General features: G+C 38.2%; 3 protein-coding genes across 5 annotated transcripts; all 3 read right to left on the reverse strand.

Moving 5' to 3' along the window:
- Nucleotides 1–6,342: 6,342 nt before the first annotated feature.
- Nucleotides 6,343–78,625, reverse strand: spag5 (sperm associated antigen 5). Of its 2 annotated transcripts, none has more exons than XM_051930842.1 (24): nucleotides 78,536–78,625; nucleotides 75,200–75,357; nucleotides 71,277–73,114; nucleotides 69,468–69,660; nucleotides 63,940–64,059; nucleotides 59,923–60,015; nucleotides 53,814–53,948; nucleotides 51,906–52,025; nucleotides 51,687–51,779; nucleotides 46,825–46,959; nucleotides 43,095–43,167; nucleotides 42,841–42,967; nucleotides 39,418–39,592; nucleotides 38,808–38,941; nucleotides 35,100–35,268; nucleotides 30,647–30,785; nucleotides 29,896–30,009; nucleotides 24,362–24,488; nucleotides 18,388–18,508; nucleotides 17,998–18,078; nucleotides 11,694–11,843; nucleotides 8,126–8,200; nucleotides 7,882–7,962; nucleotides 6,343–6,940 (listed from the first exon to the last, which is right to left on the reverse strand). In XM_051930842.1, the coding sequence occupies exons 2-24, from the start codon at nucleotides 75,317–75,319 to the stop codon at nucleotides 6,866–6,868; spliced, it is 4,488 nt and encodes a 1,495-aa protein (XP_051786802.1). In that variant the 5' UTR covers nucleotides 75,320–75,357; nucleotides 78,536–78,625; the 3' UTR covers nucleotides 6,343–6,865. The 2 variants fall into 2 exon arrangements, with proteins under 2 accessions (XP_051786802.1, XP_051786801.1); XM_051930841.1 differs by having other exon boundaries at nucleotides 63,940–64,062.
- A 12,715-nt stretch (nucleotides 78,626–91,340) lies between these two features.
- On the reverse strand, nucleotides 91,341–124,890 carry LOC114655541 (ribosomal protein S6 kinase-related protein-like). The gene is given in 13 exon segments (XM_028806618.2): nucleotides 91,341–91,879; nucleotides 95,819–95,929; nucleotides 96,602–96,690; nucleotides 96,867–96,905; nucleotides 96,908–96,955; nucleotides 97,596–97,623; nucleotides 103,922–103,962; nucleotides 106,182–106,289; nucleotides 109,491–109,560; nucleotides 115,291–115,359; nucleotides 116,587–116,670; nucleotides 117,213–117,485; nucleotides 124,654–124,890. Coding segments are annotated over 13 exon segments (1,239 nt in total). The 5' UTR covers nucleotides 124,708–124,890; the 3' UTR covers nucleotides 91,341–91,654.
- A 2,177-nt stretch (nucleotides 124,891–127,067) lies between these two features.
- LOC114655542 (protein KIAA0100-like) lies at nucleotides 127,068–224,506 on the reverse strand. 2 transcript variants are annotated; one of them, XM_028806622.2, is made up of 41 exons: nucleotides 223,761–224,506; nucleotides 223,191–223,293; nucleotides 220,763–220,906; nucleotides 220,079–220,205; nucleotides 219,936–219,985; nucleotides 218,138–218,297; nucleotides 217,929–218,047; nucleotides 217,777–217,837; nucleotides 189,214–189,403; nucleotides 189,004–189,127; nucleotides 187,887–188,011; nucleotides 187,635–187,702; nucleotides 181,751–181,884; nucleotides 178,736–178,854; nucleotides 177,869–178,062; nucleotides 175,818–176,115; nucleotides 175,266–175,471; nucleotides 173,878–175,006; nucleotides 173,350–173,541; nucleotides 172,526–172,728; nucleotides 164,899–165,017; nucleotides 162,104–162,324; nucleotides 159,265–159,455; nucleotides 159,033–159,132; nucleotides 153,512–153,711; nucleotides 152,029–152,320; nucleotides 149,933–150,090; nucleotides 149,279–149,485; nucleotides 148,795–148,894; nucleotides 146,417–146,599; nucleotides 143,654–143,775; nucleotides 142,930–143,085; nucleotides 141,943–142,064; nucleotides 141,521–141,701; nucleotides 140,897–140,983; nucleotides 137,381–137,491; nucleotides 136,902–137,037; nucleotides 136,127–136,260; nucleotides 135,106–135,207; nucleotides 128,453–128,587; nucleotides 127,068–128,241 (listed from the first exon to the last, which is right to left on the reverse strand). In XM_028806622.2, exons 3-41 carry the CDS (start codon nucleotides 220,822–220,824, stop codon nucleotides 128,056–128,058), a joined length of 6,804 nt encoding a protein of 2,267 aa, XP_028662455.1. In that variant the 5' UTR covers nucleotides 220,825–220,906; nucleotides 223,191–223,293; nucleotides 223,761–224,506; the 3' UTR covers nucleotides 127,068–128,055. The 2 variants fall into 2 exon arrangements, with proteins under 2 accessions (XP_028662455.1, XP_028662452.1); XM_028806619.2 differs by having other exon boundaries at nucleotides 189,214–189,406.
- Between the last annotated feature and the right edge of the window lie 16,516 nt (nucleotides 224,507–241,022).

Genomic DNA, 241,022 nt, shown 5'->3' on the forward strand with positions numbered 1-241,022 from the left:
TGTGTCCTATGGTAAGCAAGCATGTGGTAGAAAAAAAAAACACAAAATGGGAAATATCACTCTAATAATTACACACAGGTTATGTTAATTTTTTAATGGATGAAGCATAAACAGTGGATTCAAAAAGTATTCAGGACCCATCACTATTTTCATATTCTGCTGTGTTGCAGCTTTGTTCTAAAATTATTTAAAGTGATTTTTCTCCCCACATCTATCAACAATACCACAGAATGGGATAAGAGAAAATGAATTTCAATGATTTTAGCACATGACTGCAACATAAAATATGTGAAAAAATAAAGGGATCTGAATTCTTTCTGAATCCATTATAGATCGGCTGATTACACTTTTTGTCACAAGGTGAATTTTAGCTTAGTAGCCTCCTTATTGTTTTGTTTAAACCCAGAAAAAGAGCCAAAAGTGTTACATTTTTTCAACAACAAAAAATATTCTTATGTGTAACAGAAACACATAAATATCAAAAGGTCAACTCAATCAGAGCATTAGCACTCTGTCTAGTATCCGTTGTACTGATGTAGACTTAGTATACCGGACAAGCTTTGTGTACAGTAATATGATTTGAAGTACAGTAGTCACCAAGGCACATAGGCACTTTTGAAGCAGACGTCGAAGATGTTCTTGTGATCTTATTGTTGCTTGTTCATGACAGGGTGAATGTGTGATCAGCACCACCCATTGTGTTACCACTGCACAAGGCATCGTGACTTCCACTTTTACCTCGACACAAAAATTATAGTTTTTCTCAATTGCTCACACACTTTACCGAAATCATTAAGTAAAAAGACCAAACAATACCGCCATCTACCAAAATACAAACTCGTTTCCCGAAACTATGAACACTGTTCCCCTATTTAGACACATGATTCAGATTTAACAATTTGTACAAAACTCTACACACACATCCCTTCATGTATGATTGGCTCTACTATACAGGTATACTCACTTAGAAAGCACCAGCTTCAATATCATTAACTTAAGTCAGCAGAGCTGGAACTACATTTAGCACACAGTTCTCCAGGTTCAAACACAAATCAAAATTGTTCACACACCAGGCATAGCCTTAGGATAGACAGATAGGTAAAAGAGCCACGGGTCAGTTCACTTGTTTTGGAAAATTAGGGAAAGAGGAAGAGGGCACAAGTGGGGAGGTGGAAGAGGACAAGGAGGAATAAGAGAAAGAGCAAGGAGACAAAGTTTTAAATGAGATTTGTGCCACTCTTGTGCATGGGATGTCGGTGGCAGAAGCTGGTCAAAGAGTGCAACCAAACCTGAGCCTCTTCATCACAGCTTCAATCATTTGAACCTTCAGAGATGAAACACACAGCTTATTTACACACTGCTCTCTACTGTAATTTTGGAGTACTGTACACTGTTCTGTACTCTTTGCTCTCTTGGATTGTATGCAGTCTGAATGCACCATTTCACATAGCTACTGTATGTTCCTACTGTAAAATGTATGACTTTACAGTTACAGCAGTACTTGCAGTATTTTGTTTTCCAGAATGGAGAGATAACCACCTGGTGGAGGTAGAAGAGCCCTTGTTCTACCTTATTTCTTCTTATCCTTTTGTAATTATATTTATTTATATTTTGACACTGCAGGAACTGCACCAAATTTCGTTGTATTTGTTACAATGACAATAAAGATATTCTGATTCTTTTCTGAAGAGGAAGAGAGGGCGATGGTCAGTATGGTCATAGCCAACAACACGATTTGCTTGCAGGAGATTTGCTTGAAGACCAAGAAAACTTCAGAAGGATGGATGCAGTCAGCATTTCCTCAATTGACCGCATTCTTCAAAAGAACCGATTGACGATGAAACAGGCCTGTTGTGTTCCTTTTGAATGGAACTCCGATGGAGTTAAAAACCAGCAGTTGGAAAATGCGCAGTTTTGATTTTTTTCATGTTGTGTGAAGTATTTGAATGTAGTAACAGTAGGTATTACAGTACTGTACAGCACTATATAGTGTAGAACAAACTGTATTATGGCCTCCATTTTTCTGTACCCCAGCAATGTGTTACAGGATAGTCATCTACAGTAGAGAAACTTTGAAATAGAAGCACTCCTCAAGAACTCCTCTTTGTTGATGAGGCAGGCTTCAACCTCACTAAAAGGACATAATGCGCCATCATGAGTGTCCCTGGCCAGCAAGGGGGGGGGGGGGGGGATATGACAGTGTGTGCTGCCATCTGCCCCTGAGGGGTCCTCCACTGATCCTTGGTCCATAGGACACCATGCTTCTATTGGTTTTCCTTGACGGTTTCAGGGATCATGTATACCAACTCCACCAGAAGGAGCCAGCACAACTTGAGCAGCCATGCTACATTGTCATTTGGGATAGTGTCAGCTTCCACCAGGCTGCTCTGGTTTGTAATTGGTTCACTAATAACCCCAGATTCAGTAACATCTTCATCTTTCTGTCTGCATATTCTCCTTTCCTAAACCCTATAGAGGAGTTTTTTCAGTATGTCAGTGGAAGGTCTTTGACCAAGACTCCTACATTCACGTTCACCTTCTTCAGGCCATGGAGGAAGCCTGTTTAGATATGATAGTTGAGGCTTGCCAGGGGTGGATAAGGCATGCAGCGTTTTTTTCCCCCTGCTTCCTTGCCATGGCTCATATTGCATGTGATGTCGATGAGATTCTCTGGGCATATCAGATAAGGAACGCTGTGGCTGAATAGAATCGTTTTTTCTTTCCAATTCTCTATGTATGGTGTTGTACATTAAATGATTTTTTTTTAGGAAATGTTTACATTTGTTTATATAGTGTTCATTATGTAAAGAGGTAGTGTGAGGGGGTGGACATAAGTAGCATTACTCGTTGCAGTAACAGATGTTTACAGTAGTGTTTTCCATTGGTCTCAACATGGTATAAGGCTAGGTTTAAGTGCAAGCGTTTTTGAGGTGTCCTGTGTGATGTCTGAAGGCAAAGTTTGGGTTTGATAAGACTACACAGTTTTGGTTTTGAGTTGAATGTGTAGTTTCATAACTGTGTTTAGAGTTTTGGGAAATGGAGCTTATTTTCAAGAAATGTGTCTTAGCATTTGAGAAACTGTAATAGTTGCTGCATTGTGAGCAGTGCTTAGGAGGTAGACCTTTGTCATTACATTTCACTGCAATCATTTTGCCTTTTGCTACATAGCAGCTTGAAGTTGTCACCGTTTGGTCATATAGTGCCATGTACATCAGTTTTCCTTTCATGTAAAATGTCAAGGGTGTGCCAATGGCAGCACAGATGTGGTAGGGACATTATGTTGGCTGTACTTGCCATCCTGTCTGGTCCTTCCACTGGTGTTGTGTTTTAAGTTCCAGATGTACACAGAGCTTGATTCACACAGCATGTACAACTTGATACTGAATCAAACCCATTTGGATGTGATGTCCGGCATCCGCGACAGCCTTCCCTTGTAACCCAGGAGGCTTTTGTCAATACTTATGTTATGACTGATAATTAATACCTACTGCATATTTTTGATTATTGCCTGATACACAGTCCACAGTTTGTACAATTTCAGTGCTGGGTGATTGGCATCACAGTCATCATTATAAGTAAAATGCAGGTATTGCATAATAAGAGGAAAACAACACTCACTCGTAACTTTGCAAGAAATGGGTGTCTGTTGCAACCGATTTGTGGAGCAGTACTGTCTTTGGACTGCTTTACCCACTATGCCCTGGAGTATCACGAGACTGAAAAATGCCTACGTTTTCTGCATCAACAGACTCCAAGCGACTGCGGCAAGCAAATGGTTTACTGTGACTTTTCCGACACTGATCAGCACAGAGGTTTGCTTCAACAACTATTTTCTCCACTGGTTTAATCACTGAAAAATCATGAATAGTTCAGATGATCACAATTAACATACATCTTTAGACCAGGGATACCTGTAAATGGGCAACAAGGAGATGCAAGATTGTCAGCCAACACCAAACATGAACATCACTTAAACTTGACAGGTCAGACTCTACCACACAGGTGTTAGTTTTGCCTTCTATGTCAATGTCTGATGAAATATTCATAGTCATCACTATCGCTCAATTTGAGAAATGGTTCGGTTTCAGTTTGTTCTAAAACTGGCTTTATGGTTTATTTGCTTTTTTTTTGGTTAAAAGCTCTGTCCCACTCATGAATATTGATGAGTTATCAAAGTGGCAGAACATATAGAAATATTCATTTTTTTGCAGCATGACTTTGCAAATATCACAATGAGGTGTCATAAAAGCATATTGCTGTAGGTATGAAGGTTTGGCTAAAAACCACTCAATGATGGTGTGTTAGAGAGAGAATGTGCAGCATTGTTCATAATGGCCATCAGTTTTATCTTCATTGTCTCCCCCTCTACAGTGTGTCACAGAACTGTGCCTGCTGTTTCAATTAGCTTGTTGATGTGGTGGACCACTCTGGAAATGGTGTTACTGGCCCAGCACACTACAGCGTAGAAAATCTCACTGGCTATCACAGAATTATAGAACAGCTGCTTAATATCCCAATTTTGCTTCTCCAGTTCTGTTTTTGTTCTGCCATTGTTTATAATAATGGCAGACTGATGTGTGCTGAAATCATAGGATTATTTTTTACTAAACGACATTTACTTTCTGCCTATTACATTCAGTGGTGTTATTTTGCATTGCATAGCCTATGGAGTGGCAGCATAGTGAAAACAGCACATACTGTAGGTTTCATTGTACAGTACTTTGTACTAATAATAATACATAACTGATTACATTGCATTGTATTTTTAATTAAAGCCTTGTATTTTTTGGAAGTGCCAAACTACATGCATGCTGCACTTTCCTCACTGTTCTGCACACAGACCCATAAAAAAAATCTCTGAAAATGAAAAAGGGAGAGTGTGCAATAGAACACATTGAAGCACTACAAAATAATTATCACATCTTATAATGTACAGTATGATGAATTGCTCTTGCCGTGAATATAATAAAAGAACGGAGGACGTTTTAGAGCAAGTGAAAACTCACTGAAACCAATTAATCTGTAAGTTCATGGGGAGAACATGCAGACTCCATTCAGACTGTGGCACTGTGAGGCAGAAATGACAGCTTTGCAGTACCACTCTGCCTATACAAAACAAACGTACTAAACTTGAATTTTAGCCTGATCGATCCCGAGTGAATTGGCATTTCCAAGTGGCTACAGTGTGTGTGTTCGCCCTGCAATGGACTGGCGCCCTTGTCCAGAGGTTGTTCCTGCCTTGTGACTGATGCTTGTTAGGAGAGGCTTCAGCTCCCCCACAACCCACACAACTGCATGCTATGTGTGTGCTCAACATTGTCTCTCAACAAAACACACGTAAGCCTTTTCATTCCAGCGCCAGCAAACAATATCTTTGAAAAATAACAAAATAAACATCTGGATGGTGAAAGATTGTGAGTGAAGTGTACCTTTTCTCCATATTATTAGAACAATCAGACGAGAACAGGCAATTCAGCACCAACAAAGCTCGCCAGTTCTAGCCACTTAATTCTTCTAAAATAACATCAAGTCGAGTTTTGAAAGTCCCTAAAGACTTTTTGTCTACCACTCTACTTGGTAGCTTATTCTAAGTGTCTGTAGTTCTCTGTATAAAGAAAAACATCCTAATGTTTGTAAGAAATTTACCCTTAACAAGTTTCCAACTGTGTTCACGTGTTCTTGATGAACTCATTTTAAAATAACAGCCTCAATCCACTGGATTAATTCCCTTCATATTTTTAAACACTTCAATCATGTCACCTTTAAATCTTCTCTTGCTTAAATATTGTCTAGTTGTCTACAGAACAGAGACAGTAATTGGCATCTGGGCATCAACATTCAATGTCAATAACGGAGCTTGGTGACGACCTTCCAAAGTGAATCCACTCACCTCGCAACGAAGGGTGCCATGAAGGAAGACAAGTGACGAAATGAAGCATGCAGCCAGTCTCCTTTAAAATGGCCAAATTTCACAAAATTTAGTTTTTTGAAATTTTTCCTTCTTAAAATGACATGGATACTATTTTGCAATTTGTGTGTAATTTCAAGACGCAGATCAATACTGAGTAACTTTTTGGCTTAGAAAATGGAAGTATTTGGTAAGTTGTAATGCAATCAATCAAACCCCCTCTATAGGGACCCCGGTAACCATCAACTATTATAAAAAAAATAGAAGAGCAGGCTAGTTCTTTATAAAAATGTACAAAATAAATTTCACTTCAGAACACAGTTTCATGTGGCAAATTACTATAGAGAATTAACTTTGACTTGAAAAATACCAAAAATTATCAATGCAGTCTTCTAAAAAAAAAAAAAAAAAAAAAAAAGATTCTGCTATGCCCTTAATTAAATACTGTATCATGCATTCAGGAAGTACTCAGGCCTCTTTACTTTTTTCATATTTTTTATGTTGCAGTCTGATCCTCAGATTGTTTAAATTAGTTGTTCCTCTTATCAAGAAACACGTAAAACCCCAGACTAGCAAAGTGAAAACAGGATTTCAGAAATTTGTTATTGTGACCTATTGTTAATCATGTTCAGGCTAATAAAAAACAAAACTTAAAATTTCTTACATGAATGTGAATTCACAATTAAACAAAAATGTAGAAATGCAGTAAAAGTCATGAGAGTAATACGATAGCAGACAGAGAGACGAAGTGCAGTCTGATTAAAGGAGGAGATGAATTATTAAGAAGCTGGTAGGAATGAAGGCCACAGTGACTGCAGGCTTTCTATGCCAGTTTTTGTACAGATATTAGTAAATGACATCACAAAAACACAGTTGCGAAATACAGAATTTATGGCAAAAAACAAATGTTACAAAAATTAAACTTACAACCATGTAACAAAATAAAGCAATTAGAGATTAGTCAATATGATGCTTGAGTTCTATTAACTGTTGACAACTCTGAAGGACGGCGTCGGGCACTGATGAGACAAGCTATTGGGAGAGAGGGAAAAAAAAAGGTAAGAAGGAAATATCCGCATTCTCAAAACAATGTAACTATTGTTTCCAAATCTAAAGCTTCTTTAAAAAAATCCACTGCCAGGCTACTATTATGTTGAACGTTCTTTACAAGCTGCCCTCTTAATGAATTAGACAATAAAATCCCACAGAACAGACAATCATTTTTCTGTGTCTGTTAAATGACATTTCTTTCCAGTTACATTGGTTTGTTGCATACTTGCAAATCACATGATGTAGCACTCCTTCCTAGAAAGAGTTAATGAAGCCAGCCATGGTAGCTACTGCCAAGCATGCATTTTGTGTCGGATGATTAATTAATCAAAGTGATTTGGTGGCATCAGACGATAATACTTAGGAGACCCCCCTTCTGTCAATGTCTGACTACATCTTTCAAAATAATATTTAAAACATAATAATAAGAATAATAATTCATTACATTTATACAGAGCTTTTCTCAGTACTCAAATATGATCTAATGAGTTTTAAATGGTTAAAATAATGATGATAAACTTCAATTATTGCTATATGAAACATCCTTATGCATTGCAGGATCAAAATTTAAATATAAATTACTAAAAACTAATATAAAATTATAATCATCACTACCTTAATTTAATTCATCACATTACCACAGGAATAAATGAAGAGGGGTCAATTTGCTTATTCAATAATTTTGTTGTTTTAAAATTGAATGATTTAATGGGCAACAAATTTAGAGTAGCACAATTTTTTGATGAGGTTTAAACTGGCATTTGCTACTAAATGAACAAAATTGAGAAATATCCTAAAATGCCTGTTTATATTAAAACAATTACAACTTTAGCATTTATCTATTAATCCACATTTGTAACCAAAAACTGCACCACTAGAGAATGAAGGTGTCACCACTTTAAGTGCCTTGCTACATTCATTACCTTCCTAACTTTCTCCAGAATATCATCAAGGATCTTCAACTCATTCTGTGATTTTTGGTAGTTCTTCTCATAAATTTCTCTCTAAATTACAAAAAAAAAACACTCATCAAAACGTAACAATACATCAAGAGGGAGTTTCATGAATAACAAAACAAACCAATTAGGCTCTACATTCTCTTATTTCAATATCAGATAATTCCAAGTAGGACATAGTAAAGGGCAACGCATTTATCCCAATACTCACATGCCTGAGGGCTCGAGCCAAAATATTTTTTTTACTCTCTTCAGCTTCCATCAGACGATCTGTTAGTTTTTTCACCTATTGTAACAATGAAAACATTACAGTTACACAAGGATGCCAAGTTGAGGATTTCATCATATACAGTAATCCCTCGCTACTTCGCGGTTCACTTTTCGCGGATTCACGACTTTGCGGATTTTATATGTAAGCATATCTAAATATATAACGCAGATTTTTCGCTGCTTCGCGGGTTTCTGCGGACAATGGTCTTTTTACTTCTGGTACTTGCTTCCTAAGTTGGTTTGCCCAGTTGATTTCATACAAGAGATGCTATTGGCGGATGGCTGAGAAGCTACCCAATCAGAGCACGCAGTTAAGTTCCTGTGTGCTGCTGATTGGCTCAGCGACGGAGTGCTGCATTAACCAGGAAGTCTCATCTCACTCATTCAGCATTAATGTGCTCCTGCTACTGCATTCAGGGGATTATCACCTTCATCGTCATCATTTTTACTGCGCAGCATATTCATCACCATCATCACGTCATATATAACTACGTGTACTTTGCTATACAGTAAGTGTAAACTTATCTACCGCTTTCATATTGCTTAGCAGTTGTCCCTGTTATTAATAGAGTAAAGAGTGGGTTGTAAACAATACAGGGAGGGTTTAAAAACGTCCAAATACACGTTAAATAATTAAATAAATATGGTGTCCCTACTTCGCGGAAATTCAGTTATCGCGGTCGGCCTTGGAACCTATCTCCCGCGATAAGTGAGGGATTACTGTACATCAATGATATTTAGTAAAAAGTTCTGACAAAATTACATGACCAGTTGTACACCAGGATTTGAAAGTTTCAACATCAATAAAACACCTTGCAAGGTAAATGCACTTATTTTATTTATTTTTCCAAACTCTCAATGCAGGTTTTGTGGTTTTTATGATCAAAAGAGCTACATTTTCAGTCTACAGAACAGGTGTGAACAGGTCACCTTTGACAGCAAGTTGAATGACAGGCACTGACTGAAACTACAGCTGACAGCTATGTCTCCTCTTCTCTGCGGCCAAGGAAACAAATTTCGCCTCCCATTGCAGAGGCTATATGCAAAACATTAACCTAAAATGACAGATCTGTATAATATTTTGACACTGCAAAACAAAAGCCAAAAAAAAAAAAAAAAAAAATCACACTTAAAGGATTCCTTTAAGTGTGGAGTTCAACCTCTGAAATTATTTTATGTGGGTAGATCCTCGAGACCAGGGGGTTGGCAATGTCGGTCCTGGAGGGCCGCGGTGGCTGCAGATTCTTGTTCCATCCCAGTTTCTTAATGAGAAGTCAATTATTAAAGAAGCACATATTGCTCGAGAGACATTATTCAGCTTCATTTTAGTGGTCTCGCTCATTAAGGTTCCCTACACTTAATTGCTTATTTCAGTCGTAAACAGCTGCATTCACTTTTTAATGGCTCCTTATTAGCAGTAAGAGGCAAATGACAAAGGAGCCAGCAGTTCTACATCTAACTTGTTTCCATTTACACCTGTGTGGATTCATCATGCATTACTTGTTTTAATAAAAATGTGATAGACTGGAAATTATCCTTTTTAGTCTTCAAATTATTTGGATGATTTCCTTGGAAAGGAAAAAAAAATTACAATAAAAGAACTTTACATTGCAGACTAACAGGACATAAAATTAAATAAGTTTTTAGATTAGCAAGGATTTGTTTATAATTAAGCAACTGGGTTGGAATGAAAATCTGCAGCCACTGAGACCCTCCAGGACTGATGTTGCCCACCCCAATTCTAGACATACAGCATGCGAGATCTGCCTCAAAGAAGTTTTAAATGTGTCTAATGAAAAAGCAGACTTTGAATTTCATACATTCAAGAGGGATCAAGACAACAAGAGAGGAAGGTGAAATGGGAGATGGAACTCCAAGAAATTGCTAAAAACGTTTTAAAATGGGTAAAATGGAACACGCCTGCTTTTACAGTCTTTCAGCCCCCATTTTTCTGGAGTCAATTCAATGGAACCTTCTCATTCACACATACTGTATTCATAACATAAGCTTTCACAATTTTGTGTCTGTTCCAACTGGGAATTCTTTCACTTACAGTATGAGAGTTTAACCTCAAACCATCCTACATCAATATCATTATCCTTATTTTGATTTCAGAAGCTAAAGCAGGTAATGTTACAAATGTAACTAGAATTAAACAGTCAAATCAATGTGTTTTCCCCTACCATATCTATGTGACTAAAGGCACTATGTAGCTTATAGTAGAAAAAACCTTTAATAGATGTTCTACAATTAATAGTTTTTGCCATTGTTCTATATTCATTCACGTTTTTCTTCCTCTCTTAGTTAATTTTGAAGAATATTTCCAACCCCTGCACTTTTTTTGGATGAGCACTGGCTTTAAACCAAATCTTGATCAATTTCCTTTCACCTCATGCTTCCAAAATAAAACTGAATACCTGAAAATTTCAAAAGTGCAACAATATTTTGTAACTTAAAGTCCTCTTGGAATAAACCATTGTAAAATGTACAGTATGTAAGATGTATTTACCTGCTTCCAAATCTGCCTCAGGAACCCTTGTTGAACAACTCTTTTTCTTTATATCTTATTTCCTACACAATTTTAACACTTCTGTAGTGCCAGCACTTAAACTGTATTTGCTCAAACTGCAGTGATTAGTTATTTCAATCTTGTCACCATCCATGATCTTTTCTAATAATTTATATCCAGCAGTTCTAGAAATAGTTTATTGGATTATCTTAGTGTAGTTAAATCCTCTCTGCAATCCAGAGAACGAAAATGCACAATATTTCAGGCAGTATAAAGTACTAATGAAGCCACACCTAAAACTAACCTCATTTTACTTGTACTACACAGATCACACAATATTGCAAGAATAGCCTTTCAGAATTTTAATCACTTTAATACACTGACTGTCAACGTGCACTCCTTTCAACTGCTAGCCTCCTGTTTAAAATGTGCAACTCTAGCTAATATTGGGAATTGGCCAGATGGGGGGGGGGGGGGTCAGACCTGTTTGTGGTTCTGACTGAAAATATTAAGAATTTTTAGTGAAAATTTTGACGTCACAACTCCAAAAATGAAAGCGCCTATTCCACACATAGATCCTTCTCTTGCCATTAATAATAGATATTTAGCTACAATCATTTTTGTGTATAACATATCTGCATACAGATATACATATTTTTTCCAAGAAGAAATAACTAAATGGACGAAAATAACACTGTACTCACAAAGCAGTTCAAATTGTCATATTTCAAGTCACTGTTTCAGCTGGCCCAGATCAACCATCTGTTCCGAAGGATATCACAACTACCACAGGAGTCAGAGGTCTATAGTAAGTTTGAGTATTTTCACCTATTGTCTTTGGTTTATTAAACATTAAAAATTGTCTAGTTATATACAAAGATGGCTAATTCTACAAGTTGGGAGGGAAGCAAAAGTGGTAAACATGTTAATGTATTACAAATTGTAATCTTGATTATTACCATTACATGCATACTGCAAACAGAAGACTGTACTGAAGTACCTCACGATTTAGGAAAATCTTTTCTTCAATCCATAAGTTTTCATGGCATCTTTGCTCCTGACCTTTAGAAAGCTCCTCATGTAATACTTTCGATTCCGCCTCTGCCAAATTGAGGAAATGCTTTAACTGTGTCATCTCTCTTTGAAGGGACTGGAATAGATACAAATGAAGAATGTATACATTAGTCATGTTAGGAATGTACAGTGCATCCGGAAAGTATTCACAGCGCATCACTTTTTCCACATTTTGTTATGTTCCAGCCTTATTCCAAAATGGATTAAATTCATTTTTTTCCTCAGAATTCTACACACAACACCCCATAATGACAACGTGAAAAAAGTTTACTTGAGGTTTTTGCAAATTTATTAAAAATAAAAAAACTGAGAAATCCCATGTACATAAGTATTCACAGCCTTTGCTCAATACTTTGTCGATGCACCTTTGGCAGCAATTACAGCCTCAAGTCTTTTTGAATATGATGCCACAAGCTTGGCACACCTATCCTTGGCCAGTTTCACCGATTCCTCTTTGCAGCACCTCTCAAGCTCCATCAGGTTGGATGGGAAGCGTTGGTGCACAGCCATTTTAAGATCTCTCCAGAGATGTTCAATTGGATTCAAGTCTGGGCTCTGGCTGGGCCACTCAAGGACATTCACAGAGTTGTCCTGAAGCCACTCCTTTGATATCTTGGCTGTGTGCTTAGGGTCGTTGTCCTGCTGAAAGATGAACCATCGCCCCAGTCTGAGGTTAAGAGTGCTCTGGAGCAGGTTTTCATCCAGGATGTCTCTGTACATTGCTGCAGTCATCTTTCCCCTTATCCTGACTAGTCTCCCAGTCCCTGCCACTGAAAAACATCCCCACAGCATGATGCTGCCACCACCATGCTTCACTGAAAGGATGGTATTGGCCTGGTGATGAGCAGTGTCTGGTTTCCTCCAAACGTGACGCATGGCATTCACACCAAAGAGTTCAATCTTTGTCTCATCAGACCAGAGAATTTTCTTTCTCATGGCCTGAGAGTCCTTCAGGTGCCTTTTGGCAAACTCCAGGCGGGCTGCCATGTGCCTTTTACTAAGGAGTGGCTTCCGTCTGGCCACTCTACCATACAGGCCTGATTGGTGGATTGCTGCAGAGATGGTTGTCCTTCTGGAAGGTTCTCCTCTCTCCACAGAGGACCTCTGGAGCTCTGACAGAGTGACCATTGGGTTCTTGGTCAACTCCCTGACTAAGGCCCTTCTCCCCCGATCGCTCAGTTTAGATGGCCGACCAGCTCTAGGGAGAGTCCTGGTGGTTTCGAACTTCTTCCACTTACGGATGATGGAGGCCACTGTGCTCATTGGGACCTTCAAAGCAGCAGAAATTTTTCTGTAACCTTCCCCAGATTTGTGCCTTGAGACAATCCTGTCTCGGAGGTCTACAGACAATTCCTTTGACTTCATGCTTGGTTTGTGCTCTGACATGAACTGTCAACTGTGGGACCTTATATAGACAGGTGTGTGCCTTTCCAAATCATGTCCAATCAACTGAATTTACCACAGGTGGACTCCAATTAAGCTGCAGAAACATCTCAAGGATGATCAGGGGAAACAGGATGCACCTGAGCTCAATTTTGAGCTTCATGGCAAAGGCTGTGAATACTTATGAACATGTGCTTTCTCTATTTTTGTTATTTTTAATAAATTTGCAAAAACCTCAAGTAAACTTTTTTCACGTTGTCATTATAGGGTGTTGTGTGTAGAATTCTGAGGAAAAAAATGAATTTAATCCATTTAGGAATAAGGCTGTAACATAACAAAATGTGGAAAAAGTGATGCGCTGTGAATACTTTCCGGATGCACTGTAAATGAACTCTTATCTAAGAAGGTTTTACTGAAGAAGGAATAGTTAATCGGCAACACTGAGTTATCAGGTCATTGTATCCCACCATTATAGCAGTACTGTATTTATATGCACGTGTTAAAGAGTATTTTCTAAAGAATATTTTTAGATTTATCTGAAATTAGTAGTATTGGGTATGTTTTTTGCCATTTGTTCCTTTTACCCTTCACAGCTGTGTAAAGTAAAAATTTTCTAAACAGCATTCTTCTAAATATTAATGATTTTGTACAGAATTTATTTCCATAAAATAAAAGTAACCATTATATATTTAAAGGTTTCTTATATGCATATAAAATCATCACAACAGTACGTTTTATCATACATGCCTACAAATGTTTATGATGTTGTACTCACACAAAGTAAAACAATTAGCATCTCAAAACATCTCAAGCTTTTACCTAATTTTGCTGCACTGTTTTGACTTTGAAGAGTTTATAATAGTAACAGAATTATAAACAACAGCACTGTAATTCATAAAGACAGTAGACATTGGGGGCTATTTTCTATTAATCGTATTTACTTCAGTGTGGCGTTTTCTATAAATAATTAGATTCCAGACCAAGCCTCAATAGACAGCATATTTTGTTCTTGTTAAAATTAACATGCCTGTTTCTCTTCTTACAGTGTTTGTATAGCAATCATTTTAGTAATCAAGACAGTAATGCTAACTGCTTAGATTTTAATAAATTATAACAAATCAGACTGAATGAACTTCAGATTGCCAATTTTCGAGATTTTATGACGTAATGAGCTCTTTGCATGTACCATTGCTTAAAGGATATGGAAGCAACATGTATCTAGTTTACAATAAATTGCTGAGTTAATATAGAAATCAATCAAAATTAGTACTGCTTACTGAGCAAACTGATATTTAAAGAGAATGAAGCTGTTTATATTTGCAATATTAATATGCAGTAGTGTTGCATATAGTGCATAAGCTGTAACTTACATAAGGATAGGTTTCTGAACAACCTACAAGAACATTGCTTTCAAAAAATAAGTTTCTGTGAAGAACAGCTTTATTACAAATGTGAGAAAAAAAGTAATCTATTTTAATTATTAAGTTAAATAATAACAATGATGCAATTGTTACAAACAAAAAAGGATATTTAGTTAAGTAGGATACCTGTTGATCTGAACTAATGCTTAGACATTTCCATATATCAATCTTTATTATGTGAAGGTCACTTTTAGTAGAAGTAAACCTTTAAACTTCAGAAAAACTTTAAACATATTCAAATGATAAAGGAAGGTACTACAAATGAGACCATAAATTAAAATGTAAAGACAGAGTACACAAGGTCAGTTATTACAATACACTATTCACATCTTTTTTTAGATGGTAAATATCAGATGTCTTCTGAACTTCAAAACAGATAATTACAATTTTAGAAGTTCATTACCTTACAACAATTTACCAATGTCCAGTATAATGGGAAAAAAGTTTGCAAAGTATCTCTTTTGAGTATGACTGATTTAGGCAACATTACCGTTAAATTTCTTCAAAGCTGTGATCATACCATGAAGTATATTTAATACAAAGTTTTCTTACCATTTATAGATATCACTCTGAAATTCTCCATTGACTGCCAATCAGGGGCACTTTTAAATGAGAACAGCTACTGTTTCCCCAGAAGAACGCAAAGCCCAAATTAAACTAATCAAGCAAAGAACTCACGACAGACAAGTTATTTAAATTTCAAGGGCAAAACAAAATTAAGTGCAAGTTACCATCGAGTTTGAAAATGAAAATTAAATAAGAAAAAAAATGCGTTAATAAAAAAAATAATAATAATCCATGTGTTTTAAGATGTATTATTTTGGGGCAATCTAACATAAAGGTTCACTCTGTGATAAATTCATGATGTCATGGTCATACTACACTGCCGGTATGTTTTATCTGGATATATTACTAAAATATAACAAGAACATCTTCTACTGAATTTGAGAGAGTAAAGAGGAGTTACATGACAAAGGTTAAATGAAATGTACCAAGTAAGCAGCTGGCACATAACACCACTGCTCCACCCGCACTCTTAATGAGTGAACAGTTCTTAACCTGGGAGTTGCAGAAAAGCAATTTGTAAAGTCAAGCTTTAAACTACTCCTGAAATACTAATAAAATCCCTCCTGTAACTATACATCTTTATTTTAAATTGGCAATGAGCAGAATCATTGAGTTAATGTGCTTTTGAAAAGAAACAACAAAAAAAAAAAAAATCACTATTTCCATCACCTGTCCGCCCTGTCATCTTCTATAGCTTATGTAGCAAAGATGTGTGCATATAAATCTATGCTAGAATAGTCAAGCGGGACCCTCTGACCTGATCCCAAGCAGGCAGCGAGTGAAATTTAGCCTGATTTTTGTTTTTAGCTTTTATTTCAATAAAGCAGCTCAGCCACCCAGGATCACTACTATTCTGTCCATATCAACTGCTAAACTGTTACAGGACTTTAATCTTTGAATTTGATGTACTGTACAAAGTGTTTACATGTAAACATAAACCTATCTCCTTTAGATGAGTAAGTTATCCACTCTTTCAAAGGTGCTAAATAAAAATTATTCATTCACACAGAAAAGTAAGAACCTTTCACCAAAAACCACAACAATGGATTGCTAGCTTGATTTGGTGCTAATCTGTTTTAAAAAGTAATATACACAAAACTTCTTGAACAGTTGATCCTAAAAACTGGTATTTATCTCTACTACCTAAACAAACAAGAACTATTCACAGCTAAAATTAACATTTTTTTTGTCAGACAGCACAATGCAGTTGGCTATAAGAATGTTACATACTTCATTAATTTTTATTTTCAATATTAGAATTGTTCCTTTTACTTGCTTAAAATTTTCCTTCTCTATTGTTTTAGCCTTTCTTTTTATGATCTGAACATATAAACTGGCTTAAAATACCATAATTTACAGTAAAAGCACATTAATCATACTATACTTGTCTTTCTACCTGCTACTGATGAAGAAAGCACTTCCTTAAGTAGTGAGTTTACAAACACTGGCTGTGAACGTACACTTCCTACCAATGTTACTTTATGAAGTATAAGGGTGAGCCAACGTCTAAGAACTGATATCATTTTGATATCATTTCATTATCTGGAGAGTTGCTTAATATCACCGTTGCTATGATAGACGAGGGGTGTTAGGTTTACGGACAACAGACATTTTAGATAAATTTTCATTTTTAAAAAATAACAGTGTCAAAAGTCTTAAAGAAATACTTACAAAGACAAAAAAAGTTTGGAAATATATTAATGATTTATCCCTACCAATAATAAATATTTATTGAAACAACTGAACATGTCCTGAATGATGCCCTTAAAATTTTAAACATTATTTCATGATGTTAAACGTAGAGCAAGGTTGTTATAAGGGAAAATATAATTTTACTTTAAACGAGTCATCTTGTTATTTACCCATTATCTCCATTCTACATAAAGAAAAAAAGAGTTGAGGTCAGACATGTAGAGTAGCATGTTTTCATCAGACAAAGGGACCTTTAGTAACTTCTCTCTCTCGAATTCACTTAACATCAACCCCATTACAAAACTCAAGCAACTACAGTATAGGACAGTAATTACAAAAAGGGAGAGGCAAAAATTGGTCATCTTTGTTTTCTATAATGAGTTCAAGCAAAAATGTCTGACGTTATAGTGGCACAAATTTTGATTCAGGAAAAATAGGACTTATTCAGACCATACCTAAACAGAATAGCAAAAAAGCAGCAGAACTGAATTCTACCAAAAGTCATTTCACATTTAGATATTGATGTCCAAGGATGACAAGGCCATATTATGTTAGACTGATGATAGAGATAAAAGAAACTGTGTTTGCCCTTTACAAGTTCTGTCTGCAGTGCCCCTTGGCATCAGTGTTACAGAAAAAATGGGTTTGGAATATTTCCAATGTATGGAGTATCAGTCTCCAAGACAGCAGAATGGCACAGTACTCTTTAGGCAGGATCTCTTTCCACAGAACTTCCTGAAACATGAATAGTGTTATTGCTGATAATTTAGAAATATTTATTTTGGTTACTAAATTTTAACTGGACACTATGTGGACTATGAGACTAATGACTTTGCTGTTGCAATTCAACTTACATATTCACTTCAAATGTATCTACAATTTTCTGTAGGACCCATTTTGTTTATGTACATAGTATACTTAATGATAAAAACACTGTTACATTTGCTGACTTGGCATGAGCAGCCAAGTTATTGGTACTTTAAAAAGAAAGCTGTACTTCTATCAATGGAACAACTTCAAACAGTACCCACTTGAATACTGGAAGTCCTGAAGCTAGGATCTATGTAAATCAAGAGAGACTCAAAATCTCATATAAGACTTTTAGATTCTCAAAGCAACTGCTGTAAGTAGATAAAGTTTAGAATGTATAATCTTAAAGTTGCTCACCATAGTTTCCACTGTTTGGTTGTAGTACAGTTGTTGGGCTTCTTCATAGTCTTTACACCTCTTAAGCAGTTGCTTCTCTACCTAAAAATCAAATAAAACAGATGAAAAATGTTTGCATTTTGATGGAAATCCCACTTGATTCAGATAAATACAATGGGATTATGCAAATACAAATTAAATCAACCTTCCTTTCCAATATAAAGAATAATAAAGGGTGCTTGAGAAAACAATACAGAAAGAAACCATTCTTCTTATGTATTATTTTCAAGATCCTGGTAATGAATTGTGAGGGGTGTTGATTATGAACCATTAAGCTTAGGCAGATATATTTTAATTTTACCACAGTTGAGGTGAGAAAATGACAAGATTATATGAATGTCTTTGGCTTACCTCAGCTTTCACTTTCAGAACTTCATTTACTCCCTTAAGTTTCCCTTGCAGGTTTTCCACCTCTTCCCTCAAACTGCTGATTTCAGACAAAAGCTTGCACTCTTCTGTTTGTAGGTTGGCTCTGAAATAAGAGGGGTAGGTTAAGGTGATTAAGCTTTTATCATGACACAGTGGAGCACTGACAAAACTGAAATTATAGCTGAGAGTTAAATCTTATCCTCTGTTTATGGCGTCCAATGAAAACTACACAATGACTAGGGACCTTCTTTTCTCTTTATTTATGATTTCCATGTGTTACCTTTATTGTATGAATTTTGCGCTTAACTTTTAAGTAATCACATTCCATTTCTTATAAATGTTACATCACAGACAAAAGTAGCAAAGCAATTTTTTAGTTGTCGTATTAAGAAAACAATTATTCAAATATCTTCTTGATCCAAAAAAAAAAAAAAATCACTTTACACTTCCACTGAAGAGACTGTTAAAGGAGTAATCTCCACTGTCGGGCACATTAAAGTAAAAACAATTGACTGCAAAGCCCCCACTATCACACCAAAAAAAGGGTGCATCTCTGCAAGTGAATCTCTTGCGTACCATGCTGGGACTATGCACCAATTTTGAGACTGAACAGAGCAGTTTAGAGAAGAGTGGGCGAAATTCATTAAACAGAATTAAATGCTTCTGAACTGGCTCTTTTATAAATTAACCGGTTTTCTGAAGACTAATAAGGAAGTAAAAAATTAGTCTCCCTTCTCATCCAGCATGACGTTTATGGAGTGAAAGTCATTTGGTCCATAACAGTTTATATTTCAGTTGTATTAATGGCTTATGTGGCAGAAGAATTACATTTTGATTATTCTTCCATTTGTTTGAATTTGTATGCCAATTTCCACCTAGCTGCAATCCGTCTTTACTTTTTAAAAGGGCTGGGTGATAAACCTATAAATTATCATGAAATAACTTTTCCTCAAAAGAACTAAAAGACAGAGTCGATACAATGTCAACAGAACTCATTCCATCCATACTCTGGCAGACAACATTAAAAGACAATGATAATGAGAATAGCGCCGTGTCAAACCAATCATGCGGCTGTTACAGCCACGTCAGATTAGGTTGACGTACATAGCATGGAGCGTAGGAGTAGCAGATGTGCTACAGCAGCCGTGCATACCAAACGTCAGAGCACGACCTTCTAGAGCACGCACAATGCAAGACTTTACAGTCCCATACCCAAGCAAGTGCTGCACTAATGGGAATTTCACACATCGTTTTTTTTCATTTGACCAGAGGTCTGCGCAGGATTGATTTTTTAAACCCGCAACTGCCCGCTTCCGCAGTACTCCATCTTGAGCCCACCCACCCTCCCATTCACTTGACCCCATCTGTCCCAATCCCACCCGCACCCTAATGGTTTTGTCCCCCTGCTGCTCACCAAAACACATTAGTTCCATTAAAGAAAAGAGTCACGTATGGTTGATAAGCCTGTTCAACATGATCTTGTGCAAGGAGGTGGCTGAAGGTTTCCCCTTTAAGGCCCAGTGGTACTTTTCACTTTTTTTGTGACGATTCTGCTTCATCGGTATTTAATACAAATCATAAGATGGTACTTGACAGGTGCTGTCCACATGCAAGGCAAACACAAATTTAAGCTTTATGCTGACACTTTTCTAGTCGGCATATAATGGTAGCTTAAACACTCCACTTTCTCACAGTACGTTTTGCTTATCAATACAAGCACACTGTAACCAAGCAAAGCACTGTGAACGTACAGGCATCTATCGCCTCGTCTGGTCGCAAGCTTGGAGATGAAAGAGGGCATTACTAATAGAGGAGCTGTGAACTTCACTGCTATGATTTAGTGCAACTATATTAAATTGCAATTATTTCAAATTTCTTCTTGTCCTGTGCCTTTGTGGTCATTTAAAATAAATGATATAGAAATAGAAGCTTTGTAGAGCATGTAGATAAGAGTTGGTGCAGAACAGTTTGTTGACAGGTTCTTCCAGTAATATCTGATTCTAAATCTGTCGTCGCGTCTTTGAAAAGTTTCAGAAAAGAGATCACAATTGTATCTCTTTGTTGATGGGGCCAATCGTCAAATTGCTGTAACACTGAATTCAGCAATATATCTCGTCTCCACAGACCTGTTTAAGTGACCTTGTTGTCCAGTACGTTTAAAATACTCCACTTTTTTCTTTTTTTTTTCCACTAACCAGAGAAGCTGTGCAACTTCGTGTCTTTCTCCATTACTGGTGGGGTACAAACACTTCAGAGAATTGTGTTGGGCACTACACTTTAATCTGGTGTAACCACACAAGGCAGTGATTGTGTTTGCTCCTTGGTCAGTAATAGTCAATACCGAAAACTCTGAAGTTTTACAAATAGTAAAGTGCAAATGTTTTCACCCATTTTAATCGTGCTTGCTTTAAACATGGTTGAAAAAAGTACCCTTGACACAAGGTTTTAGCTCTCATTAATATAATGGGTGGTAGCAGATACGAAAGAGGTTTTCTCAAAGTTTTCAGTCCAAATATCAGTTGTGACAGCACACCCATAATTATTAACGGTCTCTAGCATGTCATGTACAATATCCTTTCTCAATTTTTGGCCTTTCTACCACTTGCCATGATACAGTCTTTGGATGGGACAGTATATTTAAACTTCAGACTTCCTAATTTTGGCTGCCGTGCCAACCAGGGACTGCTCAAGCTGAATACAGCCCTCACCAGAGACTGTGTCATAAAACCCTATATCCTTGCAAACAAAACCTGAGGTGCCTGATTTGTGTCCACTGTATGTTGGCACATTTATCGCAGCAAGCAAATGGCACCTTGGTTGCATTTGAGAACAACCGAAAATTACTGCCAAATGTCAGACATCTCTTTAGTGAGTTTGCAGTCTTGTACTCTCCTTTTTTAATTCTGTTTCTACCGCTGTGGACATAAGGCTGTCTTCGGGTTCTGCAATCTTGAGAAGGCTGCGCACAAGACAGTATATGCCTAGGCAAATTAACATAGTTTTAATGTACTTTCTGTTTTAAATTTTATTTTAATTTCCCAGACTCTAGCTACCGTCTGCAATACTGAGAAATCAGTCCCGCATCGTAAGCAATTGGATTGGGCCCCGTGAGTCCCATAGTGTCAACCTCTATCTTGGAGCATAAGCCGACCATAGTTGACTGAATGTGTGTTTTGTTTATGTTCTCCTTCACTTACATTAAAATGCTGCTTGAATTTGTACAGTGGATAAACAGGTATACAGAATGTTTTTTGTCTCTCAACCAAGCTGTTTGAATTTATATAAAGGAAAGGATACAGTATAGAGGTAGGTTTTTTTTTTTTTTTTTTTTTTAATACTTTATTTGGAACTCGCCAAAGAAATTACTTTGTGTTCTCCTGTAAAACTTGAAAGCTTTAAGACTTTAGTTTTACATTTAAGAATTTTAGGATTAAGATTTTTATAATGTACTAGCTGTCCCCCGCGGTTCCGCCCACAAAGCAGTGAAAAAAGACAAACTTTAAAAATCAATGAACAAACAGGTATCGTTAGCTAGTGTGGCAAGAGGTACAGCGACTCAAATGGAGGCTGGCACCTGTGTGAGACTGGCCCTGCCAGGCCCCCCCAGTCCTGTCATTACGCTTCCCCCTCCCCTCGGTCCGCAGCCTCCATCTTGGATTAGCATGAATAAATCGCTGTCACAAGCGAACTACAATACTTAGCACGAAGAGAGAAGTAGCAAAATCAACCGGAACGTTCAAACAAATTATAGAAAAAAAAAAAAATCTAAATCCATTAAGCAGTTCTCTCATGAAAAGTGGACAGACAGACGTTGGATTTATAAATTTAGTTTGTTCTCCTGAAAGCTTTTGACTGGTCAGAATTGAGACTTTTTATTTTGTATTACCTATTTTATTTATTAGAACTGACCAAATTATATACATATATACATATACACATACATACACACACCCCTATTTTATTTATTTGAAATACAGTTGTATAATGTTCTATAGTACACTTGTCATGTTCAACATCTGATACAAAATAAATAATATTTAAACCAAAATTAACCTTATGATATCTTCACATATCACTTAAGAGTAAAAAGAAGCCTTTTAGCTTGACAGAAATAGCGATTTGATTTATAATGTTATATATACCAATATCGACTGATATGAAAAATACTGTGATAAGTTTTTTTTTCCCATATAGCCCAGCCATACTTGTTAATACAATGTTCAGCCAATAAGTCTCACAAAGTGTGCTTCTGTTTCAGTATTATTCATTTAGTTCCCATTGATAATAAGTCATGTTTGCTGCACCTTTGCATGTTATACACTCTCCACCTGGCACAAGACAGACCCTGCTGTGATCCTGTTGGCTGCTTGTAGTTGGCCTTTTAGTGCTGAAATTAACTATCAACATTTTCTTCCAGAAAAATCATAATACACTTGTAGAATTATTTATATCTTAGAGTAACAGAGAATGAAGCAGCCATAATTGTGAGGTCATTAAAGCTCCCACAGGGTGTGATAGGAGTAGCATGATATGTTAATTTAAATTTCTATAGTTGCATGTTTAAATCTCATCATTTAGGGCACCATGTTTACGCTTTCATTTATACATGTAAACACAAGTTGTTGATTCTTGTCCAAGTTCCTCAAAAAATAATTTGTTGCACTTTCTTATTTTAACAGGCATATACTAATATAAACATTCTTGCCCTAAAAAAACATTTAGTGTAACAAGCATCTAGAAATCTGTAATCTGCTTGTCTTCAGCTTTTGCACAATATTTAGACTCCCAAGAAATCAAAATGCACTGATGAGAAAAATGCACAGGCCTCAGACTCAGTTCAGTTCTAATCTTTATATAATAACCTTCACACATTAACAAATATACTTGGAATGCAAAATTTACACTATATACATCTTATACATACACTGAATTTATATGTTAACATAATTTAATAACTTAAAAAGGTTTCTTAGCCAATGTATTTATAAATCCTCCTGAGAATATATTAATCCATTGTGATATGATATAGTCTTCATTTTAAAAACAATAATGAGCAAAGTGTTTTTGGTAAGCTTTTTAATTAGCCACCTGTTATTGGTAAATGCAATATATACTTGATCCTAGAGTACCATAAGTAGGTATTGTTGTGCACTACATGTATACATATTAAGTGGGAGAAAGGAGACAAATGCCAAGATGACCAAATAACCTGGATAATTGGGGTTCACACCTAAAATAGGTTGTGCTACACATATTAAAAGGCAGTATTTTAAAAGTTGGATTACGAGTTGGAGTTTACACACACACAAAATCAACTCACCTAGGGGTATAAACTTTAATATTGGCCAATTATAAATTAATAATGAAGATTTGCTTTTAAAAAAAATCTTTAATTTGAATATCCATTAAAATGGCTCCATCCTGCAATTCCCAGTTCCCCAGTAAAATGGGTCACACTTAAATTGCACAGGGACAGTGGGAAAACGGTAAAGCCTTTGTTCCCATTACCAATGCATAAAAACAGGTCACACAATTACACATGTACTATAAAACTACTTAAGGCAAGGAGGTTAGAACCTGGGATGGTCCAAGAAAGCTGCACTTGAGTGGTGTAGTACAATATGACATATGGCTTACAAACAGGCTGTCTATTCATCCATCAATGTTTTGAACTTGCTTTCTCCATTACAGACAGGGTCACAGGCTGTCAGACTCTAAACTGACACCACTGGGTAAAAGGCAGGTGCAATTAGCTAGACAGGAATCACACTCGCACCCAAAAGACTGGACCTTGAGGAAACCCAAAAAGAGGCAGAAGTTGGAAAAGAACTTACACAAACAAAAAACTTACTCATGCTATAACTCATCAGATCTAGAGAGCTAAAAGTAATGGATCAAAATTGCATTTTGGTCATTTCAGTGTTAAAATTCCAAAATATTTACATGTTAAGCTTACATGGTCTGATGAAGTTCATCTTCTTGCTTTCTCTTTTCTTCTTGTACTTGAATCACAGTCGTAAGAAGAGTAGATACTGTGGAATCAAGATAGCCAATGCTGTCTTCCAGTTTCTTTTGAGGGGTCTCTGTAAAAAAACAAAACAACATTAAAGCAACAAACACAAATCTTAGATGTATAAAACATACTAATCAATATTTAATAATTACTTGGGCAATTAGCAGAAATCAATTTTCTTTTTCAACCAATGCATTAATAGGCAAGGACTGAAAATACATCTTTCAAACACAAACAAAATTTAAGAAAGAATCATACATGCAATCACCAGAGGCATTTTTATTTTAATAAATCAAATAATAGCAACAAGCTTTTTAGTGTGAAAGCTTACAGGTTGCTTTCAAAAACAGAAGCAACCAAAGAAAAACCATGATACACACAAAGAAACACCGTAGTTCTTAACAGTTTTGAACTTCAGCATTGCTGCTTTCCTTATGAAGAAGCTTGTGTCAGGTGTATATGCCGAACATAAATTACAACTTTACCATTTGAATAAATATATAAAAAAACACACACAAAACAACAACTGACATGGGATATGGTTGGTTTCCTGTGATGCTAAATTTGGGTGGAGTTCAATGAATGCATATTTTCAAAATCACCTGACATGCACAGGTGTGAATAAATACTGTAGCACTGTTCAGTGTCTAGCCTAATATTACAAAGGCAGCACTACACCTACAGGTAACAAGGATGTTTGCTGCCCAGACTAAAGAAAAACCTTTTCAGCCCATTAGGTTGCAGTGTTTTAATGTGTGCCACATCAAGGGCTCAGCAACAGGCAGGGGCTGAACCAAATCATGCACTAAGTGTAAACCTGGCCCATGTTACAAGATATTCACCGGGCACATCAATGAGAATTTCAATCTATTTATTTGCTGATAGTTCAGGATCACCATGATCACTTAATTCTTAGCTTAAACACTGTATTATAGTACTGTATATCCAAATGCTTAATGGACTCATCTGCACAAACAAATCAGAACCAGAATGAACAGTAAGATATGCCTTTGTGGTGAAGCTGTAAATATCAACACATTCGTTTAGCTGTCATAACTATAAGTGTGTGTGTATGATGGAAGGAGTAATTTAATTCAACAGAGAGAAAAATTGTGACGAATAAAGTGAGAAACTGCATATTAAAGTGAGGTATGGTGTGAACAGACACACAAGAGAAAAGACATGATGGACGATGTAAACATGCCTTGTAAAGGATAAAGAGTTGCTGTTTTAGCTTGTTTCCACTTTGAATGATGGTGGCATCGGTCACTTGCAAACTAATTTGCTGGTTTAAACAGACTACGTAAACTGTATTTATGCAAACTAAATGTAAACATTTGTAAATAGTATATTAAATGAGATGCATTGGAAACAGCATGAGACTAATACAGTTAGCTTCCATCTTCACAATCTCCATACCACAAGCACTGCTACTAAACTTTACCTTAGTGACCATGCTTGTAAAACATTTTACTGAATGAAAAGAAAATGAATGAAAGTAAAACCAGCAAGGTAACACATGGTCCAACAACCATTAAAGCTTTCACTTTCCATTCCACTTTAGACCTAACTACAGTACCCTTTATTATATACACACACTATATATATATATTATATATATATATATATATACACTGTATGTATATGCATATTATATATATATATATATATATATATATACACACACACATACATACATACATACATACATACATACATACATGGCATTCGTAGTCTGAATCACAATCTGATTGTATGGGAGGTTACCTACCAGGTAACACTTGTGGTTGGTCAGCAAGTCGGCTAACATCCTCCACGGTGCCCTCTTTCAGTTGCGAGAAGCAGATCGTAGAATGGTTGAAAATAGCAGTCAAAGGAACGAACCACACGCCATGGCGCAACGTTAGGGGCTTCGCCTCTAGTGCTGACGTCCGATTCCCGAGAGGGGGTGCAGCGAGTGTGTACGCCTGATGAGCGTACACACACACACACACATTTTATATATTATATATATACATATACATTACTGTGCAAAAGTTTTAGGCAGGTGTGAAAAAATGCTGTAAACAAAGAATGCTTTCAGAAATAACAATAAACAATCATTTATATCAATTTACAAAATCCAAACTGAGCAAACAAAAGAAAAATCTAAATCAAATCAATATATGGTGTTACTACCTTTTGCCTTCAAACCAGCATCAATTCTTATAGGTACACTTGCACAAAGTCAGGGATTTTGTAGGATTATAGTCAGGTGTATGATCAACCAATTATACCAGACAGGTGTTAATGATCATCATTGTCACACGTAGGTTGAAACACAGTCATTAATTGAAACAGAAACAGCTGTGTAGGAGGCTTAAAACTGGGTGAGGAACAGCCGAACTCTGCTACCAAGGTGAGATTGTGGAAGAGTTTCATGTCATGGCAAGATTGAGCACAGCAACATTTATTTTCAGAAATTCATTTATTTTCATCAATCAACAAAATGCAGTGAATGAACAAAAGAGAAATCTAAATCAAATCAATATTTGGTGTGAACGCCCTTTGCCTTCAAAACAGCATCAATTCTTCTAGGTACACTTTCACACAGTTTTTGAAGGAACTCGGCTGGTAGGTTGTTCCAAACATCTTGGAGAACTAACCACACATCTTCTGTGGATGTAGGCTTCCTCACATCCTTCTGTCTCTTCATGTAATCCCAGACACACTCGATGATGTTGAGATCAGGACTCTGTGGGGGCCATATCATCACTTCCAGGACTTCTTGTTCATCTTTACGCTGAAGATAGTTCTTAATGACTTTGGCTGTACGTTTGGGGTCATTGTCCTGCTGCAGAATAAATCTGGGGCCAATCATACGCCTCCCTGTTGGTATTGCATGATGGATAAGTATCTGCCTGTATTTCTCAGCATTGAGAACATCATTAATCCTGACCAAATCTCCAACTCCATTTGCAGAAATGCAGCCCCAAACATTCATGGAACCTCCACCATGCTTCACTGTTGCCTGCAGACACTCATTATTGTACCGCTCTCCAGCCCTTCGACGAACAAACTGCCTTCTGCTACAGCCAAATATTTCAAATTTTGACTCATCAGTCCAGAGCACCTGCTGCCATTTTTCTGCACCCCAGTTCCTATGTTTTCGTACATACTTGAGTCGCTTGGCCTTGTTTCCACGTCGAAGGTATGGCTTTTTGGCTGCAACTCTTCCATGAAGACCACTTCTGGCCAGACTTCTCCGGACAGTAGATGGGTGTACCTGGGTCCCTGTGGTTTCTGCCAGTTCTGTGCTGATGGCACTGCTGGACATCTTCCGATTTCAAAGGGTAATAAGCTTGATGTGTCTTTCATCTGCTGCACTAAGTTTCCTTGGCCGACCACTGTGTCTACGATCCTCAACGTTGTCCCGTTTCTTTGTGCTTCTTCAAAAGAGCTTGAACAGCACATCTTGAAACCCCAGTCTGCTTTAAAACCTTTGTCTGGGAGAGACCTTGCTGATGCAGTAACTTGTGTCTTGTTGCTGTGCTCAATCTTGCCATGACATGAAACTGTCTTCCACAACATCACCTTGGTAGCAGAGTTTGGCTGTTCCTCACACAGTTTTAAGCCTCCTACACAGCTGTTTCTGTTTCAGTTAATGACTGTGTTTCAACCTACGTGTGACACTGATGATCATTAGCACCTGTTTGGCATAATTGGTTGATCATACACCTGACTATAATCCTACAAAATCCCTGACTTTGTGCAAGTGTACTTATAAGAATTGATGCTGGTTTGAAGGCAAAAGGTAGTAACACCAAATATTGATTGGATTTAGATTTTTCTTTTGTTCGCTCACTTTGCATTTTGTAAATTGATAACAATAAACAATCATTATTTATATTTCTGAAAGCATTCTTTGTTCACAGCATTTTTTCACACCTGCCTAAAACTTTTGTACAGTACTGTATTTACAAATTTTCCACTGCTACAAATGCTTTTCTTAACACTGCATTTTAAAGTTTAAGAGTATGCTTCACATTTTAAAACACATTACTCAATACTCAACAATATATTTATAAAGGGCATACTCTTGTTTGAGTTTGATTTGCTTAATGTAAAATATTATTCCTTAATTAAATTTACTTTTAAGTTTTTGTCCTCCTACTAGAAAATACTCCCTAGTAGTTTTCCCAAAGTGCAGACTTACAATCAGAGGAAAAAAAAGGTAGTACAGTGATCCCTCGCTATATCGCGCTTCGCCTTTCGCGGCTTCACTCCATCGCGGATTTTATATGTAAGCATATTTAAATATATATCACGGATTTTTCGCTGCTTCGCGGGTTTCTGCGGACAATGGGTCTTTAAATTTCTGGTACATGCTTCCTCAGTTGGTTTGCCCAGTTGATTTCATACAAGGGATGCTATTGGCAGATGCCTGAGAAGCTACCCAACTTACTTTCTCTCTCTCTCTCTCTCTCGCGCTGACGTAGGGGGGTGTGAGCAGGGGGGCTGTGTGCAGCTGCTTCCTGAAGGACATGCTGCACAGTGCTTCGCATACTTAAAAGCTCAAAGGGCACGTATTGATTTTTGACTTTGTTTTTCTGTGGCTCTCTCTCTCTCTCTCGCTCTCTTCCTGCTCCTGACAGAGGGGGTGTGAGCTGCCGCCTTCAACAGCTTTGTACCGGCGGTGCTTCGCATACTTAAAAGCCAAAAAGCCCTATTGATTTTTTTTTTGACTGCTTGCTTTGCACTCCTTTGAAAAGGAAGATATGTTTGCATTCTTTTAATTGTGAGACAGAACTGTCATCTCTGTCTTGTCATGGAGCACAGTTTAAACTTTTGAAAAAGAGACAAATGTTTGTTTGCAGTGTTGGAATAACGTTCCTGTCTCTCTACAACCTCCTGTGTTTCTGCGCAAATCTGTGACCCAAGCATGACATTCTAAAAATAACCATATAAACATATGGTTTCTACTTCGCGGATTTTCCTATTTCGCGGGTGGCTCTGGAACGCAACCCCCGCGATGGAGGAGGGATTACTGTACAGCATTAATATGAGTTTGTGAGAAATGTTAAAGGACCTACATTTTCTTTCTGCCTTATTTTATGGTTGCTTTTTGTTACAACATTGCTGCAATGACAGAATATATAGCAAACTTAACAATGGGAATTGTAGGAGTGAGTAGTGAGTACAATCATGCATAAAGGCTTCTGCTTGCTGTTTCATACATGTAGTTGCCTTGAAATGCGATAGGCTGTGTTGCATCTTGTGTAACTGTGGGTAGTTGTAAGTCATTATCCAAAACATTAAATAAATGGGGTCTTCTGAGACACAACTGTGGTATTTTTGTACTTTAAAAAAAAAAAAACCAAGGGTTTGGGGGATAAAAAATGTTAGGATATTAGTGATAATATACATTTACATTGGCTTCAAACGTTAAACACTTGAATGACAACGACAAGAACCAGGTGAATGCCTAGGTAACTTACCAGGAATGACAACTGTGTTTTCTTCTCTAGTGACAGCTGCCGGAAGCACACGGGTAAAGGCACTGTTTCCACTGCTGAGCCCATCTGTTGACTGCTCATTAGATTCTGGAAGTGCTAGAATGATAGTTATTGCAACACAGATATTAAATATTTTACTGAAAATGTACAGATAAATTTGTTTGGAATTATACTTTAATATCACTCATTTTTATGTAAACTCCAAACAATCACATATGATAAAACACTCACCCTCAGAAAAGCCCATAAACCACAAATAAATAAAAAAAACACACACACAGAGGTCAGTGCTTTGCTTAATGTGTTTTATGACATCCAAAAGAAAGCACTGATGGAGGAGAGCAACAAAACAACATCTAGGCACTATAAGAAATAGAATTATTTCTTCTACAATCAGAAGTCTTGTGAATGTGTACGTATGCAATTCCTGTGGAGGTAAAGAGGTTAAGTGTATAAATTGTTAGAGGACCTACTGATCAACACAAGTTTATATTATAATTGATTAAACTGCTAGTATAAATTTAAATAAAAAGTGATACATTTATATACTGTAAGGATTGGTACTCTTAAACGCATTTTAGTAACTCCCTTTACAAAAAAGGTAAAGAGTAAAAAAAAAAAAAAAAAATACAAACAGTATTAATATATTCAATAGCTTGGTGGTTTCTCATTTACAGATTTCACATTAACAAGTCTTAGAGTGCAAACGTTTAAAAGATTCAGTGGCACTTACTGGTGTCCGTCTCGTCTGTTTCCTCTGGTGGCAAACCACTAATAGCTTCCAGGATACTTCCCAGAAATGTGTTGGCAGATGGTCGAGGAGTCATTGCATAGTGTTGTGGGGTGCCCATTCTTACAGGAGAGTGATGTTTCTTAAATGTAGAATAAATATAGAGGGGGAAAAAAACATGAAAAATATCTAAAAAATACTAAATACTAAAAATTATTTTATTGAGAAGGTTTCTCAGTTAACACCATCAACAGGTATATAATCGACTGTATATGCCAATATTAGGACAACAGACAAATTAGCAAAATGGTGCTTGATGGACAATTATCAAAAGTAAATTGTTCAAATACAAATATTATAGGATGACTATGGAAGCCTGGTGAGCAAAATTCACTTTAGAAAAACAATGTCAAGTGCACATGAAAATATAAAACATTAAAACAAATCTGAATATTTTTAAAATTGGGCAATGCACGATCTAAAATATTTCATTTTAATGCTATATTTTTGTTAGTCTAGATATATCTTTATATTATATTTTCCAAGTGGATTAAAATATTTAATTAGAAAAAGAATTTTTTCCAGCAAAACAGAAACAACAATACTGCATAGAGGGAATCCACGGTAGATCCTTTCCTCAAGCTTAGAATATTATGCTACAATAATATGAAACACAGGAAAATAAAAGAAATTAAGGTCTCTCTACCACTCAGCCCCTTGCTTTTGTGTGAATAACTAACCTAGTTAAGTTACTTCATTCTTCATATCATTTACAAGAAACATTTTATTCTCACTATCTGTGTCTCATATGGTCAGGATCTCATTTCATTCTCACTTCCAAGTCCCCATACCATCAAAGAGTGCTTCCAGGGTACAGACCTCCATCCATCCATCCATCCATTGTCTCCCGCTTATCCGAGGTCGGGTCGCGGGGGCAGCAGCTTGAGCAGAGATGCCCAGACTTCCCTCTCCCCGGCCACTTCTTCTAGCTCTTCCGGGAGAATCTCAAGGCGTTCCCAGGCCAGTCGAGAGACATAGTCCCTCCAACGTGTCCTGGGTCTTCCCCGGGGCCTCCTCCCGGTTAGACGTGCCCGGAACACCTCACCAGGGAGGTGTCCAGGAGGCATCCTGATTAGATGCCCGAGCCACCTCATCTGACTCCTCTCGATGCGGAGGAGCAGCGGCTCTACTCTGAGCCCCTCCCAGATGACTGAGCTTCTCACCCTATCTTTAAGGGAGAGCCCAGACACCCTGCGGAGGAAACTCATTTCAGCCGCTTGTATTCGCGATCTCGTTCTTTCGGTCACTACCCATAGCTCATGACCATAGGTGAGGGTAAGAACATAGATCGACTGGTAAATTGAGCTTCGCCTTGCGGCTCAGCTCCTTTTTCACCACGACAGACCTATGAAACGCCCGCATTACTGCGGATGCCACACCGATCCGCCTGTCGATCTCACGCTCCATTCTTCCCTCACTCGTGAACAAGACCCCGAGATACTTGAACTCCTCCACTTGGGGCAGGATCTCGCTACCAACCCTGAGAGGGCACTCCACCCTTTTCCGGCTGAGGGCCATGGTCTCGGATTTGGAGGTGCTGATTCTCATCCCAGCCGCTTCACACTCGGCTGCGAACCGATCCAGAGAGAGCTGAAGATCACGGCCTGATGAAGCAAACAGGACATCATCATCTGCAAAAAGCAGTGAGCCAATCCTGAGCTCACCAAACCGGACCCCCTCAACACCCTGGCTGCGCCTAGAAATTCTGTCCATAAAAGTTATGAACAGAATCTGTGACAAAGGGCAGCCCTGGCGGAGTCCAACTCTCACTGGAAACGGGTTCGACTTACTACCGGCAATGCGGACCAGGCTCTGGCAACGATCGTACAGGGACCGAACAGCCCTTATCAAGGGGGCCGGTACCCCATACTCTCGGAGTACCCCCCACAGGATTCCCCGAGGGACACGGTCGAATGCCTTTTCCAAGTCCACAAAACACATGTAGACTGGTTGGGCAAACTCCCATGCACCCTCCAGGACCCTGCTAAGGGTATAGAGCTGGTCCACTGTTCCGCGACCAGGATGAAAACCACACTGTTCCTCCTGAATCCAAGGCTCGACTATCCGACGGACCCTCCTCTCCAGGACCCCTGAATAGACTTTTCCAGGGAGGCTGAGGAGTGTGATCCCTCTGTAGTTGGAACACACCTTCCGATCCCCCTTCTTAAAGAGGGGGACCACCACCCCGGTCTGCTAATCCAGAGGCACTGTCCCTGATGTCCATGCGATGTTGCAGAGACGTGTCAACCAAGACAGTCCTACAACATCCAGAGCCTTGAGGAACTCCGGGCGTATCTCATCCACCCCCGGGGCCCTGCCACCAAGGAATTTTTTGACCACCTCGGTGACCTCAGTCCCAGAGATGGGGGAGCCCACCTCTGAGTCCCCAGGCTCTGCTTCCTCATTGGAAGGCATGTTAATGGGATTGAGGAGGTCTTCGAAGTACTCCCCCCACCGACCCACAACGTCCCGAGTCGAGGTCAGCAGCGCACCATCCCCACCATATACAGTGTTGACACTGCACTGCTTCCCCTTCCTGAGACGCCGGATGGTGGACCAGAATCTCCTCGAAGCCGTCCGAAAGTCGTTCTCCATGGCCTCCCCAAACTCCTCCCATGCCCGAGTTTTTGCCTCAGCAACCACCAAAGCCGCATTCTGCTTGGCCTGCCGGTACCTATCAGCTGCCTCCAGGGTTCCACAGGACAAAAGGGACCGGTAGGACTCCTTCTTCAGCTTGACGGCATCCTTCACCGCCGGTGTCCACCAACGGGTTCGGGGATTGCCGCCACGACAGGCACCGACCACCTTACGGCCACAGCTCCGGTCAGCTGCCTCAACAATAGAGGCACGGAACATGGCCCATTCGGACTCAATGTCCCCCACCTCCCTCGGGATGTGGTCGAAGTTCTGCCGGAGGTGGGAGTTGAAGCTACTTCTGACAGGGGGCTCTGCCAGACGTTCCCAGCAGACCCTCACAACACGTTTGGGCCTACCAGGCCTGACAAGCATCCTCCCCCACCATCGAAGCCAACTCACCACCAGGTGGTGATCAGTTGACAGCTCCGCCCCTCTCTTCACCCGAGTGTCCAAGACATGTGGCTGCAAGTCCGACGACACGACCACAAAGTCGATCATCGAACTGAGGCCTAGGGTGTCCTGGTGCCAAGTGCACATATGAACACCCCTATGCTTGAACATGGTGTTCGTTATGGACAATCCGTGACGAGCACAGAAGTCCAATAACAAAACACCGCTCGGGTTCAGATCGGGGGGGCCATTCCTCCCAATCACACCCTTCCAGGTCTCACTGTCATTGCCCACGTGAGCATTGAAGTCTCCCAGCAGAACGAGGGAGTCCCCAGAAGGTATGCCCTCTAGCACCCCCTCCAGGGACTCCAAAAAGGGTGGGTACTCCGAACTGCTGTTTGGTGCATACGCACAAACAACAGTTAGGGCCCATCCCCCCACCCGAAGGCGAAGGGAGGCTACCCTCTCGTCCACCGGGGTAAACCCCAATGTACAGGCTCCAAGTCGGGGGGCAATAAGTATACCCACACCCGCTCGGCGCCTCTCACCGGGGGCAACTCCAGAGTGGTACAGAGTCCAGCCCCTCTCAAGGAGATTGGTTCCAGAGTCCAAGCTGTGCGTCGAGGTGAGTCCGACTATATCTAGCCGGAACCTCTCAACTTCGCGCACTAGCTCAGGCTCCTTCCCCTTCAGAGAGGTGACATTCCACGTCCCAAGAGCCAGCTTCTGTAGCCGAGGATCGGACCGCCAAGGTCCCCGCCTTCGGCCTCCACCCAACTCACACTGCACCCGACCTCCTTGGCCCCTCCCATAGGTGGTGAGCCCATGGGAAGTACAGACCTTTAGGTATATTTCACAGGTCCATCTCTTCACCAATTAAAGCCACAGGACTGCGTGTGCCAATGTCACACTAAAAGTCATTCATTATTAAACAGAAATCAAAAGCACCACCTCAGCAATAACAAGAAGTCCAAAATAAATCTGCCATATAGCTCAGTATTCAGAATATGTTAATTTTATTAGATTTAAGATTGAGGTCTGCACAAGCTTTGGTAAATTCTTCCATCAGAAAACTTATGTTCACTACAATGACCTAACAAATTTCCATAATTATTCTACCTTACTAACATGTCTGCATGTATCAAGAAATATATATTCATGATTATACTTATTTCCTTGTTATCACAGTCACATCTTTAACACAAAATTAGCAAAAGTAGGCAAATGTGTATGGAAAAAATTGGGGTTTCTCCACATTAACCTTCTGTTCATCTCAGTTTAAAGTGGATTACACTTTGCTTCTTAACTGCTCCTCAATTCTTAATAAAACTAGTGACATCTGAAATGAAGCTTTACACTTCATTTTTACCTGTCTCTTTAGCAACACCTGAAGAGAATCTGTTAATTTCTGGAGCTTTTCCTGTTGATTCTGGATCTCAAGAGAAGATGAGCAAATCTTCTGATCAATCTGAAGTAGCACAGCTTGACTGTTCTCTTTTTCTTTCAAAAGTTCTTCCTGTAAAGCATCTTGAGATGTTCTATAAACAGAAAAAAGCAAACAGCAACATAGTGTTAAATACTGGGCTAGAGGCATATAACAAATAAACATTTCTAAAAGATGTCTGTGCATTTCCTACTTAAATCAAAACATAAATACAAACATATACAGTACTATGCAAAAGTCTTATGCACTTGCAATAAAATGCTGTAAGGTGGACACACTTTCAAAGATAATGCAATAAATAGTTTATGAATTAACAAAAAAAAAAAATAATAAATGAAAATATTTGATGTGATTACCCTTTGCTTTAAAAACAGCTGAAAATTGTCCACTTATATGCAGTTTCTGAAGGTATGTGCATTTTTGGTTGTTTCAAGCCTATTGGGGGACTTGCCACTAATCCATTTACTTGCTTCTGTCTTCATAGGTAACCCCAGACTCAATCAATGATGTTGAGATCAGAGCTCAGAGAGGGTCATACCATCTGCAGCAGGATCCACTGGTTTAATATTTGCTGCAGATAGAATTTTATGATTTTGACTATGTGTTTGGGCTTTTCGTATTGCTGCAGAAAGAACTTAGAATGGACTAGATATCTCTCTTATGGTATTGCACAATGTAAGTACTGTGCAAAGGTTTTAGGCAGGTATGAAACAAATGGTGTAAACTAAGAATGTTTACACAAATAGAAGTGTTAATAGTTTACTTTTAGCATTTAACAATTTAAAGTGAATGAAAAGAAGAGAAATATAAATCAAAGCAGTATTTAGTGTGACCACTCTTTACCTTCAAAACAGCATCAATTCTCCTAGGTATACTAGCACAAATTTTTGAAGGAACTTAGCAGGTAGGTGGTTCCAAACATCTTGGTGAACTAACCACAGATCTTCTGTGGATGTAGGCTGCCTCAAATCTTTCTGTCTCCATGTAATCCCAGAAACACTCAATGATGTTGAGATCAGGGCTCTGTGCGAGTCATACTACTTCCAGGACTCCTTGTTCTTCTTTACGTTGAAGACAGTTCTTAATGACATTAGATGTATTTTTGGGGTTGTTGTGCTGCTGCAGGAAAAAATTTGGGGCCAATCAGACACTTCCCTGATAGTATTGCATGATGGATAAGTATCTGCTTGTATTTCTCTGCATTGAGGAAACCTTTAATCCTGACTAAATCCCTAGCTCAATTTGCAGAAATGCAGCGCCAAAACTTGCAAGGAACCTCAACCATTCTTCACGGTTGCCTGCAGCCACTTATTGTAACACTCTCCAGCCCTTCAGCGAACAAACTGCCTGCTGCTACAGCCAAATATTTCAAATTTTGACTCATCAGTCCAGAGCACCTGCTGCCATTTTTCTGCACCCCAGGTCTTATGTTTTCATGCATAGTTGAGTCGCTTGACCTTGTTTCCGTATTGGAGGTATGGATTTTTGGCCGCAGTTCTTCCATGAAGACCTCTTCTGGCCAGACGTTTCCAGACAGTAGAGATGGGTATACCTGGGTCCCACAGACTTCTGCCAGTTCTGAACTGATGGCTCTGCTTTTGAAAGGAAGCAAGCATGATGTGTCTTTCATCTGCCGCACTATGATTCCCTGGCTGACCACTGCATCGACAGTCCTCAATGTTGCCCATTTCTTTGTGGTTCTTCAAAAGAGCTTGAACAGCACATCTTGAAACCCCAGTCTACTTTGAAATGTTTGCCTGAGGGGACCTTGCAGATGTAGTATAACTACCTTGTGTCTTGTTTCTGTTCTCAGTTTTGCCATGGTGTATGACCTATGACATAAAACGGTCTTCCACAACCTTGGTAGTAGAGTTTGGCTGTTCCTCATCCAGTTTTAAGTCTCCTACACAGCTGTTTCTGTTTCAGTTAATGACTGTGTTTCAACCTACATATGAAAATGATGATCATTAGCACCTGTTTAGTATAATTGGTTAATCGTACAGCTGACTATAATCCTACAAAATCCCTGACTTTGTGCAAGTGTACCTATAACAATTGATGCTGGTTTGAAGGCAGAGGGTAATCATACCAAATATTTAGATTTTTCTTCTGTCAGCTCACTTTGCATTGTACAAATTGGTAAAAATAAACAAGTAGAATTTATATTTGTGAAAGCATTCGTACTTTATGGCATTTTTGTCACACCTGGCTAAAACTTTTGCACAGTTCTATATAAGTATCAGTTTTCATCAAATCTCTAAATCTGTTTGCAGAAATGCAGTCCAAATTGCATTCTGTTAGGGCCTAAAAATGAACTTTTCAGTCCAGAGCAACTGCTGTCCTAGCTCTTGTGTTTTTGTGCGCAGGAGAGCCACTTCACTTGGCTTTATTTTTGGTCACAACTCCCTAATAAAGACCTCTATGATAAACATCTTCAGACTGTAGATTGATGTACCAGTATTCTAGTGGATTTTGGACAGTTCAGGACATCTTCTGACCTTGAAGAGAAGTAAAGGTGATGCACATCTTCTTTGATGCACTAAGTTATCAAGGTTGGCCATTGGGGTTCTGATCTTAATTGTGCTTTAACAGAAGACCTTGTATAGCACACGTCAAAACACTTGTCACAAAATTTCTACTTAGAGATGTTGATAATGCAGAATGACCATCTTGTGTCTTATTATGCCATGGTGTAAGATCTGCAGATTAAATCACCGCCACCTCTTGTCCAGTTTTATTCCCTCTACACAGCTGATTTTGTTTCTATTAATCACTTTGGTTGAACCTACACATTATGTCAATGACCATTAGCGCCCGTTTGATATATTTGATTAATCAATTAATTAGTTTACAAAGAGGTCATGATTTTTTAACTGTAAAGTGATGAATTACCATGTTAGTTTCTTAACTATAACTTTCTGCAAATCGTGTTTGGAATTCTAAGATACACTCTTTTCTATTGACACACTAATCCAGAAGCCTTAAAATAACCATCTAAGCCAAATATTTTTTTAAACTATCCAAAGTGCAGAAGAGTTTTGCACAGTACTGTGTATTTATTATACATACACACACAATATATTATATATATATATATATATATATATATATATATATATAGATACACACTATATATGTATAATTAAACACAATATACACACACACCTACTGTACATGTATACATTCACATATACTGTAGGAGGTGCTCCAGCTTCCTAAACCTGACACAAACAGGCTCAGACACCAGTATAAAAGCACTAGAGAGTTTTTATTCTTTGTGAAACAATTCGTCTTTAGATATTTACCACCATAGCCACAAGAATAAACACAAACATTCACAATACTTTCTTTTCTTCATCTCTCTCTCTCTTCCACTCCCAACTATGTTGCACCCACTTCCAGTGGCCTAATAGTAAGGTATGGAATTATTCCAGGTGAGAGGCAGAAGCCCCATTTTATTATATCAATTATATATATATAATAAATAAATAAACACACACATCCACAAAGAGCATATATTGAGTGTTAATTGAAAAAAAAAAACAGTTAATTGTTTAGGTTTAGTGCAGAAAATATTGTGAAGCAATGAATGAGCAATATGAAATAAATATCAATCAATAATCCATCAATTACCTCAGTTCAGAAATAGTTTCTTTTAGCTCTTCACAATCCAAGTTCCTCTCCCGTAAAGCTTGCAGATGTGATTTTAACAATACTTCAGTTTCAGCTGTTTGTTCACGATATAGTTGGTTCTCCTGCAGAATGAACTAGGAAAGGATGTGAGTACATAGGAATTATGTAAACTACAAATGTGAGGGAGAATAAGTTATTACTAAAGATTATGAAAGGTTTACAAACATGTAAAGAATTTTCTTCTTGCCTTAATGGCCCTTTCAACTTATCGGACTCCTTACATCTTTGAAAATAAAGCTAATTGTAGACAACCATTTTTACATTGTCCTTATACGAAATATAAGGAATCTTTGTCTTGAAAGTATAGTAGAGAGGGAGGAGCAGAACATTTTTCAAAATTGAAATTTTGATTCCCGAAGTAAACAGCTACCTAATAAAGATTATTCCAAAGGAGAGGGAACTGTTCCTTCTAGAAATATGCTGCAACTCCACTATGGTGGAAGAATGAGACTCAGAACATGTTTAAACTAAATGCTCTTTTTATTTTGATATACCTTTCAAATCTCACTCTCTTTCTGGGGATTGCGCTGTATAACTGAAAGCTCCCTACCTCATTAAGCTCCTTTAGGGCCTGTATGTTTTTCTTCAGATCTTCAATTTGATCAAGATGAATGACTTGCTCCTGCTGCAGATCCTGGTTGAAGGCAGACAATGCTTTACACTTGTCAGTGGCAACTTTGAGTGCGGCATTCTCATGTCGAGACTCTTCCATTGCGGCCATCATCCTAAAACAGAGGTTTGTTATAGCAAAACTGAGTATCCACTAGTAAGAATGCAGCCAGAAGTCACATGGGGAAAGAAAGTGGAAACTTTTATCAAATAGAAGTGCATTTAAGACAGTCATGATTTATTTAACATGCCCTCACCTATTTGGAAAATTTGTCTGAAACTGAACAGTATAAATCAGAGCTGTGTAGCCAGTTAAAGAATACTCCACCCAAAAATGGTAACTTTTGTGTCTGTTACTCGCCCAGCACTGTTTACAGGGACAACTGCGAAAACAACTTTAATGTCATGCTGTCATCTGCAAGTTCTCCGCTCGGTTTTGCAAACTGGTGGCACCCAGCATCAAAGCAGTGCCACCATTCCTGTGTGGTTTCCCTTTATTTTTTAGATTCACATCCCTGACGTGGCTTTATCAAATGCACTGAAATTAACCACATATCGTTTATTAGTTTAAGGCATCTGATTGCAATCAACCTATAACCATATAATGGTGCACAGAATGGCCAAACTATTCCAAATACTATAGCTGCTTTAGCGTTATCATTCTCGGTGCACCGCTGAGTATTTAACCCACTGTATCAGAGTGTGGAATCACAACTATACAGTAGCTGATCGGATTATCAGGATACAGCATTTAGCACACGCTGTCTCAGCCATGCACACAGTCTGTTTGAACTTCGCCCATACAGTACGGCAAACACTTCAGAGCCTTTCTTGTAGGGACCTCGCGGTTCAGAAACAGTTTCATCCCAAGTGCTCTAAACGCACTTAATAAGTCCAACAATTGTTCCTGGTAGAACTGTTTGTACTTATAAGTACAATCACCTCACTGTAAACTTGCACTACAGTTATAATATGGCACAACCTGAGTTACTTTATAAAGCACGTATTTACACATATGAAGACGACCGGCTTCTAAGTTGATTTAGATCTTCTTGGAGCTCTTGATATTTTTAAGATGAAATGCAGTAAAGCATGTTTATTACATTATACAGATAAGTTTTAAACTTCATTAAAATAATGTATATTGTTAATAAAACATGTGAGGACACGGTGGACAGCAGCAGCAACGAGCTGGTGCCCATTCAGGGATTCTTCCTGCCCTGCGCTGTATGCTTGCTGGGATTGGCGCGACCCTGGATGGATAGATGGATGGAATAATTAAACATGTACTACGAAGATATTTCAATGTTTCATAAAAGTTTTGAAGAATCTGTGTTCTAAGCTTACAGATGGCTTGGCATCTATTACAGAGCTGATCGAGTGGCGATTGGTTACTTGGAGAAAGGAAAGACAGGAATTGGAGGTTAGTATGTTTGAGAGAGATAGTACTTCTGCAATAAATCATTTAATCTAAGGTCGCGCATGGCGCAGCATGCATCTTGCAGGAGGCCAGAACAATCTCTGGACAGGGCGGTAGCTCGTCGCTAACACTGCGCCACCATGTCTCCATGTTTAATACATGCTTTAATTCCTATCATTGTGAAAATGAAATCAAGTATACATCTTAATATTGAAATTATTCAGAGAGCTGTAATATCACGAATGTAATGTATTCTGTGTTCTGTTGGCGGAAGAGAAAGCTTGTTTAAGAAGCACATAGTGATTCACACACAGAGCACATAAAAGAACATATAGAAAGAAGCATTTAATGTGCTACTTTAGTTAGGATGGGATCTGAGAAACTAGTAAATTAAACGATTTTAAGATGAAGTTTATGATGTTCTACTTTAATGACAAAATAAAGTATGTGATTACAGTTGAAATTTTGAGATTAAAGTTGACATTTGGACATTTTTTTCAACTGTGTCCCTATGTTGTTTTTCTTTTCTCTGTACCCTAATACACTTCCATATGACACCCAGACGGTGAGCTATGACTCCCCTTTTCACGGCAACTTTGATATCTGGCCACTTATTTATTTCGGTCACTTTCCGACTTTCTGAACTTGATCAAGTAACAGAGTGGTGGAGAAACTCGAAATTTCGACTTCCTTTTGTTGTTTATATCACTGCTTAAACCAACAAATAATACGTTTTTCCTTGCCTCCACTTGGTATTTGCTGAAATTCTTCTTTTTCCCCTGCTCTTTTGCCATCGTCTTTTCACAGAAAGCAAAACATCAGGGGCTATTTATATTGATTTGCATATTCAAAGAGGTGTAATTCTGGGAGGAGTCTGGGAGGGGCGACAGGCGCGTGCACGAGCGTTACATTTCACGCAGACCAGGATTTATGTAGTGGAAGAACGTGGAAGTTGGCGTACACACAGATTTATGCATCTGGATTTTTTTGTGCGTACACACATTTCCACTTTTGTCTGTACGCCATGTTTTAGTGTGAATTCTACGCACGCCATTATGCATGAGGCCCCAGGACCAGAGTTGGACATCCCTGTTCTAGCAAATTATTACAAACAACTAAGGAGTAACACTTTAATAAATCAGAATTTTTCAGTGGAATATTAGATTAAAATGCAACTGATTATTTAAAATTGTTTTCTATGTTAGCAGGTATTAAAAATAATACTGTATTGTGTAGCAACAAAACTTGGGTATTTAAATGAAGTAGGGCTTATTTTATGACAGAGCACAGAGGCAAAAGACAGTAGTAAAGAACAGAAAAAAAAAATTCTGTTTTTGTAAATGTTAAGATGCCAACAGTAAACAGGATGCCAAAAACTCCTAAAAAAAGAGGTTGCTGTTTCCATATTCGGACAACTCCAGATAACTAGGACAAACAGATAGATATAGGAACATATAAACAGAAAGCCATCTATTAAAAGTAGTAAAGACAGACAAAGGCTTGGATGAAAATACTTTAACCAACTACAGCTTTCTAACTTTCTTAAAAAATTAATCAAACATAACAATAAGGTTGTTCAACTACAAGATCAAAGACCAGATATACTTTGCACTTCTCATTCGAATCAAGAAGTCACAAAGGCCATGCCCCCTCTGTCTGAAGGTGAACAGCCTTTCATTTCAACAAGTAAAAGAATTTACCACCTCAGTTCTTATAAAAATGAGCCCTGGGTAAATCCATGATGATTTTTATTTCAAATGCCTTATGTTTCTTTTTTCCCTTAATACATTTTTGGAAACTGCAGACTTCAAAAAGAACAGAAAATTTTTCTGATTCTAATTATACTTTCCCAAATATTTGGGGAAACTATTACCCTTTTATTATTAAATGAAAGCAAGACAGTTACCTTGAGTCAATCAAATGTGTAATTTCAGTTCCACTTACTTTTCTTCAATTTTAGTCAATTCTTCTTTTAACTCCATCTTCTCTGATACAGCATGAGACAGATTAGAAGCTACTTGGTATAAGTCTTCTTCAACAGTACAAAGTTTATCTCTAAGGACCTTAACCTCTGCAACACAAAAGAAAGTACAAAGACAGGAGGACTTTTACTTGGTATAAAAAATTACATGTATAAGGGACGCCTAAGGGTAGTGAACTTCCTAAAGGAGTGAAAAAATGATCTAGACAAGCAGTACCTGACTTCCAAACAGTAACCTCCACTTGAAGATCAGTATTCTGGTTCTTGGCCTCATCAAGTTCACTCTGAATCTAAAATGATGTAAACATACAAATCAAGCTGCTGCATATCAGTAAATGTATATTTTATATATATATTAACACAAAATATACAACATATTTTCTATAGCTGTTCGCACTACTAGTCCTCTGGTCTGCCTTGACCAAATTTTACTAAATATTTTAGATCAGTGACAAACAGTGGTGAAATTAGTAACATGTCAAAGGTGTTCTTACCTGACACATTTATAATACAAACTTCAGATCAAAGAAGCACCCCATAGCATGTGTTCAAAGAAATGGCAATTCTTAGACTTAAAATGAGGAAACCTTGTGTATGATATTGAGCGCATGAGTGTTTGACATTCAATATTCAAAATTATTGTGAACTGTACTCTCTTTTATAACACTATACAATAATACATCTTTACAAATTGAGGAGAGAATATTGTGAAGACTACAAAAAAGCAATGCAATTGGGAATACATTATTGCTAGTGTCTATTTTTCAGGTTTTATAATTAGCACTCCCCATAGAATAGATATACATATATAAAAAAAAAACAAAAAAAAAACAAAGATAATAACCAATCAAAGCAAAACAGATAACATTACAGTGTTATGAACATTCCACAGAAGTGATAAATTCTAATCGAAACAAAACTTAGTCATATTATATACTACATGTGCATACACACTATATATATATTAATACAGAGATATATGTGCATTTAATAATAGTTTTTCATTCCTTACAAGTTAAGACTGTATGTTTTTAATAAGAAATCACTAGCTTATCAATTGTTCAGGTTTATGGCCAGTACACCTCTGAACAGAAAATCTGCCAGCTAATTTTGACTGCAGGAGCATGTAGACTGAATAAGTCATCTGCAGTCTTGGAGAAACTAACTTAATTCTGGATGCAATTTTAGTGCTGTTGTAGTTCTGATTACTTACTGTATTTAAACAATTCTTTAATGTGAAAAGTGAAAGTATGTCTCAATTGTATAATTCTGGAAATGTATTGATCTGTACATTGCATAATTTGAAACCTGTACTAGTTTGATAAACAAAAATCAAAAGATAATGCAAAAAATTTTTTTATTATTTTTATTTTTATTATTTTCATTCAGACAAGAAATAACACTGAATTAAACTAGTAATGCATGACTGACAATCAGATAAGTAAGCTCAATTACTGCATCTCAAAAGGCATGGAAGTTCTTTATATTCAAAAAATACAAAATACATCGCCTGAAACTGTTTAAGAACAGTGAAACTCAAACCAGGATGAAATGTTTCAGTTCTGTTGTAAACAAGTGTGAATAACTTTTCTCCCACTGGTGGTGGCCTATGAATGTAACATTCAGTACATTTACATGCACACAAAAAACTAGGATACGGCAGAAACAGGGTTTCCTAACAACCCCCTAAATATGCTACATACTTATTACAAAATGTAATGCATTACTTTTGAAATAATTTTTCTTCTTTTGTATAAAAAAAACTGCACATTTCACTAGACAGAAATTACTAAATCATAAGGCCATAAATTAACAATCATGAAACTGACCAGAAACAAAGCCAAATTTAATCACTTTCCTGTGTGCCCAAAGATTTGCGGTATAAATACTTGGCACTACGCCACCCGATCACACTCTCAACATACAGTATCTACTGTATTTCAATTAGCTGGATTGAAAGTCAACTGAAACTTTATTAATATGCTTCTGTTAGCAAATCACACAGAGCACACCCTTTTCTGTTTGGCTGTGCAACCGAGCCTTGCAAAGGAGCAAGCACAGTAATACATTTACTTCTTCCTTTACACCAAGTATTGCAGGGATAGTAACACAGGTATTTTTATTTCAGTAATTTAAGTATTGAATGTTACTTTAAAAAGTAATTTGACTACATAACACATCCATCCATCCTCTTCCGCTTATCCGAGGTTGGTTCACGGGGGCAGCAGCTTGAGCAGAGATGCCGAGACTTCCCTCTCCCCGGCCACTTCTTCTAGCTCTTCCGAGGCGCTCCCAGGCCAGCCGGGAGACATAGTCCCTCCAGCGTGTCCTGGGTCTTCCCCGGGGCCTCCTCCTGGTTGGACGTGCCCGGAACACCTCACCAGGGAGGCGTCCAGGAGGCATCCTAATCAGATGCCCGAGCCACCTCATCTGACTCCTCTCGATGCGGAGGAGCAGCGGCTCTACTCTGAGACCCTCCTGGATGACTAAGCTTTTCACCCTATCTTTAAGGGAAAGCCCAGGCACCCTGCGGAGGAAACTCATTTCAGCCACTTGTATTCGCGATCTCGTTCTTTTGGTCACTACCCATAACTCATGACCATAGGTGAGGGTAGGAACATATCGACTGGTAAATTGAGAGCTTTGCCTTTCGGCTCAGCTCCTTTTTCACCACGACAGACCGATGCAGAGCCCGGAACACTGCGGACGCCGCACCAATCTGCCTGTCGATCTCACGCTCCATTCTTCCCTCACTCGTGAACAAGACCCCGAGATACTTAACTCCTCCACTTGAGGCAGTATCTCGCTCCCAACCCTGAGAGGGCACTCCACCCTTTTCCAGCTGAGGACCATGGTCTCGGATTTGGAGGTGCTGATTCCCATCCCAGCCATTTCACGCACAGCTGCGAACTGATCCAGAGAGAGCTGAAGATCACGGCCTGATGAAGCAAACTGGACAACATCATCTGCAAAAAGCAGTGACCCAATCCTGAATCCACCAAACCGGACCCCCTCAACACCCTGGCTGTGCTAAGAAATTCTGTCCATAAAAGTTATGAACAGAATCGGTGACAAAGGGCAGCCCTGGCGGAGTCCAACTCTCACTGGAAACGGGTTCGACTTACTGCCGGCAATGCGGACCAAGCTCTGACACTGGTTGTACAGGGACCGAACAGCCCTTATCAGGGGGTCCGGTACCCCATACTCCTGGAGCACCCCCCACAGGATTCCCCGAGGGACACGGTCGAACGCCTTTTCCAAGTCCACAAAACACATGTAGACTGGTTGGGCGAACTCCCATGCACCCTCCAGGACTCTGCTAAGGGTGTAGCGCTGGTCCACTGTTCCGCGACCAGGACGAAAACCACACTGTTCCTCCTGAATCCGAGGTTCGACTATCCGATGGACCCTCCTCTCCAGAACTACATAACACACTACTTTTAATGTGTGACTGCTCCCAAGATTGTGTACCATAGCTTGCAACTTTATTATTTCAGACATCAGTAAATATATGTTGAGGAGTTGAACATAAACAGATTATTTCAACCAGGAGTAGAAATAATGAGGTTTCCCTGGGTATTTAGCTCAGAAAAATTTTTTGTGGACATTTCTACATGTGGCTGTTGAAAGTGTGTGTGAAGCCAACACATGCACAGGTTAACAGAGTGCAACAGACATGCGTAGATTGTGAAATCCTTAACTGCCACTTGGAATAAGGGTTTACATGGCATGATAGAAACTAGGTTTATGTGAATAACTTGGTTATTAAAGTGTATATAAACACACTGATTGTGTGCTATCTGCTGTGTTTAACTGAGAAATGCAAACCTGACAGGTTATTGACATCTACCATGATCATTCAGCACGGTGATGCCATGCTTATAGCCGATGGTATAGTATGGTCATTTACTGAGGTATACAGCAACTTTAGCAGGGCAGCTTGTTACCTGTTGCTTTTCATACATGATGTTTTCCATATCCCGTTTCATTTTGTCACACTCCCTTATAGAAGTCTGTGTTTTGTCGTTCAGTTCTGACAACAATGGCAGGACGTCTTGAAGTAAATTACGGGCACTGCTCATCTGGAGGGTAAAAAAAGTTTGAAATTACTTATACACTATGTACACACACATCACATATAAATATGTATACACTGACTAATATTGTATATACACAGTATACACTGGAATTCAGAACATATTCTTCTGTGTTACTGTGTCAATTTTTCAGAATCAATGTATTAAAAAGATGCTGTACAATCTACCAGAGGATTGGGTTGCTTGGACGGATTGTGCATGGTGAGTTCAATGTTAGGCATGGGGATGCATCACACTAATGATTTTTAAACATGTGCATATTTACTGGGTCCATTCAGCTGCAATTAAAGATCATAATGTGAGACAACTACTGTATATTCATTAGTGACCGTGGCAGACATTTTTTAATTATGTGTCCCAAGTGGTGAGAGGCTGCAGTATTACCTCTTCCAAAAAATTCTGATTCAGACTAAGAACTTTAACAGCAGGTCACTTTATTCCTCTTGCCATTACTGGTCTACAGTGGTGTGAAAAAGTATTTGCCCCCTTCCTGATTTCTTATTCTTTTGCATGTTTGTCACACAAAATGTTTCTGATCATCAAACACATTTAGCCATTAGTCAAATATAACACAAGTAAACACAAAATGCAGTTTGTAAATGGTGGTTTTTATTATTTAGGGAGAAAAAAAAATCCAAACCTACATGGCCCTGTGTGAAAAAGTAATTGCCCCCTGAACCTAATAACTGGTTGGGCCACCCTTAGCAGCAATAACTGCAATCAAGCGTTTGCGATAACTTGCAATGAGTCTTTTACAGCGCTCTGGAGGAATTTTGGCCCACTCATCTTTGCAAAATTGTTGTAATTCAGCTTTATTTGAGGGTTTTCTAGCATGAACCGCCTTTTTAAGGTCATGCCATAGCATCTCAATTGGACTCAGGTCAGGACTTTGACTAGGCCACTCCAAAGTCTTCATTTTGTTTTTCTTCAGCCATTCAGAGGTGGATTTGCTGGTGTGTTTTGGGTCATTGTCCTGTTGCAGCACCCAAGATCGCTTCAGCTTGAGTTGACGAACAGATGGCCGGACATTCTCCTTCAGGATTTTTTGGTAGACAGTAGAATTCATGGTTCCATCTATCACAGCAAGCCTTCCAGGTTCTGAAGTAGCAAAACAACCCCAGACCATCACACTACCACCACCATATTTTACTGTTGGTATGATGTTCTTTTTCTGAAATGCTGTGTTCCTTTTACGCCAGATGTAACGGGACATTTGCCTTCCAAAAAGTTCAACTTTTGTCTCATCAGTCCACAAGGTATTTTCCCCAAAAGTCTTGGCAATCATTGAGATGTTTCTTAGCAAAATTGAGACGAGCCCTAATGTTCTTTTTGCTTAACAGTGGTTTGCGTCTTGGACATCTGCCATGCAGGCCGTTTTTGCCCAGTCTCTTTCTTATGGTGGAGTCGTGAACACTGACCTTAATTGAGGCAAGTGAGGCCTGCAGTTCTTTAGACGTTGTCCTGGGGTCTTTTGTGACCTCTCGGATGAGTCGTCTCTGCGCTCTTGGGGTAATTTTGGTCGGCCGGCCACTCCTGGGAAGGTTCACCACTGTTCCATGTTTTTGCCATTTGTGGATAATGGCTCTCACTGTGGTTCGCTGGAGTCCCAAAGCTTTAGAAATGGCTTTATAACCTTTACCAGACTGATAGATCTCAATTACTGCTGTTCTCATTTGTTCCTGAATTTCTTTGGATCTTGGCATGATGTCTAGCTTTTGAGGTGCTTTTGGTTTACTTCTTTGTGTCAGGCAGCTCCTATTTAAGTGATTTCTTGATTGAAACAGGTGTGGCAGTAATTCAGGCCTGAGGGTGGCTATGGAAATTGAACTCAGGTGTGATACACCACAGTTAGGTTATTTTTTAACAAGGGGGCAATTACTTTTTCACACAGGGCCATGTAGGTTTGGATTTTTTTTCTCCCTAAATAATAAAAACCATCATTTAAAAACTGCATTTTGTGTTTACTTGTGTTATATTTGACTAATGGTTAAATGTGTTTGATGATCAGAAACATTTTGTGTGACAAACATGCAAAAGAATAAGAAATCAGGAAGGGGGCAAATAGTTTTTCACACCACTGTATATCCCATTATCCCATCTTTGCACAAGATTTTTTACATACTGTATACCTTATTGTGTTCTGCAGGAGTCCTTGTTTATACTTAGCTTGCTTTTTTTGAGATAACTCAACATGGGTGAATGGGAATGACAAGCTGAAAACTGTGTGATTTCTGTGTATAAATTTAGACATTTTTCCACACTCTTCCTGTTTTGCTAGTGGAATTTTCTCCTTGTAATGTAATTAATAATTATCTGCAGTGATCCACATGTACAGGTTATGTCTATTGGAACATCCATACCCTAAAATACACTTACAATTCTCAATAATAAATCAGTATTTTTAAGTTTGCTTCAACAAAACCCATGCATACTTCAAAAGCTACCCACATATACAAATGTATAGCCACAGTTTCTTTATAATAAAACAACTTTTGACCAGATGTGGCATCAGACTTTGAACTGGAAGTCTTGTTGATTTACAGACAGGTCCATAAGTATTTGGGGCAGACACATAATTTTAATCATTTTGGCTCTATACACCGCCACAATGGATTTGAATTGAAGAAATCAAGATGTGACTGAAGTACAGACTTTCAGTGTTAATTCAAGGGGCTTTTAACAAAAACAACATGTTATGAGCTGTTTAGAAAACAGACATTTTTATACATGGTCCCCCCAATTTCAGGAACACAAACGTTTTGAACAAACTAACATTCATAAATATAATAATCATTTTCAATATTTGGTTGAAAATCCTTTTCAGGTCAAGAACTGCCTGAAGTCTGGAAACCATGGCCATCTCCTTGTGCTGGGTTTCCACTATAGTGATGCTCTGCCAGTCCTTTACTGCAGCCATCTTCTGTTTCTGTTTGTTCATTGGACTTTCTACCATTAGTTTTGTCTTTAGCAGGTAAAATGCAGGTCTAAGTGGGTTGAAGTTAGTTGATTGACTTGGACATTGAAGAATTTTCCACTCCTATGCTTTGAACAGCACTTTGTTTGCTTTCGCAGTATGTCTTGGCTCATTGTCCATCTGTACTGTGAAGCGTCGTCCTATCAGTTTTGTAGCATTTGGCTGAATCTGAGCATATGGTATATCCCCATACACTTTAGAATTCATCGTGCTACTTCTGACAGTATTAATATAATCAATAAACACTAGTGACTGACTTCCATTCACAGCCATGCATGATCATGCTATAAATGTATGCTACAGATCATGAGCCATTTATTTTCTTCTCCATATTCTTCTCTTTCCAACATTCCGGTATATATCGATCTTAGTTTCCTTTGTCCAAAAAAGTTTGTTATAGAACTGAACAGGCTTTTAAAAAATGTTTTCAGGGAAAGTCTAATCTGTCCTTCCCATGCTTGAAGTTTACCAGTGGTTTGCAACCTTGTGGTAGACTGTCTTTACTTTCATGAAGTCCTCTTGATTGTAGACTTTAGCAATGATAGGTCTACCTCCCACAGAGTGTTCTTGGTGTGGCTAAATGTTGTGAAGGGGTTCTTCTTCATCAAGGACAGAATTCTGCACTAAACCAGCATAGCTGTATTCCATGATTGTCCAGGCCTTCTGGTGTTACTGACTTCACCAGTGCATTCCTTCTTTTTAAGAATGTACCAAATGGCTGATTTGACCACTCGTGTTTCTGCTCTCTCTCTAAAGGGTTTGTTTTGTTTTCTCAGCCTAATGACGGCCTGTTTTCACTTGCATGGGCAGCTCTTTGGGCCTCATATTGAGAGTTCATAGTGACAGCTTCCAAATACAAATTCCAGACTTTTTACCTGCTTAATAATTAGTGATTAGTTAATGAAATTATGAGGGAACTGCTCTACCTGACTATGGAACAGCTTGTCAGTCAAATGTCTATATACTTTTGAGCCCATGGAAATGGGGGGTTATGCAGAAAAATGACTGCTTATGCAATATTTTTGGTAAACCCCTTAGAGCTTAAAGTCTACACTTCACTCACATAATAATTGCTTTATTTCAAATCCATTGTGGTGACATAGACAGTCAAAGGTATGAAAATTGTGTCACTGTCCAAATAGGTATGGATCTGACTGTATATTACTGAATTATGTGCCATATGTACGAAGTTTGAAACGGTCAGGATGCTTCCAAAACTGTACACAGCCAGTGATTTACTAAGAATACTCTGATAAACAATAGGTGACACACAGATCTGTACCATACAAATGTAACTTTCAGATTCTACAGGATTTTAATTTTATCAGTTTTGCAGTATCCTTTGGAAATGATCACAAAACAACTGGTGCTAGTAAAAGTGTGGAAGACTTTTTGAAAATGCAGTGATAAAGAACTACTGAGTATTGATTTTAGATTGTAATGTAAGTATTTTCTACAGTCCTGTAAATATTTTGATTCTTGTGCGTCTTTTAGCGCCAATGCAGTCAGATCATGTTGCTTCATTAAATTAACTCAACCTGCTTCCATGAAATATTGTGCAGTAGAAAACATGAATCAGGATGTATACATTTCTTAAAATTACTGCATTTACAGTAACTGAGTCCAGAAAAGGTTCACGTACATTAAATTTCAAATTAATTTTGAGTTGACATGCAAAACAAATAAAATTAATATACTTTTAACTACTGAGAAAGTAACAATGCAATTGAAATTTCACCTGTAACTGCATCTTATACTGATCCTCTTTCATTGATGCATACATTTTGTGTGTAGCCTGGACTGATTCTGTATGTTCATTTATAAGACAAACCTAAAATAAACAAAATGGAAACTTTGGTGAAAATGTTCAAGTTCACCTGTTGCAGTTTATAGAACTGTATTTTTTGGGTTTGTCAAAAATTATACAATTGCATCTCAACAGGAATCGTTGCGTTACCTGCTCTTTGTGTGTGGAGCTTAGAGTCTGCAACAAATTACGATAGGAATCTATATCCAGTGACAGCTCCCTAATGTGATCAGCAGTGCGTGACTGTAGATCTTCTGCAAACCGATAAGCCTGGAGTTAAACAACAACAATTAAAAAAGGAAACTACTAAACATGACAAAATTATTTCAGAATTTACTATTTTTCAACATTGTAAATGAATGAAAACAGACTTAGAAATTATTGCTTTATAATAATTACTACATGCCAATCCAACTTAATTGATTCAAACACTTTGCTTATTAAGGGCTTTCAGTGATACAGATTAAAGCAGAGTTATAATATTTAAGTTACATTGAAATGTAGTAACCCTCTCATCCAGTTTCTTAATTAGAATGTAATTATTAACAGACAATCATTAATTAGTTTGTTCCTGCTGTTATTCATCATTATCAGAAATTTCTAGTAATGTATAATAAATAAATAAATAAAACAAAAAAAAAAATATATTGTCAACCAACACTGACATGGACGCAGATAAACCATTTGTAAGAGACCTGGCAATGACAAAGTCTTTAGGGAAGTCAAGATTTTTCAGAAACAATCTCAGAAATGTATTTGTTTTTGGATATTAGGCATTTAACATGTCTGGAAATCAAAAAGACAAAAATTAGCTGAGAATGTAATAGGAACTTAAAACCGGAAATAAAACCATGCCAAAAGCTGTAAGGCTGCCTTTGGCTGAAGCAGCAGCGAAAAATGTAACATTTTCAGAATGCTATGGAAAATTGACTATATTTATTTAAAGAAAATGATATAAGAGATACCACCAAACTCTGATCACTCAATGTTTAACATTTAAGTACTCTCTCTTTGGAAGTAATTAAGCCATTTAACCTTTGGACCTTCTCTCCAAACCAAGGCAGCTGGAAAGTGCGCACGAGCAAACATTTCAGCCACTGACAGGAAACCTGCCCACACTCCTGTTGTACCAGTGATACTTGATTTGATTATAGGCCGTCTTATACTGATTGTTTCAAGAAGTTAGCTAGACTTAATTCTGACTTTAGTGCTACTTTTTGGTATTAAAAAATTAGTGTCTGAGTGTAAAGAATGTTTTGTCCTTTATTGTCTGTGTTGCAGGGGGGAGTGGGAGATAGTAATAGGCTATGAGCCAAAATAACTTATTTTTCATGTTTATTTAATATGGTGTTATAGCTTAACACTCCTCAGCTCTTCTGGAAGGTACAGTATCTGATGGCAGCTCAGTGGTTACTTCTGAAAAATAAATGAAAGCTAAAATGGAGTTACTAAGTTACAAAGGAAGTTAGAAGTCAAGCAAAATGGCACCTTTTACTGGTTACCTAAAAAGATTACAATATACAAGCTTTCGAGGCAACTCAGGCTCCTTCTTCAGGCAAGATGTAATGTGAAAAAGGGGCCTGAGTTGCCTTGAAAGGTTGTATATTGTGATCTTTTTAGTTAGCCAATAAAAGATGTCATTTTGCTTGACTTCTCACTACATTCATAATGGCTAACAGTACAGCATCCTAGTACTAAAGGAAGTTAAAGAAGCATTGCCTAATGTTGACTGAAAAAATTAAGTCTGGTAAATCATAACATTGAACTATTGTTGTAACTTCATACTGATGTGGTTTAATATATAAAACAGGTCTGGTCACAATAAAAAGTCACATTACATAAACATTACTCAACTTCAGCTCTATATATTACATAGAAAGGTGAACATAGTCAGATTTTCAGCAAAAAGGAAAGGTTTGAAAGAAATCTATTGCAAATTACACAAAAAAGCAAATTATATCAGTACATCTCATTTATTAAAAGCAGTCAAATATGTGCTTGAAGATTAATACACCAAAATGCCTATAACAGCACTAAAGCATGGAGTTTGTATCTTACTTTTTCTTTATCTTGGGTAGCATCTTCCATCATATGTTTCATTTCCTCTCGATGATGCAAGTTCTTTTGCATTTTCTCTTTCAAGTTCTCTATAAGTGTTAGCATGTTATCTTGAAAGATCTTCATTTGTGCTATCTAAGTACAAATAAATTAATAATTGCATGAAAGAATGAAGGAATAAATAAGGCAGCTTGTTTGTGTGCATCTTCTTCCTTATTTATAGGATATGTTTAATCTGTATATTTTTTTCTAACTTAAACATGAGGTAATTTTCATAACCATTAATTAGTAATTCATTATAGTAATCTCCTACCACAGCTAATAACATATAAACAGTTGGTCTATCAGATAAATGTGTATTCTAACCATTTTCCTCCACATAATCAATAAGATTTTATCAATCCTGAAAATACTACTGGCACATGTATTTGTTTACATCATTAATACACAACAACATAAAACCTTGTCAACGATACCATTTTCCAAGCCCATTTAATTCCCAATCCTTTTATCTTTTAACAGATTTTAAATGATACAGTTTTCATTGGGTACACAAACACTGTTTAATGTCAAAAAGGGAAAGCTGTCTTTTAGAAAGAATTCATAATTAGTGTTATTGTATGTTGATTCGAACCTGAAATGGTGTAAAAATCTCCATTATAATACACAGTTCAACAAAGTAGGTAAATAAAAAAAAAAAGTTCAGTCTGTTTTTCCCCAGATTCATCACAACAAAACTGCTAATCAGTGCTTCCTTTGGCAGTAGAATACTATATCATTTCTGTCTTTCTTACTGCTAAGTTTAAATAACTTTGTTTATAGCAAATTTTATCTGAATATAATTCAGAATATCCAGCTTTTAGAAGACTACTGATAGTCAGCTCATGTCATATTAAAGATAGCCTTTAACTGAGAAGGCTTTCCGACATGTAGTACTCTGTTTTTCTCAAACAGAGATTCAACCAATGTGGTATAAGTCAAACATATTAAAAAAAGAAATTAATCCTCTACCAGGATTTTGAGTCAGTAATCAAGCAGGAGCAGGATTGTCCACTGCATTATTTATTTACTCTTGCAAGCCCTATACTGAAAAGGGAGCATCCATCACACAAAAGGGTCAGAAATGGTCAAAGAAATAAAGGTAACGGTCTATTTTCTAAACAACTATTTACATAATAGAGTAAATGCTAGGTGATGTGTATGCATTAATCAGCACCGATTGGTTTGTTGGCTTATACTCAAATGACTTACTGAAATAAAGTCTGTTCCATTACACTTTTGTTCTTTTCACATCTCTTAGTTTAGATACTACCCTCGAAATCTCTGTGTATGTGACAATTGCCCAGTTTTGTTTACATGACACCTGCTGATTAGTCATCTCTTAGTACATCTGGTGTATTACATCAGCCTTCTCCTGGTACATTCTTACCTTTGTTGTTTACTAGACCTATATCTGGTTTCCTGATATGCTTGAACAGGTTTCTGACATTTATTATCCCTTAATACCTCTAAGATGAATGCCATATTTTAATATGGAAAATATACCAAAATACTTAACTATTGTTACCTTCAAATTATTTTTTCCACACCAACCGGTCAGTCGGTGATCATAACTTATTTTGTATTCAAATGTAATTTTCAAGAATAAATGGTAGGGATGAACCAAACCTTACTTATGGCAGCTTGATCAAACTATTGTGGTCTTCAATTTTTATAGCAACAGACTGCAATGGTTTTTATTTTGCTTCCAATGTCTGTTGGTAATTAATGTAACCACTATAATATAAATAAATATATAAATAAATAAGACCACTAAAACTTGTTGCATGACGTGTATTCCAAGGAGATGTTTCAACAATCTGTTGGTGTGCGAACATATCCACTTCAGGTAGAGACAAAAATTAGCTACCCCCCAACTCAAGAGAAATTCACAATATAGGGCTATATTATCATTGAAGAAGAAAAAAAAAAAAACTTTCTTGTAGCAGTTAAACCAAAATAAAGGAATAAATCTACCCACATTTTTTGCAATCTCTTTAAATTTATCCTATCATAAAAGTGTGAGAAAACATTTGTAAACCCTTTAGAATTCCCTAGATGAATGCATTAATGGAATTATTTATCCACTACTTTGATGTTTGTAACTATCACTCCACATTTTAGGAGTCATTTGTACAAGAATCCATAAAGTTCCTAAAGGTGCACAGACTTGGTCATATCTGTAAATTTCCACAATTTTCTGAAGGTTTTATCTACACTTACAAATTAAGATGTTAATATCCCAACTATGTTGAGATTGCCAAGCATACTTTTTATTTATGTACTTAGATTTATATAAAACATACAAATGAAAGAGCTACCCAAATGCTATATGGAACTATGGCAGAAATGACTACAATAAGCTAAAATACACCTAAAGGGAAGAGATTTCTAGCAAACAGTGTGAGGTTGTAACAGGTAATAGGAGACTGCAACTGGAGAGGTTTTTAAGCCACAAGGGGAAAGAAACTGGACACTGTAGATATAAACTCCATGAAGACATTTTCTTCACTCCACCTTCTGGTTATAGTGTGCTCCTTTGTGAACTGGCTTAAGAAAACAGAAGTTCAAAAGACCTTGCTATAAATATCTGGGCTTCTGTTGGCTGTATTTAATAAAGAATGTAAGTAATAGTTTGCTGGTTTGTTATAGTTCTTCATTAATGTCCTTTAAAGAACCTTAGTCTAAGGGAGCTAGCGTGCTGTGTTTAGCTGGGGAAAAATTCCTAAAATAATTTTCAGCTTAAAAGTTGATTCTGAGGTGGAATATATGATCCAAATAGCCCACAGTGTAATGGTTAAAGAACAGTGGTTCCCAAACTCATTCTTAAGGACCCCCTTGTGGCTGCAGGGTTTTGTTCAAACCAGATTCACAATCTGTGATAATCGATACCAACTGATCTCATTTAGTTAGCTGGTCTTTTTTTTCTCTTCTCTTATTCTGTATTCAGGAAAACACAACCGTATGGTTTTTACATTTATAAGACATTTAGAAATATTTCTATTTTTTTCTAAAGCTATAAATGCTCAACACTTTTGTTGTTTTCCTATTTTCCCCTTTTCCTGTGTAGCTTCCTGCCTTCATTTACCCCTAATAGTGACAATTAACAACCAACACAGCAGACACCCAGGATGATAAAAGCAGCAACAACTTGTCAGACTCGTTAAATAATAAATAATTAATAACCAGAACACCTGGAAAAGCAGAATGAAAATTAGGTTGAAAATACTGTTAACGAGTTAAAAAAAAATACATATTCCTCATAAAGCTGCTTATTACATTTTAATAAAAATCTTCCAAACTTAGTTTGTAATTTCTACATCGACTCCACAACACAGAAACTGGGAAATAATGACTCACTTAATTAGGTGGAGTCCAATAAAAAACGGAAGTTGGTTAGAACAAAAACCTGCAGCCACAGTGGGTCCCCAGGATCGACTTTGGGAACCACTGCTGTAAGCGCAGTCAAGAATTTCGTAATATCAAAATATACAGATGTGCAATATACTCTGCCAGGCATTTTGTTTGTCAAAAATACACTAAAGAGTATATTGCTATTCCATCACTTACAATATTACAAATTATATTTCCAAAATAGTCTAGAAAATGTGGGCTATGCATCAAGTAGTACTGCCATAATAGCAAATAAGATGTGCTATGAAAGCCACAAACAGTTCCTGAATATTAAAATAAATAAACAAAATTTAAACATTTGCTTATAACATCTTTCACACATTCTGAGTATTCCTGGATTAGGATATGTGTTGATGCATGAAGTGCACAAAATGTCATAGCATCCTGAGGAACAAATGCTGAAGTTTATTATATGACCTGTTTATAAGCAAACTCAAAAAATCAGATCAACATTTTAAAACAAGAGCAGAAAAAAAGAAATCAGATCAACCTTTTAATGAAGAGCTATTTTCAGAAATAGCTGAATATTTCAGGTTCTTTAAAGGACATTAATGAAGAACTATAACAAACCAGCAAACTATTACTTACATTCTTACATTACAGCTGCTTCACCACCTGAGGCCACAGGTTCAACACGCCCTCGACCCTCTGCAGTTTGCATATCAGGAGAAGGTGGAAGCGGAGGATGCCATCATCTATATGCTACACGATCCCTCTCCCACTTGGACAGAGGCAGTGGTGCTGTAAGAATTATGTTTCTAGACTTTTGTAGCACCTTCAACACAATCCAACCTCTGCTCCTTAGGGACAAGCTGACAGAGATGGGAATAGATTCATACCTGGTGGCATGGATCGTGGACTATCTTAAAGACAGACCTTAGTATGTGCGTCTCGGGAACTGCACGTCTGACATTGTGGTCAGCAACACAGGAGCGCCACAGGGGACTGTACTTTCTCCGGTCCTGTTCAGCCTATATACATCGGACTTTCAATACAACTCGGAGTCCTGCCACGTGCAAAAGTTCGCTGACGACACTGCTATCATGGGCTGCATCAGGAGTGGGCAGGAGGAGGAGTATAGGAACCTAATCAAGGACTTTTAACTGGTGCGACTCAAACCACCTACACCTGAACACCAGCAAAACCAAGGAGCTGGTGGTGGATTTTAGGAGGCCCAGACCCCTCATAGACCCAGTGATCATCAAAGGTGACTGTGTGCAGATGGTGCAGACCTATAAATACCTGGGAGTGCAGCTGGATGATAAATTAAGCTGGACTGCCAATACTCATGCTCTGTGTAAGAAAGGACAGAGCCGATTATACTTCCTTAGAAGGCTGGCGTCCTTCAAAATCTGCAATAAGATGCTGCAGATGTTCTATCAGACGGTTGTGGCGAGCGCCATCTTCTACGCGGTGGTGTGCTGGGGAGGCAGCATTAAGAAGAAAGACGCCTCACGCCTGGACAAACAGGTGAGGAAGGCAGGCTCTATTGTTGGCATGGAGCTGGACAGTTTGACATCTGTGGCAGAGCGACGGGCGCTCAGCCGGCTCCTATCAATTATGGAGAATCCACTGCATCCACTAAACAGTGTCATCTCCAGACAGAAGAGCAGCTTCAGAGACAGACTGCTGTCACTGTCCTACTCCACTGACAGACTGAGAAGATCATTCCTCCCCTAAACTATGCGACTCTTCAATTCCACCCGGGGGGGGTAAACGTTAACATCATACAAAGTTATTGTCTGTTTTTACCTGCATTGTTATCAATCTTTAATTTAATATGGTTTTTTGTATCAGTATGCTGCTGCTGGAGTATGTGAATTTCCCCTTGGGATTAATAAAGTATCTATCTATTTTCTAAGGTTAACTATTTAGAAAGGGACCTATTTTCCACACAAGTCAAGGAGGACACTGTTGAGCTCAGTTACCATTAGACACAGCAATGAACCACCAGCTTTGCTGTTGCTGCCTTCCACCAAAGAGAACATCAGCCTGTGCAAGCCATGAACAAGTGGTAAAACTCCAGTGAGCAGGGATTACCAAAACATGTAAAAATCCAGTAACATGCGATTGAATCCTTGTTATTTTGTATTTCTGCCGCTTCTCTGTTTACCATCTTTAGTGTTGTTACAATGCATGTTTGTGATTCAAATTATTTGTGTAGTGTAACAGTCAAAACATATAATAAGACACCCCCCTTACTGGGATGTACTTTAAACTGCAAAAGCTAACAATCCAAAAAAAAACAAAAAAAAAAAACAAAAACAAAAAACGGCAAGTGACCCAATATGTGGAAACAAGCAGCTTTCAGCAATTTCTGTCATGTTTACGGTAACTCACGCACTTCCCAGGACTCATGTATAAAAAGGGATTTCAGTGCTTAAATGTCAGATTTCAAACATTCATTATCAGTCACTGAATACTGTTTGTTTTATGAGTAGCAACAGCTTTGAATAATTAGCTGGAACAAAAACGCAACTCAGTGATGAGAAAAGAGCCTATTTTAATTAAGGAGCTGTTAATCAATAAATAGCTATCACCGCTGCTAGAGAAGTTTCAAGTCTCATGACTGTTAATAATAAAAAAATTCATTAAAAAAGATGCATTGCTGAATGTTAATTTAAGCAAGACATATAAAAATATGTATATTATTTACCTGATTGACCATTGTCTTGTAATCTTCACAGGCAAAATCACAGATTTCATTTAGAGATGTAACTGCATTGCTGGTATTAAACTTTAGCAGACACTGATAACAAAAATGCACAATTAACAAAGCTGATTAATGCAATGTATATTATTTATTGACCCATACTATTTTTTTTTACAAATATGAATTTCTATAATTACTTGCTTATCATATTCTAGCAGGTACAGTAAGTATTTATCTCCTATAGTTTCATCCAGGAAGTGCCCAAAAACAACAGAAAAAGTCATTAATATTCCTGCACCCTGTTTTTCAGTTGGTATTTGTTTTTAAATCTTTCTTTATCTATCATTATCTCTCTCTCTGTCTTTAACAGTTTTGGTAGTGTTAGTATGTTATTATTTGTAATGGAGGCATGTGGATTTTCTTGTTTATTGTTTAGGCAAAAGTTTTCTTCTTTAAAATACAATAAAGAAAAAAGTTTAAGTACTCTTAGAGTTGTGTTTAAAATGTTTGACGGGCCTTGTAACATTAAGGATGGCAAGAATACCTTCAGTAAGCATGGGTGAATGTTGGTCAGGTTCACCAAAAACCTCATAACAATAATATGACTTCTTTCTAATGTATCAAAGATTTCTGTCTAATTTGTTACCCTCTTTCAACTCACTGAAACATATATAAGAATAGGCTACTTGTAGCAGGAAACCATACTCCAGGATCATGATACCTATGCATTAGTTTGAGGCCAAGGACAGCACAAAATAAGCAATTGTAATGAATACATCTGTTTTTGTAAACTAGGATTGTCAATTCACTTTTACCAGGTGGGTTTAGAAATGTCTCAGCTTCAGTAAGAACAAGGCAGAAACCCACTCAAGATACACTTCATGCCATTTCACTCATATCAGGCCAATTTGTTTTTCGCTAGTTCAGATAACACCTTACCTGTGGACTTTCAAAGGCAACAAAATCTAAAGAATAAACTCACAAGAAACAAAAGGAAACATGTTGAACGTGCTGCAAATTTAGCTGTTTGTTATCACAACAGGAAATTTCCAGACGTTTTTATCCATTTAAAATATAAATAAATAAATAAAACTCTCCAGATATAAGGCCAACCTGGAGCTCTAGCAGAAGATATCAACCAGTGTCTGACCAGTTCTGCCGTTTTCACCCATGAAGTGGTCAACCTCCCCGTACAACTCAATAAAAAGACATTTAGCAAATGTGTCCGCTTTTGTTTTTCCACACCACATAATATTAGGCCCATGTATGGGTCTACTAGAACAAAAATCATATGCTCATGTAGACACCAACAACTGTTAAAACTGAAAAAGGCCAACCTTAATAGTAACATCAGCAGAAGTGCATAATATATATCTACTCTATAGTAATGCTGGACTAGTTGCCTTGAGTGAAAGTTCTTTAAATAAATCAAGATTTGTGTTGATCATTCTGTATTCTACAAAACTGGCCAGTACCTTCCCACTTCAGCAAACACTTTTCTGGTTTCTGGGTTCATGCTCTGCCTCAAGTCAACCCTCTTTTGTGGGTCACACTTATGATAAATTCTTCAATTAAAATAATCGTTATGCTGTAAGAACAATTTACTGAGATCTCACTCATGCAGAAAACAGACAAACTGCAACACGCAGGAAGCTCATAACACCTAACAATTTAAGTACAGTGTCTTATCATGGAAGCTCCTCTGTTTGTTATTTTGGATCAACTATGTTTTCCAGTGACTTGACTGAAGAATGGGGATACTGACAAAATATGTTTGACAGAAGAGAAAGAGAGGAAACAACCAGAATGGCTGTCAAGTAAATGACAGAAAGTAGCTCCTGGGCATGTGACATTAAATATTTACCTGTTGTACAAAAGATCATGGTAATGAGGGGCTGAACCTGTGAATGAGGTTGCCAAGACTACATTTTAGGATCATTGACTTCTTAAGCATCAGAAAATTCCAATGTCAAACTGATTTCAGAGGCTCAGAAAGAAACATCTGGAAACTGAGGATGAGGAAGTATTGCTCATATTTTCTATGTTTACTTATTCACTGCCAGTGGAATAGTCAAATGTTTTATAAAAAAAAAAAAAAAAAAAAAAACTAGGGGGCTTTGCCCCCTGCTTGCTTTGCTCGCCAACTCCCATATTTGGTTTTCCAGACATACTTAAGATTTTTTTTCTTTGAATTGTTGCTATTTCATTAGTTTCGCTTTTATCTCAGAACTTCTGTAAAAACAATATTTGGAATCTTTCGAGTCCAAATATGCTTAATCTTTTAAATGAGGTCAGTGAGACATATGTTTAATGACTTTGTCAGGTTAGAGATAATGAAAACTGGAATTCAAAAGACCCCAAAAAAACATAGGCGCAAAACACATGCAGAGCAAGATACAGAATATGACAGAAAAAAACAAGTGTCAAAAAAAAAAAAAAAGTAAACATCGCATTAACGCAAAAAAAGAGAAATTATTACTCGGAGAAATAACTAAAAGGCGAATAGAGATCGAATACATGGACATAGGTGATATGTCAGAAGTATGTAAATATTGTAAGGCTTTGAAGTTTAAATCAGAGAATTTCAAAAACGTGTTTTACCTCACATGCATTTATTGGTTACTTTGCAAAAAAAATGATTAACTGATGATGATGTAGATCGCTTTGTCTGTGCTGAAATTTCAAACACAGAAACCTATCCTGAATTATCTCTAACCTGCTCTGCTGGCGTTTGTCCGTTTTATTTTGTAACCTCTTTATGACTTTTCACTTTGTTTTCTACTCTGTCTTTTATCTCTGACCTTGCTTTGTCCTGTTTTTTTTTTTTTTTTTCCAATGACACCTGGTCTGTGGTGATTATTTTCCCTTTTTTCGAGTATTAATTGCCATTTGTTTGCGCTACTGCGATAATTTTCTAATTTACCTACTTTTATATTCTTTAACTTTCTCCACATTTGAATTGCACCTACGTTTTTTTTTTTTTGGAGCCTTTCGAATGCTCTGCTTTCATAATCTGCTCTGCATGTGTATAGCGCCAACGTTTGTGAACGTCATTATGAATTTCTACTTTGTCTGTTACTCTGTCTTTTAATTTTGAGCCTGATTGGATGTGCTTTGTTTCATTTCCACTTGTTACGGGCTGATAATTACTTGCCTTATTTTCTGAATTTGCATCTAGATTATTTTTTCTTTCCAACGCTTTTGAGTCTCTTTTCTCTATGCTGATTTCTTCTTCGCTTATTCATCGACGTTTCATTTATAACGTATATCCTTATATGCTTTATATGCGCGGAGACCCTGCATCTGTGTGTGCTCAAATCCTTCACAAGACTGAATGTTCTGCTGCCCCTTTGTCCTATTTGATAGATTGTAAGTAGGGCATGTCTTGCAAGAATCTCATATTCTATGTCATCACGAGACGGTCCTGGGTCAATCTCTTGGCACAATGTCTCATGTTTACGGTCCCCGCGAGACGCACCGTGGCAAGTCTCTTTGGTCTTGCGGGTCTTTTAAATGTCTTCCGAGAAGATCGCATATCGTAGCCTTGCTTTTGCTTTCCAGGACAGGATTTCTTTTTATAATAGAGAGACAAGTGCTGAACTCATTCCCAATAACTGTGAAGACTAATATTGCCTAGCCATCCTTTTTCTAAAACTGCTAAATCCAATTTCCCATTCTTCTAAGTCTCGGCAACAAGGACATGACAAAAATCAATCCTGTATAGAGCACCACTTCACTGCAGTTCCTATCCACATACAGGGGCAAAATCAGAGTCTGTAATAAACCCAACACACATCAGTAATTAGGGGCCATGGGATGGGGGTTAAGCAATGGTATTTGGAGAAAGATCTGTGCAGATGCAAGGAGAATGTACATCTAAACAGAGAAAGACTGGCTCAGTAAATCAGCACTAACCACTCTGCTGCCTTTATGGAAACCAAAACTTTTAAGACAAATACTAACAACTGAGTTCATTTAAGAAGAGTAATACAAAGGGAAAAAAAACTTTATCCAACATACCATTTCCTGTTGGACATTCAACATTTCCTGTAATAGGCCAACCAGATCTTCTTTATCGAGCTCAAGATCCTTGACTTCATTCATTGATCTTATGTAAAGTTGTCTGTACTGTTGCTCACACTGCTGCCAAAACAAAAAATCTGTTCAAATAATAAACCTCTAGCAGTATTATATTTGTAGCAAACACTAGGTAGTTTTCAATGACTGAAAGTGAGAACACAATGAAAACATACAGACCAGACAGGACTGAGCTGCATCTCAATACAGCATCAGGAGATCTAAAACAAAAACCCAATGACAGCAAAACATTTCCAATATGGGCATGAAAAACACCACCAAGATCATGCCACAAAAGATCTCCAAACTCAGAGTCCAGTGCCGGATTTCTCTGCTAGGACTTTCCAGAAACTCTAGATATGTATTATTTTTGAGGACAAAAATAAATATTTTACACACACACCTTATACTAATAATATATTATATATACATATATATACATACATATATATATATATATATACATACATATATATATATATATATATATATATATATACATACACACACACACACACATACATACATATTGCATAGTTTACTGTCAAATAATGCAAAGAGTATGTGACACGTTTCGCCCTTATTTTGGGATCATCACACGTACACACTCACAGCACCCCTCTTGGGGATCGAACCTTGGATGCCAGCGTCAGACGCGAAGCCATTTTATTTTGCGCCACGGCGTGTGGTTCGTTTATTTGACGGCCTGGAGAGCGGGGTACGGTAATTACATTCATAGCATTTGTAGTCTGAATCACAATCTGATTGTATGGGTGGTTACCTACCCGGTAACACTTGTGGTTGGACTGGAAGTCGGAAAACATTCGCCACGGTGCCCTCTCAGTTGCAAGAAGCAGATCATAGAATGTTGCATGTAGGTAACCACCCATACAATCAGATTGTGATTCAGGCTACGAATGCTATATATATGTGTGGCGGACGGCCAGGACCCATGCCCGGCTGGGATGCCCCTTCAACACTGGATCCGGGGGAGCAGCCATGGGATGCACTCTACATCCCCCGGAAAACACTTGGTGGCAGACCCCCTGGGTTGCATCGGGGCCAGTATCATGGAACACTGCAGCTCATCCTGGTTGGTCTCCGTGGCCAACCCCAGGGGGAGCTGCAAGGCTTCCTGAGGCCGTGTGGGCGGCAACGCAGCTACACCCGGAAGTGCAGTCTAATTTAGGTTAATTACTACTGAAGCACTTCCGGGTGGGCTATAAAGGGAGCCTGCAGCCACTACTCTGGGAACAAGAGTCAGGAGGAGGAGGAGGACAAAGCTGCCCTGGGAGGAGTGGAGTAAAAGAAGAGTGGTATTTGGGCGTTTTTCTTTGGTGGTGTTTTTGGCACTGTGTTGTGCCTGTGGGGATTACAGGGAAGACATGCCCCACAGGTGAAGAAAAATAAAATCTTTTTGTTTAGTTTTCACGTGCCTCTGGTGTCAGTCTGTGTTGGGTCGGTGCCAATAAATCGCCTTTATCACAATATCTATATATATAATTCACTAAGCAGCCGACAGGGCACGCAAGACAACCATGGGATATGCACGACATAGCCACGCCCGCCAACTCACAGAATTCACTAAGTCCATGGCAAGCAAGACGCACACAAGACAGAGCCCCGCCCACCAACAATTCGAGCGAGAGCGAAAGCATTTGCCAAGAATGTTTTCATTAATCATGAACGAAAGTCGGAGGTTTGAAGATGATCACATACTGTCGTAGTTCCGACCATAAACGATGCCGACTGGCGATCCAGCTGCGTTATTCCCATGACCCGCCGGGCAGCCAACCGGGTAACCAAAGTCTTTGGGTTCCGGGGGGAGTATGGTTGCAGAGCTGAAACTTAAAGGAATTGACGGAAGGGCAACACCAGGTGTGGAGCCTTTTGCTTAATTTGACTCAACACGGGAAACCTCACCCGGCCCGGACACGGAGAGGATTGACAGATTGATAGCTCTTTCTCGATTCTGTAGGTCGTGGTGCATGGCCGTTCTTAGTTGGTGGAGCGATTTGTCTGGTTAATTCCGATAACGAACAAGACTCCCTCCTGCTAAATAGTTACACAACAAAAGAGCGGTCGGCGTCCAACTTCTTAGAGGGACAAGTGGCTTTCAGCCATGTGAGATTGAGCAATAACAGGTCTGTGATGCCCTTAGACGTCCGGTGCTACACGCACGCTACACTGAATGGATCAACGTGTGTCTACACGGGCTAAGCCGTTGAACCCCATTCATGATGGGGACCGGGGTTTGCAATTGTTCCCCATGAACGAGGAATTCCCAGTTAAGTGCGGGTCATACGCTCGCACTGATTAAGTCCCTGCCCTTTGTACACACCCCCCGTTGCTACTACCATGGTCGGGTGACTTGGTAGATTATATATAGAAAAGCAGCCGGAACCGCAAAGAACAATGATAAGTCAACATGGCTCAGAAGTGCATGTGGACTGTAGCAGAGACGAAAGCGAATGAGGTGGTGTTTGGAAAATGAACAGTCAATGTGACTCACAGGTGCATGTGGACTCTACACAGATGAAAGCGACTCAGGTGAGGAGTTGGGGGCGGGAACATGAGCAGGCAGTACATACTGAACGATGACTAAGAGATGACTAAGAAATCAGCAGACTACAATGGCGGGGGGGAGGGGGTGGGCGTCCTTCTCCTCTCCCCCCGTTCCACCCTCCGTGCCAGAGCGCCGTCCAGCCCGATCCCTCGCTCTGGGAGGTGGAGGCACGACGGCGTCCCTCCAGCCTCCAGTTTTGAGACATGGACAATTGTATGTTGCCCTCTCCAGAGTTCCATCTTTTCATTCACCTACAGTTGTATCCTCAAACCCACCCCATTTGGACAACTGTGTCTTTCAGGAAGTGTTCACCTATCAATACACAATTATGCGGCGTATGCTACGCCGCGGGTTGGCTAGTATATACTGTATATATATATTTTTTTTTTGCAGTCAAAGTGTGTATATGCATTATACTGTACGTTCTGCTAGGCATCATTTGTGGATATTATGTATAGTTTTGCCTTTTACAAACACATAATCAATGCAGAATTGGTAGCACACATACAAAAACTGCAGGGTGAAAATGAGAGTCCAAAGAGACAGTAGAGATATTGAAAACAAATTTACCTTTGTTTTCTTTGTTCTTTCACAGACGTAAACTGTGGATCTAAGAAGTACTTTAGTTTAGTTTAGACCTGGAGCACACAGGTCATCAATTCAGACCCAGCAGTTTGTTGAAGACTTTTAACTGTATTCTAATTACTAACAATAAAGATATTAAAAATGTAGTAAAGAAACACATCATCAATTGCTCAACTACCATAAATAGCACAGTATACAGATGTTTATCGGTATTCACAGAACCTCAAACCAATATAGACTAACTCACAAATCAGCATAATAGATCTTTGAATGACACTTTACATCAGTGATACATAACAGGTGGCCCATGATCCTAATCTGGTCCATTTTGTAATTTCATATCTTAAACAAAAAACATGTTTTGTTCAAAAATCACCCTCAGGGCATTTGATAACCACTGGTAAAGGGAGCACAATGAGGCAATGCTAGAAAATTCACCATCTTCTGACAGATACCCGTTTACCATACCACACACACCTACAGAAAAGAGCTCTCTTCAAGCATGAGTGTTACACATCAAAGTTGAAAACAGAAACTGGATATCCAGTCTGTTTTTGCCTGAATTACTGAACTGAAAGCTACTTTTTCCAACACTCTGACATAAAAGCGAGTGCAAGTGAAGTCTCAAAAATGTGCTTATTTTTCAGAAAACTGGCCAAAAGCCTCCTAAGGCATGTTGACCACTTCAAAATTCAAACAGTTGTACATCTGTTTTGTCAAAGACCTGCTATATGTTACACCCAATAGACTGCTTTCAGTAATCAACACAGCTGAAATTCAGGAAGAGATGACACAGCTCACAACTTCTTGAAGGGGGTACATATGCTTTGTAGATAGGGGCACTCATACCTTGGAAAAAATTTAGTCATACAAGAGCGATATCCTTCAATACAGGATAGTGGTGTTCTCATGGCATCACTGTGTAATGATGAAAACTCAAACTTTGAAAGGCACCTGAAGAAATATGGGATGAGTTATCAGAAAGTCAGAATTTTTATCTCAACACTAAAAATGACGTGACTGGTAACATCCCTGTGTGGTAGGGTAATTCACACAGTGTGCAATGTCCATTCAGAGGGCTGCGACATGTGCAAAAACCTGATTTACCTTGAAGTACACATAAACCCTCTATATTCTCTGCAGGCACTGTTTATTCCCATTATAATATGTTTACCCTAGCCATCTAATGTTGTTCAGATTTGTAGCTAAGTCATATTTTCACAATTGTAATGAGAATTTTCATGTATTTGTAGTTTTATGCTAACAAAGGGTTTTCTGAATTGTCCTGAACTAGATCGGAAGACTTTTTTTTTTTTTTTTAATATGGACTTCATAGAAAAAGATACTAAAACTAGTCCATCACATGCAGAAACAAAGCAAAAAAAACAAAACAAAAACCCAACACTCTCACCTACCCATTACTACAACTTGCTGTAAGAGTCCCAGTATTTTTTTGATGGGGCACATAATACTACTCTGATATTTGGGAGAAGTTTCACTTTGGCACACTATACAGTATACAACACTATTTATTTAAAACAAACAAGGAAACAAACAGTTGCCTAAATGGATGCTACACTTCAATAAAAGAAATTTTAGTATTCCTGCCAACCAAAATCTATTGCCTACAGACTTAAGAAAAGTAATTCATAGACCTGTCTGCTAACAATTAAAGTGTACTTTGTGTTTTTCTGTTTAGTTTTCTGCATTAGTGAAACTTTATACTGTACTTTAGATTACATTTGTCAATAATACAAACATCTCATAATATTAATACTCAAATTCTAAAAAAATAGTTTTTTCCTGCGGATGTGGCTTTTACAACAAAATAAGCAAACAGTGTAATATAGTTTATAACAAGATCAAAACATATTATTTATAAACAGATTTTGTCAACCAGAGAGTCACAACTGCAATGGCAGCACAAACGAATCCACGGTAGACTTTATATAATCAAAAAGATTATTTATATAAATAAATAAATGATTAAATAAATAAATAGTTAATAAATAAATAAACACACGCACAAAGAAAAGTCACTGCAGCATGCAATTTTGATGTCATCCATCCAGAAAAACAGAGCAAAATAAAATTTAGCTGGAGAAATATATTTGTAAACAACAGGACTTTTTCTCCTAATTTAGATTGAAATATCAGGCAGCAGGTCATACTGTATCAGTCACTAACACTTTGGTGCTCTACATATTAAGATAAAAAGAGTTTTTAGATCACTATTATATAAAATATACTTGGCAAAATAAGTTATCAGATCATTGCTAAACGTGAGATGATTTTAAGAGCTCAAAAAACATTATCTTACCTCACTAAATTCTGTGTGGTCAGTCTGAATACATTTATCTCTCAAGTTTGAAGGCTCACCCTGAACCGCGGAAAAAAAGGATCCTTTTGCTTCAACTATTTGCTGAGATAGGATTTCTGACACAATCATCATAGACTCCAAACGCCTTACCAACTCTGACTGAGACAACAAGAGTAGATTTTCTTTTGGCTGACTGGAAAAAGAGACACTGATTATTTTTTTTTTCTGGAAAGTAACTCAAATAATGGGTATCACAATCAGTAATGGAAGAGAAACAGAACCATTAGCTTTGTAAAAATATTGTCAATTACAGTATCTATACACATAACATAGAATGTATGGACAGTGATAGAAGGATCAAAATTAAGCATGCATAGGACATCAAAATTCAAGAAGACTTTGTAGACAAAGCATATTAAAAGTTTGATGGGGACAATGGCAAAATTAAACTGTTTCACATTTGGTGCACTTTTTTTCCCCTAACACTACAATCTTTAACAGCCAATAGGAGTCACTGATGCTACCCAGATGGGCCAGTCAGGACAAATAAAAGATGTGCCTGCACTTCTCCAGGTTTCCGAAGCTCTGAATGCCAATTTAATTGGATAACATTTTTCCAACAAGTAGATAGTCTATGCCCTCAGTTCTATTTAAAGTATTTTAGGCACAACTGACAAGAAAAAAAAACACACACACACTGTCCTGTTTAGTGACATTAAGAAAGCATATTAAAGAGCAGTGACAAAGAAAGATGGATATTGTTTTGAACCCAAAGACAACTTCAGCAGTATGGAATCATTTCAGATCCACAAACAAATTAAAAAAGCCAGAAAACATGAGACACTCTCTACTGTGGCATTTCCAACTATATACATTTTGATGTTTAATGTTCCTACCTATTTCATACCCAGTCATGGCAGTTACACATCAGCAAACTCTAGCAAAATCTCTACTTTGCTTGAAAATGACATTGCCAATTAGCGCAACTTTAGCCATATTTCTTACTCCAGCCATACTTCCTTCTCCAGGGAAATGACTTGTTTGGACAATGCTTGGAATGTTGCAGATCTTAGAAAATTTGATCACAAATAGCTTTTCGTCTTCGCTAATTAATCATCATTGTGAAAAACTGAACCACAAATTCACATACAATTACCAATGTTAACATAAGTTATAAGCCATATTTTCTAAGTACTATAAATACTGAAGCAGGGCAGATGAAAAATGTAGGCACAGAATCCAGAACATGGCAGTATGATAATTAACACTATAAACATAAGGTAAACTCTGTGTCCAAGTCTAAAATACAGTACATATCAATCCATTTTCATACCCCCACCAACCTAGAACAATACATCATGTAAATAGTTTTCCAAATTCTGTGGACTGCTTTTTGGACTAAAAATGACATTTTTCTGCTTTCATATGCCGATGTTATAACCTAATTTAGCTTTGGAGAAGTTACAAAAAATCATAGCAGATACTCGGCATTCATTTCATTGCATCATTCAAAAACCTCACCACACACCATTTGTATTGTTTGTTAGGTCCACTACCTGCACTCCTGTTTGTGATGGTTACTGCAGAATATACTCTATGACATCTTAGTCAGTTAGTAGTACAGTCAAATAAACTGTTTTTTGTAGAACAATTAAATTGGTTTAACTTAACATCTTTCATAAGACAATTAGTTTTCAAACAGAACATCAGATAAATGAAGCCACAACTAGTTCAACAGTGGCGTACTTTTATCTCTAGTTATGAGATTGTGCATTATAGGACAGGATTAATTTAAAGCAAGTACTATACCTCCACAGAAGACAATCTGTGTTTGTGCTGCTATCAGTGGTGCAAAACTCTCTCTCAAAATGCTCTGATGTCTTCATGCTGTGGTCACGCATACTTGGGGGTGTTACATTTACATTGTTGGATAGCTTCACGGAAGAAACTGAGGTGCTGATGTCCTGCTCATGTAATGGAAGCATCATGATCTCGGCCTCAACTGTATGAAGCCCCTTTTCAGAAGAAGGTGTGTTGCTTTCTACTGTACATCTTGTATGCTCTGAAGTGGCTACTGTCAATCTTTTATCCTCATCTGTAGGAATTTTCAGACTATTGATAGAATTTCTCTGAGGAAGGCAGTCACTTTGGTGTTTTTTCACTGTGTTAAATCTGACAGAGTTGCATGGTGTTGAGGTGTCCAACATTTGATTATCTGTTTGGTAAAAGATCTCCTCAGTTCCACATTTGGAACAAGGCGATTCTGAAATTATAGGCAAATTGACCATAGTTTCACAATCTGATGGAAAGCTCAAAAATTCTTTTCCTACCACTACTGGTCTGGAATGCTGGTGGTCAGCAAACAGCTGGTCAGGAATGCTTGAAACTTGGTCTTGAAAGGACTGCCTATCATTTTCCTCAGCCAACAGATGACTTGGGAAGTCGGGTTCAATCTTCACAGAACTTAATGGTGAGCTTAGAGGTGTGTTATTTGTTAAGGAAAGAGTTTTATTTTGCTCACAAAGAAACAGATTTGTATCACCTTCTTCTTGTTTTTCATTCCCTTTCAAATATGATGCCACTCCTGAAGGTCTGCAATAATACTCTTCATTCAATGAAACAGGCATATGAAAGACACCACTCTCACTTATTACTTCTGTTAATGTATGGGATGCACCTACCAATTCATCTTCTCCAGGATTTGAGGGTAGGGGTGAAAATTCAAGCTTATAAAAAGTACAGTTCTGGTTTTCATTTATTGACTGAGGGAATGAATTTGAAATGGGCCCATTCAGTCCATTACTCAAATGGGGCTTTTCAAATAAAGCACATATAGGGAAGCTGAGGTAACTATTCTCATTATCTTCTTGATGAAGGGCTGGAGATTCATCTTTAACTGCAAGCAGATCAGACAGCACACTGTGTGGTAAATCAGACTCTGACAATGCAATATACGAGTCAGCTACTCGATTCCACTCAGCATCACTGCATTTATTAAATTCTCTGTTACAGCTAAAGATATTTTCTGATAATCCAACTTCTCTAGTTGGAAAACTTTGCTCATTAGGTAACATACTAATGTTGTTCTCTGTATCATCAGCAAACTGTAAGTGGATGTAAGCCTCAGAAAATTTCTGGTTTACAGATTCAGCAGTGTTTTCTATGCCAAAACTGGCACCTTGTAGAGTTTTGTGATCGCAGTGAAGGATATTGCAAGGACGGTCTTCAATAAAAGCAAAATTAGTTACTTGATTATCTGTAATATGGGGGCAAACAGTTTGAAGTTCATTCCTGATAACAACTGGTCCTAGTTGTACTGGTTCCAGTTGAGAAGATGAACACTTATCAGACTGTGCATATTCCACTGTTTCATCATCAGCAGCTTTGGTTCCACACTGGGGCAATAGTGGACACTTCAACCTAAGCATGTCAGGGCAATCTACACTTTCCTCTTCTTCACTACCTATTTTAAAATGAGATTCTTCATTAAAAGAATTTTGAATTGTGTTTTCAGGTGCAGTCCTAGAAAGAATTGCTTCCGTAACTTTATTTTCTTTTTCATCCTGTACAATCTCTGGAACATTGGATACAGACCAAACAGCAGTCACACCATCTACAATGATGCATGGGAAATTTTTATCTTCAGTCTACAAGAAAGGGAAAAAAAGCAAACAAAAAAAAAGAGTTTGTTAAAAAAAACAAAAAAAAAACCTTAGAGCATAAAATCATATTAAAATCCAGTAGCAGAGATCAACAAGATGGCTATCACAATATCTGAACAAAGTGATGTTTAAATTCAGTCAAGGACTTAGGCAGTTTAAAAATTTTAATACATGTCAACTGCTCACTCAGACTAAATCCTTGCTTGAGAACTTCTATATTTTAGAGAGGAGCTTGGCACCAAAACTGCTATATTCGGATTATTGCATATAAAAAATGTCTTTTGGGACAGAACTTCTGTAATTCACTGAAAGACCGATTTATTACTGGTAACTTTTAAAAATAAAATTTTAACTAATAAAAAGAAACCAGACAGGTAAGATTAACAGAATAATAATTTGTTGGTACTTTTGCTGATAGTGCATTACAGTGTCCTATGGAGTTATCTCAACAGCATCTAGAAGGAAGGAACCATTTCTGGACAGGACAACAGTGGGCGTGTTTCACACGGAATTCTGCAATCCCAAATTATTCATTTATTTATTTATTTATTTTTTACTTATGATGTGCTGCCTGTGTACATATTAACCTTGAATTATAGGATTAACGGAAAATACACACTTTAACGTAGGTAACAAACACTGACAACCACCCGCGCTTAGACATTTTTAGAGGACAAACACTGTGATTTTTCTAATTTATATTGAAATTTAAAGCCCAGTAAAAAACCTGAAATGATATAAAAGTGGAAAACTGGCAGAGGTAAAAAAAAAAAAAAAAAAAAAAATCTGCAACTGTCCAGACTTTTGTTCATTACTTACAATTCTCTGAAAGAAAGAAAAAAAAGCAGTGATGGAACAAGTCCTATTGCTACACCCTCTGTAAAGCCTGGTCCTGTCTGAGTTTCCACCTGTTTCTAAGATCCTATAGATTGTTCAGGTAACTGTATTCACTGTACCCTTGGCTTTCTTTGTAATTCCTCTAATGGACCGACCTACATTTTTAAGGGTTATAATAGTCTGTCTTTCTTTATTCATTGTCTTTTCCTCACAGTCATCACAGAAATATACATTGGCATTGACAGGCAGTGTGGTGTAGTGGTTAAAGCTTTGGAATTCAAACCGTGAGGCTGTGTGTACAAATGCTGCTATTGTCACTGTGTGACCATGAGTAAGTCCCTTGACCTGCATGTGCTCCGATTGAAATACCAAAAATAAATACATGTAACCAATTGTATCATAAATTTGGTAACTCAGCCTGGATAGAGGCGTCAGCCAAAAAAGTAAATGTACATTAAAATACTGTCCAAATAATGCTTTACACAATGTAGGAACACACAGCAGTTTGTTCCAACACACTGACAGGAATGAAATTAATCAGCAAACATTGGTACACCAGTAGGAATTGTTTACATCAACTTTCAAGTCTTAATAACTTCCTTTGTTGGAAAAAAGCAGTAAGTTGTTAGCCTATTACTTATTCCCTGAAAATAGCCTTTATGCAACTCTTAATATTACATTATTTTTCAGTTTTTGATAACTTAAATATTATTTATTTACTTCTGACACTGCTTGCCGTTGTATAATTTTAGGTGTTTAACTGGGCATTAACTACTTATACTTTTACAAAAACGGGAAAAAAAATGGGCTGTTCTAAAACGTTTCACCAGTTGGGGATGTAGCAGAAACCAAATGATAGGCACTCAACTCCACTGTACCATCCGCTCAACTCTCTCTCGCCTGCTGAATGGAAAATAGTGGTTCAAGATAAGGTGATTAGTGAATAACTTATATTCTAAATTCTATGAGAAACATACAGAGGTCTTGTGGCCCACAACCTCAGTGTTTGAAGTCCAAAGCATTAACCAGTACAACACACTGCCTTGTCAATAACATTAGCCCTTGGGTTTAAAAAAAAAAAAAAAAAAAAAAACACACTCAAATATTGTATACAAAAAAGTACTTAGCAAGTTACACCTGATTAACCGTTGACATTGTTATTGACACCTAATGTCTTATGAATTTTACCAGGTTAAGATGGGTAACACAACTAGTTTAATGTGTATAGCTTACCTGAAGTGTCTGGCTACCAATAGCTGGTTTCACTGCAGATAAATTACTGCTGTTTGAAGGCACACCAGCCATCTGATTCTGCACATTTTTCAAAGGGGTTCTTCTAAATGAACGCCTCATGATGTCATTTACGATAAACAAGCATTCCAAGTAAAGACCTGCAAAGAAAAACATTTTCAGTTTTTTCATTCATAGACATAGTATTCTCAAAACTGCATAATCTCGTTCATGGTTTTAGAGGGTGCTGGGGCCTAAGATGACAGCATTAGGAGCAAGGCAAGAACCAACCCTGAAGAGGGCAGCAGTAGCAGTTCATTGGAGAGCTTGTGCCTGCACATACTCAAAACCATATCAGGTTAAATTTGAATTCTCAATTAACCTACATTTCTTATCTTTAGAACATGGGAGGAAAATGGACTACTTGGAAGCATCTCTGGGTAAAGTAGTCTAATTCTTAAATTCCTCAGATTTCTATGAAATATTCAATTCAGATACAAATTAATTTTCATTTTAAAACACTGAATCTGACATTAATCACAATATTTTACCTTGTAATGGAAAACAGATGGATGGATTTTCATACAAGGTCACAGTAAGGTGCCTATGACCAATGCTATGAATAAGTAGCACAAGGTAGGGGACTAACTGTGAAAGTAATGCCAGTGCATTGATATACAAACTCAAATACAAGATACCAGGTGATGTGTTGTACATTCCATTGGGATGTTGGAGTACACCAGAATACTACAGAAGGGAAAAAATACATAGACTTGTGAAGAAAATACATTCTCCACATAATCAATAAGAGGTTGGGAGGATTCGCTTATAGCGCATTGCCACACCCACCTCACAATGAACCACCTGGATTGGGACCAGAGTGCAGCAGAAGACACCTCAGCACCACACTGAACCAATGTGAGGGGTTTTATAAAAAAAAAAACACACACACACAAAAAAAAACCAACACCAGTAGCTGGTGTGCTAATCCAAATTTTCCCTGTAAGATGGAAGACCTCTTTGTAGGGCTAGATGGAGATTAACGTCATACCCAGGACAGTGCAATTGCAGGTTAAGGGCCTTGTTCAAGGGCCCAATGGATTAGAGTCACTTCTGGCGTTTACAGGATTCGAACCAGCAACCTTCCAAATGCAGGCACAGATCCCTAGCCTCACAGCCACCACTCCACCCCCAACCATTAAAATATAAAACTAACCCCTCGCCCAGAAATGCGAAACAGCCACAGTAACCACATGCCTGAAACAGTTTTGTGCAATTTCACAAAACAAACACCATTTAACGTATATGACTGCGAAAGAGAGTAACATATTATACAACATCATTTATTTATTTATATATATATATATATATATATATATATATATATATATATATAGTTATTAAAAAGAGCTTGACTACATGAGTTATCACCAATACACCATGGACTTCTGTTAACCATCCCAGGATAGGGCACCAGTCCATCAAAGAGTGTTCTCATAAGGGGCAAACTAAGAAATATTGATGAAACCAACATATACAACTTTTGGATCTGAGGAGGCATCAAGAACCGTGTGCCCTGCTTTATCAGCATGGAAATGTATACTACTACAATTTTGTTGCTCTTAAATTCTGCAGTAACCTCATATTCTAAAAGACGTGCTGATCACTCTCATGCTCGGCTCTTCAGCTTCTCCTCTGCTTTATAATCATCGAGTAACCCAGAGATGGAATAAACTACCTGACTAAAGGAGAAGTTGAATTAGCAAAATTTGAAAGAAAGACAGTAGCTTTCCAGGATTACCTTGATTTTAGGGAATAAGGGAAAGGACAAGCCAATGTGTTATAATGGAACAATATGTTCTCTGTGTCTCATGAGACACATTAACCATGAATGCAAATTTAACTTACTGTATTGTATTACAATAGTTGTGTATCTAACAGTTCTTTGATCATAGTAAGGTCTTCAAGAGAATCAAGATGAAAAATACATGTCACATTTAGTTACCCTTAAATGTCATGTACCTTTAATTCACAAAGCTATGACAACACATACTTCCAATTTAACTTAAAATTTGAAGGATGTGTTTTAAATTTACAGGAAAAAAATTAACCAGAAACAGACTTTTCCTTTCTTCCTGCTCAGATGGCAAGAACATTCAATATTCGAAGACACCAGTGGAAATTAAGAGGCAGTGCATTTAGGACTGAAATTACAAAGTATTTCTTTACTCAGAGATGTGGGAATCTGGAGCAAACTACCAAGTCATGCAGTTTAAATAGAAACCTTGAGGTCACTCTTTAAAACGTATCTGGATGAGATATTGGGACAGCTTAGCTATTAGCTAAACAAACAAGCCTGTTGGACTAAACGATCTCCTTTGTCAAGTTTCTTATGTTCGAAAACTACAGTATTTTTCCTAAGCCTGTTCCAACATATCTAGCTCAATGGTCTAAAAAAGGACATAATGCCAATATACTGCAATAATGCGTCGGTAAATAAAAATAAATAAACCAATGCCAAGCATTGTCTCCCATCAATACACCACAGCCTGGATTAAGCGATGTGTTGGAAACAACTGAAGGACACATTATTTGTAATTATTTGTAATTACTGATTGATTAGTATTGATAGCCTACTCATTTATTTGTAATTAGTGAGGGTTATTTTACCATATTGGAAGCAAGTTCTTATAATTACGGTTAGGGTTACTAAAAGGTTATAATTTTGTTATTTTTTAATGTTATCTAAAAACATACTGCAAGAAAAACATCCAAATCTCCTACATGTACTTTCAGGACACCTATATAAACAGGTGAAAATGTGTAAAACGATAAAAACGCACAACGTATGACAATCCGATTAGACATACAGTATAATAGCAATTTTAATTTTTAATACCTGGGGCGCCTAAACACAATTTCCTTAGTTGGCTGTCATGTTTGGTTACTGAAGAGGTTCAAGAATAAAACTGAACGTCATTATCTTCACCTAGTGTCGCCCTGTGTCCAGTATCGCCTAGCTGTATATCTTACATCAGAACTGTAGAGAGGTTATAAACATGAGGCCTGGGATTGTTCGCTAGCTGCTATTCACAGTTCGAATGCTAAAGGCGAAAACGTTTTCGACCATGTATTATAATAAACACTGTTAATTTGAATAATTGGGCCAGGAACGCGAAAGCCTCTTTCGCCGTAAGACGACGCGGTACGTTAAGAAGCATATATCTCATAAATTAACAACAACAGCTTCCACTCGGTCACCTCGACCTACCATTATTTAGACTCTTTGTTTGCACATTATACGTAAAAATATATTTTCATAAAGCCTCAAAAACCTACCTCTCTAAACAGCCTCAATCTTGACTGCCCGCTGTACATTCAAACAACAAGCGTTTTTTGATTGGGCGACGCTGTCTACGTCATTACGCACGTCAAGGAACGAACACGCATTCTCAACACGCAAGCGATCTGAACATCGCCACGCCCCTTTGTTTTGATAGCCTACTCATTAAGTCTGCTGTAGTTTTGATCGTTTTGGGCCAATTGCAGTGTGTAGGTGTGTGTTGGAGATGATCCCGTGCTTATCTGGTCGTATTTATAGGAAGACAAACGTTCGGTTTTATTGCTGTTGCAGTGGATCAAGAATAAGTGTTATTGCAGTGTGCTTCTTGGAATCGGAAGAGAGGAACAAAAATTGTGTGCCAACTTAGGTTTACCGTGGGTAATGTTGCAAAATAAATTCTGCCCACACCAGACTGATAGACATGAATATTCACAAATATGTCATTAAAATATGGATACCATATTTTATATTGATTTTCGGACTGAAGTAGGGCATGATACTGAATGAAATATATTGTACCGTCGATGGATGGATGGATGGATTCTCTGCTCTTTACGTGTCTCCTTGACCTGGCTTGCTATCCTTAAAAGGACTGCTTGCCTTTTGCCGCACTAGTTGTAATAAAAAAACGCGTGCGACTGTGCAAAGTTGCCTTTTTTTATAGCCACTCCTGCTATTGATGATGTCACGCCAGCTCGTTCTTTTGGTGACTCATCACTGGCTGATGTATATGGAAAAAGATATCCACTGTGGCAACCCCTAACGGCAGCAGCTGAAAGAAGAAGAATTGATAGATAGATAGATAGATAGATAGATAGATAGATAGATAGATAGATAGACTTTATTAATCCCAAGAGGAAATTCACATACTCCAGCAGCAGCATACTGATACTAAAAAACAATATTAAATTAAAGAGTAATAAAAATGCAGGTAAAAACAGACAATAACTTTGAATAATGTTAACGTTAATACCCCCCCCCCCCCCCCCCCCCCCCCCCCCCCGGGTGGAATTGAAGAGTTGCATAGTTTGGGAGAGGCACGATCTCCTCAGTCTGTCAGTGGAGCAGGACGCTGCTCCTCTGTCTGGAGATGACATTGTTCAGTGGATGCAGTGGATTCTCCTTAATTGATAGGAGCCTGCTGAGCGCCCGTCGCTCTGCCACAGATGTCAAACTGTCCAGCTCCATTTCTACAATACAGCCTGCTTTCCTCACCAGTTTGTCCAGGCCTCACGCATCCTTCTTCTTTATGCTGCCTCCCCAGCACACCACCGCATAAAAGAGGGCGCTCGCCACAACCGTCTGATAGAACATCTGCAGCATCTTATTGCAGATGTTGAAGGACGCCAGTCTGCTAAGGAAGTATAGCCGGCTCTGTCCTCTCTTGCACAGAGAATCAGTATTGGCAGTCCAGTCCAGTTTATCATCCAGCTGCACTCCCAGGTATTTATAGGTCTGTACCCTCTGCACACAGTCACCTCTGATAATCATGGGGTCTATGAGGGGTCTGGGCCTCCTAAAATCCACCACCAGCTCCTTGGTTTTGCTGGTGTTCAGGTGTAGGTGGTTTGAGTCGCACCATTTAACAAAGTCATTGATGAGGTTCCTATACTCCTCCTCCTGCCCACTCCTGATGCAGCCCACGATAGCAGTGTCGTCAGCGAACTTTTGCACGTGGCAGGACTCCGAGTTGTATTGGAAGTCCGATGTATATAGGCTGAACAGGACCGGAGAAAGTACAGTCCCCTGTGGCGCTCCTGTGTTGCTGACCACAATGTCAGAGTTGCAGTTCCCGAGACGCACATACTAAGGTCTGCCACTAGGTATGAATCTACTCCCATCTCTGCCAGCTTGTCCCTAAGGAGCAGAGGTTGGATGGTGTTGAAGGCGCTAGAGAAGTCTAGAAACATAATTCTTACAGCACCACTGCCTCTGTCCAAGTGGGAGAGGGATCGGTGTAGCATATAGATGATGGCATCCTCCGCTACCACCTTCTCCTGATATGCGAACTGCAGAGGGTCGAGGGCGTGGCATACCTGTGGCCTCAGGTGGTGAAGCAGCAGCCACTCCATGGTCTTCATCACATGTGACGTCAGAGCGACAGGCCGGAAGATCAGAAGATCACCGGCTAATGTAACTTGTCCAGTGCCATTGCAATATTGAGCCTGTATTCTTCTATGAAGTTTGCAATGCGATGAGATATTATTTTACGTATAATGTCCAGCCTCTGACTAGATATTTCATATGTTTTGTTGGATTATTTTAGTTATTATTAAAAACTGGCAGCATAATTAATAACAAGTACAGTGGAACCTCGAGATACGATCACCTCTGTATACGAGAAATTCAAAATACAAGGAAAGTATGAGCGAAAAATTCAGATCTAAATACGAGCATTGGCTCACGTAACGAGCCACGTGCCAGGCTGTGGGTATAGCTCTCAGCTTAGCGAGGGGGCGTGGTAGCTGTAGCGAGCCGCAGGGCGATCTGCGGTGTCTGCGTTTCTCACCTAAGTGCACAGGTGGGAAACTGCCCACATCCATGATTTGTCCTGTGGCTGATGGGCTGGGCAGGGTTGCCACCCGTCCGTTAAAATACGGAATCGTCCAGTATTTGAGAACGAAATTGCGCGTCCCGTTTTGAATCAATACGTATGCGTCCCTTATTTTTTTGTATTAAAAGTGGTAACCCTAGCAGCTGCCATGTCTTCCCCGCATATATATAGAAGCGCGAGCCGGTTATGGGGGAGAAGAAGTAAAAGAAAAGAGAGGAGAGAGAACGGAGGTTGCAGGAGGAGGCAGGAATCCGCAGCAGTAGGAAGTCGGTGCGAGAGAGCGAGCAAGTACGGCTCGCGTGTAGCTGAACAGGCGAGCCAAACAGCTGAAGCAGGACGGTGTAGAGAAGGTCAGCTGCATTAAGTGTCTCGCCTGTTGCAGAGCCCGCATGGGAGAAGCAGGTGAGACGCTAACAGAGAAGAAGCACCGTGGATTGTCATCTGTTTTTTGAAGACTGCTTCCTGTTGACGTTTTAACCTCGTGTTAAAGGATTGTTATTCTTATGTACTTTAAACCTCCACTTCACAACTGTTTTAAGGATTATTTATTTAAAGATTTATTGAATGCTCTACTGCACTTTGGACACCTGTTTTGATTCTTTTAATAATCAGTTATATTATTTACCAGTGTTATTTATTAAAGGTAGACTACAGTATATATAATTTATCAGTGTTATTTGTTAGGAAAAATGATTTTTATGTTAATATATTTGGGATGCGGAACGGATTAACTGGATTTCCATTATTTTCAATGGGGACGTTTGTTCTAGATACGAGAAATTCGCTATACAAGCTTTGCTGGAACGAATTAAACTCGTATATAGAGGTTCCACTGTATCATCTTTTCTGTATTATCTACTTTGACCAAAAGGGGGCGCCAGAGAGCCCCAAACCACAGACAGTATAACACCACACGTTATGTGAATTAAAAGATACTGTACTTATTTACACAAAGCACCCTTCCACTAATCACCTCTCCTGAATAAGCCACAATTATGCAAAACAAATTAATTCTACCTCCTCCCCACCTCCTGTTGAGTGTTGCCCACTAAAACTCTTGATTCTATTACTTTTAAACCAGAACCAAGAACTGCTTCCGGTCGCCTGCCCATGTTGTCCAGAGCATTTCCGGTTTGTGTGGAAACCAGGGCACTCCTCTCTCAACAGTTCCCTCTGGTGGTCCCCAAAGACCCTGACGGGGCTGCATATCCAGAGTCCAACTTCCATGCCACCCTGCAGGTGTGCTGATTGGGTTTAAACTGGAGGGACACTGCCACCTGTCATGTGGGAGAATGATCTGCTCCTGGTGAACCCGTTTGCCCGTTCCTTCCATTATGGCCTCCTGGCCGGACATGAATCCTTCCTTTATCCCTACCAGGACACCTATTCTTTCTCTCTGGCACTTACACCATGTAATTGGAGAAAAGCCAAGCAAAATGACACCTTTTATTGGCCAACTAAAAAGATTACAATATGCAAGCTTTCGAGGCAACTCAGGCCCCTTCTTCAGGCAAGAACATTATTATTATAATGACCCAGGCCCCTCATGGACCCCATGATCATCAGAGGTGACTGTGTGCAGAGAGTGCAGACCTATAAATACCTGGGAGTGCAGCTGGACGATAAATTGGACTGGACTGCCAATACTGATTCTCTGTACAAGAAAGGACAGAGCCGCCTGTACTTCCTTAGAAGACTGGCATCCTTCAACATCTGCAGTAAGATACTGCAGATGTTCTATCAGATGGTTGTGGCGAGTGCCCTCTTCAACGCAGTGGTGTGCTGGGGAGGCAGCATTAAGAAGAAGGATGCCTCACGCCTGGACAAACTGGTGAGGAAGGCAGGCTATATTGTTGGCATAGAGCTGGACGGTTTGACATCCGTAGCAGAGCAACGGGCACTCAGCAGGCTCCTATCAATTATGGAGAATCCACTACATCCATTAAACAGTGTCATCTCCAGACAGAGGAGCAGCTTCAGTGACAGACTGCTGTCACTGTCCTGCTCCACTGACAGACTGAGAAGATCATTCCTCCCCCAAACTATGCGACTCTTCAATTCCACCAGAGGGGGTAAACGTTGAACATTATTCAAGTTATTGTCTGTTTTTTACCTGCATTTTTTTATTACTCTTTAATTTAATATTTTTTGCTGCTGGAGTATGTGAATTTCCCCCTGGGATTAATAAAGTATCTATCTATCTATCTATCTCTATCTATCTATTAGAAATAACCTTGAACCATTAGGATTAAAAGTCAAGATGGAGGTAACGAATTTAGGGGTAACTGTTGACTCTGACCTGAATTTTAAATCACATGTTAATCAGATTACCAGGACAGCATTTTTTCACTTAAGAAATATAGCAAAAGTTAGACCTCTTATATCATTGAAAGATGCTGAGAAATTAGTTCACACTTTTGTTTTCAGTCGACTAGATTACTGTAACACACTCCTCTCAGGACTACCAACAAAAGACATCAATTGATTGGAACTCGTGCAGAATACAGCTGCTAGATTCCTAACTAGGAAAAGAAAATCCGAGCACATCTCTCCAGTTTTGATGTCACTACACTGGTTACCTGTGTCATTTAGAATTGACTTTAAAATACTGCTTATGGTTTACAAAGCCTTAAATAATCTTCCTCCATATTATATTTCACAATGTCTTACACCTTACACTCCAAATTGTAATCTTAGATCTTCAAATGAGTGTCTGCTTAGAATTCCAAGAGCTCAACTTAAAAGAAGTGGTGAGGAAGCCTTCTGCTGTTATGCACCTAAAATCTGGAATAGCCTGCCAATAGGAATTCGCCAGGCTAATACAGTGGAGCACTTTCAAAAAACTGCTAAAAACACATTACTTTAACATGGCTTTCTCATAGCTTCATCTTAGTTTAATCCTGATGTTCTGTATATTCAATTAATTATCATTATTATTCATGGTGGCTCCAAAATCCGTACTAAGCCCTGCTTTCTCTTCTGTTCTTCTCTCCGTTTTTCTATGGTGGCGATCTGTGCCACCACCACCTAATCAAAGCACCGTGATGTCACTACATTGATGGATTAAAGGCCAGAAGTCCACATGACCATCATCATCAAGTTCTTCCATGTGAAGCCTGAATACCATGAGGACTGATTGAGGTCATTTATGTTAGGTAGAATGCCTAGAGGGGGCTAGGTGGTCTCGTGGCCTCGAAACCCCTGCAGATTTTTTTTTTCTCCAGCCGTCTGGAGTTTTTTTTTTTGTTTATTCTGTCCTCCCGGCCATCAGACCTTACTTTTATTCTATGTTAATTGGTATTGCCTAATTTTAATTCTTATTTATTTTGTCTTTTTTCTCTTTCTTCATCATGTAAAACACTTTGAGCTACATTGTTTTTATGGAAATGTGCTATATAAATAAATGTTGTTGTTAACAATTGCAATTATATTTATAAGAAATTTACGTGAGGACTTACTTTTTTTCCATATGTCAGGGAGAGGAATAATTTGGAATAATTTGTCATTTTTACCCATTGATCTACACTCAATTACCCCTTTTCATTGAGACAGCTTATAGAGAAGCATCAAGAAAAACTGAAAGGTATGCACATGATGATTATTGACAAAGTGTTATATCAAGAGGTCTGGAGATGCATGAGAGACAAAGGATTGTCCAGGATATGCATGACGGAGTGAGGACTCGGGTTTATAGCAGCATTGGAGTAACAGACAAGATCCCAGTTAGAGAAGGTCTGCACCACGGATCTTCTTTAAGTCCTTACCTCTTTGATCTGATTATGGATGTGTTGAGTCATTAAAGACGAATCCCCCTGCTGCTTGCTTTTTGCTGATGATATTGTGTTGTGTAGCACCAGAAAAAAGGAAGTGGAGAGGAAGTTGGAAGATAAGGAGTTAAAGAGAAATAGGTAGAGGACAGAAGGACATATGAGGTCTAATGATGATCAGGATTCAGAGGTTAGCCTGCAGGTAGAGCTATTGAAAAGAGTGGATACATATACAGTGCATCTGGCAAGTATTCACAGCGCATCACTTTTTCCACATTTTGTTATGTTACAGCCTTATTCCAAAATGGATTAAATTCATTTTTTTTCCTCAGAATTCTACACACAACAGCCCATAGTGACAACGTGAAAAAAGTTTACTTGAGGTTTTGGCAAATTTATTAAAAATAAAAAAACTGAGAAAGCACATGTACATAAGTATTCACAGCCTTTGTCATGAAGCTCAAAATTGAGCTCAGGTGCATCCTGTTTCCCCTGATCATCCTTGAGATGTTTCTGCAGCTTAATTGGAGTCCACCTGTGGTAAATTCAGTTGATTGGACATGATTTGGAAAGGCACACACCTGTCTATATAAGGTTCCACAGTTGACAGTTCATGTCAGAGCACAAACCAAGCATGAAGTCAAAGGAATTGTCTGTAGACCTCCGAGACAGGATTGTCTCAAGGCACAAATCTGGGGAAGTCATCCGTAAGTGGAAGAAGTTCGAAACCACCAGGACTCTTCCTAGAGCTGGCTGGCCATCTAAACTGAGCGATCGGGGGAGAAGGGCCTTAGTCAGGGACCTGCCAAGAACCCGATGGTCACTCTGCCAGAGCTCCAGAGGTCCTCTGTGGAGAGAGGAGAACCTTCCAGAAGGACAACCATCTCTGCAGCAATCCACCAATCTGGCCTGTATGGTAGAGTGGCCAGACGGAAGCCACTCCTTAGTAAAAGGCACATGGCAGCCCGCCTGGAGTTTGCCAAAAGGCACCTGAAGGACTCTCAGACCATGAGAAAGAAAATTCTCTGGTCTGATGAGACAAAGTTTGAACTCTTTGGTGTGAATGCCAGGCGTCACGTTTGGAGGAAACCAGGCACTGCTCATCACCAGGCCAATACCATCCCTACAGTGAAGCATGGGAGTGGCAGCATCATGCTGTGGGGATGTTCTTCAGCGGCAGGGACTGGGAGACTAGTCAGGATAAAGGGAAAGATGACTGCAGCAATGTACAGAGACATCCTGGATGAAAACCTGCTCCAGAGCGCTCTTGACCTCAGACTGGGGCGACAGTTATTCTTTCAGCAGGACAACGACCCTAAGCACACAGCCAAGATATCAAAGAAGTGGCTTCAGGCCAACTCTGTGAATGTCCTTGAGTGGCCCAGCCAGAGCTCAGACTTGAATCCGATTGAACATCTCTGGAGAGATCTTAAAATGGCTGTGCACCGACGCTTCCCATCCAACCTGATGGAGCTTGAGAGGTGCTGCAAAGAGGAATGGGCGAAACTGGCCAAGGATAGGTGTGCCAAGCTTGTGGCATCATATTCAAAAAGACTTGAGGCTGTAATTGCTGCCAAAGGTGCATCGACAAAGTATTGAGCAAAGGCTGTGAATACTTTTGTACATGTGCTTTCTCAATTTTTTTATTTTTAATAAATTTGCAAAAACCTCAAGTAAACATTTTTCATGTTGTCATTATGGGGTATTGTGTGTAGAATTCTGAGGAAAAAAATGAATTTAATCCATTTTGGAATAAGGCTGTAACATAACAAAATGTGGAAAAAGTGATGAGCTGTGAATACTTTCCGGATGCATTGTATATATCTAGAATCAGTGGTGGTCTGGGATGGAAAACTAGATGCAGAGATAACCTGTAGAATGTAGTGTGGATGGAACAAGAAGATGTCAGGTGTGATCGAAGAATCAACACAAAGGTTAAATATCAGGTTTTTAAGACAGTGGTAAGACCAGCAATGATGTATGGAGCTGAGACATGGGCTATAAACAGAGAGCAGGAGAAGTTAGATGTGGCAGAAATGAGAATGTTGAGATGTATGTGTGGAGTTACAATAAAGGACAGCATATGAAGTGAGACAATCAGATGTACAATAAAAGTAGACAAGATATCTAAGAAAGTACAGGAAAGTAGGTTGAAGCGGTATGGGCATGTGATGAGGAGAGACAATAAATATGTGGGAATAGACAATAAATATGTGATAGAAGAAGAAGAAGAAGAGCATAAGGAGGTACCTTTTAGCTGTGCTCTGTCTGTTACAATCGAAAAGAATGTGTAATGGTACATCATTAACTGAGAGAGGGCTGAGACACACTGGCACACCTCACTTAACAGGCAATCAGACGGCAAACTGAGCAATCTGAGGAGAAACACAAAACTAAACAAAACTAAACAGAATAAGACTCATTGTGTGGATTAGTTAAACTTGGGACTGATCTCGCTCTGCTGTTCACTGCAACAGCACTCTGACCCAAGAAGCGCCTCCTCTTAGTACTGCACTATGTAACCTGGTCTTGATCCGCAACTAGTACGTTACTATCTCAGGTGCATTTCAAATGACCCTTTATGTATGGACATGTTGACAGACACAGTCAAACCAATTTACCAGGACATAATCCAAATTTTAGAAGCACTCCATACATGGTTTTCAAGTGACATCTAGTGGTAAACTACATACAGTCTCCTTAACAGTGGACTCAAAAGCATTCAAATTCCTCTACTTTCTGCACACTTACTTTGTTGTAGATTTTAAAAGGATAAATTAGCCATTTTTTCCCATTGATCCTACACTCAGTATCCAAGTCAAGTCAAGTCAAGTTGGCCTATTCCAGCCACTCGGGTCCCCAACAATGAGGATCTTACGAGCTGGATCACCCCCGGGGAAATGCGTCACATGGCCATAGTGCCGTAACTGATGCTCCCTCACAATGCAGGTAATGTGCCTCATTCGGGACTCCACGAGGAACCGCTTATTCGCCACGGTATCTAAGGATTTTCCTGAGAGACACAGTACTGAAGGAGTCCAGTCTTCATCTCAGGTCACTGGATAGTGTCCATGTCTCACAACCATATAGCAAGACAGGAAGCACCAGGACTCTAAAGACTTGGACCTTTGTCCTTTTGCATAGATATCGGGAGCACCACACACCCCTTTCCAGTGACCTCATGACCCCCCATGCTCGCCCAATCCGTCTACTGACTTCATAGGAAGAGTCACCAGAGACATGAATGTCACTGCCAAGGTAAGTAGACCTCTCGATAAGGTCGGCACTCTCTCCGCAAACACGCACGGCTGATGGCTGTGCCCAACAGCTCATTAAAGTCCTGGATTTTGTTTTTTATCCAGGACGCTCACAAGCCCAGACACTCAGACTCCTCACTCAGTCTCTCGAGCACCCCGATCAGAGCCTCCATTGACTTCGCGAAGATCACAGCATCATCAGCAAAGTCAAGATCCATGAATCTTTCTTCATCAACAGATGCCCCACAGCCGCTGGACCCCACGATCTTGCCCAGCACCTCAATACTCAGTATCCCATAATGACAAAATTAAAATGTTTTCAGAAAGGTTTGCAAATTTATTAAAAATATCAAAGACTGAATTCTCTTGTTTCATACAAGTATTAAGACACTTAATTCAGTACTTTGTAAGTAGCCCCTTTGGCAGCAATTACAGCTTTGAGTCATCTTCGGTAAGTCTCTACAAGCTTTCCACACCTGGATTTGGGCAGTTTATCCCATTCTTCCTGGCAGATCCTCTCAAGCTCCATTAGATTGGATGGTAGGCACCTGTAAACTGCCATCTTCGGGTATCTCCATGGAAGTATTATGGGATTTAAGGCTGGTGTTTTGCTGAGCCACTCAAGGACAGCCAGAGACTTGTCCTGAATCCACTCCAACATTGTCTTGGCTGTATGCTTCTGGTCATTATTATGCTGAAAGGTGAACTGTCACCCCAGTCTGAGGTCACATACACTCTTGTGCAGGTTTTCTTCAGAGACCTCACTCTATTTAGCTGCATTCATCCTTCCCTCAATACCGACCAGTCTCCTGCTGACAGCATGATGGTTTTACCACCTTACTTCCCTGGTATTAGCAGGTGATGAGCAGTGCCTGGTCTTTGTCAGATTTAATGCTTATATCTGACAAAACTGTTCAGTTTTTGTCTAATCAGTTCAGACAGCCTGTTTCCTCATACTTAAATGTTGTCATATGCCTTTTTTTCAAGAGTGGCTTCCATCTAGCCACTTTCCAATAAATGACTGATTAATAGAATGCTGCTGAGATGGCCATCCTTCAGACAGGTTCTCCTGTCTCAGCAGAGGACTCCTAAAGCTCTGCTAGAGTGAGCATTGGGATCTTAGTCACCTTCGTTCTTTTCCGGTTACTCAGTTCGGCTGGACAGCCAACTCTAGGAAGAGTGCTGGTGGTTCCGCACTTCTTCCAACGCACAATTACTGAGGCCTTTGTGCTCCTGGGAACACTCACAAAGTTTTAGAAAGGGCTTTATTCCCTTGCCCTGATCTATACCTCACCACAATTTTTATCATTGAGGTCTACCAGGAGTTCCTTGGACATCATGATTTGGTTTTTGTCCTGACATGCAGTGTGAATTGTTGGGACAGGTGTGTGCCTTTCCAAATGATGTCCAATCGGTTCAGCTTGCCACTTGGTGAACAATTAAAATTCTAGAAATATCTCAGCTATAATTAAAGCAAACAGGATGCACCTGAATGTCACAGCAAGGCTCCAAAAACATTTAATATAAATGAGAGATTTCAGTTTTTGATTTTAATACATTTGCAAATCTTTCTGAAAACACACTTTCACTTTCTCTTTATGGGTTATTGAGTGTAGACTGGATGAAAATAGAAAATGTATTATTTTAAAATGAAATCTACAACACAATAATTATGTAGAAAGAGAAGGGTCTGAATATTTTCTGAATTCACTGCATCAGAGCAGAGGAAGAGTTGTTTTGTTGGTTGGCTTTTAGCTTCAGCAGTCAGGCGGATGCATAAATGATATCTTCAATGTCCAAGTAGATGGATTCCTTCTCTCTAATGTCTCAGTCACCCCTTGTACGGGCCGTTCGTTACGGCAAAGAACACACACAATGTTATAGAAAGATAACCGTCTAGCTACTCAAGTGATGGGGAGCTCTGGTCACAAAAGTCTCTGCAATATGCTTCTTCTGGTCGAGTGCTTTATCAGTTTTTCACCAGTTGCCTTGGCGTGTCCACTTCCCTTGCACCAGTTGCTAACATTTTGAGTTACAGAATATTTGTACCTTCTAAATTCAAAAGGTTGATTTCCACTCCATAACAAATTCTAACATTTCCATTCTGTACTTGTAATAGTCTACATTCACATACATTTCAGTTGTCACAAACCTGCCCAAGTCCCTCTGTAATGACTCTGCTGATTGGTATCATCTGCAAACTCAGCTAGCTTATTAGGTTCTTGTCCAGATCGTTTATACGTAGAGAAGGGACCCCCGCTATTTGCATGTTGAGAACTTGAAAATGAAAATGCAAAGTGGAAAATGATAATTCAATGAGTAGAAGGTGGTGCCATTGATTATTTGCATTTTCTTTTACATTTTTGCAACATTCTTCCAAGTAGACTTTGAAAATGAAATTGCAAAAGAGAGATTGCATTTTCATTTTATAATTTTAAATTTCATTTCCTTTTTTTTTTTGCAGAAAATATCTGCCATAGTGGAGTAATTTGTCATTTGGTACAAATATTAAGAAAGGGGGATCTGCCATGGTTTCCTCCCACAGTCCAAAGACATGCAGGTTAGGCGCATTCATCCATCCATCCATTTTCCAACCCACTGAATCCGAACACAGGGTCATGGGGGTTTGCTGGAGCCAATCCCAGCCAACACAGGGCACAAGGCAGGAACTAATCCCGGGCAGGGCACCAACCCACCGCAGGACACACACACACACACACACCCACACACCAAGCACACACTAGGGCCAATTTAGAATTCCCAATCCACCTAACCTGCATGTCTTTGGACTGTGGGAGGAAACCCACACAGACACAGGGAGAACATGCAAACTCCACGCAGGAAGGACCCAGGAAGTGAACCCAGGTCTCCTTACTGCAAGGCAGCAGCGCTACCATTGCGCCACCGTGCCGCCCGGTTAGGTGCATTGTGATTCTAAATTGTCCCTAGTGTGTAGTTGGTGTGTGGGTGTGTGTGCCCTGCGGTGGGCTGACGCCCTGCCTGGGGTTTGTTTCCTCCCTTGTGCTCTGTGTTGGCTGGGATTGGCTCCAGCAGACCCCCCGTGACCCTGTAGTTAGGATATAGCGGGTTGGATAATGAATGGATCTGCCATTCAAATGGGGGGAAGCTGGGTGGCCAGTGACTTAAGTATCTCAGAATCCTTTTTTCGACCCTCTTCTCTTATGACTTTTTTGACACTGCTTGTATTTTTTTTAAGATATATTCCCCACACCCTTCACAATTTATTGTATTGGTTTAATTCAATAAAATAACATTTTACCACTAAAAGGAACATTTTAATATAACAATTAAATATTTCTGTAATAAATTGCACAGAGGATTGTTACTTAATGAAAAATACTGATTGTTTTACAGAAGTCATATATTTCTTTTACTTAAATAAACCAATCCCTACCTTTAAAAAAATATTTTTTTCTTATATAATCAAATTGTCTTTTCTTTTTACACTATCAATTTCTAAATAGAAATGGGCTGCACAAAGAAACTCTTGCATATTAATAATGTGGTATGCTATGATCAGGGTTGGGGAAGATCAGCAAGGTGTAAATCCAAGTCAAAGTTTTGAAAACGGTCAAGTAGCTGGCGCTGATCAGTGAGTCCCTGCTTGTTTTTCAACTCCATGATGAAGTCCATTGGTACCTTCTGCAGCAGTTCAACGTCAAAACTCATCGCACGGAAGAAGGGCTGCTGTTTGAGGCGATGCAGGTTGTGCAGACGATGGCTGGGGTTCTTGCAGAGCAGCTACATGGGGCAGAAAAACTGAAAGTGAGTTAGTGGACCCAAGAGTATGTTACTTACGTCTGTTTGTCTAATAATTTTTGTGATTCAGATTCAATTCAGATATGAATAAAGTGCATATTTGCATGTATTTCAGTCTAACCATGTAGAAATTACAACACTTTTTCAGTATGGTTCCTCCATTTCAGGGCACCATAATGTTTGGGACAATTAGTCCCAAATTAATTAGGCAATTAGACAAGTATTTGTGATTATTCGGGTGTGTTTCATTGCCTCACTAGTGCAGCCTCGGCTTGCTTCTACCCTTTGGAGTCTGCAGTTGCCATTGTTCAACATGAGCACAAGAGCTGTGCCAATAAAAGTCAAAGAAGCCATTATGAGGCTGAAAAACAATAATAAAATCATTAGAGACATCGGTGGATCCTTAGGATTACCTAAACTCAACTGTCTGGAATATCATTAAGAAGAAAGAACTCACTGGTGAGCTCAGTAATCACAAAAGGACTAGTAGGCCAAGGAAGACCTCCACTGCTGATGACTATAACTATGGTAAGGAAAGAGCTCCAAATGCCTGTCCTACAGATCAGTGGCGTGTGCGTTGAGGCACTGACTCCTTCAGAGTGACATTTACAAATATATGAACCCAAAAGAGAGGCTTATTCATTATCCATTTGTCAGCCAGCATGCACATTGACTACTGGTTATTTTACATATCTCATCAGCATTCTTTACACACACATAGGTAAGGCGCATATTTGGCTAAGAAATAACGTTTCATGTATAGCGGCGAGAGTGCATTTGCTCTGCACCCTCCATGTGTTCTAAATTTTCCGTTGCATCTTCACAATTCATAATCATTCAATACAAATGATAGTATAGAGTGGTGTACAAAAAACAGATTTCAATTTTGACCTTAATTGAAATATTTAGTTGTTTTTAAAAGCTTTTAATTCTGATGCTTTAATCAACTTTAATACAAACTGCTCAACAAAATAACAAGAAAAACAAAAGAATATTTTATTTAAGGTCAAAATTTAGTTTTTAAATATTGTTTTTTTTCTTACTCTGGTCCCATTTTTTATAAAATTGAAAACCGTTTATGGTCTTACCTTTATTTGTAAATTAAGTCCATGCGCCTATCCTTCTCCATGAAAATCTCTGTCACTTTCTTATAAAAGTCCTCCTCATTTTCCTTTAGTTTTAAAAGTCTTAATCTTCCATTTTAGCAGTCAGTCGGAACAAAAAATAAAAATAAACGGACTGCTGCAGTGCACTTAACTTTCTGATATCACTAACTTATTGGCGCTGAGAGCCTCCGAGTAGAAGAGCAGCAACAAGCATCCAGTGCGGCCCGGTACTGTCTGCCTCACCTTGTGCCTTTTCACTGTGGTTTTATGTCCAATCAGCAAGACTAAATATGTCACATACATTCATTAAATATATTAGCCAGACTGTAGAAAGTCAGGGTGTATAATAAACGCGTCTGCAAACATTACATTGGCAACATACAGAGAGACAACAACAGGTACACGCCAACTGCACGCATCAACCCAGTATGTGAGGGAGAGTGCATCCGAAGTGAAGTGAGGCTCGTTGGTGCTGCACCTCACGTTTCTCCCCTGTATTTGAACAGGAAATGCGCAAAGTTCAGCGATTTTGACTATAAAAATGACCAAAATTATTGGAATCATACAGAAAACAAATATACTGTATAGAACAGACCAGTAGACAAATTTATTTTATGTTATCATTATTAGTTTTTTTTACTTTTCATGATGACAGGTGAGGCTCTGCCTCCCCAGACTGCACATCCCTGCTACAGATCATAAGCAGTCTTCAGGAAGAAGATGTGGATGTGTCAGAGACTACTATTCACAGAAGACTGTGTAGAATGCAACTGAAGATGGCTGCATTAGAGTCTTGGCAGAGCATCACCAGAGAAGATCCTCAGCACCTGCTGATGTCTATGAATCACAGCCTTTAAGCAATCATTGGATGCAGGGGATATGCAACAAGTGCTAAATTTGATTGTTTTAATATACCTGTCATCGCTTTTTCCCCAAACATTACGGTGCCCTGAAATGGATGGAGGCATGTAGAAAAACTTGCAATTTCTACATGGTGTGACCAAAATTTATGCAATTACCCTCAAATGGAAGTCATGCACTTTAATCACGTTTGAATTGTTTGATTTGTAATTTTAAACTGTGGAACAGAAGTGTAAATCAAACAAAAATGTGTATTTATCCCAAACATTATGGGGACCACTGTATATATCAGACACTAGATCATCTCTTGTCTCCCTTTTTGGTGAGTTCATTATGTATTTTTTCCTTGGTTTATTTTGACTAAGTGAGCCCACATTGGCTGTGAATTATGCCACCTTCTGAGATATACTAGGTTATCTGAGATCTGTCATATCTGCACTAATCTACATACAGTGCATCCGGAAAGTATTCACAGCGCATCACTTTTTCCACATTGTCATTATGGGGTGTTGTGTTTAGAATTCTGAGGGAAAAAATGAATTTAACCCATTTTGGAATAAGGCTGTAACATAACAAAATGTGGAAAAAGTGATGCGCTGTGAATACTTTCCAGATGCACTGTAAATACAAGCCAGCCAAAAACACATTTTCCTTTAAGTGGTATCCAATGGGTTGTTTTTTTTGAAGACACCAGGTTAATGGGATCACTTTCCAAATGGTACACAGTCTGTGAGAGAATAACACAACATAACATTCTCAAACCTGTTCAATTTGAATGTAGGGTGCAGGAACCCTGAGCCTATCTATCTGTGTACCACCGTGTACATGAAACAGCCCTGGATATTGCACCAGTCTATTGCAGGACCCACTCACTCACACACTCACACACACACACACACACACACCCTCAAGCATTCTGGGCTGCCTTAAAACCATTAATTAGCATGACGTGCACATCTTTGGAGTAGTAGTAAGAAACCCCATGAAGTAACATGGAGGAAGGGCAAACTGCACACAGACAACAACTGGACTAGATGCTATATTTGTGAGGTAGCAGTGCTAACCACTGCACCACAATGTTACCCTGACCCCGAGAGAATTTTGACTAAAATAAATCTAGTTACAAATGTGACAACGTTTAAATAAATGCTTATATGCACAGTGCAGCACAGATATTTTACAAGACGTTCAAGAATAATGAACACTTTGACTGTTTTGTATTTCAGTATGTATTTGTTTTGTCCCATTTATTATTATAATTTTACCGGCACATGGCTGTCAGTATCTGCCAAGTGTAGCAGGATGTTCCCAGATAACCCTAAAATACTGAGGAGGACTCTAAAAACAATAATTAAAGCTCAGATATATGTTATTATAGCATATGGTCTTCAAGATAACAAAATACAAGTATCATATACACATAAATAAGCTATGTAAATACAATGGTTACTGTGTAGGATAGCCTTTTGCAGCTCCTACAACAGCTAATGAAGATCAAAAGGTATCCTGCAGTACCTTTCGTAACACCATGTTTTTAAGTAAAGCTTTAAAGGTGTACCATAGCTGGTGTCACAGCTGAGTTTGCCCATTTGCAACTGTTGCCAACAGAAATCCCAACATTTCCATGTATATTATGGTGCAGAAGGAAGACATTATTTGTCATGTATTCAGACAAATGCTGTCACTATATAATAAGCCACAATGAGGCTAGGAGATTCATTAGTATTTCCACAATGGAAACAAAATATGCTCAGTGATGTAAGCAAAATCTGTGATAGTAAAGAAATATAGGTGTCTACTTTAGAAACCATCTTTATCTGAATGTAAAAGATAGTATCTGAATGTGAAAATGTGAAGTGCTTAGACATAATTGATGTAAAAGGGGGTAAATGGATCTGAACAATGACACATGAATAACACATCTCACTATGATATTGTATTTTAACAACTTTACCTCATTGAGAAGCAGAGACAGCTGGGAACTAAATGTCTTTGGCATGTCATATTTAGACTTTCTGACCATCTGAAGCATGGAAGAGTGGTCTGGCTCTGGAGGAACAGGAAACTGGGAAAAAAAGACAAAGATCCAGTAATACATACCCCAGTGAACATAAGGTTCATAAGGAGATGCTCTGTAATACTGTGAAGCTTTGAAGAACAGAAAAGGCATGCAATGTCTGTTAAAGGCAAATCCAAAAGTAAGCAAGTCCCAATACAGTATCCACAGAGTGATCAAAAGACAGTACGAGAAGGTACAAAAATCCAATAAATCATAACACACAGTTGAAATTAACAAGAAACCTCACTGATTCCCTAGCACAATCGAAATGAACCACCAGGAACTGTGGGAGACTCTACGATTATATAGAGTGGAGGGCAGTTCCTGGCAGTGATTGGCAGGTGACCCCCACATCTTGGGGGCCACTCACAAAACACATGGAACATAAAATTACAGCAGATGGCTAACAAAAATAACATTAACATGAATAAACAGTTCAATGATGAACAAAAAAGACACAGCACATGGATTTGAATCCCAGCCAGGGGAGGGCAGCGATTAGAACAACTCAATATACCTGTTAATGTTTATCTGCCATGAGATTTGTGGATTTACTCTGACACTCACTGATTCAGACTGAAAATTATTTATGCAAACAGTTATTTCCAAGTAACACAACAGTCTAAAAACTGTTTCCACTCAAAATGGCACCTAGGAGTTTGCACTTGGCATCCTTACCTTCCCTGTGGCCAATGAGAAGAGAAGTATGCCTAGTGACCACCAATCAGCCGAGTGATTATATGGACCACCGCTGAGAACTTCAGGAGCTGACAAAATGAAATCGGACTTTAGAAAGAATATTGTCACACAAACCAACCACCAGCTTGTTGGCAGTAAGTTCTATATATCATTTACTGCTCTAAATATATGAGTAACAGGTATAAGCGATAATCTCTTGTTTTGAATTGGTTTTGGGTAACTGAAGGCCACCTTATTTCCTTACCCATGTACTGCATTGTCCCACATATAGTGAATGCCCTGCACCCTCTCTGCGTCGACGTGAAAGTCCAAAGTCTGTGAGTCGAAGATGCCCTGAAATGCACAGGATGCCATCATTTGACCTGATGCTGCTCTTTATGGTACTACTGCAGAAAATACTTGAAAAAGGAAGACGTCTCTGCAGTCAGCTAAGGAAAATAACTAGGAGTAGAATGCCACATTTGAATACTGCTGATGAAGAATGATCAATTTGATTATAATTTTGCGATTTTGGTATTATTCTAGGTTATTTTTTATTTACAATAATTCTGTCTAGGGCTGGGCAATACATCCAATTTTTAATTCAGTTCCATTTTTGAAAAATCACTATGCAAACATCAGTACTACAATGTTGAGTACTATTATTTTATGTTTGAAAACTCCTACTGAACATAAATTAAATTCTGTGAAATCTCTGTTGCAAGTGTGACGATGTCAACTTCTCCTCATGTCAGGACAGAGCAATTTCTCACAGGTGACAAGTCTCTTCAGCAAATTTTTAATTCATCTCCAAACTGGTGAAGCATAAATTGGTAGCTGTGTAAGTTAATTAAAAAATTTTCCTTCCCTAAACAGCAAATAAAGCACCAAGAACAACTGAGACAGGGAGAGCCCTGTCCTCCATTACAGTTTTGCTATTTTTATGTCTATGTAGACAGTCAGGTAAATTGTTATAGAGATACTTAACACATACCTTTGTCATTCAGAAGAATGTTTTCCATCTGAAACAAGAGAACAACAAAGCAGTTACACGATGTTCCATATCTTGACAGTGAGAATGTGTTCGTATGTAGAGTGTGTTCATATGCATATACAGAACCACTGAAGCAGCAACAGCACGAAGATTCTTCTAGACCAAAAGAAGGTTAGGGCTTTTTAAGTAACTTATGCAGTGTTAAAGAATCACTGTATCAGTGCATTGTCACAATGTTTAAGGGCATGCTCCTGTTTTACCTTCTAAAGGAAATGGAAATCTCACTCAATCTGTTATCAGATTGATTAATGCCACCAAAGTGGCAACACAATACATGTGGATCCCAAAGATCAACTAAGCACTCTGATGACCAGGAAAAAAAGGGGCTAGATCTGGGAGGAAAGAGAGGATCTCTGGAGAAGCTGTCCTGTTTTATATTTTATACCAGTAACGGCATACTACACGATAACGTGCAGTGAATACACTTGACTTGAGCATTCATAGTTTTCATACTCTCTCTGTACGTTAAGCATTCGTTTGCTCATAGGTTGATGCGCTTGCTGCTTCCTGAGCAGCTATTCTTTTCTCCACCCTAGGACCTGCTTCTTCTCTTCTTTCGTTGGCATCTTTTCGCATTAAAACTAAGTCAGTGTTTGTGTTGTAATTACTTAGTATGTTTTCCTTAATGTTTCACTTAAGCTGGAACTTAAGTCTTCAATCTGCCTCAAGAATGATTTCAGATATGAAGAGGTAGGGGAAGTGAAGGTGAAGGTGGTAGGGAATGAGAATGGCGCCCATACGCATGTGCCGCACGGCCACCCTGCTGGCCGATGCCGAGAGCTGATTCTACAATAAAATAAAATAAAAATAATAAGAGGAATAACCTTGGAAGTCAATCATCACACCGAAAGCAGATAGTAAACGTCATGTAGTGTATGTATACCAAATTTCAGGTCAATAGTTTGACCTGATGGTTTGCGAGCTACAGGTGATTTAAAATCCTGGACAAACGGACAACCACGGTAGCGTATTCTATAAGAAGATAATGCATTGGCAGAGATGTTTAGACATAATGGAACATTAGAAGTGAATACACAATACAGTTTATATATCATTACTTTCTTTATTCAAGGACCCAAGTTATTCAACACTGTTACCCATGTGAAATAAAACAATTGCCCCCATAGTTTCAATACATGGTTCAGACCCTTTAGCAGCAACAATTATAACAAAACACTCCCTACAATTTACAAATTCCTCACACTGTTGTTAAAGAATTTTAGCTCACTCTTTGCAGAACTTCTTTAATTAAACACATTGGTAGGTTTATGAGGTTAACTGATTGTTTCAGGTCCAGCAGAAGGATAAGATGAGCACTGATGTTACTCATGGAGAGTAGAGGTTTCCACCTTTCTAATCTGCCTTGAATACGTTTTTTATAGTGGAGTCACGAATACTGACTTTAGCACAGGCTAGAGTCCGTAGTTCTTTGGATATTCTTTTGGGAATCCCTTTGACTTCTGAAGTTAAGTCGTTGCAGTGCTCTTGAGATAATATTGGCAGGCCAGCCTTTTCTAGGAAGATTCAAATGAGAAATAGTGTTATATGTTCTCTGGTTCTGTTTATCTAATATTAAGATCTGAAGTCAATCATTGTGACAAAAATACAAAAATAGAGTATACCAGGAAGCAGGCAAAAACCTTTTCACAGCACAGTATGCCCTGCAGTCATCCTAGAAACATCTTTGTACTATAATAATTAGATACCATGTGAGCTGTGAACCAAGGCCTCCATGGAACATAAACATCCAGAAACAAGACAGAGCAAAAAGGAGAAGTACAATTTTTAATAGAACCAAGAATGTGCCACAATATTCTGGTTATAGACAGAAAGGGAGTGAAAAACAGGTACATAAGGATTGTATTGCAGAATGAATAATTGTTGCAAATAATAAAGTATATAAATTAGATTAAATAGATAATATTTAAATAGCTGGTCTTTTTTTCTATTCTCTTATTCCAAATTCAGAAAAGCAGAGCAGAATGCTTTTTACATTTACATGACATTTAGAAATATTTCTGTTTTTGCTTTAGCTTTAAATTCTTAACTCTATTTCATTGTTTTCTTATTATTTTGCCATTCTTATGTGTAGTTTGCTCCCTTCATTGTATCCTAATAATGACATTTAAAAACAAGTGGAACAGACACTCGGGCAAACAACACTGAACAATGAAAGGCCGCAACTACTTCAGCATCCTACTTATTAGTAAATGGATTAAATAACAGCACTTAAACCAACCAACCTTAAAAAAGCCTGTTATCCCTATGAAAATGTTATATATCTAGATGAAATATATGTCTATTTTTTTTAAGTTGGGTCAGTTTACGTCCAGTTATTTAATTGATTATTTACTAATAAGGCATGTTAGTGTGTCTGATGCTGATGAATTTGCAGTCATTCAGTGCTGTTTGCCCAGGTGTCTGCTCATTACAATTGTCATTATTAGGATACAATTAAGGAAGCCAACTACACACAAAAAGATAATAATAATAATAATAATAATTATAGCAGGGACCAATGTACACTGTGGTAATTCTGCTGCCAAACACTAAGTAAAGACCACCAACGTTTTCACTCCTATTTATGTGACCCTGCAGTAAATGTTTCTGGAGCATTCTTACAAACACATATCCTATTGCATCGTGGAGACCTTTCACCTAGGCCCTTGGCACAGCTACAATGTTGTTCTTGCTGGAGCTTACTGTCCCTGCTAAGCAAGGCTTCTGTTGCCTGCAATACCGGTCCTTACCTAACACTCACCAACACAGTTAATGGATCATCTTTATAGATACAGGTATAACAAAAAGATACTGGTATGTGCCTGCTATGCTCTTCATTATAGCTTTTGACTAAGAATAAAATGAAAAACATTCAATAAAACAGTAACAAAAATATGAGATTAATGTTTTCTCAGCCATCACTCCAAGGAGCATGGGATAAGATTAAGAAAATTCTCTTTTTGGTGGAGTATTCCTTTGAACAATCTGCCAAATAGAAGTTTAAGGGGAAGGTGCCATGCATGTAGTTACTAAACAACAGGAAATGTCACATCGTTTACAAGTGAAGTCAAGTCAAGTTGGGGAGCATGCACTGGTACAGTGCGTTGCCGCACCCACTACACGACGAAACAACTCAGGATCCCGGTTGGCAATGGCCCAGGCAGACATGCGGTCCAGTCCCACCCTCCGGAAATGACCCTCTATCTGCCGCAGCCAGGTGTTATGTAGGCGACTCCTTGGCATGGTCCAGCCACTCGGGTCCCCAACAATGAGGATCTTACGAGCTGGATCACCAACAGGGAAACGCGCCACATGGCCGTAGTGCCGTAACTGATGCTCCCTCACAATGCAGGTAATGTGCCTCATTCAGGACTCCATGAGCAACTGCTCATTCGGCACAAAGTCAAACCAATGGTACCCAAGGATTTTCCGGAGAGACACAGTACCAAAGGAGTCCAGTCTTCATCTCAGGTCACTGGATAGCGTCCATGTCTCGCAACCATATAGCAAGACAGGAAGAACCAGGACTCTAAAGACTTGGACCTTCATCCTTTTGCATAGATATCGGGAGTGCCAAACACCACTTTCCAGCGACTTCATGACACCCCATGCTCTCCCAATCCGTCTACTGACTTCATAGGAAGAGTCACCAGAGAATGTCACTGCCAAGGTAAGTAAACTTCTCAACAAGGTCGACACTCCCTCCTCAAACAGACACACTACTGATGGCTGTGCCCAAGAGGTCATTAAAGGCCTGGATCTTGGTTTTTATCCAGGACACTCGCAAGCCAGACACTCAGACTCCTTGCTCAGTCTCTCAAGCGCCCTGATCAGAGCCTCCATTGACTCCGCGATGATCACAGCATCGTCAGCAAAGTCAAGATCCATGAATTTCTCTTCACCAACAGATGCCCCAAAGAAACTCCGCCGATATTCGCGTTTGCGCTCCATGAGAACCCTCAGTGCCAGGATGCAGTCGATGGTAGACTTCTTAGGTGTAAAACCAGACTGTTCTGGTCACTGGTAGGTAAGCAAGTGATCATGAATCCTATTGAAGATGACCCTAGCAAGGACCTTACCCGGCACCGAGAGCAGTGTTATCCCCCTGTAGTTGCTGCAATCCAGGTGATTACCCTACACTTTCCAGATAGGGACGACAAGTCACGTTTTCCAGTCAGTTGGGATGATGCCAGTCTCCCAAATGGAAGCAAAGATTGCTTGCAATGCCAGGAGGACAGCCTTACCACCAGCCTGGAGAAGTTCAACCCGGATACCACAGATCCCTGCAGCCTTTCCTTCCCTCAGCTGGTTCACCACCTGTGCAATCTCAGTGAGATTGGGTGGTTCACAGCTAATTGGAGGATCAGCCTCAAGAACCGTGGACCCAGAGATATCCAACGTCCCAGCCGGAGGATCAGCTTTCAACAACTGCTCAAAGTAACAAGCCCAGCGGGTCACAACTGCAGTGTTATTCATAAGGACCTTTCCATCAGCCGCCCTGACTGCAACTCTCCGAGGAACTACCATGAAACTAATAAGGTGTTAGAGAAATTCAGGCTGCACCATAAGAAATGCAAGAAAAAATAATGTAATGTAATGGAGTTGTTCTGTTAAACTTTAAAATTCTGAAGTAAAGTTTGGTGTACCCCAGGGATCAGTTCCTGGCCCCATGCTTTTTCCATCTATATGCTTCCCCTTGGTGACATCATTTGTAAATATGGTGATAATTTTCATTGTTACAATGACGATACACTGCTATATATATATACACCTGTAAACCAAATGACCCTTCCCAACTGCTAAATTTAGTCAAGTCAAGTCAAAATGTCGATCAGAAATTTAAAAAATGGATGAGTATGAACTATGTGCTCTTAAATGATGATAAAACAGAATTATTCATGTTAGACAAGTCAAATATGGACATCTGTGTGAGAATTTGAATGTTAATATTGATGGTCGTTCTATCTGTGAAAGTTCAACCATTAAAAATCTCGGAGTCTTCTTCTTCTTCTTTCGCCTGCTCCCATTAGGGGTTGCCACAGTGGATCATCTTTTTCCATATCTTCCTTTCCTCTGCATCTTGTTCTGTTACACCCATCACCTGCATGTCCTCTCTCACCACATCCATAAACCTTCTCTTAGGCCTTCCTCTTTTCATCTTGCCTGGCAGCTCTTTTCGATAATCTTCTCACACTCCAGTCTCATATCAAGGCTATTACTAAAACAGTGTTTTTTCATCTTAGTAATATTGTAAGAATCTGATCTATACTATCTCCTTGTGATGCTGAATCATTGATACATGCATTTGTTTTTTCTAGACTTGATTATTGTAATGTTCTTTTCTCCGGTCTTCCTAGTTGTGCCACTAGAAATCTTTAAGTTGTTCGGAATGCTGCAGCTAGAATCTTGACAAAAATGAAAAAATATGAGCATATAACACCTGTTCTAGCTTCCCTTCACTGGTTACCAGTACAAGCAAGAGCTGAATTTCTTCTTATAACATATAAGGCCTTGCATGGAGTTGCTGAGCTAATTACACCATAAACTCCGGTACGTCCTCTTTGCTCTCTTAATGCTCGTCTTCTGGTCATTCCCTCAGTTAAGAAAATACCAATTGATCAAAGAGTATTTGCCTATTATGCACCTTATCTTTGGAATGACCTGCCATTCATTATATGTAAGAGAACACTCTTGAGCACACTCAATTGAGACTTTTAAATCAAGTCTTGAAACCCAGCTTTACTCCCTTCATTACAATGTGCCTTATAATTCAGTCAGGTCTATCATCCTTGACACATTCCTTATTATATTACTGCATTCCTCTGTTGACATACCTTAACGTTTTGTAACTTTTAATGTGTTAATGTCATGTTATTCCAATTTTGTTAGTTAGTATTCCTTTAACATTTATGTGGTTTTATTTTAATTTCTGTTTTATTTGCTTATTTTATATCATGTTTCATGTATTCTTCTAATTTGCATAGTGTATTGAGACCATGCTGCATGATGATTTAGCAATTTAAATAAAGTTGATTGATTGATCGAACATTTTGAGTAGCACATAACAATGCCCAAAATTCTAAAGATACCTCCAACATTACAGAGTAATTCTGGAATTAGGGAGATGTGAAGAAGGGAAAGACTGCAAAACCTTTAGGTACCAAGGGTTATAGAAAGGGCAAAAAAAAACCAAAACAACAACATTGTTTTACCTAGCAGTAGATAAAGGAAAGTAGAAGTAAATAATAATAGGGTGTGTTGATTACCTTTACATCCCTGTGAATGATTCCAATGTCATGGAGAAACCCTGAAAAAGAGTCAACAGTGAACTTATTGGAATTGCCTTTTCAGTATAAATAAATGTTCAGTATATTGAGACACAATAAACAATAAAAGGCAGATGTAACAGTAGGCCTGTGTAAAAATATTGCTTTTCCACTTAATTGTTATTTTTCATTTAAACAATTTCGATATAGATTCTAAAGGTCTTCCAAACGATCTCATGAATCCCTATCCTGCTTAGTAAATATATGTAGATTTTTGCTTATCTTCATTTTTGCCATCCAATCCAGTAGATGTCGCTAATGCTCCTGTTAAGGCTTTCTAAGGAAAAATCACTTTGCTATCTCACTGGTGCCTTTGACGCTTAAATCAGATGTGTGGACTTTCTACGGATTCAAACACTGTATCAGTAAAGAACAACTGGATAAAAGCAAAGCCATATCTAAGCTGTGCAATTTAGAAGTCAAGTGCAGTTGTAACACAACAGATTTGAGAAATAATTTATCCAGACATCACCTATAAAAGTAATCTCAGTCGACATCTAAACGAGTAGAGTTTAAACAGTCTACATGGAGACAACAGACAGCTTCCATTCAATTCACCTCATGCCCCAAAAGTAACAATCTATAGCAGATTTTATCTGTAACAATACAAGACCTTACACCATTGTTGAAGACAAGGGCTTTTCACAGATGATGCAGATTTTTGAACTGCGGTATGCTATACCAAAAAGATAGAAAATTAGTGAAGTTATTGTACCCAGGCTTTATGAAGATCTTAGGCAAAGCATTGCCATGTCTCTCAGGTCAGTGGAGAGAGTAGCCCTAACTTGTGACAGATGACCATGCCAAGGTAGCAGATTCCTAAGTGACAATCAGATGTCACTACATTAAAACTGACTTGACTTTACTTGACACCGCACCTGTGGTGGATGTGTTGCAGACAAGTGCAATGCATGCCAGTCACATTGAGAGCAACCTTGCTGTTTATATGCAGAGCTTCTGAGATGACTGGCTGTTGTTCCAAAAACCTTTCTAGCATTTCCAATGAGCTGTTGCATCATGTGACTGCATCAATCAAAAGTTTGTGTGTTGGCAAGTCCAATAAACATTGGTTTTCTTTAAGCATGTGGCTGGAAAAACTCTGCAACACGCCACAGCAAGCAAAGCAAGTGGGCAGTTGTTGGAATTTTCAGAGCAGCCTGCGATGCCAAATTAAGAGTGTGCACAAAGTAATCAATGTGAAGTTGTTCCATAAGGTGTACAGCACAGATCATATTAAAGCTGATATTACTCATGATGGCCGGTCGTTTTACTTTTTTGTTCCATTCATCCAACACCACTGTCAACAAGCATCAGATCTAGATCCCCATTTTAAAAGGCTTACGTTTTGTCTAAGGAAGAACTGTGAGGACACATTTTCAAGACTTGTTAACGTGACTGCTATGCGTGAGCACCTGAAGATATGTGTAACCTGTAAAATTATAGAAAGACACGAGTCTTCCTGTTGCATCTTTAATTTTGACTAATTCAAGATCATTTTCAATGTACAACAGGGAAATAAACTTGTTTAACAGTTTAGCTGAAGGGTGTCTACATAGAGAACCACAATACACAAATAGATTACTGAATAATATTTATTACTTAAAAAGCAATAATTGATTATTTTATATTAGTCACAAGATGATATAATCACAAGATTAGATAGAGATGTTTTATAAAGCAGATGCCACTGCATTGCATTAAAACAAGGGGCACTCCATAACATGTGTGGATTCTGATGTGGCAACATATGTTAGTTAAATTATGGTGAATTTTGAATGAGTGCAGTGCTGTGAAAAGGTTTTTTATTTATTTATTTATATTTTTATTTATGATAACTGTTCATTACTAATCAAGTATTTCTTCTTAAATGTCAATCCATACTTATGCATATATTACAAAGTCAATATGTAGACACTCTTCAAATAAAGTGTTACTGAAATTTGTCACATTATATTAATGTTCTCTATGCAGGGTTAAGTGATCTCTAAAAAAGCCAGCACTTCAAATATATCAGTGCACGCTGATTCAGTCAGGATAAAATCAAAATCAAATCAAATTGGGGCATTGTAAATCGAAATTGAACTGAGTCGGGACATTTGTGCCAATACCCAGTCCTATGTAACAGTCATTGTCTAATTGTTACTACTGTGCTAATACCAAAGCATCAGCTTTAGGCATGTGTTGTTCTAACTCTACTTACCCAGGGCTAAGCCAAGCTCTGCAGCAAACACACGAACACAGTCCTCTCCAAAGTGTCCAACTATTGTCCAATAAGTGTAAAGATCTCCCATATTGCAGTACTCACACACTGGAAGCAAAGAAAAACCACTTGGTCAGGACCTTAGCAAGACGAACAGAAGATGGTCAGATTTCAACTACAAGTGCAAGAAAACACTCTGTGGACAAAAATCACCATTTATATCTCCATAAAGAACACTGTACGTGTAATGAGATGTAGTAAGGCTTCTTAGACATTCAGGCTTCATCTGCATTTCTAAAATGAAGAGAGGATTGCTCCTGAATGCAGTCGGTAAAGAAGTGAAAGGGGATATGAATGGCTATTCTTGCTGGTCTAATAGGAGGGAATACAGTAAAACATAATTAAAGTGAAAGGATTAAGTTCAACTATGTAGCAGGTGCTTTGTTGAACACATCTAAGAGAGGACAGGGCAAAGGTTCAGGTGCTCCTTAATGGAGGGTGGGGTGGGAATAGCGCAGGGGTCCTCAAGGATTCCTCATTCGTTTCTCAAACCTGATCAAACAGGAACATAAAAAGGAGAGATTTAAAACAACTTCATAAGCTTTTTCATCAGGTCAGGGCTAGATTACACAAAAGAATCCAGTAAAGGATTAACACGAGTGAAAAGTGAATGTCCAGAATATTATTTTTCTCTGGTGTCTGAGTAAAAAAAAGCCAACAGTATATTGCCTTAATTTTTCTCTCTGTCCATACATGTACATTTATACTGACATAGGAAATTTGACAAACGAAACGAGACCATTCAGTCCATCAAACCCATTTGTTTAGCTAATAGCTATGCTATCATCTAGAATCTTCTTTAAGGTTGTCAAGGCTTCTGTCTCATGTCTCACAACAGTCTAAACCCACCTCATGTTACCTATTAGTGGGTGAACAATCCAACACTTGGTGAATTCTGCCTCACAATGATAGCTATAAACGCTTGACCATAACAAGCTAGCTATCCATGTGGTAATTTTTCTGACAACTCCTGTTGACACTCATAAAGCCAGAAGGATCGTAAGGCCCGCTTTCACAGTCTATATTCAGGCTAAAAATCAAGATCAAGCAAACTTTTGCCTTTCTGCTCTATGGGAGGATTTTGCCCTCCCTGAGCTCACCTTGGGACATGTGCATTATGGTGTGGCAGGTGTGCCACCCCAGTCAAATTCCCCACCTGCCACTGTCCCCAGAGTGGGTTGCACCTGAGGGTAGTTTGCACGCTTGATGCCAGAAGTGACAGCCCCACTGGGCTATCCCTCCCGCCTCACCACGTGAGTGAAAAAATGATAAGACAGCTCCCGTTTTCTTTGCATGGACACAGCAGGCATTTCTTAACAGATACCAATCCCCTCGCTAAGATAACAGATGGTATACAGTAACTGGCACAAACCATACATCTGATATGGTTCATCATGATCATCTAGATCGGCGGATGTTGTCAAAATAAATAGTCTGTTATCGAATGGACAGCAGGCAAAATTTGACCTTGGAGCTCTATGCCCAAACAGAAAAATGTCAATTCAAAATAAGTCAGAAGTCCCCCCTACTCGACTTTGAGCTGCTGCTCTTCTCACATTACCGTGAGCTAAAAATATTAAGCAACACCAGCACTACAAAGGGGAACATCAGGACAACCAATCAGGGTAGAAATCAGCCACAAAGGAGTTAAAAGGTCTGAGGCATGCCTATTGGCTTACAGTATGTTGTTTAAATCAAGCATCAGTAGCACATCAAGTAAAATAGTTGCCTCAAACTGAGCTCTGAACAAAGTTGAAAAACAAACAAGTCATTATTTATTTTTATTTATTATATATATTTAAGACATTAAGATTATAACTTGGGATGTCATAACATATATTTTACTGTTAACTGGCAGGACTGCACCATCAGATTGTCAATTGTCAACAGGTTTTGTTTATGTGCAAGTGTTCTTAAACACTATTTAATCCCAACACTTAACAATATCTTTTCTGTGAGGGATTCAGTCATCACTGTTTAGAATTACCTCAAAAATGTTATGTAGTTTAAATATTAATGGCATTATCATCTCAGAAAAATAAATTACATTTCTATTTTTATATTTGCAGTACTAGGGTGTTGTACCGTGTTAGTCATTATGAATGTAGTGAGTTTCTGTATTACATGTTGCCTGAAGAAGGGGCCTGAGTCGCCTCGAAAACTTGCATATTGTAATCTTTTTTAGTTAGCCAATGAAAGGTGTCATTTTACTTGACTTCTCACTATTTTTATATTGAAAGACTGCCCACTTGTCAAAGGCTAGCTAAGGAAGAAAGAGTGATACAGGACAGGGTTAGGACCCGGAATGAAAAGAAAATATGTGCTGACATTGGGGGTACAAGCTGACACAGCAATATTAAAAGGGCGCCTTACCCACTCCCGTCCGCATTTATACTTCCCCATCTTTGAAGGCGACTCTCAGTGTGCCTCCTACACCTTCACAACCCCTTACAGGTGTCACTTGCCATTCCCCTTTCAATTACATAACTAAAGCCAAAATGACGCCAAAACCAAACTAACCAATCAGACTGTTCTGAGGGACTGGACACACACACACAGAACTTAGCATTTTATTACGTAGTAGGTGTTTTGTTAATGTTTCAGCAGTATTAAATTGCCTGATTTCATACCCATGACAAAATATAAAGTTGCTTTAAATCATTGAGGGAGAAGTTAAAAAAAATAATAAAATTAAGATTAAAAAAAAAAAACAATTTCTTGCAGTTCAGTGTTGACTTAGGCCCCTCTGCACGCAAAGGCAAAGACAGGTGACCTAACCTAGCTGCAAGGAGCTGGCCTTGATATCTTCAGCAGTCAAGTCAGTCTGGATTCCAGCATGCTTTAATCAATGAAAGCCCTCAGTTAATTTAATCCTATTTTGCTCTCTAGTCCATTTTGCTAGACCAATCTCTTAGTTTGCACAGAACCAGCAGTATGAAAATTCATATGTAACATGGCTTACTTCACAACTTCCACAAAACCACTCAGTTATCTAAATAACAGGCCTGTACAGATTCTGTACCCATTTTGTTGGAGACCAGATTATAATTCTTTAGTGGAACCCAAAAGAGAATGTACGGAAAATTAAAAAAAAATTGTCTACTGCTGTTTTTAATAAGGTTGAAATAGGGTACTAAAATTTACACAGGTATTTCAGGTCAATAAAATTATTCCCATCAATTTACTGAAACCAGACAAAGCTGATCACTGGAAAGACCAAGGCATGCTGCCATGATGCCAGTCACTCACTAATGAAGAGATGCTGCTGAGTCTGCCAGCAATCCAGCAGGTTGTGCAGAAATGGATGCCGGACCTGGCGCTGTGGAGGAAGAGTTAACAGAGCAATTGAGAAACAAAATACAGGAGTAAACTTTAGCCATTCCAAATAACTCAATCTGCCTGTCATCAATTAATGTACAGATTTTCTTGCTATAACTTTAAGTTTCTGGAAACTCTTATTTGAATATACTTATACTGGATCTTTTAAACTTTAAGATCTCATAAAGAATTGTGTGGCAAGAATACCATAAACCATTGCCAACCCAACACAAAAGTGGTTGGAATCCACAAGGTTTCTGTCTGCATTAACCTGGGTTTATGGAATCCCTATTGGTGTGCCTTTTATAATTGTCTAACTCCCCCTTTCCACTATTGCTCCTGACAAGCTAATATATATATATATATATATATATATATATATATATATATATATATATATATATATATATATATATATATATAATATATATATACAGTAATCCCTCCTCCATCGTGGGGGTTGCGTTCCAGAGCCACCCGCGAAATAGGAAAATCCGCGAAGTAGAAACCATATGTTTATATGGTTATTTTTAGAATGTCATGCTTGGGTCACAGATTTGCGCAGAAACACAGGAGGTTGTAGAGAGACAGGAACGTTATTCAAACACTGCAAACAAACATTTGTCTCTTTTTCAAAAGTTTAAACTGTGCTCCAAGACAGAGATGACAGTTCGGTCTCACAATTAAAAGAATGCAAACATATCTTCCTTTTCAAAGGAGTGCAAAGCAAGCAGTCAAAAAAAAAATCAATAGGGCTTTTTGGCTTTTAAGTATGCGAAGCACCGCCGGTACAAAGCTGTTGAAGGCGGCAGCTCACACCCCCTCTGTCAGGAGCATGAAGAGAGAGAGAGCCACAGAAAAACAAAGTCAAAAATCAATACGTGCCCTTTGAGCTTTTAAGTATGCGAAGCACTGTACAGCATGTCCTTCAGGAAGCAGCTGCACACAGCCCCCCTGCTCACACCCCCCTACGTCAGCGCAAGAGAGAGAGAGAAAGTAAGTTGGGTAGCTTCTCAGCCATCTGCCAATAGCGTCCCTTGTATGAAATCAACTGGGCAAACCAACTGAGGAAGCATGTACCAGAAATTAAAAGACCCATTGTCCGCAGAAACCCGCGAAGCAGCGAAAAATCCGCGATATATATTTAAATATGCTTACATATAAAATCCGCGATGGAGTGAAGCCGCGAAAGGCGAAGCGCGATATAGCGAGGGATCACTGTATATACAGTATATATATATTATATATATATAATATATATATATATATTATATATATATATATATATATATATATATATATATAATATATATATTATATATATATATATATAATATATATATTATATATATATATATATATATATATATATATATATATATATATATATATATATATATATATATATATATATACACACACACACACACACACAGTCGACCCTTGTTTATCGCAGTTAATCAGTTCCAGACTCTACCGCGATAAATGAATTTCCGCAAAGTAGGATTCTTTATTTATAAATCGAATATTTTCACAGTTAGAGTATAGAAAACCTGTTTATGACCTTCTAAATACGTTTTTTAACATTATTAGAGCCCTCTAGACATGAAATAACACCCTTGTAGAGACAGGGATTTTTAAACATTGCAAACAAACATTTGTCTCTTTTTCAAAAGTTTAATCTGTGCTCCATGACAAGACAGAGATGACAGTTCCGTCTCACAATTAAAAGAATGCAAACATATCTTCCTCTTCAAAGGAGTGCGTGTCAGGAGCAGATAATGTTAGAGAGAGATAGAGAGACAGAGAGAGAAAAGCAAACAATCAAAAATCAATAGGTGCTGTTTGGCTTTTAAGTATGCAAAGCACTGCCCGACAAAGCAGCCGTAAGGAAGGGAGCAATGTGAAGGTAGTCTTTCAGCATTTTTTAGAGGAGTGTCCGTATCCTCTAGGCCAGTGTGCAAACAGCCCCTCTGCTCACACCCTCTCCGTCAGGAGCAAAGAATGTCAGAGAGAGAGAGAAAAGCAAACAATCAAAAATCAATAAGTGCTATTTGGACTTTTAAGTATGCAAAGCATCGAGCAGGAAGCATATCATATATCATTGAGGAGTTTTATTTAATACATAATACTTGATCTGATTGGGTAGCTTCTCAGCCATCCGCCAATAGCGTCCCTTGTATGAAATCAACTGGGAAACTGAGAAAGCATGTACCATAAATTAAAAGACCCATTGTCCGCAGAAATCTGTGAACTAGCGAAAAATCCATGATATATATTTAGATATGCTTACATATAAAATCCGCGATAGAGTGAAGCCGCAAAAGTCGTAGTGCGATATAGCGAGGGATCACTGTATCCACTTTAATAAAACCCCTGTGTGCGTCCAGTGTCCATGTGTGTGTGTCTTCTGGTGAAGTGCGCATGCACGGTGCGATGCTTCAAAGGCCGCCTGATGCGTCACACAAGATAGAGGGGGCGGGGCCTATAAAATATATAACTGAATATCCAATCGGATTTTTGGAAATGAGATAAGACTTAAAACAAAAGGCATGAAAAATCCAATTGGGTACTGAGACGCGGAGACCAGCTTCCCCAGAGAGATGGGATTAGTGTTTGTGGTTGTGCAAGTGTTCACTCTGAGGATGTCAGATTTGCGATTAAGAAGCCTGGCCCGGTAAAGTGTCAGTCGTTGAAGGGGTTTTCCTAAATATACGAATTTTCATGATATTACAATAGGATGACTTTTAAAAGTAGATTTATTTTCGCTCACATAAAATCCGTTGCTGGGGAGACGCCACACATACAATAATCAGCTGCACGCCAGCACAGATTAAAATACTTGCTGGGTAACTGCACAGTACTTGCTGGAGAGATGCCACAAGCACGATTATCAACTACACATTACATCAGTTGCTGGGGAGAATCTGTTGATTGCTCACTGTTGTGACAGAAAATTAAACGCATATTATGGACATCAAAGCCAGTATTACTGTCAGAGAAAATTACAGGCATTTTACGGAAATACAAACCAGTATTACTGCGAGAGAAAATTAAAGGCACACAATACACTGACGCATATTACAGCCACATACAAGCCAGTATTACTGTAACAGAAAATATTACGGACGTACAAGCCTATATTACTGTGACTATCTACTAACAACATGCCACCCAAAAAAGAAGAAAAAGATAATGAGCGTCAGAAAAACGCTAAAAGAGAAAGACTCAGAAGAGCAAATAGATCTATAGAGGAACAAGAAAATGAACGTAAAGAAAATTCTCAAAGAGAATGCACTACTGTTCTAGCGCCCGTTATTGTAACGGGCTTAATGTCTAGTATATATATATAAATAAACAGATTAGAGAAATTGTGCAACATTTTCATGCAGTGCTCTTTTTTCATCAAAACCAAACATTATATAGTATAGATCTATATATCATAATATACTCTCACATCAATACAACCAATTTAACGTAAATGCATCAAACAAAATATCTTATATACCTCCGCTCTGATAGGAACAGTAGTAGTTTAGTTGTGTGTCAGCAGTACTGGCACACACTTACGAATTGTAAAACTGCATAAATATTCAACTGCTGAAAAAATCATGACTGGTGATCATGCAGGAGAAGTCATACTCCTTCTGCATATTAAGTAAGATACTGGCCATACTTCGGCAAATATATTACCATTCACCTTGCACAGATGAAAATTTTCAGTAGTTTTAGCATTTTCTATAACTTTAAATAGATCTAGGGGCCAGAGTTTTGACTGTGTTGGATAATATCCGTGGACCGATAGCGAGCAAAGCAAGCTATCGAGATGGGAGTTGGACTGCACACTCCCTTAGTCAGAAAATAAAACTTTCAAGGAAAAAAAAACAGAAATTATTAATGAAATACTTCTATAAAACAGTAGACAGAGGAACATGCTTTTAACTGTGTAGTGAAAAGTAAATGATATGACAGTCAATAATTGATAAAATACTGCTTAAAATCAAAAGTAGCAGAATCAAAACACAAACATAACTTTGCAACATAAATTAGTGAAAATATAATTCAGAATACTTTTACTCACAATATCTCACTAACAAAGACTCTTCCACTGTTACTTTTGTAACAGCACACTGTTTAAATCAGGTTTGTAATCAAACTGCCCTGTCAGGCTTATGACATTTACTGTTCTGTGATTTATATGTATATCATTAAATTCATGAAACTTTAGCTGCTTAATAATACTGAACTGAAAAGCAAGATTTAAAGGGCAAGTTAAATTAGTTAAAATCTCATATGTTTCAAATACCTGATGTAAATCCAACTTATTAAATGGAGATCTATCTATTAGTAAGAATTTCTCTAAAACATTTTTTGCTATTGCAGATTCCTGTAGGCTCACCCAGAATTACCCATAGAATATCACTGGTCTTAGATGCAGTAATCTCTCTATGATATAAAAAAAAATCTTGCAACGAGACGAAACTTTTTGGAAGAGATTATTCAAGTCCCGCGAGACAAGACTTTGGCCAGGAGACTTTTTCAAGACACACCCTCCTCTCAACCATATTGAACCAGGCACACGGCCCTCTCACCTCTCATTCGTGTGAATGCTTTTGACAGACACAGTTTCTGCTCTCTCAACTCTTATAAATTTTAACGTTTTCCTCACTTTAAGTTCCCAATTAAAGAAGATGTATTATGTCCAAATCTTATTGAAAATTTCATCTCAAACAGTCATCAACAGAAAATATGAGTACACGGGCAATCCCAGGACCGAAAAACGATGAAGTCAAACAAATTAACGCCAAAAATGTTGATCGGTTACATGGCAAATTGGTTAAATGCATATCAATAGACTATGCTGAAACAGTTGGTGGTGATTGTGCAGAAGATGAAAACATCAACGTACAATATATACCGAAGAATATCTACAACCGTTAACACTGTTCCATCCTCCACTGCAAGAAATTACAGTAGAAAGAAGGATGTATCCAAGAAAGGTAATGTAGTACATCTTCCACGGATAACATTACACAACAAAGGAGATCTTGATATGCCATTCGAATTAAAACATTAACAGTTTCCCATTAGACTAGCTTTTGCAAAGACAATTAACAAATCTCAGAGGCAAACATTCCAAAAAGTCTTATTATTTAATAGAGGGAAAGAAACAAAATTCAATCATGGGCAGTTATATGTTACGTTGTCACAATGAAAGTCCAAATATAGAATCAAATTCAATGCGATATTGATGAAAATTTAATTAAAAAAACTGTCTTTACTTCAGTTTTACAGAAAAAGGGTAAGTTTAAAATGTATTTGTGTGTTAATTTCACAGCCAAACAGAACAAAATCATATTACACAACAAATAACTGTAATGCAACGATAAACGTAACTTACTTTCAAATTACATTAAAACCTTGGAGGGTAGGGTCTGTCCTGGAAGGATCACTTGCAGTTATGCTTTTTTTCCCCCTGTGTAAAATTTTCACTAGAGTACTGATCTTAACATTGGTGTAATCTGCAGTTTTGCATAATCCCAAACAGAGTACATTTACTGTGCAGCCAAAGGTAACATTTTGTCATTATGTGAAGAGAAACTAATTTTAATTTCTTGTGATTATCCTGAATAATAGGGTGTTCACGTTCTGAAATAAGATTAAATCATTTAGTACATCTGGGTATGGTTTTGGAATTGTTTTAATACATCTAATATTACTATGGTCATACCTGAATGATAACCTCTTCTTTTGATTGTTCCACCACTCCCTGCTTTAAAATCTCAGATTTTGGCAAAACCTAGTGAAAGAAAATATGCAAATAAATATATCAGAATGGGCTAGCCACAGTTCTACCCAGCTTTAATCCAAATCTATGACCAGTAGTGGGAATATCCACTTCATACAAACGATGGACTATACTTGCTTCATTTGAACCACCACCAAAGGAGACAAGAAACTCAGTTTCTCTATGAAATTAAAAGCAGTCAGTAATCCACAAGAGTTAGCTCCAGAAATTACAGCCCAAAGTGCTGCTGGATGTACATTTAAATGGAACAAAAAGTTAGGGACACATAAAATTATCCATCCATTATCCAACCCGCTATATCCTAACTACAGGGTCACGGGGTCTGCTGTAGCCAATCCCAGCCAACATAGGGAGAAAGGGAGGAAACAAACCCCAGGCAGGGCGCCAGCCCACCGCAGGGCATACACACACACACACCAAGCACACACTAGGGACAATTTAGAAACACCAATGCACCTAACCTGCATGTCTTTGGACTGTGGGAGGAAACCGGAGTACCCGGAGGAAACCCATGCAGACACGGGGAGAACATGCAAACACCACACAGGGAGAACCCGGGAAGCAAACCTGGGTCTCCTAACTGCGAGGCAGCAGCGTTACCACTGCACCACCGTGCCACCCGACATAAAACTAAGTTTCCTAAATTACTTTCTAACATTTCTATAATTTTTAATGTAAAAAGGGTGACTCAAAATGAACTGTATTACAATCACGACAATTAATTTGAATCTTCTCTTTGATTTGATATACTTTATTAACCCCAGAGGGGAATTTAAGGGGCACAAATTAATGCAAAAGTGAAAGGTGATCTAAATCTGACCACATAAATATTGGTGGGGTGGACAAAATTGTGGATTCTCTCTCCAAAGTTATTTCACGCTGTTGTTAGGTTTTGATGTTTCTTTTAGGAAATTGTATTGGGATTTGGTATAAGGCTCTTGGGTATTTCTGATAATAAACTTTGATGTTTTCTTGATCACAATTCTTTCTCTTGATCTTTATAAGTTAAAATTATTCTGCTTGCCATTTTTACACCTTGGTATAATAGAGAATGTACAGACTCCAAATATGTAAGTCAGCACTGCTAATTACTGCATCACTATGTAGGCCCAGGTGTATACAGCAAAATAATGTACATTTAAACGGAAGAAAATGTCATAAACGGTTGTTAAAATATTTTAAAAAGACAAAGTTAGAAATCGAGATGAGAACACATACCTTTAGAGCACAGGTCTTCTCCTTTTGAAGATCCATGACTTTTAGTATTGGCCCATAATAGCCTTTAGCTATGCAGCCCAGAACCTTAAAGAAAGGAATACAGAACATTGAAATTAGCATCTAAACTTAATTCACTTAGACCAATAAGGGTTTTTACAAAGCCAGAGCCAGTCCCAACAGTAGCTAGTACAAGGCAGGGATAAACCTTGGATGGAATACATGTCCATCACATGGCAAAGTCACACACACACACACACACACTCACTCATTTATACTATGTCAATTTACACAAGCCAATTAATGAACATTATTTGGGGTAAGAAACCCTAACCCTAACCTGGATAAAACACATGTTGAGACTGAGAGAACGTGCAAATCAGCTGAGACCGTGGCGACACTAGGAAATCAATCCCTACAACACAACACTGCTAACCACTGTGCTATTGAACCACCCAAGTTTTAAACTGACTAAAAAATTATAAATACTTTATAATACTACTTGCAGCTCTAAATCTAAGAAGATCCTTTTTTTTTTTTGCCAAAACATTAACCTACATACACTATCAGTTCTTTCATGCCGATATGAGACCAAACACACAAAGAATTTGAGCTCATCTTTTTCACACCTGAAAGCACTCTTGCCTAGGAAGTGAGCGATGTGGGAACTCTGGAAGGAAAACAGTTATGAAATGAGACAGAGGCAAATCTAAGAAGATTGCCTCCGAACTTGGGGAAGCCCAAAGGTGCACAGGAGGCTGGGAGCATTTATCTTTAATCATACGCCTTGTATTGCGAAATGGGCCAAGCTGGCAGAGTGCAGAAGGGATCTTGAGGCTGATAGAGGACAGCAAACATTTCCATCCTGTCAAAGCAGCAGCATCCTCCAGAAGATGTCTTCCCTGTATGAGTGAAAAAAAGAATACCATAATTTTTAATACATCTGTTTGCTGCTCAACTTTGTGAATCAAAAGATTAATTTATACTGCAGCATAAAAAACACAAGGAATGAAGTCCTGGTTGAGAATATTGTTCTAGCCATGATGAATCCTCTTGTAGATAACACCTCCTGTGCTAAGTAATTTCACAATTAATAAAAAAATATTTTTGTCAAGGAAAAACTGTTGCTTAATGTTGTGACGGGCAGCCGGGTCCCATGCCCGGCAGGGACGCCCCTGCTGCATCTATTCCGGGGGAGTAACCATGGGCAGCTCAATACCTCCCCTGGGACGCTTGGTGGCAGCCTCCCTGGCGGACGGTGATCCCCCAACCTGTCGCATGGCTCCATGGGAAATGGAGTCCTCCACAGCCTGGTTGGGAGCTCGGATGGCCGCTAGGGGGAGCTGCATGGAGTTGGCAGCCCGGCTGGACAAATCTTCAGTCCCACCCGGAAGTGCAATTAGGACCAGGTGGTCAAGCACCTGGAACGCTTCCGGGTGGGCTATAAAAGGGCCAGCCACCACCACTCAGGGGCCAGAGTCGGGAGGAGGAGGGCTACGCTTGAGGAGGAATGGTGGTAAAAGAGAGAAAAGATTGTTGGTGTTGGAATTGTGCTTTGGGACTGTGTATTGCCTGTGGGTCACGGGGAAGACGTGCGCCCACGGGTGAAGAAAAATAAAACTCTCTTGTTGTTTCATACGTGCCTCTGTGTCCATCTGTGTCGGGTCAGGCGCCTATACAGCGCCTCTGTTACAATGCATAATGGATGTGGTCTGCAATTAGGGGTGGAGTGGTGGCTCTGAGGCTAAGGATCTGCGCTGGTATCCTGAAGGTTGCCGGTTCAAATCCCCGTCACTGCCAAAAGAGATCCTACTCTGCTGGGCCCTTGAGCAAGACCCTTAACCTGTAATTGCTCCAGGGCCGCTGTACAATGGCTGACCCTGCGCTCTGACCCCAAGGGGTATGCGAAAACTAACAAATTTCTAATACGAGAAATCGTATAAGACGAAATAAAGAACAAAAAAAAAACAAAACAAATATGATAGCAATATTAAAGGAATTTGCCATTGTTGAAGAAATTTTTAAATACAGACACCCCCCCACTGGAATGCCCTGATTTAAGCAATAAAACACAGGCAGGAGAAAGCATCAATCATTATTCTTTATCTAAATCTCGCAAGAGGCAACAAGTGCATATCTTATTAGCAAAATGTTACAAAGAAAAAAAGTGTCCTCCGCTCTATATTTATACAGTTCATTGATTAGGTCACTACTCAAAAAAGGAATTCATTACATAAATCAGAAAACTTTTAACATGATTGGTTACACCCAGTAGCTAACGGGACGTGACAAATGTTGATACCTTAAATGACCACAATTTGATTGATAGTCCTGTTAGCTTAGGATGTACGTTACATTTAAAATGTATTATTTTTATTCTAATTTTAGGAGACATGTGATTTTCTGCAGGGTTATCTTGTTTTCCAAAGAATGGACAATGGCCTACTTTTCTTTATGGTCCAGCTAGGTATAAAAACAGGAAGCTTAGTACTAAGCGAAAATATACAGAAATGATTATGCCATAAAATATAACATTTTCTCTTAAGGGGCTATATAAAATAATAATAAAATAACAGCATCAGCTTTTAACCATATGCTCAGAAGGATATGAGACTCAGACACATGCTAGGTGCACATTGGACCAGGGTTCAAATTCAACTCTTATACCATAATGAATTAAATATATCAGATTTTGCCTCCTGGTAGGATAATTTTTCTCTTCCCCAATATATAAACAATGTAAAAATTGAATCTCTTAGAAGATAAAACAAGCTTATACTGTAGATCAGGCACTAACTGTGCAAGAGTTTTAAACCCTGGGGCCTGATCAATTTTACTAGCATTGTAGACAGAAAGCATGACTTTGATTAGGCACATGCTAACAATCACATTAAGTGGTACTACTATCTTATGACGGGAACGTTGAAATGTGACTCCAGTTCATATGAGGGGAGATAAAATGGACGGCAGTAATTACAGACCACTAAGCCTTACATATTTCCCTTCTAAGATAATGGAGACCATGATCAGAAATAACACACCTTGTATGAAAATAAACTAAATAAGACCCTGCATGCCTTCATTAGAAGAAGGCCCTAACAAACCACTCTAAGATTTTCTTAGCAGGCAACTGAAGTGGTGAAAAAAAAAAATTAAAGAATACAAAGTGATTTACAAAGACTTTCAAAAACTTTTGATTAGTGATCAGCAAATCTTTTTGTGTTTAATCAAATTGCGCAAAAAAATTTAAATAAATGCTGTTTCGCCACAAGTAAAGTTAGCGCCATTAGCACATATATTTATTATCTCATATCTCAATGTTTTCTTTATTTGCAAAAGTATGGGTGAATTTATTCTGGAGCAAAACATGCAAAGGGAATGCAGGTAGAAAGCAGGTACCTGCAACATTTCAAGGTTTCTTCTTCTCTGCTAAAATCCATTGGCTTGGGTGCTTGGCATGCTGGCGATCCTGTGGAACTATCCTGGCTTGGATCAGCTTAAGGAGTTGGGTAAAGTGAGCACAGATGGTATAATGAGCACTTTGAGGTGGAACTGGAAGCGTGAATGAGGAGGCAGGCAGCATGTGAAGCAGATGAGAATGTATGGAGCCGCATGGAAGGATCTGTGGTAGATTGGGCTGCGCTGGAGCGCAGGGCAGCAGAGAAATCCTAAGGAAGCAATACTCCTTGTTTACCTTTCCAAACTATTTTAAAAACCACCAATAATTCAGTTTAGTGAGTTTTGCATTTTACAAACACAAAAATCACATGTGAAATTAAATTGAGGCAATTTTGCAAAATTGTATATGAAATGAAACTCCGCTGTTTTGCTCATTGCTACCTCTGGTACAGCTCAACTGTGCTGATTAATTCTTAAAGCAGAAGACACTGGCATCAGTGGTAACTTATGAGATACAAGTTTAAGTTGGTTAATTCAGTCCAAGAGAAATGATAACATGGGATGAGTCTCTAAGGGGATCTGTGCTTGAAAAGTTGCTAATTTATATTCATGCCATGATAAAGTTAAAAGAATATACAACCCAAAAATGATTTTTCATATATGTTACTTACCCTATGTATATTGTAGTGGTGGTAGAAAAAAAATTAATCTCATGTTTTCCTGGAGATTCTCATAAATGGGATTGACAGGTGACCAACGCTGGACGTATTGTTAAAAAAATGCCATTTAGCTTAAAGTTCTTGCTGAGGAAACGCAATACACGAAAGTAGCCAGGGACTGCAAGTGGCTCAGGGCCTACATCGTCCAGGAATTCATTGGTTCCTGAAAACAAAGTTCATGGTGTGGGAATACAACTTATGATCACAATGTTTCTTTTGTCTTAGTGAGGGCAAAAAAACATTTTTAAATACAGTTTTTTGACAATAAAGTCTATAACTGAACCGCAGAAAAACCAGAGTGGTAAAAGACATCAGTAATCTAATCAGTTATGGGTGATACAATAGTGCAGTGTTTACTGCAGGTTAGATTGACTTGCACCACTTAATTACCCCACGAGTGTCTAAGAAATTGTACTCTGTGCTGAACTGCCATGCATTCACAGCTGGACCTCACCCCCCGTTCCCATAAAGCAATAACTCAGCTCAGAAAATAGATGTAGACATTTATGAACATGTGTAAAGAATAATAAAGCTTTCCTCAGTTTGAGCTTGGCTGCATTTCATGCACTTGCTTTATGCCTGACCCAGCAGCTGGCACATAAACACAAATTCTTGCCAAGACGAGAAGCTCAGTAATGTATCCCAGCTAGATATCTGCCAACTTAGCTCCTGACTGCCACGTTGCCAGATTAGACAGTTTCACACCCAATTAGATGTTATTGAACATGTGCCACATGGCAAAAAAAGGCTTTGGAAAGAAATTTCATTAGCACATTGGGAGGCTGTATTTCCCACCAATACAGCTTAACCCACTGCAATGCACAATTTGTGAACTAGCATAAATTAGCATAGAGCAAAGGCTGCCTTACTGCCTTGTTTTACGTCAAGGGAACACCATAGAGTCTTTAGAGTCCTGGTGCTTCCTGTCTTGCTATATGGTTGCGAGACATGGACGCTATCCAGTGACCTGAGACAAAGGCTGGACTCCTTTGGTGCTATGTCTCTCCAGAAAATCATTGGGTACTGTTGGTTTGACTTTGTGTCGAATGAGCGATTGCTCATCCTGAATGAGGCACATTACCAGCATTGCGAGGGAGCGTCAGTTACGGCAGTACGGCCATGTGGCGCGATTCCCCAGGGGTGATCCAGCTCGCAGGATCCTTATTGTTGGGGACCTGAGTGGCTGGACCAGGCCAAGGGGTTTCCCATGTAACACATGGCGGTGGCAGATACAGGCTCATTTCTGGAGTGTGGGACTAGACCGCGTGTCTGCCTGAGGGGTTGTCAACCAGGATCCCGAGCTGTTTCATTGTGTGGTGGGTGCGGCAATGCACTGTACCATTGCATGCTCCCCAACTTGACTTGACTTGACTTGAACACCTTAGGACTCAAAAGTGGGCACACATTATACTTTTGACTCTACAGACATATTTTATGACAAAAGCCCTCTTTAAACCTGGGATTGACATGCACTTTCTATAATCCAAACACAACTGAATAGCACTCGACCATATTAAGAAACAGCTGTAGAAGCTCTTATCTGCTTACCCCTATACATCCAGCCTTTCTTAACCTTATCATTCTACAGAAATTACCAGCTATCAAGACACTCAGAGATCCCTATATTGATAATGTATTTGCAACCTTTAAATTGTTATACTCCAAATTTGACTTTCCAAGAACAAACATTTTCTTCTCTATACAAAGCAAAAAAATTGTTAAAAGCAATTTAAGGCTTTGTCACATTATGTGACTTTTCCAGGAATTTTTAGCCGTAGCCTTTATTTATATAATCTTAGTGAGCCACTGCAACTAGTTATTGACTCTCTCTGGCAATATTGAACGGGTTTGATTTTGTCTTTAGTTGTAGGGGCAGACTTGTGTTCATGAGTGCTGACAACCAATGAATGCTCAGCTGTAAGTACAATGCATATAATGCAGCAACACGGAATAAAGAACACAGGCATTTTTGGACTCAGAAACAGAAAGGAAGTTTGTCTTTCTGGTGACTCTAGTTTTATGTAACATGACAGAATGGAAAAAAAGAAAAGAAGAAAAAGGGTACAAATTCGGCTGAACTGGCCATACTTGTGCACCAGTCTACAGCACATGCTCCATGAGGCATACAGACAGTAAATGTGAGATGGCCAGCGATTTTCAGTTGTGTAAACTGACATGGTTCGTCAACACAATCAGCAAGTGTTGTTGGAGAATTGGCCATACGCCACAACTAGAGTCGCATAATGTGACAATAGCTTTCTGTATCCAACTTCTCTCGTATATAGCTATCCTTGAAGTGATACTAGCCGATATTTGAGATATCTCAAAATTCAGTTTAGTTTTGAGGTATCTAAAATTTCATTATGGTTACCTGAAAATACGTCTATTACAATGTTTAAATGCACTTTATGTTGTCTTAAAATACATTTCAGTCTCAAAGTAACCAGGATCTTGAAAAGCATGTAAACACTGAAGTAGTCATTTGTTTCACTATCTTTGGTCAATGTTATTTTAGAAAACATATTTGAGATATCTTATTATTAAATTTGGCTGGCACCTTAATCCAAGGTGACTTACAATATTTCGGATACAATTGGTTGTATTTCTGTTTTGTTTCCAGTTGGAGCACAGGCAGTTGGAGTGACTTGTTCCCGGACACACAGCGTCCATCAGTAGCAGGATTTGAACTCATTTCAGTGTCTGAAATTCAACGCCTTCTCCACTAAGCCACACTGCCCACTTGTGCATAGCTCTACAAGGGTCAACTTACAATCATCAGTGAAAGGGAGAAGGCTTGCATATGTGAATCTTTGTTATTTTTTTTTTCTTAATAGATTTTTTTTCACTGTGACCAGGGAGTGTGACATAGCAGTTAAGGCATGCCACCTGCCAATGCTTTGAATGGAAAAACAAAAGAATTTTAACCAATAGTATCTCAAATATTGTAAGTCGCCTTGAATAAAAGCGTTTTCCAAAAATAATAAGTAAATATATTCTTGAATGTTGAGAAAGTACAAACTTTGAAAGATCAGGGGCTAGTTTCACTAAATTCTCCAAGCTATACTGATTTAATGTATTGAGGGCATGACGCGACCCCGAAGTAGGACGTGTTCTACAATGGAAAGGCAGTACAGTATTATGTGGGGGGGGGAAAAAGGGCGATGATATGCAAATAATGTTTTGGGCAAGTATTGAATATGAAAATCACTAGCGTAAATAAACTGTTCCCCGCACTTTTATCATCATACTCGTGCTAATGAAATTTATTAAAAGCTAAATGAATAAACATTACTGGTAAAAGTACATTCGTTTCTGTTTATCCACAAAGGCGTTACACACCAAATTGGAGGCATTAGTGGTCAGTAATGTATTATAAGCTGGCTCCAGTATGAGAGCCGTGCACTCGCATACTGCTACTTACTACGTTGGTATTAGCCTTTCGTTTTTAACACCGCCTCCGACAGGCCATGCTTTAATTTACTTTGGCAACGTCCTTCCCACTCACGTTAAAACAACATTGAGCCGGTTGTAGCTGCAGCGACAGACCTTATGTATTCTGTTAGTCGTCCGACTTTGACCGTGAGAAACGGTCTTCTTCACTTTCCTTGTTAGACTGAGCATCACTGATAGATTATCGACGTACAATCAGATTCTAGGCAGATGTTATTACTATTAACAATAAAACAAACTGTAGTAGTAGGATATCGCTTCTACAATGTGGCAATTTCACCGGGCATCGGATGTCAATCATGGCCGCTAAGACGACCCGTGTACACCGTCCGATGTATCATTGAGCGGGCTCACCTGTCATCAACCGAACGTGTTGAAAACTGTTCATTTGGGGAAAAAATACATACATTAAACCGTATGCTAACTGTGCACTAACAAACTAAGTCATGCTACCACCATAGTGGTGTTGACTTAAAAAGTCTACGTCAGCCCATCCCCTCACCTTCGCGTGCCTGTTGAGCGCTTGTACCTTCCTGTGGCTGATGTCGGCACCCATCTTTCACGCTCCACTTTCCTTACGGTTGGGGAGGCCGATTATTTGTAACGGCGAAGCAGTTTGGCGAGACGAATGAGAAAAGCATCGTTAGGACTTTCCAGTTCGATGCCCAGTTGATGATGTTAAGCTGATTTCTAGTTTAATGTAAACAAGCCCGAGATTACCGCTCCCGCCCCTCCTCCTCAGCTGTTTTGTTGTTACATTAAATGGCCCCGCCTTCTCGCGACCCTGAAAAGCGCGCAGCACCACAAAGGTACGATATCTCTGCATTAATCATTCGCAATAAATGAGCCAAGATATTACATTGTTTTTTTAATTCCGTTATCTTCGTATAATAAACGATCTGTAGGTTTTCACCTTCAAGATTCAAAAACCTTTACCGAGACGTATGCTCTGCTGTTGACATGAGAATTATATTCGGTTCTGTTTTCTTTTACAGACCTAACTGACATCCGTGAGGAAATTTTAATATCGGACCAGGGTCAGATTATACATTTAATATGGACAGTCCTCTCGACTCAATATAATTACGTAACATACACGCGGATTAATTTGTGCTGCACTGTATATGCAAAGCAAGCACAGACACGTGGGCTGACATATACAGTAAGCACTACTGTATTTATAAAATGTCGATTGTCTTTCCAATTCAAAGCAGATTTATTCTCTTTCTTGAGACCAGGGTGGCAGAGATCAGTAGTAATGAAAGACATGCAGTGGGCAGTATTCATTAATCAATCTTCTGAATTTATTTAGTACTGTCCAAGGTTGTAGGTAGGCAGGATCGCACCAGACCAATTTACAGCTGCCAGTCCACCTATCAGCATGTTTCTGGATAGTGGAAAGAATCATACTAAAATATAAGAAAACATAACAGCTGCAAACTAATATAAGATGGAAGGATGATTTACTGTAATTCTTGTTTAACAACACATGCCAAAAACATGAAATGAGAACAGCTTGTAGCAGAAGAGCCTCAGAAAGCTTACTAAATAAGTGTTAAGAAGGCAATTTAAATGTAATTCAGAAAAAAAACAGCTCAGTATCTCTAAGCACATATTACCATCTGCACTTCAGAACAGGTAATCCACCTGAAGCTAAGCTTGTTTGGGCCTGGGAAACCAACCAAGAAAGCATGGTTTGCTGCTGGAAGATGTACTGATAAGGCCAGCAGGGGGCGCATTTCGTGTGGTATGTGTGTGGATCCCAATGCCACAGTGTAGTAACAGGGAAATTGTGTTGACAAAATGGTGACATTCTTTGGAGGAAATATAAAACCAATATCCCAATTCTCTGTGGTCATAAATGATCCCTGGGCATCTTTCAAAAACAGTAAGATGTCTCTCAATGTCCTGATTAATTTGCCCATTACAACCTCATCTATTCTGGCACCCTAATCATCCTCCATTTCTAATTGTCTCGCTCTTGCTCACCTCTCCCATCCCCTAACAGCTAATGTATGGTGAATATACTAGTGCAAAAATGGCTGCTGTCACAACATCCACGTGGATGCTGTACAAAGGTGGTTGTTGATTTGGCTCCCCATTGTCTTTAAAAAGAATTGTGAGTACTTAAAAATGTAAATGTAATTATTATAATTGCTATTATCTTCTTGAGATTAGAAGAAAGAGGAAGTTGTTCAAACAATGCTCTTTAGGGATTACTATAGAAAGACAAGATCAACATTCCTAAATGGGAAGCACTGTTTATAAAATATATAAAATGTATTTTATGTTGTATTGTGAATCATCAAAGGGCTAAAGGAATGGGGAAAAAAATATGAAGAGATTTATGAAACACATACACACACTCACACATGTGCACAATGAGGCAGCATTTAGTGGAATCACACAAGTCAACCAACCTTTTGTATATTCCACTACAGAGGATTGGGGAGCTAGGGTTGCAATGGGCACAAGACCACAAACAACCGAAAGAAACTACTTTATCAGAAGGTACAAACACACTCACATGCACCCATGTTCACCCAAAGTGGACCAAATATAACATAATATGCACGTATTTAGGATGAAAAAAGAAAGCTGGAGGCATGTAGAAATCCAACAAAGACACGGGCAAAATGTTTCAACTTCACACAGACAATAGCTGCCTGGAAAATGAACTTGAGTTGCTACGGCTGTAAAGTACTTAGTATTAACCACTGAACAACCTATAGATTACTACTTCTGCAGTCAAATGTAAAATGAAGTTCAACATATTAGAACACAAAAGCTACACACTCTCTCTGATGGTAAATTACAGCAGTATCTTAAAACTTAATTATCGCTTAAATGGTGAGGTCTTAATTTTAGGGTACAGTATACAAATAATCATAATGATGAAAAATAAATCAAATTCAGTTATTTCATTCTCACAGTAGATTTTATTAGTTTTGAAAAAAAATCTGTTTTAAAACAATGAATTTATATATTCTGTACAGCAAAATACTGGTAAATTCAATTGTTTTATTCTTTCATGCAGTGGCACTTCCTGGAAGAACAGTCCATGCATTTGTGTCTCTTCTTACAAATCTTTCCTCAAACCTTTTTCTTTATCCATGATAACTACATTGTAGGCCATTGTTTTAAAATTATAATTAAATTCTTCAAAGTGATTACTATAATCTCCCAATCTTAAGACAATATAAAGATTTCTTAACCCATCCCACATACACAAACACTTTTAAGACAAAGTGAAAATACACGTATTTTTCTGTAAAGCATATTAAACTACCTCCAAAAGGTAGGGTATTTTTTAGATTCCATGTGATTAGAAAAGAAACTATAAACAAAACAGAAAACCACCCCCAACAAAAAGGAGTGTATACATATTAGATGAAAAAATAAATACATGCCTGTTTCCAGCAGCACCTGACTTTTTGTGACTACAACATGATCGAAGACTTCAGTGTATAATACCAGTTTATTTGTACACATTTTGTGGCTATGAATCAAGGGAGTCAAATAAATCCTGAACACTGGGATATCTGAACAGCGGTTATTGCCTTTCAAGTTTTATACTTTCACTTAAATATTTATATTACTTCTTTTTGTTTAATAATTCTTTTAAGTGCTGGTCTCCATTCCTCCACATTCCCTGGTATGAAGTAGCTTGCTGTGTTGCTAGAACTATTTTCCGCTCTAAGCTTTATCACTTATTACTTTGCAATCTGAAAATGTTGTCACTTATTAATCAGTAAATCTTAGCAATAATCACAGATGATCAAGAGAAATAACTTGACACATCAAAAGTGTTATTTTAAAAATATTAGGAGGAAGAACCTAGTATCACTCCCTCACAATCATCTCTCTTCACTTTTAAAATATAAAATGACTTTATCACAAAATGTTATTTCCGTCGACTGAAGATTGATTTTTTCCCAGAGGTCTTGTCAGCAGTGGTGAGTCCAATTAGAAGTCGGGCTTTTTCATCCTCTTCCTGTTGCTGAACAGTCGAGTCCACTTTGCCCTCAGGTATCTTACCTTTAGTATCCACTCCCGATGCTGGTTTCAATCGTAACTTTTCTTTTATAACCTGATAAGAAAGACCAACAGAGAAAGGTTAGAGAACAGGATTAGGAAGCGACAAATAAAAGGACATACTTGTAATTTATTATAAACTAGTTCAAATAAAGCACCTCACATAACTCACAAAGTACCTACAAATATGCACACAGGCTGTGCTGTACAATTTTTTTTCTATAAATATCAAACTGGATATATTGCTCATTTGTAGATAAACACACCTGAGCCACTAAAGCCTTGCGACTATCTCTCTTAACTGCCATAGCGAAGTCCAGCCATGTCCAAGTGTTGTTGTGATACTCCAGACATGGCAGCACCAAGTTCAGGTCACGCCAATCAACACTAGTCTTCTCACCCTAAAGAAACAAAAAATAATTTTTATATAATCAATACCCAGGTAATACAATTCATAATTTCAGATACAAGAAATCTATTGTGCCTGTAACAACAGTGTTCTGCCTTTTCTTTGTTAATGCATTTAACTGTAAACAACAAAGATGTCTACCACCACAAATTCTTTGTGTGTCCCTGAGCAAGTTACTTAACTTCCAAGTACATGTATTTGTAAATAACTGTTTGCACTCCTGTTTTGAAAATTTAGGTCAGTTAAATAAATATTATTATACTTATGTTTTACCAATAAGACAAGGTATGTTTTAAATATTAAGAGTATGAATACCAAGAATTTTCCTTCAGAGTGGTGCATTCTCTAAAGATAAAAGGTCGTGATATTTCAGACCAGAATGTTAAAATCATACAAGAATGTTCTGATTATTCAGGACAAACACGCAAGGCCTAATAAAAAAGAGAGTAAGCTGAATGTAGTATGCCATCCCCAGCAGCTTCATAGCAGAATCACAGCACAACACAGATAAAATTCAGTCTGGTTACAATAAGTTATGAAGGATTCAATAAATTACAGAGATTCTGCCTTGATATGTAACTGTCAAAAATATGTATATCTTAGAAAATTTACTGTTTTTATTCTTTAGCACATATTGTCATGTAGTAATCATACAAAAGAGGCATATTTTTAAATGAAAGACACTGTGTATTGGTGAAATAAAGCATCCAAAAGGGAAACATTAACAGAATATTTAAAAACTATATACAAAGCCATATACAGTGGGGTAAAAAAGTATTTAGTCAGCCACCAATTGTGCAAGTTCTCCCACTTAAAAAGATGAAAGAGGCCTGTAATTTTCATCATAGGTATACCTCAACTATGAAAGACAAAATGAGAAAAAAAAAAAAATCCAGAAAATCACATTGTCTGATTTTTGAAGAATTTATTTGCAAATTATGGTGGAAAAAAAGTATTTGGTCAATAACAAAAGTTCATCTCAATACTTTGTTATATACCCTTTGTTGGCAATGACAGAGGTCAAACGTTTTCTGTAAGTCTTCACAAGTTTTTCACGCACTGTTGCTTTTATTTTGGCCCATTCCTCCTTGCAGATCTCCTCTAGAGCAGTGATGTTTTGGGGCTGTCGCTGGACAACATGGACTTTCAACTCCCTCCAAAGATTTTCTATGGGGTTGAGATCTGGAGACTGGCTAGGCCACTCCAGGACCTTGAAATGCTTCTTACGAAGCCACTCCTTCGTTACCCGGGCGGTGTGTTTGGGATCATTGTCATGCTGAAAGACCCAGCCACGTTTCATCTTCAATGCCCTTGCTGATGGAAGGAGGTTTTCACTCAAAATCTGATGATACATGGCCACATTCATTCTTTCCTTTACACGGATCAGTCGTCCTGGTCCCTTTGCAGAAAAACAGCCCCAAAGCATGATGTTTCCACCCCCATGCTTTACAGTAGGTATGGTGTTCTTTGGATGCAACTCAGCATTCTTTCTCCTCCAAACACGACGAGTAGAGTTTTGTCATCTGACCATATGACATTCTCCCAATCCTCTTCTGGATCATCCAAATGCTCTCTAGCAAACTTCAGACGGGCCTGCACATGCACTGGCTTAAGCAAGGGGGACACGTCTGGCACTGCAGCATTTGAGTCCCTGGCGGCGTAGTGTGTTACTGATGGTAGCCTTTGTTACTTTGGTCCCAGCTCTCTGCAGGTCATTCACTAGGTCCCCCCGTGTGGTTCTGGGATTTTTGCTCACCATTCTTGTGATCATTTTGACCCCATGGGGTGAGATCTTGCGTGGAGCCCCAGATCGAGGGAGATTATCAGTGGTCTTGTATGTCTTCCATCTTCTAATAATTGCTCCCACAGTTGATTTCTTCACACCAAGCTGCTTACCTATTGCAGATTCAGTCTTCCCAGCCTGGTGCAGGTCTACAATTTTGTTTCTGGTGTCCTTTGACAGCTCTTTGGTCTTGGCCATAGTGGAGTTTGGAGTGTGACTATTTGAGGTTGTGGACAGGTGTCTTTTATATTGATAACGAGTTCAAACAGGTGCCATTAATACAGGTAACGAGTGGAGGCCAGAGGAGCCTCTTACAGAAGAAGTTACAGGTCTGTGAGAGCCAGAAATCTTGCTTGTTTGTAGGTGACCAAATACTTATTTTCCACCATAATTTGCAAATAAATTCTTTAAAAATCAGACAATGTGATTTTCTGGATTTTTTTTTCTCATTTTGTCTCTCATAGTTGAGGTATACCTATGATGAAAATTACAGGCCTCTCTCATCTTTTTAAGTGGGAGAACTTGCACAATTGGTGGCTGACTAAATACTTTTTTGCCCCACTGTATACAGGCAAATACATAGAAAGTAGTCTTGCTACATGCCAAACATTCATCTGTCAGTAGATGGTGGCAGTAAGCCAACATTGACTTGACTGCATTCTGTTGTCAGTTTTTTAATTTAGAAAATTCACTAGCCATTTGTGGTGATTATGTACTATGAGAGTGTTATGAGTTACCACTTGTGAAGTCTCACTTTCCCACGCTGTACTGTGGATGTGAATTTACACTTGTTGTTTCAGTAAAAAAGAATGTTGCTGTTCATTTGCTATTTGATCCACTCAAAAAGCAATTAAATATTAGCTCTCTTTTTCCTTTGTGAAAGTAAAATGCAACTAAATACATTTTTGTGCTGCATTGCTGTAAATACAATGTAACCAGAAAAACAAAATAAAACATAGGCTTCAACATACATCATTTTGTGACTTAACTCAGAGATTTATGACCTCTCCTATAATATACTGCATATACAGTTAGGTCCATAAATATTTGGACAGAAACAACTTTTTTCTAATTTTGGTTCTGTACAATACCACAATGAATTTTAAATGAAACTCAGATGCAGTTGAAGTGCAGACTTTCAGCTTTAATTCAGTGGGGTGAACAAAATGATTGCATAAAAATGTGAGGCAACTAAAGCATTTTTTTAACACAATCCCTTCATTTCAGGGGCTCAAAAGTAATTGGACAATTGACTCAAAGGCTATTTCATGGACAGGTGTGGGCAAGTCCGTCTTTATGTCACTATCAATTAAGCAGATAAAAGGCCTGGAGTTGATTTGAGGTGTGGTGCTTGCATGTGGAAGATTTTGCTGTGAACAGATAACATGCGATCAAAGGAGCTCTCCATGCAGGTGAAAGATGCCATCCTTAAGCTGCGAAAACAGAAAAAACCCATCCAAGAAATTGCTACAATATTACGAGTGGCAAAATCTACAGTTTGGTACATCCTGAGAAAGAAAGCAAGCACTGGTGAACTCAGCAACGCAAAAAGACCTGGACGTTCACAGAAGACAACAGTGGTGGATGATCGCAGAATCATTTCCATGGTGAAGAGAAACCCCTTCACAACAGCCAACCAAGTGAACAACACTCTCCAGGGGGTAGGCGTATCAATATCCAAGTCTACCATAAACTGCAAGGTGCAAGCCACTCATAAGCCTCAAGAATAGAAAGGCTAGATTGGACTTTGTGAAAGAACATCTAAAAAAGCCAGTACAGTTCTGGAAAAACATTCTTTGGACAGATGAAACCAAGATCAACCACTACCAGAATTATGGCAAGAAAAAAGTATGGAGAAGGCGTGGAACAGCTCATTATCCAAAGCATACCACATCATCTGTAAAACACGGTGGAGGCAGTGTGATGGCTTGGGCGTGCATGGCTGCCAGTGGCACTGGGACATTAGTGTTTATTGATGATGTGACATAGGACAGAAGCAGCCAAATGAATTCTGAGGTGTTCAGAGACATACTGTCTGCTCAAATCCAGCTAAATGCTGTCGAATTGATTGGACGGCGTTTCATGACACAGATGGACAATGACCCAAAACATATAGCCAAAGCAACCCAAGAGTTTATTATAGCAAAGAAGTGGAAAATTCTTGAATGGCCAAGTCAGTCACCTGATCTTAACCCAATTGAGCATGCATTTCACTTGTTGAAGACTAAACTTCAGACAGAAAGGCCCATAAACAAACAGCAACTGAAAGCCACTGCAGTAAAGGCCTGGCGCAGCATTAAAAAGAAGGAAACCCAGCATCTGGTGATGTCCATGAGTTCAAGACTTCAGGCTGTCATTGCCAGCAAAGGGTTTTCAACCAAGTATTAGAAATGAACATTTGTTAACACATGTGTTAAAAAAATGCTTTAGTTGCCTCACATTTTTATGCAATCATTTTGTTCACCCCACTGAATTAAAGCTGAAAGTCTGCACTTCAACTGCATCTGAGTTGTTTCATTTAAAATTCATTGTGGTAATGTACAGAACCAAAATTAGAAAAAAGTTGTCTCTGTCCAAATATTTATGGACCTAACTGTACTACACTTCAAATTTATGACCTCTCCTATAATATACTGCATATACTACACTTCAAATTTATCTGAAAACTAAACAAACTATACTTTTCATAGACCCAGGAAGCATTTGATATTATGGGGATGATAGTCCATCAAATGGCACACACATACAGTTCATTTGGAAATGGCATTTAAACTAACTGTGCAGGGAGATTAGAGTGTTCTTTTAACATTTTTACAAAAGAGTTTTCAAAACGTGGATATGGATGCAGATGCAAAAGAACAAATACATTGCCATCAGGCATGTAAACAAAGTGCTGCTTAATTTATGCAGGATAAAACACAGTAAGCACTTTATCTGTTTCAACTAAATCAACAATACCTCTGAATAAGGCTAACAGGTCATCAATATGATTTAGTTGGTTGTTATTGAGGTGAAGATCCACTGCTTTCAGTGACTTATGTTATTTTGTCAATTACAAACATTTCACCCTTTGGCAAAAACCACAGCTTGTGAGCTTGTGACTCACAACTGTGAGTCTCTGAATTCTTGTTTTGAAAATTCTCCCCTATTCTTCCTTGCAAATTGCTTCCACTTCTGAGAAATTCTTGAATTGTCATGAGTACATTGCACATGTAACATCTATTTACACATTTTTAATGATGTTTAAGTCTGGGGACTGCACGGATTATTCCAAAACTGTTACCTTGTGTTTCGTGAGGTACTTCATAGTTGATGGTGATGTGCGTTTTGGATCATTATCTATTTTTAGCTTCAATTTCTTGATTGACTGTCAGATTTTATCCTCAACGATTTGCTGATATTTAATAGTATCAATTTTTATGTACTTGGATAATACTTGCTGTGGCACTAGCTGCCACACAATACCCAAAATATAATTGATCCATCCTCATACTTAACATTTGGCAAGATGCATGATGCAAGTGCTGCACCCATTTTTCTCCAAACAAACATTTTGTGGTTGTGGCTAGAGTTCAATTTTAACTTCATCTGCCCACAGCTCTTGGTTCCAAAATGCCCCTGTCTTATGCAGAGTTTGTTTTGCGTACTTAAAAGAGGTTGTTCTTTGTAATGGCATAGCAGGTAAGTTTTCCTTCCAATGGTACTTCCATGAAAGCCATGTCCGTATAAGTAACACCACCCAGTAGAGCAGTGCACCACCAGTCCTTTCTCAGCTAAAAGCTGCTTGGAGGAGCCTTACGATCATATGGAGGATTTACTTTGCCTTTCTGTACACTACTGTATATGAGCTATTATATGTGTCAATTCCCCTTAACTGCTATTTCTTAATGACATTTTGTACTATTGTTAACTGAATGTGCTTCAATATCTTTTTATAGCCTTCCTTTGCTTTATGTAGGTAGAAGTCTCTAACCAATCTCATATAGATGGGCATCTATAGAGAAGAGGCACTCTGTCAATAAGGATATCTTAGTACAGAATCTCAAAGAAAAATATTTCCTATTGCACTGAACATACGTAGTCCAGGATGCTTTGATGGAAACCAGCAACATTTGGCAGCTGCAAGTATGTGGTATTTTCAGCTCTTTTGGAGGGCATAAAGACAAAGCTGGAAACAGCAAATAAATAGGAAAAATAAAGGCACTGAAAACCAAATTTGTGAAGTCAAAATGGAGGAACATTAAAAAAGCAAAAACTGCGGAAAGGGCTAAAGAATCACAAGATTTCACTCTCCTCAGCAAATCATTTTTGTTCTAAATTAAAGAAGCTATTCTATTTTTAACTGCCAAAGCAACAGAGGAATACTACTGTCATGCTTATGTTTACCACATATTGTAACACTTTCAGTACCAGCTCTGGAATAAAGATAATTTAAATATTTTTCACATTTTAATTTATGTTTTAAAGTGAACTGGTGTACACTTCTAAATTAATTCTGCCAATGCAATATCTGTGACTATAAATAAATGGGAATCATAAACCTACTTTAGATATTTTATGGAGCTCCAAGTAATAGATAATACATGTTGCAAAAATTGTACATGCTTTGATTATTAATAAAGTATATAAAATTAAGTATGGTACTACATGCTTTTAGAAAACTCTTCACAAATTAGTAGTTACAAGTATGCACTGGCTGTGAATTCCTGTCTTAAAGTTCCACTTACCTTGTAGCTGACACAAAGTGGGACCTGTGGTATTTTAATATAGATGAAAGAATTGTTCATTGCTGCTCTTTCCTTCATTTTGTCAATGTCATCAACAGGATGCTGTACAGAAAAAACAAAACATTGGCTACAAGAAAGTATCACAGCTCTTCCTCAGAGAAAAAAGTTTGGAAAGGTTAACTGGATTCTAACAATATTCTATTGTTTTCATTTACTTTTTAATATTTACTTAAAAACATTTTGAAAACGATGCATGTTAAGTTATATAAATTAGAGTGTGCATTAAGTTAATCATGATATCTAATCCTTAAAAGTGGTTATGGAAATTGGTGTTTTGTAATAAAATTATATGTGTGTTCTAAATATCACATGGCATTTCACACTAGGATTTCAACCTGGGCTATGACCCACTATTTTTCAATCCCGATATTAACTGGTTTAGGTGATTAGTTTTGCAATGCATAATGCAGAAGTATGGGTATATTATAAAGTAAAATATTTGAGTTGTGCAAATTTGTGTTTGACACGGTTTTCTTCCCAAGCATTAATATTGGTTTTTGTGCCACCAAGCCAGATCAAATCACATCATCAAGTGAGATGGCCATAATTCAGGCTAATAGTCTTCTATGTCTGAAAGACTCTTTCACAAACTACTTGAAAAAAGGTGTTTTTCTAAAAAAAAAAAAAAAAACTATCCATATTGTCACACTTTTCCATGCCACTGATACTCAAGGATGCTCTCTTGCATTAAAAAAGGATTCTTACTACAAAAATTGAGTGCACACATTATTTGAAATGTAGTGTTTACTTTTCTTCAGCCAACTGTTAGCATGTTGTCCTTAGTGTTAAATAGATTTGAACTAAAAGTTCAGTATATTTGTAATACATTTTGACATATAAATTAAGTATATTTTTTGTGCGAAGTGGTATAAACCCAGAAATCTAATATCATAGTAACTGTGCAGTGAAATTAAAAGGCCACATCAAAAAATGCGCATCTTTAAATTTAAATTTACAGTACCTCGGGTGGTTTACGGAATGATCTTCTGACCCCAGCTGTGCGATTCAGTCCTTGAGCAACCCCTTTAGCAGATCCTAGGGAGCCAACCGTGTCTTCAGCTCCAATAAGTGGTCTTGGTTTCACCACTGGGACTCCTGAAAATGATGTAAACATTTCTTACCATGAAATTTGATGCCTTTGCGTTTTACAGGTAGGGCTGAAACATACATACTTCCTAATTTTGGAAAACCCAGCTATGTGTACAGATAAAATTCTGTCCTCTTAAAGGCATTATATAACACTATGACAATGAACAAAACATTAAGCTAAATAAATACTGCAAAAATAAGCTTAGCTGAGTTTATCTAAAATGGATGAATTCAAATATTGAACAAATATATGAGTAATTAGATATTTTTACAATGATAATGCCCAATCAGAGATCTATACTAGTACTTCAATTAGTGAACAACAGGGATATAATGTGAATTTGTCTTTTTTTACTTACTATTTTAAATAAAAAGGTTGTCAAATACAGGCAAAGCATTTGCATCTGACTTGTGTACACAAGTCAGATATGATCCCACTTGGCACCTTACTAAAATGCTTAGTGTCAATTTATTTGTTTAAGTCACTATTACTCATAACACACAATGTAATTCTTTTTTTATTCCAATTCTACACACACAGTGGAGACAATTATGATTCCAGTGTATAAGTGATTCTTTGTTTTCTTTGAGAAAAATACTGCAAACATCTCAGACAAAATAGTGTTTCTAATGAAAGGAGAGACTACCAGTGGTTACTAATTTTGATTTGTCTTCTTCATCTCCAACTTCCTCCTCTTCTACATTACGTCCCGGGAAGAAAAAACCCATCATCCTCTTAAAAAACTGGTACATTAGCTGGATTGTGAGTGGCACTACATTCACCTGGCAACAAAAACCAAAGATGTAATCAAAAAATAAAACAAAATATTAGCATCATGGAACCCTCCACACTAAGCCACATTGGTGCAGGTAGTAGTTTGATAAATAATATCCCTTCCAATTCAACATAATAAATCTGCTATGTTGAAAAGGTATGAAGTCAGATATCTGAATTTCCCAGAAAAAAGATATATTTGGTTTGCTAACAACCTCTTCTCCAATTCTGTTCTCTCATATGATATAATATATATCTTGTTTATTAATCTTAACATGTTCATCTTTTTTTTTGCAAGTGAATAAAGTGTATAACATTAGAGAAAACAAGCAAAAAAAAAAAAAAACTAACCTCAAAATGTTCCTTAACTGAGATTCCTCCCACTGGAGGTCGCACTTTACTAAAAATCCTCAGTGCCAGTTGACGACCAGACTGACAAGTACTCTGAGGTCTTAGAACCACCTAAAGAGAAAGAAAAAAATAATCAAGAAACTTTACTAACTCACAACAGTCTAATCTTGACAACTGGAAAATAAATGCAAAAAATTATAAAACAGAATATGGGAGCTGAGAAGGCCATTAATTGGAGGCATGTGTCTAGAACTATGAGCCTCATTATAATGTCACATTACTTGCTGATCGTCTATTTGATGAAATAAGCAATGCCACCTCTCACTGCAATTGGAAGCCAGCTGTGCAGTTCAGCATATTAAAGTTGGTACGCTTTTACAAATTAGTCAAGTGCCTGAACCAGTGTTTTAAGTGATGGCAGTGGGCCAAAGCATGTAGCAACAATGTTTATTCAATTAGATCCTTTCATTAATGTGCATAGTTCAGTTGAGGATCTTCTTAACCTTTGGCTACAACTGGCCTTTCTCTGGATGAATATGAATGTGGAAAGTGATGCCAGCCTTATGGCATTATTTGAGTCATGAATTCTTATGCACAAGTCTTACACACAACCCATAATAGATCAGGCCAAGATGCAAGATGGAAATGTACATTTAAAATGAAAGCCCAAAAAAAAAAAGAAAGAAAACAAGAAAAAACATATTTAACAGAGCCATACATACCCTAACATGCTGCACAAGGAAAAGTTAAGCAAGGAAAGAAAAAAGTCAGTGAAGGAGAGACATAGAATTTATCAATGTAGAAATAAACAAAGTAGAAGAATATGGCAATGTAATGTCTAAAACAGTGTTGTACTTGTTACTTAAAATTACACATTTTCTGGGACTGTTTGGCAGGTTGAAGCTAATTTAATTTAAATTTACAATTTTTAGTAAAATAAGCTTGTTGTTTCATATAAGGTAAGACACATAAAAGCAATATTTTTACTAATCTCATTTGCACTACAACTTACATTAAAAGGAACAGTTGATCACTGCAGTTAAACCAGTATAAATACTTGTAACTGTAACCATGGGATTCCGGTGCAACATAAAACACAATCTTAAAAAGATACTTATCTGCAGTTTACAAAAATTTTATGTTTTGTTGATTCTTAAAATGCAGAATTTTAAAAACTATTTTATCTGTGCTATGTAGTAATGCATCAAGCATCACTAAGTTAGGACTAAGGAGATCAGTGTATATTTGCCAGCTGATATTTTTTGCAGGTTTTGGCTACTAAAACCAACTAATAAAACCAACACCACAGTAAGGAAGAAAGCTGAAAAATTGTCTGTTGTGTTGGTAAAGCCTGTTCTCATTGTACTGACTGAACATAACTGATTTTTGTTTTCAGTCCAGGTTTTGCTTAGTGGTAACAGTTGCTTTGGCTCATTTATTAACTGAACATATTAGGGTTAAAAATTAATTTACAGAGTGAGCACTTCTTTACAGGTTATTACTATATTTTCTTAATATTAAGGGAGCACCACTTGCTAAAAAGTCATAAATAATTTTGCTAGCAAAACAAAAACTACTTTATGTAATTACTGTTCACAAACTGACAAGAAAATGAAGACCTTTCCAGAATAAAATGCATTTTCCTTAATAATTTCTTGATAATCTTAGCAAGTTTTCATTTTTTTTGTAAAGTCACACTGTACAAATATGAGTAATGAAAAAATCTCTTTAGCAAATTAGTGTGACAGAAGTAAGGCAAGGGTCCCTAGCTGCCACTGGTTATAATTGCTTTTAGTTGTTATGTGGCTATAAATATGCAAATAAAAACAGAATTAGGCTTCAGGAAGCAGGGGCATTAAATAACAAAAGATGTTCTTTAATATTATTTGATTCTTTGATCTGTAAGATCTGCAGGATACCACTTTAGTCTTGTGTACTGTTTAATATTGATTATGTAGCACAAATACAAATAAATATTGAGCAAAGAATGCATTTAATTTACTAATAATGCAGTAAGCTGCATACTATTAGGACAAATGTTAAAAATGTTAATTTTGTGCATTGTGATAGTCTCAGTTTGTAGTCTGTTGCAACCAAATGGTTTTCAGAACCTTTATTTATTTGATTAAATGTTATCCCTGAGGGCTACTTTAAACTATAATATTAGCAAATGTGCATAGTGTCAACTTCAGGTCCATTGTAGGATGCTATTTTTAAGTTTGATTTTTAAAGCATGCTTGTAACAGTGGGTCTTTATCTATGTACCCATGTATGTGATAGCACTAGGTTTTTCAGCCAGCTTGTACTACTAATTTTCTGTATATTTTGTATCTCAATAAATTTGTTTAATCTATTTTGATCTGTTTTGAGGTATAGACATTCTTTCACAAATATAGTAAATTTGACAGTTTTACTATAATGTGTTGTTATAAATATGTTATGCTCTGACTTACATCTCCAGTTTGTGACTGGCCATTTGGCAAAATTTGGTTGTGTGTCAGTCACAAAGTGTACAGGTCATTGCCATTGAGGCTCTGTGGGTCTGATATGGGTCACCATATGCATACTTTAACTGCCAGTAAAGAGTAGCACAAACTGATCTTCAAGTCTCAGCTGCCGCACGTCTTGTCTGTGTAAGGGAAGGTGATGTGGGCTGAATGCATAAGAATTAGCCACATGGAGTTGTGCCTGTCAACACAAACTTTAAAATGCCTTCCAAGACTCAGAAAACTCCTGAGACCCTTTAAAATAATAAGAAAAATATTTTACTATTTATAGTGTTTCTAACTTCTTGAAGGAATTGCTAGTTTGTTTCTTGCAGCATCAGTACAGGATGAAAGGCAGCTGAAAGACTACTATGCCTGCAGCTCCACCACTGCCTCTGCGCAGAGTGTATCATTCCATGGCTGCGCAAGTACATGATAAAGAAAAAGGCTTAGGGCCTGTGTAGCCAGCAGGAGCAGGATTTAGCAATTTTTAGAAAAACATCATTACCTTCTTATTTCTCTATGGCCTTTGGCCATATTTACAAATGGTCTCAATTCTGTCATTCACACATTGAGACATGACTGTCTTGTGAAATTATGTGTAAGAATAAAAAAAACAAAAAAATAAACCTAAATCTGTAGACTGCTATTTATATACAGTACATATGTTGGGATTTGTACTTTATATGAACCTAGATTTTCCCCAGTGGTTAGTTGTACGAAGTTATCAATCACATGGGAATTATGCACCTAAATTTTTACCAACACATTTTACAGAACACAGTTTGAAGTCTATAGTGTGGTGTTGATGTACATTCGTCTAGCAAATTGACTCTTATGTTTGAATTTCCAAACATCTTTAACAGTAATTATTCATTTAATTAAATATCAATTAAAATAAATGAAATACATACAACTACCAGTGAACAGCCGATGTTATTTTTTGACCTATTACTGATTGATACAGATATAAATATATAAATAAAGTGAATATTGTTATTTCATATAATTTTAGTTTGTTCTTGCTTACCTTGTAAGATGCATTTGGTAGAAGGTTGTTCATTGTAAACCAGCCAAGTTCCAACAAGTGCTCTGCAGTATCATCTGATTTGTTTAGCTGGAAAAGATAAAATGTTAGTGTTTACTTTTAGAAAAAAATGCTAATGTTAGTTGCAATTGCCACCCTGTTCATTTCTGTGTATGTCTTAGTTTCTCATTTCACTGCAATCTACCTTTACCGTAAAGTGTATCACTACGGTGGCCTACTAATGTGATATCCTTAATTTCTGCCATTTTAATAGTACACATTAATTTCCTTTCTAATATTAGCTTAGCCTTTATTTTGAAAGTCCTCCCCCTTCTTTTTTGGCTAATGTGTATTTCTTGAACTTCTATAGGCCAAACGCATGACCCACATACAAAATACTAAGTGCAGAACCAGGAAATGTCAGAGGGATTACTGTATGTCTCTAAGCTGGCACTGGAGCCTCTACAAATTCCTCAGGGTGTACTAGAAAAAGTTGCAGAGGAGAAATTTGGTCTTTCTAGTTTTGCATGCTCCCACTGCAGTCCTCAACAGGAAATATGGATAGAAAAGATTTCAAATGAACTGAAAAGTACAATGTGGCTTAGCGGATTTATCGTTAGCATTTACCTTACTGTACATGAACCTCTGCAGCTCTAGCTCGGCGATGCCCAACTGACCATCCTCTTCTGTCAATCTCCATCGTGCCTGTGCAAAATAGATCTCTGTACGGCGTACCACACTGATGTCTTCTTGCTGCTTGCGCAGCTCCATCTTATTTGCTCTCTGTAGCTGGAAATCTTTGAAACACCTACAACATGTAGAAACATAATGAGTGGGATGCCATTTTGGGTCCTACACACTGAATTACTCTATGCTTTATCTAAAGTTTCAATGGAATACTTGCAAAGTTAAATTGTGCAGTGTTACATATACCACACTAGTTAGATGACCTTTCAAACATAAATAAACTTGACTGAAACTCTTTCAATTTTTACATTATTCATTAAAATAGCAATAGTAAGTAGTTATCAATAGTCTTTACATGTTACCTGATTAAAATGTTCAGTTCTTCACTTTTCATCTGCAAGTCCATCTTCTCTTGGTTTAGCTGATTCTGTAGTTTCTGGTTGACGTCAGATAGGTCTTCATTTTTTCCCTCATCCTGAAATGACTAGTTGAATTCAACAGGTTCAGCAATTTTACTGTACTACATTCATATTTATTCATACTATATTTATACATACATTGTAGTAGTAAATCAAAAGATACAGTGTTGAAAGCTAAAATGAACTGTATAAAACAACAAGTCAGGAGCTAGCAGGAAAAAATGTCTGGTTCCACTAGCTCTATTTAAAGATAACATAAATGGAAAAGGAAATGAGATAAAACTGGGTTTAACTCCAGCTTCAAAGCAGCAAAGGAGACCTAGGTAATATATATTAGAAATAGTGCAGTGTAGTAAAAAAAACAAAAAAAACAAATTCAGCATGATTAATATTAATCTGGTCAAGAAAACAGCTCACTGCAAGATACTGCAGCAATGTGTTATAAGATTTAGTCTCAGATGTTTGTTATTGTGATGTAAAACAATCATTGATGCAATAAAAAGCAGAATTGTAAGATCACTATAAACTCAATTGCCCCTTGTTATGTATATTATTTGGGAAATGTATTATGTGAATTTGGCCCAAGGATCAGATGGATCACCCCTTTCGTAAAACTGCCAAACTAGAGCTTTATCTGGGAACAAAGTTTATTTGATTTTAAATCTGTCTAAACATGAATCTTACATTTAGGTCCTATTATATGAATAACTCAAAGTCCTCTTCTTTTTGTTAATATGTAGTACTGGACCTTACTATCAGGGATTTAATCACATTGGTAAATTAGCTCACCAATCTAAATCCCTGGATATGTATCCTGCCAGTAGTATTACTTCAACTTTTAAAGTATATATATATATATATATATATATATATATATATATATATATATATATATATATATTAATAAAGTGCAAGAGAGGAGAAGCATACTCTCAAATTTGAATAGATCTGCTTCTCAAGTCTCCTGATCTGTGCCACATGTTGCCTGACTGCCTCTTGCAGATGAAGAATGCTGCTACGTTGTTCCTCTGGATTGCTGGAGATTTCCAGTTGAAATCGGACCCTCTGCTTCTTCTCACTATGCTCCTGAACAAAAAAGCAAGCAATGCATAAGTGGTCTCCTACCGTCAACATCCACATGTTTTCATGAATGGCTAAAATTAACACTGACTTTACCATTTACAATTACAATGTAATAATCCTGGGTGTTTATTACTTGTCCAATGCCTCTATAAACCTTCCACAATGAAGGAAAATAAAAATAAAATAAACTAGAGCACATATCTAAACAAAAGCAAAGTAAGCTTTTTATACAGGGAAGACATACTGTAAATAGATTAGGATAGAAGATTGTTGAATGGAGTGAATTCACTTTCAGAAATGCAAACCGAAAAAACACAGGATATCTTGTTGCAGTTTATCTAAATCCAGCACTCTGCAATCTGTATTATGCATTGTGAAAGAACATATTTTTAAAATCATACTAATCCTACTGTTTTCAATTTTCCTATTAGATTATATGACTCACACTACTAAAAATGTAATGTTTATCATTCCCATGAGTCTGGGTTTGGCTGTAACTACTGAAATGTGTATTATAAAATACAAAGTCACTTTTTGCTGATCTATGGTCACACTAGGCTCCATACAGTACCTTGCGTTTGGGTTCCACATGCAGGAGAAGATTATTTACAATGTCCAGTATCATGGCATACTGCACTGGATTAGTTGAGATTTCCAGGTCATGGTGGATTAGTGTAAAAGTATCAACAGCTCCTATAAAAAAGGCAGAGGGCATTGAGAAAAATAGGTCATGTGTATTTGTTCAGTTTTTTTAATACAAATAGGACAGTCACATTTAAAAATTAAACCCCAAGTACATATTTCCAGTTATACATACTTTCCTAGTAACTCACAATTTTGACCTAACGGAACTCCGTATTCAATAGCTTCTGAATTTAGTGTTTTGAACTAATGTGTTTTACAATTTGGGATGGGCAATAGGATAAAAAAAATACCTCCATTATTTTCAGGTTACCTACATTATACTTCACACAATTATGAATTTAACCTAATAGCTAAAAGTATTGCAAAAGACTCACCAGCAAGAAACACAAGTTTATCAACTGTCTCAAGTTTCAGTTCATACTTATGAGGGATTTTTAACAGTTCTAAACTCCCATTGTGAGAGACTTGTTCAAGCAAGAATAAATAAGTATTTATCTGCAAGCTTTCCCATTCTTGGGAGTTGACCTTATACACTTTTCACCATTTAAGGAGATACATTATGTATGTTGCTGTTTGCCTTAATAATCAGCAAGTAGCGTCCAACTCCACTTACTTTGCTTATTACAGCAAAAGGCTTGGTGCTGCTTTTAAAACAGATGGAGAGGGAAGGTACTGGTGACAATACTCACGTTCTACAGTTGGGCTCTGGCAGATTATGGTGGAGAGCAAAACAGGACCCAAATGTTTGAGACTGATACAAGTATACAAATGGTATCAACTCCAAGTGGTCAAAAGCCATAATAGTGATGCAGACTAGTGGAATTATCCTTTTATTCAATTAATTATTGAGCTTTGAACTTTTGCTGTTCCACTGGTAATGTTTAAAATGCACTTCATACATGATTAAAAACAACCTTCCAAAGGAAACAAGTCTCAGTTTGCTCTAAAACTCTTACACACTATAATCAGTCCAGCTCCATACCAAAAATATTCCTTTCCACATCCTGTGAACATAGAGCAATAATAATACTACAATTTCTTTGTTTTGTTACAGGGAAGACAAAATAACTACAAGATACTGGGTTCCTTTCCTGGAACAACTTCATAACCCATTAGTCTATTAATTTCTCTCAGTTTTTAAAATACGCCTTTACAGTTTTTTTGCCACTTATTTATGGGTAGATTTTCCAGTTTTTCTACCAACACAGACATTTGTCAATGACAGTTATTTGCTCAACAACTAGTATACAGTGATCCCTCGCTATATCGCGCTTCGCCTTTCGCGGCTTCACTCTATCGCGGATTTTATATGTAAGCATATTTAAATATATATCGCGGATTTTTTGCTGGTTCGCGGATTTCTGAGGACAATGGGTCTTTTAATTTCTGGTACATGCTTCCTCAGTTGGTTTGCCCAGTTGATTTCATACAAGGGACGCTATTGGCAGATGGCTGAGAAGCTACCCAACTTACTTGTCTCTGTGTCTCTTGCGCTGACTTTGTCTGATCGTGACGTAGGGGGTGTGAGCAGGGGGGCTGTTCGCACACCTAGACGATACGGACGCTCGTCTAAAAATGCTGAAAGATTATCTTCACGTTGCTACCTTCTGTGTGCAGCTGCTTAGTGAAGCGACATGCTGCACGGTGCTTCACATACTTAAAAGCTCAAAGGGCACATATTGATTTTTCACTCTTTGTTTTTATCTGTCTCTCTCTCTCTCACTCTCCCTGCTCCTGACGGAGGGGGTTTGAGCTGCCGCCTTCAACAGCGGTGCTTCGCATACTTAAGCCAAACAGCCCTATTGATTTGTTTGCTTTGCTCTCTGTTTCTGACAGCCTGTGCTCCTGACACGCACTCCTTTGAAGAGGAAGATATGTTTGCATTCTTTTAATTGTGAGACAGAACTGTCATCTCTGTCTTGTCATGGAGCACAGTTTAAACTTTTGAAAAAGAGACAAATGTTTGTTTGCAGTGTTTGAATAACGTTCCTGTCTCTCTACAACCTCCTGTGTTTCTGCGCAAATCTGTGACCCAAGCATGACAATATAAAAATAACCATATAAACATATGGTTTCTACTTCGCGGATTTTCTTATTTCGCGGGTGGCTCTGGAACGCAACCCCCGCGATGGAGGAGGGATTACTGTAACTGATAAATAATGGTATGGACCACACTTTTCAAAACACTACATTTATTCCTACTTTGATTGACTGTTACCAATTATCTACAAATAACCAGTTCCCTTCCCATTTTATAGACAAACTTTAGCAATGAGTCCAGTAATTTGTGAGTTAAGAATATAATTTTTGTAATTTTCCAACAGCAAACAATTAAAAAATGAGTTCATCTCATGGTGGATCAATACAGTAATAATGCTTGAAAGAATAAGCAACCCAGTGGTGCTGGGTGGTCAATGCAGTGGAAAATGAGCCAAACCCAAGCTTATACAGTACATGGACTAAATATTTGCATAAAGTAATGTCATTCATTAAATTTCCAGACATAATGTTTTTAGTTGTAATTCACAGAAATCCTAAGGTGCATATATTTATTCATAATGATAATGGTTTAACTATAAACTTAAACAGTGCACTATATACTGCAGATATTATAATTAGGAAGTATTATATGAAAGAACACCTTGTCCTAAACGTAGTTATACTGTATTCACATTTGCACACATCATACCATCTTGTTTCTTCAGTAAATCTTCTTTTTCATGCTCATCTTGGATTTCTGGTGGTTTAATCTGTGTAGCCAGCTCTGGATCAATGTCATGGCTGTAACCAATGTAATACATTCTACAGCTGCATCGAGAAATGATTCTCTGGACTTGTGGAGTTTGCTGTGCTTGTGATGGCTGGTTCCAATCTACAAGTTAAGATGAATTAGCAAGAAAACAATATTATCAAATAACAAAGAAGATTGACTTAATTCCTGCTCTGCTGCTACTTTAAGGTAATGCAAGAGTAAACCAAAAAGTTAAGGCAAATGGAAAATTACATGGTAACTGCAACTGATAGAAGCAAATTCTATACAACATGTTCATGATGGCTTATGGGCAGTTTAACATGCACATAGCAGTGCTCTGTCGTTAGTCTAGTTAAAACCAAGATCAAATGAACATGGACACTCCACTGCAGGACTGTGCCATTGTTAAACAACATGCCATAGTGAGATTTCTTTGGGGAGAAGGAATAAAACCTTTACTTTCTGATTTACCCTTATAATATAAACAACTATATGTGCTTCTCTACATCTGGGTTTAACATTCAGCAAAGACATTTGGTCAGGGACATAACCCTTCGCTTTCATAAGCTTAGTCACCAATCATCAATTTGAAAAACTAAAGTGGACATAAGTAGTCCAATTTTTTATATTAAGTGTCAAAAAATCAATAGTAAGAGAGACGCAAATGATGTAGCTTTTTTCTTCTCATCAACAATGAACCTAGAAGGGCAATAAGAAAAAGCAAAGCACTGTGGTATAGTGGTTCCACAGCTAGGAAATCAGCAGCCAATTTTACATAAATAATCATTCACTGAGAAGTTGCAGGCTCCAACTGGGTGCGGGTATGCACGAGTGCGTTTTGCTCCACTGGTAATTGGGGAGGTGGCTGACTGTACCTCATACACATGCGGAGGTGGGTAGATCAGTCAAACACCTCAATGATGCCATGGAGGGAGCAGTCTTCATACCTGTACCCAATTAGGGAGTAGAGGATAAAGGAGCCTGCACAGGACAGAAAGGGAGTGAATAGAGAGCGGAAGGAGGGAAGGCGACTGAAATGTTGTGCAACAACCAGTACAGAGGAGGAGAGGAAGGTGGTCAGGGCCCTGCAGAGGACACTGAACACTGAGGGATAGTGGGGAACCTGTGTGATCTAATTAGGGGTCCAGAAGGCACCAGCTGCTGTGAGTGAGGAAGATGGGAGAGCCGGCATGAAGCGACATGACAGATGCGCTGAAGGAAACAGTCAGATCGAGAGCTGAATGAGGAAGGGACCATTACTGCTGATGTCTTCGCCAACTGTGGCACTGATGAGGGGAGAGTCGGGGAGGCAAAGTTGGAATATGTGCTGTGCTGATGGAGAGGAGAAGCAAAGAAAAAGCAAGAGAGAGAATGGAGGTTAGAAGACAAGAAGGAGCCAATTGATAGAGAGGGTGAGGGAGAGAGAGAGCACCCGTGTTTTGAAGATGTGTGAGGCAGGAGGTAGGGAGAGAGAAAACTTTGTGTCTCCTGTAGATGTTGATGGACTGGCAATGAGGAACATGTGAGGACTGGATCAAGAGCCTTGCTGGGAGCCACGGTTTGCAGGGACCAGAACCTGTCAGTGAGGGTTGACTGCACCTGCTGATGGTTGTCTTCTCCCGCTGTGAGGTCCGAATAGGATAAGGGGTGAACACTCCAAGTAAGTAGGGAAGCATTGGGGCTCCTGAGTGGATTTTACAGACTGAGGTGTCTCTTTGATTTTTAACCTCTTTTATTCGGATTTTTAACCTCCACACAGTTTTTCTTATGGATTACTTATTTATTGAAGAGTTTTGAGCACTGCACTTTGTTTTGAATAACTTTTGTTTTTGGATTGTTTTAATAAAAGCACTGATACACTTTATGCTCCTACCCCTCGCCTATGTGTGTGTCCTCATTTGCTGGGCTCATCGCTCAGGTATGTTATTGGTGGTAGTGGGTTCAACAGACTCCCAGAAAGACCTGGTTGCATGAGGCCAATCAGCACCACCACAGGAACCATAATACTGTCATGTTCCTTTGGTCACTGAGAAGAGTATATTTCATTTGTTTCTCATTGTGCTATTGTTTTGTAGGCACTGAGGCACAGTGTCATCAGTGTTACATCGGTAAACCAAGAGGTCACATTTACAAAACTAACTCACTGTGTAGGTATGAAAAAAACATTACTTAAGCTGCCAGCGTTCCTATTGTATAAATATGCAGAACTAAAAATAAGGGTATGGTACCTACAAGTTTTATGAGTTTCTTTGGATAAAAACTGACAACTAACTAAATAAATAGTAATCTAAATTAACTAATGACTGTGTACACACCTGTAGTTGTGCTAACCATACCGCCTACAGCCTGTCCACTCTCCATAAGCTCTAAGACAGAGTCCACATGCCGTTGCCTATGTTCTTCGATGTTTTTCACCTTGACGAAAGAGAGAAAATTAATCAGTACTGCCTGCCACCAAAATAAACATCATCATGTCTCCATAACAATAACATTATCTGTATCATAAAGGGAGTAAATAAAACACTGAGAATTTCAAGACATACAGTAGTTTGTGATTTAAAACATGTCCTCAGCTTTAAAAGGGACCCTACAATAAATATCAATGTGCTACTCATATTTTATTCATTAACCGTATTTTCTTCATGATTTTTATCAACATGGTAAAGTTTACTATGACAAGTTTCTGGCAGTTTCAGATACAAAAAAATGGGGAGGAATGTTTTACTCCTTGCTTTTGACACTTTAACAGACAAATAAATCCAAAATATAATGTAGATCAAGAACAATGCAAAGACTGACCTCCAGCCAAAGCTGCCAATCTTCTAATTCTGATGGGTTCTGCTCCATAGTGGCAAAGTACTGCATGCCGTCTAGAAAGCACGTCCATGTTGTCTTCTGTTTGAGGGTGTCACTGTACCAAGCTGGATGGTGTTGGCATTGAAGAAGCTGAGCTTTGGCGGCAGAAACCAACACACAGCCCGCTGTCTCTGTACCACGCAACATCATCTAAACACAGAAATAAACACATCCACTGCATTAAATAAAAATAAGTTAAATTTAAATGCCTTGTAATAAGCACAAAAAACATGTTCAATAATTATTCTAAATAGCAAACACATGATAATGAAATAAGATAAACCAGTTTTATAAACAACTACGCACTATGTTGAGCAAGGAGGAGGAACTCAGTGTCTGCATTTCTCATTCTACTATACAACTTCAGTCTCGAAAAGAATTAAAACATTTAAAAACCCTGTCAAATGTGTAATTTATTCCTGTGTATAACAACATTACTTCAACAAATTACATTAAAAATCTAAATTGACTAATCCATGCACTGGAATGTTAAAATTAGTTTAGCACCCAAGATGCAAAAAAAATAAAATAAATAATCACAGATGCCTCCATACTGAAATCTTAACTTTCTGGCTCTTTTCCCCATCTTTATGGTACCTGACAGTTTATGAGTTCGATGAGCCAGTTACGGTTATAGATATCATCAGTTTGACAAGCAGCAATGCCGCACAGTTGATCTCGTACACCAGGGTCCTCTTCTGTGAATACCACAAACTTATCAGTTTCCTCAATCAATTTCTGAAGCATTGATGTACCTAAAAACAGAAGATAATCACTAAAATGACCCCTTTAGCAATTATAGTAAAGCATACTCATAGCTGGGCCAAATTCAGAGTCTCTCTTTTCCAAGGTAGTAAAATGCTATAAAAGCTTACTAGAAGCTGAGCTGTCTCTTTGAGCCTGAAAATGACAAGTCACATTCAAACTAACAAAAAAAATTGACATTTCATGCTATATCAGATTAAAAAAATTATAAACCTGCAGTTTCTGACTGGAGTAGCCTCATGTTTTGTCTTTGTAGCCTACTGTCACTACAATAGGTACTGCTTGCCTGTACCTTGCATCAGTGGAGAACTTGCCAGTTGATCATACAGCTGACCTGCATTTGGAGCCCAATGCCACTTTTAAGTAATGTAAATACTTACTTCTGTAACTAGAAGATGTTTGTTAGGAAAGTATGATTTGGAAAGTGTACGGATTAGTGTTTTTCTTTAATAAAACATCCAGACAGATGTGAAAAACATACAAGAATGTAGGTAAGTGTCAAATCATTCTGCCAATCACAGTAAGTTAAAAATAAAAAGCTAGATGTACAGTTTCAAAAAAAAAAAAAAAAATGTGGAAAAAAAGAAGGCTATCAGGAACAAAATGTTAGTCTTGAGTCCATGCAATTTTTTCAATTATCACACATTTAGTCACAGAAAAAAAATTAATATACCAAAACAGCTATATGAAAATCACCAGAAATGCAAACATATCGGTACTGAAAAGAGCATAAGCATTTCAGACACATTTGTTTGAACTAAATAACACTTGCATTTTAATTTAGTAGTATCATGATAAAGATTATCATTTTTATGTAATAACTAGTCTGCCATTGTGGAATTATTTTTGTCACATATTATTTATCAAAAGCATTTGTAAAGCTTTAAAATGAGACCCTTTTGAAATTTAAACAATCCAGAGATAAACAAGAACACAAGATGGGTGCTGAAGGCTAGCATAGCTGACAGAGAAGGAGTATATATGGAATTGCATTTCTTATTGGACTAATTTACATTTACATTTACTTATTTGGCCAACACATTTATCCAAGGTGACTTACAACATTTATGATACAATTGGTTAAATATAATTTTCTGTATCTTTTTCCAATCGGAGCACAGGCAGGTCAGGTGACTTGCTGAAGGCCACACATTGTGAGTAGCGGAATTTGAACCCACAACCCCAGGGTTTGAAGTCCAAAGCTTTAACCACTACACCACACTGCAATTTTGTGTACATTATTTAAATAAGACAATAACAAGAGCAGCTAATACTGTTTGCCTGCATATTTTTGATTTATTATTGCTACTTTTAATTGTATCTATAACTTAAATTTCCAAATGTTTCAACTAAGGATATGCCTTCTCCCCCTCATTCATTAATCAAGAGTCCTGTCTTCAGTTCAAAAAGTCAATCTCTTGTGGCTTTAGTTTTGTATTTATGATGTGTGCTGAATTTTCCCAGAAGTATCTATTTAGCAATACTTTAGGAAAAAAAATGTGTTTTGCACATTGTGAGCATATGAATGGATAACTGATGCGTAGATTATGCGCCACAAGTAATGATAGATTTTTATCATGGATGTTTTTCACATTGTTTGCTCAGGTCACTATTAGCTTTTATAATATCAATTTTTTTCTCTCCTTTCAGCATTAAAACGTGAGATCATTTTTTTTCACTCACGACTACAAACCATATTGTGTAAGTAACATATAAAAAATAATTTGTGGGTGGGGTACACCTTTAAGTGTGTCAGAAAATGTTTTAGTATGTTATGTAAACTGACTCTTCAACTAGAAATTTGTTAAAGAAACTCTGGCAATGTCTGGATTTGATCTACAACTAATGCAACAGAACCCAACCAATCAGAATTATCACAATTGCTAATAATGCACTCCATGCTACTGCTACAAATATAACTAATATACCTTCACTCTGTCTTTTCTCAGCCTTTCCAGTAGGAGCTGGGGTAGGAGTAAAGGATGCTGGTGTTGAAGAGTAGTTTGAAAGTGACCGTTTCAGCTTTTTGGATTGTAATTCTGTGTCAATCTTTAACCCTTTTAAAGCCTCTGTAGACAAGTTCCTCTTAAGTACTGCTGCTTTCTTGTAACCATCATACAATCCAAAAGCAATGTTACGATTTGTTGCAGTCCAGGATGCCCGAAGGTCTACTAGGCACAATTTATGAGTTGCATTTCCCTCATCTTTTTGAGAGGCGTCCTAAAAATGGCCAAAAGAACAGGAAAAATAAAAAAAACTTTATTATTATATCACCTTATATTTCTATGACTCCAAGAAATTTAAAATTCATTAGAGATGTGGATTGCCTAATGACAATATTTTTATATAGCATTTTGTTTTACAAATAACCATAGTATTTGATAATGTTCAGTGGAGGTTTGGTTAATTAATGTAGATACAGCATCACTCTGGATGCCAACTCAAAATCTTACTTAAAGTTTATAAAAAGTAGATAATATAAATTTAATAAAATTATAATATGTATTGTTTATCATATGTAAAATATTCAGAAAAAAACATATTGTTAATTACTTGAAACAGAGCAAAAGCATATATCCATTAAAGTCTGCAAATTAAATAATAAAAATTAAGCACTTAAATGTGGTAGTATACTAATATACATAATATTCAGCCCAAAAATATTTAGATTTATAGTGTCGGTAAGTCAAGATGTTCAGCTAGCATGAATAAATCACATCATATCAGGTAAAGTTGTCAATGTTAATTTAACTGGACATTACATGAGTCACCATGACCCTGAAATAGATAAAGCAGAATTAGATGATGGAAGAATGGAGAGGTGGAAACAAAATTGTGATGTTTACAAGTATCAGGCAGGAAAGAACCTTTGCTGTCATGTTAATTTTGTTGTGGGTGAGTTCATGATGCTCCATAATTTAAATGTTGAGAATAATCTTTTTAGTTAATTGGTTAATAATTCTCTTTTTGAATGACTAAGCAAACCCAGCATCAGGCTAGCACTATAGCTAGTGCCATATTTGATAACAAGTTTTGAGGACTGAAAGTTAGTGGACATCAAATCACTCTGTTATTAAGTATGTATGAAGCTAATACATGCATGTACAAGTGAACAGATGTAAGATACAGATTTTTTTTCTAACACAAAGCCCTACTTCTCAGTTTTCTATATTTTCTAGTGTCAGTCAAGTATAACTGCTGTTTTTCTGTTACCTGTGTGTTTTAGGTCAAGTGGGACAGGAGAGAGTTTAATAATTAATACAGAGCGAAAATTAATAATTTATGAAATATTAATATTAAATCTTACATCACATTAAGAAAAGGGCATTGTGTGAAATATTCAGTATTCTTCTGAGTGAAAAAGCAAAGTTCTTGTTAAGTATCTGTTTCATATACAATACTATCACCTACCTCTTCCATTCGGTTACTCTGCCTCTGGTAACTCAGGGAGGACAAACTAAGGAGATGAGTTTTCTTGACCTGTGTGTTTAGCTGATGATCAGCAGTCTCATCCCATGTGGAGGCCATAAGGTGAACCGTCACTTGACTTAGCTCACTCATCATCTGAGTAACATTCCATTCCGAAATCAAACGCCGCATCACAGTACCAGCTGAATCAGGAACACATGATGGATCAATCAGTTGAGTAGGCTTTAGAATTACATTTTTTTAGAATGTATTTAAAGTAATAAATTTTGTCTTATATAAAATTAGAAGAAATAGTTGCTCTGTAAATAAGCACAACAATCACCAGGTCACTTTTAAATATTGGCAATGATGAATGGATGATGTCACAAGATACTATATCAAGGAGAATAACAAAACGTAAGAAACGTATTTACTAATCAAATATAATAACCTTCTAGTACAGTAAATCAAAAAAAGATATATTGACTATTGAGAACCAGAATGTGTCTTTTTGCAGAAAGCTTTAATGGAAACAATACAAAGGCTTACTGTATGCTCAAATACATCTTCTGTAAACAACAGAATTTTGGTGATTAAGGATTGGTTTGAACACAGAGAGAAGAGGTTAACAAGTTATTTGACTAAAATCTAAAAAAAGGGTGTAAAAACTTGGAGCAAATAAGTATCACTTCCTGGAAAGAGAACGGAGAAGTACCCTAAGTTCTTGTCTATAAGCCGGACTCATGTATTAGCCGGAGACCAAAAATCATACGAATTTTTAAAATAAAATCGTATCATAGATAAGCCGGACTCATGGATAAGCCGAACGTACTATAACCTATAACTAATAGAAGGGAGGGAGGTCAGTGGTCTCACTCGCGCCCATTTAATTTCTTTAAGGGGGGAGAGAGTGTGAGATATTGCCGTCTCTCTCACTCCCCGCATGGCGCGGTTGGAGCGGCCGGAGCGCGTTCTTTCTGCTCTGGGCGTCGCCGAGTCAACACGAGCGCGTAGCGGTCATTTAAATTGTGATTTTATATGTAAGCATATTTAAATATATATCGCGGATTTCTGCGGACAATGGGTCTTTTAATTTCTGGTACATGCTTCCTCAGTTGGTTTGCCCAGTTGATTTCATACAAGGGACGCTATTGGCAGATGGCTGAGAAGCTATCCAGCTTACTTTCTCTCTCTCTCTCTTGCGCTGACGTAGGGGGGTGTGAGCAGGGGGGCTGTGTGCAGCTGCTTCCTGAAAGAAATGCTGCACGGAGCTTCGCATACTTAAAAGCTCAAAGGGCACGTATTGATTTTTTTTATCTGTCTCTCTCTATCTCTCTCTCTTCCTCTCTCTTCCTGCTCCTGACAGAGGGGGTGTGAGCTGCCGCCTTCAACAGCTTTGTACCGGCGGTGCTTCGCATACTTAAAAGCCAAAAAACCCTATTGATTTTTTTTTTGACTGCTTGCTTTGCACTCCTTTGAAAAGGAAGATATGTTTGCATTCTTTTAATTGTGAGACAGAACTGTCATCTCTGTCTTGTCATGGAGCACAGTTTAAACTTTTGAAAAAGAGACAAATGTTTGTTTGCAGTGTTTGAATAACGTTCCTGTCTCTCTACAACCTCCTGTGTTTCTGCGCAAATCTGTGACCCAAGCATGACAATATAAAAATAACCATATAAACATATGGTTTCTACTTCGCGGATATTCTTATTTCGCGGGTGGCTCTGGAACGCAACCCCCGCGATGGATGTATAAGCCGGACTTATGTATAAGCCGATATTCTATTTTTTCATTTTCACAACTTTTTTCCTTAGATAAGCCGCGGCTTATTGACAAGAACTTAGGGTAATTTAAGAAGTTTTTTAAATACAAATGCTTTCTTTTTAAGTTTAATTTTTATTTTTAGAGCTTTTTCAAAATTCATGTAATGGAGCAGAGATACACCTGTAAGCAGAAAGTTGTAAATTATTGATATTTGCATCTATGACATACATCAAGACTGGACATTCTTGACAGAATTAATTAGAAGTGCTGATACAGTTTCCATATCAACTCTCCATTTGGAGTCAGTGCCAATAGAACTAAATCTTTCTACCAACCAGCAATCAACTGAGACTTGCATTTATTCTTTTCTCGCCCTAAATTTCATTAGTAAAACCTTCAAAAATAATTAATTGTTCCAAAAGAAAATAGTATATTCCTAGTTTTGATGCCTTTAAAAAGGTTAATCTTTTTGACAAAGAGCTTAGTATAATAAGTAGTCTTCATCACTAGTTTTTCTGAACAGGTGCCACCATTAGAGGGTTCTACTTGAAGCATTCTACCTAAAATTTAACCCAACAACTTATGGGTATGCCACATGCATACAACAACAAAATGAAGGGTCTCCTCAAATTTTCACATAAATATATGTTGTCCATCATACATTCCCTTAAACAACAACTTACACTGATAAATTGTACTATCAAGGAAATTGCATTACTCCTTGGTATGTTTATTTCCTTGATAACCTTATTCGTGTTTTGAATTCCAGGCTTTATGTCTTTCTCAACAAAAATAACAAGTGCAAAGCCAACTCCTTATTGAAAATCACGCCACAGAATGAAACTTCTTTGATTTTGTTCAACAGTAATCTTGTAGCTACTATATCCTCTGACTTCCCTCTTTCAAAGGATGAACAATCACTACTCAGCAAGGGTCTGTCTTTCATTATTGTGCTAAAAAACTTGGGCAATACTCAAGTCCCACATCGACCTTAACCAGTTTTATCACAGGATCTGCCTCACATCTCACTATGTAGGAGAAACTTTCTTGTCCCAGGTCCAAACTTAACTAATGTAAACTTTAGGCACTACGTACTCAATTCAATTGAGAGGACATTATCATCAAAGTTGCACACGAGTGGGGTGCAGTGGTAGTCTGGCAGAACCGTTACATTGCAGAAGCTTCAAAATAACTCTTTTAATACCGCCGCCTATCTTCCACTCACAAAGGATCTGATAGATGATTACCAGCAAGAGGTAAGTTCTACCATTCCACTTCTCGTCAGCAGAAAGGAATTACTTTCCAATGCTAACCACCAAATTGTTGAAAAGCCAAAGATATCTCTGTTTTATCTTCTCTCCAATATCCACAAACTGGAAATCCCTGATGCCCAATTGTTTTTGTATTCAACTGTCCTACTACTTCTATTTCATCTTTCCTCAACAGTATTAGAAGATCACTGGTTGAAGGTCTCCCTTCATATTTACTGCAAAGGATACTAACCATATTCTCTAGATACCTTCACAGCTTTAGGTTTCACAGTTCTACTGATTTATCTCTACCATAGACATCACCTCTCTGTACATAGTCATTCCTTATGAGGAGGGTCTTGTTGTCCTCAGAAAGGCATTCAACATACGTCCAGTCCAGGATCCTCCCACAAACACTCTCATCAGACTGGTAGAACTAGTTCTTACCCTCAATGCTTTCTCTTTTCTCACCATGTCAGTAGAGTTGCAATGGGTATTAAGATGTGACCTAGCTATGCCATCAACCTCCTTGGTTGGACAAAACAACCTTTCTTTGTTTCCTACCTAGGCTTTGTACCAGACATGCACAAAAGATATATTGATGATTGTATTGGCACTGCCTCTTGCTCCAGAAGCCAGGAAGGGGAATTCATTAATGATTTTACTAGATTCCATCCATCTGGTTTACAGTCAAAATTTTCACCAAAACTTTACAATTTTCCGATATTTTCCACCTGCTTTCCAGAACTTAAAACCTCTATTACAAATCAAATTACTCACAAAGCTACCTTCTCTACAGCTCCATTCCCGGCATATTAAAAAGAACTCTACACCTTTCAGTTCCTTACACTCCACCATATCTGCAGTGATATGGTTGAGTTCTGTAATGAAGCACTCAAAATTAGATGTTTCTTCATTATGCTTCTATTGTGAACAGGGTCCTCAATCAAGCCAGGAGCAGACCTTGTAACACCTACTCTAAAAGAACCCCAATAATGAAACCTTCATCCCACTAGTCCTATTCCATCCTAACACTCTTTCTCTCCCACAGGTCATCAAACAAAATTTCTCAATTTCACAGACTGATCCTTTCACAGGACCACTTTTTCTTACCCTTCTTTGATTCTCTTCCGTCAACCAGCTAACCTAAACAAACGTCTTATCTGCAGATTGCTTCACAAAGGAAAGCCATATTCCTCAACAGGGTCAGATTTATAAAACTTGTGTACACACAAAAAGAGGCTCAAAATATGCATACACATCTTTTCACACAAAAGTCAAGATTTATAAAAAATATATAAAAAAAAAAAAACTTGACAGGAGAACTGTGGTATTTTTACAGCAATTCTAACTCATGCGTACACAAAGGAACAGATGTAAAAGTTGTTTGGGTATCAAATCAAAACATATCTTAGTATAATAATGAGCTTCTATGCCAAAAATGGGGAACTTCTCGTTTAAGAAATGAACTACATAAAACTACAGCAGATCATAATTTATTTAATGTGAATGCCAAGTGTACATAGTCTTAAATATATTAAACATTTTTACTTTGATACTATAGTATTTTTGTGACAGACAGCTCCATCAGTTTGTATATCGGGATCTATGTTTTCCAACCTGAATCTTTACTAACAACTGTAATGGTCCTGAATCTATTGTCTTGTTGTCCCAATACTCCCAATCTAACCTAATATAATCATGACATCATTTTTACTTACAGTCAGTAGATTGACATTAATACTTGTAAATCACCTATTTATTTTACTTTATTTTTCTGACAGCTTTATGTAGGGTGATTTACAAATGTAGAATAATGTACAAAATAAAATCCCTGACACATATGTATATTTGTTTTACTTGGAGCACTTGCAAAATTCACTTATTTATTTTTGCATACAACAACTCTTCACTGAGTGCAGGCTCAGAACACTAACAAGTTCTCAAGTAAAATGCAATTACCAGGATGAAAGCAAGAATTATCTGGCAACCTTGGGGTTTGGTCCAGTGTCTTAGCTACTATACTATAATGCCTGCATTAAATCTTGTTTCTATATATCGAAATATATTGTGTTTTTATCTGATTTATTTTGTAAAGTGCCTTATGAATGCCTACTCTGTAAAATGTACTATATAAAATGAAGACTGATAAAGTTTGTGGGAAATAAGGAAGAGCTAGGGTAGAAATTAAAAATGCATCATTTTACAGAGGTTAGATCATAGTATTATCTGAAATCCTGCAGGGCATAAACCCCAAGGTATTGTTCTTGGCAAAGGAAAACTATTTAAAAGCAATAGTTTATGTGTACCTGTATGGAAACATGTAATTTCTACTTTATAATACTGTAACAGATGTTTACTTATTTCTTCATTTCACTCTGATAACACACCATAATTTTCAATAACCACAAAACAATTTAAATTCAAAAGTATTTTGAAAATATTAAAGATTGTTGAGCTAATATATGTAAAACTACAAACAAAGCACCAGTTAATTTGCATTCACTTACCCTGTGGAACCAAACGCTGTGTACCTCGTGTAAAAATGTGTCCATTGTTGCACTCAACCTGTATTCCTCGCTGCTGGGCAAAAGATGCCCAATAATGAACCTGAAAAGAAGGAACAGGTCTAAAGAAAGAAACTTTCAATGAAGAGACACCAAAGGAAATTTTAAACGTATACCCTTACTTTTGATAAAACAAAGTTTGTATTTTTGATTAATACAACCGGTAGACACTCACCTGTAGTCGTGGAAAACTAGCTGTATAAGACAACTGTTTGTAGTGCTGACTAAGCTTTCGCCGGATTGGCTTCAAATTGTGAAAGAGCTGACCTCGGCATATGGGACGAGACACACTGGTCCACGTAGCCCAGAAATTCTGCATCCAACGCAGTGTGCTACTATAGAGTAGAATTCGAGGCTGGCATGCTTCTGATGAAACAGAAACAAGAGAAAGAGACAGCTGACATCGCATTGAGACCAAAACGATGATAAAAGCCAGTGTGTTGCAGGGTCAGACAAATTAACAGTTTCATCCTAGCAATGCTGATATAAATCAGATATATTTTTGAGAGTTCCATTAGGAATAACATTTTTCATAGTAATGTAACAGCTTTATTTCTGCAAATGCACTAGAAATGTGTTTTAGTGGAAATCAAAAAATCATGGTCGTCAGTTTTAGTATTATGCACTGAGATTTATACTGTGTTTCTCAGTAATAGCTAGTAACTGTGGGAGCAACATGGCTTTTTAAAATACAGTAAGTACACAACAATGCTGGTAACTTTTGTTGGTGCTATACAATAGTGAAAAGGATCACTGTAAAACAAAGACAATATTAATCTGTTCATGAGGAAATTAATCATATTAGTCTTATTTCATGGCAGAAATATCCACCATTACCCTGACTAAAAACAGGATGGCTAAAGATATGTTTTAAAGCTTTCTACTTCTAGATGTTGTGTTACTTATGCAATATGTATGAGACAGTTGCCCCACACCCACCTTTCTACATATAAACACTATATATATATATATATATATATATATATATATATATATATATATATATATATATATATTTTCATGGCATTCGTAGTCTGAATCACAATCAGATTGTATGGGTGGTTACCTACCAGGTAATGCTTGTGGTTGGTCAGCAAGTCGGCTAACATCCACCATGGTGCCCTCTTTCAGTTGCGAGAAGCAGATCATAGAATGGTTGATATATATATATATATATACACATATATATACACACATATATATATCTATATATATATATACACATACATCTATATCTATATATCTATATATCTATATATATATATATATATATATATATATATATATATATATATACACACAGTACTGTGCAAAAGTTTTAGGCAGGTGTGAAAAAATGCTATAAACAAAGAATGCTTTCAAAAATGGAAGTGTTAATCATTTATTTTCATCAATCAGCAAAATGCACTGAATGAACAAAAGAGAAATCTAAATCAAATCAATATTTGGTGTGACCACCGTTTGCCTTCAAAACAGCATCAATTCTTCTAGGTACACTTGCACACAGTTTTTGAAGGAACTTGGCTGGTAGGTTGTTCCAAACATCTTGGAGAACTAACCACAGATCTTCTGTGGATGTAGGCTTCCTCACATCCTTCTGTCTCTTCATGTAATCCCAGACACACTCGATGATGTTGAGATCAGGGCTCTGTGGGGGCCATACCATCACTTCCAGGACTTCTTGTTCTTCTTTACGCTGAAGATAGTTCTTAATGACTTTGGCTATATGTTTGGGGTTGTTGTCCTGCTGAAGAATAAAGTTGGGGCCAATCATACGCCTCCCTGATGGTACTGCATGATGGATAAGTATCTGCCTGTATTTCTCAGCATTGAGAACACCATTAATCCTGACCAAATCTCCAACTCCATTTGCAGAAATGCAGCCCCAAACGTTCAAGGAACCTCCACCATGCTTCACTGTTGCCTGCAGACACTCATTATTGTACCGCTCTCCAGCCTTTCGACGAACAAACTGCCTTTTGCTACAGCCAAATACTTCAAATTTTGACTCGTCAGACCACAGCACCTGCTGCCATTTTTCTGCACCCCAGTTCCTCTGTTTTCGTGCATACTTGAGTTGCTTGGCCTTGTTTCCACGTCGGAGGTATAGCTTTTTGGCTGCAACTCTTCCATGAAGACCACTTCTGGCCAGACTTCTCCGTACAGTAGATGGGTGTACCTGGGTCCCACTGGTTTCTGCCAATTCTGAGCTGATGGCACTGCTGGACATCTTCTGATTTCGAAGGGTAATAAGCTTGATGTGTCTTTCATCTGCTGCACTAAGTTTCCTTGGCCGACCACTGCGTTTACGATCCTCAACGTTGCCCGTTTCTTTGTGCTTCTTCAAAAGAGCATGAACAGCACATCTTGAAACCCCAGTCTGTTTTGAAATCTTTGTCTGTGAGAGACCTTGCTGATGCAGTATAACTACCTTGTGTCTTGTTGCTGTGCTCAATCTTGCCATGACATGAAACTGTCTTCCACAACCTCACCTTGGTAGCAGAGTTTGGCTGTTCCTCATCCAGTTTTAAGCCTCCTACATAGCTGTTTCTGTTTCAGTTAATGACTGTGTTTCAACCTACGTGTGACATTGATGATCATTAACACCTGTTTGGTATAATTGCTTGATCATACACCTGACTAAAATCCTACAAATACCCTGACTTTGTGCAAGTGTACCTATAAGAATTGATGCTGGTTTGAAGGCAAAAGGTAGTAACACCAAATATTGATTTGATTTAGATTTTTCTTTTGTTCGCTCACTTTGCATTTTGCAAACTGATAACAATAAACAATCATTATTTATATTTCTGAAAGCATTCTTTGTTTACAGCATTTTTTCACACCAGCCTAAAACTTTTGCACAGTACTGTATATATACACACACACACACATTTTATATATACAGTATATATATAAAAATCAGAAAATTCCCTAGAGTTGATACAACAGCACTCAACTACATTTAACACAATAGCTTGCTCGTTTATTTGTATTCCACCCTGATGACTCACCTCCTTGATGCTGGTTAAGGTCCATAGTGATTGACAGGTTGAGGTTTTCAGACCTAAAAGCACGGTAGGAGTCATAAGACTGCCCTGATGTAACTTCAGACACATATTCCGGGGAGCAGAGACATACACTGTGGTGGTCATGAGAGTTTCCATGACATAGCCACTGGAGGTCTAAAGTCATATTTAGGTTAGGAAGATGAAGGAAGCAGCAGTCATCATACCTTTAAGAAGGTAAAAAAGAAGCATTCAAAGTGAGGAAGCAAATTAAGAGTAAATATAAATTAGGAAGTCATTATTTTTGGGGTCTATAGACTAGCTAGTTAGTTAATATCTAAGTATAAAAATTAGCCATCCTTAGAAGTATTCCAAATACAAATATCTTAAGCTACCCAAGGAAATTGTTTTTAAAGTTAGTTTTCGGGGTATGGGAGGTATTTTCTGCAAAAAAAAAAAAAAAAATGAAAATTATAAAATGAAAATGCAATCTCTCTTTTGCAATTTCATTTTCAAAGTCTAAGAATGTTGCAAAAAATAAAAATAAAATTAAATAACATAATTTGCAATTTCATTTTCAGCCTGAACAGCAATTAGTCTGCAAAAATTAAAAGTCAAAAGCAAATAAGCACTGGCACACACCTGCTGCTAATTGAATTTTCATTTTCAAGTTCTCAGCATGCAAATAGCATGGGTCAATGGGTGGGGCTTTGCACCTCAATTTCCTACAATTTTTTGTCTTTCGTAGCTGTAGCCACTTAAATCAACAGAATTTTTCTCATTCGTATTTTTTTTAATTCTTTAATGATATGATACTACAAAAATATGTTTGCAGGGGTAAATTACATAATACTACAAAAAAAAAAACAAAACTACAAAGAGCCCCATTTTCAATTCAGTATAAATAAAGATAAATAATGATGTAATAAAATATTGTAATAAAATAACACTTCAGAACTACAATTATGTGTGGCCTTCAGATTTTGTGAGACTGTTCCACTGTGAAGCTCACAGTATAAAGAGAGATGTATTCTATCCATCGATGTGGCTGCAGCTATGAAGGACAAAGAATTGTGGGAAATTGAGGTGTAAGGCCCCGCCCATTGACTCACACTATTTGCATGTTGAGAAATTGAAAATGAAAATGCAATCTGAAAAATAAAAATTCAATGAACAGTAGGTGGCACCAGTGCTTATTCGGTTTCTCACATGCACACAGCTTTTTGGGTCTTTTACATATTTCTTCAAACTTCTTTATGACAACTTGAACACCACATCCCAAAAATCCAGTTTTGGGTGCTATTGCTCATTGACTATGCTTTATTGATACAAAGATGTGATTTTAAATTTGTTTAATCTCCTTAGTGTTAGACCCGAGCATCTCTTGGACTGTAAAAACAGTGCAAAAAGCATTAGCCCTGAGTGTCACTCGGGCAATGGTATAGATGCGTCTCATGTAAGACCCGACATTTACTCAGGCTGTAAAGTGCCAACTGCATTAGTGCAGAGTGTTACTCAGCAATGGTATAGACATGTCTTGCATAAGCGTCAGGCCCAAGTGTTACCCGGAAATAGTGTAGACGCTTCTTCTCGCAGCCTCATAATGTCGTCTTATAAGAGATGCCTCTCATCAGCAGTGATGACAAAGTGAATCTATCATTCAGGCAGTACAATTAAAATGGTCAGCAAAACCGAAAGTGATTCTGGGAATCAGAAAGTGACACTCGCATAATTTGCACATGTGCAGTGTGCTGTTCATATTATTATTCATCATCATTATTATTTGCATCCTTATTATACTTTCTACACTTCTGACTTTGTACTTTTAGTGTTTTGCATGTTTTACAGTAGAAAGAGTAGAATTCATTAGCAACTGATCGAAAAAACCCTCCTAATATGCAGCTTTGGGTTTACGATGTCAAAAACGGTGGTATACTAAAGTTGGCTGAAATACCTTTGGGAAGAAAATAAGTTAAAACACTTTGTGATCTGTGATCATGTGGTCACTTAGTCATGTCAGTTTCAAAGACTGCATTGTGCAAAGATCAACATCCGGCCCTAGTACAAAGCACAGCAGTTTATAATCACAACATAAAATGGCAGAGCAGCACAACCAAGTCAGACCAGCATGTTCCATCCATCCACTCATCCTGTTTCTAAACCACTGCCCATCTCTGTGACACTGAGAAAAAGGAAGGAACCAACCACGGATGGGGCACCATTTCATTGTAGAATACTTTCATGTTCCAGCAAATGACAGTTATTGACACTTTGCAAAATGTAAACAAAACTTATTTAACCATGCTAAGAAAGACAGTGAACTTAAATAAAAGCAAAATGGATTAAAGGATTAAGCATTTAGTACTACTCTAAGTTCAACTTAGTTTAACATAAACAAACAATAACATGACAAAAATTTAGCAGATGGCTACATGATTAAATGAGGCAGGTTAAATGGAGCTATTAAAACCTTATCACTCAATTATAATATTTGATGTTAAATTTAAAAAACACTACCTTCGGAAAATACAATTCAGTATAAACTAAGAAAAGGAAAGACAAAGACTGCATGGTTAAAAAAGGCAGGTTAAATGAAGCTACTAAAACCCCATCATAAAAATGATATTAAATTTACAATTCAGTAAAAACTAAGATAAGGAAGACAAAGTCCAACTTTAAGAATGTTTTTCTACTCATTGTATAGTAGAAAATACAAATGAGAGAAGACACCAACAGTACATTTGTTTTAAATGAGTACGATTGCAGTTGAATTTTGATAATTAAAATTTACTAGTCCTTACTTGGAAGCAGTCCTGACATTGACATCAAGGTCTCCCCTAAACACAAAATGCCCAGGCTTCCAATCGAAATGCAGCTTATTCCATTCCCAGTGCATATTCTCAGTTGTGTTGTAAGGATCCTAGAAACAGAATACTTCTATTAGAAAGCCAGAAGATTGGCAGAGAGGGAAAGGCTCATACGGTATGCCACATTCACTTTTTTTTTTTGTACTCCTTTTCAAAAAAGATATATAAACCTTTCAGGCACATTTTCTTTGAGGACTTTCACAGACTCAGTTACCAGTTGTTTCAAGGAATATTGTGAATGTGCTTAAACAGTGGAACATCAAAAGTTCTCCAAATGTTTCACTCTTTTAACTTAATTTCCTGACTGATATTTGAATAAAGAACTGTATCTTTATATTTTGATCTTTGTTTTGTTTTATTTATTGTAGGTTAAATGATTTTACAGTAGTGTTTGAAAAGTAACAACATACAGTGTATTCACAGCGCATCACTTTTTCCACATTTTGTTATGCTACAGCCTTATTCCAAAATGGATTACCGGTAAATTCATTTTTTTCCTCAGAATTCTACACACAACACCCCATAATAACAATGTCAAAAAAGTTTACTTGAGATTTTTGCAAATTTATTAAAAATAAAAAAACTGAGAAAGCACATGTACATAAGTATTCACAGCCTTTGCCATGAAGCTCAAAATTGAGCTCCGGTGCATCCTGTTTCCCCTGATCATCCTTGAGATGTTTCTGCAGCTTAATTGGAGTCCACCCGTGGTAAATTCAGTTGATTGGACATGATTTGGAAAGGCACACAACTTTCTATATAAGGTCCCACAGTTGACAGTTCATGTCAAAGCACAAACCAAGCATGAAGTCAAAGGAATTGTCTGTAGACCTCCGAGACAGGATTGTCTCAAGGCACAGACCTGGGGAAGGTTACAGAAAAATGTCTGCTGCTTTGAAGGTCCCAATGAGCACAGTGGCTTCCATCATTCGTAAGTGGAGGAAGTTTGAAACCACCAGGACTCTTCCTAGAGCTGGCCAGCCATCTAAACTGAGCGATCGGGGGAGAAAGGCCTTAGTCAGGGAGGTGACCAAGAACCCAATGGTCACTCTGTCAGAGCTCCAGAGGTCCTCTGTGGAGAGAGGAGAACCTTCCAGAAGGACAACCATCTCTGCAGCAATCCACCAATCAGGCCTGTATGGTAGAGTGGCCAGATGGAAGCCACTCCTTAGTAAAGGACACATGGCAGCCCGCCTGGAGTTTGCCAAAAGGCACCTGAAGGACTCTCAGACCATGAGAAAGAAAATTCTCTGGTCTGATGAGACAAAGATTGAACTCTTTGGTGTGAATGTCAGGCGTCACGTTTGGAGGAAACCAGGCACCGCTCATCACCAGGCCAATACCATCCCTACAGTGAAGCATGGTGGTGGCAGCATCATGGTGTGGGGATGTTTTTCAGCGCCAGGAACTGGGAGACTAGTCAGGATAAAGGGAAAGATGACTGCAGCAATGTACAGAGACATCCTGGATGAAAACCTGCTCCAGAGCGCTCCTGATCTCAGACTGGGGCGACGGTTCATCTTTCAGCAGGACAACGACCCTAAGCACACAGCCAAGATATCTAAAGATTGGCTTCAGGACAACTCTGTGAATGTCCTTGAGTGGCCCAGCCAGAGCCCAGACTTGAATCCGCTTGAACATCTCTGGAGAGATCTTAAAATGGCTGTGCACCAACGCTTCCCATCCAACCTGATGGAGCTTGAGAGGTGCTGCAATGAGGAATGGGCGAAACTGGCCAAGGATAGGTGTGCCAAGCTTGTGGCACCATATTCAAAAAGACTTGAGGCTGTAATTGCTGTCAAAGGTGCATCGACAAAGTATTGAGCAAAGGCTGTGAATACTTATGTACATGTGATTTCTCAATTTTTTTTATTTTTAATAAATTTGCATAAACCTCAAGTAAACTTTTTTCACTTTGTCATTATGGGGTGTTGTGTGTAGAATTCTGAGGAAAAAAATGAATTTAATCCAAATTGGAATAAGGCTGTAACATAACAAAATGTGGAAAAACTGATGTGCTGTGAATACTTTCCAGATGCACTGTACTTTTCTGAAGAACATCTTTAATGTTGCATATGACTTACATTATAAAACCAGTAATAGATAACAAAGATGCAACATATTTTCAATGGGAAACAGTGTAAATGACAAAATTAAATAAATTATTATTATCACAAATAGGTACAGGAACAATGTAATGTGTAAATGAATGTTACCTTATTTATAATTCTGTAATGCAATTAACTATAAAAAGTGTTATTTTTATCAGCATTATGTACAAGTATGTGCACAGTTGTCTGAGAATGTACATGTGAAGCACCCAATTAAAAAAAGTACCAAAGAACAAGCTAATACATTTTTAACTTTAAAAATGTGACTAAACATTACTGTATAGTACACAAAAGCATCTGCTAGAGGCCGGTGACTCTGCCACACATTCCACACTTCCCTGTACTTCCGCCTTGTCCGTAATATGGGTTTAATTTTCTGTCACAACAGTGGGCAATCAGCAGAGTCTCCCCAGCAACTGATGTAATGTGTGGCGTGCAACTGATAATCGTGCCTGTGGCATCTCTCCAGCAAGTACTGTGCAGTTCTCCAGCAAGTATTTTAATCTGTGCTAGCGTGCAGCTGATTATTGTATGTGTGGCGTCTCCCCAGCAACGGATTTTATGTGCGCGGCCGCGACTACCCAATCAGCACTCTCCCCAGCAATGATGTCCTTTATTAAAAGAGTGCCCCACGCATGCGCACTTCACCAGAAGACACACAAACACGAACACATGGACGTACACAGGGGTTTTATTAAACAGGATAACATTAACCTATCATTTGATAATTATTTGCTCATCTAAAGGCAACAGTAGAAAACTGCCAAGGAAGGAAAGGCTGACTCATTCTGAATGCACTTATGTGACCTATATTTTGTGTCACTTGGTTAGAATATACAGTATGCGGCACATGTAATTTTAAAAAAACTAAGACTGCACTGTTCCAGATACAGAGGTTTTCTACTGTACTCTTATAATGTATTTAATACCCTTAACTGATCTTCTGCTTGCTTCATTGCTATTTATACATATTCTAGGAAGTGACAGGAAAAACAACAGTATGGATCTTACAACAGAAAAAATGAAGCTGAGAGACAAGAAAAGAGATTACTGGAGATAAACTAAGATTAATACCTGAGCAATTCAAAATTCAGGGGAACAAATAAGCCAATTATGGAGAAATGGCAAAAGAAGAGACCCAGAAGAGATCTCACAAAATGGAACAGTGTAAATAAAATGAAGAGCAATTTAAGGTATTATTCAGTTTTATGTTTAGCAACAGCTTGGTGGAATGTGTTAAACAGGATTATACCAACTAGTCATACCTTTATCTCACATTAGCTGGTAGAATTAATTCAGTTAAAATGATTTTCCTCCTAAAATGTTACATCCTTTTTAGTGTATTCTAATATACAGGTGCTTGTCATAAAATTAGAATATCATGACAAAGTTGATTTATATTTCAGTAATTCCATTCAAAAAGTGAAACTTGTATATTAGATTCATTCATTACACACAGACTGATGTATTTCAAATGTTTATTTCTTTTAATGTTGATGATTATAACTGACAACTAATGAAAGTCCCAAATTCAGTATCTCGGAAAATTAGAATATCAATTAAGACCAATGCAAAAAAAGGATTTTTAGAAATGTTGGCCAACTGAAAGGTATGAACATGAAAAGTATGAGCATGTACAGCACTCAATATTTAGTTGGGGCTCCTTTGGCCTGGATTACAGCAGCAATGCGGCATGGCATGGAGTCGATCAGTCTGTGGCACTGCTCAGGTGTTATGAGAGCCCATGTTGCTCTGATAGTGGCCTTCAGCTCTTCTGAATTGTTGGGTCTGGCGTATTGCATCTTCCTCTTCAGAATACCCCATAGATTTTCTATGGGGTTAAGGTCAGCCGAGTTTGCTGGCCAATCAAGAACAGGGATACCATGGTCCTTAAACCAGGTACTGGCAGCTTTGGCACTGTGTGCAGGTGCCAGGTCCTGTTGGAAAATGACTTCTGCATCTCCATAAAGTTCGTCAGCAGCAGGAAGCATGAAGTGCTCTAAAACTTCCTGGTAGACGGCTGCGTTGACCTTGGACCTCAGAAAACACAATGGACCAACACCAGCAGATGACATGGCACCCCAAACCATCACTGACTGTGGAAACTTTACACTGGACCTCACGCAACATGGATTCTGTGCCTCTCCTCTCTTCCTCCAGACTTTGGGACCTTGATTTCCAAAGGAAATGCAAAATTTACTTTCATCAGAGAACATAACTTTGGACCACTCAGCAGCAGTCCAGTCCTTTTTGTCTTTAGCCCAGGTGAGACGCTTCTGACGCTGTCTCTTGTTCAAGAGTGGCTTGACACAAGGAATGCGACAGCTGAAACCCATGTCTTGCATACGTCTGTGCGTGGTGGTTCTTGAAGCACTGACTCCAGCTGCAGTCCACTCTTTGTGAATCTCCCCCACATTTTTGAATGGGTTTTGTTTCACAATCCTCTCCAGGGTGCGGTTATCCCTGTTGCTTGTACACTTTTTTCTACCACATCTTGTCCTTCCCTTCGCTTCTCTATTAATGTGCTTGGACACAGAGCTCTGTGAACAGCCAGCCTCTTTAGCAATGACCTTTTGTGTCTTGCCCTCCTTGTGCAAGGTGTCAATGGTCGTCTTTTGGACAACTGTCAAGTCAGCAGTCTTCCCCATGATTGTGTAGCCTACAGAACTAGACTGAGAGACCATTTAAAGGCTTTTGCAGGCGTTTTGAGTTAAGTAGCTGATTAGAGTGTGGCACCAGGTGTCTTCAATATTGAACCTTTTCACAATATTCTAATTTTCCGAGATACTGAATTTGGGACTTTCATTAGTTGTCAGTTATAATCATCAACATTAAAAGAAAGAAACATTTGAAATACATCAGTCTGTGTGTAATGAATGAATCTAATATACAAGTTTCACTTTTTGAATGGAATTACTGAAATAAATCAACTTTGTCATGATATTCTAATTTTATGACCAGCACCTGTATAGTATATGAACAAATCTTTTAAAAACTTCCTTTGTTTGAAAAACAAAAGGTTAAGGATTCAAAAAATAATTGTTCAAAATATTTAAACCAAGGGAGAATCTTCTTAATACATAATTCGCCTGCCTCCTCACTCACTCAATCACGTCCGTCCGAAGCCGAATGTGCAGTCGCCTTCTGCGCAGCTGCCCGAAAAACCTTACGAGACCGACATCCAACCCCAACATCGTGGCAGGTGGCGGATTTACGGCCGCAAAAATTCAAAGAGAAAGGCGACTTCGATTAAAGCTCTAGAGGCCTGAAAGTCGACTTCAACTACAGCTCGAAAGCTAATTATGCATTCTGATTCAATTATGCATTCATTCAATACACCTATATCAGGTTTGTGGTGCTTATACTTATTTCTATTCCATATTGTACTGGAACATTCATCATTCAATATTATACTATAGGCCTGGAAATTCATCAACTAACAGTACAAGCCTGTACAGTAATGAGTAAAGCGGACTACAATCATTACAAAACAACTTCTTCATTACTTATCATTTGTTCTTCATACACTGCTGACACAAACTCGTGCCCGTTTCATCTTACGTTGTCAAAACGGGCTCTTTGTCTAGTCTAAATATATATAATTCACTAAAGCAGCCGACCATGGCAGGCAAGACGCAAGACAGAGCCCCGCCCGCCAACATAATTCACTAAAGCAGCCAACCATGGCAGGCAAGACGCAAGACAGAGCCCCGCCCACCAACAATGCACTAAGCAGCCGTGCGTGCAGATGATTTCCGCACATGTTCAGTCTCTCCCTGTACATTCCCTGTGCAGCGAGCGAGCCAGAGAGAGAGAGAGCGACACACACACACACACAGGCGTGCGAGAGACACACACACACAGGCGCGTGTGAGAGACACACACACAGACACACACAGGCGCGCGAGAGACACACACACACACACACACAGGAGTGCGAGAGAGTCACACACACACGCGCAGGAGAGAGAGGGGGCTGGACACATACGGCAGAGAAAGCAGTTAAAGAATGCACCGGGTTTGATTTTGTTTTCACTACTGTTTACGGTGATCGGTTCGTAGCATGCATTGTGCAATGTTACTTTTCTTGCTGGTTTATTAAATTACGGATTTTTCAAATGTTAATTTTTTTCCTGTGCTTAAAACTCATTTAAAAAGTGTTTTTACTGAGCGGTTTGTAGCACTATAGCGCAAACTCTTGCAGTGTTAAGTTTTCTCTGTTGTTCAAGGTTTTCTCAGTGTTATTCAATGTTTTTACATTTAGTTTACTATTACGCTGTGCATTCTATGGTATAATCTTCTATCTATATATATATAATTCACTAAGGCGACCAACCATGGCAGGCACGATGCAAGACAGAGCCAGTTTTCAATGCCACCCCATTTGGACAACTGTGTCTTTCAGGAAGTGTTCACCCATCAATAAATAATTATGTGGTGTATGCTATGCTCCGGGTTGGCTAGTATGGTATTAAATAACTTTAAGTTCTACTATGTTGTGAATATCTATGTATACTGAGATATAAATATTTTTGAACATCTGAACCCTTACGCCTAACCCTACCCCTAACCCTTAAATATTACTTTTCATGAAAACATCTGTTTCACTGAAATGCAAGTTTGACAGTTTACTATATGAAGTTTTGCCAACTACCCTTCTCTCATTTTTATAGTAGGATTTTTCTGTCTAGTGGCAATGAAGATTTATAGCAGACAGTATCTCTAAACTCTATTAGTGTCTGCAAAACACAGCATAACTAGATAAATTCAGACAGGGAACAAAGTCTTTTAATAAGATTTTCAGAAAATAAAAGGAAGGCAACACTAGATAAAATACAATTATCCTCTACTTGATAAACTACACTCTTCCTCTATTTGTGTGAAACAAGGTCTAACTCAAATCAGAATTGAACATCATCACATACAGTACATATCTCTTTATTCAGACTACCCAAAATATATCCAGGCCAAGACCAACTATTGAAGGATATTGTCAGGAACCTGCTGCACTAATTGATAGGTTTTTGGAATGTTCGCAGCTCACATATTACTAGAATAAAATGTTTAATTATTTATCAGACAGCTTTGTGCATACAATGAAACCTAAAACTCTTAACCAAATGAGACACTGCTGTTTAAAACAAGAATCTATTGTCATAACTTTCAACATACTGCTTACACATCAATCAGTGACAACTCAACAGTATTGGGCACAAGGCTGGAACTAGCCCCATGCAGAGCACCGGTCCATTGCAGAGGAAATGTTCATGCACACCTATACTCATACTGTATGTCCTGTGCCTATTTAGTCACTAGATAATGAAGTAATTTAAATGATTACTTCTTTACACAACCATAGTCATGTTCCTTTCTTTACTCATGTATTATTTTCAGTATAGTGCACACTATAAAATTCAGTACTACTGATCCTAAATGCTTTTGGCCCTTACTTCTGTGGCAAGCTGGTGTAGATTAGCCTGGTCAATATTCATCACCCATCGTCCATGAAACAACAGTCGGCTTTTATCCCACCATGTCAATAGAGGACTGGGATCCACTGTAGGCTTGGTAAGAAGATCAACAGCTTGACCAATTAAAGTCCATGCTGGATCCCAGCAAGGTCCCCAAACAATAGTATAAAGGGAGATTTCCGCTAAGAAAAAGATAAAACAAATCCACAAATATAATAAGTGCATGAAGAGAAAGACACATAAAAAGAGGTATCAGACATACAATGGTGAAATGTTACATAATACAAAATTTTTACAACACCATCTCATCTGAGTATGCCTCTTCCATATGCTTTTATATTAAAATATATTTACTGAGTAAATTTTGCAAGTGCAATCATTTAGTTTTTGTATGTTCATTCTTTATTTTCATTCCTGAACATAGTGTTCATCTGCAATATTACATGCAGATGAACATACTCAAAGATCTCTGAACTACACATTAGCAAAACATTACTTTATAAAGACAACTGGAAAATTTAAATAAGACATGACCTTATTTATAGCAACAACATAAAAATCCATAAATGAAGATTCTGATTCAGCTTTGTGAGATACACATTCTTGGGTGGATGGTTTTGCCAAAAACTGCATGATTCAAAATCCACAAGGTTGTAGTCCTCTGACATTATTTCAAAAAACTTTTCAAATTCCAGTGCTTTTAAATATTTGCAAATTAGTACTGGGAAAAAACAGCTTAAGGAGCAACTATAGTCTTTACATACTTTTAAAAAAAATATATGGTGATTCAATTCTATACTCACAGTGGAAATCATGGTAGAATTTAAGTGGGGGCATATTTCTCTCAACAGTGACATCCCCCCAGGGTTGACCAAGATGTAGCTTTTGCCTGCGTTTGGCACGAGGGTGACCATCTTGCTCAGTGCCAATTAGTCGTCCACACAAAGTCCAATCTCGGATTTCAAAGAAGTAGCGTGGATAATCCCGGATTCGAACTGTAAATATAATGCATTCAGCCCCAAAAATATAAAACACACTTTGTTACAAAGAAGGCTTTTAATATTGGTCTGCTAACTTAACAAAACCTGCAAGTCTATCAGTTTTTTTTTAATATCTGTGTCAAAGTGGTGGGGACTCAACCTTCCATTGACTAGCAGACATATCTCATAAGCAATTCATATTTTTGGAAATTCTGCACACTATGAGACCAACTGTATACACTTTTCATTACTGTTGCACATAGTGCTGTCTGACAAAAATTAGAAATCTTTGCCTATAATCAAGGCTTGAATCTTTCCCTCCATTTAGAAACAGGTTTGTTGTACACTTACCCAGGAATGCACTTAAGCTAAACTTGACAGCCCGGCACCACTGTATTATTAAGGAAAGTCCATCCCGTGGGAATGGGCTTACAGAGTCTATATCCATCATCTGCTCCCTGACTTTGTCAGGGCCATGGAGTGATTGGTCAGCAAAGGCCATGACTTCCAGGTCAGTGATAGTCCAGGTCAACAGGGATTTTCTCATGGGTGTATTGCTGTAGAGAAGACGTGACCGCTGAATGTATATTTCTATGTTTCTACGCTCCAAGGAAGTATATAACTCCTCAATTTTACGTGCTGGAAGTAATTCTCCATGTTGCTTGCGAAGGTCAGATACTTTCTTGTCAAGGAGCTGCAGCCGCTTAGCACTCTCTTTACTCTCATCCTTCATCAGTTCATAATTATCACGTAACTTAATTTCAAAAACATCATCAAGGAAAAGGAAGGAGAACTGCTTCACTCGAATTACCAAGTCTGGAGGCAGTGGTTCTGGGCCATCCCTGTGAGACCGGTGAAGACTTTTCAACCACTTCTGGACATTAATAGCCTCATCAAAGGTGTTGGAGAAATCATACTGATATGGAAACTGCACTGACAGGGAAGGAATACTGATAACTAATACATGATTTTTCTGTGTAGAAAGAAAGCTGAACTGATTCCGCTGAGGCATAAGCTCTTCTAGTTCTGATAGCATCTGAACCTCTGTTTCTTTAAAAGTGAATATATTATTACCATCAAAGTTCAGAATGGCATGCGGCACTCCAATCTGCACAGCACTTGCATGTCGAATGAAAGAAAGACTCCCCAGTTCAAGGAAAATAAAGTTTTTTTCAGTTACAAAAGCAGTCACTTTGGTGGCACCAAGGTCCAGATGAACACTAATACATCTTTTTGACTTATTTATTGTGCAATTTTCAACCAAAGGCAAAGACGTTGACTGAAGAGACTGGTCATTATGAGAAGATTCCTGATGGACTAATATTGAATTATTTTGATCTTTTCCTGGAAAGACTTGCTCATTTCCTCTAAGAATAGTGGCCAATGCTTGATGGCAATGCATAATTTCAAGGACATGATGGTATAGGAACATATGGTCTGCTGGTGTCCAAGTAATGCTCAGCTGCTGATCACAACTAATCTAAACAAAAAAAAGATATTAATGATATACTTCAATGCCTTGACTTTAAACTGTACATTTTGTTAGTTTAAATCATATGTCAAAGGTTTTAGAAAAGCATATTTAAAATGTCAACTATCAGAAATAGGAAAGAAAGCAGAGCTACATGAATGGACTAAAAAAACAAACTCTCAAACCATACTGACAAGCCCTGAATTGGAATATAAAATAGGCTTCAATCACACGAACTAATATGTTATTGTCAGAGGATTCAGAGTACCTCAAGTGCCCAGGTGCTGGCATGATAAGAAAATGCCAGAGCAAACAAGCTAATAACAGGTTCTGGGAAATCCATAGCTTTGTAGCATGGTTGCAGGTTTTCTGTTATTGACTTGACAAGTCCAAGTGAAAAACCATGAACAGACATCTGTAAACATTCTGCACTGCTTGTTCCCTTAATATCATCTATGCGTAAGTTGGTGGCACCTAAAATAGATTAAGGAAAATGAAAGAAATTGTAGTAAAATAATAATAATTTGGAATTATTTCCAAACCAGGAGGAAAAACTGAAGTTTGACAAAACTGAGGTAAGCCCTCAGCAGAATACAAAGAATAAAGTCTTGAGTCACATTATTAGGAGGTTAAAATTTATGACTGTTTTAAATGTACTAAAGCAACAGAAATATACGTTTTACTAAGAGCAAGCACAGAAAAGGATAAACAATGATTTATTAATAAAACTGCCATCTTCATTGTCCCTCTGGGAAAAGCCAAAGTGGGAAACACAAAATGAACAAACAGTATCCTACTCTGATATTAATGCCTAACTCACCTGAAATGTTTGACAGTGTGAAAATATTGACATCTTCCAAAGCAATATTCATCTTCCACAGAAGAGAAGACTGAGTTTGGGCATTTGGTATTGTGTCCTCTACTGAAAAGTCCTGCTTCTTAATTTCAGTCCCTCCTGGAACGCACTCAGTAGGTTCTCTAGATAGCACAGAAAGAACTCGAGACAAATTCTGAGTACATGTCTCAGAAACCTCAAACTGTAGACCTCGAATGCTGGAATCGATAAAGATTGTTTCTGGCTGGCCTGGTGAAGGTGCCTGGGGTTTGTTACAGCTGCCCTAAGATGTAAACAATAAGGTAGTATAATTATTAGGTTTTTATTGATTTTTAAAAATCTCTTCAATTTGGTTGAAACTTATTTAATTTGCGCATTTTTTACTTTTCGCCTGCCAAATATGAACCCTGGAAACCTACTTGGCCTGTTTTTGACAAAGTAATTTACTTTTTGTTTTTTAAACTCCATGGCAAGGCAAGGGGTTTGATTGTAATAGAATATCTCCATCCATCCATTCTCCAACCCGCTGAATCCGAACACAGGGTCACGGGGGTCTGCTGGAGCCAATCCCAGCCAACACAGGGCACAAGGCAGGGAACCAATCCCGGGCAGGGTGCCAACCCACCGCAGGACACACACAAACACACCCACACACCAAGCACACACTAGGGCCAATTTAGAATCGCCAATCCACCTAACCTGCATGTCTTTGGACTGTGGGAGGAAACCGGAGCGCCCGGAGGAAACCCACGCAGACACGGGGAGAACATGCAAACTCCACGCAGGGAGGACCCGAGAAGTGAACCCAGGTCCCCAGATCTCCCAACTGCGAGGCAGCAGCGGTACCCACTGCGCCACCATGCCTCCCCATAGAATATCTCATCATGTGTTATTTACTACATTATTGAGTGCTGGTATATAGCAATATGATTGCTTTGTGGCGAGTGGCTGGGGGTGGTACCCAGCCGGGACACCCAGGAGGACTGGAGGAGGGCTTACGCCTCCTCCAGAACACGTGGGGGCGACTGCCCTGGTGGCTTTGGGGACCACGGGAACAGAGCTTTGAAGCTCAACCCTATAGGGGCCTGTGGTCACCGCCAGAGGGCGCCCCAATGCTTGTGGAGCCCTGTCCCTCAGCACTTCCGCCACACCCGGAAGTGCTGGGGGGAAAAAGACCAGGGACACCCGGAGTGCTTCCGGGTGCGCAGCCGGTACTTCCACCACACTGGGGAGTGCCGGCAGAAGCTAATTGGGAGGCACCTGGAGCACATCTGGGTGTGTATAAAAGGGGCCGCCTCCCTCCATTTGATGGCTGGAGTTGGGAGGAAGAGAGACAGAGCTTGGGAGGAGAGGAGTGGAGGCGGACCAGAGAAAGAGGCATTGTACAGAGGCCTGGGCTTTGGGGGAGTTTTGGGGTTATGTGTGCACCTGTGTAAATATTAATTTATATAATAAACGTGTTGTGGGTGATTATACGAGATCTGCCTGTCTGTATCCGGGCCAGCTTCCATAGGCATGTATGCTTTCATGGGTTTGTTTTTTATTTTATCATATTAGATAAACTAGCATGAGATTGCAATATCTGATAATCTTAATCTTACTTTTATTATTACACTGCCATTTACTATGATGAGACAGTAAATACAATCACAATACAGTATTTTTTAATACAAGTAACCAAAAACATAAGTCACATATACTATTCAAGGAAATTAAAATTTTAGAGTTCTGTTTCAAAAAATCTTTGATAGTGAGAACCATTAGATGTAGATTTACAAATCAAGGAGCTATTGTCACAACAAAAATACAATATCAAATTATACCAGTTATAAACTATTACACTTTGAACATAGGAAATAAACGTTTCTCTAAAATGGAAATAACAGCATTAATAATGGTTAGAGGTTAATTCTACCTGAAGAAGGTAATTAGATTTTAAAGACTGAATGTCAGTAATCCTTTATGGCTAAACTTCAACTGGCTGGAACCAGAATGGTCTTCAATAATGTACCTAACCACAATAAGACATTACATACCTGTAGGTTAAGGTAATCAATAACCAGAGCTTCCCCCCACACATGCTTGTCAGGAGGATGAGTTGCTTGTTGGATATGAGAGCCATCTCCAACTCTCCACCAGAACTGATCCATGGACAGTGTAACACGTTGATGTAAGCTTTGGGATTTAAGGTGCTGGACGTCAGTAGAGATATCCATGAGGTGCTGTAGAGCTGTGTAAATAATGGATATGTACTGTAAGCAGCTCATAGTAAAGTTCTTCTCCAGTGATTAGTACATGTGTGACACAAAACAGTGTTTAAAACTGTTCCTACAGTATATTAAAGAATTCAACCCCATTTATTAAAATAATCACTTACTTGTCCATGGAATAATGGAGGCATTGTGACCCTTCAAACACAAATGTCTGCCATCACATAATTTATCAAAATTAATTTTAAATCAAGTGTCTTTTAACCAGGTTTTATCCAACTGTATATGTTATAAGCCAGTGCAAACATTCTACAGATATAACACTGAGAAATCAGCAAAAACGTTATTTAACTTTTATTTCAACTGCACAAGCCTTCACAAATTTATTAATATAACCTAAATACAAAATATTATCAAGCAAAAACATACAATGTATGGAAACATCGTCACTATAGTGCGAGTATTCCCAAAAAGCAGCATGGTGCTCAGTTTATTAAAACATATAAGGAAAAAAAAAAACTATATATGACGTAATTCACAACTAGTATATGAAGTTTAATTATTTTCAGTGATATTTGCCCCCTTTGCAAATCAAAAATACAAAACACAATGTATTTTACTTAAAAAATGGTATTAATCTTATGTAGTAGTGTAAACATAACAAACCTTTATTTTATTTTTTGACATAATTACCTGCTGATGCTGAAATGAAGCCAACTGCAAATGGCAAACTGTCTACTAACTGAACAGAGACATTAACATTGGAGACTGAGGTTCTAAGCATAATAGGAGCATTCAGTTGTGGAAAGGGCCTAAAATTAAAACAAGAAAACAGTATTGTCATATTTCTACTTCTGTAGAGAAAAAGGTAAATAGCTTTTTTTATTTAATCTCTAAAATATTTAAATTCATACATCACTGAACTGAGCACTTTCATGTATGGAGAAATAGGTATTTTTATTTTGGCACTAGTGTTACTGTAAGTTAAACAATCACAATGTGATTCTGAGTCAAGTAAGAATCATTTATTTTAACTGGCAGAAAAAGGGTATTGTAATCAGATACAAAAACTTTACCAATATTTAAGAGAGACTGTCCTCAACCTAAACAAAAACAAAGTTTTATAGTCATAACTAGTGAGGAGCGAACACTGCTGAGCTCGCTTTGCAGTAAGTTACCCGAAATCACGGAAATGTTTGCTATATTTGCTGAACTTGGCGAACTGCAATAAAGTCAATGGGGAAGGACTAACTGAACCAGATTTGACTGGATTAAAATGGCGCAATCATCTTTAAAGTGTCCCTGAGGGCTAGGGAAACATCTGCCAACAATATTGAACTGATTATTATGGCCAATAAGGTGATTTAAGCTGTGTGGCAGAAGTGATCATAGGTTTCGTCAAAACAAGGCGGAAATACAGAAGTCATAGTCAATAGTTAGAAAAAATACATAGGTCTTTTAAAGCCAGAAAATTTTAAGTGGTGTGTCATGATTGAAGCAGCTGGCTCATTCTGTTTTTTGAAGTTGTGCTGAAGGCTCTCCAAACTGTCTGTGCTGATGCTTTTATAGCAAGAAGGTTCATTTTGTGCCAATATAATCTGTGAAATTCATTTCTGAGATTTGCAATGTAGCTGAGAGAGAGAGAGACTGCCAGAGAGATGGGTACAAAACAGATGAAGGACACACAAGCAGGTTATTTTAAATAGCGCTGATATGCCAAAACAGAGCCATAGTCTGTAGAAGTCATAAATGAGGAGAACGGGTGAAGATGTTATTTCAGCACACAGCCCATCTGGTAGTTGCTCATATATGACATAAATTCTATGAATATGTAAATATGTGAGTGGTTATAATGATAAGGATCCAGCATGAAGTCAGATGCGCATCTATGCCGTCAACATTCCCCCACTTGGCTGTGATGTCCTTTGGCTTTTCTCCGGCTTGAATATGTATGTATTTACGAGTATACACTGTATTAATGGGAATGAGTGTTAACTTTTAAAGTTAAATACATTTTCTTTCTTGTAATTATTTCTGCCATGGGTACATAAGGGATGGTATTGGCTCTAGTCTGTTCTGCATCAAGAAATACATCCAGAGGAGAAAGAGCGCCCCCTGCTGGAAACAGCTTTGCACTTTTTCTTCTATCAAAAATATAGAAACATCTTGTAAATAGTTATAAACCTTTCATTATTAATATTATTATTACTACATAGAGTCTCCTGAGTTTGGGATTGGAGGGTGTCAGGCTCCTTCAAGGTTTGTTTTTTATCTGCACATGGAAAATTATTATGCTAGCATAGAACAGGCAACTCCTTCTCATATATTGACATGGAACTGGAATATTGACCTGCTCATTTGTGAAAAACCTTGAACAAACTTTCTGGTTAATGATTCATTGCATTTCATGTATCAACATGAGTTATGGTTTTAGCATCTTGGTTCTGGTAACAACTTGTATTTGCTTAATGGCTTTTAACATTTCTTAGACGGTTTTACTGTGTATTATTTGATAATGTCTGGCCTGTTAAAAACCATCTTCACAGTTGCTCACAAATTATATTGAAGGCTCTATGCAGTAGTCTAGCCAAGCACTTTGGATACTTGCAATTGACACAGATAACAGTTTTAAATCATAACTGTTTATTACAATACATCACAACTTCACAAGCACAGATAACTCATTATTTATGCTGTACTGTATATGTTTCATTGTTGTGGCCAAAAAGGTGACCTGAGCTGTGTGGCAGCAGTGCAATACACTGCACCACTGTGCCTCCTTGAAATCAAAAAGACTGCAGTCAGAGATGCACAATCATTTATTTCATCAAAACAAAATGGCAGTGCCGAAATTGTAGTCAAAAGTCAGAAAAAATATGTAGGTCTTTTAAATGCAGAAAATTCAAGCTGGTGTGTCATGATTAAAACCGCGCTGACTTGATTGTATGGAACATTACCAAAGTGTTGTCTCGTTCTATTTTTTGAAGTCATACTGGAGGCTCTCTAAATGCTTTTTATTCTATCAAAAAGACAAATATCTTGTAAATAATAATAAATCTTTATTATTATTAATTCATAGAGTCTCCTCTGTTTTGTGGCATCAGGCTCTTTCAAGGTTTGTTTCCACTCTCGTCACGTGGCTAATTATTATGTATGCATAGGGAACACGCCTCCTTCTCATATGTTGATGTGTAACTCGTCCCACTGAGTCTGTAATGCAAATGAGCAGTATTGCATACCCGGGGGTGCAGACCAATCAATGTTGGCTGTTACAACACCAGAGGATGTCGCACTGGCCTTGCAAAGCATTATGGGGCGCTAGTATAAAAAAATTATCCTAAACAGGCCAAAATATCAGTAAATAATTCGATGAACAAGGGCGAACACAAATGCAGCAAATTTGTTGTGAATAATGCTTTGGCAAAATTCACTGATAAACACTAGTCATAACTCAGCAAGAAAAAATAAGTTAATCTAGAGCAGACAGTTGATTAAAATAATTCACAAAACTAGGCATAAGTAGTCAGTGCAAAAAGTAAAATGCCTGTGTATGAGATTTTCAAAGACTGCAAAATAGCAGAGAAAAATGTTGGATCAATCATGTTGTTCAAAATACCCAAAAACCCTTTTTATTACACCATTTGTTAGAATAGATGAAACAGTTTTCTCCATTTTGGTGTTATGATATAGCACATTATTCATTCTCACCTCTTCTGAGAAGGTTTCCTATGACTAGTCCATTTACTTGGGAGCAATTTCAACCAGTGAGAAAATTCCTGGTGGCGATAGTGAATAATACAGGTGTTCAAGTTGATCGACCCCTCAATATCAACAGCCATTACCTTGAGAAATAGCACCAAAGAATAATCATGAAATCCAGAGACATGAGCAAATACATCAAGCATACATATTAAAAAGTAATGGGTTCAATATATTTTTCTTACATAAAACTGATTTTAAAATTCTAACCCTGCCACTATGTCTCAGAAACCTCAAGCTATAGATACCGACTGCTGGCTGGCCTGATGAAGGTGCCTGGGGTTTATTACAGCTGCCCTAAGATGTAAACAATAAGGTAGGATAATTCTTAGAAGAAAGAAAGAAAGAATCTATCTATCTTATCTATCAAATATGAACCCTGAAAACCTAATCAAAAAGTGCTTATATTAGCTTTTACACGCAAGTTCCCATTTTAAAATGGATCTGCAATTTCAGATTTACACTTAAAATACTGTACCTGCACCTTTCAAGCTAAACTTGGCTTATGGCAAAAATGCAATGAGAATAATCAGACATGCACACACAAATAATCATAAAAACATATCAGTCCAAAACTGTGTTCAGGGATGACTAAAATGCAGAAATTTGAAATCTGTCACACTGAAAGGTAGTGGTCCTTGAGATGCATTTCAGTAATTGACATAGGAAATCTGTTCAAAATCAATAAAATAACTGCTGAGAAATATAAATAGATTTTGATTCATCATACAGTACCTTCAGGAAAATAACTTCATAAAAGCTTCATATTTTAGCATTATAATTTATAACACAACCTTAGACACATTACAAAAATAATCCAGATCTACTTGGAGCAGATTTCCTCAAACAGAACATTACCAGTAGTAGACTGGCAAACTCAGAGCCCTGACATTAACATAGAGAAGCTGTTTATATTGGCTTGGACAGTAAATAGAATAAAAACCTTCAGAAGTTAAAAAAGAATTACAGCACATTTTGCAAGAAACTTAGAAGAATTTTCCACAGATCTCCTTGAAAAAATTATTCAGCGGTGTACCAAACCAAATTACTTCAGTTTAGCATTCTAATGGAGGCCATATAAAAATCTTGTTTTAAAAACAAGACATTCTTCCTACCTTTATTGCACAACTGTCACTTATTCTTATGCTGTAGAGTGTTTTCACAAGCAAATAAACACTTGCTGCCCAGATGGCTCAGGTCAGGTTTGGAAGCATGCACTGGTGCAGTGTGTTGTGGCACCCACCGCAACATGAAGCACTTCGGGATCCCAGTTGGCAACCTCCCAGGCAGACACACGGTCCAGTCCCACCCTTCGGAAAAGGCCATCTATCTGCTGCAGCAACGTGTTACGTGGGTATCTTCTTGGCCTGGTCCAACCATTCAGGTCCTCAGCAATGAGGATCCTATAAGCCGGATCGCCCTCTGGGAATCATGCGACATGGCAGTTGTGCCATAACTGACGTTTCCTCACAATGCAAGTAACGTGCTTCATTCAGGACTCCGTGAGCAACCACTTGTTCAACACAAAGTCAAACCAATGATACCAAAGGAGTCCAGTCTTCATCTCAGGTCACTGGATAGCATCCATGTCTTATAAGCATATAGCAAAACAGGAATCACCAGGACTCTTGCAAAGGTATTGAGAGTGCCACACAACCCTTTCCAACAACCTTATGACCCCAACCCTGCTTTCCCAATCCATCTACTGACTTCATAGGAACAGACACCAGAGATATGAATGTTGCTGCCGCGGTCAGTAAACCTCTCGACACGTCAACACTCTCTCAGCAGACAAACACACTGCTGATGGCTGTCCCGAAGAGATCACTAAAGGCCTGGACCTTGGTTTTTATAGAGGACAATCACAAGTCCAGATGCTCAAACTCCTCACTCAGTCCCCTGACAGCTCCGATTAGAACCTCTATCGACTCTGTGAAGATCACAGCATCATTGGCAAAGTCAAGATCAGTGGATCTTTCTTCACCAACAGATGCCCTACAGCCACTAGATACCACAACCCTGCCCAACACTCAACACCATGCAAGCATTTAACAGAGTAGGAGCAAGAACACACCCCTGAAAAACCTCAGAATCAACTGGGGAAAATGCTGCACAGCACTCACAGTACCAGTGTACAGGCCAGCCATGACATCCAGCAACTTCGACGGGATCAGAATGTCCCATGGAGCAAACTTGATCAACCAAATTGAACTCTTCACGAAAATTGACAAAGAATGCAAGGAAAATCTCCTGATATTTAAAAAAAATTAAAATAAAATAAAATACTGGGTGCGTATATTTATACAGTACAGGTTGAAGTATCAGGTGTTGCCTGGGTGTGCTTGGAAAGTTTTGAAATGTTATATAGCCTACATTGTAAGTTGAACCAACAACAACCTACTTGCAAAATTTCCAGAAGTCTTTGCATGATTGACGAATGAACAAACACACAGACAAAAAGGCAGACAAGTTGTGATCTGAGGGTTGAAATGAGGTCCTTAACTGTGCAAAATTGATAAATAGCATCAAACAAAGCCAAAAAATTTAAAGTAAGTGGATAATTATGACTTTTCTTAAAAAGATTTACACACCAGCTGTATATGTAGAGAAAATAAAAAACATAAGAGCACAAACCTAAAAAAATGTAACACTACAAAATTCCTTTAGCCTAGATATTCAGGGTTTATGAGGAGGGAACATCAAAATTAAAGTATTTCATTTTGGATGGTTTTTAAAGTTTCTTGAAAAAGATAATTATATTTTACTACACTATAATAAATGCATTATTTTAACTTCTTGACAGTGTATGAATTTTTTACTTGTTCAAGTAATAGACAACTGAACACACATTCTCAGCTTCTACTCATTAAGGGGCAGATGTTTTTCTTCAGAATAGTTTGGTAATACTGTTAACTCATAATTCTCTTAAGCATGGCGAGTCACTCAGATCCATAAGCAGAAAATCAGCCCTAAATCATAACACTGCAAAAGTCTTGCTTGTTGGAAAAATTTACAATAATGAGCCAGAACCATACTGATTATCCGTCTGGTCTTTGGCAAACTATAATGCAAGCTGTTACCTTCTTTTCTGAGAAAAAATGCTTTTGCTTGGCAATGATCCTAATGCAGTAGCTATTCAGCATATATTGTATTACTAAGGTGTGCGTATGTCACTGACTGTGGAAAAAGAGGTCTAAGGATCCCTAGATGTGGTCCTGGAATTCTGAGTTCTCTTGGTTCTCTGTGGGATGTTTTTTAAGAAAGCCCACATTTAAGGTAGTGTAAGCATGGTGATAAATAAAAACATAAGTTTGACAAACAAGAGAATACCTTTCAATCAATCAAACTTGTTTGGATAGTTAATAGTTAAGCTGTCCCAATATTTCATCCAGATAATTTTTTTTAAAAGTTGCCAAGTGTTCTGCTTCAACTACATGTCTCAGTAATACGTTGCTGATTTTCAAGGACTCTGTGTGTAAAGAAGTGCTTCATGGCTTCATTGTTAAATGCATTTCACCTTATTTTTAACCAGTGTCCTTTAATAAGTGATTCACTATTTAATTTAAAAGAAATTTACTTCATTAACTTTATCTATGTCCTTTAGATTTTGAAGACCTGGATAAGGTCACCACATAGTAATCTCTGCTTTTAAATTAAAAAGTTTTTTTCTCCCTAACCTCTTAGAGTAATATCTGCCCTTTAGTTCTGGGAACCACTTAGCTGCTCTCTTCTGTGCCACTTCTAGTAATGCTGTCTTTTTTGTAAAATGGTTAGCATATATCTCACTATAAAGTTTCAGTATAGTGTCTCTTTATACAATATAACCCATTTTATTTGCCTTTTTAATTGCTTCTACTGTTTAGACATTGAGAATATTGCATCGACATCAACAACTAAAAGTCTTTTCAGAAAACATTGTGACTTATTTTTATGGTTAATTTCCCTTTTACAGCTATGTAATACTTTAAAACTTTAAACTTTTCTACATTAAGCTGCATTTTTCAAATGTTCAAATGTTTTTGAAGATTATTCATACCGTTTGGAACAATTTTTTGCCTACTTCGTAACTTTTAACAATCTAATTTTAGTGTCATCTGTATATTTCACAATGTTTGATAACTATATCAGTCACTAATATAAAATACAGCAGGTAACTGTCCAATGAAAAATCCTTGAGTGATTGTACTAATAAACTTGTGTCTGTACTTTTTATCATCTACAAATTTACTAACTTGAAATCGGGTTTTTGTGTTATCTCTGATGTCAATTTCCTCTTCTTTCAAAATTAATCTTTGGTGTGGCACAATATCACCATATTTTTGAAAATCTAACTAAACTGTGTTACATGCTTTCCATTTTTCTGCTACTTAGTTTGTCTAAGAATGACTAAGAGTCTGATTTGGCATGATCTTTCCCTGATAAACGCATGCTGCTTGTTATTTTGTGTATTATTTTCATTTAGTCGTCTAATTTATTTCTAATTATAATTTCCATAAGTATGAATAGAAGTCAGGCTTATTGGTCAGTAAATTGGTAGGATCCATTTTGCCCCTCCTCTCATTAATGAGGTACGACTCGAATCTGAATTGATTGCTAGAATATGCCTAATAGAGATTTATAAATAATATATTTAATTTCTCTTATCACTGCTTCTAAAAATTCCAAGGGTATTCTTAGCCTTCAAAATGTCACAACATTCATTATTTATAAAAGCAAAGCTTTTGTTTACCTATTCTGTGATTTCCAGATGATTTCCTCATTTCAATAAAGTCTGCATTCCCTAAATGAGTAGTCTTTGATCTTCTATGTACTTGCTTTTTAATACGGTTTCAGATTTAACAATGCTGTGTTCAATGTTGCTTAGAAGATCAATAACTTAAATAACAAAAAACACTATATAAGAAGATCACTTATCTTACAATAAATTGATGAATCCAGAAATGTTTGGTTTTGTAATATTCAGACTGATAAGATAATACAACACACTGTTCCAGAAATCTTCTAGATATCTTTAGATCTTGAAATGGTATATTATACTAATCTGTAAAGGCACTGATAAAATGACTGTGCTTCTTAAGTTATAAAGCAGTGGATTTTTCAAACTGGGTCCTGCAAATCAGTGCTTGGACAGTTTAACTTAATCCCCCAGTCAATGTACATTTACTTAGCCAATTAACCGTGTTAATTTACCTTTAAATAAAAAAAAAATGTATCTACCTAAATGAATTACTATTTTGTGCACCAATTCTTCTAAACAAGGCATAACATTTATAGAAATAAGCACTTTTCTTTAGACATAAAAGGATTAGTTTACACTGAATACAGATTTTTAAGTAATATGTACTGTATCATTTAGAGAATTATTATAGGAGTCAAAAAAAATTCAACTAGTACTGTTTAACTGTACATGCTGAAAATTGTATAACATTTATTTTTTCATCCATTCAGTCCAATTAAAGGGTAATGGTGGGCTGGAGATTATGCTAGAAACACTAGGTATAAGGGAGGAATCAACCGTGGAAAGGATGCCAGTCAATCACAGGGCAAACACACACTGCAATCCAGACAATTATACTTCTCTGTATCATAATCTAAATGAATAATTAATTGAAAGGAAAAAATCATGTATGTATGTTAATTTACTGTACTAGTGAAGAATATTACATTTTTGTACATTAAGACTTGAAGGCATTACAGTAGAGTAACTTTTGCACAGATTCATCATTAGTTTTATAACGCAGAATCCTAAATGTATATTTGAAAGCTTAGACAATACAGTATATAACAATAAGTAGATAGATTTTGAGTCTATAACAGAGAAAGCTCAGCTTACCTGCAGCATGGCTTTAAATGTATTCAGACAAAGAATCCTTTGACGGCTTTGAGACAAAAGTAATCCATCTGAAGAAAGAATATGCACATCATATTTAAAGTAGAGTACTTAAGTCCTACATTCTGAATGTTTTATGAGCTGTCACGTATTAAGAACATAATTTTTATTAATGTAAATTTGGCATAGCAGGAAAAACATTTAAAAAAAAATAGTATGACCATTATAGCAGCATCTACTTTGTGCAGGACTGACCTTCGACTGATATTTCTATATTGGTCTGTGGCAAAACAACTTCTGGTATAAAATTCTTAAGAGGCAGTTGTTGGTCATCTCGTCCATAGTGAAGCAGCAGAGACTTTAAGGTCCAGTTTAGATGTCTGAAACATAAACCAGAGGAATATAAGAAAACAGGAAGCAATTGTAATATTAACACAATAAAATAGCCCAATATAAATTTAGGTGAGAACAGATCCTGTGAAGAAGCTATTACAATGCTTACTTACAGAGCTTCTGAGAAAGCTTTTATGATTTTTAGCACTCTTTCAAGACTTCACTACATCTAATGAACAATTAATGTTTGGTTTGCAGATGTATCAATACTTAAAAACATCTAATTAACAATTGACTAACTGCAACACTGATTAACTGTTAACTAAATGTTTGCAGATTAATAATAGAAGCATAGGACAGGAGTGAATTGCTTCATCGAATAGAAACAGTGTGAGAGTCCTACAGTCTCATCCCGAGCTGCAGGCATTAGGCTTAGGTGATTAGTACTACTGATTTGTGAAAAACAAAACTTGCTTCTTAAAAAAAAAAGGTGATTGAAATGAGTGAGTTAAGTAAAGCAAAGGTCAACAGACACTAAAGTAGCCAATAATAAGACAGTCTTTTACATGACATAACTAGGCAATCTAACAAATTCAGAAACTCACCCTCTTAGTGTAAGTACAACCATTTTATTTGTCTTTGCATTGTGACCTTGCAGCAGACCTTGTTAAAAAAGCCTTTTCTATGCCCTCTTTTTCCTATACTCACGAAGATCAGAGGTCTGCGACACATGACCGAGAGCAAACATTTATTTTATGGTACACTCACTTATATAGGGTCAGCATTAAGCTGTCAATTAACATAACATTTAATGTTTTGACATGTGGAAAGAAATTAGGACACCTAGTGAAAAACCACACCGACACAAGATGAATGTGAAAATGCTACACTGACAGCAAATGGAATTTGATTTAAAACCAGGTCTTTGTGAGGCAGCAATGTTAGCCACTTTATTCACCCCTGCTGTCATACAAAAGTGTTTGTTTGTAATTTTTTTGTGACACTGTTGAATACTTTAATTTTCATTCCAAAAGAGTACCTCTTTTGGCTGTTCATGGATAAGGTGATGTTGGTGTTCTCAATTGCCACATTTATATTTTGTGGTGTACATCGATGAAACTCCTGTAAACGTGACAAGTAGCCATGAGAATCCCTCCTGATTTCTAGTTAACAGAAAAAAATAAATTAACAAATAATCCTGTGTCATACAATAAAAAACAACTGTGATAATGGCGGAGTCAACTCTTACTTTCCTCATCTTCTTCAGGTGGAGTTTCTTTTTCCATGATGCCATGGAGCAACTCACTCTGGAAGAATCCTTCATGGAGTTCAGTCTGTAGTGTTCTTACAGTAAGATTCATTGACATAGGACGTGCATTTGTCAGACACAGTTCAGTAGCCACAGTCAATCCAAGGGATAACTCTGCCAAACAAGTATCCTGCTTTAAAACACAAAGACACAATTTCTTATTTAAAGGACTGCAATCACTGTCGAATTGTAGATTCTTCTGACTTAAAAAACAGAGCTAGTAGAATTATAAAAAGGAATAATGTAATGGATCAAAAGATAAATGAACAACAATGTACTAAAATGCTGAAGGCAACAGAACTTATATGCAATGGAAAACACAAAACATAAAAATAAGTAAACAAAGAAGTTATATTTGTCCAACTAGTATTGTTTAAAATAAGAAGATAAAGCAGTTACAGTAGAATACACTACATACATTACAAAACATGAATAAATAAAGGAGACAGTATTAAACAAGCAAATTACTGACAGCAGAATTGAAAAAGGTATAGCTTTATGCTGAAATACACACTTCTTGAAGGTGTTATTAATTAACAAAGTAGTATAAACAACCACACATTTTGAAAATTTTAAAGACAGTAAACAAGAATAGTATCTAATACAAAACAAGTTACCAAATAGAAACACAGATAATTATAGGCTGTAAAGGAAGGATTACAAATTATAGATATGATAGTCAGTTTTTTGCTAAAAATACCCACGTGCCATCAATGTAGAAAGTGAATAACTGCCCTATTTAAAAAAAAAAACAAAAAAAAAACAAAAACTAGTAGTTAACAGCATTAGGACAGCCTATAGCATTTTGAGCAAATGTTTTTCAGCATGGTTTTGATCACAAAATAAAACATTAACTGTACAACAGAAACAACAGAAAGGGGTATAATCATAACATGAAAACTTTAGACACTGAATCTTCATATGTGGACATTGTCCAAAATACAGCAGTAGCTATATGTAGTCCATTACAGTACTTGGTGTATAAAGGGGATTTTATTAATTTTGTGTATTAACTTAATTATTTTTAAGGTGTAAATATTTGGTGTTCAATAACATGTTTTAGTGTCAACATAAAGGAGTGGCTATGAAGAAACTTTCCAGAGTGGGGTGAATCATTCTTTCGAATTTACTCTGTTCCACAAACCCACATGATAAAACAGACATACAGTAATCCCTCGCCATATCGTGCTTTGACTTTCGCGGCTTCACTCTATCGCGGATTTTATATGTAAGCATATCTAAATATATAACGCAGATTTTTCGCTGCTTCACGGGTTTCTGCGGACAATGGGTCTTTTTACTTCTGGTACATGCTTCCTCAGTTGGTTTGCCCAGTTGATTTCATACAAGGGACGCTATTGGCGGATGGCTGAGAAGCTACCAAATCAGAGCACGCAGTTAAGTTCCTGTGTGCTGATTGGCTCAGCGACGGAGCACTGAATTAGATTCCACTGCGTTAACCAGGAAGTCTCGTCTCGCTCATTCAGCATCAACATGTTTCGCTGTGTAAAGAGTCTCCAAAATGATCTGCTCCTGCTACTGCTTCAGGGGCCGTACCCAAGCACCAACAGAAGATGCTAAAGATTGCTGAAAAGGTAAAAGTTTTGAATATGTTGAAGGAAGGGAACAGCTACACCGCTGTAGGACGCCATTACGGCAAAAATGAGTCCATGATTCTTTTTATTTAAAAAGGAGGAAAAGAATGTAAGATCTATGGCCGCAGTGTCCTTTAACCAGGGCGCAAAACAAGTTGTAAGTGGACGTAATAAGGCGGTAGTCCAGATGGAATCTGCTTTAGGGATTTGGATTGAAGACTGCCGGAAGGAGAACAATGGCGGTGAAACACAGTCGCCTGAAGAGGCTCCTTTAGAAGGGCTGTAACGCTCTCCTTTGTTGTGCAGTAAAATTAAACTCCTCGTTATCGGACAAGTCGTCGTGTCATTGTTGGTGAGTAACCATAATTCATTTTCTACGTACAGTACTTAGTACATGTACGTACGTTTAGTGTCACTATACACACATTTTACTGAATACAATTTCTTGCATTGTACGTATTTATTGCTGGTGGCCTGTCTATCGTAATGGCTGTAACATATGTGATATCGGAGACGCTTGATATCTTTAAAATAATATTTAGGTTTTACTGTATATAAACAGTGTGTTTACATACATAATTTCAATGAATCTTACCTAATATCTTAAGAGAATACAAAGGGTTTATGCTGTATAACTGCGGGAAATGTTTGTAAGAGTGTGGGAGAGTTTGTAATGGCTTAAAATATATAAAAATAACCATATAAACATATGGTTTTTACTTCGCGGATTTTCACTGTTTGCGGGGGTTCTGGAACGCAACGATCGAGGAGGGATCACTGTACCTCTCTGCATGCATTACACTTTCATCCTATAATGCCTTGAAATCTCCCATCTTCTTTATTTTTTCGGTTTCTCCTTATTTGTTAAAACAAGATTATCATATTGACATCTGATATGAAAGCCCAATTCTGTAATGGAGGCCATTCTACAGGCTGCATTTAATGTATTTTTAAGTGCAATTTGTATACAAAGACATTATTTAACCAGGGCTTGCAAAATCACTAGCCCGACATCCCGGGGCTGTTGTGTCTTCCAGTTGGGCTACCAAAATCTATCTCAGCCCTGCCCGTCGGGCTATCATAGGAAGGAAACATATATGTCAATGCTTTTGCATTCTTTCGCAAATGTAGCTGGGTAATTATGTCATTTTCGGGCATCGATGAGCCACTGTCAATATGTGAAATATTGAAATCGCGTTTGAATTCGCGCTTGTTTTTTTACTTTCACTTTCACTTTGCGATCGCGCGAACTGTGTATAGAGAGCGGCAGTACTGATTGGTCAGTGACGGATTAATTGCGCACCAATTCCTCTGACATCGTCTTATCACTCATTAGCTTACTATTCAAACGTGACAAGTGAAATTTCCTGCAGCAAGCTTAAACTTGTGATAGAGGTTGATTGCGCAGAGAATTTAAAAAATCGCTGACCGTTATGTGTGTGTGTGTGTGTGTGTAAAAATAGATGGATTTACGCAGGTATTTTAGTTCTGCTGAGCCAAATAAGACAGGTCAGGGTGAAGAAGGGACAGCCAAAGAAAAGCCTACCACAAAGCGGAAAAGTTATGACAAATCAAACTATGAGGCAAAAAGAAAGCCTGACTGATTCATGGTTCATGACTGACTGATTCATGTTCTACACAGTTCTTACAAGTTCATAGAAATTTCTGTTCAATTAGAACCAAATATTTGAGTTGATGATTGTAATTTTTATACAGTTGTTGTAATTTGTGTTTTAACAATTTTTTGATTGATGTTTTGTTTCCTTTACAATATTATACATTAAAAATAATCTTTTTTATTCGGGCTACTTAAATTTATTTTGGGCTACCAAAAACTGAAGAGTGCCTGCCCAAAGGGCTACCAGGGATTTTGAAATTTTGTGAGCCCTGTTAACACTTGCTTGAAAACTAGCAGTAACAGAACCATTTGCATGTTGACATTTCACATTTAGCAACCTCTATCATATCATTTTACAACATTGTTATAAACTAAGCAAAATTTACCCACCAGTTTCTTCCTCATCCAGACTATCAAAGATCTTACTACTAACTAGGACCAACGGTCCTCAAAGTAGAGACTCCTATAAAATAACCCCAGGTAACTTCACTGAAATTTATGCAATGTCCTTCACTGCAGACTAACGTTGCAGCATCTCTTTTCCTTTATATGGGTTGCATTATACATGCCACATCATAAGCTCTTGAATCAGACCAAAATGAAGCTGTAACTCTTAGTGATCTCCAAGTTTTTGTGTAACAGACTCTTAACCTTTTACCAATTTTTATACACACACACACACACACACACACACACACACACACACACACACACACACACACACACACACACACACACACACACACACACACACACACACAGAGTTAGATCCATAAGTATTTGTACAGTGATACAATTTTCATAGACTTTTTAGCCTGGGTCGAGAGATCACTTTTTCAGAGAGATACTTTCATGTCCCGCGAGATGAGACTTTGTGCCAAGAGATTTAACCACGGCCCGGGCTGGAAATAAAAGACAAAGAATAGATAACAAAGTAAAACGTCATAAAGAATTCAAAAACGTTGGCGCGATACACATGCAGAGCAGGTTACAGATAATGAAAGTACTAAAATTCGAAAGTCTCAAAAAAATAGTAAAGATCGCAGTAGCGCAAACAAACAAATTATTACTCGGTGAAATAACTGAATAGCGAAAAGAGATCGAATACGTTGTTCGGATTTAAACTTTAAGTCGGAGACTTGTAGATAGTCTAATTCGTGTTGTATCTGGATTTTTTTGTGCGTACACACATTTCCAGTTTTGTCCGTACGGCATGTTTTACGGTGAATTCTACGTACAGCGTTATACATGAAGCCCCTGGTATTTCTGCTATCTTAGATGGTTTGTATTGTTTTCTCTGCCTAATGATGGCCTGTTTTTACTTGCATGGACAGCTCTTTGGACCTCATATTGGGAGTTCACAGCGACAGCTTGCAACTCTTGGAATTAACTCCAGAACTTCTAACCTGCTTAATAGTTAATGAAATAATGAGGGACCTGCTCATACCTGACTATAGATCAGCTTGCCAGTGAATTGTCCAAATACTTTTGAGCTCCTGAAAAGGGGGTTGGGGCAATGTATAAAAATGTCTGTGATTCCTAAATGGCTCATGCGATATTTCTGTTAAACTTTTTGAATTAATGTTGAAAGCCTACACTTCAATCATTTCAGATCCACTGTGGTGGCATATACAGCCAAAATTATGAAAATTGTGTCACTGTCCAAATGCCTATGGACCTAAATCTATAATAATAAAAGGCAAAGCCCTCACTGACTGACTCACTCACTGACTGACTGACTCATCACTAATTCTCCAACTTCCCGTGTAGGTGGAAGGCTGAAATTTGGCAGGCTCATTCCTTACAGCTTACTTACAAAAGTTAGGCAGGTTTCATTTCGAAATTCAAAGCGTAATGGTCATAACTGGAACATATTTTTTGTCCATACACTGTAATGGAGGAGGCGGAGTCACGTATCGCGTCATCACGCCTCCTACGTAATCACGTGAACTAAAAACAAGGAAGAGATTTACAGCACGAGTCACACGCGGGAACGAAGGTAAATGACGTTAATTTTTGACTGTCTTTTAATACTGTGTAAGCATACATATTAACACATGTGCAATTAAACGTGTGCATTTACGGGGTGATTTCTCAGGCTTAAAAGCTCACCTTTTATCAAACGCAGGAACAAAGGTAACTGACGTTGTTCACTGTCTTTTAATACTGTGTAACCATACATATTAACACATGTGCAATTAAACGTGTGCATTTACGGGGTGATTTCTCAGGCTTAAAAGCTTGCCTTTTACTAAAAAGGTAAATGCAAAACTATTTTCAATCAGTTTATTGAAACGCTCCCGTTAAGGATTGCAATAACATATTCGCGAGATAAAAGAACGAAGTAGGGGGAAATGGAGGAAGAGCCGGAAACAGCGAAGAGCAAAAAATTAATTAAACAATTGAGAACGGAGCGAGTGAAGCATACAAGCATGTTCATAAGGGAAACAAAGCACGGTGTAAAACGTAAGTTTAAATTAAGTTTATAGAAACGCTCCCGCTGCGGATTGCAGTAACATATTCGCGAGATAAAAGTTTAATGAGAAGACACGAGGTATAAACGAACCACACGCCGTGGCGCAACGTTAAGGGCAACAGTTTCAACCATTCTATGATCTGCTTCTCACAACTGAAAGACGGCACATGGCGGATGTTAGCCGACTTGCTGACCGCAACGTTAGGGGCTTCAACTATGGCGCTGACGCCACATCTCAGTGCCAACACTTTGCAGACTCTACTTAAAAGACACGCCCTCCTCACTGGACAGTTAAAAAGACCAATCAAACTAACGATGACATCAAGTATTACCCAATCAAAAGTAGGAAAGGAGGCATCTTCATAAAATGCGTGTGGGATGATTTGCATGACACGCTGCTTTAAAAAAAAAATGATAAAAAAAATACGGGATAAATCCCGTCCAGTATTGATTCAAAACAGGACGCGCAATTTCATTCTCAAATGCGGCACGATTCCGTATTTTAAAGGACGGGTGGCAACCCTACAGTGCCAGGTAACCACCCATACAATCAGATTGTGATTCACACTAGGAATGCAATGAATGTAATTACCCCGATCTACATACAAGGCGAAAGTCTTGCAACATTCAAAGATGATGGTTTGGGATAATTAGTACTTATTAAGTACACCATGGCACATAAAAGAGCGTATGAAGCCTTGAACCGAAAAAAGCAAGATCTCAGAGATCGTAAAAAAAAAAAAAAGGAGGTAATGTCGTTTTACTCGCTGTACATTTTAGTCAAACATTACCAGTTATTCCACGAGGGAGACCAGCAGATGAAGTCAACGCGTGTTTAAAATCCATGCTTCTCCCACGCTCGGTTATATGTCGCGTGTTCTCGGGTAGGTACACCAAAAAATGTATACATTTAAGCATGTAATGGGCAAACAAAAAATGAGGTATACCCGAAGGCACTGCAGTAGTACTCAATGTAACTTTACTTCTTAAATGTTAATGTTTTACTGTTTAATAATTTATACGCTTCTTATATATTGTTCAAATTCTTTTATCAAAATACCAGTGACAGCGCAATGCACGATAACATGGAGTGAATACACCATACGCATCTGCCCACGGCCGCCCTGGTGTGCGCAGATAGGAGTTGATTCTAAAATAAAATAAACATAAAAAGAGTAATACAATCATCACCCATAAAGCGGATAGCAGACGTGACGTATTATATGTGTACCAGATTTCAAGTCAATAGGTGAAACGGTTTGCAAGCTACAGGTGATTTAAAATCCTGGACAGACCAACGAAAAGCCACGGTAGCAAATTATAGAAGAAGATTTTACTGTTTAATAATTTATATTTATATGAAATGTGCTTCTTATATATTACTTCATATTCTCATATGATAATGATGTTAATGTTGTTTATATTGATTTCTATGTTATTGTAAGTGCATCTATGTGTGTATATGTATGTATGTATGTATGTATGTGTATATATATATATATATATATATATATATATATATATAAAATATATGTGTATATGTATATATAATATATCTGTATATGTGTGTATATGTGTGTGTATATGTGTATATGTATATATATATGACAGCAACACTCATAACAATGACAACACAATTACATTGACAATGATGTTACGTTATTTTTAAAATGTTTCCTTTACTTTTTCATAACCTCTTTAACACACTACTTCTCCGCTGCGAAGCGCGGGTATTTTGCTAGTCTATACTAATAAAAGGCAAAGCCCTCACTGACTCACTGACTGACTGACTGACTGACTGACTGACTCATCACTAATTCTCTAACTTCCCGTGTAGGTAGAAGGCTGAAATTTGGCAGGCTCATTCCTTACAGCTTACTTACAAAAATTAGGCAGGTTTCATTTCGAAATTCTACGCGTAATGGTCATAACTGGAACTTGTGTTTTGTCCATATACTCTAATGGAGGAGGCGGAGTCACGTATCGCGTCATCACGCCTCCTATATAATCACGTGAACTGAAAACAAGGAAGAGATTTACAGAACGAGTCAAACGCGGGAACGAAGGTAATTGACGTTAATTTTTGAGTATCTTTTAATACTGTGTATGCATACATATTAACACGTGTAATTAAACGTGTGCATTTACGGGGTGATTTCTCAGGCTTAAAAGCTCGCCTTTTATTAAAGAGGTAAATGCAAACTGTTTTCATTCTGAAGGGCACAAACCACGTTAGATTTCATGCTCAAGAGTAAACTCAGCACACAGCTTGGTCATATTACAACCGGTTCATTTTCTTCAGTTTAAAAAGGTTTACTTTTCTTCTTAATAAAATTTTTAAAGCAGTATTTCACCGCGTCATCACGCCTCCCATGTAAGCACGTGAACTGACCCGCTGCCGTTTGCAATGCCATATTCGCGAGATACAAGTTTAATAAGAAGACACGAGGTATGGACATTGCAACATCACACAAGACAGCGGCTCACGTGAAGTGACTGAACGCAGCAGGAGTGATCACTTCGATGAATCAAACCTCTTCAAAAAACACATTACACAATTGATAAGGTACGAAAACAATATGAAACCGATTGTGGATTTGTGTACAGCCATTGAAACTTTCTGATGGCACGAGACTTCAGGTCACATGTCTGCAAAAGAACGTCATTGAGGCAACTATTTTTAATGGCGGTGGCTCAGGGGAGAGAGTTTTTATTCCTCGCATCCCCGTTATACCGTCTGATCTCCCATTTCAATTCAAACGCCTCCAATTTCCACTAGGGCTCTGCTTCGCAATGACAATTAATAAGTCTCAGGGACAGACCCTATAAAAGGTTGGCATTGATTTGAGGCAAGACTGATTTTCACATAGCAAACTGTACGTTAAGCTCAGCACACAGGTTGGTCATATTACAACCAGAGGGGCGAACTGACAACGTGATATACAAAGAGATCCTTAACAAATAATTATTGATTCATTTTCCCTCAGTTTAAAAAGGTTTACTTTTCTTCTTAATAAAAATTTTAAAGCAGTACTTCGCCGCTGCGAAGCGCGGGTATTTTGATATATATCAAAATATATCGCGTCATCACGCCTCTCACGTAAGCACGTGAACTGACCCGTTTGCCATTTGCAATGCCATATTCGCGAGATACAAGTTTAATGAGAAGACACTTTTAACTGCCGGGTCTTAGCTAACATTAAATAAACCCGTGGACATCGCAACATCACACAAGAGAGCGGATCACATGAAGTGACTGAACACAGCAGGAGTGATCACTTCGATGAATCAAACCTGTTCAAAAAACAAATAACACATTTGATAAGGTACGAACAGAATATGAAACCGATTGTAGATTTGCGTACAGCCACTGAAACTTTGTGACGCCACGAGACTTCAGGTCACGTGTCTGCAAAACAACCTCATTGAGGCAACTATTTTTACTGCCGGTGGCTCAGGGGAGAGAGTTTTTATTCCTCGCATCCCCGTTATACCCTCTGATCTCCCATTTCAATTCAAACGCCTACAATTTCCACTAAGGCTCTGCTTCGCAATGACAATTAATAAGTCTCAGGGACAGACCCTACAAAAGGCTGGCATTGATTTGAAGCAGGACTGCTTTTCACATGGCCAACTGTACGTTGCATGCTCAACAGTAAGCTACCACACAGCTTGGTCATATTACAAGCAGAGGGGCGAACTGACAACGTGCTATACAAAGAGATCCTTAACAAATAGTTATTGATACATTTTCCCTCGGTTTAAAAAGGTTTACTTTTCTTCTTAATAAAAATTTTAAAGCAGTACTTCGCCGCTGCGAAGCGCGGGTATTTTGATATATATATGTAGATATATGTACTTTTTATATATATATATATATATATATATATATATATATATATATATATATATATATATATATATATATATGTAGATATGTATACATATATATATATATATATATATATATATATATATATATATATATATATATATGTATAGTATATATATATATATATATATATATATGTAGATATGTATATATATATATATATATATATATGTAGATATGTATATATATATATATATATATATATATATATATATATATGTACATACATATATATATATATGTAGATATGTATGTATATATATATATATAGATATATATATATATATATATATGTGTACAGTATATATATGTAGATATGTATATATATATATATGTGTCTGTGTGTGTATATATGTATGTGTGTATATATATATGTATGTGTATATGTATATATGTATATGTGTGTGTGTATGTATGTGTATATATATATGTTGACATATGTATATATATATATATATATATATATATATATATGTATATATATATGTGGATGTGTATATGTATATATATATGTAGATATGTGTATATGTAGATATGTATATATGTATATGTATATTTATGTTTTTGTGTGTGTATATTATATATATATATATATATATATATATATATATATATATATATATATATATATATATATATATATATATATATATATTTATACATTGACAATCATGTTACGTTATTTTTAAAATGTTTCCTTTTCTTTTTCATAACCTCTTTAACACACTACTTCTCCGCTGCGAAGCGCGGGTATTTTGCTAATGTATATATAAAAGTTACCCTAAGTTCTTGTCTATAAGCCGTGGCATATCTAAGGAAAAAAGTTGTGAAAATGAAAAAATAGAATATCGGCTTATACAGTAATCCTTCCTCCATCGCGGGGGTTGCGTTCCAGAGCCACCCGCGAAATAGGAAAATCCGCGAAGTAGAAACTATATGTTTATATGGTTATATTTATATTGTCATGCTTGGGTCACAGATTTGCGCAGAAACACAGGAGGTTGTAGAGAGACAGGAATGTTATTCAAACACTGCAAACAAACATTTGTCTCTTTTTCAAAAGTTTAAACTGTGCTCCATGACAAGACAGAGATGACAGTTCTGTCTCACAATTAAAAGAATGCAAACATATCTTCCTCTTCAAAGGAGTGCGTGTCAGGAGCACAGAATGTCACACAGATAGAGAAAACAATCTCTAGCAAACAAATCAATGGTGCTGTTTGGCTTTTAAGTATGCAAAGCACCGCGGCACAAAGCTGTTGAAGGCGGCAGCTCACACCCCCTCCGTCAGGAGCAGGGAGAGAGAGAGAGAGAGAGAGTTTGTTTTTCAGTCAAAAATCAATACATGCCCTTCGAGCTTTTAAGTATGCGAAGCACTGTGCAGCATTTCGTTTCAGGAAGCAGCTGCACAAAAGATAGCAACGTGAAGATAATCTTTCAGCATTTTTAGACGAGCGTCCGTATCGTCTAGGTGTGCGAACAGCCCCCCTGCTCAATCCCCATACGTCAGGATCACAGATAGTCAGCGCAAGAGAGAGAGAAAAGTAAGCAATCTAGCTTCTCAGCCATCTGCCAATAGCGTCCCTTGTATGAAATCAACTGGGCAAACCAACTGAGGAAGCATGTACCAGAAATTAAAAGACCCATTGTCCGCAGAAATCCGCGAACCAGCAAAAAATCCGCGATATATATTTAAATATGCTTACATATAAAATCACAATTTAAATGACCGCTATGCGCGCGTGTTGACTCGGCGACGCCCAGAGCAGAAAGAACGCGCTCCGGCCGCTCCAACCGCGCCATGCGGGGAGTGAGAGAGACACCAATATCTCACACTCTCTCCCCCCTTAAAGAAATTAAATGGGTGCGAGTGAGACCACTGACCTCCCTCCCTTCTATTAGTTATAGGTTATAGTACGTTCGGCTTATCCATGAGTCCGGCTTATCTATGATAAGATTTTATTTTAAAAATTCGTATGATTTTTGGTCTCCGGCTTATACACGAGTCCGGCTTATAGACAAGAACCTAGGGTACTTATACACTTATGTCCAACTTTTCAAGCTCACCTCACTTTTAAATTTAAAACCTTAAATTTAAGTAGATAGATAGATACTTGATTAATCCCAAGGGGAAATTCACAAGTATTTAGTATATTGGTTGGAATGGTGTCTTAGGTTTAAGTTTTTCAAATCAATATACTGTATGAGGGTTGGAGGTAAGGTATATTTGACCCTCCTAGTTGTTGTGTTATTGATAAACCTTTGCATCAGTTAACATTCTCATTATTCATTTTTGCTCAAAAATACAGACCATTGTTCCTTCTTCCTGTTAAACGTCTGCACCTCTTAAATATATGTTATACACGTTTTCCTTTTACAATTTACTATATGGCTATTATTTTAAAACATGCAGGCTGTCCAAATAATGCACATAACCACTGCTTTATTATACACAATGTGCTGATTTTCCCATACCTTTTAAAAGGACATTAAAACACCTTATACTTTGATGATGTGGTTATTTTAAGCACAAACTGGCTATTATATTTTTCTCCCAGTTTGTGTTATTTTTGGATTATTTATTTCTAATCCTTACTTTATCAACTGAATAATTGTCTGGAATTATATTAAATAAATCCTACTGTATTAGAAATTTGTTTGACATTTATACTTTTTCATTAAATAACATTAAGTGAAATATCATGTTATGGGAGTATAACCTGTACACTTTTAGGTACCCATATGGTGATATGTCTGTCTGTCTCATAAAGCAACTCAGCTCCCAGCAAACCCATTGTGTTGTGTTGGCAAACTTATTTTTCACAGAACTTTTTCAGGACAAAACATTTTCTGTTTGGATATATTGAATAAAGCATGCAACAATAAGTTTTGGAATTGAAATCTCCAATTGAAAAACTCTGACAAATTTGCAAACTCAACTATTTTAATTACAGATTAGATTACTTTTTCAACTTTAATTTGAGAGAGGTCATTTCACCTTGGATACTTCGCATATAGCAGCTCCTATTCTAATAGCAGCTCCTAATGCTCCCAGATACAAATTACTGATACTATTCCTACTGAAGCTACTACAGCTACTCATTTCACAAAAAACAACAACAAAAAAATCACATCTAAAATTCATGTAAGAAGGAAAGTATTATGCAATCAGGGCTCACAAAATTTCAAAATCCCTGGTAGCCCTTCGGGCAGGCACTCTTCAGTTTTTGGTAGCCCAAAATAAATTTAAGTAGCCCGAATAAAAAAGAGATGATTCTTAATGTATAATATTGTAAAGAAAACAAAACATCAATCAAAAAATTGTTAAAACACAAATTACAACAACTGTATAAAAATTACAATTATCAACTCAAATATTTGGTTCTAATTGAACAGAAATTTCTATGAACTTGTAAGAACTGTGTAGAACATGAATCAGTCTGTGTCAGATTCTGAATCTGAAATTTCCACTGAAGTCATGGATGAGAAAATACCACTCGACATTGAGGGCATAGCATCTCCTTCATCAGCTTTCTCTTCCTGTGCATCGGCCTCCATTTCACTGCTCTTTGTTCTTGTCGGGGTTTTATGATCCAGGTGTCTTGAACCTTTTCCAGAAAACATCCAGAAACGAATTGACTTGTCAGGGCAAAAAGATTCAACTGTTTCCCCATTAATGGAGAGTTGCATGCAGTCATTCAGTGTTTCAGGGTGTAGAGAGGTATGATGTGTTGTCTTCACTCGGTTCATGCAAGAAAATCCTCTCTCACAGATGGCTGTTGATGGACTAAGTGTCAGCATTAATTTCACCAGCAACAAGATATAAGAGAGGTGTTCTGGATTCTCAGAGAGGAGATCTCTGTACAAGCAATCATCTACCTTGCTACCCCGGTGTTCTGCAAGCCACATTTTTAGATCCATCCATTCTTGTAGAATTTTCTATTTCTCTTCCTCATGTAGCAAACTGGCAAAATGTGTGACAAGATAATCCACCTCTTTATCCCCATAATTTGCCAACTCTTTTCTGGGGTAGGGAAGAGTGGAAGGGTCAAAAACCTTGAAACAAGAGAGAGCCTTTTCACGCAGATTTTTAAATCTGTTGTCCATGTACTTGACTGTGTTGTCAATAATCTTCTGAATCTCTGCACCAAAGGTGTCTTTGTCTGTGCCCTCACCTCTTCTAGCAGGTCGCTGACTTTTTGTGAGCTGAGTTTCACAGTAGCAAATGCTACCATCCTCGTTCGCTGTGAACTTTGTGTCCAAGGTTTTCTGGTATTCTCCTGGTTTTGGTTTTAGGCTGAGTAAGCGTGATGTGGTGCTCTCAACTAACTGATTTGTTCGTGTGATGTTTAGGTTATCATGCTGAAAATCAGTACAGCACTTGGATAAGATGGTACTGTAGTCCAACATGAAATGCAGGAAGCGAACAAATTTCTCAGTCTTCATCTCCTGCACCACCCCCTTAGCCTTGGCTGCATCCTCGGACTTGACATCACTTCCTCCTGCCATGTTCTCCATATGAACAACAGTGGGAGTGTAATTTTTTTCCACAGCCTTCAGACATCTCAGCCGGCTTGGAAGCCACCATGTGCTCTTCCGGCCACTGAAATGTGCCAGTTTCTCATTTAGCAGTTCACTTATTTCTGTCAGTTTTCTTCCGCTTCTTTGGGGAATAGTAGAACATCTTAAAGATGGTTTTCAGTGTATCTTCAAATTTCACCAGGTACTCACAGCCTTTCAAGCTATCCACCACGGCTAGCTTTAATTTGTGTGCCACATAGTGGATTGTTATGATGTGGGGTATCCTCTGTTTCATTCTCCCAGCTACTCCTGTTTTCTCACCCATCATCACTGAAGCACCATCAAAATTTGCACACACTACTTTCTTTTTCCATGTGTCTTCTCTGATACCCATGGTGTTCGCTGCTTCATCAATAGCCTCTAAAATACCTGCAGCATTTGCACTCTTGACTGGCTGACATTTGATCATGTATGTGGATATGTCACCATTATCTCTCACATACCTGACACGAACCAACTCCTGTTCTATTATACCAGTATCTGTACTGCCATCTGCAAGAATGGATAAGAACCTGCTTTCTTGAATTTCCTTTTCGATCTGGTCTCTTGAAGTTTGTGCTATTGCTCCAATAAACTCTCTGCAAGCATGGTCATTGAGGTAAGTGGAACCAAGATCTAGGCCATTTGCTTTTTGAAGTTTGCAAAGACTGCTAAATTTTGCCAATGGTAGTTCACTCTTTGCAACATAGTACACTGTTCTAAACAGCTTTTTCAGGACTTCTTGTTGTGCTTGGTTTATTTTTAGTATGTTTTTTGCAATTGGTGTTTGTTCTGGGAAAGATGCTCCAGACTGAGCACCAATATATTTCTTGTGATGCAGAGATTTCTCATGGGTTTTGATGGGGTCTTTCCTAAAAGTACTGGTCCCAGTAACAAAGGCGCTTGTCGAGTCAGAAATCGAGGGAAACTCACGACACACCCGGCAGAACATTATGTTATTTAGCTTGTCATATTCCAGCCACAGAAATTCTTTTGTCCATGAAACCAAAAAGCTGCACTTTCTTTTTGCCTCATAGTCTGATTTGTCATAACATTTCCGCTTTGTGGTAGGCTTTTCTTTGGCTGTCCCTTCTTCACCCTGACCTGTCTTATTTGGCTCAGCAGAACTAAAATACCTGCGTAAATCCATCTATTTTTACACACACACACATAACAGTCAGCGATTTTTTTAATTCTCTGTGCAATCAACCTCTATCACATGTTTAAGCTTGCTGTGGGAGATTTCACTTGTCACGTTTGAATAGTAAGCTAATGAGTGATAAGACGATGTCAGAGGAATTGGTGCGCAATTAAACCGTCACTGACCAATCAGTACTGCCGCTCTCTATACACAGTTTGCGCGATCGCAAAGTGAAAGTAAAAAACAAGCGCGAATTCAAAATTTCACATATTGACAGTGGCTTATCGATGCCCGAAAATGACAATTACCCAGCTACATTTGCGAAAGAATGCAAAAGCATTGACATATATTTTTCCTTCCTATGATAGCCCAACAGGCAGGGCTGAGATAGATTTTGGTAGCCCGACTGGAAGACACAATAGCCCCGGGACGTCGGGCTAGCGATTTTGCGAGCCCTGGCAACCATCACTCTTCTAAGCATAAAGTGGACAAATTAGTACTCAGTGTTTACATCACCCTAAAATCAACTTCACAGCTGGATTATTAAAAAAATGCCATTTTCACATCACTTACTGAGACAGTACAAGCCTGTTTAGGCTATGTTTTAAACTACATGAAATTGGAAAATGCAGTTAAAGAGCATGTATAGTATTTAATGTAGTCAACTAACTCATTTAACTGCATTCTATAGCTGCTGTTCTTTTAGAATCCATATTACTAACCGAGAATGCTAAACCGGATGATGGACGCAGGCACATCCGGCCATGGGCCGTAGCTGCAAAAAGACGTACTGCGCCGGTGCAACAAACAGTCCGCGAGAGTCGGCTGAGGACCCGAGAAAGGTGGACAAAAGAGGGCGAGAGAGGCGGATGAGGGTCCGCGAGAGACGCAGGCGCAAAAAGAGTCCGACAAGAGCACAGAAAACAGGAGTGAGCACATACAGAAAGGAGTCACAAAAATGAGGCTCAACAAGCACCAAAATAAGGAAAAAAACATTACTAACCGAGAATGCTAAACCGGATGATGGACGCAGGCACATCCGGCCATGGGCTGTAGCTGCAAAAAGACGTACTGCGCCGGCGCAACAAACAGTCCGCGAGAGTCGGCTGAGGACCCGAGAAAGGCGGACAAAAGAGGGCGAGAGAGGCGGATGAGGGTCCGCGAGAGACGCAGGCGCAAAAAGAGTCCGACAAGAGCACAGAAAACAGGAGTGAGCACATACAGAAAGGAGTCACAAAAATGAGGCTCAACAAGCACCAAAATAAGGAAAAAAACATTACAGAGTACTCAAACGAGGGAAAAGCACGAAACACATTGCACACGAAACTAAACACAACAAAAAAAAAAGAACAGACGAGCGCACAATAGCAAGGCACGACCATACCCCCGCCACCCTACAGGCACGGGACGGGACACACACCAAGAGGGGGATTCAACAAGCCCATGGAAGACCAAAAAAAAGAACACAAAACCACCCTACAGACCCTACAAGCAAGGGACGGGACACACAAAGAGGGGGAGAGAGGCGGATGAGGGGCCGCGAGAGACGCAGGCGCAAAAAGAGTCCGACAAGAGCACAGAAAACAGGAGTGAGCACATACAGAAAGGAGTCACAAAAATGAGGCTCAACAAGCACCAAAATAAGGAAAAGGCACATAAAAGAGTACTCAAACGAGGGGAAAGAGTACTCAAACGAGGGGAAAGCACGAAACACATTGCACACGAAACTAAACACACCAAAAATAAAAGAACAGACGGGCGCACAATAGCAAGGCACGACCATACCCCCCACCCTACAGGCACGGGACGGGACGGGACACACACCAAGAGGGGGATTCAACAAGCCCATGGAAGACCAAAAAAAAGAACACAAAACCACCCCACAGATTCGATTTGGAGGAAAGGTACTTTTATGAGGAGGAGATTTTAGACAGTGATTAGCTATTCTTCCAGATGCCATGCACTCAGGTATTGTTCAGTGCACCTTAAAATACGCAGACAATTGGCATTACTTTCAAAAGATACAGTTAGTAAAAAAGATACGATGTCCAGAACCAGATCATAACAATTGCTTATTACAACTGAGAGATGGTACACTCACCAATACAGATGGACTTCAGCCACATATTATTACAATTCCTCAAGCCTTTATCTGCGACGACTTAGTTACAGAGACATTTGGAACAGCAATCTCATTAGACCAAATGCCCCTTTTAACACAACGCACTATATTATGTCCAAAAAATATTAATGTGGAAAACATAAATACCCAAGTCATTCCATTACTTCCTGGAGAGACACAACTCTTTCTAAGCTCTGACAAACTTGACTCTGATCACAACAATAACCATCTTAAATGACCTTACAAGTTCTGAGCTGGAATTACCTTTTACACTTAAACGGCGTGTACAAAGAAATTTTCAAATAAACCTTTACACTGTGCCACACACTTTATTGTTTGATTTCTATTTGCATCATCTACACCGTCACACTATTCTATATCTCATTCATACATCACACTCTTTGTCATTCCCAACACCAGGGGTTGGCGAGCGAAGCCCACCCCACAGACCCTACAAGCAACGGACGGGACACACACAAAGAGGGGGATTCAAACAAGACACAGGAACACAAAAAGAAAGAAGACGCTCGCGCAACAACAATCCTCACCACCCCCCACCCCCCCCCCCACACACACACACACATCCATAAGAAGTGACACCCAAAGCCACATATTCTAAAGTGAACGTCAACACCTTCACACTAGACAGCATAGGTGTCAGCATAGGTGGATCTCCTTACAATAAAGCACTATTAACCGTTCAACTGCAGAAAAGGAAACATATTAACAGTGACTGCGATCCTCCGGAGTGGCAGCAAATCTGTTAATAAATGGTCGTACATGTCACTCAATATTCAAAATACCGGTCCCAATCACAGAGACATCAGTATCCACTATGAACATTCACAGTAGCAATGCCCGAGACATCCGTCTTGCAAAACTGATAATTATTGATGAATGTACAATGGCATCCAGTCACTTACTCAACACCATTGATAAACTTCTACAAACGTTGATGAATAATAATATTCCCTTTGGAGGAAAAGTTCTTTTATTAGGAGGAGATTTTAGACAATGCTTAGCTATTGTTCCACATGCCATGCGCTCAGCTATTGTTCAGTCCACCTTAAAATACACAGACAATTGGCATTGCTTTAAAACAATACAGTTGGTACAAAACATGCGATGTCCAGATCCAGAATATAACAGTTGGCTAATGCAACTGGGAAATGGTACACTCACAAATACAGATGGACTTCACCCAGATATTATTTCCATTCCACAATCCTTTATCTCAGACGACTTAGTAAAAGAGATATTTGGAACAGCAATCACATTAGACCAAATACCCCTGTTAACACAACGCACTATATTATGTCCAAAAAATATTAATGTTAATCACATTAATAACCAAGTCATTTCATTACTTCCTGGAGAGACACAGATCTTTCTAAGCTCAGACAAAGTTGACTCTGATGACGACAATGAACATATAAATTTCCCCTTAGAATATTTGAACACTATTAACCCTGCCGGATTACCACAACACGACCTTGCCCTTAAAAACGGAACAATAATCATGCTATTAAGAAACCTTAACACAAAACAGGGTTTATGCAATGGCACACGGTTAGTCGTCAACACCATGACACGCAATGTTATTCAAGCGACAGTTCTTACAGGATCACATGCTAACAATACTGTTCTCATTCCTAGAATTGACCTTACAAGTTCTGAGCTAGAATTACCTTTTACATTGAAACGCCGACAGTTCCCCATTAAACCTACATTTGCCATGACCATTAACAAATCACAAGGAAAAACCATGGACAAGGTTGGCATCTACCTCTCTGAACCCGTTTTTGGACATGGACAACTTTATGTTGCCTTCTCACGTGTTCGCCGTTCATCTGACGTTAAAGTTAAAATTATAAATAATCCATGCCAAGGAAGACTCATTCAAGGACAAGACACCATCTTTACTGCTAATGTTGTATACAAAGAAATATTCCAATAAAACATTAATATATGACAAACACTCTATTTGTTATTTCTATGGGCATCATCCAAAGCTGCACACTATTCTAGATCTAATTCATACATCTGACTCTTTCTCATGTCCCAACGCCAGGGGTTGGCGAGCGAAGCGAGCAGGGGGCGGAGCCCCCTAGTGATTAACTATTTAATAAACAAAAATGTGATAACTAAAAAACTGAACTGTTCCAACTTTCAAATCAGTCCCCAAATTCACCTGAATGTTATGCCATGTGTACATTTTCTAACTTGTTCCAATACCGTTGACAATATAAACAATTTCATTATTTCTTCTGATGTTTATTCATGCTTTTTAAAAAAATGCATTCTCATACAACTCCATAGTTTCTCCTGATGTTACAGTCAAAACTAACTGGTTTGGTGTAACCCCTCTGTTTACTTGTTTGTATGTTTTGTATCACATATTTTATTGTATATATTATATTTAGATCTTGAGTTGATGTTATCTTAAATCACCTAGATAAATAGGATGTATGAGCTTGTTGGGCTGAATGTCCTGTTCTTATCACAATCATTATAATACTCTAAGGATCTGCCGTGGGTTATAAGAAAAATTTGCACATAATGGCAAATGAATGGCACTGAGAGCTACAAGGACTTGCAAACAAGATACCTTAATTTACCACCCTTCCTCCTTTATGCAGAGATATGGCTTCATAAATTTCACTCGGACAAATTAAATATACCAAACTATATCAAAACTTCCATTACAATCCCCCTTTGGATAACCTGATACAATGTTAGGAACATGATGTTACAATCAGATTTTCATATTAGACAAAATTTTGTCTTGTTCAGTTTGCATCAGGCACATGTAATTCAGATCTATATTGTACATTAAGACTCTACCTATAAGAAATGTACTCAACCTCCTATATCTCTTGCCCAAATGTTCTGTCTAGGTCCTAAGCTCATCTCTAATGGTGAAAATCCGCGATATAGAAAGACCATATAAATAAATTTTTTTTTTATAGTTTAAGTGTTAAAATACCCTCTCACACACTTTAAACACATGTTAACTTATTAAAACACACTTTGTAAACATATATGATATGTGGATGTCAGGCTAAGGATATGAGTAACATCTCTCTATTATAAAAAAAAATCTTGGCAGGGAGACGAGGCATGATCTTCTCAGAAGACAATTTGACGTTCTGCGAGAGACATCTTAAAGTCACGCAAGACAAGGCAGTAGAGACAGAAGGACAGCTGCTGTACAGGTTTTTAAATGATCGACACGCAGAGTGACAAGCAGAACATGCATCATGGCAGAAGCAGCACAAAGCCAGTAGCTGATCCGTCCACTAAGGACACGAGCGGGAGAGATGTGAAGTGGCAGGAGCGTAGCGCGCCTCCAGGGGAGTTGAGCGAAGTGATCGATATCAGATCATCTCGGAGAGACACTTTGACGACACACGAGACTAGACATTACAACCTTAGGAAGCAAAACCCGTGGGATGGTGACTTTTGCACGTCACACCCTACTTACAAACAATTTAAAACAAGTTCACGGACATCTAACCTAGCAGTTGTTGAAATGCTTTTGGCAGACACACTTCAGGTGCTTCCAGTTCTTTAAACAATGACAAGCAGAACACACAGCAGCTGCTGCATGCCAGCAGATGAGCCTCACAAACCCCCATACCCCCCCCCACCCCAAGAACGCTAGCGGCAGAGACACGAAGTGGCAAAAGGACAGCTGCTGTACAGGCTTTTAAATGATTGATGCAAAGCGCAACAAGCAAAACACACAGCTGGCCAGCAGCAGCAGCTGAACCGATCACATCTCTTTAGAGTGCATTCAGACCCCCCCCCCCCCTTCACAACGCGAGCAGCATTATAAGTCCCGCGAGAAAGAGATTTAACCACACCCAGGGCAGGAAATAAAGGACAAATATTGTTTTTACAAAAGTTTTAAAGTAAAAATGAAAATAACAATCCCTTTAAATTGTTGATCCAGTAAACCAAACCTGGGAGTGGGCGAGCTAAGCGAGCAGGGAGCAGAGGCCCCTAGTAATAATAATAATAAGAGTAAATCTGCGATGTAGCAGGGGCGCGATAGCTGAACCTCGATATAGCGGGGGATCACTGTACATATTAGTCTGTACTAGTACTGAGTTTAACAGAAGGAAGCCATTTTGCCACATTCTAAAAAGAGTGATTTTACAGGACTTAAATGAACTGCATTATGAAAAACTTTCAATTCTTGCACGTTATGCAAGTCACTGAGCTTCAGCCATTAAGATATCTATTTTCTAATTCTGTTTTCTCCACACACAGTTGTAAGCAGCTGCAGCTTACTTATCCTGAAAGAATATCTTGTCATAAAGAAAACAACCCTGGATGGATAGATGACCACTTGCAACACACCCATGCACACAGATGTATTTGTTCATAATAGAACAATTTACGGTCAAACAATCAATCTGGGTTCATGTCTATCGACTGGGAGAGGAAACTGAAATTCTTTTAGAAAATCCATAAGATTTTTGTTTTGTTTGTGGCAAAGTCTTGTTAGTGATATAAATTTGTCTTCTGGCATACTATATAAATGACACTTGATTTTACACAGAATCTTTCACAGAGCACAATATTAGAAAGTAATTTATAAAGTATAACAATACAATTCAATGCAACAAAATAAGAAGTGCAGAGTCTTTGCTAATATTTGCATCTGAAAAAATGAGTACTCTGGCATATAAGAATTTTTCCTCACACAATCAGATACTAATAAGAATATCATGGGCACATATTACTTGGAAATTGGGCTGTGCGATATAAATTTAAATAGATATTGCAATCATTTTGACCCACAATACAATATTCTATATACACTGATCTTCTTCTTTCGGCTGATCCCATTACGGGTTGCTAAAGCGGATCATCTTGTTCCATATCTTCCTGTCCTCTACATCTTGCTCTGTCACACCCATCACCTGCATGTCCTCTCTCACCACATCCATAAACCTTCTCTTAGGCCTTCCTCTTTTCCTCTTGCCTGGCAGCTCTATTCATAGCATCCTTTTCCCAATATACCCAGCATCTCTCCTCTGCACATGTCCAAACCAATGCAATCTCACTTCTCTGACTTTGTCTCCCAACCGTCCAACCTGAGCGGACCCTCTAATGTACTCATTTCTAATCCTGTTCATCCTCCTCACACCCAATGTAAATATTAGCATCTTTAATTCTTCTACCTCCAGCTCTGTCTCCTGCTTTCTGGTCAGTGCCACCGTGTCCAGCCCATATAACAAAACTGGTCTCACTACCGTCCTGTAGAACTTCCCTTTCGCTCTTGCTGATACCCATCTGTCACAAATTACTCCTAACACTCTTCTCCACCCATTCCACCCTGCCTGCACTCTCTTTTGCACCTCTCTTCCACAGGTCCAGTTACTCCGTACTGTTGATCCCAAGTATTTAAACTCCTCCATCTTCACCAACTCTACTCCTTGCATCCTCACCACTCCACTGACCTCCTTCTTATTTACACACATGTATTCTGTTTTGTTCCTACTGACCTTCATTCCTGTCCTCTCTAGAGCATATCTCTACCTCTCTTGGTCTCCTCAACCTGCTCCCTACTCTTGCCACAGATCACAATGTCATCAGCAAACATCATAAGGGACTCCTGTCTAATCTCATCTGTCAGCCTGTCCATCAACATTGCAAACAAGAAAGGGCTCAGAGCTGGTCCCTGATATAATCCCAACTCCACGTTGAATACATCTGTCATTCCTACCACCGACCTAACCACATCACACTTCCCTCGTACATATTCTGTACAGCACTTACGTACTTCTCTGCCAATCCCTACTTCTTCATACAATACCACAACTCCTCTCGAGGCACCATTTCATATGCTTGCTGTCTGCCTTGTGGCGAAATCATGTACATTGTGCATTAGAATACCCCATGTGCTAGAGCATTATTAATGACAAATATAAACAAACAAAAAAAAAAGACTTTCGGCAAATTTGGTTTGTTCTACAACATCACCAAATTTCAATCTTCTAAGGCATTTTTGAGATTTTGGGGTATTTAATTTTACACCCCAATTTAAAGAACATCTTTGTTGATGAGTGAATGAGTAAATGAGTCAGTCATCTTTGCATATATATATATATATTTTTTTCCAAAGATATACATTATTTGTAATGGCGCCAGTTTATGTATTTACATATATGTGCTTCTTCTTGTCTGTAATGTTTGCAGGTATTAATTTTATACCATTCACCTGCATTTTAAGAATGGTATTTGTGGCGAGCAACTCACATTTTGCATCCAGTGTGCTTATTAACAGCTTCTTAAATCTTTCTTTGTCAGCAGTCTAGATAGCTTCTTTACATATCAGGTGCCAGGGAAGAATCTTTAAGGGGCTCTTGCAATTCAGAAGAGGGCTGTGATATATTGATGGAACCAGAGGGTTTCTTTACAGAGAATACAAACAGTGTGAAATGGATGGACAAGGCCTTACACTACACCAGCATATAGCTTTTGGTGTAAATTAGTGGTTAGTGTAATTATCTGACCACTGACAAGGTACAAGTATTTTTTGGGCTAATGTGTGTCTTGCAGTAAAGTAAGTCACTGCACTTCCTACCTGCTGCTTGTCTGCTCAAATGGTATACATTAGAACAGTGTATGGAACTTTGCCTAGTAAAGACCAATTTTGCCGGGAAGGAAATGTTGTTGGCACTACATATGCCCAGCTGACCTCTTCATACGCAGTGACATGTTTTATCTGTGATGAGACTGCTTGGACTATCGTCCTTGGTAAAACCAAACTATTGCCAAACAGCTAAGCTTACTCTACCTGTCCTAAACTTTTCCTCTTAAGATCCTTCATCCACGTTTTTTCTTATGAGCAGTGTCAACATAGTCATGTTTGGAAAAAGTGCTGAAAGTTTTGAAAATTTTATTTAATATTCAGAACAAGTTGCGGAAAATCAAATGAAATTACTGAACATAGTCATTTTTGCATACTGATATTTCTTAAATATGGAATCAAATCAAAAAATTCCATATATTGCACAGCCCTGGAAAGACCTGGCTAGTGATAACTTACACAAACCCATTAGAAAAATAAAACAATAAAATGTCACCAAGCTAACTATTGCTCTACTTTTTCTGTAAAGAAAATGACCTGCTTTATGTTAATGTTGCAAATGCAGCATTAGCTCATATCAGATGCAGATAAGCAGAAACAACCAACAACAAGCAGCATCTTACTACAAAACTGAATTTCAAGTAAGAAAGTCTGCATCTAAACTATCTGATCTCAACTGCAGCATTGATAACCTGCTTCTGTAACACAACACACTGCCCTTTCATATTTCCATCAGAAAGTATTTGTTTAGCTAGGTGTGCAGTATTTATTTTTGAAGGTAAAAGGGGATACATTTAGAATGGAAAATTATTAACTGCGCAACATTCAGCACTTAGTGCAATATAGATGAATACTGAAGGAGGAAATTAGGCCGGGAAAATAGGTAAGTCATTATATTCTACTTGCTTGTACATTAGCAGAGAATTAAAATTAAGATAAAAAGTACTATTTTTATTCACTTGTCTATTTTCCTGATAATAAAAATTCAATAGAAAAGTTTAAAAAGTTGAAACAAAAATGTATGTTTACATAAGAGGCTGTCTAAGTAATTTTCTAAAGTGGAAATTAAAGTAAATCTCCTCATTAGATGGTTTCCTTTATGTCCTGTGTGGTTTATCTTACTGACAATGTTTTAATGAATTTTCTTTCATGATGCTGGGATAATCAGTTATATTTAGCACATTTTATACATGCTAGAAAAAGCAGTGTGAAATCTGCAGTGGCGGACCGTGCATTTCACACCTAGGCCTTCAGTAGTGCTCCGTCTGAATCAACCCGCCCCTTAAAAACTAATTTATGGTTATAAAAACCATCTTAATATGCAGAAACACAGTAAAAAGAGCTGTTGCATCGCAGATAGATAACTCCTGTAGCCACAATAAATGCCTTTATTGAATAGACAAACCAGGGGTGAACAAGTTCCTTTCTACTGCAGCTATAGCCGCGACTAGAGGTGGGCGGTATGACCAAAATTCTATATCACGGTGTTTTTCTAAATTCTGCTGGTTTCACGGTATTAGACGGTATTTTTTTCCCCATGCATGAGTGGATGTTAACCACATTTTCCACTGCAATTACTGCAGTAGACTGGCTAAGAATAACCTATTCGACTGTTATGAGAATTGTACATCGTACAAAAAGACATTTTAATGTGCACACAAGTATTAATCCAGGTTTGTATGGCCCCATAAAGTGATAGTTTTCAAGGGAGTGGCACTAAAGAGAAGGAATCCCATTGCATGACAGATGCAGTCAAAATATAGAACCTTTTAATTGAACAAATTTTGCAAAAGCTTAAACTAAGATTTTGACAACATATTTTCAACCATCCAAAGAGGCATTTAGACTTAGTAAAATATCCAGAGGTGTTTGTCAAAAGTTGGGATTGCACTGAACACGTCTTAGAAAAAGAATACATAGTAAATATTTTTTGTAAACCAACTACACTTTTTGTTAATGTTAACAATCTCTGTCCACTGACACGTTAAAGTGACTTTTTAAACAATTTTACCATCATTAAACTGCATAATATTTAAACTAATAAATAATAACAATAAAATACATAATAGTATTACTGATAGTTGCACCATTACTTCAAGGCTTCAAGCCCAGGTGCATTACACAGTATTCACCAAATTAAAATAAAATAAAACAAGTGCAACTTGGTGATGACATCTTACCAGCTGTACCATCATTTAGGCAAACTGCATTAATATGGACCTTGCTTCAAGCTAAGCTATATACATAAATAATAAAACTGCAACTTGCATTTATAATGCTGTTTGTGGTATAGCCCTATGGAAGAGCATTAGGGCCACTGTGAAGAAAAAAAAATATGGACACAGAAGAAAAAAACAAACTATATGTCGAGAATAAATTCGACATGTTGACTTTATTCTTGACATTTCCACTTTAATGTTGACGCTTATGTCAAGATTAAAGTCGACATTTCCACTTTATTCTCATAGTTTATTTTATAATTAAAGTAGAATGTTGTAAACTAAACTTCATCCTAAAATCAATGTTTAATTTACTAGATTTTCTCAAACCCCGTCATAAGTTAATGCAGCACATCAAATACTTTGTGTTAAGTGTTCCCCGACCCAGTCGTTAATCACTACGCTTCTTAAACTGACTTCCTCCGCACTAAGAGCAGGCGCCTGCAGCAATCACCGTACAGAATCCATTCACTTCATGATATTCCTGCTCTCTACCAAAACCCCAGTTCCTATCTTTCCTTTTTCTTTCTCCACATTACCAATCACCACACGATAAATGTCTTTGTGAAATTAAAACTAGTTATTAACTTAGTCGATGGAGTGTTCAGAACTTTAAAAATATCTTCGTTATACATGTTTAATTATGCCATCCATTCAGAGTTGCGCCCATCTCTGAACGAGTCGTCAGCACATCGCATGAATGAATACAAGCAAAACATACACTAGCAAGTACAAAAACAAGTACAACTTGGCTTGCAGTATTATCCAGTAGTATAGAAACAGTATTTACACATCTGACTTTTTAAAACTAAAGTATCTCCAGGCGACGGACGTGACTCCTTTTTTTCGGCAAAAGTTTTTCTGTTGTTCATGTTCAACTTTATCGTCGGCTTCAGTTTCGGAATGCTCTCTGTCTATTTTTCACATTTCACAGAACTTAAATAAATAAATGCGCAAATAAATTTTGTCCGAAATAGTCCTCCATATACTTATGCTACCGCCCACTATTTGGTGGTGTAGCAGTGAAAATGAGCCCAAGTGCAACAAATCTGTGTTTAGCGGTGTAGCAGTGAAAAAGATCCCCACTTAAACAGTTTCCCGCTGCGCCACGTTCTGAACGTCATTTAGGCAATTTAAACCAGTGTTGCGGTATAAGAAAAATCCATATCATAAAAAAAATAAAAAACGGTTTTCGGTATGAACCGGTATACCGCGACACACATAAACATCAATAATAACTCATGAACTTGCAATATTATTTAGGAAAATCGCAACATTTTACTCACCAAAAATTCAGATTATTTGTAAACAAAATCCATCCTCCTCTCTTTCCTCAAAAACAGTTCAATTACTAGCAGATTATCCATGCGCTTCAGTTCCATCACGAAGTCCCTTTCTATCGCCATCGAACCTAACACTGAAAGTCGAACCTGCCCTGTCGTATTTCTGGCATAAGTTTTAATTTGCTTTAGGGCTGAAAATGTCCACTCAACAGAAGCAGTGGCCACGGGAATGGTCACCGCCAAACATACCAATGTGTACAGCTGCCCCATGGTCCATGCCCCATTTTTCTGATGAAGGAAGTCAAGGAGATCAGTGGGAGATTTTCCTGCAAAATCATCCACGGCATACTTACACCATCCTATCCAATCAACAGGTCTGAATACGGTGATGCTGCTGTACGCCTGCTAGAGGGCCCTAGTAACACCAACTCAAAATCTGATTGGTTGAAGCAACAGTTTAATCGACATTTATTTTGTTTTAGAAGGCCTGCAGAACGGATAGTGAAGGCCTCCGGGGAGACTTCATTGACTTTGACCCTGCCTGGCAACAAATGATGGCTGAAATGTGATTGGTTAAATGCTTTAATACGAAAATAGATGTCTGGAAGCAGCACAACCATCGGAAAAGCTATGAAAGGAAGCGGACAGACTATTTGGAATTATTTAATAAGTATTCATGGACAAAATATAATTAACATCAGTTTGTGATTCAGATATTTTTTTAGGCCAGCAGAGAAGGCCTTACAGGCCCTGACGGTCCGCCACTGGAAATCTGTAACCCTGTTGAAGATAAATTGTATTATTTATACTATGAATGTGTGGTTATGGTATACGTCTTTACTAGAACATTCAAGGACAAGTCTGAGTAATATCATTTGACGTTTTTTCTTTCTTTTTTTTTTTTTTTTAAACAGGAAAAATAAATTACCAAGTTAAATTATAGTTCTTTTAACAACAACAACACTTTGGGTGGAAAGAATAAAATATTCTTACCAGAGAGCTGCTTTTCAAGACTTTGCTGCTTAGTTGGCTCACTAAGAACTCACAGCCAAACCTGGACATCACAAGAAAATACATTTGACAAGACATTAATAAGCAGAGAGCAAGAATAAATCAAATCATTACATAAAACATGACTGTAGTACCTTTTTCCATCATTGTTAAAAAGTAGTGTGATACCAGTCACTGTCATATGCCACAGAGATTCAGGAACACAAAGGTTTAAAACCATGATGTTGACAGAGTCCACGTGCATACAGAAGAGCTGAGAAATGTAAAAAGAGAAAAGTCTTTATTAACAGGCACTTCCAACATAATGATAGTTGTTTGTGGTCATAGTTTTTGAATAATTCACCTGGCACAAAAGACGCAGAAAGCCAGAGTTCATCAGTCCACCACCTGGTTCATTAGGCCTAATTACTGCTTTACAGGATGTCGAAGACTTTTGAAAACTGGGTTCCTTCTGAAGGTCTGCCCGTATACGGACATCAGCAAGACATAATGCAAAGTAACGCCTGACAAAATAAAAGCAAATATCTTACTGGCAGAGACAGGTAACGAATGCTAACAAATGTGTCTGGGTGTCTCTTAAAAATGTTCTCCAAACATTACCCCCAAATTAGGAGCCTTCACTACAGAATTCTCGTCAACATACCAACTTTCCAACATATTTAACTAAACACTTGTCAAAATGAAAGGCTAGTGAGGCTTTAAGATTGTTAGAAAGTAAGCATGATAATTACAGTGGTATTAGGGATTATTTTTTATTTTGCAGTAAATGATGGACATCTTTTGTTAAAATGCAGCAAAGACAAAAATAGAAATTCCACTTCTCCTTGGAAGAGGGTGATATATTAATTTCCAGTAATTGTTACCCTTAAATATTACAAGACATATAGGTCCTGCTACTGGGCAGATTATATTTGTTCTGATTCCAAATTACTGTGGGTTTTACTTGTATTGTTAAAATACATCAGTCCCTCACTGAAAACCTAATGCCACACCACTAATTTGGTTCTGACCCTTCAGTAAAGCAATATAACCGTAAGTTATACTACAAAACATACTGATGGCACTAAAATCCATCACTAATAGACAACTAACATAAAATGGTGATTAAGTATGTACTGTGCTTATTATATATACTATGCCTCAGCATTACTGATGGCTACTCTATATTGACTCACATCAAAACTAGTTAATTTTGATCTTAATTTAAAACAAATGGAAGTCACTAGTTGAAAATGAATTGATTCCTAGTTGAAAATAAAAAACTGTTCTGTTTTATGTTTTTGTTATGTGCAGGATGCTATATGTTGAGACCATTCTAAGCCAAAACCTACCTATATATGTATACCGGTAGTTAGATTTAAGTAGGTAATTTCTTTAGCTATTAATATTTGAAAAACATTTTTGCATATTTAATGCTACAATAAAGCCCAGACATAAAAAAGGAATAAACTTCCTATTGATAACACCCAATCAAAAGGCTAGGCAATTCTAATTTAACCTCAAGTAATTAAAGTATTCAGTACAGTATACCATATTTCAGTAAACGTCTTCCTGCCTCATACAATTAAAAATTTCGTTACACCAATTTAAATTTATCCAATCTAAATCTAATGTGGAATAATGGAATAGTGATTAGCAAATGTGAAAGATAAGTTATCAAACTTTAGGGAAACTGCAGATCTCTGAAGATCAGGACCACTCACATTCTTCAGCCTTCCTCTTAGATTAATATTATCTTTCAAAACTTACATGAACAAGCCTTGAAATTGTTATTATCAGACACACTCTGGACGTTGGTAACCTAACTCACCTTTTACAGATGCGGGACCTATTCTGTAATTAAATATATTAACATGGAATACTGCTATTTTGCCTGACAGGTATACATGCAGAACCTCTTATGAGCTATAAACTCTACTTGTAACATTCCCAAAAAAAATTTAAAAAGCTCTCTGGACTGGCACCCAGTGGTACCAGGCTATGTTTCAGTATCCTGAATTGGAATAAGCAAGTGGGAGAATGTTAGGTTATGCTAAATAAAATCTTGGTTAATTAATAATAGGTTCACAATTAGGTTAAACAAAATTTTCCGAATATAAGTATGTCAACACAGACCATTATTAAACATAGAGAAAACTCACTGCAATTCTTGATTGAAGATCTTACTAGAGATCCAGGCACTGCCAATTTCCTAAAAAACAAAAAGGATATTTTACACCAACTTATTGATTACCAAGTAATAACTCCACTGCCTTAAGAGGACATTAAACAAATAGAAACTTACCAAAGTCTGCTGTAGATCCAACTGCACTCCAACATTATGAATAGAAAAGAATCCAATTGATCCGATTTTCAAATCTGCTCCAAGTTTGTTTTGTAAGAACTGGATGGCCAAACGGCACAAAAGCCACCTGCAGAACGGTTACATTGAATTAGGTGATCAATGTCTGGTGAAGGGTAACACACAGATTAAGCACATTAAAACAACAGGAGCACAGTCAGCAAAAAATAATATAAAGGACCTAACTTATCGCTCTTTCTCAGTAAAGTTCAGAGCAGGAATGTGTGACATCCACTGAGAAATGTTGCTTAATATGGGATAATTTTTACATCACACGGTCACCCAGCCTACAGGTAGAATATTGATTCATGTGATATAACTATAGGTGTTTGGGTAAAAAAAAAAAAAAAAAAAAAAAAAAAAAAAAAAGCAATATCTTTCTCTTTTTAAGTGTCCTCGGTCCTGAGGAACAGTAAAGTTTCATATTTATTCATCAATCTATCCATTTTCTACCTGATTATCCAATTTGGGTAATTTTCCTTTGTCTAACTTTATAAACAAAATACAATTTATTTATGATAATGAAAAGCAAATACCTTGTTAAAATTAAGCAGTGTAAAAATGTTAGAACAAGATGTTTTGTTTAACAAAATGTAATTACTTCATTCTTTATCTTTTAGATCTCACCTGAGAAAGAGGACAATACAAAGTGCCCCCAGCACCAATGTAACCAGGGCATATGCGAACATCTTGCTTTGAATTCCAGCTGACCATCCATATGCAGGGGACTCAGTAATCAATTGGAAGATGGTTGTTTTTCTTAAAACAAATCTACAGAACAGAGCACACAGGAAGCAAGAAAAACTGCATATTAAAATTACAAATAATGAATAATTAAATGAATAATTATAGGCCTGTATCCTTGCTAAATTACTTGTGTTGTAATCACAATGCAGTGTTTCTCTCTCTCTCTGGATATATACATACACATACGCATGCACAGTGACTAGCAAAACATTTATAATGAAAAAAATAAATCAAATTATTCCAAGTCTACTGTCTTGCTGAAATGACACATGAGTTTGACCAAATGAAGATATATATTTGCTCCAAATAGTCACATTAGAAAGAAAGAAAGCTTTTGCAACAATGGGCTTTCTTAAAACTTATGGGTGCAAGGTAGAGGATAGCCTGGACAGGGGGAAAGTCCACTGCAGGGACTGCTTATTCATTCACATTCATGCACGCACGCACAATAAGACATCAACTGTCAAGTATTGTGCGGAGTCCACACAGACAAAAACAAGGGAATAGATTCAAACTCAGGGCCACTACACAATCCAAACCACTACACAATCACACAGCCCATACACATACATGCACCCACAAACTTTCTGCATACTCTTTCAAGCCCTACATAGACATTCAGTGTTTTGCATGCCTTCTTAAGGCATAAAACCTCATTAGAAGATATGTCAATGCAGACATGTGTTTCACAGAACAGTCTTGCTTCAGCTAGCATTTTTCATGCATTAATTCCTTTTTTCAAACCTAATCTTTTCTGTAAAATGACTGCAAGAAGCCTATCCCAGCAGCTCTGGATGATATGCCAGTCAAGTCGAGTGCAGGAAAGATAAATGTACACCATACACACTCATACAGTGACAGTTACGATTCACCAGTTAAACCAACATACACATCTTTGGGATATGGAAGGAAGAAGGACAACTTAGAGGAAGTCCATTGGAAAAACATTAAAACCACACACAAACTGAGCAGATAAGGAATCATTCAGGGATACTAAATATAAAAAAAAAAAACAAAACAGCTACTCATTTATTTTTCAACCTTCTACTCCAGTTCTGGATTGAATCCAGACAAAACCTACCTAAAACTGTCAAGCAGGATTCCAATTTATCAAGAACTTTACAACAAAACCACAAAGATATGAATACAAGGGAAGTTTAGCTACCACATGATCTAACAATGTGTATTTGTACGTTGGCAGGAAATTAGACAACCTTATACAAATTACATTCTGAAAGCTCCTAAGTCTGGATTTAGAATTAGACTTGAGGAGTTCAAGATGGCTACACTCCCTCCTATAATATCAGGTTTCCCTAATTAAATATTTAGATTTTGGGATATCGTTAGTATTATAAAAACACATTTTCATGAGAATAGTAAGTTAACTTTATTAATATTTTCAACTTAATCTGATCTGGGTTGTTAGATGTAGGAGCCTGTCGCTGCATATCAGATACAAGGCCAATTTTAGAATCATCAATTAAGCTAATAAAAGAAAAACAAAGACAGCATGCAAACGGAGATACAACAAAGTCAACAAAAAAATGTATCTGAAATAATGGTACTGTAAAACTTAGACTGGACCAAAACCATAATTTTACACACATTTAAATAATGTTCATTAATGACATCTGTAGGGGCACTAGCTGAACTCTGTGAAATGCAAAAAATATTGTCAGTAATGTCTAATGACAAGAGATCTAAAGAGAAACCTGGAATCAACTTACTATTGTGACTAAAGATTATAAATTAAGAACAATGTTCACTGCAATGAAATCTCACTATTATGGCGGCCATGTAACATCAGCCCCGATTTTTTTTTTTTTTTTTATATATTTTGTTGATATTTATATTCATGCATCCATTTCCTAAACCATCTTTCCCTATTACAGTGAACCTATTTTAGCAAACTACAGATTTCTGCAATCTTGGACTGAATGACAGCTGCAGTGGATGCTAGACCAATCCAAACCAGCCACACACACACACAGCTACTCTGACTTGTACCAGGATAGCAATGTATCTAGAATGTACATTATTAGAAACATTATGGTACCACCAGAATACCCATTTTGGCTTTGGAGAGAACATACTAAGAAAAATTCCAATCGGGGCTTTGCAAGTGCGAAGTTTAATAGTGCAAGTGTAATAACAGCCATGATCTCAAGCAAACTTCTTTTATTCAAATCTTTCTCTACATTTTTTTAACAATATATCTGAGATTGAAATATATGTTAAAAATTGAAATGCAAAAGTTAAATGTATTTAACAATTTATAGGATGAGTTAGTTTTCATCATTTTAAATACCTTTTTCAGTTTTTTCAGTCTGGTGGATCCACACTGTCCAGTGTCAGAAACAGGTTTTTTAACTGGGTATCTGTAACTCCATCTTTTAAAATGGCTAGCTGAACTGAAATGCCAAAAAGCAGGAAATCATGAGAATCAGACCAAGCCAACCATTTAATGATATTCAGGATTTAACATAACTGTTTTCTGCTGGACACAGATTTACTTTGGAACTCTCAAAGAATGTCACTTTAGCTGAAATAAAATCATAAAAGCAATTATGGCTAATTTTGGTCCACTTCTTAGCTTTAAACTTCTGTTTTCTCTACATCAATAAATACTTCGGTGCTTTAAATACAAAATTAAACTCTCAGGAATCTTCATTACAGTACTGCAAAAGATTACGTGTCTTTGTCAAAATAACTTAAATGCATGCTCGATTACGCTGCAAAAAATGTTATGGGGTTTACAAGCATCTGTTATTGTTTTCCTGGTGGAACAAACAATTTTTTCCTGTTTCAGGGATTTTTACTTAGATGATATATCAGGAATACTGTTTTAAAAAGTCTTAACACATTGACAAGTGCACACCTTCGAGTCTCACCAGGCCACATTAGTCGTTATTGCCAACAGGGTTTCTCTGCTGATTTTGAAAAGAATACGTGTAACCGTTTCCTAGGGCCTTAGGTCATTTTTGTAGCAACACCAGATTGAATCCCACTCCTGGAACACGGGTCGATACCAACCCCGCCTAGGTGGAAGCACACTCCCGGGGCGTTGCCCAGCAGCTTCAGCTAAATTTTACACTACTTCTTCATGACGTCACATCCATCCCACTCGTGGACATGTCGCTTCCTGAAGTGTACCAAGTTGATTAGTATGCGGTAGAAGGAACTATCCGTCCTTGTCTCCCGAACATTGTTTTTTTTTTCTTTTTTATGCTGTTCTTCAAACCTGTGTAAGCAGAATTTATTGCAGTTTTATTACCATACACCCTTCGTAGCGGCGTGCAAATGACACATATAAAACCAGGTAATGGTGCCACAAGTCAAGAATCTGGAACTAGACTTGTCCCTTTTCTTCTCTTTCCCTCTTTTCTCCTCCCGCTCTTAGAATATGACAGCCCCCGACAAGGCTTCAAGAAGTTCGTCTCGCATTGCTCTTCAGCAGGCCGCCACTTACTTAACGCCCCGCTCTACTTGTTCTGCCGCTTAAACCAAAAAAATCCTATCGGTGCGTTGGCGGCTTCGGGGTAAACAGAATCGATGAAGGGACAGCAGCCAACCAGGTAAACCTACAGGACGAGTATGAACCTATCCGGAGTTACGCCATTCCTGCAAATGGCAAGTTCGAAGGGCCGACTATGAATTGACCCAGAGTTTTCCAAGTGTTTAAACCCAGCACCGCCATCGATGCGCGAGTTTGGCTGGAAAGAGTAAAATATAGACAGTGACGTAGCTAGTGCGGGATCCGTGGGAAAAATACTGGGAACCACCTATATAACATTAAGGGAAAGAATCATAAAGATTTTTAAAAAATGCAGATATATTTAATTGAATATCGTTTCTTTGAAATAAATTTTTGTACGTCAAATATTTAATTTTTGTGTACGTGAATGATTCTGTAAATACATTATTTCAGAAACATGAATAGGCCAATTAAAATTAAACTATTAGATAAAATATTTGTAGGTTATTTATTTATTTATTTGAATGGACATTTAATTCCAAGTAATTTAAAACTACTACTGTATGGATTATTTTTTTATTGAGCGTACACCTCAGGAAACATGGACACTTAATTTTTTTATTAATATGTGTGGTGATATTAATGAAAGAAAGCATACATTGAATTGTATTATATCAGGTCAATTTATTATTTTCTATATTTCACATGAGTCATTGTTCATTTTTAAAATTCTTTTTATGTTGATTGTGTTCATCTTTCTTTATTTTTAGTTTTGTCTATGTATAAAAGCAGCCTATGTTATGTCCCATGAGTTTTATGGGTGATTCCCCAAGAGGCGGGGTCACCTGGCAATCACAGCCAGAAAATGACTTCCATTTTATAAATCCGGAGGGCCTTCCACAATTCCTGACGGTTCAATTTGAACATGCTAGGGAGATGGTGAGTTTTCTTCTTTTTCTTTGATTTATTGGGTGTCTAAACCTTATTGCTCGTTTTTTTGACCTTGCTCTGTATTACTGTATTGAGAACTTGCTTTCCTGGATTGCCTTTTGTTTTAGGTAACTACATTTTGCACTTTGTGCTCTATGGAACTTCATTCTTATCACAAAAAGTTTTGTAGAAATAAACCTTTTTATTTTTATAAAGAATATGTGTTACAAAATATCTAGCAGGGGATTTGGCAGTATACTCCCCTCTAATGGACATTTTTGGACGTGTTTTTGGGACATAAAGGGATTAATGTGCTTTGGCTCTTCTAGTCCATAACAGCCTGGTATTACAATTTACAATTTATAAAAATGTTATTGTACTATCACACAAATAAACTAGAAAATTCTTGCTAATGAAAATTCATGTTGCTGTTCAAAATATGTTCAGTATTGTACATATTATGTTTACTACATTGGTGACAACCCTAAGTCATTACAAAGTCAGGGAAAAATTCACTTCAGTTACAAAATAGCACATGCTTAACAGAGATGGCAGGCATAAATATACAAACAGAATTTATCATACCTTGCATATACAGTTTCAATTACTAGAAGCAATACATACATACAGACTTACTCATGGATACAGCACTTTCTGAGCTTTGCTGCCTTCTGTCAATAATACACACGCATCCATCTTGTTCAGAACTTTAATTCATGCCATCCAAAACAATTACATTCCATGAAAGCATAATATTTGTACAAATTTGCAGAAGACTGTTCCCAGTGTAGAGAAAATTTACTGTTGTTTTATATTTTGCATAGTGCATGTAGCTTGACTTGTTAACAACATTTTTACATTATATCACAATGTATTGCTGCTCGATTTGTCACCCAGTCACTTCCTCTGCTACCCAGCTATCCTCCGTCATTTCAAGGACAGGTTTGTGATGGGCAATTTGAAAGAGTATAGTTTCAAACCATATTACTAATAATCAAGACAGATTAACTAACTTGGGGGGGCCCCTAGGCTGAGGTGAGCTTTGGGGCCCATTTGACCTACCTTTTAATACAAATGCCCCACCTCTCAGTACCCTTCTTAGAGGTAGTGGTCCCAAAACATGAAATTCAAATCACAATGTGGTAACTGATTTACAAAACAATGCTTTTAATATACCAATGTAACAATATATTATGGGCCATAGGCATGTGCACTATGAAACACCAATAGGGCTTTTACACAAAGAATATGGTATCAGCAACACTGTATGAAAGAATAAGCATTGAGAATCAGTTGCATACAACACAGGATGAGCAACAAGGTCACTTCCACTAGTCTACACCATGGCCACTGCTATCTGATCAATCAACCCATAACATCCACAAAACCACAAAATGGCACGTAGCAAACTACTATATATGTCTCTGCCTTCACTGTTTTTTTTTTTTTATCCTGGCGTTCTTATTAGCAAAGTCTGAAGTAAATGTATGTTCAATTCTTGCCAGTTAACTCTACTCCACATGTTTGAAAGTTGGCGTCCTTGTAAATGAAAGCATAAAAAAGTTTAGATACACAAGGGGAAAAAATGAAATCAAAGAGAAATCTTCTGACTATGACTTGTCTTGTTAACATTGGACATCCTTAATCTTTCAATTTACCCTTCACCACTGCAGTTTTTATGAGCTGTCTTATGGAGATGTGCAAGAATGAATTTCATTGCAATAGCCGCTCTACGCTGATGATACTGCAATCCCTGATGGATAAATCAGTAATTTTATTATTTAACTTAAGAAAAATGTTTTTAACTCCAGCTCGCCTCTCACACTTTTTTCTTGTTCACATCGATGCAGCGTGTCTGAGAGTTAGTATGATAATGTGACTGGACAGGTTCCTGGATTAGATAGCATGGGCCAATCACGTCACACCTCTGTCTCACTCTCTCTTGAATTTCCAGCTTGTGGCTCGACTGCACAGCACAGAGAGAGAACACAGCAGGGTTGGTCCCATTAGTCCCAATGGCCAGTCCATCCATATAATGTAAGGTACATTTGTAAAGTACCGATAGTTTAATTTTCCTAAGAAATGAAAGAATTACTGTCAAAGAACTTAATCCAGTGATAACTCCAACCCTTGCCAAGGGGAAGCCCAATAATCAGTTGGGGGCCACTAAGCTTTATGTTGCGTGTGTTTCACTGAAATAAATAAATGAAGTAATAATTGAATAAATACATAAAGAAATAAGGCAGCACAGTGGTGGTAGAGCTGCTGCCTCACAGTAGCTGTCCAAAGACATGCAGTTTAGGTGAATTGGTGATGCTAAATTGGCCTTAGTTTGTGTTTGTTGTGTGTGTGTTCGCACTGCGATGGACTGGTGCCCTGTCCAGTTTTTGTTCCTGCCTTGTACCCTAGGCTAGGTGGTATAGGATCCAGCCCACCCCATAACCCTGGATTAACGGGCTAAAAAATGACATGAGATAAAGAATTAAGAAACAAACATATTGTGTGACACTTTTAATTATTTATAGTCATTATGTTGTTTTTATTTATTGCTTGTCACATTTCACTGTACTTTTTTGAATATTTATTTGTTTAATTTTGCCCAAAATATTCCTCATGTGAGTATGTATGTATGTGTGTGCATAAGTGCTTGAATGTGATTCCTTTCAGCATACATGTCTATTTAAATAAATTACATAGTTTAAAAACTACTAGTGCAAAAAATTTGCATACTAATAGGCCTAGTCGTATGACTAAACAGAGCAAGTTGCAAAAAAAATCCCAGTTAAATTAAAGCATTTATACAGCAGTTATTGTTGGAGATAGGTCAAATTGTTTTTGAAGGAGATGGGGTAACTACCACACCAATCTGGACCAAAAACAATAGACCTGGGTCCTGTTACATGACAAACATGATGTTTGAAAAAGATGGGTCAATTTTTTCAGAAGTTCTCATTGTACGTGGGTCTTAGTGTTCAGGGCAGATATGTTGGAAACCACATCTCTATATATAATTCACTAAAGCAGCTGACCATGGGCAGGCAAGATGCAAGACAGAGCCCCGCCTGCCAACTCACCGAGCCCCGCCCACCAACTCTAAGACCATGGGATACGACAACTCACAGAGCCACGCCCACCAACTCTTAAGAATTCACTAAGTCCATGGCAAGCAAGACGCATGCAAGACAGAGCCACGCCCGCCAACTCACAGAGCCCCGCCCACCAACAATTCATTTAGCAGCCGACCATGGCACACGCACGACAGAGCCACGCCCGCTGATAATTCGAGCGAGCGCGAAAGCATTTGCCAAGAATGTTTTCATTAATGAAGAACGAAATCTGGAGGTTCGAAGACAATCACATACCGTCGTAGTTCCGACCATAAACGATGCTGACTGGCGATCTGGCGGCGTTATTCCCATGACCCGCTGGGCAGCCAACCGGGTAACCAAAGTCTTTGGGTTCCGGGGGGAGTTTGGTTGCAAAGCTGAAACTTAAAGGAATTGACGGAAGGGCACCACCAGGAGTGGAGCCTTTCGCTTAATTTGACTCAACACAGGAAACCTCACCCGGCCCGGACACGGAGAGGATTGACAGATTGATAGCTCTTTCTCGATTCTGTGGGTGGTGGTGCATGGCCATTCTTAGTTGATGGACCGATTTGTCTGGTTAATTCCGATAACGAACGAGACTCCCTCCTGCTAAATAGTTACGCGCCGAGCAGTCGGCGTCCAACTTCTTAGAGGGACAAGTGGCTTTCAACCACGTGAGATTGAGCAATAACAGGTCTGTGATGCCCTTGGATGTCCGGTACTGCACGCATGCTACACTGAATGGATCAACGTGTGTCTACCCGGCACCAAGAGGCATGGGTAAGCCTTTGAACCCCATTCGTGATGGAGACTGGGGCATGCAATTGTTCCCCACAAACGAGGAATTCCCAGTAAGTGCGGGTCATATGCTCGCACTGATTAAGTCCCTGCCCTTTGTACACACCCCCCCTCGCAACTACCATGGTCGGGTGACTTGGTGGATTATACTGTATATAGAAAAGCAGCCGGAACCACAAAGAACAATGAAAAGTCAACGTGGCTCAGAGGTGCATGTGGACTGTAGCAGAGACGAAAGCAACTGAGGCGGTGTTTGGAAAATGAACAGTCAACGTGACTCACAGGTGCATGTGGACTGTACACAGACAAAAGCGACTCAGGTGAGGAGTTGGGGGCGGGCACATGAGCAGGCAGTGCGTACTGAACGATGACTAAGAGATGACTAAGAAATCGGCAGACTAGCAAGGCGGGGGGGCCGGGATGGAGGGGGCGGAATGGGCGTCCTTCCCCTCTTCCCCCGTTCCACCTGAGCACTGTCCAGCCCCGTCCCTCGCACTGGGAGGTGGAGGCGCGACGGCGGTCCTCCAGTTTTCAGTCATGGACAATTGTATGTTGCCCTCTCCAGAGTTCCATTTTTTCATTCACCTACAGTCGTATCCTCAAACCCACCCCATTTGGACATCTGTGTCTTTCAGGAAGTGTTCACCCATCAATACATAATTATGCGGCGTATGCTATGCCGCGGGTTGGCTAGTATTCTTAATTTATGTATCTCTGCCAGGATGTTGTCGTCTAGGAGCTCCAAACAACGCAAAAGAGCACATAATTTTATGACAAAAACTGTACTTTTAAAATGATTTTCCACAGACACACACACCATGCTAATAGTAAGCTTCCTTGATGTCTTCAACACCATAGAATTGGAATCTGAACTTGACTTGATAGAGAATTTTTCATCCCCTCACTAAACTTCCATTTACATGGAAGTAAAAATGCAATAGATCCCTTGCCCATTAAGAACTGTAATGAATAATTCTTCATTTTCTCAAATAATATATTATTGACTGGATTTCTTAATTACAACAGAAGTACTGTAGATAGATAGATAGATAGAAGTATGGGAAAGCAGGCATATTTTTTAACCTAATATTAATAATGGCTAAATGTTATATACTGTCACGCACAAGCGCATGGGGAGTGGCTTAAGGACCCGACGGGCGCTGCAACAAATCCTGCCGGGGGACAATGGTGGGGTACTCACCTCTCTTTTCTTGTTTCTTCAGAAAGACCGAAGCACCACCGCCATAAACAAACCCGGAAGTCTCCTGGTACCACCCACTTCCAGGGTCCTTTCTAACCTCCAGTCCCCCAATGATGACATCACTCTCCCATCATCCATCACGACTTTTCCCATCATCCTTTCATTACTTCCTGTTCCTCATTATAAAATGTCCAACCTGGTTTAATTTGACTGTCTGTTGTACTTTGTAGAAAACACTGACGTGCATCTTTTTTATTTACAGTATATGGGGCCTAAAAAACCCCAAACCTTTATACGTGTCTTTGCTTTTTATTACAGTGGCGTAGTCGGCAGGATACAACGCCCGAAATGTCAGAAGGGCAGGAGCTGAATGCGGTCCTGACCACTATGGCTAACGAGCTACAGGCTCTGAAAGTGGATCAGGCTGCCACCAAAGCAGAGTTGGCTGAGACCAAGAGACGGCTGGCTGCAGCAGAAGCCGTGAAACCTGAGCCTGCCCGGCCTACACCACCTCCCATCGTGCCACTCTCAGAGGTGGATGACATAGAATCATACATGTCGGTGTTTGAGAGGACAGCCTCTCGGAACCAATGGCCGCGGGCGGAGTGAGCCTCCATCTTGGCACCATATTTGAAGGGGCCCGCGCAGCGCGCCTATCACGAGCTCCCTGAGGAGGAGGCCGCCCAATACGACCTCCTTAAGGCCGAAATATTCAAGAGCTACAGCGTAACCTCGGACCAGCAGGCGAGGGAGTGGAGGCATTGGAAATTTGACCCCCACGGCCCGGCAAAAGCACAGGCATTCGAGTTCTGAGGCATGCTTGGGTGCTGGCTAAGGCCAGACGTGAACCAGGCCCGCCAGGTAGTAGAGCAGGTGGCCTGTGAGGGGTTAGTAAATGCCATGCCGGATGATCTCGCCCAGCAGGTCCGATGGCACTCCTATAAGGACATGAACGGTCTTTTGGAGGTCCTGGAGCGCTAATTGGCGGTTCTCCAACTCGGGGGGTCGGGGAAGCCTGCTCATAGGGTCCGACAGGGACTTGTTGCCACGCTGGAGCCCACCCGTCAGTCAGCAGAGCCTCAACTGAGACCGAGAGAGAGGGGGGCCTCCACGCCGCACTGTTACAAGTGTGGCAAGGTGGGACACCTCCTTCCCAACTGTCCTCTCAACGCCATGGAGGCAATGGACTGCAGCTGGGCCAAAGGAGAGAGGCTCTGTCACATCCCCTGGCAGTTCCTAATACGGGAGTGATGTTGGTAAATGGACACTCAGTGGTGGCACTGTTTGACTCCGGGAGTAACATTACCTTTGTTACTCACCGTTATGTTTTACCGCGACAATGGAAGGCTCAGAGAATGAACGTGACGTGTGTACACGGTGAGACCAGATCATACTGGTCCACGAAATGTTACACCTCCTGGAAGGGGAAGCTGAAACAACTGCTTGTCACTGTTTTGCCTGAACTCCCCTTTCAGCTTATACTCGAACAAGACTGGTCAGAGAGTATCAGCGGTAGAACAAAAACCACTCCCACACCTAGCCTGGGTCTGACTGTGGAGGGTCAAGGGGCTCTCCCAACCGCTCCCACGATGTGCACTTCGGCAACTATTGATGACGTGGACAGCTGGGTGGAATCCTCTTCGGCAACGGACCTTAACCCGGAAGTGCAACCAGGTAGGGCTCCGGGTTGGACAGGAATTCCCTCGGACTGCCCATCTGAACCGCTCGCCGGCATGGAGCATTAGTTTCTCTTCACTCCGGCGTTATTTAAAAGAGAGCAGTGGAACGATGATTCCCTGAAGTTCGCCAGGAATGCCATCATTTCCGTAGACGACATACCATCAGTGGAGTCCACACCACCGGGACCCTGCTTTGTGTTAGACAACGATCTGTTGTACCGAGTTGCGGAACATGAAGGTGAGAGGCGGAAACTGCTTCTAGTACGGCGAACCTACCGGTGGGAGGTTTGCGAACTGGCTCACGCCCACCTCTTAGGTGCCCACCTTGGGGCCGAAAAAACATTGGAGCGAATAAAACTCCGATTTTATTGGACCGGAATAAATGAGGCGGTCTGAAGTTTCTGTCAGTCTTTCCCAACCAGCCAGCTTTGTCAGATACCCTGTAGGGGTCGTGCTCCTCTAGTTCTGATTCCCCTCATAGGCATTCCCTTTGAAAGGATTGGTATCGATCTAGTAGGACCCCTGGAACCTTCGGCGCGAGGTCATAAATATATTTTAGTTATGGTCGATTACGCAACCCGGTACCCAGACGCGGTTCCCCTGCGAGCCACTAACACGAAAAATGTCACACAGGAATTAGTAGGGCTTTTCTCCCGAGTGGGCATACTTAAAGAAGTCCTTACGGACCAAGGTATGCCCTTCACTTCGGATACGTTCAGGGAGGTTGCCAAGTTACTCCGTATTCAGCATCTTAAAACATCCGTTTATCATCCTCAAACGGACGGGTTGGTGGAGAGATTTAACCAAACCCTTAAACAGATGCTCCACAAGGTAGTCAGCGTGGACGGTAGGAACTGGGACCAGCTTTTACCCCTGGTACTTTTCGCTTATCGGGAGGTGCCCAAGCCTCTACGGGGTTTTTCTCTTTTGAGTTACCGTACGGATGTCAGCCCCAGGGTATTTTGGACGTCCTAAAAGAAGGATGGGAAGGTGAGGCACTTCCCTCCACCAATATATTAGAGTATATCGTGCAATTACGCGATAGATTAGGAAAAATCAGACCATTACTAAAACATCATATGTCGAAAGCTCAAGCAGCACAGGTGCAGTACTATAATAGTAACACCTCCTTACGAGAGTTTCAACCAGGAGACCAAGTAATGGTGCTTGTGCCCACTTCCCACTCAAAATTGCAGGCACATTGGCTTGGCCCTTACGAGGTGAAGGAAAGAAAAGGGCTCGAGGACTATTTCGTAAGCCAACCAAATTGTCGACCGAGTGAGAGGGTGTATCATGTCAACCTCCTAAAGCCGTGGAAGGATAGGGAAGACCCTCCTCTTGCCGGCCCTGCCCTCTCCCTTTTCTCAAAAACAGCGGACCTTAACCTCGGTCACAATCTGACGTCCTTCCAGCGATGGGAGCTTGAACGAGCAATCCTGTCTGTTCCGGAAGTGGTCAGTGAAGCACCCAGCCGCACCTCGCTGATTCAGCAAGACATAGTCACAGACCCAGGGGTGGTAGTCACGGAACGCCCCTACCGCCTCCCAGAGGCGAAATGTGCAGAGGTGGAACTGAAGGTCCAGCGCATGCTGGATATGGACATTATTGAAGAAAGTCACAGTCCCTGGTCTAGTCCCATCATCCTCGTATCTAAGCCAGATGGGTCATGGAGATTTTGTAATGACTTTCGACGTCTTAACCAAGTCTCCAAATTTGATGCCTACCCCATGCCCCTTATGGACGAGCTCCTCGAACGGCTGGGGACGGCCCGTTATTTGACTACTCTTGACATGACAAAGGGATATTGGCAAATTCCCTTAACGGCATCCGCAAGAGAAAAAACAGCATTTAGCACCCCTAGTGGACACTGGCAATACAAGGTCCTCCCATTCGGACTGCACGAGGCACCAGCGACTTTTCAACGTCTGATAGATAGAGTGCTACGGCCCCACCAGTCCTATAGTGCCGCCTACCTGGATGACGTGGTCATTTATTCCGGCACCTGGGAGGAACATGTGTTGCAGGTTTACGCCGTTCTCCTGACACTAGCGAGGGTCGGGCTTCGGATCAACCCGCAGAAATGTTATTTTGGGTTGAACGAAGCCAAGTATTTAGGTTACCAGGTGGGAGGAGGGCTGGTGAAACCACAGCAGTCTAAAATCAAAGACATCTTGGAATGGCCCTGTCCGATAGTCAAAAAATAGGTGCAAGCCTTCTTGGGACTAGCAAGTTACTACCGCCGGTTTGTACCTCGTTTTTCGGAGAGAGCAGCACCTTTGACGGACCTGACAAAGAAATGGGCCCCTTTACATGTGGTGTGGACCGATATTACGGAATGGGCATTCAGTGACTTGAAAATGGCCCTAACAACAGCACCTGTGTTGAGAACTCCTGATTTTTCTCTTCCTTTTCTCCTCCAGACTGATGCTTCGGACACAGGTCTAGGTGCCCTGCTGAGCCAAAGCATCGACGGTATCGAACACCCCGTAATTTACCTGAGCTGGAAACTGTTGGACTGGGAGACCAGGTATGCAGCAGTGGAATGGGAAACCTTGGCCATCAAGTGGGTGGTAACTTACCTGCGGTACTACCTGCTGGGCCGTGAATTCACCCTGATGACAGACCATGCCGCCCTCCAGTAGATGGCTATCCAAAGGGATACGAATCCTTGGGTCACCAGGTGATTTTTGGACTTGCAGCCTTACAAGTTCACCATCACTTATCGCCGAGGTAACCTTCAAGCCAATGCTGATGCTCTCTCCTGAGTTCACAACCTCTTGGTTTGGGCCACCTGGGCTGGTGGGGGGGTCATGTCACGCACGAGCGCATGGGGAGCAGCTTAAGGACCCTACGGGCGCCGCAACAAACCATGCGGGGGGACAATGGCGGGATATTAACCTCTCTTTTGTTTCTTCAGAAAGACCGAAGCACCACCGCCATAAACAAACCTGAACGTCTCCTGGTACCACCCACTAATAAGAAACCCAAAAAAACTGAACAAGTCAGTGGGGGATTCAAGTCTTTTGCATGATGTTTATAGGAATTTAAAGTTGGTATCCTCATTATATTATGTTAATTATTATTGTCTAGCATTTTGCTTTGCAAAGAACTGATATAAATCTTATATGTAATTGTTTTCTTAAACACTAATGTGTGTGTGTGTGTTTAGTCCCTTAGAGTAATCTGTCAGTTTCGCTTTGGTTGCTCAGTCAAATGCAATTGAGATAGGAAAGATCAATGAAGAGAGGTTGACGCACACACAAGGATACCAAGGAAAGGTGGAGAAAAAACACTGAGAATCACCTTCAAACACAGGAAGCATTCCCAAGAATATGAATGATGTTTTCACAGAGGGGAATGGGGGGCCTGTCTACCATTGGTAGCTAGTCAAAAAGCAGATGGAAGGTGAGCAATGCACCTCGCAATGAGGGTCTGAGAATCAGGCTTTATGTGAACAGGAGGAAAGAGAGGAAGTGCCAGTCAAGACAGGTTGAGACATACAAAGGATACCGATGAAAGTCACAGAACAAATGCTGAGGGTACATGTAAGGAAAAATATATCAAATACAGTGGAACCTCGAGATACGATCACCTCTGTATACGAGAAATTCAAAATACGAGGAAAGTATGAGCGAAAAATTCAGATCTAAATGCGAGCATTGGCTCGCGTAACGAGCCACGAGCCAGGCTGTGGGTATCGCTCTCAGCTTAGCGAGGGGGCGTGGTAGCAGTTGCAAGCCGCGATCTGCGGTGTCTGCGTTTCTCACTTAAGTGCACAGGTGGGAAACTGCCCACATCCATGATTGTTCCTGTGGCTGATGGGCTGCAGCTGCCATGTCCTCCCTGCATATATAGAGAAGCGCGAGCCGGTTAAGGGGGAGAAGAAGTAAAAGAAAAGAGAGGAGAGAGAACGGAGGTGGCAGGCAGGCAGGCAGTGCGGGAGAGCGAGTGAGTGCAGGCTCGCGTGTAGCTGAACAGTGAGCTGAACAGGCGAGCCAAACAGCTGAAGCAGGACAGTGTAGAGAAGGTCAGCTGCATTAAGAGTGTCTCTCCTGTTGCAGAGCCCGCAGGTGAGACGCTAACAGAGAAGAAGCACCGGGGATTGTCATCTGTTTTTTAAAGACTGCATCCTTTTGACGTTTTAACCTCGTGTTAAAGGATTGTTATTCTTGTGTATTTTAAACCTCCACTTCACAACTGTTTTAAGGATTATTTATTTAAAGATTTATTGAATGCTCTACTGCACTTTAGACACCTGTTTTGATTCTTTTAATAATCAGTTATATTATTTACCAGTGTTATTTATTAAAGGTAGACTACAGTATATATAATTTATCAGTGTTATTTGTTAGGAAAATTGATTTTTATGTTAATATATTTGGGGTGCGGAACAGATTAACTGGATTCCCATTATTTTCAATGGGGAAGTTTGTTCTAGATACGAGAAATTCGCTATACAAGCTCAGTGCTGGAACGAATTAAACTCGTATCTAGAGGTTCCACTGTATATTTAAAATGATACTATTACATGTCTTTGAATTTTTTAAAATTAGTTTCAAGTTGTACATTGCATGCTTCTAACCAAAATATATCCAAATATCGCCTCAATTACTGAACTTTATGCCTGCCTCGTAGGTATATATGTTATGGGAATGCCACATGCTCAAATCATATTGGGAATAAACTTTATCTTAACTATCATTTAATTTTTGATTTACAATTATTCCAAACTTTTTAATACTATTATTTGGATGCTATCATTAAAAATCTATCATAATATCTTACAATAAACTCCGTGTTCATCATCTTACTTTACTCAATTAGACAAATCCTATTTGACTCTCCATGTCTTAGGGAGAAAAGGGTGTCTTATTTTGCAGAAAATCACAATCAATCAAATTTTGTTTATGTGGGACAAGCCAAAGCTTTTTCAGAATTTGGCATTAATTAATTAATCTATCTATTAAAGCTCCATTCAAATAAACCAACTGGCCCTCTTTTAAGCTTTTTGATGACTCAACATACTGTATAATGGGGGCTACTAGATTTTTGTTCACCTACAGTATCTCCCCAAATTTGGTACAGGAGATTTTCATTTGAAGTGGAATAGACATATAGGAAGTGGAGTCCAGAAGGGAACATTAGTTCCACAAATGGACCAAGTTCAGTGCTGTGAATTGCATTATGGAAAGGTCATTCTGCTTACAGTGTCATCTCAAAGTCACAACAGTGACAAAATAACCATGGCAACAATTCAATTTATTTATGGTGCAAATAATGTTTATACATAAGGTTTAAAGATTTTTATTTAGTTATGTTTCCACAAGAAAACATGAAATACCCTTTGTCAGCTGCATCCAACAGACAAAAACACGGAGATAACAGGTTAAGTTACATTAAAAAATCTGAAATATTTACATTCATTAGGAACAATTCTTTGTAAACACTTCTAAAAGTTCAAAAGTAGTTTTTTTCTTTGATCAATGACACATTTGAAAAACAAATGTTTGTATTAACTGCAGCATTTCTTATTAGAAAGCCACATGGCTTTGGGGAAAAAAAGAAGTTCAGAAGTGTTTTGTGTCAATCTTTAAACAATCTGTCCTCACTAACATACTGAAGGTAACTTCTATATGTTTGTTATCAGCTGAGATTTCCAGTTTTTCCAATTCTGCAGTTCAACACACACTTACTGAATCTTCCGCATCAGTTCCAATAATTTTGACTTCATGTTTAGTAATCTGCTGCAGCTTTTAAAATGATGTTGCAGACCACTAAACTAGGCAATGAAGCTGAAAGAGATGACACACTGGATGGGATCACACCACGATAAAACGACATGAGATCCCTGTTCTTTTTAATTAGTCCGAGTTTATGAAATAGAAGTATGTACTGATTCCCATTTAGATAGATTTTTTACTGTATTGACATTACAATTTAGATTAATTAGCTTGTATTAAAGAATCTTTCAGTATTGAAATCCATAGCCGTGCTCTTTGGGAGACTCATGATAAGAATCAACAGAGATAAACATAGCAGTCAGTTAAGGTACTCTGGCTGTTGTCAGCTACACATGTGGTCAGAGGGTGTAGAATTTTGGAATGTGGAAGTTTATGGAGAGCAGTGATTCAAAGGTCCCAGGGTTGAACAGGTCAGTAGCTATGGTGCTCCAACATGTCCTGGGTTCAACTGTTGGTGGATCTCAAATGCCAGTTTGTGGGGTAACACTTTTTGTAACTTAAAACAGAGTATTGTGTAGGTACAACATGCCAATCAATGTTTAACTATTAAGTTCACCTCTCCACTTCTATCGTGTTAATAATGAAAACAAAATAATTTATATTGTAACTAGCCATGTGCGCACAACTACATTGCGCGTGTTAAAGTTGTCTGTGAAGGGCTCCCTGTTTAAACGCGGCTGCCAGCCGTGAACTGGGCCCTTCGTCGCACAGCATTATGATTTTTTATAAGGGAAACAAAATTACAAAACAAAACCCTTGGACATTGATTCGATAGGAACGGCCTACTCAGAATCACTGTCCGACTAGTAATTATGTGGTGGTGGAGGAGCATTTCTGCTTCTCTCCGTTCACAGTCCGTCTCGTTTTCACGACGCTGTCGTTTCCTCTCACGATCTCTTCTCAACCTTTCTCCAATCTCGCAGGTTGCTTTGTGGCAATCCAAAGAGTAAGGAAGAACCAATGTTTCTTTCTTGAACTCCAAACGCCGACTGATGGAAAATCACAGAAGTGTGTCCGACTTATATACTCTGACTGCCGACTCCAAGAAGCGGGTGAACATTCGATTTGGGCGAAGTGCTGCCAATGACGGTGGATAGAAACAGAAAAAACCACAGTTTCGAGAATGAAGCAGGTGTCGACGCCAGATCTAAACACAAAGCACGGTGTCGACGCCAGATCTAAACACAAAGAGTGGTATCGACAGTGTTTGTAAAGAAAAGTAACAACCAAGGCAGTGTCAGGGGAACATGAATTCGCGGACAAACAAAGATCAAGATCCAAATAAAGATTATATATAAAGATTAGTTAATTTAAAGCATAACAAATTGTTTAGTTTGAATGTTTGTGTTTTGAGGTGTGACTGGAGTACTACAGTCTTCAGTACTATAAGCCTGGAGGAGATTCTTAATGCAATGCCTATGTTTTAGCTGTCTCTCTACTGCCATCTAGTGCTTCTTCTTCTAATTCATTCGCGGACAAACAAAGATCAAGATCCAAATGAAGATTATATATAGAGAAGAAAAAGAAAGTAACACAGCCTAATAATAAGAAGAAATGGTTAATTATAGGTATTTCATAAGTAGGTCATATGAGTGCAAAGCTTATGGAACACAAAGACCAAAGCAACACACTGAATATTAACTGAACTTCATGGCTTCCGCTTTAAGTATTACTGATTGAATACTCGACTGCTTTAATGTGATTCATAAGATTAATACAATAAAAAAAACCAAAAAACTTTTGACGTTTTTTGAACAAAATTGAGGAAATTAGAATTTACCTAAGGAAGATAACAATAAAAGTAAAAAGCTGAACTCAACAGAATGTTGTGTAGCTCTTCTTCTGATATAACAGAAAAGTTCCATACAAAATTGTTCTAGAACCCAATGTATCTTGGAATACAAGACTAACATTTGTGCTCCTATTGATGACTAGTGGTTTGTTTCTACCTTACTATTATGCAATGCCCGTCATTGTCACTCACCATCTTTTTTATTGCAGAGTCATGAAAATTGATTTTAGAATGAGATGTTCACATTCTCAGTTGTTCCAAGCATACTTGCCACTGCATGGAAAATTTTACATCTTACACTTAGAAAGATTTTGGCAGGACAACTATTCTTGTGGAGACTACAGTGCAGATGTTTTCCAACTAAATAGTGACAATAACTGTGGTTCAGTGGGAATCCAAAATCTCCACAGGGGCCCAAGTGGGGTTTACTTGTTACCCAAAATGTTCAATTCCAACAGCAGACTCCAATTATGAAAATTGCCATGTTTGACTACCCTGATAAACTATCAACAGAAACTCCATACTGGTGTAATGTTTTTTCCTCAGGATCTTTTACAGGGCAAACACTGCACATCACCTTTTATAAGTAGCAATATCACAATACACATTTAGTTATAGTATTACTGTTATCACATGTACAGAGTACAGTAAAATTCTTACTTGCATGCTCAACCAACACTCTCTTGCACCCTGATAAACAAGAAGTTATTAAAATAATTTAATTGTAATCAATGCAATGCACAAATCAGTTTATTTAATGTACTCCTAACTCAAAATTTTATGTTTCCATTATCTGAAACTTTGTGCGGGGAAAAACCTAACACTATTTACATCTAGCATATGTATTAAATTGTATTGCTAAAAATATAAATTACCAGCTGGTCAAGTTAACAATTGATACTAAACTAGGCATAATAACAGATAATGTAGAATCAGCTGAAATGTTAGAGTTTGTTCTTGGACAGACCACAGGCTTGGGCAGATTTGAGAATACAAAGGTAAACAGATGTAAAGTATTATACTAGATATTTCAGTGAACAGTAATAATAAAAAATATCCCTGTAATGTATGCTTTAAATCATTATGCAGACGTGAGGTTTTTGTATATTTGCACATAGATTTTCTATGCATTTATACAAATAATTACAAGTATTTTAGTTTGTACTAGCCATATTTAGATGCCATGTAATAATCATTTTTAAGTTATAGAATTCTTTTCAAATGTAAAACTACAAAGTTAGACAGAACTGAGGTTAAGCACAAAATCATTATATAATCACCTACTTGCTAAATTTTCTAGTTACAGAGTGAAGCAGAGACAAGACTGAGTATTTAGAGGAATTTAAATGTTTACTGGACTGATTTTTGTAAATAGTACTTGAATGAGATGATAAGAAACAGCAAATAACATAGCTTACCGCTCAGTGTCTGTCTT

Source organism: Erpetoichthys calabaricus, chromosome 8, assembly GCF_900747795.2.
Source record: "Erpetoichthys calabaricus chromosome 8, fErpCal1.3, whole genome shotgun sequence".
Classification (NCBI taxonomy): Eukaryota; Metazoa; Chordata; class Cladistia; order Polypteriformes; family Polypteridae; genus Erpetoichthys; species Erpetoichthys calabaricus.

Coding starts and splice junctions, on each gene's coding strand:
- spag5 (XM_051930841.1), bottom strand. CDS start 75,319: ATGAGGCGTTCATTTAGAAGAACCCCTTTGAAAAATGTGCAGAATCAG. Junction 30,010..30,646: donor AACAGACGAGACGGACACCA/GTAAGTGCCACT, acceptor CTATCATTCTAG/CACTTCCAGAATCTAATGAG. Junction 6,941..7,881: donor TTCTGGAGAAAGTTAGGAAG/GTAATGAATGTA, acceptor CTCTCCCAATAG/CTTGTCTCATCAGTGCCCGA.
- LOC114655542 (XM_028806619.2), bottom strand. CDS start 220,824: ATGTTCGCATATGCCCTGGTTACATTGGTGCTGGGGGCACTTTGTATT. Junction 219,986..220,078: donor TGGATCTACAGCAGACTTTG/GTAAGTTTCTAT, acceptor TTTGTTTTTTAG/GAAATTGGCAGTGCCTGGAT. Junction 178,063..178,735: donor CTTCATTTCAGCATCAGCAG/GTAATTATGTCA, acceptor TTATTTACACAG/CTCTACAGCACCTCATGGAT.